The sequence below is a fragment of the Cyclopterus lumpus genome, chromosome 13 (assembly GCF_009769545.1).
Source record: "Cyclopterus lumpus isolate fCycLum1 chromosome 13, fCycLum1.pri, whole genome shotgun sequence".
Lineage (NCBI taxonomy): Eukaryota > Metazoa > Chordata > Actinopteri > Perciformes > Cyclopteridae > Cyclopterus > Cyclopterus lumpus.
In genome coordinates, this window is record NC_046978.1 from 5,080,408 (window position 1) to 5,304,293 (window position 223,886).

Consider the following 223,886-nt stretch of genomic DNA (forward strand, 5'->3'; position numbering starts at 1 on the left):
CTTAAAGTGAGGTTCAAATGGCCCCTCCCCCACATCCCACCCCTTACCTCCGACCACATCCATTTTTAAACTCTGCTTTAATTTGGATCTCGACTTTACACCTGGAAAGTTGTGTGACTGCATCTTGCATGGTTGTGACGCTATTGCATTGACTAAATCTGTCCACAGCAATACAAACACAAATTTCTGGCAAATGTAAAAAACGCTTCTGTCCCTGATGACACACTAAGACTCAAGATCTGAAAACAATACCAGCACCGAGCTGTCGTGGATGGTAAAAACTAGACCTTGATACGATTAACCCTGAAGTATGCTAATACTTCCTGGAGGAGGCCGCGGAGCAAAGTGATACAAGGCAAGAATAATGTGTGAAATCAGTGTGGAGTTTCCCAGCGGCAGTGAGCCATTTATGTTTGGGTCAAGTCAAAAGAGACAGAGACAGAAAAGTAGCTCAACATCACACACCCAACAACACATGAGGTTACCAGGTGCACACGTGGAATGTTAAATATTGAAACTACTCCTCTGCCACCATTGTTTGTTTACTGATCTGCAAAAATCAGGTTGTGACGATCACCAGTGCTAAAACAAATAGTCCACAGTAGTTTTTAATCAAGCACAAATTTCTAACATTTACTGGTTTCAACTTCCCAATTGTGAGGATTTGCTACTTTTTCTATTTAAAATTGTATTTGCTTTAGCATTGTTGGTCAGAAAAACTATTACTTTGAACTCCAGGAACAGTTGGTGATAACGAATAGCTGATGATCCTATCCAAATAAATATACCTAGAAGGAACTACCACAGCAGAGATTTGTAATAAATTGCCAGGTGTTTTTATGTCCGTCTGTCAATCTGTGCGCCGATTTTGTCACCACCTCACCAGAATGTTTCTATCTAATTTCTTGGGCAAACAAGTCATTCAACATTGTCTTGTGACATTGCTGACATTTAAAGCTAAAACGTGAGAGGCAAACACACATCTACTTGTTGTGGCCAATCTTCATTCTTTTTATAAGTGAGCAAGCAGGTTAGTGCTGTGTGCAGGCAGGCAGCTGAAGGTCACATTCAAAGTTGATTTGATCCTTTGTCACTCTGAAATCTTTTGTTTCTTTTGACAATTCATCAAGGCAGCAGTCAGCTTCAGCGCTAGTAACGACAACAGAAACATAACACAGTCTGACATTTTATTGTTTATTTTCTGAAATAGACACTACGATACTACAGAGACGGGCAGAGTTGGATTCGTGACGAGCTGCGAGTGGAAGTTTGAATGTTTAGCACAAGAGTGAAACTGCACAACAGCAGGAACTGACACAAGGAGGACTGGTTTCTATTGTGTTTAAGTAGATTAATTATTAAACAATCCAGCTGGTGTGGAGGTCACATCAACAGAGTGATACAAGGCAAGAATAATGTGAAGAGCAGATCTGAAACTACTGTACTTGAGACTTTGTGTTACAACTAAAATCTTATACTTCTTGGCGGAAGCACATAAAATAGACCGTAGACAATAATTATACGACAGATATTAAAGTTTACCTCACCAATTATTTACTACAATAGAAGGCAAATAATGGGCGGGTTTCTATTGTTTCACGTTAAATATAGACTCTTGAACTCCCTTTTTAAAATTCCACGCTGACTGAGAATTTGATGATTAGTGTTGGCAGCATTTACCAGCACACAAGCAGGAATGTTAACCTGCTCCTGCTGGTTGCTAAAGCCTTGACCAGCAAGGACTCCAAACAAAGATATGGATTTAGTGAGAGGGTAAACACATTTCACAGTGCAATCAGCCGAAGCAGTAGTCTTGGATTGAGGGACAACATAATCTTGTTTGGGACTAAATCCAGAGGTGTCAAGGGGGAAGTTACACATTTCAGGAAATGCTAAACATTCTTTCATACGAGGGTGGTACCTATCTTCTCGTCTAACCCTCTGCAAGAAAGCAAATAAGCATATTTTCCAAAGTGCCAAAGTGGACTTTTCAGTGGACGGAGAGAGCGTATAGGCATTTCACAAATCTGACTATTCAGTCCTCACAGCTCCTCTTCTGTCTTCACCTGAACCATGTTGGAGGGGCTGTCCCGGCCCTCTGACTGCGGAGTCTGGATCTCATTGACGAGCATGTTGAACTGCAAGTCGCTGTAATGGGAAAAGTCCTGCGTGTACGAGCCAAAGTTCTGGTTCAAGTTCATATCCTGGTTGACAAACGTGGAGCCGGCATCGGTCACCGGCTCAAAGCTAGAGGGCATGGATGAGGTAAAGCTGGAGTCGGAAATCATGTCCCATAGTACAGGCATTTCTAGCAACTGATTCAGGATTGCTGTTGCATCGGTGCCATTGTTTGAGTCCTCGGGCTCGTTGTAACCCATTTCCCCTAAAGCAGAGGCCCCCGGCTGGGAAGCACAAAGCCTCTCGTTAGGAGCCATCATGGTTTGAGGCTGCTGAGTGTGGAAGGGCTGCTCTGCTGCAGGTGCACTCTCGGCTGCAGAGAGAGGAAACGGATTATGTTACAGAGAAAATAACGACCTGTTAGATATGATGAAAGGTCTGTTATTAGGTAGAGACCTTTGTACTCGGATCAGGACATGAGATTTGTGCAGTTTGGACCTTGAAATTATTTCAATCTTGAAAGAATTTCTGATATTTCAAGACCTTCCTGCTTCATTAGAGACGGGTAGCCTATTTTGATGGTGGCGTAAGAACAAACGTGTGTGTACACAACAAAATCCACTTAAAGTTACTAAAAGGAACTTTCATTTTGTGTCAATTTTGGTGGCCCCTGTGGCCGAAAGTGGTAGCCAAGCTTTGCTAAGCTCTGCACCTTCCACTGTAGCTCCGACTGCAGGTCACAGGTGGCAGAAAAGCCGGCTCTGGCTCTGTCCGCGGTGGACTGGTCGCTGCCGGAGGCCTCGTGAGCTGAAGGACTTTCTTGTGAGCCTGCATACTTTTGTCTATTGGCGCAGAATTCAACCCGGTAGTACCGACAAATTGCCAATCTTCTCACTGATGGTCTTGTTTACTTATGTAGGTCATATGGACGCATCAGTATTCATCTGAGCCTATTAAAAAACTTATTGTAGTAACTTCAACGTGCAAGCTGTTAACACATTAATATGGAAACATACATTAACTTGCCAGTTTATTAGGTAAACTTGCTAAAACTCTTGCAACTTACTTACTCTGAACATTCTAACCTTCATCCAATTAGATTTATTGGAAGTGTTGGATGAAACCATTTAGAAAAGTCTTGATTCGACTGTATGGTCATATTGGAAGGTGTAGTTTGTGGTGCAGTTGACATGTATTGAGTTGTAATTCATTGCTTGTAATCTGAAACATTTTAACTGGTTCATTAATGCATGGCACCTTTATTTATACTTTTGAACAATTTAACATCAGTGCGCATGTATATTTTATTTTAATGTACATGTGAACAGCATGTGCATGTCCATATTCCACTATGTATATCAATCATCTTGGGCTCAAGTTTCCTTTTAACATTGTTTGAGTGGTGAATGGAAAAAACAGAACTGGGTTTCAGTGTTTACATTCAGTGCGAATATACAAGTTAAAAATGCACAATGTCTCTCCAGACTTCGTAGAACTGAGCCATTGTTAATGTTAATTCGGAAACGTGTTTTTTTTATGCCATTGGATGTCAAAATGTTTGCTGTAAAATATCAATACAGACAGTTTACCTCCTACCTACACACCAAAAATCATAGACATTAGAAAAGAAAACTTTGAAAAAAATTTGAGACTCACCAGTCACACAAGGTTTCTCACTGAAGTTGATGTCTGACTTTATCTTTCTCTTCCGCTTCACCTCATATGGATCTGAAATGAGTTCAATTAATCTGCTGCATTTGTTTTATCTCAAGTAAACTTCAGCCATTCAAGCTGACACTGCCATCAATATCTCCACAGGCCACACAGTGGACCATCTTGACTGACCTGGGTTGTGTGGCAGGTACGTGAAGGTAACAGACTCGCTCTCCATCTGGTCTGAGAGGCGACGCAGAAGCACTCTGACTTCAACCTCCGCTGTGATATCCTGGTCCTGGTAGGGCGGAGTCTTAAACACAATGGCAATTTGCCGGTGCACATCTGTCTGGGCAAACTCCCCGCTCGCCTTCCATGACCCTCGCCTGAAGATGATCTCTATATCATCTTTGAATCAGTGAAAAGACGCAGAGCCATGTTAATCAAGACAAAGTAGAAAAATACAGATTTTCTTTCTATCCCAATTTACTTTAAAAAAAAAAAAAATGTAAGTAGGGTTGGGCAAACAACCCAAAAACATTATGCCTCTGGCCGAAGCTAATTCTGGTGTGAAAAGATTCAGACAGCAGCTGCTGTAAATCAGTCAGAGGCATCTACTCAAGTTCAGTACTAGTTCTGCTGTGTAACAAAATATCTTATAAATCAGTTTTTAGGGTAATTTACAGAGGTGCAAACCCTGCAAAATACACACTGCTCCACTTATAAACCATCTGCTTCAGCAAGGGGAAAATGAAGGTCGGACAACGCTACGACAAAAGAAACCACCTCAATAATGACTCAAAGACAAAAACTAAACATAAGTAATAAGCTTTACAAAACTGGCCCTCGCCTCATAGGAAAAACTATAATCGCAGAAGTATGCTTTACTTCGTATGATACCCTGTTTTAAAAGTTGCTAACGAAAGTTTGGGAACATCATCATACTCCTGTCGAGAAATCTTGTCCCATGAACTTTATTGTGTGAGCATTGTTCGGTATATTTTTGTATATGGGTGACAGAAAAGGACCCAATAAAACTATCTTACCCTTCTGAACTTTGTCACACAACATGTAGATCTCCGTCTTGCCGGTGCAGGAACCTCTGTACTGGTTAAAACGGCCGATCTTCAGCTGTGATGTAGTCGTCGCCTCTGTCAAAAAACAAAACATCCAACAAAATGTAAGAATTAGCTAATTGATTTACATATTGTTGGTACAGTTGTTTAAAAGAGTCTGTTCCTTACTCTTGTCATAGATGGGGTTGGACACCACTGGGCTGAGACAGTCTTTTCTGCCATCTTCCCATTCAAACTCGCACTGAAAACACAGACGCACAGCGTTCATGTCCATGTCTTCAATGCCCTTTGAGTGACCAGCTGAGGGATGAAAAGACACAAAATCAAAGTCTGAGTGCAAGAGTCACAATTAATTTAAACAGCAAGAAAAGAAGAAAAAGTACCATCCTTTAAATTTAAATATATGGATGTGTAGAAAGATGACAATATTACCAACATTCTGATGAGCTGTGTGTGTTGAAATTCATCTTACTTTGAAAGGGGTCGATATTTTGGTTTCTTCTTTTCTGAAGTGAAACGTCCAGCTCTTTCCTCCTCACACACTGGATACCGAGGTTAGCAAAGCTGCAAGTCCAGTAGAAAAAACACATGTTGTCAAGACAGTCCGAAAATGCAAAAAAAATCATATCTGAAGGAAAAGGGGGACAAAATGTATTTAATAAAAAGTTGGGGGAAGAGATAAATGAAAGCTGGGACGAGCACCTGTGACGTCGGTTGCTGTGAGGATTGAGCGTGACCACGCAGATTCCTGAACCGTTTGGGCAGTCTTTACCCACAAGGCAGTGGGGGTGAGGCCGGTGTGGAGGGTCTTTGGTCACTAAGGAAACCGTGACTGTGACCCTCTTTAAGTGGTCAATGGGACCTTGAATCTGAAAGAGAGAACCAGACAGGAAGATGAAATGGAGAGGTAAGGAGAAAACAGAAGAACAAAAGGCAACAGTAAACATGTCAACATCTAGCTAACAAAAACAACACACGCATAAAAAAACCTGTTAATAGCAAAAAGTGGAACTGTCAAATTAAGAAAAAATTCAGTGTCTTTTAACTGACCCATTTTGGGATGAACATCTGATCACCACTGTCTGAGGTACCAATTTCACCAAGAACAAAAAATGCCATCAACAAACTATGAATCAAGGATTACTTATAAACTACATGTCATTTACACAAAATAAAGAAATATGGTGATTTTTAAATGGTATAATCTTCACACTCCTTGTCAAGTGTTTGTATAAGAAGTAAGGAGTGTTTGTTAGTATGGGGGTAGGGCATAGACCGCCCAATTTTGACCACACGAGCTGGGATTTGTGGGGACTTTCTAATTGACTCCATCAACCCACATCCTTTCAGCTCCACCCATCTGCACTGGGGGTTCAAGATTGCACACCAAACAAAATCAACTGTGGTTAAAAAAAAATCTCCCACTGTAACCGGAAGCTAGTAAACCCCCTTTAAGGAGCAACACATTAAAAACAATATATATATATATATATATATATATATATATATATATATATATATATATTATATATATTATATATATATATATATATATATATATTATAATAATAATAATAATAATAATAATAATAATAATAATAATAATAATAATAATAATAAACTTCAATGCGTCTACCTCTATCGCAGGTTGACTCTTGTTGGTTTCAGTGCTGGTCGCCCCCAGGATGCTGCCGGCCGAGCGTCCCTCACATTCATAGCGAAACCTCATGCCTCTCTCCTTGGGCTCCTCCAACACCACCAGTTTTGGCTTATTCAGAAGCCGCTCTAGCATCTCTGTTTCTCCGCCACGGTTCTGAGAGGAAACTCCACGGGAGGTCTTTGAGGCCAGCGAATACGAGGAGCCTCGACCACGCCGTGGAAACCCGTCTGGAGCAGAAACTTCCTGGGAAGAATGAGCCATCTCTCTGGAAATGCTGGGCGGCTCCTGGGGCTGACGGAAGGTGCAGGTTGGCTATGCAAAAACAATAACAAAACCTTATTAACTGCATTATTTCACCTTTTATGCAACTAGGTAACACCTGTTGAGGTTGGAGGAGCAAAACAACATTAAGATTGTCTTTTCCATCTCTGTCCTCACATCAGGGACAAATGGCAGATGTATGTCTTGTGAACCAAGATATTGATTGAAGGATCAACAAAATTCATAGAGACATGCTGGTAAATTAGCCAGAATGGCTTTAAATTACCAGCACTTCTCCTGGCTTCAAATGAGAAACGTTTTCAAAAATAAAAAAAACACTCAGTCTCGGTTTCTTAACAAGGTTTTCAACATGTTGCTTTAGAGAGAGATAAAGAGAGATGAAGCAAAAATACCTACATATTTGTAATCGGTAGCAACTTCTTTTACCTGATCCTGAGCAGAACATCTAAAGACAGTGGTGTAAAATACTCCGCGACGCTCCTGACTACGGTAGCCGTAAAGGGGCGTTCACACCAAACGTGTTGCGAATCTTTCGCGCGTCTGGATCCCATGTAAAGTCAACGCACAGACGCGTTTGGTTGAAATTCCCCAAGCTGTGTGAGCCTAGGGGTGATGTTATGAACCCAAACACCAGGGCGTTAGATGTTCCGACGTTTATGGGATGTCCTCAACAAGTATAAAGCAGAACTAGTGGTTATTTCGACCGTGGTGGATGGAGGAAATTATAACTGTTTTTACCGAGACAAGCCACAGAGATAAGCCACGCCCCCTTTCCGCAACTGGTTGCGAAAGACACAAATGAACACAACTTGACTGGCGAATAAACTGGCGCGAGTTATAAAGCCGTTTGGTGTGAACGCACCATAATGCATAATAAAACATGTTGACAGAGCGCCGTGTACCACACAAAATCGCTTCGAGGTCAGTAAGCACAACCAGAATTAATTCATAAAAAAGGCGCTCCGGATTATAAGGCGCACTGTCGTTTTTTGAGAAAATGAAAAGGCTTTTAAGTGCGCCTTATAGTGCGGAAAATACGGTACTTGTTATTTTTCAAAATTAAGATTTTAGATAAAAACACAAAAGACGTATCAAGTGGTTCCCAGATGTTTTGGATTGTGACCCCTTAAAAAAAAACAGTGTCTGGCTATCCCATTAATCATCTCATGGCCCAATAGGCTTCCCCTTAGAAAACAACATAGTCTTGCAATCTTAGAAAAATAAACAGATCACAGATGACACATTCTGCATGATGGCTGCAGTAAAACTAAGCAGCATGTGTGTTTTCTTCATACATGTGCTTTCTATCAGTGCATAGAGTTAACAAAGTGCTCATTTGATCATTGAGCTTTTCCGTTCCCAGTCAGGCTCTTGTTGTTGAAAATCTGTATATGCAGTGCTCCCTATATTCACTCATATATTAGGCCTGTGATTGACTGCAATGTAATGTAAAAGGAATACAAAGTATCACAAAGAAAAAACACTCATGTTATAAATCAATTTGAAGCATCAATGTAACGAAAGATTAACAATCAAACCTGCAGAGAACAAAGACGTAAAGAAGTTGACCTCTTTCACTTGAGTAGCAGTAAATTAGGCAGAGAGCCTATAAACCGTTGCTGCAGAGATCTGGGTGATGCCTTTGCATGAGATAATGTTTCACAATATCCTGTCGAGCCACAAGCGTCTACTTTAGAAGAGTGTATTAGCCGGAGCGGACCGGTTAGCTTTAAATCTAGAGCTAAACAAAAGCCTGGCAGACGGAACCAGCGAACAGGAAAAAGGAAGCCAGCTCAATGTAACGCGGATTGACCAATTGGAGAAGCGCAGGGCAAAGAATGTGACCTTTCACCCCTTGATGGGTTTGTCTGGTAAACAGAAAGGACAGCAAACTGAAAGTAGGCGTCATATTACAGTTATTCCAACCACTCCTCCTCCCCTATCGCAGGCCCCTTCCACAGAAAAGCATGCTGAGGAGGCGTGTCCGCCACATCACAGGCCGCAAGACTTTTTAAACAAACTGTATTTACACACAAAGCCCCCCTCATCTCACATGCAGTTAATTTGCTGATAAAGAGTTTCAGCTGTTTTCTTGTTTTCTTGACCTACATTATTATCTGTCTGTGCAGGCTACAACGTCAATGCAGTCTTATCAGGTTACAGCACTTCTGATCTGTAAACCACGTGCTTTATTGTAAGAGCCCAACCTACCTGACTCCCTAATACTACGCATACAACTACACTTAATCCTGAAAAAAAAACTATGAAATAAAAGCAGCAAATCCTCACATTTGAGAGACTAACAGTATTGGGATATAATGATATCATACACATAATGATAAACATTTAAATAGCAACAATTATTGAAGAACTATTTGTTTTAATGTAGCCTAATTTTGACAAAGACAAGCTGGGAAAACCCTCTCCTGAAGAAACCCACTCTCAACCCGTCTGAAGTCAATAACTACAGACCTGTCTGATGACACCCAACTGATCCTCTTGTTTCCCCAATCTGACACACAGGTAGCAGCACGAATCTCTGCCTGTCTGACCGACATCTCTCAGTGGATGTCCGCACACCACCTGAAAATTAACCCGGACAAGACTGAACTTCTCCTCCTTCCAGGAAAAGGCTCTCCCACCCACGACCTGACTATTAACTTCAACAACTCAGTGTTGGCTCCGACTCCGACTGCCAGGAACCTCGGTGTGACACTCGACAGTCAACTCTCCCTGACTGCCAACATCACCGCAATAACACGCTCCTGTAGGTACATGCTGTACAACATCAGGAGAATACAACCTTTTCTCACTCAGAAGGCGGCACAGGTTCTGGTCCAGGTTCTGGTCCAGGTTCTGGTCCAGGTTCTGGTCCAGGCTCTGGTCATCTCACGGCTAGACAATTGCAACTCCCTCCTGGCAGGTCTACCTGCTAATGCCATTCGACCTCTACAGCTCATCCAGAATGCAGCTGCTCGACTGGTCTTTAATCTCCCGAAATTTACCCACACTACTCCGCTCCTCCGCGACCGTCACTGGTTACCGGTGGCCGCCCGCATCCGCTTCAAAACATTGGTACTTGCGTACCGTGCTGCGAACAGATCGGACATCCAGGACATGGTAAAACCGTACACCCCAGCCCGTTCACTTCTCTCGGCTCCTGCCAATCGGCTTGTAGCTCCTTCACTTCGAGCTAAACACTCAACAAAGTCACAACTGTTTGCTGTGCTGGCTCCTCAATGGTGGAACGAGCTCCCCATTGACATCAGGACAGCCGAAAGTCTCCTCACCTTCCATTGCAAACTAAAAACATATTTTTCGACTATACCTTGAATAGGGAAGGTAGCGCCGTAGTAGCACTCTAGTAGCACTTAAATGGCACTTTGTAGTTTAACTTTATTGAAGAAATTGTACTGTCTCGATTCTTGTTGTTCTGAGTTTGTACTCATGGTTTAATGCACTTATTGTAAGTCGCTTTGGATAAAAGCGTCAGCTAAATGACATGTGATGGAATGGAAAAGTCTTGAACAATTACAATGACATCTGTATTCATGCTTGAGATTAAAGCTAAAATATGCAGGTTCTCTGCGTTTGTCAAGGTCTGCTGCTGCGTCGCCAACCGTCACTCTAGGAATGACTGTTGGCAACAGTCTAGGAAACATCTAACTGACAGAGAAACCAGATGACAACAGACATAAACACAAAAAACACAAATTTCTACACTAGTACAAAATCATCACACTGCAAGATCCCACCCAACAATATTTTTTTTTAACCCATGCACTCTCACCTGACATGCAGTGCCTCTGGCCAGCAGCACGGGCTGAGATGGCGGTGAGGAGCTCTGTTGTCGCATCCTGTGGTTCTGGCAGAGGAGGTCAGCAGGGGGGGCAGGGGGTCCAGGGAGGGAGGCACCCGACCACTCGGTGATGATCTCCTCAATGAGATCTGTAAACAATATATTGATAGTGTCTCAGATGGCTGATGCAACTGACATGATGTTGGTGTATTATTATCTACTGAGTGCATATGAGCCGTGAACATCAGATGTATCGGCGGCCATTCGACTAAACCAATTGCGCTTGCAGATTATTTGTGGCTACTAGTATCGCACTGCTGAACAAATCTGTGTGTGTGCTCGATGCTGCACCTTATGATATGCTGTGTAAAGAACTTACATGATATGTGGTGAACAGGTGTATAGTAATGTTCAAGTGTTCTGTTGTGGTGGTCAGTAATATTGTAGTTGTCCATTTATTTATCGTACGTTTGCTGAATGGCACATGAAGAAATATGAAAGTCCTAATATACCTATGCAATGTTACAGATGTGTATAACAATACTTTGCCTTTTTTGGATATAATGAACTTAAAAGTGTTGTTTACCCCACACTGTCCATTATGATCTATATCAGGACACCTACACATGCATTATTGTGTATTTACAATTGCCAAAACACATCAAATGTGTTGTGTAAAAGTAGTTGGTTTGATAGTTTCACCAGTGTTAGGTATTTAGCACTTGAAAAATGTATACATCTATGGTGGAGCTTTATGATGTCAGACACTTGCCAAATTAACACAATTAGTTTCTTGCAGCCATGGACTAGAAAACATTAACAAAGCAGAGAAAATAAATCTATTAGGAAAATACGAGAAAGTTCCTAAGCAAAAATGTTGATGATCAAGTCATAATCATTTTAGTAATTTAAAACATAAGTATAACGTGAAAACAAATCAAACTAATTGTTTTTAACTGCAATCACAATAAATGCAGGTAATCTGAATAGGCAAACTCGGGTTATGGGGATTGTAATTCCATGTTTCACTATTTGATAGACTTGTACGGTATATTGACAATTAAGTGAGAAAATAATTGGTAGATAATGAAATTAGGTTGCGGCCTTAAATTCAATAAATATATTAGAAAGAATACTTGAAATTCTCAATAATGCTGTTAATTTTTAAGAAATGTCATTTAGTCTTGTTTATGTTTAGTGTTGCAACTCGGGGTCACCTTCCAAAATCTGACATTGCACCAACAAATCGCAAACGCATTTGAGAGGGCAAATGAAACATGAGCTCGCAGATCATGGTTCCCAGGAAAACTAATCAGAGGCTTTGAAAGAAACATCACAAGATGAGGAAGCAAAAATACTGAATACGGTCTGGTCTAACTTCTCCTTTCTGCGTGAAGTCACCTGAGGTCACACTTCGCAATAGTGCCTCCCTCCCCAAATACACATGAATTAATGTCTCCTGAGCATATTCAAAAAGGTAAAACACAAAAACAATAATGAATACTCACCAAAGTCGGACGGTCCTTGATTCTCTGCAGGACAAACAGAAAGCATCAGCATAAAAACGTTGCTGTTAAGTGTTAAACCTGCACCAAGTGGAGCAGTAACAACGGGAATGAGAGCCGGTTAATAGTGCTCAGTTCCCGGGAATGGGTGTTGGCTGCTTTGCTGACAAATCACATGCCTGGTGATGATGTAAGCCCTCTCGCTCGCTCTCTCACACACACACACGCACACACATAAAAACCTACCAGAGGTCCCGTTGAAGACGTCCATGTCGGTCATCGCATGTTTAGGACCATGTACTCCACCGTCTTGTAGGTTACTTGAATTCTTTCCAAACCGGGTTGTATCCGTTATTCGTCTTTTCTGCTCAGTCAAAACGTGTCTCTTTTAAAAACAGCTCCGGTAAAGACTAGTCAGGCTAGAAACCAGCCCCGATGGTCAGTGCCGACGCCTACGAGCTGTTAGAAGGACTTGAACCCATGTGTTGGATGAATTCTGAAGTGTAGTTTGCTTCAGTTTTTTGTTTCGGCAGCAGCCGCGATCTGATTGGCTGGTTTAGGTATGGAAATCCCCTCTCGTGACGTCACCTTCCAGAGGAACCCCCTCCCCCCATGGGGTCAGCCGGTACCTATGCCAGGTAGGTAGCTGCAAGCAGACTTAATATGTTGAATATTCAAATTAGTAAAGCACTAGAGCCCAAAAGGAGATCGTGACCCCCCCCCCCCCAAAAAAAATAAAAAGTACTCGTTTTTCGGTTAACGAGCTTCACTTAAATTTTCAAAACAAATTGAAACTATAAATGAGCAAAAACATATATAAATAAATATAAATATATATATAAATAAATATATATATAAATAAATATAAATAATACAAGGTATACAACGCCAGCTTTTTCCCATAATGAGAAATGAATGAAGCTGGTGTATTCATCCTGGTTGCATCATGCCACCATGCTGCCGCAGCTCCTGTTTCAGACAGTGATGGACGAGTGGGAATTCCTATTTTTATCGTGAATAATTACGTTTGTCAACTGCACCAATGACATCGCTGCACGTTTAGTAACTGCCCTTAAGAGTGACGTGTTCAGTTCCTTTACAGCATAAACTTGTTAACTATCTGGTCAGTTGTGAAGCACAACAGTGACATCTGCTGGATACACAGAGGACAGGCAGTTTACAGGAAATGGAAAGTGAACGTTGAAGCGTTTAGCGGAAGCAGTGACTCAGCGGGGAACAGGTTTATAACGAATTTAAAAAATAAAAAAAAATGGAGGAAGGAAAATCATCTGAGCTGTGTGGCGTTGTAGATCAATTGTTCCCCAACCTGGAAGATGATTAACAAGATAGTAAAGAAATTAAGAAGAAAAAAACCCACAATCCGACAAGAGTTAGTCCTTTAGGGCTCTAAAAGCTATTAAAAAATGAACAGTCACATGACTCTTTGTTCAAACAACTCAGAGACCCACACAACTGTCAGGTCACAAGCTGGCTTGTCATCTGGTAAATTAATCCTTTGTACAGGCGAATGCCAACAGTGTCACACACGTCAATCTAGCCTTACACCACTCAGTAAGCAGCCTGAAAACCAGACTAAAATACCATTATTATGCCAATAACTATTTGAATCACTGAATGAGAAAATCATGTGGACATAAATTCAAAAGGTTCACCAACCCCAGTCTGAGGATTAAATTAACTGTTTCAACTAGTGCTAGTTGCAGTATTTTCCACTACACAAAACAATTAAATGAAAATATTGTTTACGTCTCACAAAAGAACAAACTACATAATATGCATGCTATTTAAGCAAACAAATGAGCTGCAACATCTATTGTAAAACAATTGAAGTTTCATGAAAAGATTATGTAAAAACTAGAATTTGTAAAACGAAAAACTTTGGATAGACATTTTATCACACTTAAGTTTTACTAGAAACATGAGTGAATCAATTTAATATGTACGAACATGGAAACCTATTTGTTTCAGGATTTACAGCACTCAAAATAAAAACAAGAGACACACTGGAATTCTTCCAGCACACACCCGACTCTCCACTGTCTGTCAAGGTGATCGGTTTTGGAGCGTGAATGTTAAACAATTTGAAAATCAGACATCTGGTTGAGAGAGTAAAATTAAAATTAGACTTGCAAATTAGCTAATGCTACACAGATTTGACAACAGTATTATTAACATGACAAGCTGAGATTCTGTGCAGTTTGAGGACATACAAAAAAATGCTTCATAGACTGAAAAACTAAATTAAGTCATTGACAATATTAACATATTTATATTAATACCAGCAAGGCTGTTATTTTTTTATGTTCAAGTTTGGAACATTAATTATCTTAAAATTGAGGGTAGTAGTCACTGTCTCGTGGGTAGCGTCCTGTAGGGTCGTCCATCAGTCACCACATCTCTTTTTTTAACCTCCTTTCCAGGACCTTTCCAGTTTCCTCCAGCACTACTCACCACGTTCCAGGCAATCCGAAACACGATGCTCATGGAATGAAAAGAAAAATTCACAAGGAATCTACACAAAGTAGGAAAAAAAAAGCTAAACATAGCCTCTTTTTTTACTCTGTATTAAAAAAAAAAGTAGTATAACTGCAACGACTTCCCCTGTCAGACATTGTTACCCTCTGAAAAAACATACAGATACAGTACATCACGTTTTGTTTTACTTCACTTGAACTGCAAAACGAGAGGGTCGGGAACAGAAATAAGAATTTACCAAGTCTACACTGAATATGATTTTCTGTGGATCCACACAAAAATCATAGGGAACAGTTGAACTGCATTTTTTTTTTGTAGCGGCGTCCATGACAGCATAACAACGACTCCCCTCCCTGCCTAATTTCGACAAGTCCTCTTCGCCCCAGAAGTGCCAGGGAGGCCGATACAGGCGTTGTCTAGCCTAATCATTCTTCTTCTCCCCCTCTGGTTTGTCTGTGATGGCGGCGATGGCCGCCGTGGCAGGAGCAGCGTCTGCCGCTTCCGTGCCGTCGGGGACACGTTCCACTCCACTGGTGCCAAACTCGTTGAACCGGTTGGGATCAACCCGATAGATCCAGCGTTGGTAAAGGTAGACGAAGAACACCACGTCTGCAGGAAAGGAGACAGAGGTTAGTTAGTCCAGTGAGAATCAAGTATAATTAAAAAGCATTATTATTATCTAGAAAGACCGACTGAACACTTAACATCTAGTGAAAGAAGACAGTTAAGGGGGTAACATGACAGCATGTGAGCCTGTGTGAGGTTCTCTGAATGAAAATGAGCTGGCATTCAACCAAATTACTCCACACGGCTGTATTTAGTGGCAACATCTCCAATAGCAATGGGAACCCTGAAAATCAGTGACTAAGTTGATACTCGATGGAGGATGAACAATAACAAATGCTGTGACAGGCATCAAAGGCTGATGATGATATTCACCGTTGCTCTTTGGTTACAGAGAATCAAACACAAAGCGATGACTGATAATGTGTGTCAGGAGTCAAAACCAAAGCGCCCGGAAAGCAGGACAGTCTTTGAACTAATCTGTCTGGATTAACTGCCACAATGATGCGCAATGATTCAAACATGAAACACTGAAGCAAAAACACTGTAGATCTGAGCGTCACCAAGCTCCAAACTCCAAACTGGCTTCTTTAAAAGAAGTTAAATGGCTTTAAATGATTATTTAACTTTCTCTGATCTCAGTAAATTCATAAAAAGTGCAACATCTCTATCAGGGAAGACATACCATCTCTGAGGCATCCTATCCTGTACATCATGGGCATCTTGATGACAAAGGCAAACAGGTCATCAATAAAGGTGTTGAGAGCCTTGTAGGTGAGCATCCTCCATGGGAGGTGGGCCACAGACTTCATTTTGTAGTTGATGAATAGCTGTGGCGTCATTGTAATGAAACCTAAAAACCAAACACAGATATAGGAAGGAAGTCACCAGTTAGGAAATATAAGCAATTTTACACCAGGGCAATAAATTAGACAACAATCAACGAGACGAAGTAAAGTCTATTAATACACAGCACATTAGCAGAGGCTATTAGGAATTGGATACGTAAACATGAAAAGTGTGAAAACATTAGCTGCATGTACATCTACTGAGACTTGATAATTAAGAGAGTTAAAATAATCAGCTGAATCTCTGGCCTTTGAAAATAAAATTTATATAAAACAGGAACAAATTCCATAATACATTAAGAAAATGGAGGAATAGAGAAGAATGAGTATAGAACAGATGTTGAATTTGAACCGTTACAGTATATTAGAGATAAGTTATAATCTTAACAAAGACATGGAAAACGTGTCTGTGTTGGCTCATCTAAAATGATTGTCCATGTCAACAAAAATATGTTAGGATACAATTTATTTGTATATAAAAAATGTTTTACTCCATTATTTTGTCATTTCATATGTTTTTAATACATTTGACTTACCATCAATAAAAAAAACACAGATAGCCGTCAGCAATAACTTCTTGTAAACTTCTGTTTTTGGAGTATTTACATGATTTTTTTTTCTGTTTGGAAGGCCGACAGATTTTAATTTATAGGCAGTAACAGTGGTTCTCAACCTTTTGTTTTTTTCTGTGCCATCAATGTCGGATTTAATATAGAATATATAACATTCATTTTTTTAAACTTACAATTATATTTATGATAAAAATCTCATGTTCCCCCTGGAGTGCCTTCACATACACACATGAGAACCACTGCAATAACATACTGTATACAACAGTGTTCTCTGCATCATTTCATGTACATTAGCTAATTCATGGGAAGTTACATTGCACACGGATAAATTGTAATGGGTTCATTTTCTCCTTTTTCAGTTGAGCTATAATGTATTTAGTTTTACCATTACATTAAGTCCCATTTATGTGTCAATAAACGATGCAAAAATGTTCACCTCCTGGCAATCAATATAAATATTCTTCTAAAAGGAAAAAAACACACAAGACAAAATTATACTTATTCGAATTACATATATAAATGCTTCAGACATACTTACCAAAAGTTAACAAGAAGCCATAGAGCATGCTGAGTACCCATGAGTACCAGCCTTTGTGCTCTACGTACAATAGACTGTAGACAGCATAGCAGCCAAACAAAGGGTAGAGCAGCCACGACAGGTACTTGAAGGCCATCTGTTCACAGGTCAAGAGAGAAAAAGGTTTGAGAAGAAATGTACTTTTATGAAAAGCAAATCACTAATATTGTATATGACATGCTTGTGTTACTGAATTCATCCCAACAGAGAAATATTCATTGAAGATTTCCCTTTTTACAGAGACACCCTTGTGGCACATAGCTTAACGAACGTGGCCGGTATTAAGAGTTCTGAGTATTGGTTTTACTTACATCGTCGTAGATTTTGGTTGAAGACTGCACATATGTTGACTTGTCGTTGAATACCAATCTTGGCAACACCCCTGCAATTTTGTTCTCTCTGTCCAACTAGAGAAATACAAACAGAGGTGGTTACTGTTATGTGGAAATAATAGCACAACATACAGTAGAAATACACAGGTACAATAGGTTAGCAAAAGGAAAGTTTAAAAAAGGTGTGAAACTAATCGTCAATTGCAATTGTTAGGCTTTCTAAAGTCAGTTTAGTAGAGATTCCAACTGGACTGACTTCAATCCAAACATAAATCATAAAACATTCACTGGTTAACTCCCAATTTTTTGGTTGAAGATGAACTCCATGAAATAGGCTGCATTAAGTTTGTCTGACATTTAGAATATTTGTTAAAGACAGAGGACAGGAGTCTACTGGCTTATTTTTTTATAATTCAAATGTTAAACAATAAAAAAACAAATGTTAAACAATTAAAAAATGTTATACAATATCTTGCATGAAAAAACAAGTGATGCTCCGACTTACCTTGACGTCCATGACCTTTGTGATTTTCCACAGGTCAATAAGAAGGCCGATGAAGACGCTGACCTGCACCACAAAGTTAGTTTCGTTGTCCAGGATGTACAACAGCACGACTAGAGACTGGAAGACTCCAAATATGATGGATCGCACAGAGAGGCCTTCGAGAGACTGTCTGCTGTTCCAGAACTGGATATCTGAGAGGGAGATGGTGGCGAGTTGAAGCTGAGGCGTTCACAAACACAGTGCAATCTATATTTTGTTGTTGTCATCTCCTCATTACAGACAGGCTGCTAGGACCTTACCATTCTTGAAGGCAAGAAACTCGAAAATGCTGTGCACAATGGAGACAACAATGGTGATTCCCAGCAGATACGGGTTGGTTTCCAAAAGAGCCACCTATAAAAAAAATGTAAAAAAAGAGTGTTTTTAATCTTAAATTACAGATGTAAGTAGTTGTAATATAGTAAACCTGTCCAGGCATTCTGGGTGATAATCAGAAATAACCAATTATACTAAACTAAACTATACTATTGTGATATGTCAATGCCAACTAATATTATTGTATATCAGTACAGGCTATTCTACAAGGTGCAATATTGATTGTAAGACAATCAAATGCCATAACAAAACATGTTGTGTAGTAGACCAATAATTTATTTTCACTGCCATATAAAAGTGCTTTCGGTGCCAGACACTTATGGATAGCTGAGCTGCAAGTAAAGATGTAGTGAACAGTAATTAATAAGTCAAACAAAGATAATCTGTAGAAAGCAGAATTGCTTGGGAGTTAACATGACAGTTGAAACAGTACAGCTGCCTCAAAGTAATTTAAATATCTTTTTAAAATCTAAATATCAACACAAATCTAAAAAAAATGATATAAAAAAATGGAAAAGCACTATAAATACAGCAAGTTTCTATGTAAAGCCCGCAATAAGGACACAGCATACTGCTATTCCCTTTTTTTCAGCTTTCCGTCCGTGCCCCTTGACGTCTTACCTTGACAGAGTCTTGGTCTTCATCAGACTGCTCGTAGGTGTCATCAGGTAGGAAGTTCCACGGTGAACGTGCATTTTGGGCAGCGTACAGCTGCCAACGCCACAAGGAAAGTGGGCAGTAGGCGAGGCGCAGTGGGAGTGTTGTCAGGGTATCGTTGATGGGAAAGTAGTCCTTCTGAAGGTTCCAGTAGTCATTGAAGTAGACAATGGGATAGTAGTCTCCACTTACCGCATCAAACTTAACATCTAGTGATAGAAGAGTTGAAATGTCAAAGATGGTTTGACAGAAACAGAACTTCTAAGAAAACAACTATTTAAACAGCTGCTGTAGTTGGGCCCTGGCAAAGAGGGGGGTGGGCGGAACTTACGTTGGTCAAGAGGAGGGGGAACAGAGCCCTTAACCCAGGCAGTGTGGTCATCCACCATGTTAATGGTGAGGTTGGGGTGCCAATGAGAGATGATCTCCACTGGACCATGGCTCTCTGCTCGCTGTAAGAAACAGATTTGATTTGACATGTCAGCGATGAACTGCAACGGCATTGTATTCTATTGATGATAGGACCAATAGAAAGTTAAATCCAACTAGTCAACCAATTGAGTTTTTAAAATGTATTTAATTTAGTTAAATGTATTTATATACTTTGCCCACATACACCGATATATCTGCAATAAGACAATATCAGTGCCTGGTCAATTTATCGGTCTACAATGTACAAAATAATTTAAAAATAAAGCAAAAATATCCACCTTGATCACTTCGGGATCTGCTTCTGTCTCGCCCGTTAGCAGATTCTTTGTCTTCATAAACTTTCTTCGCTTGAATTTATTTAGCACTGAAAGAGTATAAACAAGTTAGAGTTAACACTTAGAAATGATCAAATATATTTTTAGGTTATAACAATTTGTGCGTTTTCCATGTGTGCTTACTGCGTGTTGAATGAACTGTTGCCAGTCTGCGATATTGCCCCTTGCGTTTTGGGTCTGGGTGGAATCCACTTTTAGTGAAGTAGATGTGCATGTAAAGGGAACCATTCAGCTGCAATGTCTGCAAATACACACCAAACAAAAGTATTAGAGTTTCAGTCAAATACACATTACAAATCGGTCAAGTTTATAGTTGCCTCACCAACATCAACCTCATATCTTAAACAAATACCTGATCCCTCTCACAATCCATCTACTGTCTGTCACCTCTCTCTTCAGATGTATCACTTTCACATTACACCTCCCAGTCATCCTCACCTCTGGGATCTCCATATCCTTATGGTGCTCGTAACAGCCATCCCCGTTCTCGCCAATGGTCCAGTCTCCGTAGACTAAGTCCCTGTGGAACCAGAACAGGGCTTCCGTGTTGTTGAAGTCTGAGAACACCTCCTCTGGGGACAAATACACATACAGGTCCTGCAGGGACGGTAAGAAAAGTGTTATTGAAGTGTCATAGGAGAGCGCAAGTCAGTCAGAAAGGAAGATATAACATTGGTTTGCTTTCAAAATAGTTCAGGAGATTAGTGTGAGGAATGATTAAGAATAACCAGCTTCAATTCTATTAAAAACAACTGTCCGTGTATATAAAGGCAATAGACAGAGGGGACACGTGTAATACCATGAGGGTGTCCTTAGGGAACAGGTTCCTGCTGGGTACTCTGGGTGCCCCGGCTGGGGTGTTGGGGTCTGGAGTTGAAGGCCCTCGACGGAACCAGCTACTGATCGCCCAGATTATGAAGATTCTGGAGAAACAAGTGGAAACAGAGTCAGTAGAAAAGAAGATCTGGTTCATAAGGGACGAAAGACAAGTTCAGACAAAGAAACGCAAATAAAAGAAAGATGACAAAAACATAATAGGAGAGCAGTAGGTGATGAGTTGGATTAATACTCAAATGTGTATGTTAATGGCCAAATACTGGGTAGAAAACTCAAAGTAATTTGTTTTGATCTTTTTACTTGCGAGCTGAAGAGCTGCTACAGGAGGATGAAACCACAAGGAAGCTAATCTGATCAAACTGAATGCAGTCATACCGCATTACATTCAGACTAAGTGACAGGTCATGGTATGGGTTAAACAGACATTCAGTTGGACCATTCAATTGCCAATTGGACCATGAAAAAGGAAGTCTAGGCATGGATATTCACTGGCACACCAGAACCCCATAAATATAGCCCCTTGTCTGGAGAGGCTTGTCCGTGGTCCGACAGATAGACGTTGGGTTCCGAAGTTGGTATCTTGTTAATTATTATATCCATAGTGTCAAAGTAAGTTTTGATGTGTGGGCTGGCTCTCCATTTATAAAGAGAGGGCGAGCCAGCCAGATTAAAAGACAACAAGAAAAACTAACCTGAAGAGGACTCCTTTAATGACCTGCCATGCATTAGGTGGTGGTTGCGGCGGCGGCTGCTGAGGATCCAGTGCATTTTCAGCCGTCTGCACAACCTGGCCATCTGTTGTTGCAGTAGTCCCATTACTGCTCACCTACACCCAAACAAACATGGTCAGTGGAGCTGAAGAAGACACTTTACTGAAAGCCCAACATGGTAATATGATATAGTATATTCTACAGGGGACTGATTCACCCTCAATCTACAGTCAGACTGGGAGAATATAGTACATTTTTAAAGATTGATGATGTAGATAAACTGACAAAAGTATAATTAATCCACACATGGCAGATTTGACCATTAATTAGCTCGATAAAACAGTATCTCACTAAACATTCTCACTCTAGCTTCTCAAATATGAAGATTTGCTGTTGCTGTTTTAATAAAAAAACGTTAATCAAGTATATAGGTTTAGACTGTTCTGGTAAGAAAAAAACAGACTTAAACTATCTGATGTTTAACAAAATGTTGAAAAGACTGACTGATTAAAATAATTAAAAATTACAGCAGGATATATAAAGACGACGTATGATGGGCAACAAAGCTGAGATTTTATTTCTAAAAACCGTTAACTAGTATGATCTCTTGACCCAATAGAACCTTTGTATCGTGCGATACACATTAGCATTTTAAATATCAGTAAAATACGTAATTAGTTTGCTTCAGTGTGTCCCCACACCCACCCCTCCAGCAAGGCCACATTCTATTCAAGTGACACAATACACAAGTGTATGCCAAGTCATATGACTGATTCACTATCTAAACATCTAATCTCCCCAATTGTCCCCAGCACAACGGAGACCAGAAGTTGGTCTCCAGAAACAAACAACACTTGAGGGGAAAAAGACATTTCCGCTCAGCAGGTTATTAAGGTGCCAATAGGGCCAAGAAATGACTAAATGAACATCGGAAATGTTAAGGTTTGTGATAAGCCACCGGCCTAGCACAATCACAAACTGAATTTCAGGCCATTAGGTGGCTCAAAATAGATATTTTCATCCTCAATGCTATGTCCTTTTGTGTTGTAATAGAAGCAATTATGTTATCTGAAACATGGATATCTGTCTCTTGAAGGGATCAACGTAATAACCATTACACAGACGGATCATCAATATATGCTCTACAAGAGAAACAAGGTTAGCGGTTCGGGCTTAAGATAATCATTTACAATTTACACACACTGAACAAGGATTAACAATTAACCACCTATTCAGGGTGCAGAGTAAATGCGTTTTACTGGATAGTGTGTCTGAAAAGACACGGGCCAACAGTCCAGATAAATCAGTCTTTTACGGAAGTGGAGATTGCTCTGGTCAAATCTATCACACAAGCTGACAGTGGTGGTAAGAGAAGGATCTGGAAATGACAACCTTCGGGGCATTTCTGAGACTCTCAGAGATTTGTGGTTGCTTAATCTATGCTGCGCTGTGAGACTTTAATGTAATGATAATGACACAAGAGGGTTACTGGGGTTACAAAACAATAAAAAGGTACATAAAGAAAGTATAATCTAATTCTGAACAGATTCGACTGACAAAAAAAAAATGTCTGTCTTGGTCTCAAGAGTAGAGATACCAGACATTTCCAACAGCTGCTTGTTTTATCTATATGTTTTGTCACTAGACATGTCGTGTGCGTGTGTTTGGGTTAATACAGACGTAAATGAGGCAGAGAGGAGACCAGTGGTTGGCCTCTGGAGGGTGATGATTCATTTTGACCGGTGGTAACTTGTGACATCCGTCACTCAGGAAATAATTGCTAGTATTGTCCCAATTTCTTAAAATAAATACTATTTAAAAACCCTCTAGAGAGCATCGTCCAGGGTTAAACCTTTTTGACGTTGTCTACATGAGATAAATCATCTCATTTGACAATTTTACCAAGAACGGCTGCCAGATTTTCCGTGAGGCGGACAAAACGTGCCATGACTGTAACTAAAGAAAGACGGTGTGACAGTCGCGATGAGTCTGTGCGAGCGGCTCGAGACCGGCCTGCTTAGTCAAGCTCCGTTGTTCAGGTACGGGCCTTGTGATAGCGGACTGACACACCGCAGCAGTCCGCTGGCTCACACCGACACACATTGAGTTCACGAAAAATCACGTCACTTTTGAGTTATTTTACGTCTTTATATGGGTTTTAGCCGTTAACACCTCTGCCCTTTAGCCGACAGTCCCGTTTTCTCAGCACCCTGCTAACAGCAGGAGGGGGTCGTTTTAAAACCAACCGGCACTGAAATCGTCACTGAGGCTCGTGCAACGGTCGGTTACACGTTTAAATATTGACGGTCCCACACTCAACGGTCCAACAGATACAACGGGCCCCTTCCCCTGGAGGAGACGCGTACATGAGATAATAAGATTGTCATTCATTTTTACCTCGCCGTTGCTCGCGGTAGCTATAGTTGCTTCGCTCTCCTGCGTCGCCATCTTCCCTTGTCTCTATCGCGCACACGCCACACTGCTGCCTGGGAAACTGTGCTCCGTCTCGCGAGAGGACAGTTTGAAGCGTCATTGCAGTGACGTGCGTCTTCAGGGGAGCGACACATATTGTAAGGTGCTTTTTGTGACACGCAGCAGTTATGTGTCATGAAACGGCATGACACATAAGTTGTCCGATAGAAGTAACGATGTGGGCCGCCATACAGTCCTGGTGTTTGTTGCGCAACATGCCATTGATATCATGTGGTGTATGCGTTATGAAGCATAACTTTAGAGTTTAAAAAATATCACAAAAAGCACCAAAGGTATACAGCTTTGTATTGGGAATCTTTCAGCCAATACAGATTCAATATTGGTTTGAAAAAGATTAAGCAGTTTAGCGAATTGAAAGAAAGGGCCTGAGATTGCAGCCAAATGTATTGTTGCATTATCTACTAAGTTAATATTCTCTCAGTGAAGTGGGTCAAGCATTATGGCACCAAATATCGCCCTGGTTTATTAGTATGTGTGGAGGTATGCCAGTATTTTGTAAACTCAGGATTGTTATTGTGATAGAAAAGCTTTATTTCTAACCAGTGGATGTTCAAATGTTAATATCAACCATAAGATTCCTTCCTTTTTATAGTTCCATATTGCCATCTAATTCAGCCTTGAGCAGTGTTTTAAGTGTGAAGGCTTTGTTGCTGATTTTTTATATGGACCATAACAGATTGTTTCAGTGGCGTTTTTGGTCAAATTTTAAGATGTAGATATTTGCTTGTGTGCTTCAGGGGGTAATCTAGGTAGCAGAATGAGATGGAGCTGCATAACCAATAAATGTGGCTGTTTGTATGAAACTTAATTATAAAACCCAACTTTAATATTAGATAACGAAAATTAATCAAATATTAGTTATTTAATAATGTTCACCATTTAGCTAAATTAAAAGGTGTTGCTGGTCTGGCTGGGGTAATCCTACTACAATATATATCCACCCAAAGAAAGTTCCCATGTATTTTCCTCAGGGTGTTGTTTTTGATGTTTAGCAATATTTATAAGGGAGTTATCGTTATTCAATTTATATTCATCTTTTTTATCATCTGCCAAGATACTGATTAATTCCAACCAAGATATTTGAGCCCCGAGGACCGTCTTCTATTCCACCAAGTGCTAAAATTAAATAAATTCTAATAAGATTCACAGATGTTATATACTTTATCTCAATCTATCTAGTATGAAAAATGCTTGCAGTTGTTGGGAATGGTCTCTGTGGACGGTGCTTTTCTGTTGTTCTTTTAGCATCAGCAACATCATTTCACATGTACACTATACCACAGAGACACAGATTATATCTCCAACTGCAGGCATTTTTCACACATAAGCTTAAAAATGTGTATATTTTTTAAAAAATAATTTGAATACCTGATGAAATAAGCTGTGGCAAATAAAAAATTAAAACAAATAGTTACAGATATAATATAAGACATTTAACCACATTTAAATAGTATTTCAAATGAAAAATGACAACCCTATATTTTTCCCAGCAGCAGATTGTATTAATGCAGCAGATCTGTTAAAGCCTAAAAAACAACAACATGACAACTCATTCAGTGGACAATTTGATAGGATTTTGGTTTGAATTGCTAGGTAGATTCGAGATGATGTTGATGTTTGTTCTATGGCTTGAATTGTTCGCATGTAACCTCTAAAAATGCACTTTAAATACACAATTTTCAGTGTTTCCAGTAATTAAGATTTTACTCAAAGAACAATGTTTTTTCCATCTTTTAAACTGAAAGTGAGGTTTCATTGTTGCACAATGTAGCACAAATGGGAGTTACACTTGCATCTTAAAACCTAAAGATAATGAAGAATGTATTTTTATATTTTTAATACATTGTTATTAAGACACGGAAATAATGGTGTTCTTGTTTTTTCACCTGCAAACTCACCTGTCAGTGGTGAGCTTGTTCCACCACTGAGGAGCCAGGACAGCAAACATTTTGTCGAGTGATTAGCTCGCAGTGACAGAGGTACAAGCCGATTGGTAGATGCCGAGCAGAGTGAACAAGCTGGGGTGTAAGATTAGACCATGTCCTGGATGTAGACGCGACCCGATCTGTAAGCAGCACGGTACCAACAACCAATGTTTTGAAACGGATGCAGGAAGCCACTGGTAACCAGTGAAGGGAGCGGAGTAGTGTGAATTTAGGGAGGTTGAAGACCAGTCGAGCTGCTGCATTCTGTATGAGCTGCAGAGGTCGGCTGGCCTTAGCAGGTAGACCTGCCAGGACAAAAAACAGAAGCTACATTTTCTTTGCCAGTTGTTTGTAACCAAGTCACTTAATCACCTTTGTGTGTTTCCAATAGGAGAGCTTCCTCTGTCACTGGCTGCCTGCACCAACCAGTCCAACGTTGTTTCTTTCCTCATAGAAAACTCTGACAGAAGAGTTGATATTTTGACCCAATTTTAACTTAAAAATAACATGCACAATGTGAATAACCCAATCCTAACAAATAACCACAAAGATGTGGCCTGTAAACCAGTGTTTGCCCACAAGAGTGTTCCTTGAGAGGAGAAAATGCACCCAAAGTGCAAAATGCCCTCGGTCTTCCTGTGGTGACAGTGAAACACCTATTTTGGTCATGTCCAGCTAGGGGTGTCTGGTCACTAGTGTCACCATGGCTGCAGGCGTTGTACAGAAACCCTGTTAGCTATTTCAAATACATCAATCTGATGAGGTAATTAAATGGTGGGCTATCATTAACTGTGTAAAGGAGAGTCTATGGAAAGCAAGAAATGTATGGGTTATGAAATAATACTGCATCCCACATGGAATTGTTGTAAAATCTAGTTTGAACATCTTTACTGATTATATGTTAAAAGACAGGTCAACAACAGAAAAGAAAAGAAAAATGTCACAGTAGAGAGTCCCCCAAACCCCCTTATACTTAAATTTGTTTAAGAATGTGTAATATGTTAAAGTGGAAAAAGATATGGTAAGTAGTGTGCACAATGTGTAACAGGAACCTGAACAATTTATTTTCTTGAATGAGCCTTGGAAATGTCACATGTACTGGACTAAATAAACGTCTAAAAGTGAAATTGGTTCACCCAGGGCGAGGCTTGGCCATTGCATTGCGGCTGAGCTGACCTCTGCGAAGACTGCATCATTTGTGGTAGTGGGGGACTGCGTTCGCGCTCTCCCCTGATAAAGTGTGCAATATTAATTCAAGAATCATCTTCACCAAAGTAGCAACGGTTTGGCCTTCATCAATGATGATAGCAAAACTGTTTCTCTTAATAAATTGTCAAAAGATTGGATGTTGACAGCTGTGAAGCAGGTAGCAATTAGATTATGAAAGAGACTTTTATCTTAATTTTGAGAGACTGACGATGTGCAGAAAACATTACAATTCTTTGTCCTGTACCAATAAAACACATGTCACTCACAGGTCAGACTGCCATTGAGAGAAGGAGCTTCGACCATGTGAAACTGTCAGTTCAAAAAGGAGCAGATGTTCAAGCCAAAGCCAATGGGAGTTTCATTCAGCCTAATGCAGGACAGGGTTTTTATTTGTGTGGGTAATTTCATCCAAAAAAACAACAACCAGAAGCTACATTTTCTATGCCAGTTGTTTGTAACCAAGTCACTGAATAACCTTTGTGCATTTCCTATAGGATAGCTTCCTCTGTCACTGGCTCCCTGCCAAATAGAAAACTGACAGAAGAGCTGATATTTCGACCCAATTTTAACTTAAAAATAATCTGCTCACTTTTTCCGTGTGCTTTTTCAATAAAGAATTATATTTACTGATATGGGGTAGCGGTGAAGCCTTAAAACGGTGAGGGAATAGTCACTGGTTTGGTTTTATGCTAGAGTCAAAGTGCAGCATACAAGAGCAGCACATTGAGAACACAAGATGGAATTATACACAGTATTTATGGCATTGGACACAATAATTTGTGGTTCTTCAACCTGTTGTGCTCCCTCTGTAAATAGTGTTGTCTGGTCTGAATCGGGTATGCTGTTTACACATGGAGACTATTGTGATGTGGTTTTTCATGTATTGTACGAATACACAAATACATTCATGTATCATTTGTTTTCATAACCTTTTCTATACGAATAGATTAGTATATAGTATTCCTTAACAAGAAGGCAAACTTCTTTTTTGTTCAGAATATAATATCACAACATCCAGATGGCTATAAGCAGCTCCAGATGACGTCATTTTGCACACGGTCAAGCGCACGTGAGACATCGCTGCTGTTTGAGCAGGAATACCTCACCAATTAGCATTTATGAAGGCAACCTCCAGTAAGTTCACTTTGAATAAATTCCTCGACATATTATATAGAAACAATAGAGCGTGTTTATTAAGACAACAGTTGTTAGGAAGCAAGTAGTGTTCGGCTCTTTCGAGGTGTTTCACCGCAGCACCTGTGTTTTGATAGTGCTAGCTAACGGTTAGCTAAGTTAATACTAGCTGCGAGCTAGCGTGTCTCGATACAGTCTTGTTTTTTATGCTACATTTTTAACTATGCGCAGTAAAAACTGAGTCGTGTCAATACTCGTATTCGTCAGGCTGCCATGTTCGCTTCAGTTTAACGTCGGTGTCGACTTTCAGCCCCTATAACAGCTGGTTAACGGTACTTCACGACACGTCCATGTTTGTTCCTATCACAGTATTATAACACGAGGTAATTAATCCAGCGCATTACACTAACAAACCACTGCAGTTGTTACACTGGAAGATAATTAAGATCGTTGACCGACAATGTCAATTTGTTCAGATTCAATTTGGTGCAGTTTCGTGCGCTGGTGTGAAGAAGTTGGTCAACACTCGTACAGCGTAGTATTTACGTCTTATTCTGCTATTTCAGCGGGTTAAAACTTAGTTCAGGACTATAACTGATCTGTAGACCTCACTATGAAGCTAACGGTACACATTTGGACGCTGGCCTCTTCTTCATTATGGACTCCTGAATGTTTATATTCTGCTTTGGATGATCCGGGGACTCAAATAACCAGTGAACGACTGCATTGCTGGGTTTTCTTCTGTAATAGAGGCTGAAGACGGTGAAATGTGCGGTTAGCTCTGCTCTCCACTAGAGACGGAGCTCCAGTTGTTGTCGTTCAGGGAGTTTTGAAGCGGAGTTATATCACTTTTTCTCCACCACACAAGTTCACGACACGGTATTTAAGAAATGACATACTTTTATAAACATCATATGAATCTCAACGTGTGTGCAAGTCGGGAATTATATGTATCGTGTTTCTACTTCCTATTGGACGACAGCGTACCACGTGTTAGGAAATAAACAAGAAGCTGAATCTGCGAACACAAGTTTAAAGTAAATATCGCAAACGAAACAACGTCAGTAGTACATTATTACTATTGTACATTGTTCCTGCTTCATATGGTGACCCAAAAAGTTGTAGTTCAGTTCCCGACCCATCAGTGAGATTGACTGTGTGGAGAATGCGTTGCTCGTCTGCGGCTGTGTCACGTCATCGCTTCTCGGCCTTTTGGCTAAGATCAAGTGTAGTATCTGTTCTTATCAGTTTAATATCTGATACGTCCCCTATCCGGGGACCATATATTAAATTGATTTTTGGAATAGGGAGATGGAATAGGGGCTTGCTCCGTCCACTCCACGCATCGACCTGGTATTGCAGTACCTCCAGGAACGGTGCACCCCCTAAATGTGTTTAACATTATATTTATTAGCTCCCTCAGAGTTATATATTTGTCGTTTTACAGAGTGCCAATGTAATCTTTAAATGCTTTAACTCCATTTAGTATGTGATGGAAGTTGCTGTTATAGACGTTTAACTGCTCAGTGAGAAAAGGGGTTTCATTTAATACAGTGCTGAGTTCACAGTTCTCTCCCCATTTGAGGACAAATGGAAAACATTCATTTATTTACTCACATTGATTAAATCTGTTGTTAGACTTCATAATACTCATTTCCCAAGAGGAAACATTCGGACAGCTCGGTTTTCTCTTGTGTGGTCTCACACAAAAAGTTGAGTAATCTAAGACGTATCATCGTTATTATTTGGTTGTTAGCCATACACTGTATATCCAACCAGTTGCCAATTCATCAAGTTGGCCTCGCTAAACCTAAAGCAGTCTAATACAACAGACCTGCAATAAATCCTTCCTTCATGAAGGTAATCCCGTCTATTGTAGAACTGTATTCTTTATATTTGCTAAACAACCAGCGTTGTTCATACTCCAGACCAATAGGCTGCAGTATGTCAGTAGCGCACCAGCAGTAAACAAAGAAACAGGAAGTGGTTGTAATGTGAGAGAAACAGAAAACATGTGCTCTGATTCTTTCCTCTGAATTTAAAATGTAGGTCAAACTACTTTTGACAGCAGTTTTAATTTGCTTAGTCTTAATTGAACTCACTGTTAAACTGTTAATCTTTAGTTGGAGATAAATAGATACAGCTGGTGACTTTAGGTTGGCTTTTGATATAGAAATACAGCATTGCATGATGGGAAATGTACCCATTATTTTTCAAATACCATGCAACGCTAAATAATCTTTGTCAACCTAATAACACATAACTTTCCTCCATATTAAATTCCTGTAGGTTATCAGGCCTCTTATAGTCTGTATTCTTGGTAATATCTATATTTTCAGCACCATCAGTCAACACGGTATGTCTGTGGAAGAGTGCCCGGCCTCGGATGTGTACAACTCATACTTACCTGGCAGGGGAGATACCATGATCAAGAAGGTGGTTCACCCAGAGCGAGGCTCAGCCATTGCACTCCGGTTGTGTTGACCCCTGCGAATTCCCCAAATGTGGGAATCTCGACTGCATAATTTGTGGTAGTGGGGGACTGCGTTCGCGCTCTCCCCTGATAAAGTGTGCAATATTAATTCAAGAATCATCTTCACCAAAGTAGCAAAGGTTTGGCCTTCATCAATGATGATAGCAAAACTGTTTCTCTTAATAAATTGTCAAAAGATTGGATGTTGACAGCTGTGAAGCAGGTAGCAATTAGATTATGAAATAGGACAAAATATAATCCTTCAATGTTATTAATATACCCTCGCACATATATTAGTTTCAATTCATACCAATTGAGTGAACGATCCTCTAGAGCTTTGGTTCTCCAACCTTTTCTGTCATGCTCCATTTTGGAGGAAGAAAAATCTTCATGCCCCAACAAAAAGGGTTCGATGATCAATTTTTATTTTCCAGTCGTGCTTTTTCAAATAATAGAAGACAGAAAATTGCAATCACTTTCAATTAAACCAGTCACTTTGGTAGAACAATGCAAATCAAGTTATATATGTGCAAAAAAGCACTAATATTTGGCAACAAATAGCTTATTGGGGCTGCAATTAACCTGTTTTGCACTGGATATCTTTTCAAGATAATAACAATAAAGTGCAACCTGTGAAAAACAAAACAAGTTCAAATATTTGGCAATAAATAGTTTTACTGAGTTTTACACTGCATATTTTTTCAAAACAACAATAACGTGCAACCTGTGCAAAACCCAATTCGTGCAGATATGTGTGAGCCATCAAGTTTTATCAGTATTAGTGGCTGCAATGAGCTTGCTTTCCACTACAACTCTTTTTAAAACAGGGTTGCAGGCTTGATGTACGTTATGTCCGCCTACTTTGTACTTTTGTAATATGTGAAGTTCTCAATAATGGTCTTTCTGCATTTCCCCCTGCGCCCCACCTGTAATACCACTGCGCCCCACTAGAGGGGCGCGCCACACAGTTTGAGAACCACTGCTCTATATTGAAATGTACATGGATAGTCAAATTCTGTCTCAGTTTGAAGACCTCAAGCACAGCCTGGATTATTTGCTAGATGCAAGACACATTTCTAAGGAAATTAGATCATTTTTAAATGACGCAATAGTGAAATACGGGTTAAAGAAGCTTGTGACTGAAAAAGTGCCAATTCAATCCCTAGGTGGATGAATTGAAAGAGCAGTACCCACCTTGAGCAAGGCACTTAATCTGCAGTGGCCGGCAGATCAGACTGGTCGTACTCGTCAGCATTGCTCTAAGTGAAACTGGACAGTTAAATAAAGTCACGATTTATACTCTTAATAATAATTTAGTTGAAGTCATTGTATTTTCTAAGGGTACCATAGATTGGAAATATTCTACAATTTCTAGCCATTCTTTTTGTCATTATTGATGTTGAGGCATATTTAAACAACTGTAATCTTTTTACGCAGGCGACAAGTGCTGTCAAACCTAAAAGGGCTGCCGTCCTCTTGACATCCTACTTGAAGAAGGTGATGGGCATCTCACTTGGAAGTATATGGTAAGTCAGGGTAATTGCATTTGCCAGCCACATGTACTGTCTTGTATTACACAAAATGTTTTAAGATCCTAATGTCTCTAATAGTTACTACAAGTCATGGTGACAGCACAAAGAACTCAGTTCATACCTGTTGAATAGGTATAGAAAATGTCTATGATTTTGAGTATCAATACAAATGCTGATTTAACCTCATACTCGACTGAATGCCAATAAGTATGTTATATAAAAACATATCTTTATTTTTCTCATATTTTCTTTCAGTATACAGGACATCAAGGAGATGGCATCCTGAGAGACTTGAAGATATCCACCATGTGCATACACATCATCAACAACTGGGGTGGAGAAGCTGGATATTATGATGACATTGACATTAATGCTGGAGGAGTAATCATTCTGGACCACACTGGATCTGTTGCCTGAGCTCCTTGCGATGAGGCCTGGAGTCATATGCACTAAACATGTGAATTCATTCAGAAAGTACTCTTGCGTTCCTCCAAAGTACTTGGCTCAATGCTGGACTTGTGGATTTCTTCAACCGTTTATCTAGACTCCGCTCTATCTCAACCAATTATAACTTTAAAGGCTGCCTATGTGTTAATTCATCAGTACAATTCTACCTACAAGATAGTATCTCTCAGAAAATTGTCATTCTTCATGAGTGGTTTAACTTTTGATATTTCAAGTATATTCTGCTGATAATACTGCTGTACCATGAATATTATGAATACTGTATATGCACAATATACATGTCCCGTTGTCTTAAATGCAGCATCCAGGCTCATTGATTTTTCAGCTAAATAAAGTAACGTTGTTAAATAATGCCTTCTTTTTTTCCTCACAAAACCCAAATTTGCCTTGTTATGCCCTCTGAGGCAATTGTTAAGTATAGATTAAGGGTAATGAAGTTAGTCTCTGGCAAATGGTCTGTATCATATTACATGTACAAATCATAACATCTTAATCATACGCTCCTGAACTGGCAAATCATTTTTATTAATATGCATTACTCTTTAGCACATAGTAACACCAGCACCTTGGAAAATAAACAGTTTGTAAAGCTAAAGAAAAGTAATGGCATTGCATTGAAAAGAAACCACAAAGGATAATTATTCTATTTTTCTTCTGTAAACTTCAGATTATGAAAAACCATGTTGCAGTTGCAATAGTGTCACATGATTGGACAAGTAACATGAATAAAAACATAAATAAGGCATGTCATTCATTTTCAAAAGCAGTGTGTTGTGATTATAATGGAGAGGTCAGTTAACTGGAGTGAACCTTTCATGTTTGTTTTTTTGTGTTTTCAAATATGTCTTTGATAGCCAACCTGTTATATACATATAATGGAACAATATGAGAACATTTTAAACAGATGAGAAACATGTGTACTTTAGAATTCAACTTCCCGTTATATGAACATTACTTAAGCCACCCAACGGATCAACAAACTGCAATACTATATGATGAATAAAAAGTGACAACAAAGATTGCAATTAAACTGCATAAAATGTGTCATGCTAAAGTGGAACTGCAGACCTAGCTCCATTAGGTTTCACTAAAAATGTAATGTTATTTTAAATTAATAGCCACATTTAGTATTAGATTGAGGACTTTTTTAAAACACCATTTGGCATCAAATTCCTTTACAGGTCATTTTCAATCATCACTCCATAATTATTAAATATTTTCTTGGTGTTTGTCACCCATATAAAGGAGATCTCAATTAAAATGAAGCGCAAGTTAATACATTGCATTTGCTCAAACCCACTTAAATATCACAATTGTAAGATTAAGCCATACCATTTCAAATGTTATACTTCAATATAAGCAGGACACATTCAACTGCAAACAATTTAATTTTTAACGAGAGGAAATTAATCAGGGAAAGGGAATAGCACATTATTTCCATTTAGAAACATACAAATTGTGTTTTACATAGCACAAAATGAATGAAAATGACAAATATATTACAGACTTTGTGCACAACTGTAGCTTTAAACAGCGTTGTTGCTCTGCGGACTATCGAGTCTGCTGTTGGAGATTTATTGTTCTTTCCTCAACTGTAAATGTATTGTCTGCCAAAAATGAGCGAAATATGGTGGAATGAGTTTGACTATTAAGCACTGTTTTTATTCATTGATTGGAAAATGTTTCTCCAGTTTTACCCAATTGGAGGTATGCATGTGATGCCATGTTAGTCTGGAATATACGGTACAATGCCAGTTTGTAATCAATGTCGGGGCTTTTTCCTTTGACCACTAACAGTCTTCAAAAAAATCCAGTTATAAACAGTTATATACAATCATCTTTGTTCAAACTGATACCAACTAAATGGAGGAGAAATTAAGTTATCTAAACTGTTTCTATAGACTTTTTAAGATGAAATATAAAACTGCCATGTTGAAAATAAGTACTACGAGAGCAAGTAAACTGAATTGAACAGAAGTGCATGAAGTGAAATACCACATATGTTGATTATGCTGTTTACATGTAAACCTTGTTAGTGTAAATATCCTGAACTATTATCATCATATTCATCCCACAAAGATGTACTACCTGACATTCACATCTATCAGGTTGGGTTGGCGTTAGTGAGAGGGAACTTAAACCAAAAGACCTTTTGACTCCACTCTTTAGTACATAGCCTCTAGAGTTGCACAAAACACAAATTGAAATTACAACGTCAATCTCTGGTTGGTGAAAGAACCATCTTGAGGTTCTGCCACCTTTGTCACATTACAGTCCTACATCTCATCTAAATCGTAATTCTCCTCAGGAAAGTCTCCCACAGTCACACTCAGGGGCTTCACAAATCCACCATATTTGTTCTCGCATTCAAAGTATCTCTTTCCGGCAACGCTGTGGGAACACAATTCAATAAAAGATGTGGTCAAATGCAAAATCAAGACCAACGTGGTCAACATTGTGCATAGCTATATAGACTTTTTTATAAAACACTCTTACGTTCCATCGTGTTTTCCCAGGGGCTCATCGTACTTCACACCAACCCAGTGGCCTGGCTTAAAATCAGTTGTACCTGTAATGGATGTGGTAAAATGATTTGTTACCCAATGTGCTTAGTCAAGATCCTTAATTTACAGTTTTCATGAAACTGCCAATAATAAGTAAAAAAAGAGAGCAAAAGCAGTGCTGGTTAATCATATTCTCTTTCACTGAGCAAACTGAACTACCAGGAACAATTAATTACTTGGAATCAGTATTTATTTTTTGGACACAGACATTGTTCCGGCTTAGTGTTTCAAAATTAAAGCTTGAGGATGCTTTTATTCACGCCAGATGACAGATTTTCTCCTTAACAGCCTATCCAATAGTTAGTCTTCAATGTGTAAGAAGGGTTATCATTCCTCCCCCAAGGTGCTCCTGAAAGCTCGGCCTTTGGTGTATTTATTGGTAGCTAGCCCCTGCCATCGCTGTATGAAGGGGTGTGAATGACATGTAGTGTAAAAGCGCTTTAAGACGTCGTAAGACTAGAAAGGCTCTATAGAAGAACAAAATAATTTACCATTTAATAGTGCATCATAAATTACTGCTCGGTTTGTTTTTAAAAGATTTTCTGTCAATGTCCTAAAGAATGTAAACCAGCTATGAGTTATCCACACTTACCAACATACATGACTGTGGCCAGCTTCATGGGTTGCTCAGGGACCTGCACTTTGCATCTGCTGCCAACAGATAGAGCATCAGCAGCAGCCTCCTGCTCAGCCATCCGAGCAGCAACCTCAGCTTTCTTCTTGGCCATTTCTTCCTCATTGAACTGACCAACAGCATGTTTCTTCATGAATGACCTTGCTGAATCTGAAGGAAAGGTAAGTTGGATTATAAACACAAAGCATATTACAAATTGAATGCCGCAGAACGTCTATTAAATACGACGGGATGATTCCTTTACAACATGTGTAAATTGTAAGCATACTAAAAAATAGTTTTTATTTGGAGTTAATTATCAACTTATTAAATCAGCTAAAATGTATTTACTGTGTGGCTATAATGTTATTCTTTGCTGCTGCCATTGCCACATTTCGTACTAATACAAGGGCAAATATATTATTTATTTAATATCAAAAGTTTATGCTATGAAAAATACAAATTCAAGAGAAGCTTTAGTATGTCAAACCATACCCGTTCTTTTATCATAGGCGTCATCTGGTAGTTCAAACTTCTCCACTTTGGAAACATCAGTGAACTCGCTGATCTGACCACTTTTATCAATAACCTGTGATTCAGGATGAGATAGAAACACTTTCTTTAAAAAAAAAGAAGACCACACCAGAATGTGTAGCCAATAACTGCAAATCACACAAGCTTCAAATAAGCAGGTAATAATGATCTTTTTGTCACAATTTTACATCATTGTTTTACTGCAATCTTTATACAATGAGAAGTTTCCAGGCGCATGTCTTGGGGAAACAAAAATGAAATATGCTAAATATATGCTAAAAATGTCAAGGTATGTTCTCTGAAGCCAATCTGTTTTTTGGTTGCAGGAAGACAGAGTTGGATTTGGAACCAAAAACCGATTTAAAAACCTGCTGTTCCTTTTTATTACTACAATATGACAGCAGTCTGGGCCACTATATTAAAAGAGCTTCTGAACCGAGCAGCTACATACATGTATTCTGCAGTTATCATCCACAGGATAGGAACCCAGCAAAGCTTCACCGTCATCCATTTTCTGCAGGAACATGTCAGAGACACTGAACAACTCCAGGTCCATGCAGGAGGGAGATGCGCCCACAATCATCTCCAATTTCCCCTATTTACAACATGAGTACATTAGTAAAGCATCTTTTGAGAAGTATATTGTATAATAAATAGAGTCTCACCTTTAGTTCTGCTATACTAATCCCTCTGTTGAACCTGCGTGCCACCTCAAAGGAGGAGATGGTGTTTGTGAGGCGCACATTCACAGTGGGATTGGTAACTACCGTCATTCCGCCGTCCATGATGCTGGGTGTATGTCAAATACTGAAAACAATAGACAAAACAATGGGGCATATCAGCCAATGGCAGTTAAACTGATACTACATCCCACAGTTGCACACAAACACAGTGAATAGGTAATGTACTCGTGTCCTCCTGTTGCAGTGTTCAGAATATGAATAACGTTACCTGACAGTGAGTAACATTTGAGCCTTTCAACCTAATGAAAGGACTATGAAGCCCCACATAAAGAGAACTAACGTACGCCCAAGACGTAACTTAGGTTAACTAGTTAGCTGTTCCCCTGATAACTTACTTTCTCCAATATTAGTCTGTTACAAAGCACGTCCTCGTGAAATACTAATGGGTTTAGTTAACGTGGTAAATTACCATCTCCCATGTGTAACGTCACATGTTTAGTTTAGTTAGCTGCTAGCTGGTTTAGTTTAGCTAGCCACGGGCTGCGTCACAGATAGCGGTTTGTGTAGCTAACAACGGCTGAGTCACGTTAGTTACCGTAAACACTCTTGACGGACACACTTCCATCACCTTACCTGTAAACAACGTGTTCTGTCAGCTCGAAGCGGATCACCCGACACAGTACGCAGCTTTCAAAACAGAGGAGTGGCAGAAAGATGTTCAGACGCCTCGCGACGCCGCTCTAAAAACCACGTGACCTGCCCGGGGACCCACACATCAGACTCGCGCGTGGTTTTCTCATCGAAGGAGTCCTTCTCACGCGCGCAGTCTGGGGTTGTGCACCAGTATCGAACGAACGACTGGTGATCCATTACTATAATTGATATGGAAGCAATACATTACATTCTGAGTAGTATCACGTTAAATTACAATATGGGATCAATATGTTAATCACGTGAAGCAATACCGATGAGCTGTTTCTTTTCTTTTTTTGCCGTGTCATGAGCATTGAAATCGTGAGCCATTTTATTATGATTTGCTTCGGAAAGCTTCGAGCCTTCATCACTACCTGTCCTTTGTGTCACCATTCCCTTAACACCATTACGTTTAAAAGAAGATAGTGCAAGTCACTCTGGCATCAGCGTCATGCGGAGTACAGCAATATCTGCCAGGCACAGCGCTGGAACGTTCTGCCCCGCCCCCCAGACACGAAACGCACCAATCACATCGGGGAATAATGAAATCAACCAATAGGGTTACGATACAAAGGGGAACGACCTGCGTCACCGCCTACTCACCGGTGGATGGAGACGATCGAAAAAACATCATCGAACAAAAGTGAATGTGACAATTAAAACAACCACTTCGTGGCGCTATCTACCAGTTTAAACCATGATGAACAAAGACGGAACAAAGTTTATTTTTATGTGGACTATTGTAAACATGACAAATGAAAACAAGTCATTTGCCAATTGTATGGAAGTTAATGAGTCTGTAATAAGAAAAGTATAATGTGCTATGTGTTAGACCGACAAGGTGTGACCTAATAAGCAACTTGATCTCAGGCTCAATAATGACCAGCAAAAAAAAAGTTTAGATCCACTACAATCTTGGCTTTTGTACAATAGCTGATTTTGCACACACCCTTACTGCCCAGAATAAAGTATTTTGTGTGTAATGTATTGGAAATTATATTGCTGCAATTTGTGTGAGGTATAATCAGTTTAACCTGTCCTTTGTAAATGCTCAATTTATAAATTCCCAAACAAATGTCTTATTGCCAACAATCTCCTTGCCTGGAAAACTGTCCTTTACTTTAATCATGGACATATTTCAGTCGACCAAAGTATTCAATGTGCACAGACTAGAGCGTGTATGGGCAGACAAGAGGAGATAAATGAAAGCTGAGAGCTTTAACCAAACACCTGACTGGGAGGAGCAGCTGAGACAAGCCCACAGTCCCCCAGCAAATATTTACATTCCTATAGTTGTTGATGGAGACAAACCTGCCTCATGCATGACTTATACCTGCAGGTCATGCTCACATATTTGTGGTATTTCTATAAACATGCCGAATTCTGTGTCTTACACACAGTTGCGCATTAATGTCTGTGCTTCAGGTTAGGGCCTGTGCATATAAAGCTTTCAGTTTAACAAATAGCTCAAATTTAGGTAAGTCATTTATTTTCTGAATTTACCTACAATTATTTATCTGACAAATAGAGAGTATCACAGTGTTGGTTTCATTCAGTGCAGAGAGACGTTGCCACTAGCATTTGATGCACTGAAATGGGCTAAGTGGACGTTCCAGGATGCTTTCTCCTTTTAATAAGCATGATGCGCATCTGTTTCAAAATTCAATTACTAAGCACATCACAAATGTAAATCCTGCTATGTTAAGACTTACTTGTGTGTGTTTTACTGACATTATTTGCTTTAAGAAACCACACCAAACCCTGGGATCCGGTTGGAAAACTGGGATAACATGACCAAACTTACCTGAATAACCACAGAGACACTGCCTGATGATGAAATGGGACACATTCCTTACACTGTTTGATGTGAATCTCCTGAAAATACTTGCTCAAGGGGTGTTAGGTTAGTGCATGATATGAAATTTAAACTCAACTAAACAATAGATCAATTAATCACAGAAATAGTCAGCTGAATAATCAATGATAAAAAATAACATAGCACAAGTAGGTATACAACGTGACAACGTAAATTCACATTACATTGCAAGTACAATGGAAGTAATCTGTCAAAAAGCTAAGGAAAGGAGAGCAGACAGGGCAAGCATCCATTTCATCACCTCAACAAGCTACAGAATAAAAATACTGAATACACACACAGTAATGCATCAGTAATCAATACTATACCAATCTGACAGGGGTCATTCCACCTCATTGGTATACGTTTACTGCACTTAAAAAATGTCCTTATTAATTAATCAGCCAATTATTTTCTAAACTTGTCAAATAATCATTGTTACTATGGCATATGACACAGATAAGCAGCCAATCATCACATTTAAAAAAGGTTTTTAGCATGACATGTGACTGAAACAAGGTTATCAAAGTAGTTATGAACAGACTAATTGGCTGAGCTCTGTAGATGTTGACTTGTGTAGTTTCAAATAAGTAAAATCATATAATATGCAGGACTTCAGTACCATCATCCACATTAGTCAGATGTTTGTGAAATGTCATATTATTGTCATGAAACAAGTTTTACACAACAGCTCAATGACAAACACATTGGTAGTGCTGGAGCCAGAACATTATATTTAGTAAGGATATATAATATGATCTGGATAACCTTCTGTCATAAAGGTTGGGCTAAGTAACTTTTAAACAAAGACACTACATTATAGGGCAGAAAGGGGGCGTGGCCGCTTGAAGCTTGCAGGCACATTCATGGTTTGGTCGACTGGCGGAGAATGGGAGAGAGGGAGGGAGGGAGAGAGAGAGAGGAGGAACTGCGGGTGGAAAAAAAGTTAAAGTAAAAATGGCTTCCTTGTCTTTGGAGTCTACAGAACAATCTGAGAACAGCCCAGAGGAGCCAACGGCAACGGAGTCCAAAGAAGAGGAAGATCCGGTGCAAATTTCGGAACAATTACTCCAAAGTTTCCAAAAGTCGGCTTTGAGTTTTTCCACCGACCAAGTCTCATGTCTCTGCGAGGCCCTTCTGCAGGCGGGCAATGTGGATCGCCTGTGGAGATTTCTATCCACCATACCTCCTTCGTCCGAGCTGCTACGTGGCAACGAGACCATGCTGAAGGCCCAGGCACTGGTGGCTTTCCACCGGGAAGAATTCAAGGAGCTGTACGCCCTCCTGGAGAGCTACGACTTCCACCCGTCTAACCATGGGTTCCTGCAGGACCTGTACCTGAAAGCCCGCTACAAGGAGGCGGAGAGGTCCCGGGGCCGCAGCCTGGGCGCAGTGGACAAGTACCGGCTCAGGAAGAAGTTCCCCCTGCCCAAAACTATCTGGGACGGAGAGGAGACCGTGTACTGCTTCAAGGAGAGATCCCGAAATGCCCTGAAAGAGTGCTACAAGAGCAACCGGTACCCGACTCCGGACGAGAAGAAAAACCTGGCCAAAGTCACCGGGCTGTCCCTCACGCAGGTCAGCAACTGGTTCAAGAACCGCAGGCAGAGGGACAGGACCCCGTCCGGGACCCACAGCAAAAGGCAAGCCCAACAACACCGGGAACACACTAATCGCATGTCTCTAGTTTTTGTGGATCGAGTTAGGGGAAATCTAAAGTCCGATCCAGCGGACATCTGTCTTCAACGAGCCTTTGAATATTTGGGCGGCTCGTTAGTCTGTGTTGTGTTTGATGACGTATACAACCACTCAGTCAGAACAGTCACTGAAACTACCAGACCAAACCTTCATGGTAAACAGAGACCTGCAGGCCTACACAGTGCAGCACGGAGAGAGCGTGCACACATTAAACTCCTCAGTAAAAAAACAAACGACTAATACAATGCATCAAACGAGAAGATGGACTGGGGAGCTGTCCTTTGACAGCTAAAGCCACACATGGTTGAGAGAAGCGTGTTGCTTTGTTATGAAATGTGAGATCCAGGCGCCCACCATGGCTCAAGTTTCCTGAAACCCTGCACCGCTGTCTCGGGCCTGCAGGGTGACCGAGGTTAGAGTCAACGATTCAAACGAGAAGGTGGCTGGTTGAAAAAAAGAGGGAGGGGGAAATCCTCTTAAAGTTGCTTTCACACAGGCAGTTGTCACTATTTAACCAAGTGTGTGTGTGTGTGGGGGGAGAGATGAGAGAGAGAGAGAGATCAGAGGATTTGTGGTGACTAACAATCAGTATGGTTGACCAGGCTACTCCACATTGTAGCACACATTAACCAGGTAGACGCTCTAAGAGTTGGTAATCTGATCTATCTTTGTCTTCCTGTCGGTTTATACTGATCCACTGCTGAATGTGGTAGGTTTTGTAGATAAGATAGTACAGATGACCAGAAAACAACACCAGCTTCCGACAATTAACCACTGAACAATCTACTCTTTAATTTAATTAAACAAAAAAAAGACTTTGCAAAACATGGATCACCTAATGTTATAAACTGAACCCAGGGTTAAAAAAAAATCACAAAAAAGAATAAACATCTTGTGTGTTCATTTGTGTTCTCGTTGAGTACTGGTTAAGCCATGTGCCCAACCCTCTAAAGTCACACACATTTCTCTTTTATTTGATCCATTGTTTTTCCTTCTTCCAGTGAGTCTGATGGGAACCACAGCACCGAGGACGAGGCGAGCCTCATGGACGACACCCCTGATAAACCGGACGAGGCTGCTGGCTCCACAGCTTCCATCATCTCTCTCTCCGCCGTCCCCTGTAGCACGGGAGGCCAGCTTATCTTCAACGGCTCCGGTGGCTTCCTCACAGCGCCTCAGTCGTTACTCCTTAATGGAAATTCCCTGCTCTCCAGTACCGGTGCTGGTGTCATAATTAATGGGCTAAGCTTGGGCGATTGCCAGACTGTCACACTGAGTCCTGTTGCAACCAACTCTCCGTTGATACTGAACGGGGCTCAGGTAATAACCAAACCTAATATCAGTGTGCAGCAAGCCATTTCTATGGCGCAGCAGGAGCTTTCGGCCTTGGAGGCCAAGCAGAGAAGTCTTGCAGCAGATGTTCTCAGCACAAACACCACGTCAGTCTCAAACCCTCCATCCATCATCTCTCTTCCTCTGCAAACCAGAACTGACAGCGGCAATGCGATGGATTTCATCAGTGTCCCTGAATCAGAGGGCAGCTGCCAGACAGTATCTTCATCTTCATCTTTATCCCCTTCCTCACCAACTCTGTCCTCCCCAACCAGGCTCCCCTCGCTAGTCTTAACACAAAACCCCCAACGCCAGGAGTCTCTCCCCTTCCCTGCCTCCATGTCATCGACAGGCATGTTAATCTCCAGTTCTGCTATGCCTTTCTCCAGTCAACATGGGGAGTACGTTGTCTTTGCCACTTCTGGTTCTCACTTAAACCCTTCTAGCTCTGTCGTTTCCTCCAGCCACTCCTCCCCTCAGGTCTTCTCTCTGCCCCAGGTTGTGCCTTCCATCCAGGGTATACCAGTCTCCCAGCTGGTCCAGCACTCTTCAGGAGCTCAGGTGTCCCAATGCCCTCAGTTGGTCCCAGTGTCCTCCCTCACCTTGCCAGCTCCTCAGTTCCAAAACCAGACAGTGAACACAAGCACCAGACTGGTGCAACAGCAGCAGGATGCGTCAACAACTTTGCCTGAAGGTGCTACAACCATATTCTCTATCTCACAGCTCAACAACAACCAGCTCCCACAGCGAACCATACACCAGCTGGGGGGCCTAAGCACAAACTCCACACCCAGCAAAATCCAGGTCCCACAAGTTATTTCCTTCTCCTCCCCGACACAAGTAGTCCCAGTCCCACAGACCAAAGGCACCACACCAGCACAGTTAGTCCCCCTCTCCATGCCTCAGCTGGTCCCCGTCTCCCCCATCCAAACTTCTTCCACTATGTCTTTTCCCCAAGTGGTACCTGCCAGTTCTTCTCTCCCCATCCCCTCTACTGGAGTACCCTTACAGATCCTGACCTCGGCTCCTGCAGGGGTCGCACAGGGTCCTCTCAGAATAAACCAGTTGAGGCCCATTCAGAGTGTGGGTCCTCCAACCGCCCCTAGTGTGCAGCTCCTCAACTCTGGGATCATTCAGCTGCCTTCTGCTCCTCCAGGTACAATTTATCCATTAGATATTTGTGTATTAATGTTGCAAGCAGAGCTGAAACGATTAGTCCAATGACAGGAAACTACTCGGCAACTGTTTTGATAATTGATTAAGTAGTTTAATACATTTTCAAGCAACATTAGGGGAAGAAATTCACTGCTTCCAGTCATTCAAACATGAGGATTTTCTTAATCATATGTGATACTAAACTCATTATCTTTGGGATTTGGACAGATAAAACAAGCAAGTAGTCACACATTTGGGCTCTGGGAAATTAGTGGATTAGCTGATGCAGAGTCCCTTGATACAAGTACTAAATTATCAATAATTATAGAAATAGTCCACAGTGGGATGATCTACTCTAGGACTGGGACTAACAATAGTTTTTTTTGTTTATTATTCTGGTGATACTTTGCTCAATGTCAAATGTCTTAAAAGATCAAAAATGCCCTTCAAAGTTTGTATGGCCACGGTCTTCATGTTTTTGGTTTCAGTCAATACCTGCACATTACTACACATACTACATACATACACACACACTATTCAGTTTATTCTTAGATTTGACAAGAGGGGCAGAAACAACACATTTCCCCTTGGGGATTAATACAGTATATATCTATCTAGAAAACCCTCACAACTTTGCTCAAGAAATATAATAATAAAATGTATTATTGTCAAAATAGTTGCCAATTAATTTTCTGGCAATGGGTTACTCAACTTATTGTTTGAGATGTAAAATATGTTCATTAGTTTATTAGTACAGTAGCCTAATTTATGCATTACATTGTAACACTTAAGAAACAATGCCTCAAAAATGTATGTACAAAGAGCTCTGACACTAAACAATAGAGCATCTGTAACTAGAATGTTAAAGGAAAAATATATTGTAATACACATTCAGAAAACCCCCCACAAATAAATAAATACAGAGACAGAATATTAATAATGCTTGTTGTCTAAACATCTAAATCACATGTTATAATAATGGTCTGTAAATGAACTTGCTGCCTCCACGCTACCTCTCATAGTGGTGCGCCTCCTGTTTGAATGTTTTTACTCTGTCTTGATTGCTGGCTATTTTTCATTCATCACCACCGCAGGTAACCTTCTCCTCGGTGGAGGCCCCTACCTGAGCGTCCAGCAAGGCAAGCTGATTCTGACCATCCCAGCAGGCATTCAACTCACCAGTTTGCCCCTGAAACAGGTCCCTGAGGCGCCACCCTTCTCTGCGAATGGACTGAGTCACCTTCTCACCTCCTCCACCCCTCCCGTAGTCTCGACCGCCTCATGCCCGACCCCCTGTGGTCTCGCATCATCTCCCCTAAACTTCATCAACTCGTCTCTGCTGTACGGGGCTCCAGAGACGGGGACCCCTGTCGTCCCCTCCCCTCATGTGCTGGACCATTCAGTCACTCCTACAGCGCCAAACACACTCACTCCAGAAAGTCTGCTCGCCCTCAGTCCCATGTACAGTGGGGTGACACCCAACATCCACTTGTCCCAGCCAGCCTGGAGCCCTGTGCCCCTCTCCACTTCAGCGAGTCTAACTCTGTTTGATGTCCGTGGCAAGGGGGACCTAACTGTGGACCCGGCTTTGTTAGGCCTACCTGGAGGAGAGTCGCTGCTTCTGGGAAGCCCCTCACCGGAGCACGATGTGGACGCCAACTCTGCACTGGGGGATCCAGAGGAGATGGACGGGGACTCCAAGATTCTTACGCAGCTCCAGTCAGTCCCCGTGGACGATGATCTCGGCTTGTAGTCCGTTTACCTTGCTGGTTGGCAACCCAGTGTCTCTAAAAACAAAAACAATGAAGCATACAGTAGGTTGCAGACTCAGCTGTCTGACCGATTTTATTCTACGTTTTCAAACCTTGAAGAACCAAATGTTTTTTACAATATGTTCTGGTTCCAACATGTACAACAATGATGCTCACTCAGTAGGGCCTGGTACCATCACAGTCTCAGCTGGCACTTTTGAGATAAATCCTCTGCAGTTCTATTTCACATGGATAGATTATATCGGATGTTCTCGTGCGTTTCAGAGTTTTTTTTACTAAATTCTGTACGTGCCTTATGTGTTTTATCAGATGTTTGAACGTTTCCACCGGGAAAAGAAAAGACTATTCTATGCAAGGCTTTATGGCTTTGCCTACTCGCTCAGCTCTTCTTTGCAGTTTTGTGGACTACAAGTTCAGTTGTACTTGGGAAAGATGGCTGGCTTTATTTTCTGTCAGTAGAAGAAGTTCTTTGAGGATCGACCACAGTAACTATACACCGGACTGTCTGGCAAAGGCATGAATCTAGAAATAGTTGAGTATGGCCTGTCTGTCCAGAGCTCAGAGATTCAGGACTCCAGGAATATAGTGAAGATTATATTCTTCACAAACAGAACTTAGTTTAGTTGGTTGAGTTTTATGTGAAACCATTATTGCATCATAGCTTCGAGGACTATACAGCAGTATTTTATTACTACAGGTTACTGAAGTCTGGGCTGAAACATGCTGCCAAACTGATTTTATAAGTAAACTGTAAAATGACTTTCTGCAGTTTTTAAGTGGAAATGCTACACTCCAATAGTAAAAACATGAAATAAAAGGGTTTATACGCTATGCAATGCATGTTTAGTTCTTTATAGCACACTTTGTGGCACAATAGCTGAGTTGAGAAGCCAGTACTCTTGGGAGACAAGAAAAAGCTTTTAATTAACTTTTAAATGAAGCATGACACTAAAGCTTTTGCTGTGATCCCACTTCGTAATATTTTGTTGTCAAATGCATCCAGTTTGTTCATATTGATAAGTGCCTTATTTTAAAGCTTACAGGTTTTATGTTTTTACAAGTGCTATACACACACACAACCACATTTTGGGATTCACATCGTGGACTTCTTTTGAATACCCACATTTGTTTGTCTGTTTGATTGCTAGTGAAATATAATGTGACAGTTTTGGTTGCATAGTCATAGCCCGATCTCCTCTATTTGTATATTTTGCACCTTTCATTCACACAATGTTTACTGCGCTTCTGTGTTATGACAGTGGTTGTAATCATGAAAATATCTTTTATATAATTTTTTAATTGGACCTTAATGATCCTGATGCTGATTTCCTGATTAAATCTGTTGTAAATTGATGGAACAGCTCCTTCAATGAACACCTGAATATGCCCATCGTTTAAGACCTTTGGCTAATCATGGTACACAAAAATACAATTCAGTGTTGCATCTAGTTACAATAATGGCCTTTGTGTTTTTTTATTAGAATGTTTGTTGTTTGTCTTTTTTGTACATTTAATCTATTTAAAGCATGTATCAATCAGTAAGAAAGTGAGTCCTTGTGAAAAAATGCAGATAGGAAATTACATTCATTTTGACTTGGAAGGTCACATTGTTGTGCAAACTGAGGTTTTACAATCTTAGACTACATGTATAAAAGTCATTTTGATGGTAATTTACAAATACAGTAGGTCACCCCCTGTTAATAAATGTCAAGGCCATTTGTTCCCAGTGGCCTTTAGTAATTAATTGAATGGCTTGAACAAATCAGTTTTAGTCTGAATTTTACTGAAATTTAAATAAGTAGTTAGGGGTAAAGGGAAATGTGTCCTATATGTAAAATATTGTAGCCTGCATTTGTTTATATGAGCCATTTCTTACCAAAGCATGATGCCATTAAAGCCTCAATGGGCGTACGCACATTTGTACCCATTTGTTTGTAGCCTGGGACACGTTATTGCTCTCTAACCAACAGACACATATGACTCCACATTTTACCAAAGATAATGTATTTTGATCAACTTTTTGATATTTGTGAAAGGGAACATTTGTGTCTGTCGTACAAGGTTTTCTCATTTTTGTATTCAAATGCATTCTATTTTTTATATTTCATAATATTGCAATAAACTACATTTACAGAAAAGGTTTGCCTTTACTTATGACTTTTGGAAACGGTTAATTATTGTTTGCGCTAAAACTATTTGGCCAATGATTCTGCTTCTAATTTGGCAAGAAAATTTTATTCAAATGCGTTTTCTTTCTGCATTGCAAAACCATCATACCCTCTCTGTGAGTGGATGGCAGTACAAAAGCAAATCCACCATGTGTGTGAGTGTGTGCATGCATGTGTTTGAACAAGAGAAGGAGTCCTGTATGGTGTGTTGTTGTAACCCTGATGGTCTCAGGTTACCTGTGATTCAATTCTGCAGGGGCATGATGATAAACATGCATGCATGTTCACTAGTTCATCCACAGACAAGGCTTCAGCTCGCTCCTGTACAGACTTAAGGGCGGTTGTTAGAAGACATCTTGACACAGACTTTGGTTCAACTCCCATCTCAGGACTTTGAGGGCAGCCATCCTGTTTCCACGGCAATGATCTTCACACCAGAGCAGGTGGCTTGTATGTGCGAGGTCCTTCTGCAGAGCGGTTGCATGGATCGCCTTGCTGGCTTCCTCCGCACTCTTCCTCCTCCTTCCCTCTCCTCCTCCTCTCCTTGTCCTGGGGAGCAGGAGAGTGTGCTGAAGGCTAAAGCCGCAGTGGCCTTTCACCAAGGCCACTTCACTGACCTCTACACCCTGCTGGAGGGCTTCCCTTTCTCCCCACGCAGCCACCCGCTCCTGCAGCAGCTCTGGCTCAGAGCCCACTACATGGAGGCCGAGAGGCAGAGGGGCCGACCTCTGGGAGCTGTGGGGAAGTATCGTGTAAGGAGGAAGTTTCCTCTACCAGACACCATCTGGGACGGAGAGGAGACCAGCTACTGTTTCAAGGTATATATATATATATATATATATATATATATATATATATATATATATATATATATATATATATATGTATATACATTATACATTATATATATATATATATATTATAATAATCCATTTAATTTATATAGCGATTTTTAGGAAACTCAAAGACACTTTACATGTTACATTAATATATAATGTATATAATGTAAATATATATCACACTTTTACTTTTGATACTTGGATTATATTTTACTGGTGAATCTTCTCTTCAATAGCATTTTGAATGCAGGACTATTTTTTCTTTAGCACCACATCTGAATACTTTTTTTTCCAACATCAGGGATGGACTGGTGGAAGCTGACAAAAGTTAACTGGAAGGGCTTTGGCCCATGTTTAACCTCAAATTACAAATAACAATCCATTCAAATAGTTAGATTAGCTACTTAAAGGTTTTTTTTATATACACTTGTAGAGTAATTTACTTGACTTTGTGTTTATATCGTTCAGGACTGACTTTATTTATTCAATATACCAACAGGAAAAATCCCGGAGTGTACTCCGCAAATGGTACAGCCTTAATCCGTATCCCTCCACACGGGAGAAGCGGGAGCTAGCGGCGACCACCGGCCTGACGACCACGCAGGTCAGCAACTGGTTTAAGAACCGCAGGCAGAGGGATCGAACCACCGACGTTCACGGGTCAGTGAACAGCAAGTTAATAAAATAAATAAGCAATGAACATATATTTAACTTAATTATAATGAATGACTTCACACATGCATACTTATTTAAAGAGTAACAGGTTTTAAATGAAGGCTTGACGTTTACGTTAAATTGTTTAGAAGTCTGTTGAACACAGAGTGCTTTGACAAATGATCGAGACCTGGTCATCAGATGTTTGTCTTCTCAGACGATTTGGAGAAAGATAACTTCTCTTCATTTTCTGGTGATCCAACGGAAATATTCAAACAGCAATAACTGTTTTAATAAACTTTAAAGAATTATAACATTTCAAGCACTTATTGGTCTATTAATGATGTTGTTTTTCTTGTCATTGTCGTCTTCGGGTTTGAGACTGTGAAAGAAGAAATAATGTTTTTTTAAATTTTATTTTTTTAATGCAACATGAACATCTGCAAAGCATTTGCAACAGAACCAAACTAGAGCAATCTGAAATCACGTAAAACCCAAATTGAAGTCTTTGTCTAATTTGACATAGTACAACAGGACCCTCTTGTGGTTAAATTAAGACACGACGAACAAATTAACAGCAGTGGAAGTCATGATCAGATGCAGTTTTCTGATGCTCATCCTCTCTTCATTCTCAAGCTGTGGAGGAACCTCAGCCGAAGTCCATCCTCCCTCTGACAACGACGTTTCACCTCCAGGAAGCCCACATCCGCTGTACCACTGCCCTCCACCTCCCCCCCTCTCTCACCCACCATGTCGTCTTCTTCACATGTGGAGAGGCCTCAATTGAATATGCCCTTCAAATGTTTAGTTTGTGACTTTTATTACTTGGTTGTTTCTTTTTGATTAGTATAATATTTAAACAGTTTCACGTCTTCTGAAAAGTTTATTTTATGATGTCAGTAAAACAAATACTTTGCAAGTAATATTTGTGACCAAAACATTACATTTCAGACATCGTTCTTTAACTTGTCAAAGTGGAGGTGAGTTAGGGACTAAATGTTCCTCCGTGGACTTTTTCAGTGTTTTTGACGTCCCAAAATCACATCAGATTCTAAACAGAAATTCAATACAACTTTATTGCAGACTTTTCAGCACACCTTTTACATGGTGTAAATAAAAATATGTTGCATTTTAACTCCAATAACTTCATTGCACTGGCACAAAATGTGCAGTATAGCCATATAATATAGCTGGAATTAATAACGGCAGGTTGTAAGGCCAAGAGGATCCTCCGTCAAGTGAAGGTAAATCATTATTCACAGATATGACTGAGTGTTTATAGTAGAGAGACCTCAACTCGTTACAAAGTCTGTCTTCTCTGACATTAGTGCATCTCAATCATATCAATGGGGGACATACATTAGAATGTTTTTTGCTTAATATTTCACAGGAATGAAGCTAAATAAATAAAAAATAGTGTGACTTTAAATTCACAGACTCAACTTTCCAAACGGTTTCTCTGGTACACCGGTTACAGAACAGTTTACTTAATGTCACCAAGTTCTCCATTTGTGCCTTTAGGTTCAATTTACGCTGGTCATTATACCATTTTTTGTCATCATTGTGACAAAAAGCATTAGCACTCCAGTAAGGGGTAAAATGTGAGCAACTTCACCCCAATATTTGTCAGAGTTTTGTGTTCAGAAGCCCAGATATTCTGCCAGAAGCACAGCAAGGATCTTGGTGAGGTTCACCACAGTGGGACGGTGCATGTTCTCCTCTGTGTCGTCCAGTGTGTGCCAGAACTGTGGGAAGGGAGTGGCGATGACGTGTAGCACAGGGACACCTATGTGTGGAGGGAGCGACAGTGATGACTGGCAGCATGTATACTTACATCAAGCATTTCCTAAAATTGTCTGTGACTCACTCTCTCACTCACACACACACACACACACACACACACACACACACACACACACACACACACACACACACACACACACACACACACACACACACACACACACACACACACACACACACACACACACACACACACACACACACACACACACACACACACACACACACACACACACACACACACACACACACACACACACACACACACACACACACACACACACACCTCTGTGAAGGAAGGGGATGTGGTCGTCGAGCACAGGTCCGAGGTACACATCCTTCCTAAAATATGTCTGCTCTGAGGGGTGAGACGTCAAGAGACCCTGTCGATGGAGTTTCTTCTCTGAGAGCGAGGAGGGTGAAGGCAGAGTTAGGGCACACAAACGGAGATGGGATGTTATTCATGAAAACGTTACAGCCAGTGTTTACCTGCAGCGATCAGACGGTCAAACCAGCGCGCCGTGTTATCAAAGTGATTAACAATCAGTGGATCAGGACCGCCGAGCAGGTCTAGCAGCACAAAAAGGTCCTAAAGAGAAAGTGCAAAGTCATACATACAGCCGTGCATGTTGCCGAGAGGTAAAACGTGACATGACAGGAGAGGTGACGTTAGAGATACTAACTAATTAAATTCAGACAGACCCTCAATTCCTATATTTAGTAGGAGGGTCAGTCAATACAGAAAAGTCTATTGTTAAGTTTCAAATGGGATAGGTTTGAGAAGTCTGCTAAGTTCAGCCTGCTCATACATAATTTAGAGTGTATCTGCATCAGGATATGAGGATAACCATGAAGAACGCGTATTTTCCTCACCACAGCCTGAAGCATGGTGGTGTGTGTGGCGCCTGCAGGATGAGGCGTGTTGGTCATCCGCTCAGCCATGTGACGGGAGCCGTACAGCGAGTCTGTGTCGGTCCACTCTTCAAATGACTCCTCCCCATCAAAAAACACTAGCTGAAGAGACACTGGGAGTTTCTAAGGAGGAAATGGGAAGAAAGAAATTAAAATTAATTTCACAAAAAGCAGCATCAGAGGGCCGTTTCTCTTTCTGCAGTGATGTATTCTTAAAGTAACTACATAAACCACAGCCTCAGGAGGGATGCTGCTATTTACAGATGACTGCTGCAAAGAAAACAAGGAGCTAGAGTCAGCATTTCTTATCCTGTACTGCAGCCACAGAGCCAGCAGGACACAATGAGTCAGAAGAAGAGAGGCTACTCTTCTCAGCATCATCTTTTCTTTTTGTCGTAGGAAAGATCACAGGAAGTAAGAAACTACTCTCTCAACATGTGCAACTGCTGCCTCAATCTCTTCAGTGCAAACACTGCAAAACACCAGGACATCAACACACATGTTAGTAAACTCAACTGAGCACAGACCTGCTGTTTGTATGATAGAAGCTGGGCATCCAGAGAGGTGACCAACTCCAGAATCATAGCACATGGCACTGCCGAGTCACTGGCCCCCAGAAACACCTTCTCTGGGGCCCGGGGGTCTGGAGGCATGGCCTTGGAGTCGTAGTGGCATGCCAGGAGCAGCCTGCGTGGGGCCAAAGGATCCAGAGTGGCAACAATGTTGGTGAAGGTGACCTGGCCACGAGGGGTTGAAGACTGGAAGGAGTCCAAGTCTACAGCCCAGCCAGCAGACAGCGAAGACAGAGTGGAGGTGATGTGCTGAAGCAGGGCAGAGAGGGTGGATTAAAGACGAGTGAGGGGAATGTGTAAAGAGGAGGAAACTATACATAGGTACACACTTGCTGGACCGCCAGGCTGCCTTGTGTCCCTGGGAGCCTCTCAATCAAGATGGGCCTCAGGTGGGTCTCCCACAGGCGGGTACCATCCACCTGAGAGGCCAGACGGCGGATTTGAGCCGGTGAGCACTTGCTGGCTTTGTGGGACAACTGGATGGACGAGAGAGAAGATTAATGACTAAGAAGCTAAAGGGAAGATAAAAAGCAAACAAAAAGTTAAGCAGCAAAGTGTAACAACAGCAGAACAAATAGTAAGAATCTGAACTCTCTTCAGGTGGTTGTGGTACAGAGGAGGTTCTGTAGTCCAGGTCAGACAAATGTTTGACAGCACCTAATAGGTCTTCCACTTGTCATTTATTGTTTAGTGCAAAAAAGGATAGGATATAGTTGAAGTACATCATAATTTAGTGTTAAATGCAATGGTATCAGGCTGAAGGGCAGCCATCATTTGACACTAGAAGGTTGTAACTCACCACCCGAAATGGGGAAAGTGTATTTGTTCAGTTTAACACTTAGAGTTGGACGTCACTACTTATTTTGAAACTAATTGTGGTTCAATATGCAACCAACACAAGTGTGATGTGGAAACTTGAAACTGTCTTGTATCCGGCAGTAAAACCCTTTTTTTTTTTTTTTTAAATCAACAATATTATCATATTCATAGATCAATGAGGGAGAACAGGTTTTAATACTTTTTTGCCGTTATGTGTGGAGGGGATCTTTTGTTTAAAAAAAGACAAAGGAATAATTGATTACAGTTATGTCCATCGCCTAATAATGAATTAATCGACGACTAGTTTTACCAGTATCATATCGGGTTACTCTGTCACAGACATCCACAAAATGCAACACAATCTGGTTGTGACTGATATATTTCTGGGACAGTGAACACTGGTAACGTTGTACAGTCTGCGTGTGTGTGTGTGTGTGTGTGTGTGTGTGTGTGTGTGTGTGTGTGTGTGTGTGTGTGTGTCATGACTCTTACTCTGTCTTTGGTCAGATCTGCGGTCGGCACGCGACTCGCCTGTTCGTTGGTGGAGTCGTTTGACAGGAAGACACTCAGCACCGCGGCGAGCACCAGGACCCCGAGGAGGCAGAGCAGAAGCACCCGGGCCCGGGGCATCCGCACCCGGTCACATCCGACGAGACAGCCGCCGGTGTTCTGCTGCAGAGGCTTGTACCTCCGACTGGACCTGGACATGACGAGGAGGAGGACGTCCCAACAGCGACGTGTCCTAACCGACTAGTCCGCAGGAGGGAGAGTCACACAGGAAGTCGAAGCTGCAGAGCTGAAGCGGCTTGTCCGTCAGACCGGTGTTACATGGTCCGTTTCAGGAGAAGGATGCATCCTTTACGTGCCGTCAGTCGTGTGTGGTCCAATGTGACTCCAGCAGCCCAGCTCGTTGACGACATTGTTGATTTCATGGCTAGTTTTCGAGCATAACGTATAACAATTTACACACAAACAGATTCAATGTTGACTAACTAATTTTCATCCACTCGCAGCTGCTAATGAGGAACGCTACAATGTCGCGTGAGCAAAGTTGTTATAACTCTTCCGTTGCAGTAGTTTATGTAAATGTACACATGTAATGTGTCTTCTCATTACCGGACATCTTGGGAGTCTCTGGTCGCGTGACGTGCCTTCTTTTAGGTTTCTATTGTGGTTGACAAACCGCTTTGTGGTGCGATATCGCCACCTACTGGTCGTGCGAAGAAACGGCATGTGACGACATTTAAGTACTGTACTTCAAATACATTTGAGGTATTTGTATTTCTTTACTTGAGACATTTTATTTAATGCTTCATTATCCTTCAACTCCACTTCATTTCGGAGGCAAATACTGTACTTTCTTACCGCACTTTTACTTAACAAAATCAGATGTTGAACTACATAATTAAGTGTTTTATTTTAAGTACATGAATCCTAATATATTGAAAGAGGTCTCAGATCAGATCACTGCAATACACATAGTAAACTAAAAGAAGAGCTATAATTTCTATTTTACTTCCAGTGTCAAACTAATCTATCACATACCTATTGTTCACCTCATCTTCATCTGTGAAGAATTGATTAGTCACCCAATCACTTAATGTAACATCCTTACTACACTAGGAACTTCTACTCAACGTCTGGTGTGATGTACAGTCGTAACATGCGTTTCAAATACTCCTATTTCTGTTCCCTGGCTTATTCAGGAATATTTGATTGAATGCATCTCTTCCCTGAGTGAGTGAGGACATAGTGAGGACACATTCCTGTGTGCTCTATGACAAGTGAGCTTGAATCATGTCAGGACAAAACACAACCAAACGTGTTATGTGACCTATTTCTTTATCCCGCCAAATTTTCGTCCGGGAAAAAAAATGAACGAAAGAGGAAGCTGGCATTCAACATGCTGTGATTGGTCCTCAGATACGAACGCCCGCGTGCTCTAGCTGGTGATTGGTCGACCCTCCCGTCCATCTCTGCGTGCACCGGTGACGTCTCCCGTACAAATACGACGTTAGCGGGATTTGGAGCAGTTGTCCTCGCCTCCTCGCCCTCTGGACGGAGTCTCCCGTCGCTCCGCACGTCTCGACACCGAGCACAAGATAAAGTCGTCGCCGGTCAGCTGCTGTTTGTTCTCAGGACCCCAATAACGTCACACTTTGCCAGCATGCACGTGCTCAAGCGAGGTGAGTGGTTTTACGCTGTCATGGCCTCGGTTAGCTCCAGTGCTATAATTTCAATAATGTTATTTATTATTCAACTTATGTGACTGATTATTGGATGTGCCACTTAACACCATGCTTTAGTCGGCCAGCTAACGCTAACTAGTACTCCGTAAGTTAACTTTGTTAATAAGCTAGTTAACCAGTGGGAGCAGCAGGTATAGTTAGAGTTAACTAATTCTGCGTTAACGAGCACGTCGTCGTATAAAAGTCAGATTCATCACCAGCTCGCAAAACAAACTCTTTGACTTACTAGAAATGTCATTTCCGTTTGACGGTGTTGAGTCTTTGTCCTGGTTGGCGCCAAAATGTAAAGTTAACGTCGTTCAGGCCTGAATGTGGAGCTCAGTCTGGCTGCAGCGGTTAGTGACGTATAAGGACCGATGATGATGATGATGATGAAGACAAGTCATTATAATCCGTAATACCCTGTATTGGTGGTTTATGCGGAATATAACTCGGTGCATTTCCTCAAGTAACGTGACTAGACTAAAGTACAGCTTTGTGGTACTTGTACATTGAGTATTTACATTTCATGCTATTTACTACATTTGAGGTAAATACTGAGCCTCCACTTAATGTATTTGATGATTTTAGTGACTTTAGTTGAAACATCAATGCATCACTAATAGTTAATCATTATATGATTCTCGAACTGGCTTTCTGCTTCATGAGGAGTCTTTTTTTTTTTTTTTAAAGTATCAGTTAATGTACTTTAATTTCAGCTCTTTAATATAGTACAATTACCCAAAACAGATTATGTTACTATGATAAAATTTTTAATACTTAATCCTCATTTGATTAATAGTTAAATACCCTGTGGGATCACACTGTATTAAGTCGATGTACTATTTTATCAAATGTAATCTTCAATTTAAAAGAATCAATCTGCTCCACAAAATAATCTGTGTGGCTTGAAAGCTAATTTAAACTGAACAAATATGTTTTTTTTGTTAAATGAAGTTGACCAAAAGATCTTCACTGGCTGCTAATGTACCTTTTGCTGTTAATTGATTCTATAATTTTTCTGACTTTCAACTTCGGACCGCTGTGAATGGGATTAACTGAAGTGTTTTGTTTTGTTTTTTCAGATGGACGCCAAGAGCGCGTCATGTTCGATAAAATCACCTCTCGTATCCAGAAGCTGTGCTACGGCCTTAACTCTGACTTCGTGGATCCGGCCCAGATTACGATGAAGGTGATCCAGGGTTTGTACAGTGGCGTCACCACCGTGGAGCTCGACACGCTGGCTGCAGAGATCACCGCCACACTCACGACTAAACACCCCGACTACGCCATCCTCGCTGCGCGGATCGCTGTCTCCAACCTACACAAGGAGACAAAGAAGGTGTTCAGCGACGTGATGGAGGACCTGTACAACTACGTCAACCCCTTAAATAGACGCCACTCTCCCATGATCTCCAAGGAGACGCTCAACCTCGTTCTTGAGAACAAAGACCGCCTCAACTCTGCCATCATTTTCGACAGAGATTTCTCCTACAACTTCTTTGGCTTCAAGACTCTGGAGCGGTCCTACCTGTTGAAGATCAACGGCAAAGTGGCCGAGCGGCCGCAGCACATGCTCATGCGAGTGTCTGTTGGGATCCACGAAACGGATATCGACGCAGCCATCGAGACCTATAACCTGCTGTCGGAGAAGTGGTTCACCCACGCCTCTCCTACGCTCTTCAACGCAGGAACCAATAGGCCACAGCTGTCCAGCTGCTTCCTGCTCGCCATGAAAGACGACAGCATCGAAGGCATCTACGACACCTTGAAGCAATGCGCCCTCATCTCCAAGTCAGCTGGAGGAATCGGTGTGGCCGTCAGCTGTATCAGATCAACGGGGAGCTACATCGCTGGCACCAACGGCAACTCCAACGGGCTCGTCCCCATGCTGAGAGTTTACAACAACACGGCACGTTACGTGGACCAGGGCGGGAACAAGAGACCTGGGGCCTTCGCCATGTACCTGGAGCCCTGGCACTTTGATGTGTTTGACTTCCTGGAGCTGAAGAAGAACACAGGAACGGAGGAGCAGAGAGCCAGAGACCTTTTCTACGGCATGTGGATCCCTGACCTGTTCATGAAGCGAGTGGAGAGCAACCAAGACTGGTCTCTGATGTGTCCCAATGAGTGCCCCGGACTGGACGAATGCTGGGGGGAGGAGTTTGAAAAGCTCTACACCTCCTATGAGAAGGACGGGAGGTTCAAGCGTGTGGTGAAGGCTCAGCAGGTGTGGCATGCCATTATTGAGTCCCAGACAGAAACTGGTACACCATACATGCTGTACAAAGACGCCTGCAACCGCAAGAGCAACCACCAGAATCTGGGCACCATCAAGTCCAGCAACCTCTGCACAGAAATCGTTGAATACACCAGCCACGACGAGGTAGCCGTCTGCAATTTGGCCTCAATCGCACTCAACATGTACGTCACCCCTAAGCAGACGTTTGACTTTAATAAACTAGCATCCGTGACCAAAGTAATCGTCAAAAACTTAAACAAGATCATTGAAATTAACTTCTATCCAGTGCCTGAAGCCGAGAAGTCCAACAAGCGCCACAGGCCAATAGGAATTGGTGTACAAGGTTTGGCAGATGCCTTCATCCTCATGCGTTACCCATTTGAAAGCCCTGAAGCTCAGCTGCTGAACATTCAGATCTTTGAGACCATTTACTATGCCGCCCTGGAGGCGAGCTGCATGCTGGCCGTAGAGCTCGGCCCCTACGAGACGTACGAAGGCTCTCCCGTTAGCAAGGGCATCCTGCAGTACGACATGTGGGAGAAGATGCCCACCGATCTGTGGGACTGGAAACTGCTGAAGGAGAAGATCGCCATGCACGGGGTGAGGAACAGTCTGCTGCTGGCCCCGATGCCCACAGCCTCCACCGCCCAGATCCTGGGCAACAACGAGTCCATCGAACCCTACACCAGCAACATCTACACCCGCAGGGTCCTCTCTGGAGAGTTTCAGATCGTCAATCCTCATCTGCTCAAAGACTTGACGGAGAGAGGACTGTGGAGCGAGGAGATGAAGAACCAGCTGATCGGCCACAACGGGTCCATTCAGGTAATCCAGAGCCTATCCAGATCGCCTTTCGATAGGAAGTGTTGGTGTGCTTATGTTTTGCTTTAAGAATGTTGCAGATAATTAAATGGGTGCTGAGTCAAGTTAATGTTTCAGCTCTGTGTTGTAACTGACCAATAATTAAAAGATTTGTTCAACAGGAGATTAATGAGATTCCAGATGATCTGAAGCAGCTCTATAAAACAGTTTGGGAAATCTCCCAGAAGACCATACTCAAGATGGCCGCCGACCGCGGTGCCTTCATCGACCAGAGCCAGTCGCTCAACATCCACATCGCAGAGCCGAACTACGGCAAACTAACCAGCATGCACTTCTACGGCTGGAAACAAGTAAGTGAGACCTGGATATAAAATAACTTGCTACTATGAATGCAGCAAAGTGTGTTACTCACCTCTTCCTCTTACCTCAGGGTCTGAAGACGGGGATGTACTACCTGAGGACGAAGCCTGCCGCTAACCCCATCCAGTTCACCTTGAACAAGGAGAAGCTAAAGGAGGTGCAGGAGACGGTCCAGCCCACAGAGGAGATCAAAGAGCGTAACATTGCTGCCATGGTGTGTTCTTTGGAGAACCGGGACGACTGTCTCATGTGTGGATCGTAGACGTGTCCTCCTTCACTACCTGAATCACTCGTACCTACCAGGTCGCCGGGTTAAACGTGACTTGGTCATGAAGCCTGTTAATTAAGTGCATTTGTAACGATTCAGTTGAGCATTTGTCATTGACCGCACTGTCAGAATGTATAGAATTAATGTTATTAAAGTGTTCTGCTTACTTATGTCTAATATGGCATCAATGACTCAACAAAATGTACTTGGTCAGAAATAAAATGACTTTATAGAAAATAAAACTTTTTACATGCAACTTTTATTTGTGTGATTTTGGGGAGGGGGGCAGGAGAGACTAATTGGAGCTAAAGATGTTATCAATAAATTGGTAAATGGACAACACAGCAAGATGAGCTGCATGTCCCAGGTTTAATTCCTGGCCATTCTCTAACTTTCCACTGTTGATGGCAAATGCCCAGAAGGATCTTTAAAATAAATGTTAATAGTTGCATATTTAAAGTTCCAGTGACTTTCTAATGAAATTCGTTAACATTTATTGAACTACATGGTCTTAGTTTCACATTCAAAAAAACAATTTTGATGTCTCTTTGGTAAAGTGCCCTTTTCTGGATGTTTCATACAAAAAAAAATCTATTGATAAAAATATTTCTTCAGCCTTAGTTTTGTAACACTTTCTAAAAAAAACAAAGCGGACCATGATCATTGTTTAATATAATTTTTTTTATAAAATAATGAAAACATAATTTACACTTTTAAATGTACAAGTTATTACAACCCAAAGAAAACGATGTCCAACCAAAACGTTCTGTGTGCATCACGTACCGGTGCCCTGTGCAGAAAGCACCGACACAAACGGGAAAAGATGCCAGAAAATAGAAAACGAGGAATCATACAAATCAGTTTTGTACAGAGATCAGAAGTAAAATGGCATACAAATAAAAACACAGTACCCTCATCTCTCAACAGTGGGAATGTGTTAAAAAATAAATTATCAAAATATTTAACATCTAAAAAACAAACCTAGTTTTACAATATTACCATTAACCATGTTGCAAACTTGATTTGTTCAACAGAGACCGCTGTGCTATAAATAGCTTAAAATTATACATAACATCAACAAACTTTATAAAAAAGAAACCTTGCCCCCTTTAAGCAAGAGACTTGCAAATACTAAAATCACAGCTACACCTACAAAGCTGCATGAATGAAGGACTTCCTTACAAGGAGGAGAGCGTCACCTGAACTAAAAATGCCCAAAAAGGAAATTTTGGAATCTGACCCCATTATAGCCTGAACTTGTTTATGAGACACTGGTAAGAGGAGCATTTCTGAACCCAAACAACGGCCTGAAAAGGTATACACGTTACTGTATCAAAGCCACACAGCCCGGCTAACTGTATACCTGGCTGCAGTAATAAAGGAGGTGGAGACATGAAAGCAGGAGGAAATGGCAGTTTTCTGTGCGGCTCAGAGTCGGACTACAACACTTGTTTCCTCTTGTGTCACGGAAAGAAAAGTACTTTTGATAGGAGTGGGCATTTTATATGAAGATATCAATATAGTCGACTTTATGGAACATCAATTGAAAAACAACTTTCTAATCCTGCAAATTAAACACGTATAAATTCAGGTATTCAATCATTAAAAACAAAATCAACATTGCCATAAAAAAGGACAGATTTTCAACTTTGCCTAAAATGATTGAATACACCCATGGACATTAAAGGGATGACTACAACGGTATAAACCATACGCTGTAGACATTTAATTTACATCGCCCACTCCTAACTGATGGTTTAAAGTCATTTAACAGCATGTTGAGGAACCTGAGAGAGTTGGGACAGTTCCAGTCCGACCAGGGAAGAAGAAACCTCGTGATGAGAGAAGGATCTGTCTGGCAGAGCGGAGCCGGAGATCATTTAGTACAACTTCTTCAGCAATAAGTCAAACGGACACAGGATGATTAAGAGTCATCCTCTGCAGGGATGTAATTGTTCAGTACCAACGTCCAAAAAAACACTTATTATTTCTGTATGAAAAATAGATATAGTAAGACAATATCATTAAGCAAACTAGCAGTATAAATAGTGTCTTGTGTTCATTTGGGTTATCAAAGAACACAGGGACAAACCCTCTCACACATCTGAGGGAGTTTCATGTACAGAAAATGTTTTCTAGAAGCACACAATACAGCTTCATGTTGATTAGTATGCAAAGATGACGTAAATATAAGAGTGGTTTGACATTTGACATTTTTAGGGGCGCTATGTTTGGTAACAGCTATCAAATCAAGTATGTGATGAAGTGTGATACAACAACTAGGGGCTAGCTGAAATTGCCAATCAGATCACAGAATTTGGTGTAACACCAGGACCGAGCAACATCCTGCGAGTTACTGCTCTCCAGAAAATAGTCCCTAAAACAATGAATTTTTCCTAAATGAACAAATTAGAGAGAGCGTGTTATTTTAGTGCTACTTTTGGACAGCCAGGCTTGTTGTTTTCACCCGGTTCCAGTCTTCAAGTGAAGCTAATAACCGTTTTTACTTTGTAGTGTATATTTTACTGAAAGTCCGTCAAAGTACTGCTTTAATTAAAAAAGAAGTAAAGACGTACTGTGATAACGACTCAATGTTAAAACAATTATCCAGTACATTTAGATCTGAGATGATACGGCACTGCTGAAAACAGTGATAATGTAATGCAATGCACTACATTAGAGATATGATACTATTAATATCACAAGCTGCATGACATCGACCTTTTACACTCGCTCCAAACTTGTTTCACATCTACAGGGTCACAGGTTCATCCATGTAAACGGAGGAAAGAAGAATATGGTGACCCACAAGTGTTCATATTACAGTAAACTGGTTTGTTCATCACTCAAAACATCCTATAATAGACCATCACATTCAATCTCACAAACTCACACCAAAGGGTAATAAAATGCATTTTGCCTTGAGCACAAACACTGTTGTGCCAAAATGTTTCTGAGTACCATCAGCGGCACGCACACGCACACACACCTCTTTAGTACAACAATATTAGTACAATATAGGTAATATTGATACATGAGAATGTACCACACAGGCATCTATCTACAGTACCATGTCTGTAGAGCTTCCATTACTTCTAGTGCATTCTGGGAGATGCAGTCTGCAATGAGACTTTTTTTTTTTGGCTGTTTCGCTGCAGGAACAGTATTAGGCCTCTCCAGGTGATATAGTTTTCCTCTCCTACTCGCTCCTCTGGCATAGTAGCATATGTGTTTTTATATATATATATATATATATATATATATATATATATATATATATATATGACAAGTATATAAGACTTTTTGACTTCAGTCTATAAAAATAAAGAGTCTCACCCAGCCTGCTCTGTGCGCAGGCTGAGTGAGACTTTCAGGGAGTGTTGCATTTTTTATGTTTTGCTCTCTCTAAAGTTCAAGGCAGTCCAGTGGAAGCTGAATGAGGTGACATCATTGTGACATCTGCCGCCGCAACGCGTGCAAGGAATCATGGGTAATCTCTTCACTCACTCCTCGGGTCAGTTTCGTGAGTTAGGGAGTGAGCCTCGTGCTCACTCTCTGTCTTGTCATTCGTAAAAAGAGTGCTGAACTTGCGCAGCTGCTCGCTGGCTGTGTGGCTCTCCACCTGCAAGCGCTGGTTATTCTCTCTCAGGTTGGCCATCTCTGCCAGCAGAAAGACTTTATCCTTCTTCTCCTGGCAGTAGAGAAGAAAAGAAACCAGGATTGTTTAGTTACGTGTGATCGGACAATGAACGAAACTGTAACTTCCATTTTGGGAAATACTCTGCTGGAAGTCAGATAGATACCACGCTCATGTGTATCCACTAAATATGAAGCTACAGCCAGGAGACAGGTAGCATAGCTTAGCATTAAGCCTGGAAACAGGAGGTCACAGCTAGTCTGGCTTTGTGTGTGTGTCGACGAGCACCGCATAACCTCACAAAAACCTGTTGTCTTTATACTTCAAGCTTTGCACAAATTAAACAGACAACATTAATTGGACCGATTTAGAGGTGTTGTTAACTTTTTTGTCAAATGAATCCCCAGAACTTTCTACTTTGAACCGTTTAATAAAGGGAAATTGTGAAAAACAAAAAGGTTCTTACTCTCTCCAGATCATTGTTCAGCTGTTTCAACATCACTTCCAAGTGGAAGAGCCGACCGGAAAACTCGTTGGGCACCTCGTCGCTGTTAACACACACGGCATAAATGATTCATATACACAAAACGTATAACATACATAGCAATAGACAGACGCAGGAATATAGACGAAACAAGACAGAAAAAAGAAAGCATGACAAACAAAAACTAAATGCAAAAAAGAAAACAAACAAAAAAATAGATACAACAATATAATTGCTATTAAAAAACAATTATTGTTCCTACCGGTGGTTACGTAGGGCACACATGTGTATGTGTGTGTATATTTTAGATAGAGAGGAAAGCCTGAGCAAGAACTTCTTAATAATAATAATAATAATAATAATAATAATAATAGGAAAAAAAGAAAGAAACAAAAAGAAGTTGGCACCTCTTGGGTACTAGGACTCTGACCTGGGCCAGCTGGCCTGATAGCTACTTGTTTGTTCTGCTGCTCTGGGCCGGGCCCAGACCCCATGGTGGACACTGACCCATTGCAGATACCTGTGGTCCCTTTGCAGAGCCCGGACCCTCAGGAGTGGGGCGGCTCTGTCGGGGTCAGGGGGTATTTCTGACTAGCGAGGGTATTTGTGTTTTTTCCCTTGTCCCTTCATGTACCCAGTATAATAATAATAATCGTTTTCATCATTTGAGTACAAATCACTTTGCATAGAGCCAAAAACCACAAAATACACACAGCGATCTGCACAGCTTATGTGGGTGGACTGGAAGAACAGGCAGCAATTCAAACATCCAACTGTTTACTATTGTGAGAATATACAGAGGAGTAAACTAGCTTGGGATTCAGTTCAGTCAAGTGCATCACCACAAGATGGCAGTAGTGAGAAAGAATTGTATTCCTGGAGTTCTCAGTGAGGTTGACCTACCCGCTGAAGGTCGGTGTCGTCCGTGGTGTCTGAGGAGTCTGAAACTGGACTGGACTGACGACCGGTCTCATGTCTGGACCTCCAACCTGTGGCTCCGTCAGCGAGAAGAGGGAAACTGCTCTTTGTGCTGCAACAGAGACACATAATCACACTTTATAAAAGCTGCATAAATGAGTCTTTTTACCCCAAGTGTCTCTCGAGATACATAACACAATCACACCCCAGCACAGCAGGACCTGGCAGCAGGGTGGCTTATGGATCAAGTGTTGGCTTGAGTCTAGTGGGGTTGTCTGTGATCGTCTTTGTGGTTGCAGAGGACACAAGGGACAGGAGAGAGACCCAGAACAGAAACAGTGGCTGGGAAGCAGAGCAGGCGGTCGTGTAGGAAGCAGAGATGAACACAGAGAGCTCCTTCTTTCTCAGGAGTGTCGTGTGACAGAAGAGAGCCGAGACACGAGGAAACCATCAGCCCCCAACAGCCAAATAATATGTCTCACATCCACCTGGGATTTAAGATTGTACACTTATTAATGTGTACAATGTTTTCTTTTTTATATATCTTGCTTATTTGTACAACAGAGCAGGTTTTGGGAAATTTAGATTTGTTTAGCATTAAATTGAACAATAAATGTAGATGGATAATTTGTGAATGTACAGTTTCAGACATAACAGAACTAGAATTATCGCCTTATCCATGTCTGTTCAAAATGCCATCACTTCATCATTTCAACCTATTCAATATTTGTGAGAAATTGTCATAATTAGCATATTAATTCCTAATTATGGCCAATAAATAGCTTAATCTTTGACCACCAAAGTTGAAATCATTTCTTACTGGAGAGTAAGTGGATGTTTGCTTTATTTACATTTTGAGATATTCCCTCCAGGCTTTCCTGAGCTATGGCTTTGCGGACAGACAACCCAAAAACATCATACAAAACAATACACAAAATGCCACATACTACATTAAGAATCTCACACGAAGTTGAACACACCTAATCCTGAGGCGTCTCCATCCTCACCTTCGTAGGCTTTAGCAGCATTGACCAGGCTGGACCACTCCAGCCCACAGGCTGTGTCAGGAAGAGGCATCAGCCCGAGATCGAGCCTCCTCAGAGGGGGAACTTTGTCTCTAACTTCTGTGAGAGACAGCTCTGAGGCGGACAGAGGCCCTGAAGCACAGGAGAGCAGAACAGCAGCAGTGAGCAAACAAACCTCAACATGAAATAATGACATGTACATACCACAAGGTTGTAGAAGTTATGAATGCAACAACTGACTTGTGCATTACAATAATAATAATGATTGCTTTCATCACTGAGCTCTTTGGATCCCCACAGAATGAAACTTGGCAGCTATCGACACAGCAGTGCACGCTTGGTCCACCTTCCTCAAAGCAGAAGTTTAAACTCACCCTTCTTGCTCTGCATTTGGTTGGAGGACACGGCGTGTTTGCGCATGGGCAGCGTGCATGTGAATAGAACGTCAGTGGGCGTCGTCGGGTTCTCAGCAGAGTTGGCGAAGCTGGCCTCTCTGCGCCCGCTGCACAGCGACTCATCTGAGAAGGTGCGCTGCAAGGTTCGTCTGGGAGACTGCAGAGAGAGAAGTGACCAGAGATCAGAGAGCTGTGTGTGCAGGTTCATCAAAGTAAGACTGCCGACTGAGATGATGGTACGGTGTTAAGAGTGTTCCTCACTGGATCTCTTTGTGGCGTCTCTCCCGGGTTGTCCATGATGATCAGTTTCTTCAGGTCGTCTTCAATGGTGCTTTTGTAAGTCCGTCTCGGAGAACGCAGATCCCTCAATGAGGCTCGGAGCCGAGGTTGTCCAAACACGTTCTTTGAGTTTGTATCCACCTGCCTGGAGACACAAGACATGAGAGACATGAGAGACACGAGACATGAGATACGAGATACGAGACATGAGAGACATGAGAGACACGAGACATGAGATACGAGATACGAGACATGAGATACGAGACATGAGACACGAGATACGAGACACGAGACATGAGATACGAGACATGAGACACGAGACACGAGACATGAGACATGAGATACGAGACATGAGATACGAGACATGAGATACGAGACATGAGATACGAGACACGAGATAAGAGACACGAGACATGAGACATGAGATACGAGACATGAGATACGAGACATGAGATACGAGAAAAATGAGATACGAGACATGAGATACGAGACACGAGAGACATGAGATACGAGACACGAGATAAGAGACACGAGACATGAGACATGAGATACGAGACATGAGATACGAGACATGAGATACGAGAAAAATGAGATACGAGACATGAGATACGAGACACGAGAGACATGAGATACGAGACACGAGATAAGAGACACGAGACATGAGATACGAGACACGAGATAAGAGACACGAGACATGAGACATGAGACACGAGACACGAGACATGAGATACGAGACACGAGACATGAGATACGAGACATGAGATACGAGACACGAGAGACATGAGATACGAGACACGAGATAAGAGACACGAGATACGAGACACGAGAAAAATGAGATACGAGACACGAGATAAGAGACACGAGACATGATATGAGACACGAGAGACATGAGATACGAGACACGAGATAAGAGACACGGGACATGAGATACGAGACACGAGAAAAATGAGATACGAGACACGAGATAAGAGACACGAGACATGAGATACGAGACACGAGAGACATGAGATACGAGACACGAGATACGAGACATGAGATACGAGACACGAGAAAAATGAGATACGAGACACGAGATAAGAGACACGAGACATGAGATACAAGACACAAGACATGAGACACGAGACATGAGATACGAGACACGAGATACGAGACATGAGATACGAGACACGAGATACGAGACACGAGACACGAGACATGAGATACAAGACACGAGACATGAGATACGAGACACGAGATACGAGACACGAGACATGAGATACGAGACACGAGACATGAGATACGAGACATGAGACACGAGAGACATGAGATACCAGACACGAGAGACATGAGATACGAGACACGAGATAAGAGACACGGGACATGAGATACGAGACACGAGAAAAATGAGATACGAGACACGAGATAAGAGACACGAGACATGAGATACGAGACACGAGAGACATGAGATACGAGACACGAGATACGAGACATGAGATACGAGACACGAGAAAAATGAGATACGAGACACGAGATAAGAGACACGAGACATGAGATACGAGACACGAGATACGAGACACGAGATACGAGACACAAGATACGAGACATGAGATACGAGACATGAGACACGAGAGACATGAGATACGAGATACGAGACACATGAGACATGAGATACGAGACACAAGAGACATGAGATACGAGACACGAGATACGAGACACAAGATACGAGACACGAGACATGAGATACAAGACACGAGACACGAGACATGAGAGACATGAGATACGAGACACATGAGACATGAGATACGAGACACAAGAGACATGAGACACGAGAGACATGAGACACATGAGACACGAGATACGGGACACGAGACATGAGATACAAGACACGAGACACGAGACATGAGACACGAGAGACATGAGATACGAGACACATGAGACATGAGATACGAGACACAAGAGACATGAGACACGAGAGACATGAGACACATGAGACACGAGATACGGGACACGAGACATGAGACACGAGAGATGAGACGCGAGAGACATGAGACTCACAAGCACCAAAAGCACAAACGACAGAGTGTATTTTCTCCAACACACAGACTCAAACCATCGACACTTCCAGCCCATTTACAGGTCAGTGTTTTAGAAGCTGCTTTTAGGCCAAAGAGCACAGAATACACTTGTTTCTCTATTCATGTAACCATGTTCACAATTACTTGAAAAACTATAACCAAAATGACCAGTGGTTCCTAACCTCTGGCTCATGACTCCAACAAGAGGTCGCAAGGGGTTCATGAGTTGATTAACAGTAAAATGAAACAGAGCCGTGCTAATTATTTAATACCTTCCTCTCATCTTTTTTCTTTTGAATTAAACAATAATTTTACCATTCAGAGCTCAAAGCACTTTCATGCTCATTAAACTCATTCTTCCTCAGTCACTAACTTACTTCTTGATCTTGCTGCTGTCAGAGCTGGACGTCGTGGTTACGTTTGAAGGTGACGGACCGTTGTCCTCGTTCTGCCAGGCGGTTTGTCTGCTCTTCCCATAAAAGGCCTTGGGGGCGGAGCTGGACAGAGGGATGGAGCCCAAATGAGCTGACGTGGGGTTTGTGGACACGGCTCGGACATGCCGGGCTTTCTCAGCTGTTGGAGTCTTGTAACCCTGCGGTGTGAAGGCCCTGGGGGAACATGCAAGTGGTTAAGGAAAGATTTGACTGAAGGTAAAAAGTGTTTAAATACTGAATTTTACATTAAATGATTGAATTATTTGCCATTTTGCAGGATCATTAAAATATTTCATGTCACAAAAAGAGCTGTCTGCCAGGAATGAGTTTTAGCATTTTGACACTAACGTTAAAATCTCAAAGATCTCTGTGTCGTTCTCTTTGTCAATAAGACAAAGCGTTTTTGGACCTCACTTCCCACAGATACAAATATCGTGCATAGTTTGTGACTTTTTCTGGGAATGCGGGAATAGACATATTTATATCAATAAAAAACTTAAACATATTTAATTTTAAAATTAATAGTTCAACACGATTCTGGGGAACAAGCAATAATAAGCACCCCTTAACTGTGGCAGTACAGGTATGTGGCTTTTTGTTACATTTGGACAGCGCCAGGCTTCCTGTTTATATATGTATGTATATATATATATATATATATATATATATATATATATATATATATATATATACTCCAAAAATGCCAAACTATTCCTTGCGATTAAATGACAGCTGTGGGAGATCCTCTGACATGTAAGGCATGACAATACATTTTTAGAGCACAGATATTTGGGTTTTGCTCACAGAGGATACATTTAGATTATTGTTCAGCTCTTTATATGCGTTGTCTTTCCACATTAATATATTACCGCATATACATGCATAATTAATTCTTAGCGAATACATCTTACTCCCCTCCTCTCCATTGATCAGGCAATGAAGATAAGAGTATGTAATTAAAGTTCACACAGCCGATACTATGCTACCGACTGCTGATACAACACCATTAACAGCAAAGAGCTGAACAGCAGATGAGCTATGAACTACAAATACCATCATTTATCTCCAATAACATCTACTGGAATCCTCTGACAGATCCAGTTGTAAGGTCTACGCTTTGTTTTGGTCAAACTGTCCACAAACCGTAATGAATCATCCGTGTCCTAAATTTAATTTTACGTCTATATTGTGTCCCAGGCACAGTCGATGGCACTCGATGGGGTTTAAACACAGATTGTTTTAATCCAACACAGAGCGGCTGAAGCCTGTGTTGGATGTTTGTGTGTTTTATGATGTGGGGGAAGCAAGTGCATCAGCAGAAGAGATCACATAATGATATGTAGGGATTAGGCTGCTTTAATCTTAATGTACCCTTTAAAGATAGATTTTTATGTGTCAAAACTATTTATTTTAAAGAATCTGGTGGTGGTACATAATGGCTACTTGGAGCATCATTAATATTCCTCAACACTTGCAACATTGAACTGCAAGACTTATGAATGCAACACTCTCTCCAAGCCAGCACATATGTTTCCTGACATTCATTGAGATGAATGTTCATTTTTGTTAAAATAATATTAGCTTCATAAGAATGCCACAGAAGATGCATCTTCAGTTAGTTGGACACTTACCTAGGCTTGAAAGCATCCATTTTATCTGCGCTAGAGCCAGGAGGCGGGAATGTCTTGGTGCGGTACCCTTTGTTTTGACTAGCTGAGGGTGCTATAATGGGCGAAGACTCTCTTCTCCTCGCCTCTCCGCTGCTGCCGCTGCTCCTTCCCACGGACAGCTCCTGGACGCCGCTGTAGGTCGCAAAGCTGTGCATGGGCTTGTGGGTCTGGCTGTTGGACATGTTTCCCTGGCGATTGTTGTTGTAGTGGGTTGAGGCGTCGATTCCACTGTCGTTAGATCCCCCCTTGTTAAGGTCGGGGTCAGGGTCCACTGGGTCGCCGAGGCAACCCCCACTTCCTCGCTCTCCTCCAGCTCCGCCGTCGAACCAGCGCTCGTCGCTGTGGCTGCTGGAAGCGTTACTGGACATAGTGTTACTGCTGGAGTGGCTGGAGTACTGAGTCTCGCCCTGCAGAGGACAAGATAGTTAGACAAACTCAGAGGCAAAGAAGATAAATAAAATGAGACGATGTGAGGACAAGTCTGACCTTTGAGTGTCTGTTTGGAGAGTCTTTCCCCGGGACATCCTGTCTGGTTACTCTCCTCTGCCCCCCTCCACCACTAGGTCCCCGAGACGACGACACTGGGACATGCCAGAGGGGTTCTGGACAGAAAACACACGCGCGCACACACACACACACACACACACACACACACACACACACGATTAAAGAACATTACACTGAACCTCTATGGTTGGCAAAGAGGATTAAATACTTATAGCACATTTAAACACTGACCTCTACCAACAAACACAATCACAGTCCTTTATCTCTACTGTGCAACACTCAAACTTTAGGAAAACTAACCATGAATGTAGTTTAAGACGTAATTTACAACCTGCAATAAATGTTGCCACATATGATCAGTTGCCTGTTTGCATATGCAGCAGATACGGGGCAACATGATTATTGTTTTAGTTGTGTTTTTCTGATACATTTACATCCTGTCACTCTCTTTTAGCTCTGTTTTGGTCTCTACCAAAGTAATGAGAAAAAAGATCTGTTCCACTATGTCACCAGCAAGTCGATAACTGCCTGTCTGCTGTTTGGAGCTGAGCAGGTAGCGTACAGTGAGGTATTCACAACATATTGTACATTAGTTGCTTGCGTTTCTTGATGGTGGTGTACCTGTTTTGCAGCGCTCCATGGTGCTGTCCTGGCTGGTGAAGCCTGAGGAAGACTCTCCACTGGAGGTGACGTCCACACTGAAATGGGGCTCAAAGGGCAGCAGGGGGCGCTGTCCTGCTCCATATCTACATAGATGGATCATATGAGGAGGGGCGGAATAAGATTAATAACCACATTCATGCCACTGTCAGTTATATATGAAGCAACACAAATGTGAGGGTAAATTACTCAAAATAAACTCCAAAGAAAAGCCCTAAGCGTTTTGATGTTAATTTCTGTTTTGCATCCTGATGGCAGTTGAATAAAACCCATTTATCCGGTTGGGCGAGATGTTATCAACCTCCACACAGTCAGGAAGAGCCGCCCACACACCAGATCCCTCCTCAAGGAGACAGTGTGTTCATACACGTCTAACTGCAGACCTGACACATTAGTCAGCCTCAACTTATGCACAGATATAATCCACCTCTAGCAAACAAAACAGCATTTATGAGTTACACCAGACATGTTTAATCAAGATCAAAGGAGTAATGGAGGAGAGCTCAGAAAACACAAACACACCTGTCGGGGGAGGGTTTGTAGCGTACGAAGGGGCCTGGTGTGATTCCAGGGGGCCCCATTGTGGAGAGGCCGACTAGCCCTGAGGAGGGTGAGGAGAAGCTGGCTGAGGGGTTTCTGTAGGGCAGCACTCTGTCGCCTCCTGCAGGAGACAGAGTGTAGTGGTTCTCTGGGTAGCTCACTGGCCTGGAGGACAAAGAGGGTGACGGTCAACAAAAGACCACAGAGAGGTGAGGCATACGCGTAAGGCTGTGACAGCAACACAAAAAAACATTAATCTAAATTAAGGGAAAAACGTGCTGCAAAAAAATTCTCACCTTTTAGAGTTGAGGTGCTGCGGCTCCCTGTAGGGAACAGACATCAGGGTCTTGTGTGAGCGGGGCAGTGGAGGAGGTGGGGGACCCATGGGGCCCCAGCGCTGTTGGCTGGGGACACTGTGGAGCCCTGGAGGAATGGGTGGGCTGTCCCATCGCCACGTCGAGCGAGGGGAGGGTCGGTAGCCTGCAGCCAGAGGCTCAGGTTCTGGCTTCTGCTCCATGGTCTTCATCTCATACTCCTCTGTGCAGCCCCTAAAGACACACAGAAGAAGGGTGATCCAGCACAACAAGTCAATCAAGTGCTTGACACTTAAATGTCCAAGCTCCCAAAGACCAATTTTGTCTGCTCAACGCAGCCCTCATAGATGTTGATCCTCAGCTCTGGTTCAGTAAAAAGCACCAAAGAGAAGCTCTGGACTGCAGCTGAACAAGAACTGTCTCCTTCTGTACCGAGTTTAGTGTGTGAAAACTGTTCAATATATCTCCATTTATCAAAGCAGGCCACAAACACAACAGAAATGTTTTTCATGTTTTAATAGTAGCATCTAGCTAGCCCAAGATCCAGCACATCCGTTTTACACATCATCTGAATTTCATTCACAGCCTTTTACAGGAAGGCACGAGGCATCAAATAAGCATATTGAAGATGAGACAAATGCCGAGAGGAAGAGAGAGAAGCCATGACGGTGGAAGAATTGAGGGAAATTCTGTGAGGTGAAAGAGGGCTATAAAAAAATTATTAAAAAAGATTGTAAATGCAAAGATTGAAATAGGAGAAATGAGGAAGCATCGTGTGCCTGAAACAGTCGGTTCAGCCAAGTAATGATTATTTTCATTATAAATCAGTCTGCAGAAGGTTTTTTTGATTAATTGTTTGGTGTAAAAATGTCACAATTATTTAGAGTCCACTGTGTAATTTTTGTAAGTATTTATTTTTGTCATAGAAGACAAGCACATGTTTATATTTGAATAGGCTAAAAGTACTAAAGTTATTAGCATTTTTACTTAAACGTATCCTATACTTGTTTGGTCTAATTTCCTTTAGAAAAGGTTTCTATTCTTTTAAATCAACATTTTAATGATGAATGTATACGTAGAGCACTTTTAATTACTTTTGCGTCTCAAATGTGACATTTCAATAAACTTACCTTGAAATGGTTTCAGATACATTTTCTGTTTAGTGACTAATTGATTATTCAACATTTTCTTTCAGCTCTCACCCAAATTATATTTTAAAAAACAACACATTATTAATAATATTAATATTAAGGACTTTCTTCACCAGAACATACTGTAGTTCCAGTTAAAACTGTACACAGTGAACAGTTTGGATAATTCTGAATAACAGGGACATTATTTGAGCAAAGATAACAAAAATAAAACAAAGAGAAAATATAGTAGTATATAATAATATAGTGTGTCAATGCTGTGAGCAGAATAAATGAAATTCAATTAACCTCTATTATATTGTGGTGGAGGAAGACATCTCAGTATACATTACAATAAATACAACCAAATATATCTGCATGAGTACATACCGGCAGTTAAGTGAGAAAATATGTTTATATATTTAGGGTGAACTGATTCTTTCGTGTTTAACCTGGATTCATTGTAGAGCCTGATGACACTAAACCCTCTACTACATCTACTCTGCGGAAAAACGTTATTTTAAAAAAAGCTGTAGAGTTGTAAACACAACGCACACGCATCAATATGTCTGTAGAAAATATGAATACTATGTTCAAACAGTGCACACTCCCTAATTAATGAACACAAACACAACACGTGGTCAGGATACCTTAAACAATGCAGGGATACTACTGACTCAATCTATAACCATACAGTAACAAAGCAGTAGTACGAACCTTAGAGAGAGCGGAGTCTACATATGTTGACATGCAGTGTTTCTTCCATCACGCTGGCAGATGTGACACAGCTGTAGCTCCCAACACACACGTGTTCAAACACACTACAATATCACACCTTCTCTCCTCTGTATCCCTCCATCTTACAAGAGCACAGCAACCAGTCAGAGCAGAAAGGAAAAACACTTCCAACTCTTTCTTTCCATCTCTCCTCCACCCACCTCTCTCACTCTCGGTGGTGCTGAGACACATCTTCCTCACAAGGGCTTCTCTGCCTCTCCAACTCAATAAACCCTGCCTCTCTCTCTATTCCTGCCTCTCTCTCTATTCCTCGTCCTTTTCATTCGCACACGGCATGCATTTTTAATTAATCACTTCCACTCGTTTATTTATTTCATGCCGTCCTTTTTTTTCTTCTCCCTGCAGAATCCAAGCCTTAATCTCATGCAATCTGTTGGTCTGGCACACAATGGCAAATGAGTCAGAGAGAGAGAGAGAGAGAGAGAGAGAGAGAGAAAGAGCGAGAGAGAGCGAGAAAGAAAGAGAGAGCGAGAGATGAGTGGAATGCAACACTCTTAATTATCAGCTGCTACTTGAGAGAGAGAGAGCGTGAGTGTGTGTGTGTGTGTGAGAATCAAAGGGATTTAACTTGATGCAATTAAACTGCCTCCAACATTAAAGATATCTAACGATCACAAAACAAGCCACATTTACTGTATTTAAAAACCCTGGTTCTCAGTCAGAAATACACACCCACTGTGGTTATTCTTCACCTCCATAACCATTCTGTAACACCACATCAACGTCTCATAGGGCCTCGTTATTCTGTCTTTGTCAAGGCCATGTGGAGATGAAAGGTTGGAAAAGGATGACGAGAGGGAAAAGAAAAAGATTGTGGGAGGAGGGGAAAGAGGCGATAGTAAGCTGAGCGAGATGAGACTAGATACAAAGAGAGAAACAAAGAAAGGCAGATTTTGTTTAATTCCCATTAAACAAATACTTCGTTCTTTTTTGTCTCCATGCTTCATTCTGTCTATTTCCTCTCAAACCACACATCATTTTTTCTCTGTTCGCTTGCTTCCTCTTTTCCCGCACTCCCACACAAAATCCTCTCAGAACATTAGAGTCTTGCCATCACCTCACCAATGCTTTTGTGTGTATGAGTGAACAGCGTCCTGTACTCACTCTGGCTCGCTCTTGTCCTTCCACTGCTGCCTGCTAACACTCAGCAATGCTGTTGCCTAACCCTTCAACATCTGTATTTACCAAAGCTGTTTAAAAACAAGTCCCTCATTAGTTTAGCTTCACACACCTGCGAGGTCCCCCCTCTTCGTACGGAGGAATGATGATGACTTTGACCGTGACCGACGTCCTCAGCAGGTCGATCATCTGCTCGTGAGTCAGCGTCACCGCGGCCACCTTGCAGATCTCCACCAACCGACTGCCCTGTCTCAGTCCGGCCTGCCAGGCAAAGCCGTATTCCTCCACCTGCACAAAAGAAATTGCCAAGAAAAATCTTCAAACAAGCCAGTTATGTACAGCCAAGAATCTTCATAGATGACAATTTGGTCTGGTGTGACAGCTGGTCATCTGACGGTACCTCAGCCACAGTGCCGTCCAGGCGAACATGGAAGCCCAGTTGTCCCAGTCCGTTTCTTCTCAGAGTCATTTCCACCGTCTCACATCCCACTGTCAATGACTAGACAAGGAGAAGACATAATGTGAGTAAATACATATTAGATTTAGCGTATGATCATATTCTTATGTGTCTGGGTATCTTCTAAAACAAAGGAAACATCATTAAGGGGAATTAAATACTGAAATACATCTCTAATATTACCAATATTCACACAAAGTACAAGGTGAAATAATCGGAATCAATGCAGATATTTGCTCCTATTAGAAAAGATGAACTCTTTTTTTTAATAGATATTGCTTTTTCTGTTGGATTAACACAAAACTTGCAGAAGTCCAGGAAATCTCCTTTTCCCAGCATTTCATTTGTTAAACTTTACAGAATGATCACAGTATTATATTCCTCTCATCAACCAGCTGAAAGAGTGAGTTTTATGGTTGTGTAGACTACCTTGATGCTCTATGATATTTGAGTTCATATTTAGTTATGAATCCAATGGTAGATTAGAAGGTTACAGAGCATATATCCAACATTCAAACAATACCCAACAAATGCAACAAAGAAGAAAACCGCAAGCTAGTAGACAGTATGACGATATTAACTAGCGCCAGTACAGAGAAACAGGAAATGGGGGAGAGAGAGAGAGATGAAAATTATAAAATTAAATAATTAATAATAAAAAAATAGGCTTATCAAATATTTTGTGTACAGGAATTAATTTAAACATTTGTTAGACCTCAAGGATAAACGCATTAAACATTAAATGTAAATATATAACTTTGTTTGTTTGTACCCTTTAACATACTATGGTCGAATACGACACAAGCTATGCCCTTCAAAAGGTCACAGAGATTTACATTTCCTGGTCTGGTAGTCACTATCCCTCTACAAGCTCTAAACTCTCACCTTTAACCTCTGCACCACCTCCCTGATGTCCTGTGCAAAGCCTTCTGGTACCCGCACGGCGATGTGGTCTCCTCTGCCGTAGAAGATCTTCAGTGTCAACCGCTCTGGCGTCCAGCCGATCACGTCCGCACAGAAACAGTTAAACACCACTTCTTTGGTGGAACAGTCTGTGAGGAGGACGTATTCGGCCGACAAACCCAAAGCACAGGGGAGCTCCGTCCCACCTCCGCTGAAGTCCTGGGCCTGGACCCTCCAGGCGATGGCCCCCGCAGCTCCCAGCTCTGCTCCCTCTCTCGCCTTCGAGCGTTCACGTTTTTTAGATGCAAGGGAGATGAGGTTGTTAAGCTTGCCGGCTGAGTCGAGCGGCGTGCTGCTGACGTAATTCTCAGCCAGGTCACGCAGGTACTCCTGCCGCGTTCGTGTTGCCATGGTGTGGAACTTCTCGGACTTGTGCGCTGCAGTTTCTGCATTGATAACTTTGGCAAGAAGGAAGTTACGAAAGGTTTCTGGGTCACGGAAGGTGACGCCGCTGGGGATGGGTGGGCCGAAAGGAGGCACATCCTTCATTCTTGTCACGGCAACACTGAAAGAAAAGATGGAACAGATGTCAAGAGTGAGAAACAATACTGTTTTTAATCATAGTTGTGTATATATGAACATGTACTTATTCTGTTAAAAAACATTTACCTGTAACAGGTGCCTTCAGAGCAGGGGTTGTGCACGCGGACAATAACAAAGACATGCTGGAAGTGTGAGCGAATATTCTGCGGGGTGAAAGGCATTGCTCCCGGCTCTTGAAAGATTATAGTGACAATATCGTTCCCTATGTGCCTCTTTCTCAGGAGCTGAGGAAGAAGAGACGAGAGACAAAAATGACAAATTAATAAAATGAGTAACTGCTATTGACACAACTGACTCAGTCAACAATAAGAGAGAGTCTTACACAGGAAACGAGAGATTTAGACGCTCACTACGAGACACCAAACAACAGTTATGTCATTTATCTTTTGGATTCTGTGTGGGCTATTTGTGTCTGTGGGTGTGCTGGTTTGTCTGTCTATCTGTGTGTAGAAGACATGGCACAGAGTGCAGGCGGTGCTTGCCAAGCCTCTCTTCATCTGCAAAGGGAAGTGTGAAAGAACCAATTATGTAATCCTCTCCGGCCCACTGTTTGAACACAGATACACAAACATTCTCTAGCATGGTGCCACAGGAGCATCTTTCACTCGTGCTAAGTTTTGCCTGATGTAGTGGTTTAAAAAGTGAACCATTATTATGGTTCAAATTGATCATTTGGAGAAAAGAAGTTTGGGATCTTGTCTGTACATTTTGACTATTTTCTATTCAGCATCCATTCTAATATAACTAAATACTGCCGACATGTAAGATTCAACAGGTATTTACTACACATTTGATACAAGGTGAGTGTGCAGGCCAAACTATTGCTCTCCTATTCCTCTGTCCTGAAAAAAAAGAGCCTCCACAGTATCTATCTTTCTACTTCACTCTCACTCTGTGCCTTTCATCCACTTCAGGTTTTATTTAATGCCAGATGCTGCCACCTAGAGGTTTATGTGAGCAGGTACACCTCTTTGCTGCCGCACTCTCTGAACCTCTGGATGGAGTAATAGTCCCATTTATAAAATTACACTTTCTGATATGAGAACATTTTTGAACTGGTAACTTTTAATTGACTCAATTAAAAAAAAGGCACAAAACGTACATTTCTTGTTTATTCACCATTTACAATCTGTTTAACAATTATTTAAAGATGATGAAGCTTGTTTATAATAAACTATAGATTGCTGTGGGCATGTTATAAGAATATAATACTTCAATTCACAATATTCATTTATTATCTTTTTATTTTTGTGGTAGAACAAATGGTCTCTCCAGTTCCTACACCTCACATAGTAAACTAATCCTGAGCACCCACAAGGCTTGTTTGAGCATATGTGTGAGCCTCTCACGCAAACACTTAATGCAAACTATTCATAAGACCCACACACAAAATGTTATCTTACACACCATTCACTGACACATGCTGCAAACCCACAGCACCCAGGAGAACATGTAGGAAGGCAGCTTTATTTAAAGGAGTAACAAAAAAAAGAAAAAGGGAGAAAATAAAGAAACTACTCACTACTGAACCCCACCCAGCTCTTATCCAGTAAAAGAATGAGAGGCAGAGAGAGGGTGAAAGAAAAAGCCAGTGAGTAAGAAAGGACAAAAAAGACAAAACTGAAAAGCTTAATAAAAGAGGGAAAAGACTCAAAATAAAGAGGGTGTCACACGTTTCCACTTTAGGAGTTCTTGCTGTGGTTTATGAACCAGAACAAAAACAAGAGGCTTTAATGAACAACCAGACAGACTTTGGGTGACAAGAAAGGAAAGCTGCGGATGCATTCTTCAGCTGTGCACACCATGACAGGCCTGAGACTCAGCATACAATAGGGGTGCTGCTCATGAGCTCCTACCTGCTGTGGGTTGTTGGGCATGTACGGCAGCATGGTGGACACGTGGAACATGACCTCGTAGCCCTGGTAGGTGGTGTACAGGGAGTGGGTGCCCGTAGAGTCCGCTGGAGAAAGATATTTTGATTTCATGTGAGACATTGTTAACTACAGATGACACTATGATGTTGTATTAGAGTCCAACATTTGATCGTTCAAACAGATGTTTTTCCAGGGATCATGAGGATGCCAAGTCTGTCATTGTGCTGTTCCTGGGGTTATGACAATTGGCCTGGCTCTAACTTTTCAGACATAGAATACATGAAATTATTGGCAACATCTGGGTTTTAAAAGTAATGGATTTTGTACTATTGGTGTCTTTTACATAAATGTTCCATGTGGTTTATTATAGCATGTAAAGAAATGAGACAATGCTTGTTAGAGGAAAAGGTCTCACTTGTTATGATGTTTTATGTTCCCTGAAATCAGTAAAGGATTTAAACATTGATTTTGCTGTTGAGGAATTAAATGTGTGTGTTTCCTGAGTGTGAGGCTTACTCAGCCCTTTTCTCTTTAGTGCATCTCCTTATCTATTTCTTTCAATCAATTAAATTCGTTGATAGATACTTATGTTGCCTATTGTATAATGTCTGACAGTGCAGAAGCTAAAGATGATGAGACAATCAGTTGGAAATCTCATTTAAAGTAACTTGCTGTATTCAAAATGCTAACTGCATGGATGATACTTGAAAATAGGGACAAAATTCATTATGTTGTCATAGGAGAGATGATAATTACTTAACACGTTTCTTACACCGATATGGCAAACAAGAGGTGCACGTTTAACCTTGTGCAGCCGATGATCCGACGGCATTTAATTTAGATATGTGCCATGATAAAAATGCTGAGAAAATATTGTTCAGATTACAAAGAGTGTAAAGATTGGCATCTTGACTTTTATGTAAAGACGACTCCGGCGCTTATTCGGACGTAGAGCATTTCTGAGAGGAGCTCTTCTGAAGACTCACTCTTTGTGTCGAGCTGTGCAGCGTATTTGGTGAATCCTTTTAGAAGGACCTGCTCCCCCAGCAGCTCCAGGAAGGCAGAGAAGGCGGGTGACGCCTCCTCGTTGTTGTACATCTCCTCCTCTGTGCTCTGGCCCGCACGGCACAGCAGAACACCCACCTTGTGCTTCTGACTCAACTACACGGCAGCAGAGAGACCACATTAGCAGCGCACACACAAACAGCTGAAGCACTGCAGTCTGAACCTTGTGCTTTTAATGCACCTTGTGTCAAAGTAGATGTTACAACCCAGAGGCATATATAGATGCACTTACACATTGAGCACCACTTCATTGCTGTAAAAAAAATAAACACCTGCACAAACAAAAACACCTCCGCCTTGCACTTCACCCTACATTTAATAAAATGTGAGATAACATAGCTAAACATTAAAGCTTTTATGGTTACACACTCATGCTCAAACACACCACACCCTGCTCCACTCAGCTTTCACTGACCTCAGTCCGATTTTGTACTTTGCACCAACTTTAAATCAGTTATGTTTCAGACACTTTAAACACACCATCTAAGCAGCACCATGAGCCTCTGTGTCACTTATCAATTCATATTTTTTGCTTTACTGCCATGTCAGCAAGCCTGACTTACAGTCACTTTATGTATTTAGCCCAAAAACCATTTCAATGGAGGCTCAACTGTTTTACTGTTTTTTCCAGTTTGATCAAACAAGACCATAAATGAAACGCAAATACAGACACAGATGCAGAACTCACCCCCTGTTCGTCCAGTTTAAGGAGCTGCTCTGTGACTTTGGGGGTGCTGAGCGCCAGTCTCAAACAGGAGACGCTGAGCTCAGGGACGACCTGCTCCAGGACCTCCTTGAGCGGCAGACCCCGCACGGTGCCGTGCCTCCCTGTAGACGCCACCGCGTCCTCTAAAATGGAGCCTCGCAGGGTCACAAGCTGAAAGTGGGGACAGAAACATATATTTTAAGAATATAAATATCTAAAATCACAATGAAAATGACTATTGGTATCGCATTGTTGATTTAGGCCCCTTAACAGTTTTTCGTGAAAAAAAGAAAAATACATTTTCATATGGTCCCCTTTTATTGATCACTTTACTCAGACAAGGAGCCTTTAGTATTTATCTGTCTACTTATTAAGAAATGTTATTGACTTCCACTTTCTTCTGCTTCCCTCTCTCTTTAAATCAAAAATATGCACTCTGTTACATACTTGTTTAGTGTTAGTTTTAAATTATTTCCTTTTTTAAATTTTTCGGTTTGGGTTAAAACCTTACTTTTGCTGTGTATAATTGGATAGTATCACATACTGTATATGGGCTACGATAATTTTAAGTTTTGACTCAAAGAGCTGCGTTTCTTTTGTTCTACTTTAAAAAAAAGCAAAAAAAAATGTGTTTAAAAAATCAATTACTCCATTTTGCAAGAAAACAAACAGGTAGAGCTGACCGAGACAAACAGTAACGCGAGAAAGACACAGGACAGCATACATAGTAATGCTATGATATTAAGCTCAGAGGTCAGGCTCAGCTACAGTACCACGCCTCTGGATAATTAGTGGATGATTAGCAGCCTGGGAGCTTGAAGTGGGTCCATGAGGAATGGTCTCACTCCTCATAATAACACACGCACACACACACACTGGAAGTGCACTGCATGGAGGATTTTAGGTCGAGCAGTATTGTCAATTAATATTCTGCTCAGTATTGTGCTGCCACAGATTGCTGCTCCCCAATGAGAGGAAATTGACCTGCTTCAAAACAGTGCGGCTACAATAACCTCAGATACAGTTGGGAGGAATGGGCTGTTCTCTTTCTCTCTCTCTCTCTCTCTCTCACACGCACACACACACACACACACACACACACACACACACACACACACACACACACACACACACACACACACACACACACACACACACACACACACACACACGATGCTGGGCAGAAGCGTCAGAGGGCTATGTGCATAAGTGTGTGATGAGAAGAAAGAGGAAGTCTCTCCACCTCGCTGCGTCAGCACTGCTGCACAGAATTAAATGACAGACTTAAGGGGAATGGATATTTGAGAGCAGCTGCGGCTTGAGAGCAATCAATCTTTTATTCTGTGTGGGAACAGTAGGCCTGGGTGTGCTGGTGTATGTTAGCTGAGCTCTGTGTACTTAGATGGCGGAGCGGCTCCATTGTTATACCAGAGCTAAGGTGATGAGGCCAGGCAGCCATATAATCCAGCTAAAAACCACACAGTGCCAGAGGAAGACAGTCGGCCATCATGAACAGACGCAAACGTTGCTGTTTATTTGAGTAATTTTTACGACGCTACACAGATGTTTATAAAATATTAAACTATTCATACAGACCTTTTCACCTATGAAAAGACTAACAAGACTAACTAACTACTGTGATTGATCCAAGGGCTGCAACTAAAGATTATTTTTGTAAAAGATTAATCTGTCAATTATGTTCCTGATGAATCAATTAATTATTATTATTATTATAATTTTGGTATAAAATATGGCACACAGTTTCCCAAAGAACCCATCATCATTTAAAAAACAAAAAAATATCGGGAACATGTCAACATTCTGGCTTGAAAAGTAAGCAAATCTTGAAAAGTAAGCAAATCCAAATGTTTGTCGATAATAACTGTTATAGTTTGGTGCTCTGGAGGTAAAATTACTGAAAGTAAATTGACATAAAAGATGCGTTTGTAGTCTTTGAACAAATCTGAGGGAGAATCTTAACTAGTTCTTCATGTTCACCAGCCCATCACGTAATGCATTACGAGTATTTTAGCCATCAAAGTGGAAAAGTGGTTGGGTGTGCTTCCTATGAGAGCACACAGCCAGTGTTTGGCTTGGCTTTGCGGAGACTGGGCAGGTGGAATTTTCCACAGGCAAAGAGGGGAGAGAAAAGCGGGGTGAGTGGTGAAGAGGGAGGTCAAAGCCAGGGCATAGAGGGTGAGGAGAGTCACAGGTAGGAACAGGAAGGAAAAATAAAAGTTAATTTAAGCGTGCATACTCACACTGACTCATCATCACTGTCACTCACAAATCCTCAGAACAAACACACACAAACGGCGGATCGTTCATACCTCACTTGTTCTGACGATGAGGCGGTACTGGTACTGGTCTTTCAGGTCTTTGGTGTCTTCCAGTTTCTCCCTGCGGATGCTCACGGCCACAGCGCCCATCTTATCGTCTGCCCCAAAGTAGTTTGAGTGCTCTTTTGAAGGACAACAAGAGATGGAGATCATGTTAGGTTTTGTGTTGAGGAGAGAAATGTCTGAATAGGGGTTTGTTTCATCTGGGGAACATCGTACACAGGTGATCGGTTGTTGGATACACAGAAAGGCAAGAGTATGATATTTTTCAGAGCTGCATGTATTAGTCAAAGGAATCTGCAGGAAATCAATCTGGAAATCAACATTCCCGATAGGTGATAAATTATTTCAGCATCTTTTAAGCAAAAGAATCCCAAAATTCACACGTTTTATCTTCAAAAATGTGATATTTCCTGGCTTTCTTAATAATCTTATGATAGTAAACTGAACCATTTGGGGTTTGGGACTGTGTGTCGAATAAAACGTGACACTTAAAATCTTTACCAACATTTAATAGACTGTTATAAAATATTATTACGCTTCTATAACCCAAAAGAATGAAAATCAGAATTGTTTCTCAGTACTAAACTTTAAATAAATGTTTTAGGTTTTGGATTGCTGATGCAATTATTATTTATTTTATTTTTTTCCCAAACAATTAATCTTTTTTTAAAATGTATTTAACAAAAGAACAAAAAGTATCGTGGTTTGATAGAATAAAGAGAGAAAACGGTGCATTAAACTGGTTCTTCTTGGACTTGCAGAGGAGGGGCATTTAGTCAAGGACAGGATTAACAATGACATGCTATCTAGAAATCAATACTAAAGTAATTACAAAATCAATTTAGCTACCACAAGGGAATAAAATACCATGCAAGACTGTATTTAACAATTACATTACATTACAACAACAACAATAAGACTGTATACACAATATAAATACAAAGAACAAACAAAAATGAAGTTTCATAAATCGCCAATTAACATGCTGTGGCTTGTTACCACTGTGTGGGAACGCAACGTAATCATCCATTAAGAGGCTGACATTAAGAGGCTGACAAAAGCCATCAACGCACTTCACAAGCATCTTGCCAGTCCTCTTCTAAAGCTCCTAAACTAAGCTGTGGTAATGCCACAGGCAGTGTGGGAGTCCAGAGACACCAGACACTCGGGGAGGAATATAGCTTGACAAGTATTCCTCCTCGATCCCCCATCTGACTGGAGTGAACAGAGATTATTATAGATATTTGATGAGGCTTTCTCGTACAACACTACCACAGTTGCATTCTGGGGGACAGCTAAGCTAGAAACGAGTCAGCAGAACATATTTTTGGAATGATAACCTTTATCTGTGTGGCTGCAGGCCTGTCACACACAAACACACACACGCGCGCGCGCACACACACACACACACACACACACACACACACACACACACACACACACACACACACACACACACACACACACACAGTCCTAACAGCATCTGTCACTAATTAGGGAGCAGCCAGATGATGCTTGCCGAGAGGAAGTTTCATCCCCCGTGTCTGAATAGGTGATGTTAACAAGAAAGGCCAACAAACACGTGTACACGTGTACACACGCACACACACACACACACACACACACACACACTGAAGTTGGGTGTTACTTCGGACACTGAAAACCGCATGTAAAACAAAGCTGCAGTGGCTGACTATGTTAAGTGGTACTTGTGATTGTGCAGAAAGGCAGGTAGTGTATTATCAGCTCAGAGTTTGCCAACAGTCCAGTGGCAGGTACAAGTGTAATGAAAACTCTGGGAACGTTGCCAGCTTGGCCCGCTCTGCTCTGCTCAGGCCCAGCTGGATTTTAACAGCCGCAGGATGAGATTTGGGGAATAACACTGGAGAGCCGCTACGCTGAGGAGCCCAAGTTAGAGCTTATAAAATGTGAATATTCCCTGGTTTTCTCACTCTTTTATAATAGTAATCTGAAATGTGTTTTGGGGTTTGGACTGTTTGGTCGATATATTAAATAAACACATTATAAATATATCACTTATTTAAACTTATATAGACCAAAAAAGCATATTCAAGAAAAATCTGAATATGTTTAGGTTTTGGTTTGCTGATCGCCATCTCGGTGCTTGGGAAACTATGATGGGCTTTTTTTTCAGACATTTTATAGACCAAACAATTAATCATTCACATTGAGAGACATGTTATTTTGTAAAAAGAATGTCAGAAGAATAGATATCAAATTAAACAAGGTAAACGTTCATATAAGGACAGGGTTGAAGGACAGATGTCCAATAGTAACATAAGGGGCCTTTGGAACGGTATGAAATCTATTACTGGTTATGGGACCAATAATCCCAGTTTGCCTGGTGCAGGCTTATCAGTTCTTTGCAAGGTTCGATGATTTGGATTTCTCTGCATCTCACGAGAACATCCACACTTCTCTCGCACTGAGTAGTCCTGAGGACTGTAGCCCAGCAATTTTAATAAATGTTGAGGAGGTTCGACAGCAGCTAAAGCGCCTGAAGATTAACAAGGCAGCGGGCCCTGATGGTGTCCATCCATGCACGCTGAAGGTCTGTGCTGACCAGCTGTGCTCAGTCCTTCATTACATATTTTCCTTATCTCTGTCTTCATCACAAATTCCAGTATTGTGGAAAACATCTTGTCTTGTTCCTATCCCAAAGACAAACAGTGTGAGGAGCCATAGTCTTTCCAACCTGAGACCGATAGCCCTGACGTCTGACATAATGAAATGTTTTGAAAGGGTTGTCCTAGGTCACTTGAGTAGACAGGTCTCAGTCTTCCAGGATCTCTTGCAGTTTTACTTTACTTTTAAACTGCACAATACAACGATTGCCTGGGTCTTGGATTACCTATTGTCTAGACCGCAGTGTGTCAGGCTTGATAAAAAACTTTCTGACACTATTTTAACTAAAACTGGAGCACCACAGGGAACAGTTTTATCCCCCTTTTTATTCTCACTTTATACAGCTGACTACAGGCAGAGCCATGTGTCCTGTAACATCCAAAAGTTCTACTTACCCGAGGCAATGACCTGGCCTATAAACGGGAGGTTGAATCTTTTGTCAGCTGGTGTAATGACAACTTTTTAAAAATAAATGTTGGAAAAACCAAAGAGCTAGTGATTGATTTTAGAAGGAAGAAGGAGGAGGTCTCCCCAGTGATAATTGCGGGTCAGCAGATAGAAATTGTCCAGTCATATAAATATCTTGGGGTCCATCTGGACAGTAAATTGAATTGGAAAAAGAACACTGATGCTGTATTTAAAAAGGCTCAGTCAAGACTTTTTTTCTTGAGGAAACTTAGATCCTTTGATATCAGCAGAAAGCTTCTACATGTTTTTTTATCAGGGGATCTTAGCTAGTGTCCTCTTCTATGCTGTGCTCTGCTGGGGGAGCGGCATTACTGCGGATGATGAAAACAGGATCAATAAGATGATCAAAAAGGCTGGCTCAGTGATGGGCCTTCCCCCGGACTCACTAGAGGTCACTATACAAAAGAGGACACAGGGCCAAGTTAAAACACAATCATTTCTTTTGAAGGCCATCCACTACACTGTGTTTTAATGCACTCAGAAGTTCATTCAGTGAGCGACTCAGGATGCCTCAGTGTTCTACTGAACCACTCAGAAGGTCCTTTGTTCCGGCACCAGTTAGATTTTTTAATGAACACCTTTAGGTGTTTTTAGATTTAGACTTAGCATCTTTCTGATGGTCATGTTTGATGGGGCATCTTCTGGTTTTGTTTGTTTTGTAATGTGTTACTTGTCTGTTGTGCTCTGTGGTCTGTGTCTATTGTTGTCTGTATGAATATTTGGTGGCAAATGAGTTTAATTAAGGGGATTAATAAAGTTTTCTAATCTAATATAATCTAAAGTGTCTCTAGAGCCCAAGGTAACATCTTCCTGTTGAAATGAATCTTTATTTTTAAAAAGTCATTGCAATTGCCTGGTTTTTGAAAGGTGCGATGCCAAAAAACTGTCCTACTTGAACAATGCTCTAATTTTTTGAACCGTTTCAATTTACAGTTTACAGCATCTATAAAGTACAACAAAAGATGTATGTTGTAATACTGCAAATCATAACCATGTATATTCCTTTACTTTTAAATATGTCTGATTATTGTGAACCTTGCATCAACATCAATGAATAAGTGTGATATCTGAATTATAGTAAAAGTGTCTCAGTGTTACCTTTCCCATGGAAGTAGTCTCTGTAGTACCTGGCCCCCAGGTCCACATGCTCTATGCCGTATAGTTTCAGTCTGTCCAGTCTCGTGACCTGCTGTTCAATAGGCACCTCGAGCACTGAGACGCTGGCATTACTCCTCCTCAGCCAACCCCTCGTTCCGTCTCCTCCTCCGTCCCGCTCTGCTGACGAGCTGAGGAAGCTGATGTTGCGCTCACCATGGCCTCCAGTCTCATTGAGGAAGTGGGGGCAGCAGAGGAGCAGTGGGCTCGAGCTGTGGGCTCCAGGAGGCCCGTCCAGTGCGTCCATGCCCAGGGAAGGTGTCATGGAGCTGGGGTCATAGCTCAGGGTCAGATCCTCTATGCTGCGGAGTAAACTGGGTCGTTCACACTTGGAGCTGAGGATCTGGAGACAGACAGGGACACTGATGCAGCTGATGCCCCCGTGGCAGTGTTCCTCCTCTGGGCAGCGTAGCCCCGCTGAGCCGCCGCCTCGTGGAGGTCAAATAGGATACTCTGTGCATCGAAGTGGACAAAGCTCTTGGGGCACACCCACGGTTTGTAGGAGGCGTCTGCTAAACCCCGGCCGCCCCCATCCTCGCTATTCTCACCTTTCCCTCCATCCAGCTCGCCGCGACTAGAGCTCTTAAGTTTCCTGAACAAAGAGGAGGTGCCCAGTGACAACTCCGTCCCTCCACTCTTCTTCCTCACTCTCTCAGCTCCGTCCTTCCTTCCTGTCCCCCTGTCGTCCCCACCTGGAGGACCAGGCGAGGGAGCGGAGGGTAAAGGTGCGCTTGGTGGTGAGTCTGGAGCGCGCAGCAGCTCCCCGAGGCGTATGGGTGCTGAGCTGCGCTGGTCAGGCCTCTCCTGGTGGAACTGGCTGAGCATTGTCAAAGAAAACTCTGCTCAGGAATGCCCTGTATGTCAATGGAGGAGGTGCTGCCTATACTCTCGGAACAGGTTTCCCATTCCGCATCCTCCACGAACCTCCACCTGGAAGGCAGAAAGGAAAGAGAATGTTCAGTTTTATGAAGATATACCAGTGAACACAAATCACATTGATATTATCATTAATATTTTTGACCTACTAAGTTCAGTTAGTTTAGGCGAGTGTAAAAGATGCCTCTTTTTGTCCTTAATTCTGCCTGTTTGTCATAATTTATGACATAAGGTCGAGTTTCAGTCTCGAGTAATAGTGCTCATAATCTTGTTATGTTTTGGGGAGCTCTGTGATACCAGAAAAGATACACATTAAATGCAGGAAAGTGCATCATGACCAGTCAAAGTAGTTCTTTGCAACTTTAACTTCATGTGTTTGTACAAAGTCAGTGTCAACACAAAACGCTTCAGAACTAAAAAGGCCTTGAACCACACTGCAGGTGTGAACACGACAGGACATTAAAGACTCACCTCATTTTCGTCCTGTTCGCTCAGTGTCACCTCGCTGTTTGAGCGCTGTCTCAGTGGAGGAACACTCTCAGGCTAAAAGGGCAACTTCTTTCGAAGCCAAACCCTCCTCCTCTGAACTCTACATCCTTGGACCGTCGCCGTGGCAACCTGGTAACTCCTCCCGCACCAAACCAATGTCAGATAACAAGACTGAAGAAGACATTGAAGTGGAGCAGTCATCTCCGTGGTGAATGAGGCCCATTTGCCCATTTTCAAGCAGCGACTCCCTGGACTGCGCGCGGCGTGGGGGCCATTCTGCAATCCGCGCCCTAACACCCATTTTGGGCACGGAGACGCGTGGTTGGATGACCATGTCTGTGAGGCCAAGAGCTGGGTGGCCATTAGGGGTATGGCGAAACGGAGTGTGCTGGGGCAACCCTCCTCCTCCATCCAGGAGGTCTGAGGAGGTGCAAGTGACCCCTCTGTCTCTGTAGCTGTTCATGGCGCCCCAGGAGAGCTCAGGGCAGGGAGGAAGGAGGCTGGCATCCCATGTCAGGAGGGGTGCTGGGAAAGAGGAAGAGGAGGGGCCCCACACACACTCTGCTGACGGTGCTACGGCGTCCAGCTCCCAAAAACATTGCTTTTAACTGGCAAGGTGGAAAGGATTTCACTGGTCCATTGAGGACCAGTTTGAGTCAGGACCGATCGTCTTCTTCTCTGACTATTTTCAGTCTAATGCAGATCTGAGAACAGAAGAAAAAAATATATAATAATTCCAACAAACCAGCTTCAGAAAAACTGCATCTTTTAAATCACAGAGCTTCTGTGACCCAAATATTCTCCACAGGCACAAAGAACAACTGAGCGCAGAATTTAGAAAAGAGCGAGTCACTGAACTGTAAAACAATGCAAGACTATTAAGACACAGTGACACAGAGAGAGAGAGAGAGAGAGAGAGAGAGAGAGAGAGAGAGAGAGAGAGAGAGAACAAGGTGAGGGAATATCACAGCGGATTTCTTCTGGTAAGGCTAATCTTCAGGAGGCTGACAAGGGATATTATTATCACACACTTGAGTGCATGTGCGTTCACACACAAACACTCATATACCCAGAGGACATGAAGGCTGTGGCAGCTCTGCTGCAGATTAAAACAACTGAAACACTTTGGCTGGAAAGTAATACAGATCCAAACAGATCTAGTACACAGACCATTTAAACACCTCGTCACTGTTGCATATTCATAACTCGTGTATTGTATTGTTTTTGTGGAAATGATGTTGTTTATTTCTGGCCAAGACAGAAGCTAATGTTCCCTATTCTACTGATCCTACAGCATAAACAGAGCGAAGCTAAAAAACAAAACAACTGCAACTTTGAGATGAAGAGATGAATGTGGACTCCGAAAAGGGCGAAGGCACAGAGTGACCCAACAGCTGGAGGGGTGAGTTGGGGTGAATCCAGAAATAGAGTGATCGGACAGAGTAAAGAAAGAGCAAGGAGGAGAGCGGTACATTGCTCAGTGAACCACAAGGGCGTGCTTTAATATGACAGTCACAGTGCGTCAAGTCTTAAGAACCTACCAGCCTTGCAAAGACTCTTGTTTACTAAAAGAGCCTCATACAACTAACACAGTATCTGTATTGATGAAGTATACTGTTCGTTTTTTATTTCATAAGGCCTTTAAATACCACATTGAATACCAATTGATATCCGTTTCATAATCATACTGACCAAAGTATGAAAGTATGATGGAAAAACAAGTTGGGACAATATGGTCTATAATTAAGTATTATCATATCACATGTGTTAGTACTTGAAAGCATTGGATAAATATTTGATGATATAAAGAAATTTAAATATTGTGACTTGGACCTAGATAAGTGGCAGAAAGTTGATGAATGGATGCATTAACCAGACGTTTTCTACCTCTGTTGGTCTGATGATAATGAAACTCCACAGAAAGAATTACATTGTGCAAACAATCCAACATGGTCTTTATAAGTGCATGTCTGCCAAAAGCATGCAATCAGAGACAAAAACATTGTATAACCAACATAACTTTTTTTTTTTTTAAAGACACTAAATTCAAAGCGATAACTTGATAACACAATTCAACATGAGGTATGGAAAAAATGATACACACTTCGCATAAACGTCTAACATGTAATTGTGCTGAAGCCATTTCTGCCGTAGTCAAAATGCGACTCTTCCTTTCTCTTGAATTTACTTTTCCATTCTCGAGCTTCTTTCTGATCTCGTTCTCATTTAGCTTTCCATTCTTAGATCTAAGCTTATTTATCTACATATCATATATCTCAAACCGCCCAAAAAAAAATCTAAGGGGGAAAATGCACTTCATTTGCATATCTACCTTTTAAATAGAGCTCTTGTTCTGCTCAAGTCTTGCTAGTTTGACTTTTTCATTTTTCTTTGTCAGCTACAAAAGCTTCTTGTCATTCTTTTCTTGCACGTTTGTCTGCATCACAGCATTCGATTTAACCACACATTTCCCAATACACTGCTTACTTATTGAAGCAGTTTCTTGTCCAGCTTTTATTTAAATGGTCACTGACCCTTCAAATGTCACAAATGTAAAACTCGTTAGCGTGATTAACCAGAGGAGCAGTGACATTATTACTCTACAGACAAAAGCTTTCAGGAATTAAATTGTATGATTCAACCACATGCAGAAAAACACAAACCTATACAACTGTATAATCATTTGGACTCAGGTCTAACCACAATAAAATCTGAGCACTTAGAAAAAATAATAGCCTGTAGAAAGAGTACATTAGGAAATATTCTGTTGTGAGGACAAATATGTGCTCGTCTCTCTCCAGCTACCTCAGTTTCTGTGAACTCAACAAATATCGACGTCTGGGTGGACTATCTCGTTACGAAAGTCCAATTTATATAACATCAAGCTTTTCATTGTGTCCAGGGAGCTCACAGTGGTTTGTGTGTTTTATGAACGCCTTTTATGAGTCCTGTCTGAATTCCTTTTTGGCCTCAAGACTATTACTCATACATGCACACAAACCCCAATTCACAATCAACTAAATCCAACTATAGTCGTCGAGCCACGCAAATGTAACATGTCTTTGTTTTTGGAGAACCCCAGGCAAAGGCTCCCGTTCTGATCATGCTTTCTGACAGAGACTTTCCTCTTCCGGAGGGCTGCCCTGTGATCCGCTATGAGGCCCAATCCCAGATTATTATCCATCCCCAGCTGCAAGAGCTGCAGAATGGCTTCATTATGTGTCTGAGGTGCCTGATGAGAAGGAGTGTGGTCTGATCTTTACCAGTGACTTCTGTCAGCACACTGCTTATTAGAGAGAACGTTACCGGTTCCAACCTATTCTTCAGAAACCAAGTTTAGTAATACTGCAGGGAGGAAGAGGAAGCAACACAAATAATGAGAAAAATACTATGTTCCATTCTGAAATGTTTAAACAAGTTACACCTCTGGTATGATGGAAAGAATACCAGAAAGCATCGGGCTACATCTACTCTGCTCAGAAGTGGGGAAGAAGCCAATAAACTGCAGACCAACAAACCACATATTTGCTCCGTTGGTGAGATGGAGGGGAGAGTAAAGAGCTAGGAGTAATCAACAGAACTATACAATATGATTATCAACTAAAAGGATCCAAAGACAAACAAGTGAGAAGAAAGAATAAATCTCCATCAAATATAGTCAGAATTGAGCAGACACCAGCAGGTTTGGCCCAAACTTCACAAGATAAAGTGCAGCCATTTAATGCCTTTTAATTACTCACACATAGTAATTATTCAGCTTTGGGGAGTACCTCCCCATTTTCGACTCTCCTTGTCGGTCCCATTCATGCTCTGCATGATGCAGGCTTGGCCCATGCACCACAGACACACACTGAGGCTGGTAATTACACTGGTTAAATGCTAGTAATGACAGAGTTAGCAGAGCTTCCAGAGGAATGAGTGTAGTCTGTGTGGAGGAGTTGCCCGCTGATGATGCAGCTTGCTGGAATGTCATACCGGTACAGTCTGACAAGAGATCCGCGTGGAGAGCTTGTTGCAAATGTAAAAGCATGAGAGATGAGGAGAGATAGACCTGCCATCTTTTTCTGTCTCTGCCGTTGTCAAAACAGAAAGCAGCCTAATTATGTATGAGATTAAAGAAGGGATGTGTGGCAGCAAGCAAATATCAAATTAAGAGATGTACGGGCAAAGACCAAAGGCTTCTGAAAATCTACAATTAACTAAATGTCAACAAACAAACTGCTGACATTGTGTCAAGGCAGCTCAAAACAGGTTTTTATAAATCCTTGGAGAAATACATCAAATATCAGCAGCAGTTACTGTAATTGTTTAAATTAAGCAAATGATGCCAGAGATCAAGCTACATTATGGGCTGGTTTGAAGAACAGATGGCTGTACATATGACTGGCAGATGGCTGACGGGAGCAGGGTAGAGCATGACTCTGTAATACAACAGTGCCGGCAGGGACGGCACATCCAGCATTCATGCCACCTTGTGCAGGCAGACCAGGAGGTGCCATCAGGGATGAACGACCTCGACTCATTTAGACGTAAAAACGTACTGAAATTATAGCCAGCCGAAGTGACACATTTTAAAAAATCATAGAGATGACATTTAGTTGAAGAAATGCATACACATAATCTCAAGCTTTGTGAGACAGCTTGAATAATGTGTACTACTGTTGGCAACACAGATGCTTGTTTCAGTTGAATCCGCAACAAAAAAATAAAGATGCAGACCTAAAAACTTGAGTCTTGACCTGGCTGACCTCCTTGCATAGCCTTACTGGGCTACACACCTTGAAATAAACTAAATTGAATTGCTTAATTATTTTGCAGATACATTCAAAGGACTTAGCTAAGAAAACAAGATACTCTGTATCCCTCTTTACTTGAGTGTAGTCGCAACACAAAGGGGTCTTTTCACAGCCCAGGAAGAAGGATTGCAATCACCAGTAACTAAAATGTGGCAGATGAAATATTTATTTTGCTTACGAAGACTAGATGTTGGACCCAAAGAGACAATACTGTAAAAGACTGTACAAAAAACAGCTCTGCTGGAGTCTACAATTAAAAGACATCAGTGATTTGCTAAAAAGGTCAGGGCCTTTAAAAGATATAGTGGTGTGGGTGAAGTTGTCTGTAATCAGTATGTTTCATTGAGCGGTGGAAATGGAATAGATAGCAATCATAGAAGGCTGATGAAGAGGCAACCTGCGTTCCTTCCTACAATAACAGATTTGATAAACAAATGAAATGTTGTGCTGGCACACAAACCAAATGTAGCCACATGGCTCTGACCCCACATCACACCTGAACCCAGCTATAAGGAAAACTTCTTTCATCTGACCTAAAATACAGTTAGTGGTCGTGGCACAAATGCTCATGCGCCACATTATTTACGTGCAACACTGCAGGCGATCTTGGAAGTCTCAAACTTGTGCGTCAGCTATAAACTGAATCTCCTCCATCAACAACAAACCTCTACAGGAAACACTGAAAAACAACATTGACATGTCGGAACATTGTGCTAGAAGGAAATACAGAGTTGAAGCCCCCAACTCTGGTCTATATTGAGCTTGTATGTGTGTTTGGTTTATCTGGAGGCGACATCTTTCCCTCTCAGACTGTTTAAGCTACAGCTCTTTGCCTGTAGCCCTCCTTTCCTCGCCACTAATTTTCCTACCCCAGTCTTTTCCTCAAGTCTTTCCCGACCCCGCTATCATTGTCTCCACTGATTTCCATCTACATTGTTTTGCTCAATCTTCTGATGTTGCTAGTGTCACTTCCATCTGCCTGTCTGTCTGTCTGTCTGTCTGTCTGTCTGTCTGCAGTCCCATGACACTGAGACAGCACAAGTGGAGGAGGAGGAGGAGGAATACCAGGCACCCCATACACACACACACACACACACACACACACACACACACACACACACACACACACACACACACACACTCGCACTAAGTCTGACAATTTGCATCTAGTTGGAGGATCACAACACAACACCATTCATCACTGGTTTGGTTGCAGGATAAAGAACAGATGAGTGGTGGTAAGAAAACAAGACGAGATGGAGGTGGAGAAACAGTGGGGAGGTGGAGATGAGTATATTAATATTCAGATATCACAGCGCTAGAATAAGATGTTTCAATCTCTCTGGATGCTGATTAATTTACAGAAATAATCCTTCTCATCTCAACAGAGAATTGTATTTTCACAGTACAGTAGGTCAGAGTAGAAAAACTCCCCAGACATCAAACATCAGCAGCAGTTAGTGTAATTGTTTAAATTAAGCAAACAATGACAGAGATCAAGCTACATTATGGGCTGGTTTGAAGAACAGATGGCTGTACATATGAATTCAGTGGCCTGCTCAAGGACACTTCAACAAGGTTAAGACATGAACCTCGGAGGTCGGATTGAAGGACTTCTAACCCATAGTATCTAACCGTTTAACAAGCAACTGTACTGAATATTAAGAAGAGATCATCTTCCAAAGTCTTTGTTTCTGTGTAGTTTCATGGTAAAACAAATATATGCTTATATGTATTCTATAATAATAATAATAATAAGTTTTTTTGGTTGGGAAAACTATTAAATAAAGTCCCCATGGGCTCTAGGATATTGCTATAGGTTATGGAAATGTCATCACATGACCCAACCCGATTGCAATTTCCCTCAAATAGACACTCAAGTTAAGTACAAGTACCTCCAACAATGTCACTTATTACCCTAAACCAAATCTTTGTGAATTATTGTATTATGTAGTTTCTCTTCGCTGTGGTCATCAGTGCAGCTCACCTTCATGGAGGAAAGTATATAAAAGGTGACCTGCTTCTCATTATCAGTACAAAATGCAGATGAGGAAATGCTTTATCTACAAAAAGCAGACAGCTCACCCCGACACTGCAGAAAAATGTCCAGGTCATCAAGTTAATTAGCCTTTTATCAAGTGTCTCTTTTATTATAACCAAACATTCTGCAAGCAAAGCGACTTACGGTCAAAGTTAAATCAGAGCATAATAAAGAAGACACATCTAAGTATCAAGACATGGACGAAATAGGCATATAAACACACATACACACACACAGACACACACACAGACACACACACACACACGTTACCTTGTTCTGCCTTCAGCTGTGCCGTATGCAGGTAAAGTGGGTGAGGTTTGACGTCACAATGCAGGGAAGGCTCAGTGTTTTACTCTGTAGGAAAAAAGAGAGAAATTGAGAACTCAGTTCATGTGTGTGCATGTTTCTGCAGCTGTTATCAGTTCCACGCTCATCAGGTCATCCACACAGACATGTCTATTGTTTGTGAAGAGTCTGAACACAGATGCCTGCGGCGGTTTCGCTGTGTGGCATCTCGCACATGCACACACATGCACACACACACCATGTATATAACTGATGTGTTAGTATTAGCTGAAATACTATGAATGAGAAATCAAAACAGCTAGCGGATTCCTTCCTTCCTCGGTACACTGAAGCATACAGACACGAAACACATGTGATGTCTTCATCATCCAGCTCTTTCTTGAGTAAGATAAAGGAAGGAGATGAGGAAAAATGAAGGAGTTTGTGCACTTTGATTAGAGGTGGAGGGGCCTAAGAACAGACGGGGAGGGTTCTTCAATTAGAAGTAGGACATAAAGAGAGGGGTGAAGTGGGGCCATCCGTGGGGGTGGGTGGGAATAAGCAGACATAATGTCCTGAGGGTAAGGCCATTACTGTCTGACAAATACAGTTCTAATCAATACTGATGAATCAGAGTCCACTTACGCTGCCATGGCAAGCATACTAACACTGTCTTTAACTGAGGGGCAGCAGGGGCGGATAGGGGTCAATGGTAGTGAGAGTGTTATTTTCCTTTAGCAAAGTGTCAGCCCTAACAAAGTCAGCAGCATCAGCATGATTCAAGGCCCTGGTTTCACTCCACTGCCCTGGAAATGAAATGAAGACTTTGTACCACGGTGCACAGCCTCCGTGATACACTACAGCTAATGTGTGAACACACACACACCCAACGTCCAAAGCTATGAATACAATGTTGTCACGCTTTTCCCTTGAAGAAGGGACATTGTTGCCAAAGCGTCAGCTCATCGCTGCCAAAGCGTCAGCTCGTCGCTCCCAAAGCGTCAGCTCATCGCTCCAGTCTACTCGGCAAATCATTTGAACATAGTTGCTTTCCAATAAAAAAACTATCTGAGAAACTACGGTACAACACTTAATAAATAAGTTAATTAATCACCTTAATTCACATCAACTGATGCTCATAGAACACAATGGACTTGCGATTCAGACAGCGGTCGTAGTGTGGAACCATCTCAAAATGGGCTTTCATAGAGAACAATAAGCATGGGTGTTTTAACATGTATTGTTTTGGCATTAGAAGCTAGACAAACCCTGACTAACTAGTAGGCCATAAACTACTTTGGCAAAGTGGTCAAACGGTCAATAACAGCAGAAGTAAAAGGGACACATACAAACATTATACATTAGCTGGTCTCTCTCTCTCACACAATTACTCACTCACTCAAACACACACACACACACACACACACACACACACACACACACACACACACACACACACACACACAACTCAAACTGCCACAGGGTGGAATCATCACCTCGTGACACTTAAAATGTTTCACAGAGTTGGTTTCTGCGGCATTGCTGATATTCCTGAAGTACCTGAAACTAAATCTAGAGGAGTTCTTTCAACCGAAACATGAACTGCTTGTGAAGTCCACTGGGTCAAATGACACAATGGAACTGCAGAACAACTACAACAGAGTAACCATGAACACCAGGATGAAGACAAATGACCTCTGTCGCCTCCACAAACACCACACATCTAGACATCACCTTAACATGAAGCAATTGTCTGGTGGAAGTCGACTCTGGTAAAGTCTTGCATGTCTGCTGCATATTTAGTCAGGGAGTCTCTGAATCCTGCCAGACAGAACTGTCAAACAGCCAAAGCACGGTTGGCTTATTCCTTGTGAGTGTTTGTGTACATTACAGTAGGTTTTCAGTACAGTAAGACTATGAGTTCAGCATAAATATTTATAGACATAAATAAACTCATATGTTAGGGATGTTTCAAAGAAGACATGCAGCTCTCTTATCATTACAGCAGCAGTGGAGCCACCACTGATGTGGATAAAAATAGAGTTGTGCTCACCGTCACTGCTGTGATCAAGACGGGATTACTGTCACAATAGTGATGTCTGAATATTATATATTTAGTATTTGCTGTGTCAGTACTCCTCCAGAGTTCAGCCGACTGAAGTTCCAACTGCGTGTTTGAAAAGAGATTCAGACTGTTTGTCTTCAGCTCTGGGTATAAGATGAATGCATGTCACGGTATATATCCATCCATCATCTGTTACTGCTCATCCTTTACAAAACCGGAAGGGGCTGGAGTTGATCCTCACTGACATTAGAAGAGAGGCGGAGGACACCGTTATATGGCACAGTGAAGTCAACACTTTCTTATTAGATCTTAAACAAGTATGTGATTAATTGCTTATTTGACAGACAGAAAAGCTACTATTTTGATTATTTTTGTTGTCAGGCATTAATTATCCATTTTCCCGTATGATCCATTTTCTCTGTTTAATTCTATTATTAATTGTATTTTTGTTTTTGTTTTGCAGTGTCGGTCAAAAAAAGCAAGCTATTGAAAGATTGTGATGTCCCTTTTTTATAAAACGATAACGGAAATAATAGTCAGTTAAAGCCCCGTTTTAAAATTTCACTTCTAAAACACTGAGCACACCTGGCAAATACAACAACACTTTTTATTTTGGAGTATTATCCTGTTCAAGCTAGTGAATTTGGAAGAAGAATTCTGAAGACCAATTTCTCCTTTTTCAAAATGGTTTACCTTTTTTTCTATTCTCATTATGGCCATCTGACAGAGATTGATATAAAACAGTTTCACTTCAGTGTTCTCCGAATATTGAGTCTATTGCATAGTCTTTGCATAATATGCTGTAGTCTGGCATGTGTAATGAGAACACATGCTGTAGGAGAGGGAGGAAACCCCTTGCAGAGAGGGGTGGGCAGCCCCATTCACACTCCAACACTGGGAGGTGTGGACTGCCACGCTTCATCCCTTTCACATCTCCGATCCCCTCCAAGCCCCTTCGTCTTCCCCCGTGATTCTAGCCATTGCATCTTATTCAAATTGAAATAGAGCGACATTGGTGTGTTGAGAGACAAAGAGAGCTGGCTTTGCTTCCTGTCGCGTGGCTCTGTCCTGCTGAAACGCTTCCCGCTGTGGAGGTCTTCATTAGGATGAGATCAGTATGAGTGGGAGTGTCGCATGAGGGCACGCCAACGGAAAATCCATGTGTCTGCTATAAATACATCAAACTGAGAGTTATTCTGATCTATCAGTAGCTGATCAATAGGAGTGACGATTTCTTCTAAACGTGAGACTGATGATCCGCCAATTCCAATGTTTGCATTATCTGATACACATCAGGCAGTGCATTATTGTTTTCTTACAACTATCACCCATCAAAAGAGGCCGTAATTATCTACTCACAATACATTTTGGAAAAAATCCTAAACTGCAAGTATGTGGGTGTTTGTTTAATAATTATTACTTGCCAACAAATGATTGCATCACGTTAACAATACTCCAACCAGAGCTTCCTTGACACAAACAATAAACTATTTACAAGTGGCATTTCTAAATGTTTAAAGGACTGAGTGAAGTCCACTCGCTGTCTGCTTTAAATCTAGGCAACATTAGAGGAAAATGCAGTGATGAAGTCATATGCAATACACAGAGGTCCTTTTTTCACCAAAAAACACTTGGAAATGCTGCCAAAGCTGTTTGATCGCTATGCTGGTTGCTATAGGAACGAGAAGGTGCACCAGCGAAAAGACGTATGATGTAGGCGGCAGGCCGCAGGCAATCAGGACATACAACCTGAAGAGTGGAGCATTAAATAATAAGAGGCAGTAATCCACATAGCCAGCATCAGCTGGTCACTTTGCAGTGCAATGTGTGTCACTGCAGCAAAGCTCTCACTACACCTGCTTCACACTCTAAACTCCTGCTCATGCAAGGTGCTGCAGAGGAGCTTTCTTACTTTCTAATTCTACCTCTATTTCTGCACTGTGCACCCAACCGTCCGCAGATCCGCTCCTCGTCCCTTTGTGGTTTCCTCAGTCTGTCCGTTTCCCCTCGCTTCCTCCCGCGACCACGAGCCAAACAAGCATCAAAGCATGTCAGAATGGGCTCTTAACTCTTCAAAGACATGAAAAAGCTCAGGGCAGTAAACGTGCACTCATCAGCAGACTTCCAGCATCTGTTACTTGTTTTTGTTTCCATGGCATAATCCAGTCTAGTGAATTCCGTGCATTTTCTATAGAAGGTTGACTTAGACACTATCTCTGGTGAAATAACCAGACATATGCCTTGCTCCAGAGCCAAGGCTTTTCAATTACATCTGCAAAGCTTGAACCTGGTGACGGAGTAAGTAAGGAGGATTAGCAGGGGAGTTTAAAGGGTAAACTTTAGTTACTTTATGACTGGAATTCTATGGGTTAAACATCTACAAAACACCCTCTTCGTCTTTAGATTGCTCCTGTAAATGAGAAGGACTTCCCAGTGAGTCCAGGTCTGCATGTCAGACGCAAGACCAATCAAACTCCTTCTGTTGAAATGAACACCACACTAATTATTTGATCCAAACTCAAGCCACAGGCCACATTCCTGACAATAATTAGATGGCTGAAAAGATATGCAGGGAAATAATGTTGTAGCAGGGTCTTAAATGTTGAAACAGCTGATAATGTGTTCAGATTAATAAATAAATCTTTAGTATACAAGCATATCGCAACCGCATAGACTTTAAAAACAGTACAAAAATAATAACAACAATAATAATAAAATATAACAAAATAATACAATTATAATAATAATAATAATAATAATAATAATAATAATACTTGACTGACTGATTGCTCACAATGCAAAATCAAACGGGCCCCGGCCTCTCTCCCCATTGGTGTGAGGTGATAGTGTGTGTGTGTGTGTGTGTGTGTGTCCTCGGGGTGACTTACACCGTCACAGCTGTTGCAGCTCCCACAGAGACATCTCAGGGGAGAACAGCGGGCTACTGCTGCTCCACACTGATTAACCCGAGGGCTTGCACACGGGCGATCGAGGAAACACTCGCTCTCACGCACAGTCACACACACACACACAGAGGCATGGCTGCTTGTTTACTACAGCACTTACGATATTAAAGGTCCTATGCAAAATAAAAGTATATTGAACACTTGTGTTTCCAGACTAGCAAATCTAATACATGCTAACGACCTATATCGCACCTTATTTCATCAGGATGATCAACATTACATTACATGTCATTTAGCTGACGCTTTTATCCAAAGCGACTTACAATCATGTTACATTCATACACTGTAGACACAGCTACAGGGAAGATGATTACGTTATTCAATTACTATATTATCACTGGTGTATTATGAAGCAAGTTAATATCTCAGAAACAATAAAGGACATCACTGCTAAATGCATCATTAGACAGAAATTGATTGTGCTCTGTCAAGAGGCAGCTGGGCAAGTTCGACAGCCAGTGCACCGTATCAGCGACACACGCTTTTAGAATTAGGAATAATGTTGAATTCATGTTTGCTCACTTGTCAAGAAGCTGACAGCTCTGTAGGCAGATCGTGAGAGCATACAGTAAATACATCTGTCATATTCAATCTGTGTGGCACAGTAGTGATGAGCTGGCGTTTCCCCTTCGTCCTCAGCACAGCTTGGCAGAACAGGTGCAGTCAGATCGCTGTGTGGCGTGGCTGCAACAGATTAGCAATTTGAGCTCCTGTTTCTAGAGACTCTGCTACGTAACAGAACTGGACAGCAGAGACCAATCTTCTCATGTTAATCAGACATATCTACCATGTATGTCAAAGCTGTGTACTGTGATTTGATTCCACTTAGAGTTCAGCGACAATACTGCCCCCCAGATCCCCCCAAAAAAAGATCTGCCATCTGATTGTGGTTCAGGGGTTGCTAATCACCATTACATAATATCACACAAACTCTATAAATACACACATGAGAGGCAGCAGAGGATGTGATTGTAATGCATCACTTTAGTGCCTGCAGGTAACAATTCAAGGTCTCTTTTTGAAGCTGAGATGTATAGCTGACACAGTGGGATGGCAGACATGTTTTGCATCTGTCGTGTTTTGCACAATACTTTTGTCAATCTTTTCTCTTACTTGAGCTTTCCCACACGGTTGTTTTCCTGTGAGTCTAGATTCCCTTATGCATATTTAGAGTGTGGTTCTAAACATTAAAAAAAACGGATGGTATTAATTGTATAACCTTACTCTCAGCTGGACCGCAAATAAGCCAAACGATTCCTTTAAGTACCCATAGCAGATTTGTAGTCTTGTTGACTTATTCTTTGATTTAAATGAGAATTTCTAAAATTGTAGACACGTTTTTTTATAGCTGCATTGTGTGAAGACAAATCGAACACCGATTAATTTATGACGCTCAGCTTATTTTGATGAATATAAAAGGAGAAAAGGTTTCTAAAACTCAAAATAGGATACAAAAGGATTTGTGTATCTGTGCGGGTATATTCCCAGGTAGTTTTCTACAATACGCCTTAATAGAGGAAGCGGGGGCAGAAGTGTGTCGACATATAAGTGTGTGTGAGTCTGTACTGCGGGTTATTTTCAAGGTTCTTCCTGTAACGGAATCAGAGCAGTGAAAGACTGATGAGGATAAATGATGATGAGGCTTCAGGAATAGAAGGCCTCCAGCAGGGAAAAGAGACGATGTGTCAAACAGCTGGGAGGGAGTCGGGGCTTTCCTCCGGAAGCTTTACTTTTATAGAAACACGATACCTGGCAGAGAAGAACTGGTTTCATGGTCTACATGAGAGCCATGGTTACAGCTGTGCACAAGAAAATGTCTCAAATAATGGTTATCTTGATTCCCATAAGGAAACTCCCTCCTTCAAAGGGAGGTCAGAAGTCAGGGTTAACAGCTTGGGATGCTTAAAGCACACTCCTTCTTCTCGATATATAAATACTGTGCTGCTGCAGTCTACTGACGTAAACAGATGTAGTCTTTCATTCAACGGCCCCCTGATCAGACTGCCGGCCAAGCAACTGACTTAAGAGTCCATCTCACTACTTCCAGTGACCGGATCAGGGAGGGTGAAGCGCAGGGTAAGCCTCAATCAAAAAAATTCCTAAAGCGCATTCCTTCACGCACCTCGGTAAAAACAAATTATTTAATCAGTACAAGCACAGAAAAGGAGCCAAAAAGGGTATTTAAGGCTAATAACGGGATCTGGCAACATTTAAGAATTAGTGAAGAAAAAGAAACACTGTAGTCAATGGCGTCATACAACGATCCCTCTGTATTGATCTCTGAAGTTATCTGATTAATAGAAGACAAGGGGTGCTCCAGTGGTTTAGAAGTTAAGAAACCAAAATATCATTAGTGCAAGTGTGGTCAGAGTCCTTCATTAATTTAAATGTTATTGTCATTCACCATTTCCCTCTCTCCTCATTTTCTGCCACCTTTCCACCATCTAAAAGTATAAACATATACCCATAAAATAGACACTTTAACTTCATTTCAATTAATCCTGTCATTTTATAAGCAAACATGTTGTGAGAGACTTTTGATTAAAGATCACAACGTATGTGAAGGCGACACTTTGATGTCCATTTTAAAAATATTTTATCACATTTTATACGCTATACAAACAACTTCTTGAAAAAGTAATAGGCAGAATAATCAACAATGAAAATAAGTTGCAGCCCTAGATGACTTGTGGACATGAACCTTGCAGTCCCGACAACATTTCCCACCGTCTCGTGGTCATCATCATCGTCAATGAAAAAATGCTGAAATGTGAGCAAAACCTCAAGTAGCGCTAAAAGGTGGCACACCTACTTGTAAACATAAAGGAGGAGTAGAGTTACATTGAGTGACGTCTCCATCTGTTTTATTTTTTAACATGGCTGATTAATAAGAAGTGACAATGTTGTCCTATTTTCTGCAACCTATTCTGCATGACGCATCAACAATAGCAAAATAGGGTCAATGTGTGAGTGTGTGTGTGTGTGTGTGTGGTGGGGTTACAGTGCAGTTAAACAAAGAGGGCCTCTGACACAAACCCCGGCAGTCTCTCTCTCTCTCTCTTTCTTTTTTCACCAGGCCTCTCACGGTTTGATTTTCCTCCCTGAATGGTGCCATTGACAGAAGAGGCAATTAGCGCCTTATTATGTGGATACTTTGCGAGCTCCCAGATGAGACAAACATGACTGTTGCAGATCATCTTTCCTTCAGTTACCGTCTTATTTATGATGGAGCCATGCCTTTTGCCTGATTTTGGGCTTTTGATGCAACGACTTCAGCTGCCTCCACCCAGCATTTGTGTAGCTGGCCTAGATAAGCTCAGCTGGCGGAGAGAGAGTGTGTGGCAGGGCTGAGAGATAGCGGTCAGAGATAGAGATAATAGTGCCCGCTAGTTCCTCTGATGTCTGTTAAATGACGGACTCCTTTGGGATTTCCTCCGTACATTATTTGCTGTCACTGGATTTGTACTGTATTCGGTGGTTAGGCCAAGACAAAGTGTGGGAAAGGCTGGGCATATTGTGGTTGTAATACTGTAAAGTCAAAATAATCTAAGTAAAAGTAAAAGTGTTTAACTGATGCCGAATTTGGAGATTGTTCAGTACAATTTCTGCATCATAAAACGAGGTACAGTATAGAGAGGAAGTATGTTTACAGGCTCACTTTTAATTGGCCATATTAGTAAAAAAAAGGAATGTCATAGTAGTATGTGATAGGATATGTAGGGCAGTCACCATTATATGTTTCTCTCAGGACATTCTGCCCAAGATTAAAAAGAAAAAATGGATACTATTAACTCTACATGATGCTTTACTGCAGGACAACAATTCTTTGCACACAGATCCAAAACATACTATTCCATATTTTCATCTTGAATCTTTTCCATCATTATCTGATGCTGGAATTTCCAAATATACTATGAGAAATCTCTAAGAAAGAGCAGTGGCGAATAAAGGAGTGTTGGGCATTTAATCACTTCTACAACCCTGCAACCATTGCTCCTGGATACATTGATTATACTGTATGCAGGATTTGGTGATTAATGAATGAATGTGTAAAATAAAAGAAAGTTAAACCATTATTTATTGAACATCAGGATTTAAGATTATGTGGGAAATCATTTTTCATGACTTTGAAAAGGCCAAACGTATGCAGTCTCATATGCAATAGAAATATTGGAGTAACTGCTAATACAATAAAAATATTTTGTCCACAATTATGAAGAATTGAAGCTATCCTATTATTCTATATGAAACAGAATATATAGAGGTTTCCTCATGTAAATGTGAAACAAATATAATCGAGCAAACAGAAGTTGAACAGAGAGCAGAACAGCTTAAAGTCCATATGTTTGCCGAAAAGGAAGAAAACAACTTAATCTCAACAACCGAACTCTATCGCATGGTTTAAATGCCGACCACACAAGAACAGCTGACATCGGGTTATAGACTGGAGTAGGAACAGAAAGTTCCTGTACTGGGAGCTAAGACATTGTGGATATTTGTAAAACAACTCTTGAGAGATAATGTCTTTTAAATGTCACTCTCCTGTCCTCACCCAACCTCTCTCTTCGTCTACTTTCAGGCGGATGGCTCCCTCCCCACACCACTACCACCCTGTCCTGGGGTGATCCTGACCCAGACCCTTTCAATCCACCACAGGGACTCTAGACAAAGCAGGCTCAGAGCGGCTGGAGGGAATTAAAAACACAGCTACTACTCCCTTTCCCCCTCTCTCCTCTAGCGTGAGGCCAAATACAAGAACATCCTCGTAAAGTCTGCGTATTAAGTTCCACATTTTTTTTTGTATGTATTGCTGAGACGCCAGAGACTCACAGTATGAGAGATGGAGCTATGCCATTGCCATGTCATTGTCTGAACGATGAGCAATCAACTGTTTACATCCAAACTCTTGTATCTGTAAAGTAAATACAAGATCAAATTTAATTACAACTCATTCTCCAATAACTCACAATCACCTAAAACATACAATAGTCACTTCACTCAGTGTACTGCTCTGTGAGTTTCCTTTAATCCAAAGAAGTACCCTCAGAGATTTAAAAATGCTGAACAGGATCTACAGGCAGGAAACATGGAAAATATGAAGAGGAGGAATGCACGGGGGAACTCCAAATATATGATCCTGTATTTAACAGACACTCAAGCAAGTTTTAAAAGGCAGTCTGAAATTTGGCAAGCAGAAACTACTGAAACTACTAAAACTACTGAATCTCAACACAGAGGAGTTAAACATTATGTTATACTGTTTGTTGACAATCTGGAGAGTTGCACAGCTCAATCTCTAAATAGTGCAAAATAAACATTATAGCCTAATTGCTAGGAGCTGTTAACATTAGTTCATACTAATTGAAGAAATAAATAGATATACGTTCTTTTCTGTCGTTACTTTTCATGATTGTAGCTCGGTAGCTATGCACAGTCTCTTTGACATCCGCTTGATTCACCATCAACAAAATGATTTCCCGATTATTAATTTTTGACAAATGGGCGGGTTAGTATAAAGCCGCATGCAACCAGTAAGATGTTTTAGAAGACTACTAGATCCCAGTATAAGCACCGCGATGACCAAATTCTTACAACCAGCTTCAGTTGTCACTGCTGAATATTTACATTCAGACACATTTCAGCTGGGAGCTCTTTTGGCCAGCAAACTTTTGCCACGGTTGGTTGTTAAACCAGACATATTTCTGCATCAGGGTGTTGCAGAGGATCTCTAGATCCTCTGGAGCTGATGTACACCAACTCCAAAATATACACATCAAGGCTATTGCAGCTGTGGTGATACCACATGGAGACCGCACAAGTGTGATTGATTCCTTTTCCATTTTACTCTTCAGTGAAGCCATACTGAATATCTATAAAAGATATGTCTATGTGGTTTATTTCTGACATAGCTACCGATCCCAACACAGACCTCAAAACACTTTACAATGGTGATCTCACTGCTGTAAAGAAATAAATCAAGCTATTTTTCCATGTATAAATCTATGTGCCTTCATGCCTGTCGCTCTTGTGGAACACTTTTTTTATGTATACACGTTCAAACAGCCCAAACCAACAACCTCCAAACAAAGCCGCTGGTTGCAGGAACTCCTGGCAAAACAGGAAATACAACTTCATAACAGCAGCATACAAAGAACAACGAGGATGACTTTGAGTTTCAGCATGCCATGCCATGAGTCACTGCACACCTTCACGAACAAGGAGTAACAATTTGTTTGTTTGGCAGTCATGCCCACAGCGTGTTGACCGATACACACACAATAACCTCCTGACTTTATACAAACAGAAACTGGAGGAGAGTTTTGCTTTTTCAGCTGATCTCTTTTAGAACTGACAACAACTTTGATGTCTTTGAAATGGCATATTTGTAAGTTAAAAAAAACTAAATAAATACTAGGAACAAAACCAAAACCCGACCCCTGTTCCTACAGGACTGTAACTTCCTGTACACTGTAACTCTACTTGGTTGGGGAGGGAAATGTTAAGCCACTGGGAGGTCTCCTTAATGAGACAAGCCGGTCTCTTTACGTGCCACATGTGTTGCAGACACACACACACACACACACACACACGCACACGCACACGGCTGCTCTTCCCACCTGTGCACTACTGTTCATTTTCTCTCTTTCCCTGCCAGATGGACCGAGCAGAGGGAGATGAGAGAGAGCGAGTAGGTGACGAACAGCAGAGCGTCCAGTTCTCGCCGGGTGGCCTGTGTCCAAGCTGTTTGCTAACGACGTGTCCACGAAAAGCAGCTCACAATGCAAACGTTGAGCTAAAGACACACGTACACACAAATGCTGTACATTTGAGCGTCTAACGAAGCTTCTGCTGCAGCCGCCCACTAACCACTTAGTGCTGTGGTTTTGCTCTGATGCTTTTTATAAACACAGACCTGGAGAACAGGTGTCGCACATACTCAGTGGCAGCTGTAGGAGGGTTAACACTGGAGCTGAGGCCTCTGAGAGAAGCTCTGTATCTCTGTCTAAGAAATGTGGCAGACTATTTTAGTTTGTTCTCCTGCCTGTAGGCACTCAATGAGGCAAATATTGACTGAGGGCTGGCTTGGGCCCCAACTGTGTTCCACCGCATCACCTTGCACTCAACGCAGCAGAACATGTCCTTAACCTCACCACTCATACGTTACTCACAAAAAAAAATAAAAGGGAACTTTATTTATTTTTTGTTCCTGATGAGACTGTCAGTTCCACATTTCTTTGAAAAAAAGACGTATTGTCATCTCATATGAGGAAGGTTAAAGCAGACTGAAACAGTGATGAATTTTGAAGAGGCGTGTAATTTCTGATCAACTGCTACCGGCGTGTCTCTAAATTGACTCATACAGGATTAGAATCTGGGACCAATGACTTGGCAGATGAAAGCTTTACCAACCAAGTGACAATAAAACTGGTGCTGCTGGCAAACTCACGGTCTGTGTAGCTTTATCCTGCAAAAGGTACATGCTGTTATTTGTATATTCTTTGGGGACACGTGAATAATCTGATGTGTTTGGAAACAGCTATAGAGTAATTTTATTATGGACATACAACAGCACAGATCACTATTGGTCATCTCAGCAGAGATAATGTAGTCTTGAGGGGACAAAGATCTTTTATGAGAGGGTAATAAGTGTTCATGGCTGCCCAAGCTCATCAGAGCTTTTATGCAGCGTTGGACTACATACCATCGTAGTGGATGCCATGGCTAAGCGTCTTGGACTTGGCCAAAACTTGCATACAAAGACACAAACACAACCCCTTTTAGATCACATCACTCATTGTGTCTCATCAGTGTGTTTTTTCCCCATCTTGAACAACTATTTGATACTCAATTTGTTCAGCACCCTGCCCGGCGCTCCCCTCCACACAGACTCTTCAGACAGCTCTCCCTTTCAGTGCTAGAATCAGCCTTTGTTAATTATAAATCTCACCCTCTTCTCTTCCCCTAGCAGGCTCAGGGAGGAAAGTGCCCAGAGTAAATGCATGCGATGAGGAGGGATATTAAGAGAGGTATGAGAGGAAGAAAGAAGTGAGACCGAATGATTTGAAGGAAGATGTAAAATGATGGATATGATAAGGGACGCAGGGAGGAGAGAGTTTGTTTTTGGGAAAGAGGGACAAAATAAGGACCGGGTAGCAACTGAGCAAGCGTGGCTGACCCTGATTCTGCTATGACTCCACTCGGCTAGAAGGAGGGGGGAGTCTAGACGTAAACCTACAGTGACAGGGCTGCTGCTGCTCGAACCACGCACCCCCCACCACTGAATCAGCCTTCACTTGTTCCTGCACCCCCTCCTCCTTTTCTTCTTCGATCTCTGCTCTTCCACTTGGACAAAAGAAGGGAAACTTCTTAAAATGGTGTGTGAATATCCAATACGTTGCAGATGCACAACATGGGCAAGTAAACCGATCTAAATCGCAAAAACATTCAGCCCTACTAAAAGCTTTGTGCACAATTTGGCTTCAATGTTGTGGTCTGCATTCTTCTGTGAGTTTCTTCATCCATGCATGTGAAAAAGGCGAGAGAAGCCTGCACATAAAGAATGCAAGGAACGTGGCGTTATGAGCCTGTTTTATTAAGAGAGGAAGCCCAGCATAGTGGGTGGAAAGCAGGCATGTGATACTGGAAGTAAACTGGGAGAAAATGGACTAAAACTGGACTGTAGTCCAGAGGCCAGCACATCACAAACCAGTCTGGAAGGGGGGCGGGGGAATAAATAAGCCTGCCTGGCTGACTGTGACGCTAGAAGGGCCAACAGAGAGGCTTACTTCAAACCACAACAGGGTTACTTCACTGCTGTGTTTATGACCAGGGAACTGCCTGACAACTCACACACACACAACTCTCACAACTCTCACTTCAAGATGGACAGATCCACACTCATGTGAATCCACTTACAAGACAAATAAACACATCACAGTGGTACAAATAAGCTTAAACTGTGAAGGGAGGATAAAAGAAAACTCACACAGATACTATTTCTAGACAGTAAGACAAGAGAGAAGTCACAAGCAACAAACTATCAGCTCATTCTGGGAAGAGGATTAAAAGCTCTAAACTCACCGTTTTGGCAGGAGACCCTGAGATGGTGTGCTAAGTGGGTTAAAGCACACCCCAAGTCTCATAATCACTCATTCCTCCCCTCCTCCTTCAATCCAACTGCCACCACCAACTGAGGGGAGCCATTTCAATGTGAACATGCAACTTCATTTGGACACAACTGTGCATTAGATAAACTTAAAGAACAACGTCCATGCCTTTCTTACCCAGGAGGGACACATCTTTCTTTCTACAAGAGTCTGCTGCTCTTCCTCTCACACCTACTGTAATGTGTGATCTAGTGTTTCCCCCTCCCCCCTCAGTCTCTCCTTGTGAGGGCAAATCCTCACTGTGAGTAGAGCGAGCTAAAACTTTACATCTGCGAGACGTTTTTGTATTGATCTGTGTGCACTCTGTGTGCTCTGCCCAAAAAAATGCATCTCGAGTCCACACTGGATCCCGAGCCAACATGCACACACACACATTTACACATACACTACCATTTCTCACACAACACCACTATCCAGATACTGTGGTAACATGAGTCTCTGGTGAAACTGTAGAAGTGCAGCTCGGCTAGGCCTGGCTCCGCTGTAGCACAGTCCCAGACCCCAGAGAGACCAGACACTGTTTGCCTGCGGGACTTTGACTAGTGAGAGCAAACAGAACGGTACAGTTGGTCCATAGAGACTGAGCTGAAACACAGCGCTGCACAAAGTACTGTACAAACTGAGAAAGTGTGAGAAAAAGAATGAGGCCAGCAAGCCAGGGAACTAAAACCGAGCAAATTGCACTATAAGTAAATCTCAAATATTGTATATTTGTTAAAATGCCCATACAAAACACAGAAGATGGCACCACAGATGGCAGCCTTGGTACTGCACGTTCTGGTACGTTCTCTGTTTTTGTGTACACATACTTGACAAATAAATGTGATTCTGATATGTACGGGAGGCTCCTATGAGCTTGGCACAAACATTTAACCGAACCATTTATCTACACCTTGCCCTCCATCTGTGAGTAATGGACAGGCACTTTCAACACTAAAAAGGGTTGAGATCCCTTTTAATCCATCTCTACTCAGCACCAGTTGAAGGAGTTGCTGAAGAAACTCATCTTACACAATATTAATTAAATACAGCTGCTTGTGTTTCTCTGACTGACAGAATACTGATCCTTCTCAAGTAAAAGGAAGAACGCCTCATCGGATAAGGGATCAGATACTGAAGGTTAGAGTCACTCTAAAGGTGGTCTTGAACATTGATGTGCAGAAAACTGACCATAATTCATTAATAAAAGGTGTGTCGCAGTTTTTTAAAATATACTTATTTATTTATTGTTTTTCTTACATTGAATCCATTTAGTCTTTTTTTTTATGCTTTTGTGTATTTTGTGGAGATTTTCCCAGTCACACCATTTGTTCTTAACTGGCTGCTATAATTGACGTGCTGGGTTTCTTATTGCTTGATTAAAATGAAAATAAGTCAAACAAAATGTCTCAAATAAATCCATGCATGCATGTGTAAATGCTTCACACAAACAGACATAGATAGACTTCTACACAATGAGGCAGATGGTGAGCACAGGTGAACACAGCCTATTCAGCAGATATTATGAAGAGGGGGTTGTCTCGACTGAAAGAGGATTACTGGAGAAAGGTGTGGCTCCTTTTAACTCACAGTAGCATTGTGTGGTTGTGTGTGTGCGTGCGTGTGTGTATGTTCCAACTAGCCAATATGAACACGCCATTATGAACACAGGATGTGGCTGAAGCTCTTTCAGCACCTTCCCTTCAGAATCAAGGTCAACCTAGACTTACTTTAAAAGCCGTTTCCCTCTAAGCCAGCGTATGGCTCCAATGCTGAAGTAGCGGCAACAATCTATGCATGCTTGTTGGTTGCTGTATCAATCAACCAGTGGAGGTGAGGGGGAGTTGTACTTGTCAATAGAGATCTCAGCCCCTCAAAACTATCTGAGGTATCTCCCCCGAAAGCAGAATCTCAGATGTGGAATCTGGCCAGTAATAACAGCAGGGAGGTGCGTCTATTCCAACCAGCAAAACAACTCCAGCCGAGGGATTGGATCCCCATATGATCGTCACTTTGTTCCTTTAAAATGGGCTGCGGCTACAGGAGCAGAGATGGTGTGAAGGTCTGCGTGGCTGCCACTTTACTCATTCTTCACTGTGAGTTCAAAAGAGCGCAGTCACAACAAGCTAAATCCCTCCAGAAGTCGCCTCCCTTTCTCTCTGTGTTTGGTTTAAAGTGTGGCTCGAGTCCAGGGTGTGGTTCTACAGCCATGCGTGCACTCACGCATGCATGTGCACCCACACTGAGCAACACATGTGCTCACAAAAGCATACACTGGCCAAGTAGTTTTTTCAAGCGCAGACATTTATGAAATCATTTGAATAACGATAAAAAGTTTAGAGAAAAGGGTGGAAAGGTGGAGAGAGGGGAAGAGGAGGGTTAAGGTAGGATTTTATATTTGAGGGAAATACCTAAATTCACTTTTTGAGAGTTAGATGAGAAGTTCAATGCAATCTATGGATTAACTTTGGAGCTCCAGCAAATAACCCTCAGGTAAAACCACAACTTGCCATTTTGACATTTAGGTTTTAATACAGATTAAACAAACGAGATGCAGCATGTCAGAAATGTGCTTAATGGAAGCAGCCATGTGTGAGATAAGGTGTTTGGGCTGAGAGCAGTGACAAGAGTTCATGAGGTTGCCTAAGTGCATGTCTGAGGCGGAGGAGAGGGGAGACGCTGTGGGTGTTTGCGCGCCTTTGGGCAACAAAGTGGGTCAAGAGAGTTTCATCCGGCGGGAAGATAGCGGTGACCTTCAGTACACACACATGCAGCCACCTGGTAGCTGCAGCACAGAGACAAAATGTCCACCCTCCTTTTTCTCTCTTGGGGGGGAGGGGGGGTTGTATAATATTCACACACTTTTTTATCATCACTCAATTTCACTTTGCTATGTTCTCCATCTTTGTCTTTTTTGATTACCATTATTACTTCTTAGGTAGAGCCTCGCCTCTCAGACTGGACAAATTAAGGAGGTGAAAGAGGAGATGGAAGCACATGGGCTGGCTTTCTTATTTTCTTATACAAAGAGGCCTCCCTTTTAGCCTCTCCTTGTCTTTGTCCTCCTATCCCTACTCCCCTGCCAAGTCATGTCTCTCCCTTCGAGTTATCAGCTCATCCGTCTCCTCCTCTCCCACGATGATAACAGGCTCTACTGTTGTGTGCCGAAACACCCAAACTACTGTCACTTCCCTCTCCCCACTGCTCTCTGGCCTAATCCTATGGGACAGGCACACACTCTACACAAAGCACTGAGGTACAGTTATGCCGCATTTCTAACTACATTGTATGGCTTGACTCGACTCAACTCCCTTCTGGCATCATCAGGTCACATCTTTCTCTCTATTTAGTTTCCCACTGCCGATAGTACCCCCTTCAATTAGACGGGGTTCTCAGCTGATCGCCATAGTGTCGCCGTTTGAAATTTCCATGACATCATCCTCAACCCAACACTTGCTGAATCCTTTCATTGGCACCCAAACAACATCTGCACTTTGTCAACTGTAAGGCGTAGGTCACTATTGACGGTAGCTTGGCTATTAAGAAATGTCGGGTTTGTGCAGGAGGTCCTGTGTCGCGTGATTGACAATTCTCTGACCAATCAGTGTCGGCAGTGTTTCAAATCCACCTTGTAGTATTGGCTCTGCTTGCTAAGAACCTCAAAGGGGTGGTGACAAAAAAGTACCACGTACCAGGCACTATCCATGCAGAGGAAATGCGGCACTAGAAACACTGGCAGGCTAATAGTTAAGGTACGGCAAGTCTATGCACTTCAGCAACAAGGCAATTCAAAATTCTTTACATAAAACACCAAATGCGTCAAAACAAAGACAGCCAATACTTAATCCTGAAAACTGTTGCTTTTGAATGGAATAAACAAGTTTCACCCATTACTTACAGGAGTGCAGTTACTGCATGATCTGAAAGCATCTGGGCAGCAGCCAACTGTGCAGAGTGGAGTCACTAAAAACAGCCAAAGAGTTGCACATTACAATGCAAGTGTTTCAACGGGTGGCATCAGCAGGGCTAATTACAATTTAATCAAGCACTTAAATAAACAGCACTGGAAGGCATACCAGTGCCCACGTGTAGTACCACGGGAGCGGTTCTTGCTCAGTATCAGCATTAAATAAAATGGAGAATACTGTATATAAGTGTACGATACTGGAAGGAGCCACACTATAGTTTCCGTCTCAACACCGTTTAAAAGGACCTCAGTTAGATGTCTGCTCCTCTCAACTGCTTTTGTGTTCTCTGAAATCACCTTATGTCCCACTCATAGAGCTAATTTCACATATTGCCCAGCCTCATCAACAACACAAACACATTCGCTTACCATACCCTCTATATGCAGAGTAGATCAAATGAAGTTGAGGAGGAAAGAGATGCACATTTGGATACAGTACCATAAAAACTGGGCCAAGAGGCATTCATGGGATGACCAAGTTATACTCAATTAGCATTAAAACAATGGCTCCACAGTCAGCAGTCATAGCCTGAGATCAGAGGGACAGGGAGACCATGTATGTAAGCATGCCTCTCTGAAAGGCTGCATGCCTGTCTGCACACAGATGTTGATTCATAAAACATTTTGCAATGAGACAAAAGGAAAAAAAGTAACCGCACACACACACACACACACACATACTGATGGCGTTACGCCCATTCTCCAACCGTTTTTCCCCCCCAACAGCAATTGGAAGTGGGCCAATACTTAACTATCCCAACAATGAATGGGCAAAGAGACAAACTCCAGGATATAAACTGGATGCCAGAGACAAATTGTGTTAAAATTGTTCTGAGTTTGGAAGGAATGTTTTTGCTCATGTCCTGTGAACTGGTCATTTGTCTTTGTGACTGATCTCTGCAGTGTGCGGCCACTCACCCCCATGACTATTGTCTGATTCATAGCAACTCTCATCTCCACCGCACATTTGCATCCTCCTCAGTACGTAGTCACTTCCTGCAGCAGAGAGCCAGAAGGAGCAAAAAGGACAGCAAGCGCCTCCAAATAAAATACAGATGGAATTTCACATGAGGTGTCTGGGGGCTACAAATATGCTTTTATTTCTCTAAAGAAGGAAACTTGCTGCTTGTGATCACTGTTCAAATGTCCGTTAAGATTAGTCACATTTTGGTTCATCAAATTACACACACACAGACACACACACACACACACACACACACACACACACACACACACACACACACACACACACACACACACACACACACACACACACACACACACACACATCTCTGAGGATGAAGAATTGACTCATTGTTCAGATATATCGTGGCCTGGGTCATTACAATCTTTGGTTGATCCAGTGATTCAGGCCATTGAAATGAAGGGCTTTTAAACGTTCTCATTAACATTAACTGATCAACTTCTTTTATTCCAATATAAAAATCTATCAATGGAAAAACAACTTCTCTTTGATCAGCACATAGTAGGTGACATGACATGGCTCTCTGTTGGCTGCCTTTCTGACCTCATTGCGTGTCTGTATTCCTCTACAGGTCCTCTATGCATGTGTGTGTTCCCTGGTACGATTTAGAGCTGAGAACAATAAGTCACAAACATTTATGACATTAATAGAATAAATGAATAATCTGATTAATTGAACATCAAATATGACTTAGTTGCAACCCTAGTGTGATCATATGGTCCATGTAACACAGAACCTAGGCAAGCAACTAGTTGAGATCAATTAATCTGGTAATTGTTTTTCGATTTTCAATTACTTCTGTAAAAAGACAGAAAGTAATAAACTATAATTTCCCCGAGCGAAAGTCTTTATATGTCTTGTTTGATACGAGCAATGGTCAAAGATGAACTAAAGATATTCCGTTAACAATAATATATGCCAAAGAAATACAACTAATTCCCACACTTAGGCTTTTCCTTTAAAACAATCACTGAAATGACGATCAACTATGGCCTTTAGATTCTTGCTCAGAATAAAATAAATAGCAAGGTAGTGAGCTCATGCCTTGACAGTTGTGTGATAGTCAAGCTCATGTGTATTCACTCCTCCTCACTACATTAAAAGCAGATGGAGACAGAATCAGCTGTTTCTTCATCCCGTCATGCAGGATTTCCTCTTTCCAGAAAATCTCTGCTATGTTGGCGTATGACAGAGCTCTTTGTGCATGCATGCATGCACACACGTGCGCACGCACGCACAAACACACACACAGTCAACCATGTGTTTGAAGCCTCAGTTAGGGATAGATATGAAGCAGGTGTAACTACACGCTCTACCCCCTTTAAGAACTCAACTCCCAAGACACAAGAAGTCGAAGGAATAAAGACAATAAAGACATTACAGAGCGAAAGGTGTCTGCTGCCCCTCTTAGCTGCATGACAATTCATAGTAATAGTTGTGTCTCTGAATGCTTTGCAACTCTCTACAACAAAGCCGGTCCCCTGGAGATCATATGCATGATTTGTGCTTCTATCGCCCACTGTCTCACAGCACAGCACAGAAACTCCATTTAACATCATCAGTCCCCTTTGAAAGAGGAACATAGGCTAGAGAGAAACATTATAAAGGGGGGAGAGTAACAGATAAGAGCTCTTTATGTTACGGAGATGAGCACATTTAGTACTGCTCACAGACTAAGCCGGCCAGCCAGTTATCGCAGCGATTCCTACTCCTTATGGCCTTGGATTCTGTATTCTTTATATATTCTTTATTAACAGGATTCAGTGTGAGAATTGAGATAGAACCCAAACAGCCATGTCTGGTTTTCTGTGAAAATCTTTACATTCTCCTCCATTTCAATAAACAGAGATCAAAGTGTAAACTCATCACCTGACAGGACAGTACAGGCTCTTTGTTAAGTGAACACCTATTCGTAAATCTATGTGGCCTCCACTTGAAATTACTAAATGGACAGTCTGCATAAATCAATCTTTATGTACAGCACTTTGTCAGGCTGTCTAAATGATTTGTAGCGAACGTAGACATAGAGTAACCCCGACAAAAGCTCAGTGTTAAGTGCAATAACCCTGTTTCAGTTGTGGATGGATGGCGAGGCATTCCCTCTCACTCTCTCCCTCAGCTACAACGCTGACCAGGGGGAGGACATAGGCCGACCTGTGGCAAGAAAAGGCCTCCTCAACATCTGTGTTTATCCTCTCACTAAAACCAGCAGGCTATATTTACCCCAGTCAAACATACCCAGAGCAAAGAGGAGTAGAAAGATGTACCCTGCGACACCTTCTCATTCTCATGTCTACCCTTTGTAAAGGATAGAAACTGCCCACTGTCAGCACCATTAGGAAAATGCAAGCACATTTGAAGACATTTACTTTCTGATTCATCCTCTTCCCTGAGAAGAAGACACGGATTAGTAAACAACACCTAGAGGCAATCCGACCTCTGCAGGAGTGAGAAGAAGATGAAAAAAGAGGAGGGAGGCTTTATAGATCAACTGCCTACCAAGCAAATGTTTTATAGCTGCACAGAAGACCATAAAGCACAGAATCATTTCAGGAAACATTGGTGCGCTCCTCTTTCTGTAAATCTTTGATGTCTTCTTGACACAGTCATGCACGCTGACCTATGGATAAGACCCTCAACGGAGGCACATACATCAAAGAGAGTGTGGACAGAGGGGCTTAGCATTACTCTTGGTGGTCTGATGCCATTTCATCTAAAAACTGTAACACCTGTGCTCCGACTAAGAAATGTATGATGCAGGTCTACTGGACGCAGGTCTACTGGACGCACAATACACCTGTGTTTGACCCATAGACCGCTGTTAGTGTGCAATGTTTTACTCCTATTCAAGGGATTCAGTTACTGATGATATTTTCATTCAGAATGTTTAAACATGATAGAATCTTCTTTTTGAGAAAGCATTTTAACATTTGGGGCTTTGCTCCTTCATATTGTTGGAATCTACCCATTTAATTTAAGCATTTAGAGACACAAAAATGATTGTTACTATATAGACTGTTTACATTTTCTAACTCCATATACAGTATGATATTGTTGTCGATGGTCATAGGTAAATCGATGTTGGTATTGATGCCCTCTTATTGCACATGGGGAATGTAATGTGAGACTAGTTGCAGACTTGTAGCCATTCCCTATTTAAGATGGCTTCTCATTATCTCAAACCATTTGCCTGACGGTCTAGCACTGAAACTTTGCAAATAAGCTGTATGTATGTATGTATGTATGTATGTATGTATATCATGCTTGTTCTAAAACTGATGAAATGTCCAACAGTAAGCAAGAGAGTTTGGAAAAGAGTGCTTTCAATTGTATTCAAGTTGTTCTGCCCTCCGATGCACCTGTTGCACATTCAGGTTTGCAGAGATATTTTAAAGTTATTTGAGGCCATTCCTGTTCACAGATTCTAGTGTTCCACTGTAGTGCCATATTGGAAACATAATTACACTACATGGCATAATTATCATATCAAATGTAATTTTCTCTTCATATCCACGTTGGCTCTCGCCCACACAGTGCACTCACTGCTGTCTCTCAGTCTCTTATTTGTGGCTAAAATGTTGTTTATGTGAATATGATCAACTTTAATTTGAGTCCCAATACTTTGACTATTTGAATTAGTTACAATTTGTGTGTGTTTTTTAAATGTAATGATTTTATTAACTTAGGTAAGCACTTTGAATTTCCTCTGGGTTTGAAAAAAACCTGCTATACAAATAATCTTGCCTCTATTTTGTTTTTAGGCTGAGATCAATCTGTATGCATCCAAGAGGTAGCTGCGTGAATTTAATTGGATTACTAAATCAAAGTGACAACATTGACACAAGTATTTGGAGATCATGTCGCAGGTTTAAGGAGGGCTTGGTCACCTTCAAGATAGTTTGTATCTGTTTGTTATGAATATGATCAATTAAATACTAAATATCAGAAAACAAACATTAAAATAAATTGTCAATTTAAATAGAAACACCTTTTTCACCAATTACTGTCCCAACTGCATTCAACCCCGGTTGGGAAGAGGCTGTGATGCCAGGTGCTGGTGAGCCACTCAGATTAACCAATGACATGAGTTGAACTACGAATGCCCAACAGTGTTGGTTTAAAAAAGAAAGAAAAAGAGTATAAACCATCAGAGAGGAAGAACTGTTTGAAATATACTTCAATGGCTGAAATCTATACGTTCAAGTTTAAGACAATGCTACAGGTTCACCCTCACACACACACAGCCGTCACTGTTCCCTCTGAAACAGACCAGATGGGATATTTAGCCTTAGCGATCGTCTTCCCTCTGTGACCTATCAGGATTCCCCCAATGATTGTGATGGATGTTGTTTGTGTGCGTGTGTGTGTGTGTGTTCTTCTGCATACTGTGAAAACACACAATTGTTCATTTCTTTTAGACCTTATTTAACTATGATGCCACTGAGTATTAAATAAAAACCTGGCAAGAGGCTTTTCGTATTAACAATACAAACATCAGGAGGTCGGCCAATGTGTCGCGGTTAGGAAAGGAGAACTTTAACCAAAAAATGCCTTAAAAACATCACAGAAAAGACCCCTCTGGAAATGTATTGTTCACCCAACAAAGACATGTGTGTGAGTTCTTTAAACCCTTTATCAAGAAGCAGCAGCTGATGAGTCACATTCACCAAGATACGGCATGGTGATCCAACCTTTTACAGGCAAAATAACTCAGGTGGCCCACATTCAGCTCTGTTTGAAGACGGGATCTTTTGTTCCTGCAGCTGTTTGCAATGAAACACTGAAATAAGTAGCACAAATATGAGATGTTCCTCAAGATCACAGACTGTGAGCAATTGTTATCTGGTACCCAGGGGATCCAACTACAAGCCGACCACTGGAGGTGCCTTACAACTATGTGACATGGGCAAAAGGTTATGACGTGAGCGTGGATTACCACGGATAATGTAATATCGTAAATACCAAAACAAACATGCCGATACAGATATTATGGACAGGAGATTCCAAAAAGGTGGAGTTTTGGTAGCAGAACATACTCTGGACAAAATCTAAGGTATGAACCAAATAATACAAACGTTTGATTAGAAAGGGAATGTTTTACTTGACAGTTTCACAATTACACATTTTCCCGAACAAAACTTCCTGAAAATTGTGTATATTAAATAGCTTAGATTTTGTCCTTTAGTCTTCCGACCATTCACAAGCGCTTTCACACTAAATGCCATTTACTCATTCACACCCATTCATACACTGATGGCAGACTACCATGCAAGGTGCCACTATCCTCAAGGACAAACTAAGCTCACATGCACTAAAAGCACAGCAACCCCGCTAAGTAAACAAAGCCAGGAGAAGCTCTGACTTTATTCTTTGCTATTACTCCACTATATCTTCACACAGCTAACTATTGTTTATTGCTATACTAATGTTTAGATGTTAGATGCAGCTCCTTTAATGACAATGATCATTTGTACGTTGTCGTTTTAAGGGCTCCGACATTTTTGGCCCTTGCCTCAGCATACGATGCCGTGTAAAAAGGCTTCTTACAAAGAAACGACAGCAGCATCACATCCAACTGTAAAAAGTGAATTAAAGGAGTTTAACTATAACATTCAGGTAATTATTGCATTTGAAGATTCTAACTCCATTATATCTCCACCGCAGTCTGAACTTCCCCATACTTTCTGTTGGTTTGCTTCATCTCTCAGAAGTCACAAGCTCCTGTTTTCTATACATCCATCAAAAAACTGCTTGCAGGGACATGCTGCACTTACTGATGTAATAAATCATACTGAACTACGTGTACTGCAGTTTCTTCTTCAACTATCAACTTATGGAATATTTCCCTTTGTCACGCAGGGGGAAGGTTACGAAAGAAGACAGGAACGGAGGAGCATATAAAGTGTGTGAAGGTTACGAGCAGTAAGGCAGTTTCAAACTCTCGGGTCTCATGAGAGCAGTGGCTCAGATCCAAGTGTCATTACGGTGGTAACATTCTTTGAATTTTCAAAGCATAAGAACATACAACATTGGAGTACAAACTAATAAGTTCACAGGCCATGAAAGCAAGTGAGTCTACTTAATTTTGCGTTTGATATGGAATATTTTCAAGCAACCATCTAAAAAGGGTGGAAATGTCTTCCTGTAAAGTATAAACAGAGAGCATTTAAAAGACGTATGCAGTCTGGTGCATTGCCTTTGAGCAAAGGAAATTGAATTTATAATATGGAGAATTGTGTCATTATTATTCAACATAAACGTCACAGTTCAGAACTACATTCATATCTGATTTCCTCTCGGACGGAAATCGACATTCAGATTTCCCGACTGTGCACCAAACAGCTCAGCTGCTGTTATAGGAGGCTAAGCAATGGGATAACCAGGGTACGCATTGCGCACCAATCTCACATTTTTCCCTGTAATAATTATTCAATTAGTTCCAAAAGGGAGGCAACCAAAGTAAATGTTGCCCAGAATGTGTGCAGTGCTGCCGCGCTCTGCTGCTCTTCCACGACCGATCCATCATGCTGATACGCGACGTGTCATTTCCTGAGAGCTGGGAAATACAGCAGCAACAAGGGGGATCTCTATGAAAGGGAGACGACACGCCGAGGCATCATCACCTCTCCATTCTGCGTACACACTCGACTGCACGAACACGCACACACTCGACTGCACGGGCGCGCACACACACACACATTTTGACATCTGAACAAAGTCTGCACCACGATCAGTTATCCTTAATGATCACATTTAAAACATTAAACCAGTGGCATTTATAACTACACTCTTATTACATGTTTTACAAGTGCACTGTAAATAAGAAGGTGTAACCGCACAGCCAAGTATACCCCTTGCAGCTCATTTTGAAACAAATCTCCAGCCAAGACAACTTCCGATTGCAGCACAACTAACTACTATAAATTCAAAGCTCGTCCAGACTAACTAGCTGCCTAGCTCTGTTGCTCCCAAACAAAGATCCCATTGTCTGGAACTTGTAGTCTTACCGTTTTCTCTTGGCCCTCACAACTGCGATTAACTCAGGTACAGAAAAACTACAAATTAGAATTCTGCACGGTTCTCCGAGCATGCGCACTGGAACCTAAATGACCAGGAAGGTTGTAGAATATTTAGTAGTTCATGAATTGTTGCGGGGGCAGCGGCATGTTCGAGGCTACGTGTGTAGTGTTGACCAGCCGGAGGTGGAAGTGAAGCGTTGAGCCGGTGTGGACGGGTTCAGGTGGTGCTCGGACTACCGGCTGAGCCGTAGTAAGGAGCACGTCCTCTGCATGGACTGAAGTTGCTCGGCTCGGCTGCTCTGCTCGCTAACGTTTAGTTCACTCGTCACTTTTCAGCGCTTTGAATAGATCGCGCTGGTCGTCTGAAACTGTTCCGAGGAAACCAAAAAGAGTACACACCTTTCTGGGACGCGGTTCCGGTGCTTCCGCTCGGCTCCTATTCCGTTAAAATAAATCTCCAGGCATTGTGGAAACGCTCGCTGTGGCCGACGGTCGACTGCCTGTTCACCGAGCGAGACGTTGCATGAATGATCAACCGAAACCACCCGCACACTCACTGCGCATGCGCAGCTCCTGTTGTCGCAACCTACTGATAGTAACACAGGGGCAGTGCGTTACTACCATCGGGACTGTGGACCGGTATACAATCTGTGTAAGACATAGACTGTTGAATGAAAATATGGTACATTAACTGTGAATATTAGCAGGAATGTAAACACATGGAAATAGCACGAGAGAAGCATTCAGTATAGTTGTCATGCTGCATGGTCACAGTTTGATTATGCATCGCACACAAATTAGTCAACAGCACAACCTTGCGGTTGCTTCACAAAATCAGCTTTGTTGGCCATGTTTGAGTATTACACATGAATAGACATACAGTCAGGTCAACATAAACATTTCATAACATAATATACATAAAACTAGGTGAAACATTCTTAATTTATATAGTATACATATAAAGATACAATGAAAAACAACATACAATGTCTTGAGTTAAACTAGACATTTTATGTCGATCTAAAATTGTATAAATGTTAGTTTAGCTTACAGAGACAGCCAACTGCAGTTATATCTGATCTGCGGTCTGGGCAACAATGCAGTCACACACAATACCAGACCAAAGCCTGTCTATGCAGTCGTCTGCAGCTCTGGCAGTTGTCTCTGCTTCAGAGGATGGTGTTGATAATGTGATAGCAGTAATTACAGGGATTTCTCTAAAAAATAAAAGGTGGAACAACAATTTTCGGCTTAGATGAAAAAAACTAGAGAACTAAGTTTGACTCAAATTATACCCGTGTTTCTAGAAACGCAAAGACACTGAACCGCCACTAAATGCTTTGTGTTTCATCATTAGGCACCAGGGGTCAGTATAGCTTAACATATGATGGGTGGAAATATATTTATACTACTGGAATGTATTTTTCTGAGGAACACACAGTCTTATGCTGCGTTCACACCAAACGCATATTCGCGCCGCGTTTGGTGTGAACGCAGGATTATGCAAATCAATACACATTCTGAAATTATATTTATCCTGTCCTTGCATAAATAAAAACACCCTATAGTATTTATTACTGTTAATGTACACGTGAAACTCAGTTCCAGCCTATTTTATGAATCTTAGATCCACTGTTCTTCAGTTATTTGCCTCAAACTGCCCAATTGTCCTTGAGCAACACACTTAAGCCTTGCAAGCGGGGGCTGTGGCTTTTTAGCGGACCTTTGACCATGTACATATCCCATTGAGAATGAATCACTCTATCGTTGTATTGCATTATCACTATATATTGTAGGTATTGACAAATACATGATCATGCTCATAGGGAAATGCCCTGTAGTGTAGAATAAATCCACTATATATTTGACAACATCCCCTTCTGATTGTAACATCGCTAATCATTTGGCCAAATGCGCTGCCAGAAGGATGTAGGTCAGCAGTAGATCCCGCAGGAACTACATTACCCACAGTGCAACAGCACTCGCCCACCACCAGCACAGTCTAGTCTCGCTCCAACCATCAGGCCGTCCTCCTCTCCGCCCTGCACGGTGAGCTGCACCCTAATCTACGCACACGTGATGGGAGTAAATACGCACACAGCCTGCGCGCTTCGACCATCGCTATGTTTTGTAGATCGGTGACAGGAGGAGCACTTGTAACACGTATGTGGACTGCGCCCCGGCGTATTCGGATGCAAAGTCAGCGCACAGACTGACAGCTCGCTGCTCCCAATGTCACGTCTCTTTGGAGGAATAGTCTGTTTGAATACGACGGACCTGCGGACAGCTGGATGAGCAGCACCACCAACTGGGAGTCCCGGGGGCGATTTAGTTTCTCGCCAAATTGAGTTACTGACCTAGATGGTCCCTCTTTGGATGTAACCACACGCCCATGCGACGATATCGGTGGATCTTGCTGCCAGTGTCCAGGTTAGGTGACAGTAAACGCTAATTGTTTACGTATTAAAGTACGGCTGTTTGGAGCGGAAGAGGTCAACTGGGACTGGATGAAACATCCATGATAATAAATAATATTGTAATAATATTACTTTTATTATTATTGGTATTATTATGCTACATTATTAAGAAGATGGGATCGGTCTATCTATAAGGGAATCATGGAGCCGTCATCGCCTTATATCATCTCTTCCACTCGGATCAGAGATAGCCTACTGTAGGCTAATGATGCAATGCCACCATGCAAACCTTCGTTGACAATATTAATATTCTCCACCTTCCTGCCGCTGTGTGATGTTTAATTGTCTTTGCTAAAGAAGTCGTGGACATTTAAAACCTTCGCTACAAGACTATTGATTGATGATGTGAAACGGCCATGCGCGCTCTTGGGGCAACAGGATCTAAATGCTGGCATCCTTTTTCTGTCTCCAGTGAAGGAGAGTTTCTTTCCTCCCCGTGGACTCGTCCCCATCTCAAATGTAGCCCAGCAGAGGCGACTGAACCAGGCCGCTGCACAGAGACGAAGGCCGGTTTGTTGTGCTCAGACTTGGCTGGATGCTGAACATGGTGACACTTTACAGCTCCGTATTGAATACATGCCGCCGGCTTGTTTCTGAAATTCCCTAGCTGTCTTAAAATGGACGGGCTCTTTCATAGACGTTGAACCGGCTCATGCGTGTAGGATTCAGCCTGGACCGGCTTCTTGGGATGCGAGGCAAATTTCCGCTGATATTTCAAAACGCAATTTAGCAGACATAACAGCCCGTGTTCATGGAGATGACTGGCGGGGGAGGTGCATCGACACTGGGCTGCATGAGAAATAACGAGGACGCTGCTCAGAGGATTTCTCTCAGCTCAAACACAGACTGCTGTCTTTATTGGCAGCCTAAATAGTCCATATTCCATACTAAGATTATTCTATTCTTCTGAGTGTCTCTGTGGCCAAGAGAGTCAAGACACCAGTCCTCAATGGGCTGATATTAACTTCAGAAGAGGTTATGTGTGTATCAGGGCAAAAGATTCAAAGCTACAAATTATGAATCCAGATTTGTTTTTTGTTTAGTTTGGATGAACTCTGCTGAATTATAACATCAAAGTAGGACATTGTTAATTAATTAATGCAGCAATTGAGACACCAGAATTCATCCACTGATCATGAATCAGAGTGAAGGCATCTTTCTGAAGGATTTCATCAGACCTGCTGTTTCTTAGATAAACAAATCCTCACATCTCACCTGTGGCAGCTTTCCAAAAGACACAATAGTGGAAACAATCAATTAGGTTTGGGGAGGTTACACTCATTGTTTGATCTGATGTATGCTGTCCTTTAGTGAACCTGCCTTTGGGAATACATGTTACTTACACACTGGCTAGCAACAGTACAGTATCAACCAGTGACAGGATTTGGCACAGTTTCTGCAGCGAGATGTGGTGATGGAGGAGAGCAGTTGCAGCTCTCTGATCCTCTGATCCCCTCTCCCCCCCACTGCTGGTGGAGGACGTCTCGTCTCTGTCAATGGGCCATGTATGGATTTTGTGCTTGAGTTGACCGAGGGCAGGCCTACAGTGTCAAACAGCAGTCAGGTTGCCATGAACCCATACGGCAGAGCGAGCAGCACAGCAGCCCCCCTGTCCTGCACCAGCTGTGGGGGTTGCTGCTCACCGCCTCCCCCTTGCCTAATCCCGCCCGGGCCCCCCTCATCTACTACCTCTTCCTCCTCTTCCATTCCCCCAAATATGACCCCGCCACCGCCGATGTACCCTGCCCCTGTACTGCAGGTGGAGAATGGCAGCAGCTGGAAGTCTTCCACCATCTCCTCCTCTGGCTCCCCAGACTCTCACCCTGGTCACCGCTGTGGCGCCAACAACCCCAACCCCTACTGGACGGCAGTGTTCGACTATGAGGCCACAGCAGATGAGGAGTTAACCCTGCGGCGCGGGGATCTCCTTGAGGTTCTCTCTAAAGACTCCAAAGTGTCTGGGGACGAGGGTTGGTGGACAGGCAAGATCCAGGAGAAAGTGGGTATCTTTCCATGTAACTACGTCACTAGGGGGGACACCGCCAAGTACCAGCAGCTGACCGCAGGAGGGCTGGTGGCAGGCGGAGTGGGTGACTGCCCCTTGGAAATAGACTTCTCAGAACTGCTCCTGAATGAGGTGATTGGAGCTGGTGGGTTTGGGAAGGTGTACAAAGGAGTATGGGGGAGAGAGGAAGTAGCAGTAAAGGCCGCCAGGCAAGACCCCGATGAGGATATTAGTGCCACAGCAGAGTGCGTGCGGCAGGAGGCCAGGCTGTTCTGGATGCTCCGGCACCCCAACATCATTTCTCTGCGTGGGGTCTGCCTGCGGGAGCCCAACCTGTGCTTAGTGATGGAGTACGCCAGAGGGGGGGCTCTGAACCGAGCACTCGCTGGAAAGAAGGTTCCCCCGAAGGTTCTGGTGAACTGGGCGGTCCAGATCGCCACAGGGATGGACTATCTGCACAACCAGGCATTCGTACCTATTATTCACAGAGACCTCAAGTCCAGCAATAGTAAGTACTGCAAACAAGTGAGGCTTATCATCAGAGAGACTCTTCATTAGTATACAGAGTTTGCTCTGTTGTCATGGTGATGTTTCAGCAATTATCATGTGACCGAAAATGATATAACAGGTGTTATTTACAGGTTGGAGATCGTAGCCCTGCTATCATATTACCAAAATGTGTCCAGAAGCGCTAGAATATTTACACAAAGATATTCTTTGTCCCAGTATAATTTCCAGGGTCAATAATGAACCTAAAGCTCACCTCATCTAACTCACAGCTCTGAGACTCAGCACCAGGTACATATGTGAGGCAGCACATATGTAAAATAAATAGCAGCTCAACAAATACACAAAACACAGCTCCACTGTGAACACACCTACAAGTAAAGCAGTCTAATGCAACAGTCCAATCAATGCATATAGTACACTTTCATAAAGGTTAAAGAGTTGTTGATTCAACTTTAAGGTCATATGGAAGAATGTAGTTTGTCTTTTCCTTAAAGAACTGAGCATTATAACTTAATAAAGAGAGGATTTATTACAGTGTATTTCCCCCTGTTTATCTGTTCTTAACGAATCAGGGGAACAACAGTATTTTGTTGGTTTCACAGTGATAATGACAGAAGGAGGCAATTTTAGGCTAATATCATCACAACATGTTGCCTAACAATAGATCTGTTGGGAGGTAAGCTTGGCTTGTAGGTATGACTTCAGTGGTCTCTTGTAGTTCCCTCTCTCCGACCTTGTGTGGTACGTAATATATTGCAAGACTCAAGGAATAGTTTGACATTTTGAGAAATACGCTTATTCTCAAGAGCTAGATAAGAAGATCGATACCACTTTCACGTCTATACGGTAAATATGAAGCTATAGCCAGGAAGCAGTTAGTTTAGCACAAATACAATAGAAACAGAGGGAAACAGCTGGTGTGGCTCGGTCAATGACTTTACAGAAATGTGATTATCAAGTGTTATCATTGAATATTAAAATACAGATTTTTCCGGGAGCTGACACTGGATGAGAAAGTTAAATTGAACCCAGCAGGAAGACCTCAGTCCTGGAGAGCTGGTCTCCTTATGCCATCTTTTCCCTGTCATCTCTCTCTGCACCTCCTCCTGCTACTCATCCTCCTCCTCTTTCCTCCCCTCCTCAAGGAGAGCAGTTCTGCTCTGCAACTCACTGGGCTATTTTTGGTCCTTTGTGCTACTTGCTGTTTAAAGACACAGTTGCAGTTATCAAAGTGCATGTTATGTGTGTGTATACGTGCAGGTCAGAGTGTGTTTATCCCAAGTGATGCGGGAGAGAGTGTACAAATATGGGTGGAGTGTGCGGGGTGCAGACGAAAGGTCTTTTAAAGAGGGAGACAGGCAAAAAGTAAGTGTAGCTTGAACACACCCGCTGCTTCATCTTCCCAAATGTTTCCTAATCTTCAAACCTTCAGTCGGTCTTCTTGACACTGGGTCTTATTAAACATGCATACCCTGCTGCCATGTCTCCCTCCTCCCTGTGTGACTCAGTAACAGTAACGATGGAGGATCAGATGCGTATTGGACAGCAGAGCCTTGGCAACAACGCCATAACGCTGCCTTTCCATGGTGACATGGGCACTGCTTCTGTGTCACTGAGTCATACAGCTGCTAGCCGCTGTCAGCTGCTGCACAAAATGTCAGTCCCCCAATTTAGAGTGCAGGGATGTCTCTCGAAGGGCTCGGACCCTGTTTTCCACCCCGTATGATAACTGAAAATGTGTGGGTGCTAATCGGTAGGTATGTGGTTAGACTGTGACTCACACCCGTGTACTGAGGGACGTTAGGCTGGTGATGCCCAGGAGGATGAAGCATGGAAAGAAAGTGAGAGAGAGACAGAGTTGGAGAGTGAAGCGATTGGGAGAATAACAGGGTGGAATAGATCAGGTTGTGGCGGGAAGATAAGCTCGGGGACGAGAGAGAGCGGAGCTGTATGTTGCGAGAGAGGCGACCGATGGGAAAGAACAAGAGAAGGAGCGCACGGGGGATAAACAGCGGTTCATCTCAGTTTTGGGTTACACCTCAGCTCATTGTCCAGGTGCGCTGGTCTCAGGTGTCCTCTTGAAACCGCCGACCACTTGGCATCACTGCGGTTACAGAGCAGCTCAGGCCCCCAAGCCTCTCCTCTGCCTTCCATCAGCCGGCTTCTGCGCTCAGTAAAAACACAATCTTACAGTAAGATAATGGCTCTATCTTTATTCTCCCTCAGAAGAAGTCATCAAGGCAAAACGTGACACTGCTCATAGACTCTATGGGTGTTTGAAGCTTTGCTAACATTTTACAACCCAGGGATCTTTTTGTATTTTTGGCTCACTCACATGCTTTCATCTAATTTTATCACAGCCAAGACTTTATTGTAGTGTTGTAAGTCGGTTAAGACGCACAGTGAATCTGTGTAACGGGGATAATCTAATTACCGTGACCTCCTTAGAGTGATGTCACAGTATGTTTGTGGGTTGGCAGGTCATAGCCCCTGTGCTCATGCCTTACCTGTCACTCTGATCCTGGGTCAGCCTCTAGTCTTTCAAAGCATAGGGCACCAGTCCTCGATTGACACGTGGGGTTAAGTAGAAACAATGGAAAGATCCAGAGTGCTCTTGATCACTATGGACATAATAGTGTGAGACAAGGCTGCAACTTTCACTAACGGTTAGTCTGTTGTTTGTTTTCTTGTAAAATCAATTAAGTCTGATCAACTTTTCAAACCCAAAATATATTCAGCTTAATATCACAGTAAGAAAAAGAGAAACTAATCACATTTGAGAAACTGAAACCAGTACATTGTTGTTATTTTTGCTTCTAAAATGAGAAGTTAGTTGATTGACTAATCAATTGATAAACTAATTAATTCAGAACCATATGAGACAATATATTGATTTTGTCAATCATTATATCCTAATATAACTAATGTCATTTTTATTTATAATTGCAAGGCTACATAATAATTCATTAACATATTTTTATGAACCAAAAGTAAGTGAGTTAAGGTAAATTAATGTCACTAGCTTATATGCAATAATTATATACATACATATATATATACAGTATATACAGTATATATGTATGTATTGCATCTAATATGTATATATATATACATTATATATATATATATATATATATATATATATATATATATATATATATATATATATGTATATATATGTAACTCAAGAGAAGTCCTATGATCAGAAACATCTACACTTCCATGGCAACTGAACAAACTTAATCTGCTGATGAGTACTGTGTGATACAGTCAAAAGCTCATTACCACTGCCAGGGTATGAGTCATAGTTCCTTTTTACAGTCGAGCCTTCATGTACGTTACTGACACTTTATATAGAGCTCTCTAGAGGCTTTGAGTCAGCTGCAGGTAAGACAATACAGGTGAGCTGATCACCTGTCGCAGCAAGAGTCATATCTGTCCCTGCAGGCTGCTCTTACATACAGCAAATATCATATTGAACATGTCTCACTCATACATGAATACACATACAGCTAATATTTGTCTTTCCCTTCTAACTCCTGTTAGATAAAATGTCTCTTAACTTTTATTAATACAGATGTAAATATTAATTGTAATGATATGGTCTCAGATAAAGCTTGTGTGATGTCTAAAAGACACACTCAATAAAGACCCAGCACGGTTGACATCAGCTGCTGTTTTGACCACTGTAGCTTCAAATGGACGCCATGTTTACACAGTCAACAATCATCTGAATAATGGCAAACCTGTGTCTCCAAGCAGGCTAATCAAGTAGGAGCCTATGCTCTTTGATCATTGAGTTGGCCATTACGCACACTGTAATAGCTAGTTAACAGATTAGCGAGGCGAGATAATGGAAATACTTGCTGCCATAGAAAATCCTGCATCTGGCTGTGTGAGAATATCAGAGTGAGTCTGTTGAGGAAAGGATTAGAGTGGAGGCCAGTGCCGTCTGATAATCCCTCAGAGAGACAGAGCGGTGGAGGCCGAGACTGTGACTAACTAGAGTGTGAGCTAGCAACACGACAAAATAGAGAGGAAGAAGCTGGTATCACACACCTTTTAGCCAAGTGTAGAAGTGGCTCCTTTTGATTTAGGGTGTAGGTTAGTTTCAGATATGGTGGTTGGGGGAAATTGCTGCATTATACTGCACTAACCCTACTTAAAGGTTTCAGTGATAGCAACCATGAGCTATTTACACCAGCTGTTGACAAGTTATGTTAACATATGTGGAGATTTTGGCATCAAGAGATCATGGGTCATACAACACAAGCTCTAATGCAGAGATTATGCTTCACTCAATATCCACAACCAATATCAAACTGCCAGTTTGTTATGAAGCTAATTGAACCAACTAACAAACCAAACGTTAGCTTGCTAAAATGACCCGTTTCGTGATATAGCCAACACATCTGACCTGACACCTGAAAAAATGCTGTTTAAATCATATTTCCCCAAAATAACACAACACAGCCCAACTCAAGCTCAGACCTTTAAACCATCATGCCTGCTTAATAACAATGTACATTTTTTAATTTTTTTATTACAGTACACACAAATAATCATACTCATTCTGAACTGTATTAATACTACAAAATATCCACCTGTACCTAAATAAATCAAAGGCATACTTACAAATGATAGGCTACGATGATTTACAAAGTTGATCCGTTGACCCTGAAAGTTGTTAAATGGACCACATTCTAAGGGTTTTGAAACACGAGGGCAACATGTTCACTGGTGGAAATTAGGCTCTTGGACAGAATGATAACACGGCAGGCTATGTTTTCATTTTTCATTTCTGTGGGAATGTCTGCAAGCTTGGTGCGTGTGCAGAGCACGTGTGGAGGTCGGACATCGGGAGATGCTGGCGCTAGGGCTAGCTTCCTACTACCACACACATGTACGCATACACATACACTCATGTACACACCACAACAATGACCCCATTCTCACACAGCAGCCCAAGAAACAGCGAGGGAACAGGACTCACAATGACAGGAGTCACTGCAGGGGGGGGGATGGGAGATCGAGGCAGCGAGGGGCGACTGTAGGCCATGAATGACAGGGCGGAGAGATGGATGGAAGCGAGGCAGGATGGGTAGAAGAATTCAGTGGCTGTGGAGAAACCACTGGAGGCTGGGTTTGGAAAGGGAATAGATGGATGGGGGAGGGAAATATGAAGGCAGGAATAGGGAGAAGTATAAGGCCAGTTTGAGAGGAGGTCAAACCATTCTTATTTCTCTCAGTGAGCGGGCTACAGATTAAGGCTAATGTTCGTGATGGACTGTAGACTGCAGTTTGCCACTATCTGTGTCCGTCTGCACTTTAGGCCCTTATTATATCAATACACAAGTCAAAGGCACATTTTATATCGACAATCATATAAACACTAGCATGTGTCGGTAATAATCTGACTACTAAAACTAATTATTTGTATTGACAAGCATTTCTGTTCCAAATCATGTTCTGATCTCAAAGTAAATTTCTGGGCATTGCCGTTTGAATAAATATATTAACAGTACTTTTTCAACCAGACTAAAACTTCCCAACAACTATAAAATGGATTGCTTACAATTGGGTGGAGATATATCAATGATCCCTTGAGGATGAATCCTAATGACTGTGGTGATCCTCTTGATTTTTATCTCTACTGCAGCTCCAATGGCGTAGAGTTCTCAACAATCTCAGACATCAAATGTGGGTAAAAGTGTATGTCAGGGCATTTCATTTTAGACTAAAGACGCAGGCTGATGGCTGATGGCATCAAACAGTGAAGAGTGTCAGGATTGTTGGAAGGACTTTGGACTGTTTTCAGTTCTCTGGCAAAATGTGAATTCGGCCACACTGCTAACAGATGTTTGTATCTCCCAGCCTGTCAGATGCGAACAATGCTGAGTTTAATTTTGTCTCAGTGAGTGAGAGACACAGGGAGAGCGACAGTAACACAGCTAAACCGAACAGTGACACCCGGTCAATGGCTGCACGATGGCTGCAAATTAATAAACGTGCATGCCTCCACAAACACACATCGTTTTCTCCACTGCTCAATAAAAAGTGGATTCGGAGCCAGTGAAGACTCCCCGCTGCTCTCTTTCACTGCAGTGCAGCTCACACTCACTGTGGACCTGCCAAGCCTACCGACACATATTTACAGATCCTCCTGTTGTACGTTGTTGTACATTATGGACTGCATAATGCATGCAATAGATGTACTGTATTTTGATTTGCTGCTTGTGATCACTGTTCAAATGTCCGTTAAGATTAGTCACATTTTGGTTCATCAAATTACACACACACAGACACACACACACACACACACACACACACACACACACACACACACACACACACTGTACACACACACACACACACACACACACACACACACACACACTGTACACCGGTGGATTATATAACTGCAGTGTATTTGCATAAGCACATAGAAGGCTGGAGGATCTTAAAGCTTCTAGGGTTTTTAAATTGCTGTCTGCAACAGCCCCAAAGTGTATTTTATTTTACTGAGTCAGGAGACAGGCAAACAGTAGTGCGGTAAACTCCGACGCTGAACGGCACAGGCAGCGCCTTTCCTCATCATTGCCTCTAATTCACTTCAACTCTGTAGTCAGACGTCTGAGGAGCATCGGCACGAGAGGTCGTCTGAAATGAAAGTCATGATGACAAAGTGTAACCACTCAGCTCGCACAACAGAGAAAATACATTTGTGTCTCTCTTTTGATACTTAAGCAATCAATTGAATAACGCTCCTGAATATAAGCCCATTATGACTTTGTGTTTCTCACCACTACACAGCGGGGAAGCTGTACATTTCAGTAGACAAAGCGACAAACACAGTAATGTCTCACATTCACACTCACATTGGCACCTCCTGGGCTGTTGTATGTTCGGTGGCTGTTAACTCTGCTCTTAGAGGGTCATTGTTGTTCGCCAGCAGCCTGGCACGGAGAGTGGGGAGTCGGGCCAAGCAGAGAGGGCGCTGGGTGTCCCCCGAGCCCACTTTCATAGTGCAGTCAAGTAGAGGACACTTCAGTCAGACATGTATATTTGGAGTCTGTAGAGTCAATACTAAAGTAATGTTTTATGTATGTTCTCTATGGAGAGACGTCGTCATGTTGTACACTTGAACTAAGAGCTCAGGTTCTTAGATGTGGTTAAATTAATTAAAATAACATGTAATAGTAAATACTGCTCCTTTTTCCAATGCGTTATTGCTTTTATCAATTACACCTTGTGCAGCCAGTGACTTTTCAGTTTTCTGTTCAGAGAAGAGCCTTCCTTCAACAGGATTTTCTTTCATTTCAATCCCACTCAAGTGAAAAACTGTGCGTCCGGCAGACTGACTTCGGACTTGGACTCAGTTGTTCTTAAGTCAGAGAAAATAATTGCAATGAATGGATTTGCACTGTAACGTTAAATTAAGCAGTTTTTGTTTGTTTGTGGGTGCATGTTTTGCATCACAATTAATAAAAAGAATAGACCGCACTGTTGGTGAAAACATTGTTTCTGTCTATTAATTGTAACTAATTCAACAAAGGGATTAAGACATGAGTTTGTCCTGTATCATCTTTGGGGAAACAAAATGGTAGTTTTTGCACCCTGTTTTTCTCTTTTGCGCTCTGTGATGGTGGACTTTGAGTAGATTTATAATAATACGTTTCAGTTGTCTTTTTTTAAGAAAAAGAAAAAAAAGAAGCTTAAATCTCTATATATATTCCAACACTGTAAGTACCCCCTTTTTTCTTACCACACACTCTCTCACCACGCAAAAAGAGCCAAGAGAAAGCCGCCTCATTTAATACCTCAATCTCTTCAGAGAGAGAGGCTGTCTGGTCACACGAATCTGGCAGCTGTGTTTGTGAGGAGACAAAGTGAATGGCTGCAGGCTGAAACTGTGCCACTGCTCAGGATTAGAGCCCCGATGGCCTGTGGTGGTACAAGTGGAGCCAAACAGGGTATCAGTGACATGTGAGCATACTCACTATGGCCTCCATATCAAAGCATGGAGGATTGGGAAGAGACCCACGGATTCGCTGTCAGTTTTTAGTCTTAATTGAGTGTTGTTTAAGAGCTCTAAAATATGCTGTAAATGTTCTTAAAGTCGTCTCTGCGGTGTCTTAGTGAAGCATTTTTCATACTGTTATGTTTCCCAAATTTTAGATAACTAAACTGAATGGTTTTGATAGAGAAACAACATCTTGGTTTTCAAGCTGTAAATCTACTATGTGCCTATGCATTTTCATTTTTCACACTGTATTCAAACTAAATAGACTTTTATTTTAAGTTAAAGAAATGTCTTCCTCGGCTTAAAATCTTTTGAGAAACGAAATGTGTGAAAGCCAAAGGAAAATGGAGAGACCTATGAGATACAAAGACATCTGGTATGTGCTGCCAGGAAAATGACAAAAGCTCTCCCTCCAGTCATCTCTCTTTACGTCTATCGGCCCGCATCTTTTCATCCGCCCATTATAACCTTCTTTCTCGTAGCGCTTGTTCCTTTTCTCCTCCATCTCACTCTCTGTTTCTTGCCTTTTCGTACTCTTCTGCCCCGGCTATTCCTCCTTTTTCAGATGCTTCTTTGCCATATTTCATTGCCCTCATTTCTGCAGCTCTTCCCTCTTGTCATTTTGTCCTTTTCTTGCCTCGTTCCTCCTCTCATCTTCTGTATCCCTTCCCCCATTCTGCATCTTCAAACCGTCATGCTCTTTGCTCATCTTTCCCGCCGCACTCCCACCACCTCCCACATTGTGTACACACAATCTACCTCTGAGTTTTTGACTCCACTCTTTTGCTTTCCCTGCATCTCTTCTTCCATTTCTTCTCCCCGGTGTGTTGTGATGGTAGCCGGGCTGGCGACAGCTGCAACAGCAGACAGTCAGACAGTGGGCACCAGCAGAGGGAAGGAGGCAAAGAGAGGGTGACAATTGAGGAAAGGGGGGATGTCAGTAGTCAGTAGTAAGGGCTGATGGGGGAGGTTATTTTTTTCATTGGTAGGGTTTTGATCTTACGGAAACAGGGGCGTGGGGGGGGGGGGGGGAGCTGCTCAGCATCCCCCAGGCCCGTATCTTATCTGTGTTGATGCACCGTTGGCTCGTTGTCACGTCCGTCAAGTTGCTGTATTTGTGACCCTGACAGATGGCTGGGACCAGCACTGAGTTGGGGGTGTTGTGCCTAAACAACCAGCGGCTCTGGGCATGCTGGGGGAACGAGAAGCCATGACTGTACTGTGAGCCGTGGAGAGTTAGAGGGAGGTATCAGAGGCTCTGTCGGGAGTTTGTTAGGACCTGATTTGCTGACTTGGCGACACGGCAACAGCTGTTCCACCCTGCAGGCTACACCTGTTTATGCATACGAGAGGAAGGGGAAAGGGAAGAAGGATGGGTTAGAAAGAGAAAAAGGGAAATGTCTACAAACAACTTTACTAACTCCTCTCACACACTCAAAGAAATCATTTTCATGACGGATGTTCTATTTTTATCTTGTGTCTTGGTGAAGTTAATTCCTGATACACTGAGCACTAATGATGAGGCTACGTTTCATTAAACCTTAAATATTTTGTGTAAATAAATGCTCTCATCCCAACAGAGAATCAACTTCATTTAAAGGGGAACTCCATCTCTTCAGTATTGGCCTTTGCAGAAAATTTGAAACTTGAAACAGGAACATTTAAAAAAGAAAAAAGCTAAAAAATACAGCAATAGATCTGTGTCCAAACTCTAAAATCACTGGATTAATAATAATTCCCATAATGCATCATTAGACCCTCCCTACCTTTTTAAACTGCCAAATATTTCAGGCGTATGCCCACCAGTATGTAACACAGGTGTTTTTTTTTAAACAATGTGTCCTAGACCCAGTCTGAAATAACCCTGATGACATCATCAATGTTATTTTCCTGGACTGTAGAAAGCTCACAAAGTCACAGAAAACATTATACAGGTGTTTTCACAGGATGTAAAATTCCCCTTAAACACTAAAGAAGGGGAAGAAAAAGAAAACAAAGCGTCCTCATGAGGGCATGAGGGTTGTCTTCTCTTCTTTCCCAGCGTCATAGTCTCGGTCTGTGACCTCTGCCCTTGTTACCATAACAACAAGTTAATGACACAGCAGACTAAACTGAGCCAAAATAACACGAAACAACAACAGTTAACCAGTCGAGATTTATGTTTCCTTCACTGTTCATGGTGACTCTAAAGAATGAATTGATGAGTGACTTTAGCTCACACTCAGCAGATTTGCATTTGTGAAGTTCATATTTCATATTTCCTCATTGAGTCTCTGCACGAGTGGCTTGAATTTCACCAGATGAAGTGCAGGAATACAGAATGTCTTAATATGTGGCGGGAGGGGTATTTGATTTGTAATTTCCCCAAAAAGTAAAAGTGTAGTTTTATAGTTTGTACTCATTGTACTTACATGTTTCCGATTGATTCATTACGAATATATTTTTTATTAAACAGTGTGTCTCACCTGTAACTGCAGAAGACCAACAGCAAGATTTTCAGAGGGAAAGACTAAGATAGTAAGACTCCCGAAAAATCTTCTTCTCATACTGATATCTTTTATCTGATTTTTATTTGAGGTCTTTGTTTGCTGATTAATTGTGGTTTAGACAAGAACAGGCAAAAGATAGCAAAATAAATAAGGGACGGTCTGTTTCATCACTTTATTTAAAGGTTTCTCTGGTTTTGTTCTGTAGGGAGTTTCCAGATTAGAACCACATGCCAAACATGTTTTGTTTGTTCATGGTGATATAAACGTTGACTTAAGTGGCTCTGACAGAAATACCATCACTCTGAAGACCTATTACTGCATTCCTCTGTGGGGAAATACCTGAGAGAGCTAATGTGTCACCTGTGCTCGCTGCACTGACTACAGCCACTCTGGAGATCATTAGTCGGGTTGAAGCCTCCATCAGTGTTTGAACAGTGGCTCAAAGTTATTTCTCAACACTTAGCTGGGGTCAGGGTCCAGGTATGGAGGAGAGAGCGGTGGCAGTCTAAAGGTTAAATCAACAGTTAATCTTATGGGGAAGAAAACAGCTGCTCTCTCGGTGGGCTGAAATTTGAACATCAGCAGGTGTCACAATAATACTGTGACAGGAATGCAACATGCCATTAAGATTCACACGGTGTGCCCTCAACCCCCAAGTAGTAAAGTAAAGTCCTCCTCCAAGTCTGCACTCAATGACAAACTGGTGCAGTGTGCCCATCCTAATGCGATATCTTCACGAGGCAGCACACTGACCTTTTTATACATTATCTGATTATCTTCGCTGAGCCTGACCCCTTTTAATCTTGGATCATGAAAAAAAATTCATTTGATAAAGGTTGTTTAATTATTGTAATCTATCTATCTCCATCTATCCAGGTCCACCTGTTTGGTTTGGAGTGAAAAGTCTCAATAGCTGTGGGATGATTTGTGTTTATTTGGATGTTTCTTCTCACCCACCATTAGGTCACAATTTAAATTGATCCAGCGCTTTGGTTTATAAACAAATACCTGCAACACCAATGACATCCCCACCAGCTGTACTTTAGTTAGCACACTAAGATGCTTAATTAAAATGGTAAAACACAATACCTGTTAAATATGAGCATTACCACTATACTCTAGTTTTACCTAAACCTCACCACAGAGGCTTGCGATCAAAAACAAACTTTGGACCTCGTTGTTTATCCGCCCTACTGTTTGGTTTTCATCACAGCCTCACAGAGCTGCTAGCGCTCGTGTTAATCAACTGGACTCCATTTATGTAGCTGCTCTTTGATGGTCCCATAATGCGTGTTCCTATGGAGGACTTTGTAGTAACCGCGGAGCTTGTCAGCCATATTTCTTGCTTTCTTCTCATCCGTGTGCATTACTCTATTTTGAGATAACATTTCCAGCAGCATTGCATTGTGTAAAAGCCACACGATCCTTCGGGACTTTTTCTTCTGCCCTCACTGTGATGAGATGTGCTGCGTTGCGGGTGTTATTTGTGTATCGCTGCCCTTCAGGTTTCTGAGCTTCCAGACGAACATACAAACATGTTGATCTTTGGTGTTTGACGTATGGCTGGAACGCTGGCGACAGTGAACATCTGTGGTGGGATTAATGAATGAGCATGCGCGGGTGGTGTGATGAAGCAGCACGGAGGCGTTCTCGAGGTGTGAAAGTAACACGATGATTTTCTAATTATATCTGGAGGAGAGCAGGTTTCACTCGTTCAGTTTCTGTAGACAGTCCTCCGTTCAGTTTCAGCCTCTTGTTTTTCTGTCCTCTCTGCACCCCTCCCTCCTCCACCTACAAACCACGATGTCCTTTTGCCCGCATGGATGTGCTCCATATTTATACACCCAAAACAAACCAGGAAAGGCACACAGACATCGAAGCATGTAAACACATTATCTTTCTGAGTCTCACTGGACTCCATCTTTTGTTCTGCAGAGAGACCGAACGAGTTAGCCTCGAGGAGACAGCTGTCCCTCGCAGAGACGACAGTACCAGAAAAAGACCCATTTACTTTATACTTCTAGTTCACTACATTTTTAACGAAAATAGTTTTTTTTAATTATAAATAAATAAATTGTTTGTTTTACCAGATAATGCAATAATATGAAAAATAATGAAGCATGTTAAACACGATTACATAATATTCAGTATTCTTTAAGACAAAAGAAAACAATAACACTTCACATTTGAGAAGATTTTTTTAATAGCAATTAATCTGCTGATTATTTTCATGACGAAAAGTTTTGCCCATTGCCCTATATTTTTTTGAATCCCCATGGTGTCATATTTAAGCATTTTACTTCAGTAAAAGTACATCTGGAAGTTTTCCGGGCCATACTACACACAGTTTCTTCAATCAGTTACAATATACATGTAACAGACATAACCATCACACACGGAATGCTAGCTTAGGTCACTTGATACCTCCAACCCCAAGAACAAACCTCCCCAAATGTAGTTATTGTTCATGCAATTACTGCTTGGAATTGCCTACCTCATCATATAACTCATACAGGTATCTGTCATTTAAAAAACAATTAAAGGCAAACCTCAGGCCATTAACCACTTGACATTAACTACTCGACATTTTCCATCACTTTTGTAGTCATCTGTTCCATCTTTGTATAAATTACTGATGTACTGCACAATATGCACTAGGTATCTGACAATTTTTTTTTTTTATTATTCTGTTTCTATGTTTAACTGTTTGTTTCACGTCATGTTTTACACGTTTTGTATGTAGCCTATTACATTTTGTCCTTTCTGTGGACCTGAGGAAGATTAGCGGCCACTAAGGCGTCAGCTAGTGGGGATGCAGTTAATAAACCAAAATAAACTAAAAGTGGGTTAATGTTTAACAATGTGTTTTATTTTATGACATTATCATATCTATTGTTTTAATGCAAAAAGTTTACCTGAAAAGTGCCCACGGACAAAAGACACTCTATTTCCTTCTGAAATTAATTATAAAAGAAAATGGAAGTATACCTTTAAAATTGTACTTAATTACAGTACTCAAGTAAATGTACTTACGTACTTTCCACCTGTTTTATTCAACCAACAGTTTGAAACACAAACTTCAGTTAAATCTTGTCTAAGAAAGAAAAGCATAAAATCCTTTGAGAACCTGCAAAGGTTTTTTTGCTTTATAAATACCTGAAACGAGTAATTGATGACTGGACCGATTGTTTCAGGTGTAATAAAAAGTAGTTAAACCTTCACACAAAACTACATATAAATACTGATCACATGTTAGGAGTAGTGTAACACTCTGACGGGGAGCCTCTGCCAGTAAAATATTAAATGCAGAACTTTAACTTGTAATGAGTGTATTTTACAGTATAGTTCTGCTACTTTTTACTAAAGTAAAGGATTTGAAAACTTCTCTCTGACTGTGGAAATATTTACAGGCAGTTCTCTATCACTGATAGTCTCCTCACAAGCTTGTGGACAGAGCAGAGCACAGACAGACACACCTTTATCACGTGAAAGGTTGTGTGTGTGTGTGTGTGTGTGTGTGTGTGTGTGTGTGTGTGTGTGTGTGTGTGTGTAAACAAAGAAATCGCTGTGTGTGTGTAGCCTCTCGCCACCACCCTTTGCATACGCCTGTAGATAAATGAGAGAGAGAGAGAAGAGAACAACTCCCTCCTGCCTCCCAGTGCCTGTGATGTACAGTCCAAATATTTCCATAGCCAGTCCTCACACGGAAATGAAGAAGGAAGTCGTACATGGAAGAGATATCAAAGAGGCAGAGAGAGATGGGGTTGCCTGCTCTGTAAACACCACTGTGTTATTGAACTTGCACTGCTTTTACATCTTGTTTTTGAAGGATAAATACACTTGTTTTGTTTGACTTAAACAAAAGAAAAAAGATACTATCATAAAGAAGTAAGAAAACCAGCAAATATATACTTGAAACTAGTATATTTTTTCATTATTAAGTAAAGAAAAACCTGATAAATTCACCTCGCTTTGCCATCTGTTTAGTTTGATCTCTTGGACTGTGTGCACGACACTGTTGTCGTCTTTAAATATATATTATTATTATAAAACATGTACACAGAAACAGCTTACATATTGATCCATGTTCCATTTTCTTTCTTTTTTTGTCCCTTGAGTAATAAAACTAAACAGGAAGGACAACCTCCTGAGCCTCTTAAAGTGTGTTTTACTTTTCCTAACGCCGTCATCTTCTAACACAAATCTTTGTCTGCTCCTCTTCCTCAGTCCTCATCCTGGAGCCGGTGGAGCGGGAGGACTTGGGAGGGAGAACTCTGAAGATCACAGACTTCGGCCTGGCCAGAGAGTGGCACCAGACCACCAAGATGAGTGCAGCGGGGACTTACGCCTGGATGGCCCCCGAGGTCATCAAGCACTCCCTCTTCTCCAAGAGCAGCGACGTGTGGAGGTACCGCCCTCGTCTCCGTGTGTCACCTTCCTGTTTATACAGGGAACTAGCAGGATATGTTTTATATATGTATAGTAGTAAAAATCAGGCTTACATTAAGAATATTAGTCATTTTTTGTCAATTACTCGTCAGAAGAGTTTTGTGATGGAGATTTGTTTAACCTAATTTTCTGTCCAGTTTACTCAGTTAAGACCTAATTATTCAAAGTCAGAATTTAAAGATTGTGGTAATTTTATGTAATTTTCTCTATGCATCAATGGTTGAGGAAATATTCAGATCCTTTTAAGTAAAATTAAGAATACTGACATATAAAAATACTCCTTTACAGTTAACATTTCACTGAAGTAAAATGATGTGAGCATAATTAGCAAACTGTACTAAATATATCACAAGTTAAAAATACTCATTCCGAAAAAATGCTCCCACGTGACTGTTACATATACATCATATTTTAATATCATATATATTATATTATTGGATTAACACGACTGATGCATTAATGTGTGAGCAGCATTTTGCTGTTTTTGTAATGTGTTATATGACTTGTAACTCCAGATGTCAGAATAAGAAGTAAGAATTTCAATATGTCTCTTGAAACAGAAGTTTAAAGTAGCATGAAACTGAAATACATAAGAAAATACAACACATTTGTACTTTAATAACTAATTTTAATAAGGACATTTCTTTGTTATCGAAATTGACATCTGTCATACTACCACTATGTTGTACTGGGTCATTTTAATTATATTTGAAGCAAATTTGATATATAACGAAGAAAAAACAAATCCTGGTCAGTTCCTGAAAATGAAAAAAAGCTTTCTGTCTTCACTTATAAGAGATGGAATGATATTTGTTGGTGTTAGCTGTGACATTAAAACTTAGAAATGAATAAAAACATTTTCCTTGTGTCTCTCGTCACAGTTTCGGTGTGTTGCTGTGGGAGCTACTGACCGGCGAGGTTCCCTACCGGGAGATAGACGCACTTGCGGTCGCTTACGGTGTTGCCATGAACAAGCTAACACTCCCTGTCCCCTCAACGTGCCCTGAACCCTTCGCTCAGCTGCTGGGAGGTAAGCAGCCCGACCACCTGGACACTTTGAGTGATTTCAATACCCAGGAACATCAATACTACCGAAAGGGAAAAACAAGCTTGACAGTTGTTTATGTTTTGATTGGTACGACTTCCTCCTGCTTGTCTCACGTGTCCCGTTCATTCATGGTTGACAAGCAAACTTTCAGGAGCTTTATGTTTTGTGATTTTACTGTACACCATTCATCAAATATGACTGTAAACATGTCACTGATGATGCACTCACTTTGAAAAAGGCCTTTCGTGTGTTTACATCCACTGACTTTACGTGTGACCTTACTCAACCTTTTGAGGTTTCAGCTGTTTTTATTCTGCATGAGCTGAGATGGACACGAAGAGTTAAAATGGACGAGGACCAACGGTTTCATTAAGTTGCTTTTTATACATCCTCGAGCTATCCTGCTCTCCTGGGCCGGATTTCTCATTTTCACATTGCAAATAATCCAGGCAGCTGTTAACGGTGATAGAGTATGAACCAGCTCTTGTTTCACAGATCAGGTGATCTCTGTTTAAACACACCTTCCTTATATCCATCTGCCTTAATGTGTTTTTTAATTTTTTTTATGTAGATGGGAAAGCTGCCAGCCAGTTTTTTAAAATAGCTGTTTCAAATTGTCAACCAACTTCCCCTCCCACTCTGCTCCAAAAGCTCTTTTTTTTTTCCTCATTTCGTCTCTCGCTCCACTTCATCTTATCCATGTTCATCCGTTAATCTCTCCTTTGTCATCCCTCCCTGCTCCCTACACTCTGTTTACTCCTGTCATCATCTCACTTTCATCTCCTCTCCCTCCAACTTTTATCCCCATACTCTTTATGCTAATGTTGTTTACCTGTTACATAAATGTTACCCGCTGTAGACTATATTTTCAAGCCGTGAAAGAGCTATCAAATAACACTGTACTTGGCCTTTTGATGATGCTTTTCTCAATTTGTCTTCCAGTAGATGGTTATGCATGTGCTTTAGTGTTGGAGAGGCAGCCCTGACCACTGGTGGTGTGCACCATGTTTCTGCAACACCGTCAGTCAGAGTTTGGCTCATGATGGTTTCCATATGATGTCCCGTCTTGTCTTGTCGTTGCCAACTCTACTTCCAGAATAATATATATTGTATTAATTGTATATCAATCTCACAAAAGAGCAAAACCACCAATGAATCATCTGTGGAGCCAAAACCAGATAAATGTATTTCTTCATTGTTAAAAGCACATCAATGAGCTTGTTGCTCAATGTTGCTTCAGCACCGCGAACATGCACAATGTAGTTTGTGTTGATTTCACAAACAGCGTTCTGATGCTGTAAATACTTATTGAGCACCAAATGTGTGTTATTCCACAGCTGAAAATAGTCCCCAGCAAATTCACTTTTTACTCTTGCTTGAGTAATGTTTGATGAAGACTACCGTGCCCAGTTGGTCTTTTTTGGAAACTAAACTTTATATTTGAGACCATGTTTTTAAAGATTTTTGAACGAATGGGCTACAAACTAGGTATCAGAAAGATGGATTTGATGGTTTTGTTGTTTTCATGCCACATACAAACGTAGTAAAACACCAGCCTTATCCTTAAGCAAGCGGGTCAGCTGAAACTCCCTTTAGCTGTAAAACTTGCTGTTTGTTGAATTGAAAGGGCCATGCATCATTGTTCTGGGTATTAGGACAGGGTTCAAAGCCAGGATTCAAATACTGCCTTAGCTTCAGCTAAGTTGGTTGTTTCAGAAAAAAATGAAATATTGACAAAATCAAGCTTTTGCTGATATGAAGGTTAAATATTGTTATTGTTAACCACTTTAAAACAGCATCTGCCCAATTAATAAAATGTACAACATTATATAACCACTGCATACCATCGGAATAGAACGATAAAACACACAATACGTGAATTTAACATCGGTATTAACTTGAGCTCTGATCCCCTCAGAGTGCTGGAGCCCAAACCCCCGCAGCCGGCCTTCCTTCACCAGCATCCTGGGACGACTGCTGGCCATCGAGCAGTCGGCCATGTTTCAGATGCCTCTGGAGTCTTTTCACTCCTTACAAGAAGACTGGAGGCTTGAGATCCAGCAGATGTTTGACGAGCTCAGGGCCAAAGAGAAGGTGAGGTCAAGTCAGAGGTCAATTACAGTATTAGCTTAATACTGTAATTTGAGAGAAATGTAAGTTTTAAAATCAGTCTTTGACAGGTTCAAATACTGTATATCTGAGGATGTTTACATGTTTCATGTGTGGTGTATTCTCAGCTGCTTTAAAAGATCGATTTCCAACATACCGATTCACATGTACTTTTGGTCAGTGGCCCCTCAAAACAATGCCCTTTTGACCTGTTGGAGGGGGGGGTCTGTTCCTGTGCCCGGAGGTCATGTGTTAGAGGCCTTTGTGCAACCACATCTGTTATGTCCAAATCTTGTTATAGGATACTCCTTCCTGTGTCTGGAAAATAAGTGGTTAGATTGGGGGTCCTGAGTGACGTTATGGATCTCAGGAACTGAGCACGACAAAGTGGGTATATAACTGAGTCTCAGCAGATCTTCCATTTGGCTGAGAAGCTTCTCCGAGCGATCTAGACGCTCGTCCTGACCTGTGATTCCTCTCTGTAATAAACTCTATTATACCAGAAAGAACAGTGTCCGCGGAGATTCCTTCATCCTCATTTATCAACATCACTGCCGCTTGAAAGATACGACACATGAGAGTTTAGTTATTCAAACAGAAGTGGGATTTTAGCAGGAAGTCACATTTCATATTAAGGGTGGGAGGAATCTCACCACAACATGACCTGATAATTATATCTGTCTGAGGTGTTTCTGCAAATTACAATCACCTTAGCAACAAGCATTTTCCAAAAGAGGTGTTAGAGGAGGTGCGTCGGAGCTAACAACACTTTCCTTTTCCTCTTCCTCTCATTCTCATTCTCAAACTCTCCTCTTCTTATTTCCTTCTTCCCTTCCTTTTCTTATTATATTTTCCTCTCCTCCTCATCATCTTCCTCTTCTCTCCTCAGGAGCTGAGGTCCTGGGAGGAGGCGTTGGCTCGAGCAGCCGAGGAGCAGAGGGAGCAGGAGGAGCAGCTTAAGAGGAGAGAGCAGGAGCTGGCGGAGAGGGAGATCGACATCGTGGAGCGAGAGCTGAACATCATCATCCACCAGATGTACCAGGAGAAACCCAGCGTGAAGAAACGAAAAGGAAACTTCAAGAAGAGCAGATTAATGAAGCTGGGCCGAGACAGCAACTGTATCAGTCTGCCCTCTGGTGGGTGGAAGAGGACAGCTACAATTAAAAGATTGTAGCTTTGTGTACGCCCATTGTTTCTTCAAAATAGCACTTCACTTATTCTCTTTTAAACGGTAGATATTTTCACCATTTTATGAGAGTACATTTTAGAAAAACCATACTCTCTGTAAAGCTCTATCCTACAAATATTTCATAGCTTTACTTCACAAAAAAATGATAAATTCCTTCAGTTTGTCAGCCAATTGATTAATGTACTTGTAATTGTTTCAGCATCTGTTTGTGTTAGTTACTACGCTATATGTTACAATCCAGGCAGACAAGAAGAATTCAGCAATTTACTGAAAAAGTGAAGATTCATAAATCTTATTCAGGGTCCAGGTTCAGCCCTTCAGGTTTATGTTCAAGTGGCTAGAAAGGAAAGGCTTAACACTGACAACCCAACAGGGAACATGTGTGAAAGGGCTGGATTTATACTGCAGGGCCAATGAGAGAAAGTGGGAACAGGTGAGCTGGTGGACCCCAGAGTCAGGTGACTGGGACCGGTGAGAAAGTCAAAGGGCATTTGATGTAGAAAGGCAGGAGATGGAGGAGATGAAAGTGAGATGATAACAATGAAGTGAGAAGCCAGAGGTCATTAGGACACCACTCTGTGACTTATAGTGGAGCTCATACTAGTCTGCACCTCGCTGTTAGGACACATCTGCCCAATGAAAAAATATGAATGTTATAACTTCTCTCTTCTCGCTCACCTGTAGGCTTTGAGCATAAGATCACAGTTCAGGCGTCTCCCAGTGTGGACAAGAGGAAGACTCAGGGAAGCGAGAGCACCACCCCGCCGGCCAGCCCGGGGGTCATCCCCCGACTGAGAGCCATCAGACGTGAGTGGAAACAAGTCAGATGGCATCCAGTGGGAGAGAAAGTGAGCATACGGTGAGAATGTAATGTTGTCTGACTGTTCTTCAGTGACGCCGAGTGACGGCAGTAAGACGTGGGGTCGCAGTGCCGTGTGTAAGAAGGAGGACCTGTCGACCAGCAAGAAGAAAGGACGCACCTGGGGACCAAGCTCCACCCTCCAGAAGGAGAGGGTCGGCGGGGAGGAAAAGTATGTGCACAGTTTGTTTACATATCAGTTATCAATGAGTTTTACCTGATGAAGCCAGTAAGACTTTATGGGGTGCAAAACCTTTACCCCCTTGTATTAAAACAAGATTATTTTGGGAAACGTTTCACAAATTATTCCCCGACATGATAAACACGTACAGCTGTTTTACTGGAATAAGTTACACATTATTAAAACTAGTTTTTTAACCCATTATAGCTAATGGGGAAAGGATGAGTTTTCAAACCGGCCAAGTTTCTGGACAGATAATTTCTCGTAACACAGAGAAACAAAAGCTTTCGATCAATATCTCAATGCTGTGTGTGGAGCGGCCAGAAGAAGAGCAATTATCTCTGGAAATATGGTGGAGAAAATAATCTATGTTGGGCATGCTGGCTGTCCTCACCTGACATAAACATTTTTGGGGTCTATTTATTTCTATCTGAAAATATATATTGCTGGTTATTTTGTTAGTTACTTTGTCTTTAAAAAACAACGTATTTTTTAGGCCTCCACTCGAAATAACATACCCAAACTAAAAAGGGTGTATCTCTACAACCACAAGGGCTATTTGAATAATGTTGGTGTTATAATAAAGGCAAACCATGTGAGCTTTCATTCATATGTCTTAATACCAGTATATATGTTACTGGTTAAGAGTAAATAAAGATGAAACACAGCTAAAAACACAGCTGAAAGTTTCAGGTTTGCCTAGGGGAAAAAAGCACTTTCTCTTTGGAATGATGCAGCTGAAAGGTCTAAACCCCCAAAATCATAGCAACATATGTGAACAGTCTCTCTGCAAAGTTTGATTTTCATAAAGTGAAGCAGAACAAAGTTAGAGAGGGTTTAGTACAGAGTTCAGGCGAGGTCTCCAAAATGTACCAAACCATATATTTCACTTGTATATTACTTATGGTGTCCAATACATCCAAATACAGCAGTTTTGGGCTTTTATTTGAAAAACATTCAAAAAAACAAATATATATATATATACATATATATATATTTTCCGAATCAAAAGAAAACCACACAAATGAAATGAAAGTTGAAACAAAATAGCTCATATCTCGGTGGTCTTTTGTGCAGAGGGATTTTTGCAATCTGTGTGGAATCGTCTTGCTTTTTGCTATTTGGCTTTTTCTGTTAGCACCGAGCTACGGGTTGCTAGTAATGTGCAGAGTGGAGAAATTATGATTATGATATTTTAATAATTGTTTTATTTGGTGTTTGAGTTGTGTTGAAATGGCTTACTAATTATTGTAGCCCAGGTTCTGTTGTTTAATGTGATGTGTAACATCAATATATTTGCTAATGATTATTTTAATGTTTTACACAGTTTAACCATAATGTGTCATAAGTGTCAATACTATTAATGTTTTAGAAGTTGGTTCAGGTTGGTGGCGTGTTGATGTCACGGTTTCTGTTTGCAGATTGAAATCACTGGGTGAGGGATGCAAAGTTTGGTCGTCCAGTGCACCAAATCTGGGCAAGTCCCCCAAACATGCACCCATGACCGCCGGCTTCTCCAGCCTCAATGAAATGGGTGAGTCTTTACTTTTCATTGTTAGTTTGTGACACAAATCATTCATCCCATTAACCCCTCTTTTATTTCCTCTTTTCACCAGAGGAGTGCGGTGAGTTGGAGGAGTCACCAGGGTCCCTGCTGCCCTCAGAGACCAGCAGTAACGGGGCGGTAGAGGACTCGGGGTCCCCTTGCAGCAACCTGGGGCCAAACACGTTGCCCAATGTTGGGAATATGAACTCCTGTCAGGGGCCCGGCGGGCTGGCGACGGGGATGAACTACCAGGACTCGCTCCGTCGCTGCAGCCAGAGGAAGAAGAGCGACATGCTACTGTTGGGTTGTGCCTCTATGCTCGCATCTGTTGCCCTCGGACAAGACCTGCTGCATCTGGGAAAACTACAGGTGAGAAAACAACAGAAGAACAACCAGGTCTCTACTAGCACGTCAATGTTGCTTTTATAGGAGACCTTGAAGGAAAATTCCAGTAATTTTCAACCTCTGTGTTATTCTTGTGACTGATAGAAGTCACATAATCAGTAAATGAATAGGCGAGCAGAGCAAGCGTTGATTGTGCAGTCTCTTCATCTTAAACTAATAAAACACCTGTGGAATGACATTAAACACGATGCACAAGCTGCCAAATTATCTGTACCATCCTGTCGAGTCAGCATGAGTCCAAGTCTGCGTGGACGGTTTCCAGCACCTGATTGAGTTTGTGTTTTGAGGTTTTCCGTCTGTTGTCAAAGCAGACGGGAGACTTACAAAATAAATCACTGAATGTACAGCGCGAGGATGAATGAAATTGATGATTGGGATGTACTCTCTGCTGTAGTTGCTTTGATAAAGTGAGGAAGTGATTATCAAAGAAATAAAGTAACATGTTGATGATGTTTTTCAGCTAAGTGCATTTGAGTAAGACAGCAGCTCAATGGTCCGACAGCTTGTTGATGTGACCTGATGTCGTTGTCAGGTGCTCCAGGATGAGCAGGATCTCAGAGAGGAGCAGCGTAAGAAGAAGGAGGGTCTCTTTCAGCGGACGGGACGATTCCGTCGCAGCACCTCTCCACCCAGCCGAAACCTCTCCCTCTCCCTCTCCAGACATCACGACTCTACGCTCCCCTGCTTGGACCCATCTCCCTCCGTTACACTCCTGTCTTTGTCCTCTCTGTCTGACTGCAACTCCACCAAGTCCCTCCTTCCCTCCGACCCAGACGACTACCCCCTGACCCTGGTGACGGAGCTCAAAACACCGGCGGCGCCCCCGGCTCCCGCCCTTAACCCGCTCTTGGACCTGCGGGCGGAGAGCTTTAAGAAGGAGCCCAACCAGTCGCTCACGCCCACCCACGTGTCTGCATCGATGGCCCTGAACAGAGGACACAGACGGACCCCTTCGGAGGGAGCGATACGACCCAGAGCTCAAACTCTTGGACACCACAGGACGCCGTCAGATGGAAGCATGCCCATGCCTCCTCCACCGGGGGCACCACACATCACTGCTAAGAAAGGTAAGGGACACATAGTAGAATGTGTCTTTTACAATGCTACAGGAACACATGATCAAAGTTAAATGACTGTTCATTCAATGTTTGTTGAGACATCTTACTGTTGTTATGTTTTATTTAACCTGGAAGTCTCTTAAATATTATTTCTTTAACGGGAACAAACTAGACGCAATGGCAGCGTTTAATAGTTATTATGTAAGACACACAGTTTCTCATATGGTATTGTTATTGTTGCTGAGGACAGGGACTGCTTTGAAATCGTTAAAGGCAAAAAGCAAAAGCCTGCCAATATTTGAAAGAAACAGCAGCTCTCCTCTCTCTACCCTAAGCCCCTCCCACCAGACGACCACAGGCATAAGCATGCTCTTCATTCAGGACCCTGTAGGAGAACTAGTCATCCATCAGCGTCTAGTCATCCATCGTGATTGTGACATTTTCTCCACATCTCTGAAATGCTTTTCTGATATTAACCGGTGTTTTATTGCGTTTATTGCAAGACTTTCTTTTAGACTCTTCCAAAATCAAAAGATATTCAGGTTATTAATATAATGCTGAAATGCTGAAATATTTATTTTACATTCTTCTCAGGTACACAGGTCCCTCTGGACGTCCCCCGCCGAACTGAGCCCTCCACCATCTTCCCGGTCCCCCATCGGCGTAAAGCCCCCGCTCCACCGATCCCTGACACGGTTCCTCTCTGCCTCATCAGCCCTCTTGAGCGACCCAAGACGCTGGAGTTTGCACCACGGCCTCGGCCCACCCCGGCGAAGATGAGAGCTGACCCCTGGAAGCTGGGCTCCCTCTCCCGGACCCTCAGCTCTTCGCCTGGCAGCAGCTGCGACAGCCCCCTTGGCTCGGGGGACAGCGGCGCTAGCACCATGCAACCCAACCTGATGGACATGGACGTAGAGGGCCAGAGTTCGGACCAGACTGTCACTCTGTGTGGACAGCAGTTCTCATAGTGAAAAACAGCCAAGTCTACTTTTCTGCATTCAAACCTGTTCCAGGACTTCAGAGCGTGGGCTGAGTGCCGACTGATGTCTGAGCCAAGCAAAGGGAACTCACTGAAGTTTGCAAAAACATCCCAACACATGTCAATATCTAGGCACTTACTGGAAGCTATTCCTCTAATGTGTCCCTTTAGTGTCCTAATAAGGTGTGAAACTCTTCCAGCAAGGCTTTCCCCGATATTGCTCTCCAACCTGCACACTGAGGGTCCTAGAGGCCTTTTAAAAGCCTTGTAGTGTGCTCACCCACCTACCTTACGCAACACTTCTCTCCCTCCTTCTTAGTGCCCCACGACAAGGACACACTCACAACCTTCAAATGCCATTCAAGTATACTTGCTATCTTTTCATTCCTACTCGTCTGCCTGTGTAGCTGCCCACTTTATGCTTGCTTCTCTCACTCCAAAGGAAAGATGTTCATTCACATTTCACCTAAACGTTTCAGGAGTGTTTAATTCACAGAAAACAGAAGTTGGACTGTTTAAAATTCTTAATAGAGCGTGTCTTTGTTCTAATTTTGCACGCCAATTGTTCTGCCGTAGCACAAACATTTTCCTTAAACTCTGCCTTCTTCTTCACATGTGTCATCTCTCTGCATGGGGGTCATCGTCCTCTCCCCTCAAAGGCCGAGACAGGAAAAAGCCTTTTATCTCACAGCACTGGTGGACCGGTTATATCTTTGTCTTGTACAGAAGGAAAAACAAATAATTTATTTTCTCAGTGCTGGCACCATCTCAACCACAACCTGTTTGCATAATGTTTTTTCTATTGGTTTGGCAGACCACATGTTTCTCTCTGTGTGAATGTGTATATATTACTGTACATGTGTGGAAGAACAAAATGGGTTAATTTGTTTGCGTGGTATTGCTTCTTCAGTGTAGGTTGTTTTCCGTATGAATGGTTCGCTGAAAGACGTGCAGCACTTCTTCAAAATAAGATCTCATCCGTTTGTCTTGTACACGTTTTACATTCCTCCCTCACAGTCAGTACTCTGTGTGGATCCCGCTCATGCCACTGAAATGGACACACAAGTGCACACTGAGGGATAATGCTACCTGATTTCAAGATCAACCTCTTGTCGGACCATTTGGAAGCTTCATATTCTCCTCTGACCGGTTGTCTTCAACATCAGTGGCACTTTAAGAGCCTCTCTGTGGACCGGTTGACTCTACTCACGGCCGACAAATCAACTTTCATCTGCGCACGGCGGTCGAAAGGTTTGTCTTGGCTGCAGGTGGTATTTTACTTGACAGTGCACATTTCTCTAGGTGAGTGTGTGTGTGTGTGTGAGGGTAAATATGTGTGTTTGTGTTACTATTTGTATGGGATGCTGACAATCCCGTCAGAGTGAGCCCAAACTCATTCTCCTTGTGTGGTTAAGAACACTGAGTATTTATTACATTTATTGTTATTATTGGAAAAGATTAATTGTTATTACAATGCTCTTCCTGGGATATCTGTATATATTTGTTAATATAACAGGAAAAACCAAGGAAAAACTTGCTTACTGAAACGTCCATGTTGACTCCTGTCTCAACTTGTGACATTTCTGGTTTCAATGAGGAATAAGTGTGAAACGTGAAGAATGAGAGACAAATAAAAAAACTAAGAAACATGCTTCAGTGTCACCATCTATGTTTTTATTCTATATGATAGCATCTGAGCAGTGATGAAAGAAGTACTCAGATCCTTTTCTTAAATAAAATTAGCAATGCAAGAATGTTTATTTAATTTAATGTTTAACACTTTATTACAAGTAAAAGTACAGAAGGACATGTTCTCTAAGTATCAACAGAAAAGTACTTGTTAGATTGTTAATACTAATGCATCAGTGTTTCAGAAACAACCGTTTGTCTCCTGAGTTATTATGTTATTTAATGTAAAATCTTTATCTTAAAAAGACCCGGTGACATCAAAATTAATATTAAAAACATTAAAGAAATAGAGTGGAGTAAGAAGTACAATAATTCCCTCTAAAATATTGTGCGGTAGAACTATAAAGTAGCATAAAATAAAAATACTCAAGGTAAATAAAGGTAAATATGGTTTAGGTGCACCAGCAGAAACAAAGGCCACTGCAGTAACAGACACACTCCTATAGGTGTCACCACTGTGGCCTATGATGTCATTTCCCAGTCTGTTGTTATTCTCCATGTAATGAATTCCTATAGTTGCCCTCTGACTCTGCAGTTGCCATGAAAGGCAATTGAAGGTGCTCTCAGCACAGTTACCTATATTTTAAGGTTCAATTTGAGATGTTAAAGAAAGAGTGGAAAGAAATCTTCTAAATGACAACCAAAATGTGATATTTCACACTGACATGACAACATTGTTAAAGATGGATCCGCTGTACATGCAGTGTGTACAGATGAGGCAAACACACACTCACACACTCCACAGTTGTGTCTGTCAGTGTGACCGCCAATCAGACACCCTTTCAGATGCCAGCCAGTTACCTAGCAACCCCTCTTCACTTCCATGGCGACGCTATTAAAAGCCACAACAAAAAAACAAGCTGAAAAAAGGGACTATGGGCCTGAAAATTAATTGAGGAAGAGAAATAGAGAGAGAGAGAGAGAGACAACTGTTAAAGAGACAGCAAAAAAAAAGTCAGCAGGCTGAGCGTCGCCTGGCCGGTTCACAGCTCGCACACACACACACAGACACACACACACACACACACACACACACACACACACACACACACGGCTGGTAGGAAGAAGACAGTGTGTGCTTTATCTGTCTGTTTTAACAGCAGAGACTCTCACCTTCTCCATCTTCCCCTTCACATGGTTTTCTTAACAGTTTTCCACCCTATTTTCAGTTTTCTTTCCCTTTATTTCCGGGAGCAATCACATCATATTCTGACTATGAAAGGATTCAGGGGGACAGTGTTGGTGTCACTTCAGAGAGGAACAGAGAAGAGGGGAGACCGTTCTGTTACATTTTTAAGTGAACAACTAACCAGAATGGCCTGCCAGTGTTGTGTCCTCAGATCTGCAGACTCTCTTTGTCTAAATCTTTAAACCACGAGTGAAGCTTCATTCTAAAATGATCTGTATGTTGAAACTGAAGAAGAATAAAGTGTAGGATGATTAAAGGGGAACTCCCTGGAGTCAACTTACAGACTCTCAAACCAGAGTTGTGGAGTTTGAAAGATGTCAGTGTTTACCAGAAAAACAAAGAAGATGTTATTAGTTGGGAAATGTAGGATGTTCAATTGGGACCGTCTAGTATTTGTGACAATCAATTCACATGACTCAGGCCAACATGCACAAGAATATATATATATATATATATATATATATATATATATATACTATATATATATATATATATATAGATACTGAGGAGCAATACTCAGAGGTATGATAGGAGCTCTTCTTCCGAACTCCACACCTCCAGACTGTTTATTTAATTTCTTAACTTGTATTCTTCAGCTCCGACCGACGCTGACCTCAACAGGCAATTCATAAGACTTTAAATAACACATTTGGCAGTAGTACTCCCAGCTACCTGTAAACAAACATTGTTTTACAACAACAACAACAACAACAACAACATTATTCTCTTTGTTTTAAACTTTATTCATACTCTTCATTTAGCAGTCAATAGTGCATTCCCAGGCTAGCCGACCAGTAAAACCAGTGATGGAGGCCTCTGATGCTTGGATGTGGAATGGGAAAAAGGCCTCTCGGGAGCGAGGCGGGACAAAACAAAGTCTTAGCTTTGACGTCCCCAGCTTCATGTCCTTCTGTTTCCCCTCCATGTCCACAGAACCAAACAGGATGGAGATCTGTGGCTTTGAGGAGCAGCTCTGCGCTCTGATACAAGTTCACTCCTGCTATGCGTTACTGTTCGTTCCAACTGTGCAGAAACAGAGGAGTCATGTCAAAGGTCAATGCATGAACTCTGAGCCGGTTCTGGATCCCTTGACGAAAAGGGACATCAACAGAAATACCAACAAGTACAGACAGTCACAAAGCAGCTCTGTGGAGGAGCTTTAAATTCTCTTTTCCATCTCTTGCTGATAAAGTCACTTCAGTAAGTAAAGCTCTTCAAAACCATAAAACTTTCCATTTTTGTAATTTTTTTTGTACATTCGTATCATATATTCACAAAAACTAGTCTGACATTTGACAACATTTACCCTCAAATGACATTAAAGCAAAAGAGCAAAAATAATACACCCAGTTTGACTATTCTGTCTCTTTTTTGTGCTTTTTGTTGTTTGTTTTTAAAGCTACACTGATGCAGAGATGGTGTCTCTATCTCTATTTGCACAGATTACGCTCACAATAACAGCCTCGCTGGCAGCTCTGCCATTAATCAAGAACTTATCAGCCAGAAATGAACTTCTTTTATGTGAAGCGTGTTGTCCCTAGATGGTAGTAGTACACTTTGAGCTAGAATGATATAGCACAGCCAGACAATAACAAGATGGTGGACTGGTGCCATGGAGAGAGGACCGTGGGAGGAGACCGATCCCTGAGGGGCTCCTGAGTGAAAAGACGTAGCCCAGGCAGCCATGGAGACCAAGCCTGCAGGTGCCATTTCTTCGCTGTTGTTTGCTGATTGATTTCCTCTGGGATACCAAAGCCTCGACCCCAGAGCTGGGTGATCAAATGTTTTTGACTCAATGTTTTTGAGAATTACATTCTGGCATTCTTTATAATAATCTGTGCTTTACACCAGTGATTTGTTCTCTGAGAAATTAGTGACATCGAATTAATGTAATTCAGCATGAACAGTAAAGGAGTAGTTTAACACTTTGGGAATTAATCCACTTTTTGAACAGATTACAAGAAAAGATAGAACTTGTTAATGTTAATGGGTGGATATTGTCCCCTTTGGCCAGAGCTAGGCTAGCTGTATCCCCCCGTTTCCAGTCTTTGTGCTAAGCTAAGTTAACCTGCTGCTGCTGCAGCTTCATATTAACCTATTACCCAAAATGTCAAACTTTTCCTTTAAGAATATGTTGTTCCAGCAACCATAAAAAGAAACAATATATGTAATATATTAATTTATATTGATATATATCTCATATCATGTACACGATATGGCTAATAAAGCTAAGTGGACACCTCTGGCTGTACAATTTAATCTCCTTTTTGGGTGCTCAGTTCTAAGTAAGGGAAATCTTAATGCTGCAAGAAAAAACTGCGCTTTTCCTGCTTAGACAACTCGAAATGTCTGCTGTGAAAAAGTTGTGTCTGAAATCTCTATTTAGTGCACTGTATCCAGTTAATAAACTAAACTATATTTAGTGTCTGAAAAGTATGCACTTTATAGTGTCTCAGAACAGTATAGGTGGTCATGGTAGTAGACTAATACCTGAAGTTTGCGTATAAGATGTTCAGCAAATATATATGTATTTAAGGCTCAGATGTCCACATACTATTAGCCATATGATGCATGATGCCATAAATGTTTCCAGCTCCAAGTCACTTCTGCTGCTGGAGTGACTTGGAGCTGCAGCTGCTCTACTGGGGATGATGGTGGTGGTGGTGGTGGCCTACTTCTCCCCCACTGGAGCCCCTCTGTATCATGTCGGTCCCCACAACACATGGTGCCATCTTTCCAGAGTCCCATTGATACACTTAAGTCCCTATTTACCTCCAAGCAGGTCACTGAACATATTGGGAGAATAAATCTTTTACAGCATCTTCCTTTGATTTCCTCGTGCGGATCCTTTTGAATATCCTACGCTGTGGAATTACCTCTTATCTCTCACCTTGGCTGAGGCAGAAGGTGAGCCTGATTTATTAAATATCTCTATTTTTCAAGATTGATTTGATACCTACTCTACTGTTGTGATCACAGTCTGTTGCCACCTTCTGTGTTTATAAATGGCAGAATGGATAAAATAGAGGAATGAGAGAACAGTGTGGCATCATGCCATGACAGGAAGCAATCAAGCCGATATAATCCCTATCTCACACATCTGAAGTAACTCTCTGGAGCCGCACATTACATGCAGGAGGTGGACTTGCACACAGGAAAGAGGAAACTGGGTTTCATGTTGTCAGAGAGAAATCGTCAATCCAATCATCTGCAGGACAGCACAGGCAGATTTAAGCCTGTGATAAAGCTATCATATTTGCATTATCAATGATTCGGCTTCACAAGCCACAAGAGAAGCTATGTAAGGTTTGACAACTAGCCATGGATATCCACAAACCATATCATCAGTACTGTTGTCTGTGTTTGGAACCATTTTCAAACACAGGTAGGGGTTTTATCCATCAACAAACTAAGGGATGAAGAAATCTCAAATGGCACACTCTTGATTACGTGCACTAAAGCTGAGTGCTCTAAGATGAGAACGCCAGGACAAATGTGTGTGTGTGTGATTGTTTTCCCTGCACTAACGCTGCCCAGAGTCTCCTCGGTGTGTTATCGATGTCTGGGAAGCTTCAGCATTAGCGATAAAAGGTTGGACCTCTGTTTAGAAGTTTTAAAGTGTTTGTCGCTGTGAAACTTTAAAGTGGATCTTGCCAATGACAGTTGATGGAACTCCAATCCCATTGGCTATTTTCCGTTGTGTCATCATTAACGACAGAGGGAGGAGGGGTGGGGGGCTTCCACGTTCTCAATGGCGACACATAACAACAGATTCAAGATACACCGGTTTCTACAATAGTACACCTGATGATACAAATGCTTTCAACAACAGGTAACTACTGAGTATGATGAACACTGAAAGCAAATTAAAAACCCTAGTAACGGTTTACAAACACCTGAATTAGCCCTTGAATCTAAAAAACAAAAACAGTCCAGAAACTGAGTTACATGGCATCCAGGAGAGAAAGGTGAGACAGTAGAGTGATAGATTAAGCACAGAGGCAGGCGCTTTCTCTACTTGATGAAAGGTTTCCTGTGCTAGTCTGTCCCATAGTCCGCGGCCTGAGTAAGCCCTAGTGGGGTAGGATGTACAATCAAATTAGGCTATGGTCTTGATATGTGTCACACACAGCCCTCACTATCCCCCGCTTATGTTTGCACACACACACTCCCCTTGTGGTCGAGCATCCCGGCCCCGATATTCTCCTCAAGAGTTTGAAGAAAGACGGAGAGAAGGCAGAGCGAAAAAGAGAGAGCAAGAAAGCAGACACTAAATGCCTTTTTTGTCTTAAAAACATTTACTAAATCACGCAAATGTCCATTATTCATATGTATGTTTTGAAGCTCCTTTTTCATTCCACCACGATGACCGTTTCGTATGAGTATAATACAGTTTTTTTAATTTATTTTTTAAGTTTGTTCGACTGTCTGCGTCTAGGGAGAGGAACCGCAGCACCTGAGGGAGAGAAGAGGGAGAAGAAGAGTGAAGAGAAGGAAAAGGAGGTTGGGTTGCAGACAGAGCTTGATATGTCTCCCGTTTGTATCCATCACTGGCGGGTGATTGGGTCTTCTGTCTGTGGGCTGTGCTGCTGTCAGGAGTCGATAGAGGACGAAAGAGGGAGGGTTGATGAGGGGTCAAAGGTCGAGGGGTCAGGAGGGTGAAAAGGTCGAGGGTTAGCCCTGCGTCTCTTTGCCGCTCTCTCGTTCCCGCTGACCACTCTTGCTCATCTTCATCTCTGTCAGCTGGATGTACCGCAGCACGTTGGTATCTGTGACGGAGAGAGAACGTGCAGTAGATGTGAGGCAGGAAGGTTGAAAGCACATCTTTGCTTCAATCAATTTTATTAGCAGTTACTTTTTGGCTTCTTTAATGTCCTAAAAGCAAAAGCACAGCAACAACCTTGGTTATGACAGAGCTCAAATGTGGCACAGGTGGACAGAAGTAAAATCATCATTCATTTCCTCCACTGACATTTCAGGAAATATCTAATAAAGAGTTATAATTCTTGATTAGGGCCAACCACCAATGGCACAAGGCAAACAACTTCAACTACTAATCCCGGGAAGCTCTGCCGTCCACTTGCAATCGAAACATGCACACACATAAAACAGTGCTTGAACATAACGCAGCTTTATTTTGTTTATCAAAACAGCCAAGCTCGTTGATCCGGACTGAAACGAGACTCATCAGAAAATAGATCAATATGTCACTTTTGCACACAGTCCTGCCAATGATGCCATTTTCTTCCACTATTCAAGACGTGTAACAAACAACACAGAGAAGAAGGAGACTGCTCAAGCAAATATGGATGTAAACAATGTGGGTTTCAAGTTATTCCAATACTCAACTCTTTTTATAAAGATGTAAAATAAAACAAGATCAAATATGTCTTTTAGGTCTCAAGAATACACACAATGGGGTCACATCGTAAAATGGATGTATCATTCAGTTTGCCTCAAATTTAAACATAATGAGTTAAAAAAAAAAGGTAATAGAATCTAAATTATTATGTGACTTTTGTTATTGTAAAAAATCAAACCCTGTTAATTCACAAAACAATCAGTCAATAAAAATATCAAGGACGTGACCTCGTTGTCTTCAAAGGTAAGACAAAGGTTTCACAAAGTCTGCATTTTACAGTTAATAATGCATTACGGCTAATGCTCACATCCCCTGTAGGTACACTAATTAAACTTACATTAAAATACTATAACCTAAAACTAGAGTTCTGTTTCAACTTGCAGTAATACGACACTATCCACCTCTGGCACTTGTTATGTGAGTGTAACACACAGTTTATCCTCACCTGTGGGTTCGCGGTTCTTGGCGTCACGCAGGTAGCGTAGAGCACATTCGTAGTCCCCCAGGTGATAGAAGGCGATGCCGGCTCGGTACATGGCCTTGAAGTGGTCTCTGCGGTGGCTCAGCACCTTCAGACAGTAGTCCTTCACCCTCTCATAGTTCACCAGCTCTGACTGCAACAGACACGCTGCAGGAAGGAAGAGGGGGAACAAGTTAATGGCTTGTAAGTTAAAAAGACTTAATTTGAATAATTATTCATTTAAAGCAGTTGCCTCGAGTCTCAGTCAACGACAATTATGTATGTAAAACAAAGACGGGGATATTTTGCTGACATCTCACTCGGCGCCTTTCAAGCAGTTCATAGGAGTTACTATAGTGACTATAAATAGCTAAATACTAAATGTCTCATAGAGAAGACACAAAGTTGTGCAAGCAATTTGAGCCCTGGGGCATGAGAGTAATGTCTCTACATGCTGCTGTTGAGCTCGACATGCAAAAAACAAGAATAGGAGAGAAATTTTATCTCGAGAATGATGGATTGAATACTGAGAATACTGACTTAGCAGATATGTTGTACGCAGAGAGGGCAGAAGAGACGAGGAAAGGAAGTGCAGGATGCCGAGTTAAAGTAAGCGACGGATACAGCAGAAGTCCTGTGGGATGAGATGTGAGCGAACCTTGAACCGACTGGCATGCCGTGAACTGCAATGTGGAGTACTCAGGAATAGGCTTTGTATTTCAGTGGAGCTGAGATCCGCTTAGATCGTCATAACTTCATTAGTAAAGATGCGCGTGCACGAGCGCACGCACACACACACGCACACACACACACACACACACACACACAGACAGACCACTTTTAGTCCACCAAAGCTTTTAAATGCCTGCTGATGGCCAGATATCACTTTGCCCTCCGGTGAAGCACTTGAGGTTTTGTTTCCATTCTTCTTGTTCTTTTTTTTTCTGTGTCTTAATCTATCTGATGATACATCAAAAAATAAATTTCCTTTATCCTTCCTTGTACAACTATTGTCATGTCGGTAACCTTTTTAACCCTCCCTCTCTCCCTCCCTCCCTCCTCCTTCTTTCCCCTGAGTCTGCCCCCCAGCTTTGTGAATAACATGAGTCGGGCACTATTAGCTGGGAGGCCGGGTGAGTCAAGGGTGAGAAGACGGAGGCAGGGATGAGGGCTGCAGCAGGAGATGGAAGAGGAGGTTCATGCGTGGGAGGATAAAGGAGAAGAGGTGAGACCTGTGGGAGACTATAGGGGGAGGAGCAGGGGGGAGTGTGTGGCCCTCTATTTGAACCCATCTCTCTCTGTAAACTTATCCAGACGCAGCTGTTTTGATTTCTGCCAATTACGGATGACGCTAGAAAGAAGCCACCAAATCAATCGATTTTTTTGGCTCGTCAATGTCATAATTATGTTCATATCGGAACACAAAAAATATGAATATTGATCAATTGATCCATTTGGTCTTGCAAAATAGTGTCTTCTCTGAGAAACAAAGGAAAGATTAATACAACAAAGATAAAGAGAATATCCGTGGATGGAAGCAGTTGAACTTGCTCTTGATGATGAGTAACTTACAAAAGAGACACATACACACTTTGTCGTCACGGTAACCTTTAGAAAACCATTCACTCCCAAGTGCATTAGCTGACGTTATATTATGGACATTGTCAGAAATAACAAGTATTCGTTGTGAAAGGAACCCGACCATATCGGATAAGCAATTATTTCGGCTGTATATACAGACTTTAAAGCTTTGATTTCTGGGGGAATGCATTGAACGCAAACATTTGTGTCGGTCTTGGTGTGAAAAGTTTGAAAGCAAAAAATAGTCATCAAATAATCGGTGTTTTTGTTTGGTCTTTCCGATTCGTTCCTCGTGTGCCTTAAATACAGAATACAAAAGGAAACATATGATCCATTTTGTTTTTTACAGCAGCCATTTTGACTCTGTTGTCATCGTAAGAAAACCACAGGTGCTACCGGATGTTTGTAGATGCATCATTAACTCAAGTTACACAGTAGTTAGTCAGCAAAACACAACATATGATGGTAATCAATGATAATAATCATCTCAGATGGTGTTGTTGCTCTTATTTTTCCCGTAACTGCATTAACAGACATCATTGTGTTCATTATCAACTGTTGTCGGTACAGAAATGAGTGGCTCAGATTTAGAGGATGTAAAGACACCTGCAGGCACAACATCAGAAACCTGGATAATGTTATGCTCCATAACCATGTGCAAGTAAACACACTTGGCATAACAGTGAGTCAGCATACACAATACCAGGACCCTGGAATCAAAGCAGCTGAATGGAATTCGTTCATTCAGTTTAAAGATGTATACCTGCTTTATGTACACTGTTACCAAAGGATAGCATCATATTCTCCACAATCCCACAAACATTTCAGACTCTGACTATTTGTATTTCGTAAACTGATGCACTAAAATAACCCATCTCCATCTTCTATACATATTTCCTCCTTACATAGGAGATGTGTTCTAACATGTTTAACTATTTAGTTCGCTGGGTTTTTCACACTGACTAATAAATAGTATTGTTTCCTCCTATTAAGCCCTTTGGTTTTCTTGTCAGTAGTCAAAATGCAACAATACCATTATTACAAGATAGTCGTAAACACACACCATCATAGAAAAAAGAACAAAAGCAAATCCCACCATCCTGTTATTTTCAGTTGGGCTCGTGACTTAGAGCAGCAAGGTCGAAGCTGTTTCCCATCCTCAGTGATTATAAGTCAGCTCAGTACAGTGGTAGTCGCCTCAGATGCCATGTGGCTCTCCTGCACACCTTTGTACAGACTCCACTCCTCTTTTTGATTTCACAACTGTCCGGACACGACATGACTACTCTCATCCCTCCACACACCCATCCATCCATCATCGCTCTGCAGCGGTGGACGGCTTTCAGAGGATTCGGTTGCAGTCCATAATGCAGTTAGAGAGAGTTCACTGGCACTCACACACACACATGAGATATTTAATACATATACACTACGGTGTAAGCAGCAGATACACAATGACATGGGCAGGGTTACAAACACGCGCACACACACACATACACACACACACAAACACACACACACACACACACACACACACACACACACACACACACACACACACACACACACAGTAACACAGGTGACTGCAAACAATCAAGTGGGTCCTGGATCAAATATATGACGACACAACCACACACGCACACAGTGAAACACACAGGTGACTTTAAATGAACTGTTTAATGCAAACTACGGCTAAAAAGATGACTGTACAGATACACACACACACACACACACACACACACACATACACACAAACACAAAGGCAGTGTGCACAAGCAAGTGATGACTGGCCGGCCGCACCCTTGCCCATTAGGCAGATGGATGGCATGCCAGAGGAAATGTAGAGTGCGGTGAGATGCATTAAGGGTGTGATAATGACAGGACCATTGGAGAAGGAAGGGCAGAGGTCCCATAAAAAAACAAGAGAACAATATCAGCTACATTCTGAATTCATTTTCTATATTACTGTTCCTTCTGCACAATTTCAGAATTAGCACAGGAAGTTGTTTTCAGAAACATTGTTGAAAGTTGTTTGGAGTAAGACAGAAGGAGTATTATTTTCCATCAGGTAGAACAATTAAGACACTGATTTGGTGAAACTGTTTATATGATATCCGCGGCACCATTTTAGAAATAGTTCTAATGTATCTCACCTCGTAGATGCTCACTACTGTGTGCAGAGGTCTGCATGGTTATACTGCGGCCTCCTGATGTTTTCACTCGATTGAATTAAGGTAAACACAATTAACGGCCGCTCTGATGCAGCGCTTCTTGACTGCGGATTTATCAACATATCAGTCCTCCATTAAAGCCTGGGGGCATTGTTTGTGCCTGAAACCGGCCTTGAATAAAGCTATAATGCAAAAACTAAAAAAGAATAATGAAAGCTGCAGCTCCTATGAGACAACAACGAAATTAAACAAGCCTGTGTTATTTATATAATCTAATTGATAATTTATTGGATTAACTGAAACATTTTAACTGAAATTTATAATTAGGCAGACAAATAATTGTTAGTTGCAGACCTAGACACAAGCCAAAAAGGTTGGGAACCAAAAAGTCCTTCACAGTCATGCTGCTTAAGTATCACGAGAGATGAGAGAGGAGGAATAATGAGGTGTGACTGTATACAGAAAATCAGTGGCGCAGACAAGATAGATTTGTCTCAATGGGGGCCTGGTTGTGAGGACAGGCACAGAAGAGTGAGCCGAGGCTGCGACACTGGCTGTGTGAGAGCACATTTAGTGTCAGCGTCATGAGTGCAAGTATCTTTCTGTTCCTGAGGAACTTCTTTCTCACTGCCAGATTTAACGAGAAGCAAAAAATAGATGAAACTCAGGAAATTGGAAATAAATGGAACAGAAAAAAAAGCATTTGAACGTCTAAACCCAGCAAAAAGCCAACAGGTGTAGAGCAGCTGTCGACTCAAGTGCGAGTGTGTCAACGTGCGATTCTGTTGCTTGAATAAGAGGTGCGGTGAGTGGGAGTGGTTAACACATGCTCAGAAACCCCACTGGTTTGCCTCAACCATCATGTTTGAAAAACAGATCCTGCATTCGCTTTCATTTAGCTGACAGAGCGCCAATGCCTGGGAGGAATAAGAGAGAGAGAGAGAGAGAGAGAGAGAGAGAGAGAGAGAGGGGGAGGCAGGAAGCTGAAATAAGACGAGAGACAGGGGATGGGGAGGGAGGACAGAGATAGAGACAAAACAAAAATCCAGACACAGCCGAGGGAAAATAATGACACGGTTTCTGTGTAAGTGCAGAGGACAAGAGAAGGGAGACAGACACAGGGCAGGAAGTAGAAGACAAATACCAGATTTACCTCTCTTCTCTTTCTCTACATCACCTCATCTTCCCTCTGAACCCCCTGCCCCCTTCTTCCCCCCTCTCCATCCCACCAGGCGTGACACCACGATCCGGCTAATTTAAAGCAAGTCGTGGCCCTGGTGATTAGTGTGCCGTCCACCACCTTGTAATTAGGCAAATGGAGAGAATCGACATTCTCACACAGACACACAGCCCACCATGTCCTCACACTCGTCCTTCACTCGTCCTCCTCCTCACCTTTCACCACCTCTCCTTTACAAACGTCCGAGACCTGCAACAGATGTATTTACAGAGACAAATGAACCGTGTACAGTCATCATCAGAAAAATCGCCTCACACAAATAATCCCCAAGCAAAATGGGATCCAACACACTGACGTCACAGTTCCCGGACAGTGTAGCCGGTTTCTCCAGGCCCACTAAGAATAGCTCCAACAGGAACCTATTGCAAAGGCCTTCCTCTGTTATTGAGAGGGACAGGGCTACAGTTCTCAGCTGGCTTTATCACCAGGGCTCGTCTGCATTGACACGACACAGCATTCACCCCACCTTCACCAGCCATCCCCTGCATTGTCATCTCTGTTGGTGACAACATAGCAGATTTTGTTAATATTGAAAGAATAATTATTTCAAGACCTCCTATATTTTTGGTTACAATTCTGATTCTCAGATTTGTATTGACAGATTGGCCACTGATCCTCAGTGGGGGTGTGGCATAATTAACAAATCCAGGAGGGAGTCTTTAGTTGGGACCAAACATGTCGTCTTATTTCATCTCATTGTTAAAGAATGTATCAGAATCCTCTTCCATACATCTGCAAGTATCTATTTCACCGACTTTCACACAAACACATAGCTTGCATTTGCATCTTTATTGCATTGGCTGCTTTTCGTAGGATATCTGAGTGTACTTTGAAACAAACAAAATTAACGGTGCCTGTGGATCAACAACAAAGGTGCATTACAACAACTCTTCTATAGTTGGGCAGTGGCAAGCATTTTTAAATACAATAGTTACTATAATCTTTCTTTCTTCCCTTGCACCGTCTCCTCTCATCTACTTGTGTCTCAACTACTGAGAAGTGGCTGCTTTTCATCTTGAACCCTTATTTCATTTTTAAAACTTTTTTTTTTTTTTTTACCAAATGTTGTTTAAAGGAAGGAGTCACTCCCATAATGCAGCAGTTCAGTGTTTTTAGTATTGTCACAATGGGACATAATGAATATGAAATAATATCTTTTCCTCAGAGGGAATATGCATAAGAAATGCTGTGATTTGTGTCTTTAAATACCATTCCACTTAAAACAAGTGGTGCAAATGATCTCTTTAATTATGTGTTACTGTAGTGAAAGACATGGTGTCAAAAACATGTTCATAATGACTCTCTCTTATCGCTCTTGTTTGACTATGGGTCTCAGAGGCTTCACAGGCCCCTCTGGAGTAGCCAGAAATGTAGAGTTCTGGGATCAGCTTTACAAATGAGTCAGAGCCATGTTCAATGAGCATGATGACACAGTGCACACAGGTATAGATTGAGATGTGTGTATTTTGGGAGACAACTAAATGAAGGAAGGAACTCTCCATCATACCTCCATGAGAGTAGTTTGCAAATATGGGAAATGTGATTTTGTTGCTCTCTTGCCAAGAGTTAGATGAGAAGATGGACACCACTCTCATAATAATATGATATGATAATAATAATGATAATAATACTAATACTACAATTGATTTGTATAGCACTTTAAAAGGTACTCAAAGGCCCTTTGCATGGTAAAAACAGAAATAATAGAATAAGTGAGCGTTGGAGGTACTGGGAGCCATATGTGTGTCCAGTTACACTTCAGTGGTCTGTTGCCACACATCCTTATCATCATGCTTCACCATCTACTACCTTGCTCCATGAAACACCCTCCTAAAATAGTCGCTGACTCAGGATTAATGCTCATCTGCTTAAATATTTATACAAGTGAGGAAGCTATCTTCTCTATGACTTCACCAAAGATGAAACTATTTCATGCTCTCCATTGCGCATCGTTTCCAGAACTTAAGCCAAACAGTTTTCTTGTCTGTTCTGTAACCCCACGGTACTCAGAGGGGACCACTGGATTTCCTGGAAACTCATTGCAACATTAATTTTACATCCGCTAAGGGCCAAAGGAAGATCGAGGACTTTCCATATTACTTTTACTTTCGTGAGTAAAATCATGCATTAAAATAGTAGATAAGTGCAGTTTAATAAAGATTAGTAGAGACTTTTATTGAGGTTGTGTCTGTATTTGAACTCTCTGGCAGATACATACATTTGATGTGGCCCTTAGCTTGGCCATTATCAGATTGGTGATGTCATATGTGGACACTGGGCAGACTCTTGTCTTTAGCTCAGCAGATCTCAAGGCTGTGCTTGTTAATATTGATCTATTTCTTAAGTTTTTTCAGTTGGGTTAGGATAATACCCACAATAGCTGTAAAGAAACATGCCCTCTGCATTATACTGCTATAAGATAGATACGGGAGTCTTTGGAAAGGTCAACAGAGACAACTGACAAATGGTTTGGCTCAGAATCTCAGACAAAATCTGCGAGGCAGTAAAATACCTGGAGTAAATTAACGGCTGAAGCATGAGCTTTCATAATTTCCCAAAAAGATACAACCACGTGTTGGCAGCCTGCTTTCTTCTAATAAGAATCAGTGCTTACTCCCACACTGTATTTACACATCCAGCAGACACATAGCAACATTAAGATTAATTTGGAGTCACGTTTCTTTCACATGATGGATGAAAGTCCATTTTAACTCATAATAATTTTAATTTGACAGTAGTGGCGTGAAAGGGGCTTTACCCGTCAGGCTCACACAATCTTTACATGTCACTGTGATTACAAACAGTCTGTAACAAGGACGGGTTTTCAATGTCAGCCCTCAGCAGTGCATGTAACGGGAAGGTAGCGCCGTCGTAGCACTTTGGTAGCACTTAAATGTCTCTTACTGATAGCACTTTGTAGTTTAACTTTATTGAAGAAATTGTACTTGCTTGATTCTTGTTGTTCTGAGTTTGGACTCATGGTTTAATGCACTTATTGTAAGTCGCTTTGGATAAAAGCGTCAGCTAAATGACATGTAATGTAATGTAATGTAACGGAGTGGGGAAAGCTCAGATACTGACCAACATCAGCATGGAGCTCTTTGGATAAATATGAAGAGCCAGTTGGTTTATTCTGTCGGCTGGAGCTCAGGGTGTTAGATATGCACAAATAGCTTATTCTAATTACTGAAAGCTTACAGAGGATACATATTCTGTATTTCTATTTCTGTATTTCTCTCTCTCTCTCTGAGGTGTCAGGAAAAGGGCATCTGTTTCAGTTTCCTCTCAGCGGATGCCATGACTTTTAACTACGGACTAAAAAAAGGTTTGACAGACACTTTCAATTTATTCATTACTTACCACAACTGTCAGTCCATGCATGAAAATAACTGCAGTCCAAAAATCTAAATCCCGCACAGACATACTGTATAGGAAACACATGGGCACAACAAGCTTTTTGATGAATCCCTGAGGTGTCAGAACAATTAGAGAAACATAATTATTGTATGTAAATGTGATGTATTTCAATTCAAATATTCATTCCCTGTTCCAAGCTCGTTAATTAATGCAATGTTTTTTCAGTGTACACACTGTGGTGCAACCAGACCCCATGATCATTGTTGTCAGAGACACTAACCAGACTAAATGTGCCTTAAAGACTCTTCATTGCTGACAGCAAGAACATTTTCCTACAACATTGGAAGACATCTGATTCAGTACAGCTTGAAAGAATCAGGTTTGCTGTGACCTTTTTGTTTTTCAGGGAAATGTCTCAAATAGATTGTCGTGAAATTTGCTTAAATCTATTTATGGTGCACAGAGGATGAATCCCAATGAATTTGGTGACCCTTTGACTTTTCCTCTACTGCCAAAATATTTTTAGTGGAACCTCTCAACAACTGGAATTGCAGAGCATTTGGGTTACAAACATTCATGTTCCCCCACAGAACGAATTGTAATATCTCTCATCTACGATCCCTTAACTTTTCATGTGGCACCATCATCTCAAAATGTATTTTTTTTAATGATCAAATATAAGCATAATGACTGCTGATGGAGGCGCTTTATTTGGCGCTAATGATTAGGACATGGTTGACATTACTCCTGCTAGCATCAGCATGTTAGCATGTACTTCTCTATTACTTGTCTGTTTGTGTTGTTGTTCACTGTGTTAATCTCTGTTTTCTGATGTACTGACTTTATTTCATGGAAAATTGAAGCAATAAACAGTAGCAGCTTCGTGAGCACTTGCAGCGCTCCAATTAAAAACTGATGTGACAAGAAACCTAATAAAAATATGTGCTTGAGGCTCTCGTGTCCTCTTTTTCTGCCTCTCTCTCCTTGCCTGGTCATCTCTTTCCTTTTCCTCTTGACAGATGACTGAATCTTATTTACTCTTGTGACAGGAGTCATCTTGGCCTGCCAGGGCTCTGATATAAATCATATTGGTCTTAATTGAATTTCTCAGCCATCTCACAATAAAAAATAAAAACGAACGCAGCTATAACCCCCCCTCTCCTTAGAGGTCATAGAGATGAGCATTTTCCTCCTCTCCTTCCCTACTTGTCACTTTCCTTCTCAGTCTCCCTTATCTGTCAATAACAGTGGTTCTCAAATGGGGGTGCGCATACCCCTGGGGGTACGTGAAGGCACTCCAGGGGGTACGTGAGATAAAAAAAAAGAAAAGTGCATCCATTCAAAAATCCTCCTTCTCTGCAACGACTGATCAAAACAAAGCAAAGAAACAGACTGTGCCTGGAGAATAGTTTGATCACAGCAGTTGCCTCCCTGCCACCAAGCACATGTTTCTCACTAAAATGTTACCAAAAATGATTTGCGCTGGTTAGGGGGTACTTCACAGGGGGTACATCACTGAAAAAATGTAGAGAACCACTGGTCTATAATCCCATCATATGTAAGACTTCTCCTGCCCCCTTAGTTTAACTGCCTTCCCCATTTCAACCTCTGTATCTTTATGGCCTTCCCCCATCCTCCAAATCTCTCTTTTTCAGCTGTCATTCGTAGGGTTGGCACAGAGGGAACAGTACAGTGTGAGTGGGACAGTAGAGGCAGTGCCAGTCGGACCCGACAGCAATGCCACGCCATCTGCAGCCCTGGCGCATTATGGCTCTCGCTCGACTCTGGCCACCCCTCCAATGACAGGCGTCCACGCACAGAGGGAGAGAAAACTCCAACCAAACCTCCCCCATTTCCCCTTCTCAACCTCGTACAACATTTCTCTCCTCCTACAAGCACATTGCATCGTGCACTTCTTCTCTCCAAAGCACCAAGCATGTCCTTTGCATCTGCTAACTGCTTATTCAACCCTGCTTTATCCACATCTTAACCCCTCCATCTCACATTTCTTCTCTTCATCTAATTTTCCCTCACTTTCATCTTCTGCCTTTATCTCATGCACTCCACCACATCCCCTGGTGACGGATCTGGCAGGAGATGAAAGGGAGGAGTTTTCTATTCTGCTCTTCTTTTGTAGAGAAGCCTTGAATGCCCACTAGGAGTCGGTTTATAATGGACTTGGGAAAGCAACCCGTCTGTGGGGTTACACATCACTGACATTATAATTAATACAACCACCATCTGAATTAAGATTGGGCTTTGAGGCTGTGATGTGGGGAGCTTTCAAGGCGGTTGAGGAAGTGCATTACAGCTCTATGTCGATCTTGTGATTGATGACGAAGGCAGTGCGTTTCCAGCAAGGACACAGATGTGGATGCCACTAACAGACCCATTCAATCTGTAGTCTTAGGCCTGTAATTGTATGTCATGGTTCAGAAGTTCATTGATCGCCCTGAGAATCTGAATAGAGGACACATGATGGTAAACACATTAACAGCTGGTACTCACATGTGATTTGTAATAACATGACAGCTGATCCATGTGTCTTTGCATTTGCACTCGGTATTAAAATGTCTTCTCGTTATATCGATTGTGACGAGTGGGTGAAAATTGCTGGATCTGACAGTGTGCTGTTGAAAGTCCTTCTGCGTGATCAATATCAGGAAAAAAAGCAAACACACTGCAGTCACATCTCTTATATGTGACTCCCAGTGTGTTTGTGATGGGTGAGTGGACGGCTGAGGCGGGCTGAGAGGCCTCTCGCCAACATGTTGCACCACTGAACTGCGACAGACACAGTGGTGGTGTAACCCATTTAGATACAGCCCTAGATGGATGTCCTATTTGGCAAACAAAATAGGACATCCATCGTCCATCGTCTATCGTCTTTATGTTCGACCAAATTGGGTAACATACTGTCAGTGCTTATTTCTGTTGTTCTTCTCTTTAGACATTCACTCATAATGTTAAAAAAAATCACATTTTGTCTTTTGCCAGTATCTTTTCTATAATAATCATCTCGTTTATTCAAAAAGTATTTCCTGTTTTTGAAAACATATTTTGTCTCTCACTGCTTTTCTCTGATCCTTTTAATGTCTTTTTCATCTTGTGTTTTGCATCAGTGAAAAATGTAAGTGAGGCCGCATTCAGCAGCCAGTCAACATCACAGATCCCCTAAGCCAAAGGTGACTGCTTGTTTTGCCCGACCAACAGTCAAAAAATAATATTTAAATGAAATGGAATAGAGGTGTAAAGTTGCAAAAATTTGAAATACTCCAGTTAAGCAAAAGAAACTCAACATAGTACAACGTGAAAAGCTTTCACTTGTGACAACAAAGTCAAGAAGACAAGACACACATCAACTCACAAATGCACGTGCACACCAATACACTCCACTTTAGCTAAATCAGCAATGTTAGCAAAGAATGGCTGGTCCAGCAGCACTGAGAGCAACTCCCCTCCTCTCTCACACTCATCATGTTCTGACATCCCTGAAGGAATGCATATTTAAAATAAATAATTGTGCAAAGTTATTCGGGAGTTGGGTGGGAGAATATTATTTAAAAGTAAAAACATGATATATATTCTACTAAAGTATAAATCACAAAAGAACCATTTTCATCCCAGTGAGTCAAATGTTCAGTTTTAGTTTAAAAAAAAAAAAAAGATTTTCAAATTAAATGTGGGTACAAACAAGTAAGAATACGAATTTTAATTTTCAAGCTGTCACGGATTTCGGGTTATTAGTTATCATTAATGCGGGCATAAGAGCTGTGAGCCAATAATTATATAATGAGAGTTATGTAAAGATGACGATGTTATTGAATTCAGCCCAATGTGGAGTATTTCAATTTTATCTGCATTATTAAAAGGTACGGCTGTTTTATATTTATCTTATTGTCAACAAATGCCATTAAAAAGCTTACAATTGATTGAACTTATGAACAAATATTGATTGTCTAGCTAAAGATACATTAATTAATCAATCAATCAAGCAATCAATCAATCATTAAATGCACAATTTACTCTTGTTAAATTAAAACAAACACAGTGCCCAGTTGTCTTGGGCAATGACTTGGCTTATTTAAAAAAATGTAACTTAATGTTTGTGAGACGTTTTGTTTAAATGATTCCCTCCTCAGTAGAAACCAATGGGCTTGGGTGTAAGAGGTATGGGGGAGAGAAGTCAGAAATACTGAGAAAGGGACTGACTCATTGTTTTGTTTTGGCCTTGAGGTGCAATGTGTGGCATTTTTAATCAAGATAGCCACAAGGATAACTCCATAACATAAATATATATAGGCTTTATGTGGGTTTAATGTGGCATAATGAGGAGCAGACATCAGTCATTTAAATGCACATCAGCAGGAATATGAATACAAATATTCTATAAACCACTGATTTAAACATCAGATGGACAACAATCACAAACAAACAATCAGAGCAAAGCACATGCATTATTGAAGAAAACACAGTCGTCATTCAAAGCAAGGTTGAAATGAGGTTTCTTTGTGTTTATGTGAACACTCCTGTTTGAAGCAGCAGCGAGGGGAGGGTATGAGCAGTATTAATACAACAACAGGGAAAAGGCCCGGTGATGGTTGCCATGGTGAATATGGTCCCCAGTCGAGTCCCTTCCTACCCCTCCTCGCCCCTCTCTTTTGCACCTCTCTCTAGATCGCTCGTATACCACTCAAACTGACTTCCTTGTACTTTCCACTACATCTACTGCGTCTTCCTTCCTGTTTCTCCCCCTAATTATTCTTATGTATTCCTTATTTCTCTTTCCCTCCCTCATCCTTTCCTTCACCCCACAGTGGCCTCCGGCTCCACACTGGGCCCTGGACGCTGCACAGAACAAGGCGACCTTCATTGCATAATGGCAGGCTGACTGGGCAACACCTGGAGACAAGCAACGAGACGCACCGTCACTACTGCCCTCGCCAAGACCCCAAATCACAACACTGACACGGATAGTGTTGTGATGTAACACCATCATCAGCTCACTCCAGGATGACAACAGTCATCATGATCTACTCACTCTGCATCCAGAGCACATACTGTTGTCATAATTACATTTGTATAGCAAAGCTACTGGCAATTGTAATTTTCTCGTGTTAACCATTCATGAGTATTTCTTGATGTTCCTGATACGCTACTTTTGTTGTTACCTGTACAAAATTATTAAAAGGCATATTTCTTCCTGAATACTTTCTATTACAAAACAGTCTGGGCTGATGAACAGTAGCAGATGATTGATTGGTTGAAAAATAGATTCTGTTCAAACTCATTGAAAGCTAATATGAATACCATGTTAATGTTTAATCGATTGGGTGAATGCCATTTGATTCTGCCTGCAATTTTTTTACAAGTGCTGTATTTCACAAAAATGATATCAAGTTTACAATAGAGCTTGAACAAATGGTTGTTTAATAGATTGATCAGCAAAAAGTTGCTTGCAACTGTTTTGATCATCCATCATTTTTATTCACACTTCTAGCTTCACCATTGTGAGGATTTGCAGTTTTTACTGCATTTCATATAAGTTATCTGTTGTTCCATTAAAACAAGATATTAAAACATACGGATTATAAAGCCCCCTACGGCACATTTGTGATTTGGGATACTTAATACATTTTTAAAACTCAGATCTAACAAAAATCTATCAAAAACATAAAATGCTGCTACAACCATCCCAACTCAAGCATGCTTCACTCCATATGTTTTCCTGCAATACACATTTTAGTATAGGCCTTCAGCATTTAGTCAGAGCACAAGGAGCAAAACCAGGACTGCTGGTAAAATGAATGCAGCCTTAAGAAAAATGCAAAAACAACAGATTGTGTAAGAAGCCTGCTGCACCACATTTCCAAAGGTCATATACAATATTGGGATTTAAAAACTTGCGATGGACATGTTCAGTATTTTCTGACATTATACAGACATTGCATAAAAATGGAAAATAAAATAAATCATTATTTGCAACTAGTTTTACAAGTTTATAGGCCTGTTTTTGGAACACCCACATATAGCAACTGAATATAGTAACTAGTGTAAATACTACAGTGCAGACGCCTAATGAGTTAATCTTTTCGGTGCAGGAGCTCAGTTAACCCTGTAATGTCCCTGCAAAGTGGGGCCACATCCTTACATCACCCATCGGATGTTTGAGGGGGCGTCTCTCACCTCAGACCCCCTTGTGAAATGTTGATTCCAACACAACAGCGTGATGAACTCTTCTCATACAGAATGAAAACATGCATATTTCCTATGAGGCTTTGTGGGTGGCCGCGTGACTATTTATTCATTGAATTTTTTTAATTTTCTTATTCTCTCACTTCATCGTCAATTGAAATAACGGGCATGAATAATGCACTAATTTGTTCGGACATGTGATCTAGTCGCTATTCTAAGTGTTATTTCCTCTGGCACTACACACATCCAACACCTGCAGAAACAACCAGCCCATGCAGGCTTGTGTGGACCCGGTGAACCGGAACCAAAGATGGTGTCGGCAGCAGCAAAAGGTGACGGAGGTCTGGGTGTCTTCGCTCACCTGTCAGGCTGTCGTAGCACTCGATCTCGGTGCTCTCCACGGCTCTCCGCTGATCCTCGGTCAGCTTGGCCGCGGCTTGGTTCAGCAGGTTGACCTCTGAGCCCGTCGTCCCGTCGACAACATGCACCCCTTTGAGCTGCAGCAGCGCCCGGTGGTACTTGCCGATCGCTTCCCGAAATTTTTTCTCCTTGTAGCAGCGGTGACCCTCCACCTTGAAGTCGATGGCTTTCTGGATCTTCGCCTCCATCTCCATTTCAGCCGAGCCGACTCGATACCCGCCGCCGCCTCCTTCTCCGTCTCCTCCGGCTGCCGCTGCCAGGCTCCGGCCGCCTGTTTCCGGGTAGCTTTTGAGGCTCTTTATCGGGTGCTGTTTGGCTTCCATGTCTCTCAGTGAAAGCGCCGGGAGCGGGCCATGGTGCTCGGACACGGAGTTGGTGGAGGACTGCAGCAGCGATGCGAAACGGAGCGGCAGAGACGGCTGAGCAGGCTCAAAAAACAGCCAAAGAAACGAGTTCAGGAACGTCTCCGCTTTGTTAGCTTGTGCTTGAAGAACAGCCGTGATATGAAATAAGTTACATTATTTGTTGCAGGTCAAAAGAGATGAAGGCTAGAACAACTGGCACAAACATCCCGACATTTCCCAGCAGTTAGTTTTTCAACCGTCGAAAGAAATGATTCCTCGTTCTGGTCCTCTCGCGGAAGGATGCTGGAGTGGATTTCTATGGTAGCAATCTCCGAGGCACGCGCAGCTTCAGCACCACAAACAGCGCACACACGAAATCCCGTGCCGAACAGCATTGTGGGTAAACAAAAGTCGTGAGGCGTTGCTGCAGTCCATTATTTTAGATGGCAAAAACGGAGGAAACGTGCAGAAATGTCTAACTTGATCGATTAAAAACCACAAATGCATTTTGAACAGGTAAAAACAAGTATTAAAACAAAAAAATAATACATATACATGTATGCCCATAAATAATATCGTTCTTATTTTCATAGTTATTGGACCATTAAGGGTCTGCCCTATTGCCAACATTCAGTCACACACATCCTACATTTACTATAATGAAAGGATTCATTATCATTCTTTGTGGCATAATATTGCACATTACGTCACTCCCATTGTTTGAAAGAGACCAGCCTCATCACGCATACTGATACAGCTTAATTCAGCTTGTACTTTAATTTGTATCCCTTCTGTAGAAATCAGATGATGGCCAAACAGGAGCACCTGATGACTTCAGCTGATAAGGTTTTCAAGGAGACGGCCAGCAGGAGGCTGCAGGTACCAGAAGAGGAGGGAGAGAGCGACCTCAAGGGGACATAGTCTTAATTACATCACTTATTTCTGATATGGTGTGGGGCTAACTGTAGCCCACCAGACAATTATACGATCTCTGTATAAATGTATAAATTCTACATTATTTTCTGCTAAATCGCATAATCATAACAAGGTTACCACCTAATTTCCCAGATATACAAGCAACAGGGCCTCTGCGATGTGTGATTTAGCTGGTGCGCAAAGAGGAAATCCTCACATGGCATTTACCCAGTCCATGAGAAGGCTTTCCTCTCAGTGAGTCATGTCAACATCTTTCACATCTATATTGGTGTATCAGCTCCTCCTGGGTTCAACATGCATACAGATTAACATTTATAAATAATGTACTAGCCTTCAGCTAAACGTAAGCTTCATGCAGGTATCAAGGCACAATTAAACACTGGCATAAGCACTTCTGCCATTCTCTCAATGCTGTGGTGACTAGTGATGGGAGCCGTGTCCATATGCAGGTGAACACTGGCATTTATTTGCCTGGTGTAGCGATATTACTTTTGACACAGGTTTCTTTAGTTTTCCTGCATTAAACATTTTCTGATTCTGAAATGCTTCACTGTCCCTGTAGGGAAACATGTACATTAATATTCAGCACAAACAAATTACATTATCTTACAACAGTAAATAAGCCGACACAACGCGTACACACTAAACAATTCCATTCAAACAAGTACATAATCCACTCAACCTAAACAAACACAAGTACATGCGTTAACATATCACTGACAGTTCAGCCGAAATTATGCAGCAGCAACCTCATTGTGAGGAGTGTGCTGTAAAGGGGGTTTATTGATAAATGATCATCTAAATGTTCCGAGGAGCATCTACATATTTACTTTGCTGTCACCTTGATATGCAAAAGAACAATGTGACAATGGAATTGTCTCCTGTAGAGACACACATGAAGGCGGAAGCAGTTTGGACCATTTGTCTCTTTTAATAATTTTCCAAGCATACTTTTTTTCAGTTCCAGGCATGTTTGAATCTACCTTGTTCTTTAAAACAAACAATTCCATATTGTGATTTTTTTTTTTTCAAACATTTAAAATATTTACAGTGTAACAAAGTTCTGGTGTGGAGAAAGACCAACATGGTACACAGGTGATGATGACCCATACATGATACAAGAAAGTCCACATAGAAAAATATGCAGCATAACTGGTTATGTGCTGTGTGAAATCAAGTCTAACAAATCTATACATTGCATTTCAAAATAAACAATATTCTACTGACCGGGCCTTCAAGTAGGTGGTTATAGAAAACTACAGTACAATGGTAGAAAGGTTGACATGGGCCTCTGTAGTTCAGAGGTGAGACGTTCTACTCCACAAAGCACAGAAGAAGAGGTGCAGTGTTTTTTTGTCTTGATTCAAGCATTCAGAGAAGTCATCCTGTAGAATCATTTGAATTTACTTTCTCGCCAACAAGACCAGGGCTGAAGCCATGAAGCCTTTCATCAACACTTTCTCTTCAAGGAGATACTTTAAAAAGGTGTTGAAGGTAACTAGATCTAAAAAGATTTACCATCACCTCATGGCTAGTCTTCCATCGGACTACGTTCTTGTGTGTTAATTAAAAGAATAAACTTCCTTTGTCTGAGGTGTGTACCTTTTTTTCCCCCCATGAAAAACAATTAATATTCAGGCAAATAACAAAAAGGACCAACTAATTCACAGTGCGGGAATATTTTCAACTTCTCATTGTATTCATTTGGGTGGACTAAAAAAAAAAGGAAGTTTAGGAAGCAGCATCCTTATATGTGGAGTTAACGGATCAAATTACAACCACCATTATGGCAGCTCGGTGGATGTCATGCTCATGCCTTAAGTTCGCAAATAGTTAAATATATATATATATATATATATATATATATATATATTTTTTTTTAAACTATAATTGGCAGATATGATTGAGAACTTTGAGTCCTCAAATTAAAAACCTTAGACACTAAACAAAAGGTTTTCCTATGGCAGCGTGACGAAAATGTAAAAAATTAAAGTATCTTTATCTAAGAACCTAAAGCAGCATTAAAACTGACCATACACAAAAAAAAAGTCTGCAGTCCTGCATGTCGCCAGGATGAGTGCAGAAAAGGGAGTAATACAAATTCTATAAAAAGGACAAAGTAAGAGTCAAAACCATTTCGTAGGGTTCTCGTTAGGTTCTCTTGTTACCCAGCCTCTTAAAAACACTGATAGCCATAATGTCCATCTGGGCACCCAGAGACTCTGCTCCCCCTCCCCCTCCCCCTCCCTCTCCTCCCGCACCAGCCCCGGTGCTGCTGCTGACCTTGGAGCTTGCCAAGTAGAGTCCCTCCTGGGCTTTTGGCCTTGTGCTAGTCACCCTGTTGTCCTGCGTGTCAGCAGGTGTGGGTGACACAGCGGCACTCAGGTGTGTGGCAGGGAGCTTTCCCAGTCTCTGAAGCACGCTAACCTTAGGAGGGGGGAGGCCATTAGAGGATAAGGAGGAGGTGGGAGTGTCAGAGGGAGGTAGTTTGAATTTGCCTCCCAGGCGTCGCAGGGTGGTCGGGGCCAATTTTCTGGCTGGCTCTTTCTTCAAGAAGGGAGGGGATCTCTTGAGGACGCCAGCATACTGGAGGATGGAGCCTTCTCCATCACTGTCTCCCTCATCATCTATATCGATGCTACTCGACATTTTGCCTGGCTGCGGCTTGTCTTCCACTTCATCCCCTCTGCCAAGACGACTGAACACACCGGTGGGCTGCCAAACATGAGTATTATGAGCACAGAACTTATCTTCACACATGCATTCAATACAAAGTGAGCCATACACCGACAGGCCTCACCTTGTTATTGCTTGTGGTTGTGTCTGCCTTCGATTCAGCGCCAAGTCTTGAAAACACAGAGGTCCGTTTCAAATCTTTTTAAGGAGTAGAGCAAAAATGATTGTGATAGCGTGACTGACATGTTCATGTTTGACAACTCATTAATAGCGATGGAAAAAATAACCCACATTATCCTTTTGTGTGTGTGTGTGTGTATATATATATATATATATATATATATATATATATATATATATATATATATATATATATATATATGAAAATCTTGCAGAATTGTTGACAAAACTGCTACAGTGTGCTCGTCTCTTATAACCCTTTTTCACTAATTTAGGACATACATTTAGGTTGTTTAAATGCTGTAAAACCTGCTAGATAGGCAATAGACTCCTTTCCCATTGCCAGTTGATGAGTATGTCTTTGTTTTGTTTTATTTTGGTGAATCATGTTCCATTTTCACAAAACAAGGCAACAAACCGGATTACTAAACAGTACAAATCTGCATGATGGCCAGTGAAAATTATGTGGCGGTTACTTCCTTTTTTTTTTAAATATTGGTTACTTATTCAGCCCGGCTTTAAACTCAGTGACAACTATCTTGAAACGATGTTTGAGCGCTGCTCGGAAAAACATGGATGGAATTTGTGGCAAAGATGACAAAGCACCGGAGAAGGAGCAAAAAAATATTGTGTCCACCCGGGTGTCATGTTTCCATCACTGGAGATGAAGTGGATTAAAAAAAACATGACTACTGCAGAGTCACTACTCCTGGGAATGAATATCAATTGTTTGGTACCAAGGCTTTAATTTTACAGCTGTTGGAATCCAAAGCCGTGGTATACAAATATACTAGTCATTCCACACTAACTAGAAGAACGTGATGGCTATTAAGACGAATGAACATGTTCTTTGCTGTACAATCTCAGTTTTGATCATTACCTTGGGAGGTATCTAATGACACTATTGCATTTAAAAGAAGAAGCACACTTGACAAGGAGCATATGTTTTCTTTCATTAAATATGTATCTATTACATTGAGCAGTTGACAGCATTACTGCTCTTTTCTCAGACAGAAGCCACTTTAAATAGAATTTCATGGAAAAAAAGACCAGTCGAAGATTTTTGGTTGGGTAAAATGTAGGTGATGTGAGACAAAGGAGAAACAATTGTCGGTGCATGACAGAATGAAGGTCAAACAGGCAAACAATCAGCCATAGGTCACCCTACTCAGTTTTAGTATGAAAGAAGTCCATGAAAGTGTTTAGTATTGATTAGCTGTGGTGAGCAATAGCCTAATTGGGACAAGTTGTCAGCAAGGCCACTGGGTCAGGCCTACCTTTCTTGGCCTGCTGGGTCAGGATGCGGCGTGTACGAGGTGTGGAGCCTTTGGGCATGTTGATGATGTACTTGCCTTCCATCTCAGCTGTCACACGTCGGCGCTTCATTGCTGGTAAACTGTTCCCCTCGTCAGCTGGTTGACTTAAAACTGACAAACAAAATCACACAAGCATAACCAAAGGTAAAATAAGGTAGGTCTCATGGCTCCAGAGGGTGGGAAATAAGGGATGTATGGGGTGAAAGACACATTCCATGATATCTACCTGCTTTGCCGTTCTTGTTTGCTTGCATGTTGGACACTGTGACCGAGAGGCGGTTGTCAGGTCGACGGGCTGGAGTGGCCGGTGGGGAGTCCTTGCTCAAAGCGTTGGCAATCATACGAGTGGCAGCTGAGAAAAAGCAGAAACATTTTGAAGACTTGTGATATTGCTTGCTTTCTATTGGGGCTCTTCCTTTTTTGTCCCCAAGATGAGATCAGAAGACAGCTGGGCTTCCCAGTTGTCCCGTAGACATGCCAAAATTAAAAATGTGCATAAAAGTACATATTATATAGAACTGAAGTAGGTCATGTACAACTTGACACAGACCAACAAACTAAGTGAAGCAGTTTGTTCTTGTAATATTGAATACTCTGGTTTACTTGATCTTTTAACAGAAACAATTACATTATTTGACATAAAAATAATAACTACAGCCAGTAAAAAAAAGGAATTCTACAGTTAGCTAACCCACCGGGCAGAAACTCTTTACCTCCTCTCAGTTATCAACCTTAGTGATCGGAAGAGGCAACACTTCAACACTGAATATCTTCAGGTCAAATCTTTATACACAGTGACGTGTGACCTCTGATGACCCCGGCTGGGTATGAGTTCCAGTGGCACCCATGAGATAATTTATTTTTCATCTTTTCGCATATGTAGCACAACTATTAAGATAGCATTAGCTGAAGATAAATGATTTACGATTAAGATTACTCAGAGCCTTGTGACTACTGGTCGGTGTTGCGGCTTACTCTTCTGCTTAGACTTCATCATCTAGACTAGATGAAGTCGCGGCTCCTGACCCTCCATCCCAGTGCAGGTACAGAGAAGGCTGATGCATCCAATCCACCTGTGGCTGAGTTGGTTCCAGAGGAGGATATCTCAGTGGCAGCTTCAGAAAATCCCTTTACTGAGTACGGTAAAGAATACATGGGACCTGCATGGGACATACCCCTGGTGTTGGACCCCCTATGCTCATCTCCCTTTAAAACTCTTGGCACAGGCAGAGCTGAGGAGGCTGTCGGCCAAAACTGCTTTTATCCTTGCCATCAGCGATCAATGTCTTAAGTGGAACTGGCTTTGGTGGAACTTTTGGGTCAAATACAGTGTTCCTCCATAAGGTGTAGGCAAGCTCACATCTCAATCAGCCTATACAGCTTGCACCGTTTAACACAACCCATCAATTGAGTGTGGTTCTTCTGCTGAGTCCTTCCGATTCATCACCTCATTATGAGGCAGATACTCAAGATCTCTGGTGACTCTGTTATTATGTCATCCAGTGTTAAAGCACAGTCTATGGCAGTAACTAAGAATGAAGTAGAACAAGAGCTCAAGTTGGAATCTTATTAACCAACAAGAAGTTTATGTTGGAATAATTTCGAGGATAACACTGGAACTTATAGCTAGCTGAGGTCATCCGAGGTCACCCGTAACTGTGTTGACATAAAGACTTGACATTTGTGTGCCAGAGAGAGGCCATTCAGTGTTAAAGCACTGCCTTTGGCGGTCAAGGATTCATAGAACTGTAGTTACATCTGTAAAGCTAATTCTTCTTCATAAGACCACGGCCCCATTTGACATTAATAAAAATGAGTGTGTGGTGAGACAAAATACGCAACGTGTAAAATCTTTTTGGTGCACTATTGTATATTTTAGAAAAACATCAATAAATTGCACAAGTGTAATATCTAGCAAAAGAAAGCCTTCTGATATTAAAGTATTGTTTTTTTTTTACTCACCTAGGATTACTTTCCTATGACACTTTAGACATGTCAGTTTTTTTTATTTAATAACTGCAGGTATAGTATATTATCGTGCAACTGCAGATTCATAGTGTTTCTTGCTGGGCTGATATATAGATCATATGGAATGGTTTCTACTCATTTCAACCAATGTCGGTACTACAATTGCTTAATTGTAGTACCGACAAGGTTCAAATGAAAGACTAAACTGAACTCAAATTAGAATATAAATCCCTATCATTTATGGCCACACAAATATGTTTCAATGATAATCAATGCAGAAAATTCAAATTGAGATACTTACGAGTATTGGCAGTTCTTCTGAGCTCAGCTTTAACACTGGTCTGTCCTGAGGAGATGGCTTCTGTGGCCATTTTGCACATGTCCTGAAAGGGAGATACACATTACAGAGGTTATGTAAACTCAGTCTACTGCAGTGGCTTTGAAAAACATCCATACTCCATGACTGCATTCACAACAACACTGGCTATATTCCAGAAATATTTTGTTTTCACCAGCAAAGACAATCAAACCATCTTTTTCAACATTTCCATACTTCAGAACGTTAAAGAGTTAAGTCTGATCTCACCTGCCTGTAGACCTGCTTTGCATGTTTAAGAATGGAAATGATGTCGCCAATGACTGTAATGCCAAGGTCCATCACGATGTCTTTACTGAGGTCCATCAGCATGTTCTTGTGAATTCTGCAGTGACATGAATAATCAGATTATACTGTATGTACTTCTGTTGGCACTTGGTCTGGATCAAAGAAAAACAATATGCATTGTTTGCCAATGAAATGAAAGCTCCACATGAAGCAAATTAAAAATAAATAAAAATATCACATAATTATTCGAGTGTACCTACTGGATTATCACCAGAAAAAATAGAAAGAAAAAGAGACAAACTATTCAGTGTATTTGTGATGACATCACTCAGAAAACTCTTGAAATAAACTGTCAATGTTTTGCTTCTAAGCAGGACAATTTTGTTGCGTTTAAGTTTAGTTAGTCTGATGTGATGGTGCAAAATAAATTCACAAGATCAAGCACAACACAGTGTGGCTTAAGCTTACAATAAAAGCCTATGAAAAAGGAGCATTATGTTACCTGTTGTCCACAAAGGAGACTGCATAAGTGACTGCGAGGCCAGCTGGGATCCCAGCATCCTTAAAAAACTGAATCCACTCCGAGGTGGCTTAAGATAAATACAAAAAAGACAGCCCATGAGCAATCATACAACATAAAGGATTTAATGAACACTCAGCCACTGTTATTAACCTATTCATTGCGTAGTGTAGACAGAGTGAGGAAAATGTCCATCACAAACCAAAGGTTTCATCTTCAGTACTTCTTTAGTTTGACAAAAACAATTTCAGTGATCATATATAAAACAGTCAAAAGCTGAAATGTACATCTGTGAGAAGCTGAAACCAGTATAGGTCTACATTTGATATATTTGTCAACATATCATTATGTACATTTTTAAATACACTTTCTAATGACCGTTAACTTTTCTAATGACCGTTTAACAAGTTAATGGTTTCCGCAGTAATGTGCCCATTTAGACCTCTTCAAAGTAAATACAATCTAGTTATACTGTTGGTTCTCAGTTATACTGCAGACTACAGAGGGAGAAGGGCCTGGCACTAAACCTGACGTTATAAACCGCAGCAGAGAGCAGCATACTGAGGTCTGAGGCCGACCAGCTGGGGGCTATATATATATATAACTCCAATAATGAAGCGTCCTGCAGTCGGAGTTACAGATCCAGGGTGAAGAGTGTTCAACAGCTGCCAAGACAATGGCTCTGTCCAGCATGTACTGCTGAACTCAGTAACACAGAGACAAAACTCACACGGGGGCAACAACCTCATTTTGCACTCGGGAGCCAGAAACAAAAATCAACGCCAAACCTGTTTTTGTTAACACTCTCACGTGGCAAACGGGAACACAGGGACTCTGACCGTTAGAAAGAGAATCGTAAGATTCAGAGCCGTTTAGCTCACATTAGCATCAAAAGATGACCGGGACAACTTAACCCGCACAGAGAATACAAGGACACGGATTCAGCGCACGACTGGCCATTGGCGGCCGTTTACAATGAATGAAAGTTAAATCACGGGTGTGTGGAAATAATACAAATCCGCAAATAAGAACCATTTGTTAGCATCCCCGGTATTAGCTGTTAGCAGTAGCTAGCTGTGAATTAAACGGGCGATCCCGGACACAACCGGCTGTAAAAGCTCTGGACATTGTTCACAGGTCGTGCAACAGACGTGTCTACGAAACAGTGAAATACCGAAATATTTAAAATGTTGCCAAGCGATAACGTTGGCTTGCCGGGCCTTTCTGCTCTCACCTGTTGTCACGGACGCCATGTTTACGATAAATGTCTGGTGACGTCAGCTACATCCCGGCGGCTCGGGCTGCTCCTGTGACGCCACTTCCGCCTGAACCATCAGGTCTTGTGAAGTTCTATTTATGGGCGCTAGAGAGCAACATCGACCGCAACACCACGAGCAGGTACTCACGCCTCAAAATAAGCCATTTACCGTCGAATTGTTAGATATTAGCCATACTGTAGGCTACTGTGTCGAGATGGATGTCTACGGGTACACATAAAAGTAACCTAACCTAACTTAGTACACATGTATGTTACTTTATAGGCCTAGTTCTGCAGGGAAATATTATTATTATTATTCCACTGCATTTATTTGACACGAATGGAATACATATACGTATATGGATGTGCTTATATGATGATGTGCAGTACTAATCTACCCAGTATACTACACATTACCTTATATTAGCTCCACGTTTAGCAGTTACAACATTAAAATGCTCTTACGTGTATTCATTGGTGATACAAAGCAGAATAATATAATATGTTATAATAATGTAGCTTAACACTGTGAAAGGAGCTATTCTGCCTCATGAATACTTTTACTTTTTATATTTCTGTACATTTACCTAATTTAAATTTTGTATTCAGGAATTTTGAAGTATTTCTACTTTTACTTAAGTAATTCATTACTTCTTCCACTACTAGACATCCAACTTGGACGGGTAGCTCACAGTTTTTTTTTGTTGTTGCAGAAAACCCCTGGCTAAGGCCGAACATAACACTGTGGGAGCAAGTACTGTGCGGAAGGAAAAATCTAAATAAAGAGTTAAAATACACTTTAAACCAGAGGGGAGATATAAAGGCAGGTGACAAAAGTCTATGTCATAGACTTTTGTCACCTGCCTCATAGACTCTATGAGTTCATCAGAATGACCCTTTTCACACAAACAGTTATAAGAAGAGGATACATGTTGTTATGTTGTTTCCTGTCTTGATTGCGCTGTTTGACTCCCGATATTTGGTTTGCAGGGCTATACTGAGTAACTGTGCATCTGAGCTGTGAGTCCACTGACTTCTGGGACTCACAGACTATTGCTGAGTATATTCTTTAAAGAGGTTTCTCTGCTATATCACTACTGTATATGCTTTATTTAGGTATACTATAATGCTAGTCTGTACTGTCTTTCTAATAACGGGAATATATGTGAATTAACAGGAATAAACTGGACATTTTGGGGTAATTTAACTGTATTTACCTTGTCATAAGCAGACATGCATGCAAACATTTATAATACACCTTTTTTGACATTTTGTAGAGTAGAACTTTATTCTTTCATCGAACAACAAAAACATGAGCGTTGAATAAAAAAGGTGTATTCCCCATGATCACCACACCCCAACCTAATTTTTTTTGTTGTGTTTTTCCCTGAATACTTTCAGGTCTAAATGCTTTCTTCCTGGACCTCATCAACGTCCTTCTCACTGCTGTAAAAAGTTAGTCTACTGTATACAAATAAACTTGGTATTAAAATGAACATGGCTTCAGTTTACCAAGTAATCAATAATGACAAACACTGTTGGGAAAGTTCACTTTCTACATGAACTAGTTCAGTTCATAGTTCATAATTCAAAATGTTGAACTAAGTTCACAGTTCCAAAAAAATGAACCAGTTCAGTTATTTTTTTCAATATGTTGCGAGCTATAACTGAAATCTCTATCTGTCTGCAATACCGCTCTTGGCCTCTACGCAACTCGGCGCTCTCACACTTGCCAGGCATAGGGCTGAAACGTTCAGACAACACTGACGACAAAGACGTTCAGAAACGTTTATGTTTCTGGCAGAACAATGTTCCCAACCAGCTGCATTCAGGGTCCAGCTGCATTCAGGGTCCAGCTGCATTCAGGGTCCAGCTGAGCTAGGCGTGCATAGTCTTGTTCTCAACTACATTTAAGTTCCCTGTTATATGCTTTTGCAAAAAAACTTTTTTTTTAAAAAGTTCCCGAGACAACATTCCCGTGGAAACTTTCCGCCCCTTTGCAACACTACTAGGGACTAAACTATATTCTACTTTTTACCTTAAGGTAAACAGATCTTTGTCCTTAATCAGTTTGGCAAGAATTTCACATTCTAGCAAACTGAGACTTCACTGGTAGCAAGGAATCCCCTGCCTGAGTGCCGACTCTTACCAGTATCGATCGATAAGTGGGCAATTCCTTCAAGGACCTGTGGGTGGGCTCGACACAGCTGTAACTAATTATCGCCAACTCGGGTGTATAACCAGGTTGGGGCTTGTAGCGTCAGCTGAAGCGTCAGGGAAGACTCCTTGTATGAAGACTCGGAGGATAAAGACCTAGGAGTCTTTCGTGGGAGTCAAGACTCGGAGGATAAAGACCTAGGAGTCTTTCGTGGGAGTCAAGACTCGGAGGATAAAGACCTAGGAGTCTTTCGTGGGAGTCTTCGGTGGTGGCTGAGGGCGGCTGAGTATAAACATTTCCCTATGATAATGTGTTTTCTTTCCATACCTGTGTGCACATCTACTCCTAGATACTATAGACTGCGGACTCGGTCACACATGCATCAAAATCCCTCCTCTCTTATTTATCCCACCCGCTCCACACAGACCCAGCGTCTCGTCACAGGGGGCCTCTGGAACTGCCAGTCAGCTAACTTCATCTCTGGCTTCGCTATCAAGCAATCGCTGGACTTCCTGACATCTCTCAGTGGATGTCCGCACACCACCTGAAAATTAATCCGGACAAGACTGAACTTCTCCTCCTTGCAACTTCAACAACTTCAACAACTCAGTGCTGGCTCCGACTCCGACTGCCAGGAACCTTGGTGTGACACTCGACAGTCAACTCTCCCTGACTGCCAACATTACCGCAATAACACGCTCCTGTAGGTACATGCTGTACAACATCAGGAGAATACGACCTCTTCTCACTCAGAAGGCGGCACAGGTTCTGGTCCAGGTTCTGGTCCAGGTCCTGGTCCAGGCTCTGGTCATCTCACGGCTAGACTATTGCAACTCCCTCCTGGCAGGTCTACCTGTTAATGCCATTCGACCTCTACAGCTCATCCAGAATGCAGCTGCTCGGCTGGTCTTCAACCTCCCGGAATTTACCCACACTACTCCGCTCCTGTGGCCGCCCACATCCGCTTCAAAACATTGGTACTTGCGTACCGACTCATGGTTTAATGCACTTATTGTAAGTCGCTTTGGATAAAAGCGTCAGCTAAATGACTTGTAATGTAATGTAATGTAACTCATTGTCTAACATTCTGAGGAACCGTGGCCTTTTCCCAATTGTATGGGTTAACAACAATGAAAAATAATAATTAGCAGATTAAAAGATGAAAATAATACACACTTGCCAAAAATCATGTAAAAGTCAAAAGAGTGCAATGAAGGTCAACCATTTAAAATTGACAGACATTATTTTTAATGTAATTTTGACACACATTGGAAAAGAATGGCATTTGGTAAAATCATCATTAAAGGAGACAGCCCACCCATCTATTGCAGTCTTAAAAATTGAGGAAGAAAACACCTGTCGTAATGTCAACTTTTATAAGACCGCAAAAAGGGTCAGAAGCTGAAATATGGACATAGAAGATCAGTGACTTGGGGAATTTGTCATACACTTTGGTCCTTTTCAAGTTATAAAACTAGACGTTATTAGAGTTAGTTATGTTAAATGATATGCACTGAAAATATAGACAATTTAGCACTGTCCTAAAGTTATGTAAAGATCTATATGACCTAAATCATGTCTTTTAAGTTTAAAAAAAGAAGAAGTTTCTTTGGGCTTTTAACTACTGTTACCTCAACATGTAAATCACATATCTTAATTTTCCAAATGTGCCAAAATTGCTACTTTTTCTTCCAGACAAAGAATACAGAATAAATAAAGACAAATAAGAATAAACGTTGATCAAAGGAATGGATCATAAAACAAGCATTGTCTTTTTAAAATGCACAAACCTTGTCACTAAGAAAAAAAAAATTAGGATACAGTCATAATAATGAGATAGTATCTCATTATTTCGATTTAGTGTCCGACTGAGGGCGGTGCGTAACAGAGCAGAGAAGGGAAGCAATGGTGAAGAATCAGTGAACCAGGTGAAGTAAAGATATGGTTTGAGTTACTCTTGTCACTGTAACTGCAATATAACCTCCGCAGGTAAAAGCCAATGAGAGGAGGCTAACGGCCGCTCAACTCCATGCAGAATAGCGATATTTTATGCTATTTTCACCGCAGTGTCTCGGTATGTTTTACTCGACCACAGAGCGCTGGTTAAACTAGCGGCACATGGTTGTAAAATAAGCTAAAGCTGTCTGTATGTGACCACCTGATGAGCTTAGAGTTTGTAACAGGCTCTCTTGTAAACTCTTCTCCCGGTGGAGACGGCAGCCCCTTCGCTCTCCCTGCGGTACCTGCACGCAAAAAAACGCGAAACACAACTCTGTGTTTTGATGTCAGCGATTTGTTATTGTATTGACATTTTAAATTAGTGTCCGGTTATATATTACTCGGTTTATATATATAGACTTACTGATGTAAACATTGACACATCTACACTTACACATAGTACGTCAGTCACACTGTTTAATTACATGTTCAAATGTTGGCATGCACCAAGGTTAAGATATTAAAACTATTTTGTGACTCGCCTTTTTATATACATTTTATAAACAACCTGTATCATTCAATGCCTTTCAAATTCATATCAATATTGGAGAACACAGCAGTGGTATCAGAAAAAAAACGGTACAAATGCAAAGTTGCAATGCCACTTCACTTGCAAAACAGCTCATCTGTAGCCCAAGACTCTTGTTGTGTATGATGATATCCTCCAATAACTTTCCTTGTAATACATGATCAAAGGATAGATAATCTCAGAGACTTCTTGAGACATGAGAAATGTTCCTGAAGAAACAATAAAGACCCTGGAGCACCATCTCAGAAAAGAAATCCTCTGAAAGTAATGAGAACAATATAAATGGATGCATTATGATAATGAAAAAGACTAGGTCCAAGTACACAAAGGTTTGAACGTCGGTGGTGCACTTTGAGAAGTGCATGCGCCCAGTGTTGGATGGACCGTTTCGACCAGCTGAAAGCAGATGGCTATTTTGTCGACAGCTTCATTGACAAATCACTGATCCTGTTTTGCTTCCAAAATACCATACAGGTACAGTCTTCTAAAATAAATCATATTAATTACAGTATTAACACAGATGTAGAGGAGACCGGGGACGATTGTAACACTTTTTGTCCAAGCTCTATAACTTGCTGAATTCTTCTATTAGAGCTCTCACATTTGTACACAAAGTACGCTTGTTTGTACAAATAGCAAAGTTTCTGACTTCCCCAAATGTCACAAATGCATTAATCAATGTCAAATACAAGGTGTTCCACTCTTACGACCTGCCACACACCCGGAGGTGTGTTGTAACAAATGGGGTTGAATAACAAATAGACCACAAATTATATTTGGTTGCGCTCAACATCTTCCTGTGGTTTGCCAAGAACAAAAACTAATCGCCACTGACTTTTAAGTCACATTAAGAATGATCCTAACGGTGGTGTTAAATTAAACTAAATAAATTAAATCAAAGTACACCAGCAATTATTTTCCAAATGCACTTCAGGTGTTTAGTGCGCAGGCCGCTGTCCATGGTGCTGAATGATTTACGCCGCAGGCTCTTCCGAAGTTGTATTACCTGACCTGTCCTCTGTCCATTGTGTTGCCGATTATGTAGACAGTCACGGTGCGTTAGGTAGGATTGACAATCGATCAGGGCAAAAGATAAGCATTGGTTAGTGAGTGGAAGTGTGCCTGATAAGCTGATATAGACATTGTATTATTTATAGGCCTATAGTTAATCTTTTTTTGCTGGTTAGTCGCCATCCTTGTGGGTGGTCAGATGGTCAAATCTACATGTTAGTGTTAGTAGCACCCTTATGGAGCAAAATCCATGCCAATAGTTTTGTTCGTTTTAAAAAAAGATTTGAACCTGAAAATTCAAGTTTTGGTCTTGAACATTGAAAAATTAAACAATGTATTCGAAATAAAAATAAGTGTATGAAAAGTTTTGTTGGTTTAAATATAATTTAGATTCAGTTATTTATTTTTTCGAATAAAATATATTTTTTCATTTTTCAGTAGCAGATGTTATGTTTTCAACTTTATATCTTTTTTTTTTTTACAGTTTCGAATCTTTTTTCAGGTTCAGATATTTTTTCACTTTCAGATCGTTTTGTTTCAGGTTCAGACTAGATTTATTGAATGCTAGCTAGCACTATACTTAATTTCCGCTTTGGCTAAAAACATATTTCAATAAATCTAGTTAATGCTTTGTAACGTGTCCCTATTTTACAGTCGTCATTTTAATGTTTTTAGTATCTATACAAAAAACGTTAAAATGTCTTACCTGCCCGCTGGAGCCAGCAGGCGGACCGGGTGGAGCAGACGCCATTGCAGAATCACGCTGTGTTTAAGGTGGTGTGTGGAAGTGCGAAACGTCAGATATTACAGCGGGATTTTTGAACGCCACAACCTGGCAAAGTGTATTGCTCTTTTGCTGCGATTAAAGCCAAGTATGGTCTAGAACAGCTTGCTAAACATAACTGTGTCACCGGAGTCAACTGTGTCTAATGACAATCACGTGAATGTGCTGTATATAAAGGAGTGAGTCATCATTTTCGCAGTACCCACGTTTCTTGAAGGCAAGTTGAGGCAGGTCGTCAGCCTTCTTTGTTAAGCTGTCACTCATGATACCACGCCCCTGTAGTTGAAACCACGCCCCCCACGCCACATCCCGGCCAAAAGTCTAAACCTGAAAAAAAACGATCTGAACCTGAAAAAAAGATTCGAAACTGTAAAAAAAAAAGATTGAAAGTTGAAAACATAAAATCTGCTACTGAAAAATGAAAAAATATATTTTACAAACTTTTCATACACTTATTTATTTTTATTTTGAATACATTGTTGAATTTTTCAATGTTTTTTTCAATGTTCAAGACCAAAACTTGAATTTTCAGGTTCAAATCTTTTTTTCAAACGAACAAAACTATTGGCCTGGATTTAGCTCCATACACCCTGGTCTTTAATAGGTTGTACTGTCGTTGTACTGAAATGTGCATTTAGCTGGTGTTTTTTTGCGCGGAGCGACGGATTGCCTTCCGCGCCCTGCAAATGTACACAGCTAATGAATTTCATCAAATCATGTTGGGTTCGTATCTCGTGAAATTTGGTTTTTTTATGTATGTGTTCAGCGTAGCTACCTGTGTGCTCGTGCACGCGTGTTCTAATTATTTCAAACTGACAGACGGGGAGCCAAGCAGACACACACACCAGCAGCTGATGATTTTGTGACTTTTTACCAGATTACAATTAAACACCTGAGATCCAGTGCTGCTTCCTGCTTCTTAATTGAAAATGCCAAGAACACAAAGAAGAGCATCATAGGTGTAACCCAGCCTACATATATATCTGTAAAAGTGTGCATCATATGCTAACAATACAGTTTTCAAAACATTGCCAATAAAAGAAAATGACAACATGGTACTGGATACATATAGATTAATCTTTACCATGGTAACCGTAAATACATTTTTCAAAACATTGTCAATAAAAGAACATGACTGGCTACATAAAGGTGGAACCATATAATATATGCTTAACAAATGAGCTATACTAAACAGGACAGTTTGTCTTTGGAGCTACTTGTGAACTATTTCAAGCTTATGCATGGTTTAACATGAGGATGCTTGGTCACTGACATTATACAAGGAAACAAACAAACATGCAAACAAGACTTTTCATTGAAATGTGCGTGAATACCATAAACACACACACATACTCCCTGGACTTAGGGTTAGATTATGTCCATTACCCACGCATTAGACTCCAACAACTTGTTCATCTCAGAGCTGAAGTCAGAGTAGCTGTCATAATGGACTGACAGCTTCTGCACACAGCCACACGAAGGGCCACAGGTCTTCTCTGAAAGCCTTGAATCTGAGTAAAGTCAATAATAATGTCTTTCCCCAGGAATACATCTGACCCTGTGCAGAACCTGAGGAACAAACACAGATGCTGCATGTCAGCATTCCTCAAATATGTGGTGAGGTACTTCTGAGTGTCCTTTTGGTGGACATTCATTGTCTCTGAGAAGGAGAGACTTCACAACCTTTCTCACAATTGATTGCAGGGTTTCATATACAGTTGTGAGGTCCTGAAGGCTGCACCCGAAGGTGCTGAGTGTTTGTGCCCATTGTTCAATGATGTAGGAAGGCTCTTGAACAGCCTTTTGTGGGATTAGAAAGGGCACTTGAAGGACATTTCCCATTGCACATTGGTTGTAGAATTCACTGCAGAATTCGAGAGACAATCTCTCACAACTCCTTCATCATCATACCCCTTCTCAAGTGTTTCATCTAGCAGACCAAGCTGGACTTTGATGTCAACATCTTGAAGTCCATTATTGCAGTACCAATATTCTCTTCACCCTCTCACTGGATGACATGGTTTGTGGTGAAAGAGGCAACATTATGTTTATCCAAGAGGATAATAAGTATTGCATTTCATACCAGGGAAATTATGGAATCTGAGTGTAAATGGGACTTGTGGAAAAATAGAAATACATACTGTAGCAACATTCAGACCGTTTCTATGTTTTAAAACAGCTAAATATTCCTCTTTTTTTCTTTTATGTCATCTTTTTTCAGTTTATCAGCAACCCATTTGTGATTGTAACCTTACAAGAAAAAAATATTTAAAGCAAATTCAATGAAACCTAAAGCAAGGCAATCAGATGAAAGACTGAGTCTAATATATGTTGTGTGGTGGTTTGGGGCATAAGTGTGGAGTGCAAGTACAGTACAAGGGCCCTCTGAGATCTGTTCATCACACTTAAAGATGTAGCAGGCAATTGATATTAAACCATAATGAAATCACACAGTGATTACTGGGCTCTCAGAACTTCAGCTGCTGGGAATTCATTGTGTTATTAGCCACCATTCTGAATTAAATGTCCTGATGAGACAAGCGGTGCGTTCATTTTTATGGAACCTCACCAACAGCAATGTGTAACCTTCTACCATATGTGTAACTGCCTTGCCATCATACTATAATTAGCACCACAACACCTATTGAATATGTGTTATGCTTATTCTGACAACAGAACATATTCTTATCACATTTGCATTGGGAGAGAAATCAAAAGCCTCTCCGGCATCTGTACAAACACAGTCCTTATTCAACATTTAAAAAAGGAGATCTTCCCATTGTCTGACCACCAAGAGCCACGTTTAGACCCATAAGCTAGCCATTGTTTTTTGATAAACATGTTTATTTATTGAAAATAAAGCTTCTTATCCAGCAAATACAATCACAAGAAATGTTAATCTCAATTAGACAACTTATTTGTTTGAGTACAAGAATGGATTAACATTAGAATGTTCATATGAAGGCTAAAACTGCGGTTATCCTTTAAACACATGTTTCAGTTAGGAAATAACAATGTTATTGAGTGATATCATTATACTGGACAGAAATGCATACTTAAATGAAACAGTTAAGTCATTATGTTGTAGTCTGAACACTTCTAATTTGCGTATTGACATTCAATCACACTAGTTTCTTTTCCTCATTTTGCATCTGCTAAGGATCAAGTGGCATTAAGGTGTCAGTAGCTTTGGGACAGATCTCACAGAGAAAAAACAAACAAAACAAAGGCGTAAACACAACCTTCTAACATTGTAATTATAAACATACATGTAACTTGGATAGTGCTTTATATTGTTTATAACACATAAATATACATTGATAGAGGCAGTGACATTGTGCTTCATGGGACAGGGCAGGACTGTAAATTCATTATATTTTTTTTTCGTTCCTTTAGAAAAATATGTATTTTAAAACTAAACCTCAGTAACATTTTATCTTGTTCTTCATTGACAAACATATTCCATTTAGATCTGCAGACATTCATACTTTACAATCATGGTACATACATTTATATATACATGTTACCTGTATATATATGTATGTGCATATAGATTTATAATTAGATTGTTTTGTAGTACACAACATGCCTCCAAAGTTGCCAAATGAAATTACAACAAAATAATGAAACAAATAGTTACCATACAATAATAATAGTAACAGTAATGAGAAAATCACCAGATAAAAAAAAAAAGAAAAGGCAACAGTACAAGTGAAAGCAGAGGTCAATGCAAGACAATCAAACACACAAACATAAACATTAAAATATATAACAATTCTCACTCATAGAGAAAACAAATTGTACAAATTCACAGGCAAAGAAAGGACGCTCACTCCACGACATCAGCCCACATGTTCTCCCCTTTTGTTTCCAGGTCTTGCTTTGCGCTCAACCACCACATCAACCTCAATAAAGAAAGAAATAAATGGGCCAGGGGCCTCAGAGTGGACGCACTCACAATAAACGCACCCCCACCTTGTCTCCACTGAGAGAACAGGGGAGGTACAGAGACCACTGAGCCCAAATGTTTAGAGGTTGTCTTAATCACTACAAAAGGTCTCTCTTCTGAATAAAGGCATCGGTTCACATCCCATTGATTCTGAGCAAAACACAGAGCTGGTGTGCTGCAACAAAACTTCTATCTTCAGTTCAGAGACTTGAAATCGAAGGTACGTATGTATGCCCAGGGTGACGAGGCACCCAGTTGGAAAGAGCAGGGTTTCTTTTCTCTTTTCTTCTTTGTCTTTAACATTTGGCTCTTTCTGCATTTTCAACATTTGGTTCCGAAAATGGATGGTTAGGATGGGATTCATCTATCATCTTTCCATTTGAGTCTGTCCAGCTTGGTTTGCTTTCCTTCCTTCTAAACATCTTCCAGCCTCACTTTTAACCGGCCCCACAACACAAGATGTGTCTAATTTATATTGTGTGAACATCAAAAAATGGCTCAGCAGAAGACAGTGGCATATGTCTAGCATTTTGTATTCATCAATTATGCATATGTGCGTAAGTCAAGCTATTTAGCTGCTGTTCACTAAGAATCGATTTTGAGCAATGCGCTCCAAGAAAAGGGTCTTCCTCATGGGGATTGTGTGTCCATGTCCTTGTATGAGAGGGTGTAAAAGGGCGTGTTAGTTGGGCCGTCATTCATTCAAGGTCCCAAGGGCTGGAGGGGGTCTTCGGGCTCTCAGCGGTCGAAGACTTCAGAGAGGGAGAAACACAGAGACAGAAAAGGAGGTAACAGATGGACAGAGATGGGTCGCATGGCACGTAGTCAGACGACAGAAGAATAAGAAACAAAAGAGAGAGAGGAAAGCAGAAGATTTAGGGGAGACTGCGACACTCAGATCCCCAACTTGCCAAGTCCCAGCAGCAAAATGAAGAAGCAAAGGGAAGTCGAGCAGATAAAAGGTTAGTGGCGAGTGAGAAATCAGCAGTCTGTCTCCCACAAGAAAAGACCCAAACAATGTGTCCTTCGATTTCTGATTTGCACAAACATTCAGCGAGAGGAAGAAGCGAGTAAAGGATGGAAAAGGATGAGAACAAGAGCACTGGGAAATTCAACCGACAGAGGGAACAAGGTCGGGGCACTGGTGCTTGTTGGAGTATAAAGTTGACTTGTGGTATCTTACTCAATATACTGTTAGGTTGAAGATTGAGAATATTGTCACTAAGTTTGTATTCACTTATCTTGTCCAGCTGCAGGTATTCTGATAATACAAAACAAGAACTGAGTTCTGTATCGTTGTCAACGGTTAGATCAAATGTAACTATTGGTATGGCTTTTGATTGGAATGCATGAATGTGTAAACTTTAACCCAATCAGAAACAAACGATTGGTTCTTTTCTCCCAATCTGTGAGACTGATCGGTACTCTGCATGTACTTGCCTCAGCCTCTACTACCAACCAGCGTAATGTATGTGCTTGTTGATATGTGTGTGCATGTGTCTGTCTGTCAGTCAGAGTGCCAGCAGCGAAGGCGAGTTCAGGGAATCAGAAGACTGCTCGCTACTGCTGTTCCGCTGGTTGGCACTGACCCCGCAGGCTCCCTCTGGGTAGGTGAACACAAATGAAGATGTGTATGAGGTGTTGTAGCTGCCAATGGCCCCATCGTCATGGTTAACACCACCACCGTCGCTGGCCATGTGGCACGGCCCGCCTGGTGCCGGCTCACTTGAGCCATAGAAAGAACTAGAAAACTCTACCTCCTGCATTATCTCTTGCTGAGGCTGCTGCTGGACTTGCTGCTGAACTGGAGGCTGGGACTGTGTGGAGGCCGGATAGGCTGTGTAAGCAGGAGGCAGATAGAAAGAGTCTTCCTTCACAGCCAAGCCCACAATGGAGACAGTAGGTTGTAAGGTCTGGGGCGGGAGCTGCGCTGAGCTGTGCTGAGACTGGTCCTGGTATGGGATCTTACAGCTTGGCTGGTGGGCCACCAGGACAAACTCCAGACGCTCCTTCTCCTTCTGCAACTCAGAGATCTCAGCCTCAAGCTCTGCCTTCTCCTCCTCCAGTATGTCCGTTTCCTTTTGGCAGGTACAGAATGAAAGAAACAGAGACAGAGGGGCAGTGGAACAAGAGACAGGTGAGTGAAATGGGTAGAGGAAGGAAGAAGATGTGCAGCAGAAAGAGAGAGAAAGGGAGTGTTAACTACACCAAACCAGTACTTGACATATTGTGCAAGTGGATGTATCCATTCCTCACCTGCAGTTGGATAAGTAAGGTGGTTTATGTAAGAGCCCATTAATTAGGCCATAAATATCGTAGGTGCAGTAGTTTGTCTTGAGGACTATAATTGTCTTTACACACAGCTAAACACCCTTACCATAAACCATAATCTCTCTTATACAAGTATGTACACATATATTAACACACTCTGCATTGCTATGGGAAGTAACGTCAAGTATGTAATTATGATTATTACTCATTCTGCTATAACAAGGCCAGGCTCACCGATTGCAGTCTGTCTGTGAGTTCTCGTCGTCGGTTTCTACATTTGGCGGCAGCCAACTTGTTTCTTTCTCTCCGAACACGCCTCTTATCCTCCTCTTCTGGTGTTAGCTAGGGCAAAGAGGAACGAGATGAAACAGATTAGGATAATAGTGTAGTCTGTATTCTTGAAATATAGACATATTGTCCAAGCTGCAGTGAAGGGGGCGAACTAGATGTGCAGTCAGGGTGACAACACCAGTGATGGCTGTGTTGAGAGCCAATGTGCCCCTTTCTTAAGAAAAATTGAAGAACTTTCCTCACACGTTGGCAGTATAGTTTATCCTTGTCCCAACAGTGAGCCCTTTTTGTGTTTAGTACCCATGCCGCTAAAAGTATTTGTGCACACCACTGCTTAAAAAGCACAGTCCACAGTAGTTGGATCTTATACTTTTTGTGCCCATGTAAACAATATACCTTCACTGCATGTGTAACAAGTCAACAAACAAACCGTTCAAGCACACACACTTACGAATACACCAACATCTCCATCGTCACTCACAGACTCGTCTCGTGTACGCCGGCTGCGGGTTCTGGACAGGCGGACCGGGCCCGGAGACGGGCCCGGAGCCGAGCCCGGATTGTCCAAACTTGCTGAGGTGAATGCAGACCCTGAGGAATAACTGGGGCCTGGCATGTCATATGGGTCAACCAATGACATTGACTGGGTCATGGTTGTGGTCCCAGTGGACCCACTCTGCCCAGAGGCCTGGGAGGAGACGAGGGTCGGCTGTACCATCCACTGCAGATCCTGACTGGTGGTGATGGCGGTGACGGTGGGCACGAATGAACCGGGCATCTCTGCTCCGACACTGGCCCCTGGCCCACTGCCCACAATTCTCAAGCCAGCTCCCGCTGACACACACTCCTGCAGGAGACATGAACAATAACACAAAATGTAAAGCCATTGGTCAGTAAACAGACAAACTGATATACAGACTGGAACAGGCTTGGATCCGCTACTTTTTTGTTGTTGTCATATTCACTATAATCTATTGCAGCCATCATGCCAACCTCAGTCTAAACTTGACCTATACAACAAAGTGCTGCCATTAAGGTAACTTTTTTTTTTTTAAATTGACTGCATTGTTATTCTAATTGAGGTCGCATTTTGAATTGTAACAACTACAATTCTTCAAAAGATTTCTTTGCTAATAGCAATATCCTTGAACTTTTAATTTAATGTACATCATAATTATTCATGTGCACAAGTAACATACAATATAATTTAAAAAGTGTGGGAAAAAACACATTTCCAATCATCACAATTAGAGGTGTAAGAGAGAGGGTAAAAAAACAAACAGCAGTCGGCTAAATTAAGTGGAGCCTGAATCTTGAATTCTGTGAATGTGCTGTTGCTGTGTCACAACCTTTCTCCAGGTTTCAAGATATAAACACACAAAGAAAGCTCACAACTGTCGCTTGTCTTTCTGGTTTTATTTTAGAGTCGAGGAGGACAGTATTGAGCACCATCAATATTCATATGTGTGAAAAGACTCTGTGACAGGCGGCACTGAAAGAGTCCGCCTCGACCAATCGTTTCTCTCAATGAGTCTCCTCCTTCTTCCTCCTCCCCGTCACACCCCCGGTGTTCCCCTTAGCAACGCGACGTAGCACTCCAAAATAGAACCAGTATTTACGTCACGGCGAGGCCAGTGAAGGGAGAGCGGAGCGCGTGGAAGGACAAGAGCGAGGAGGGGCGGGGCTTTGGCGCTTAGGAAGGAGAGTTCCAGCGCCGTCATCCGTTCTGCGGCGCGCTGTAAACTGAGCACGCTGTCTGAGAGGGTTGCTACTGGTGTTACTACAAGTAACAGGTAGCGGTACATTTATATTATATTATATTGTTGATGTACTTAGCGGGAATATTTATATCTGATCACAGAAGTATTATTACATGCGCTGCTCCACCAGCCTCAGATAAAAATAAAAAATATAAAGTGCTATTAAAAGTCATATTTCCATGCTTTTTGTATTGGCCTATATATGCTATTTTCTTTTATATACTTTCATATAGCCTACATCAGAATATATGTTGTATATCATAATAGCACATTTTATGCTATGTTGTTTTGCCGTTTTTGACAGCCTACATATAACATTGTTAAAAAACATATAGTGTTGCTAAACGACCATGCACAAGCAATTGGATCGTGTGAGACATGTAAGCACATGCCCTATTGATCCTATACCTATTAAAATTCGAGCAGGTCCATCTGTGCGTGTAGGACCATAAGCCAGCCCTTTTGCCTTTATGAATGAATAAACAAAAACAGCTGTGATAGTTATTCTTATGTTTTTGTTTTAACGTACATTTCCATGTATTCTCATCATTATTTTAAATAGTCTCAAACTTACCTGCGGAGCACTGGTGGTCGGCGGGCTTCCGAAGGAGTCCACGGAGGAAAGGTACTGAGACTCTATAGATGGAGAGGAGCTTCCACGGGAACCGCTGTCTGGATCGCCGGGGAACCCTTGGTACATCTCCCCGGAGGGACCGAGAGAGAACGCGACACCTGCAGTAACCAGAGAGAGCGCGATGTCACCTGCAACGGCAGGGCAGTGGCACGCACAAGATTAGGCTATATTGATTGGTTTTAAGTATATTCTCTGATTTAAAAAAGTGGGATAATCCCACCACCAGCGGGCCTAATTGCTGTGTCTGTATGAATTCATTAGTCATTGAACATTACTGGTACAATAACAGACCAGTAGAGTTAATGCCTACACGTGTTGAGCTCTTTTACCAAAGCGATGTCAAAAGGGAAATGTGTCTTAAAGCAGCTCATATTAAGCAGTCTGACAGATGTTTCGGACCTACTTTTAAACGGTGATTTTCTAAGAAAGCATTCATTTCAAACAGCGTACTGTAGCTTATATCGTCCACATAAAATCAATATTGACCTACCGTTGCTGATGTTTTTACTATTCCCCGGTGAGGTGCTCTTGGTCTCTTTCCAAAAAAGTTGCATGAAGAAGCTTAATCAAGTTCCTCGCGTCAAGGAGGAAAGCGTCCCAGTTCAATCTGTGAAGAAGTCCTCTCGTGTTGCGTTAAATCCTCTGAGCGCTCTCCTTTATTCGGCTATAGATCCATAAAGTGCGCTCACGGAATGCCAGAGGACGTTAGTATTACGCTGCACGGTAGCAGATCTTGTCGTATGAATGGATCCATCCTCCCGGAGTATAGCCAGGACATTTCTAGCTTTTAAGTCCCGCCTCGGAGTTCCGCTGACGTACATGCCCATATTTGTGCTTTGGTGTTATGTTTGGTATCCTTGGTGACGTTGAGGGAATCCCTCTCCCACTGAAATGGACCAGAAGCTTACCTTGCCGACGGATAATAATAGATGTTTTTTGTTGTGTATATATATATATATAATATCACAGGCACGAGCTATTTCTCACCGTCTGACAATTTATGAGAGGAAATTTTAAGAAACTTCAGAGAGATTATATTGGGACCTTTTTGGCTGGAGGGTCAAGAGAGACATTCATATAATGGCGGTATGTAAGCATTTCTAATGAATGTGGTTTCATTCATATTGAAATGATGCCGTTAGGCTCAGGCTGTACCGAGGACATGATATTGGTCTCAGCATGTAGTCTAGGACCCGATTATAACCTTCGAGTGTAACACCGGAAGATATAATCAAAGGCTTATTGCACACTGAGCAATCTAAGTCACTCCGGTACGGAATCCCACCAACAAGGGAAACCCTGCTGTAAAGTTTCTCAGGACACGCCCTCGGGATTCCTCTGAGTGTGAGAGCTCACGGCTCCTTTTCCTCTGAGTCTGAACCGTCTGAACACTCCCTAAACCTCAAGTGAGGCCCGGTGCCAAGTAGAAGTAACTGTCGCTTAATGTGTTACAAATGCACCCAATCTCCCCCTATAGCTACATCATTATATATGTTAATACTCTGTGTCACATAGCAGCAACACCAGCCCCATTCAATTTGTTTTAAGTAAAATGGTAAACAGCTGTGTAATTCTGTCATTGACAGTGGGCAGCAGTGACGGAAATCGACGCCTTTCACAGCAAACATCACCCTGCTTAACAGAAAATGATTCATTATTATATAGCCTACACGAGGACATCATGTGGGAATGTGGCAAGGGGGCAAATTATGAATGAAAAGCTTAGACGCAGCCTACATTTTGGCTGTGATGACAAATAATATTTCACGGGGCGGGCACGCTGCAGGGTATATGCAGCAACAGTCGATGTGTGAAAAGGCGTGAGCAGAAAGGGACGAGTTGGGGATAACACGTTGTTACTCAGAGCTTCAACAACGTCAGAGACCAGGAGACACGGAGGACGTGGTGTCCCGTCCGCGCTGGCGTTACCGGCGCTCTGCTGTTTGAACCGGGGTGACTAACTGCGTCGATGTAAGTTGTTCATGATGGGGAATTATTGAGGTGAATGGCTGATAACGCAGGCGAACAGCCCACATTCACGGGGAAACGCACGATAATAAGCAGGACGTGATGGGGGAGGGCAGGAAGGAATCACGCAGAATTATTGACCAATAGCGCTATTTGATACCTGCTGATGGTTCAATGGACTTCACAGTGACACGCTTCACCTACTCTGTTCAAACACACCAGTCACTCGGCTACACCCCGTAAAGAGGAGCTATTGACAATAAACCCAATAACCTAATAACCAGGACCACGTGCTGTCAACGGGTCGAATGCATATGTGTCGGATTCTGTCGCCATGGAGATGCCGTCGCCTCTGACGCAATAACGTATAAACTTGGTCTTTTTTGTTGTGCCGCCCAACAACAAGTTTCCGTGGTAACCGACTCTGAGTGACAGACGGCAACAGAACACAATGTGGCTTCCGGGTTCCTTCTTCGCAGCGAACAGCAGCATATCTGAGGACACTGAGACTATTGTTGATGTTTTAACGCAGTTTAACTGTGAGCGGCTGTTGTCGTGTAACGTCGGGCACCTTCATGGAAAGTTATGTAGAAGTTGTTCGCGTTTACCAAACTCGTAAGTCTCGTGTCCTCGTCGTAACCTGTACAATGCAAATTGTGCGCTGGCGTTGCAACGCATAACATCCACTCAAAGGCATCTGGTTGGGACTCTAGTATCCGTGAACTGAGCACAACAGGCAGACTTCTTTCATTTCATGTCGCTAACAAACAGATTAAAAGTCAAAACAAGGCGAGTAAGAAAATACACTTGTTTTGGTGGACGAGTAGCTACTTGTAGCTGAAATGTCGTGGAAAGATGTCAGTAATTAAGTTATGTTCTAGCTAAATACCGTTTTGCAGATTTTGGTAAGCCATTTTATGTTGTATTGAATTAAATTCAATAAAGATAGTCCACTTGATTTCAGAGAATCCTCAGAACAGATTAAAACAAAGAAGAAGTCACTCAAAATGTAAAGCCCTTACAAATTGTCAAGTAAGATTACTACCGCCCAAGCTGCAGTTTATGTGAAAGCTTGCAAAGTTTGACGTTGTGGGTAAAATACAGATTACAGTGTGACAGCTTGTTGTATTTTTTATGTCTCATCACAGGCTATGTGTAGGCTGCCTACATCCCTGCACTAGTCATGAATACATTCAGTTATAGAGTTGAACTGATACTTTAATCCTCCCCTAAACTCTTCTGTTCCTTGAGAGTTTGTTTGTGCACATGTTGTGGTGGTCTAGACTCCGGTCAAGTCAGGTCAAAAATAGACGCGGTGTAGTCTAATGCCTTGATGTTTTGCTTGCCCCTGTTTCTTAGCGTATTTTCGGGAAGCCACTAACTTGCAGTGTGCTCATGAGGCCAGCCCCTGTTTCCTTTTGGAAGGCGGGCCGGTTCTTCCTGCTCAAAATATTTGTTACCAGGCAACGGTTAGGCCTGTCCCACTTCAGCACAATGTTGTTTACACCCCTTTTGGCTCCGTATCCCAACAACATTGCATAAGTCTCACAGGCTTTCCCCAGCTCACTGAGAGAAATTGGACCGTTTTTCCCTCTCCAGCCAATCCAAAGGTCTCATACCCTCATACCATAGTTTTTCCCTCAGCCACTCAACAGTTTGCTTCGGCCTTTGTCTGCTGTATTCACTCTGAGCTGTTCTAAGCCAGTCAGAGCAACACATCCAAGACCAAGAGTGTTTATAAAGAAGATGCTTAACTTGACTTTCAGAATCCTAAAGCTCTTTATTGCATGGTCTGTCAGGTGGGGGTTGAGGTCGGCCCCATAACCGTTTAATAACCCATCTATTCTCTTCTAAATCCAGTAATTCTTTCTTGGCAAAGTTGAAGGCTTATGCTGCACGCCTATGTAAACATGGCTTGTACTGCATTAACTGAAATGCTCAAGTTGAAATTAAAAAGTGGAGCTGATTTTATTATTTCAGTTCAGATTGAACTGTAAACTTTTGAACTTGGGACATACTCTTTTTTAAATTTCAAATAAGCTGCATGTTGAAAAAGAAAGTTAATAGCTTTTTCTTTATTATTGTGACCCCAATGATCAAAGTCATGGACTTGAATTACAAGACAAACACAGACATGTGATTCCTAAATATATACATCACTTATAATTAGTTCCCTGGAATGTGAGAATATTATGTTTTGTTCGAACTTGGTCAATTACAGATGGCAGTTTGATGTCACAGGTTGTAGTGTCACATTGGATTTTGTTATATTGTAAGGCGCCATGTTATTTTGTATCACCCGGTGTATGGGGCTCATACACTAGCCTGTGTAGTATTTAAATGATAAAGTGAAAAGAAAAATACATGCTTCACTGGACTCAGTGTCTTTTATCGTATGAGCATTTTTGGAATAAGTGCAAACCATTGGATCTTTCATTAAGAGCAGAATTAAGTCATTAAAATAATTATTTCATGAGAAATAGTAGTTGCAGAGTTGAGAAGTTGTTTCATCCATTCATTTTCTGGTGCCCTTCTGGGCTCATTTAACCACTGGGCAGTACACTCAGCACTCAGGTGTGTGTGAAGCATCCTGACCAGCACAAAATTACGTTTCCATGCAACTGCACTCTCAATTTAGTTTGGAAAAGTATTTCCTATACTTGGTTAACATTATAATTGAAACCAAACAAAGTACGCTACAATATTACTTTGTTAGATTTAGTAAAAAAACATCATGGTTAAAAATGACTACAAGATTGAACTAAAACAAAAATGCAACAAATGTTCTTGGTTCACGGGACATGCACTACTGGGTGAAATCTGTGTTTTGTTGATGCACCTACCACCCAGACCTCCTCACTCTCCATGATTTGTGATATGTCAAAAGCAAACGTAGGATACGTTTCCATCTGAACTTAATTCACAATGCATTGATGTATAGGAACATCGTTTTTAGGAGACAGGGCGGAGACCTGATGCCCTCATCATTTCAGTTTTCTTTTGGATATATAAACTTCTCACTCTGTACCAAAGGATGACTCATTTTATTTATTTAACTTTATTTAATCCGGGACTCTTACAGAGATTAACATTTCTTTTTCAAGAGAGACTTGACTTCAACATAAGACCAGACAACTGACCATCAAGGGACCGGTAGAGTTAATAAAACAATTACAGTCTTAAACCTTTTAAAAACCAACCTATTTTTTAGGTTTCTGCTCGAGATAACATACCCAAACTAAAAATGGTGTATCTCTGCAATCACAAAGGCTATTTGAATAATGTGATGTAGGCAACACATGTGAGCTTTTGTTCAGATGTGTAAAAATAGTATATTTGTTACTGGTTAAGAGTAAATAAAGATGAAACACAGCAAAAATAGAAGTTTCAGGTTCACCTAGGGGAAAAAAAGCAATTTCAGGATGATTATCTCTTGGAAGGATGCAGTGCAAAGGCCTAAACCCAAATCATAGCACAATATGTGAACAGTCTCGCTGCAAAGTTTGACTTTGTGAAGCAGAACAAAGTTAGAGAGGTTTTAGTACAGAGAATTTAGGCCAAATGGGCATTTGGGCACCATCTGTGCAATTTGAATTTTCTCATGTACCAAACCATATATTTAACTTGTATATTACTTATGGTGTTCATTACATCCAAATACAGCAGTTTTTGGCTTTAAAAAAAAAAAATCGTTTTTCTTCTTCTAATTAACAACGGTAAGCAGCATTTGTGACTGTAAGGGCTAAAGCAATTCATGTTGCCGTGTTCTTTGGCTCATATCTCGGTGATGCTTTGGTGCAGAATGATTTTGTAAAGATGTTTAGAATCTGTGTTAAATCCTCTTGCTTTTTGCTGTCTGGCTTTTTTTAATAGCACCCAGCTATGGGTTGCTAGTCCCGAAAACGTGCTGAGTGGGCTGACTCCTGACAAAATTATGATTATGATATTTTAATAATTCTTTTAGTTGGTGTTTGAGTTCTTGTAGCCCAAGTTCTGTTGTTTAATTTGATGTATATAACATCAATATATTTGCTCATGTTAACAATAATCTGTACATTTCACCCCAATTGGGGGGCAAGGTTTTTAAAGAGACCAATGCTTCGGGGCAGTTTGCAGTTCATGCCATATAAAAAGGTACATAATACCTGACATTCGTTCTGCTAAGGTCAGTATGCATATATTTAAGGAATTGTTATTATTAGATCGTCTACTCAAATAAAATAAAGAAAAATATAAGATGTCCTGGAGCAGCATCCCCGTCACCCCTTAAGCCTCCGGGACCTCTCAATCGACCGTTAAGACCACAACACTCATGGTGAGTGAAAAGGGAAATTCACGTGGCCCTTTCAGTGTCTATGTGAAGAGCCGGTTACGTTGTTTACACATGTGACTTTCCAGTTTTTCTTGTTCCCTGCTTCAGCACACAGCTCCCTAGCAGTTCCCTATTGTCCTGTTTACGTTAATGTACTTGTGTTTATTCTGCGCAGTCCTTGTGACTCTCTAGTTAAATAACGAGCTTGTGTGTTTACATGAACCCACACACGCACAGCAATCATTTAGAGTGATCTGCGGAGAAGAGTGCATGCGTCACAGCTTTGGTTGTGGGCTCTTTTGAGACCATAAATGTTGACACGTCATCTATTTTCACCCAGCAGAGCGATATCAGCCCTCTTCAATAGGTGAGTGAGGCTGTGGTTGACTGTGGCACAGCTGACCTACTGTAAATAAGCCCTTAACAGCACTTGATGAAACACAAATGAAGAAAAGCTGTGTGTGAGAGAAAGGTTATTACAATACAACTTTATTGTCAATTTACACTGAAATTAATGCTGCATTCTTCGGCAGTTCCGTTTAAGAAATTGTATCAGGGTGGAAAATTAAGATGATGTACTTCCGTTTGTTTGCTGTCATCCCAAACCCACAAGTGTGCGACCACAAGTAGGATAATCTAATTTTAGTGTCTGATATATTGCCAATGCCTGTAAATAATCATCTTTGAAATTGTTGACAGCGTCAGAACAATTGGCATCCTTTCTTTTTGTAGTAAGTGCAGCCAGAAACGTCAGCATTGAGGTGCAGAAAGCAGAGTGAATGGCTCTATTGTATCATCCACTGCATGGGAGTCAAATGCCTAAAGTTAAATACAATCAGTGGGTTTCAGTATTCCACAGCTCTCTGTGAGTCAGGCTCAAGAAGCGCGTCAATCCTAGCCTACTTTCAACGGGCTCGCTGCCAGTCAGAGGCAAATTGCCAGAGATAGGAAGGGAGAATGAGGGTGAGATCAGAGGTGCAGAGTAACTCAGTATATTTAGTCAATGCCGTCATTAAATACAGTGTTAAACATCAAATTACACTAATTTCATACATTTAAAACATATTAGTCCACTTTCTTGTCATAGTCGTAAAAGCACAGGTGTCAAGTGTCCCAGGAAGTCATAACAGTGAGGCAGTATACGGACAATACCAGGACCCTGAAACTGAAGCAACTTAATGGAATTTAAAAGTCATTGATTTTATGAAATATACATGTGCCAGTAGCAGATTGGTTTATTTTGTGCTTTTTACTCAAACAAAGCAAATAGCAGTGAGTTTAGAGTGCTGACTCAGCTTTATTCTAATGAACCACGCAGACATTATGGTCCTTTTACACATAAATTCCAACAGTAAAAACACTTTCAATTACTACACAGTTCAGCTAGTGACAAAAGTATGTTTTATTTGAGTGGCTGAATAAAAGTCCCGCAATAAATATCATTGAATAAAATGTACATAATTTATAATGCAGCCCAGTGATGTAGACGTAAAGTAGAATGAAATGAAATACTCAAGTAAAGAACGTCAAAGTACCTCAAAATTGTTCTTCATTATTTCCCCCACTCAGTCTCTCTCTGCTTGTTTCTATCCAGAAGACCTTTTTCCTTCGCCCTCCACACTTCTTCTCTCGCCCTTACATAAGGGCTGCCCTATTTTTTCAGGGACCAATAAGAAGTAGGAACAAAGGGAGTGAGTGGGTGAGGAAGAGGGATTGAGACAGAGAGAGATATGGGGGTAGAAGAGAGGACTGTGTGTACTGCACACGTCCCCACCATCTCCTCTCACCGGCCTTCTCTGCTCGCGCAGTGCTCCTCATCTACGCATCCTCTCCTTTTGTTCTGTGCTCCTCATTCTCATTCATATCTTTCCTCTCTTCTCTATGTCTATCTATTTTTATGTAAATAGTTATGAGGTGCTTGAAACCACAACTTGAGCATGACGCACAGTGACGAAATTCGAGTAATGAGCATAATTTCAATTGCTGTGTGACATTTGAGTAACACACGAACGACTGACGGCAGCAATTTGATGTTCAGGTGTGCACGCGTAGACTGGTTTTCAGCATGTTTATGTCTCCTTGTTGTGCATTATTATTTATATTGTTCGCTGTTTTCACATATTTAAAGCAGAATCCCTTTTGATTGGTACATACAAAGAATTATAATCATCTCCACAAAAAATGCAAGGGGGCAAGGAAAATGCAAGGGGACAAGGAAAATAAAGCTAGAAAACTAAAGATATAGTGTAGACAGGTATGTTACACAGACGTGAAAAAGTGTATATAAATACATATATATATATATATATAATTTAACATTATAAACATTTATTTAAAATGCACCAATGACCGACATTAAAAAGAAAATATAACATCTCTGTACAAGTCAAGTTCTATTAGGATTTATATTGACAGTGACAGATGATATGCACATGTGCATTGAAACTAGTGCTGGGCAAAGATTAACAAATTTAATCGATTAATCGCATGATTTTTCTGTGATTAACAGCGATTAATCGCATTATGCACAACATTCAATAATGAATTAAAAACTTTTTACTTTAAAGTAATGTTATCAGAACAATATAACAGGCACTATCAGAGCAACAGCAAGTTAACATCCATCCATCCATTTTCAATACCGCTTATCCTCATTAGGGTCACGGGGGCGCTGGAGCCTATCCCAGCTGACATAGGGCGAAGGCAGGGGACACCCTGGACAGGCCGCCAGTCCATCGAGGGCACATGTAGGGACATACAACCATTCACTCTCACATTCACACCTATGGGACATTTAGAGATCAATTAACCTGCAGCATGTCTTTGGACCGTGGGAGGAAGCCGGAGAGCCCGGAGAGAACCCACGCTGCAAGTTAACATACAGAATATAAATCTGTTTTCTTTTTTTTCTGAACAGGTACCAGAAGAAACATTTGTCTTTGTGATGTTAAATGGTCTAGCACTAAAGAAAGTACACAGCTGGAATTTACTGAGCAGGGACCTTTTAGTCTTTACAGCCTGTTGATTTCCTTTAGAGAATCTCAGTCAAAGAAAGATAAATATAGGTTGAACAGGTACCAACAGTGAGTTTAAGTGGCCCAAAACTTTTCTGCATTTGTTCAGGACTTTGTCAAACGCACTGCAATCATATTTCTGTCACCGCTAAGTGTTCTGACTTTATTATAAAGGACCACTGCTGTGCAACATGAATACAATGTTCCGCCCACGTTTCTGAAGCATGTCTGTCTTCTGTTGCCATGACAGCCAAAGCATGTGAATGCAGCTCCCAGTTCATCAATATAATGAACTGTGACTCTGAGATAACTGTGGTACCCAGAGATGTCCAGTCGCCTTCAGTGAGAGCAACAGCTGGTGCACGTTGTAACACCGCCATCTTTGTAGTCTGCTTCGTTTCATAGAAGTTGTGTATTCTCCTGATGACGGTGCATCTTGATACGTCTCATACACTCCTCAGACCTGTATTCCTATAGACCTCAATAGTAATGACTTCATGAACTTCTTCAATGAAAAGATGTTAACTATTAGAGGCAAGATTGATGATCTCTTGCCCTCAACTACTGCCGATCTGTCATCAAGAGGAGTGGCCTTGGAAACGGCTGTATGCCCTGGTGTATATTTGGATAGCTTTTCTCCCATTAACCTAGACCAATTGTCTTCAACGGTTTCTACTTCTAAACCGTCTACCTGTCTCTTAGACCCCATCCCAACGAGGCTGCTTAAAGACGTGTTGCCTTTAATTGGCACCTCTCTGCTGGATATTGTTAATGTGTCTTTGCTAATAGGGCATGTACCACATTCCTTCAAAGTAGCTGTAATTAAACCTCTCCTGAAAAAGCCCACTCTTAATCCAGAGGTGTTGGCTAACTACAGACCAATCTCTAACCTTCCCTTCCTCTCTAAGATCCTTGAGAAAGTAATCGAAAATCAGTTGTGTGACTTCCTACATCAGAATAGTTTATTTGAGGAGTTTCAGTCAGGATTTAGAAAACACCACAGCACAGAGACAGCACTGGTGAAAATTACAAATGACCTCCTAATTTCATCAGATAAAGGACTCATCTCCGTACTGGTATTATTAGACCTTAGTGCTGCGTTCGACACCATTGATCATGACATCCTATTACAGAGACTGGATCAGTCGATTGGCATTTCAGGTACCGCACTAAGTTGGTTTGAATCCTATTTATCAGATCGATCTCAATTTGTATTTGTAAACGATGAAGCCTCAATGACCACCAACGTTAATCACGGAGTTCCACAAGGTTCTGTGCTTGGACTAATTTTATTTACCTTATATATGCTTCCTTTGGGCAATATTATCAGGAAACACTGCATAAACTTTCATTGCTATGCAGACGATACTCAATTATATCTATCGATCAAACCAGAGGAGACCAACCAGCTCGCTAAAATTCAAGAATGTCTTAAAGACATAAAAACATGGATAACCTGTAACTTCCTGATGTTAAACTCAGACAAAACTGAAGTTATTTTACTGGGCCCTGAACACCTCAGAGATCAATTATCTGGTGATGTGGTTTCTGTAGATGGCATTTCCCTGGCATCCAACACCACTGTATAGAATCTAGGCGTTATCTTTGACCGAGACTTTTCCTTTAACTCCCACGTTAAGCAAATCTCAAGGATTGCATTTTTTCATCTACGTAACATTTCAAAAATCAGGCACATCTTGTCTCAAAAAGATGCAGAAAAGCTGGTTCACGCGTTTGTTACTTCCAGACTAGATTACTGCAACTCCTTATTATCAGGCTGCTCTAATAAGTCTCTTAAATCCCTCCAGTTGATCCAGAATGCTGCAGCTCGTGTACTCACGAAAACTAAGAAAAGAGATCACATGACTCCTGTATTAGCTGCTCTGCACTGGCTCCCTGTAAAGTCAAGAATCACATTTAAAATTCTTCTCCTCACCTACAAAGCCTTGATTGGTGATGCACCATCATATCTTAAGGAGCTTGTAGTACCATATTGCCCCACTAGAGAGCTGCGCTCACTAAATGCGGGGCTACTTGTGGTTCCCAGAGTCCTAAAAAGTAGGATGGGAGCAAGAGCCTTCAGTTATCAAGCTCCTCTTTTATGGAACCAGCTTCCACTTTCAGTCCGGGAGGCAGACACAGTCACCTCATTCAAGAATAGACTTTCCTGTTTGATAGTGCTTATAGTTAGGGCTGAATCAGGTTTGCCCTGGTCGAGCCCCTTGATATGCTGCTATAGGCTTATAGGCTGCTGGGGGATGTTTTAGGATACACTGAGCACCTATCTCCTCTTCTCTCTCTCCTTATGGATGAATTTACATCTCTCCATTGCACCTTATTAACTCTGCTTCCTCCCCGGAGTCGTTGTGACTTCACGTCTCATAGGGTCCATTGGACCTGGCGGTGTCTGATGCCTGGTGAGCCGGCCTCCCGCGTTGGCCCTGCTGATGCGCCCCGCCCCCCCTCCTCTCTACCTCCTTCTGTTTCATGGATTGGAGTTCCATTCATACATTGTCATATTCATGTAATGTGTTTATGTAACTTTGTAAATGCTGTTTATTCTGTACACATGACATCTATTGCTTCTGTCTATCCGGGGAGAGGGATCCTCCTCTGTTGCTCTCCTGAAGGTTTCTTCCCTTTGTTCCCTGTCAAAGGTTATTTTTGGGGAGTTTTTCCTGATTCGATGTGAGGTCCTGGGACAGGGATGTCGTATGTGTACAGATTGTAAAGCCCTCTGAGGCCAATTTGTAATTTGTGATATTGGGCTCACCAGATAATTGATCTCTGAGGTGTTCAGGGCCCAGTAAAATAACTTCAGTTTTGTCTGAGTTTAACATCAGGAAGTTGCAGGTCATCCATGTTTTTATGTCTTTAAGACATTCTTTAATTTTAGCGAGCTGGTTGGTCTCCTCTGGTTTGATCGATAGATATAATTGAGTATCATCTGCATAGCAATGAAAGTTTATAGAGTGTTTCCTGATAATGTTGCCCAAAGGAAGCATATATAAGGTAAATAAAATTAGTCCAAGCACAGAACCTTGTGGAACTCCGTGATTAACGTTGGTGGTCATTGAGGCTTCATCGTTTACAAATACAAATTGAGATCGATCTGATAAATAGGATTCAAACCAACTTAGTGCGGTACCTGAAATGCCAATCGACTGATCCAGTCTCTGTAATAGGATGTCATGATCAATGGTGTCGAACGCAGCACTAAGGTCTAATAATACCAGTACGGAGATGAGTCCTTTATCTGATGAAATTAGGAGGTCATTTGTAATTTTCACCAGTGCTGTCTCTGTGCTGTGGTGTTTTCTAAATCCTGACTGAAACTCCTCAAATAAACTATTCTGATGTAGAAAGTCACACAAATGATTTGCGACTACTTTCTCAAGGATCTTAGAGAGGAAGGGAAGGCTAGAGATTGGTCTTTAGTTAGTCAACACCTCTGGATTAAGAGTCCAAATAAATAACGCCTTAACGTGTCCAGCCCTTTTAAACACCTTGGTGTAAGGTGGAGCGCCTAACATAAGGAACATGTTTCAACAGGTTGTGTCACAAGTGTGAAGCTTTGTTTCCTGACTCTGAAAGTGTGTAAGTCCTGAACGGAGTGAGGGCTGTCTGTTTCTGTCCTGTTTGGTGGTGGATCTAAAGCACATGGTGGTTTGTTGTGGTGTGGACTTGAATCAGCGCAGCTCCTTAGGCAGGTTAAAACTCCTCAGCTTAAACAGGAAGTACATCTTCTGCTAGGACTTTTTCATGATGGCGTTTATGTTGGAGGTCCACTTGAGTTCTTCAGTGAAAATTTGTCCGCACCCAGTGTTGAGTCTTTTAAAGCTGAAATGACGAATATCGAAGAACCAGAACTTGTCTATGAAATCATTTATTCTTGTAAGAAGAGTCACCGTTACACAGAGTCCCTCAGGAGTCTGCCAAGGGTGCACTGAAGAGTCAATCCACAGACACATATGTATTTAAGAGAAACAAGAAGGGGGATTCAGGAGGAGACATTTGTCTTCAGATCCTTTGATGAGCAACCAAATAATCAGGTCAGATGATGAGTATTCAAAGATCTTGGGAATTATAACACTGAACAGTCTCTGTCCTGTCCTTTGTTATAATCTGTCTCCACAAGTGATTGTTTCTTTGACAAAAGGTACGGGGGATTGTATGCAATATGCTTCCTCATCTCTGCAGGGCAGAATATGATTTACATACTAAGAATATATAAAATACCCATTACTATGGGGCCAGTGTTGGGGTACTCCTGAAGTTCACTGTCAATCTCCCGTCACTGCCCCCGATGAGGTCGATTACCGGTGTGTCTAGGGGTTGGGGGAAATAATAATAATAATAATAATAATACATTTATTTATATAGCACCTTTAAAAACAGAGTTTACAAAGTGCTCTACATATAAGCAAGGTAAAAACATAACATAAATACAAGTAAACATTTCAGAAAATACATGAGGCAATGAACACAATAGAGGAATAGAAAATTACAAATACAAAATAAAGCAGAACAGACAAACTAAAATAGGGGAAACAAGGGGAAAAGCAGTTCTATAAAAATGGGTTTTAAGAAGTGAATTAAAAGAAGCTACTTATTCTGCTAGTCTTATCCCCTCAGGTAGGTTGTTCCAAAGTCGAGGGGCTCTGATGGCAAAAGCACGGTCACCCTTTGATTTAAGCCTTGACTTTGGAACGGCCAGAAGGGCCTTGAAGGGCCCCACCAGAGGATCTAAGGCTGCGAGCTGGCTCATATGGGGCTAACATTTCAATGATGTAGCTTGGGGCCAGACCCAGGCGTGCTTTAAAAGTGAGCAGCAAAATCTTAAAATCAATTCTAAAACGAACAGGGAGCCAGTGGAGAGGCCAGGACTGGAGTCATGTGATGCCGTCTGTTAGAGGCCAGGACTGGAGTCATGTGAAAAGTGGACCTAAAATTGAACCTCGTGGTACACCACAGGTAATGTGAGTCGTGGTAGACGAGTGATTACCTATGGTGACCGAGTACGATTTTTCTAAAAGGTAAGAATAAAACCAGCCAAGTGCAGTGTCCTTGATGCCAACCCAGGTTTTGAGGCGATCGATTAAAATAGCGTGATCTACAGTATCAAAAGCTGCACTAAGGTCTAAAAAAACGGCGCTCTCCCCCCTGTCTGCTGCCAAAAGGAGGTCATTATTTACCTTGAGGAGGGCAGTTTCTGTGCTATGAAGTGCTCTAAAACCTGACTGAAATTTCTCAAATATATTATTATGATTCATAAAAGGTAGGAGTTGTGTTGAAACCACTTTTTCTAAAACCTTTGATGAAAATGGAAGTTTTGAAATTGGCCTAAAATTGGAAACAACAGAAGGATCAAGCTTAGGTTTTTTTAAAAGAGGTTGTACGATTGCATGTTTAAAAATCGATGGGAAAGTACCTCTTGCTAAGGAGCTAATTATAATTAATAAAATACTGGGCCCTACAGTGCCAATAACCTCTTTGAGAAATTTAGTAGGAATAAAATCAAAGCTGCATGTGGCTGATTTCATGTGTGATATAAGTTGGGATAAAAAGGGCTATGATACAGGCTGAAAATGACTGAAATAGTTTTGAATGTCCCTACTGGTATGTAAAACTTTGGTTGGGGGGGGGGTAATTTGTTGTCTTATTTCATTGACCTTATTATTAAAATAATGTAAAAACTTCTCACACATCTCTTGTGAGGCATCAATAAAATGACAGGGGGAGGGGTTTATGACCTTGTCTATGACCTTGAATAAGACTCTGGGGTTTGAATGATTGTTTAGAATTAAATTGGAGAAGAAATAGTTTTTTGATTCTTTAACTGCCTTTTGATAGTTATTCATTGCCTCTTTCCAAATATTATAAAATATGTGGAGGGCAGTTTTTTTCCATTTTCGTTCCTTTCTCCTACAGTCTCTCTTAAGTTCTTTGGTGGATTCATTTAGCCAGGGCTGTGGTGTTCTGTTTAACTTGTTGACCTTGTAGGGGGCAACAGAGTCCAGGACAGTCTGACAGGTATGATTAAAAAGAGAGACCAGCTCCTCAGTACCAGAATGTGGATTAAAAGCAGTTAAAGAAGCAGCAGTAAAACGCTCTGAAAATTTGCTAGCAGACATGGAATTAAAAACCCGGCAACGGGCAGGTGTACTGTGAGTTGTGGGAAGTTGGGATAAAACCACACTGAATAAAATTGCTTTGTGATCAGACCCACAGATATCCTTAATTTTAAAGTTTTCGGTGCTGAGACCATTATACAGGACGAGGTCGAGGATGTGACCCTTTGAATGTGTCGGCTGTTGTATTGCCTGAGTGAGGTTAAAAGATTCCAAAGTGTCCATAAAATCTTTGACAAGAGTCTGAGACGGGCAGCAGACATGTATGTTAAAATCCCCTAAAATAAGAATTTTGTCATATTGTGACATAAAATAGGCTAAAAGTTCGGCAAACTCTTGGATAAAAATACTGTTAGACTTTGGCGGTCTGTAGATTATAACAATTATGACAGGGTCTTTAGAGTTAACCATAACACCAAGATGTTCAAAAGATGTATAGTTACCATGTGAGATGGGAGAGCATTTGAAACCTTTTCTATGAATAATAGCAACCCCCCCTCCTCTGCCTGAAAGCCGGGGTTGATGAAGGTGGGTAAAATCAGGGGGGGTTGCCTCTATAAGAGGACTACAATCTCCCTCAGATAACCAAGTTTCTGTGATGACAAAAAAGTCCAGTTTGTTATCAGTAATAAAATTGTGGCATAAAAAAGACTTATTATTTAGTGATCTGATATTTAAAAGACCAACATTTGCAAGATTCCTATTAATTGGAGGTAGTGAGGGATGTTACAGGGGAACTCTAATCAAATTATTATGGTTAGCAGCAGCGGGATATGCCACTGAGCGTGCTGCAGTGGGTATGCGGTAGGGACTAATGGAGGTAATAAAAGGTGTACCAGTCCGGTTTTGGGGAGTGGAGTCAGCAGGAAGAGTAGAGGGTGGTGGGGCAGCTGTAACAGTTCCTACTTTCGTTGCCACCATCTCGCTCTTGGGGACTGTTGTTGTTATGACGAGCTGCAGCGATGCGCTGAGCATTTACATATACATATACACATATACTATGTGTATCCATTTCATGGATACACATAGTATATGTGTATATGTATATATATATATATCACTATATTTTGTGTGGCAATATTGTATCGATTACATGAACGCCATGTATTGATCTTGTATTATATAAACTATTAATATTGCAGTTAGTGATTTTAGAATATAAGAAGTAAAGAAGCTATGATGGTGTAGTGATTTCTGCATTGAGACCTGGGCTCAATATCACTCTCCACCCTCACGGACTCACAGACTTTGAGGTGCGCTCCTGCAAAGTCCTTGTGGGTTTAGGGCTGTTCCACTGTTGAATCGTCAAGTGTTTTGTGTCTTTGTGTCTTGCCACTCACTTGAATCATAATTCTAAAGGGAAACAATAAATCCAGCTTTATAACTTTTTTTATTACTTTTAAAAAAGTGTACTTAATCGGCAGTGTGGGAGCCATTTTTAAATATAAATTGACCAGTGAGCCATGTGCACCACCGATTACACTGTTTGAACCAGGGCTGTTTGGTAGGAGGTTCCCTTTAGTTCAGAGGTCTCAAACTTACGTGGGGGCCGCTGGAGGTAGAGTCTAGGTGAGGCTGGGCCGCATCAAGTATTCCACAAAAAAGTACAACTGATCCAATCTTCTCAATTTTTATTAAGAACAATTCAGAACATGAACGGTTCTTCAGAACATGAATGGTTGAACGGGTTCTTCAGAACATGAACGGTTCTTCTAAACATGAACGGTTGAACGGGTTCTTCAGAATGTTATTCAGAACATGAACAGGTTCTTCAGAATGTGAACGGTTGAACGGGTTCTTCAGAATGTTATTCAGAACATGAACGGGTTCTTCAGAACATGAACGGTTCTTCTAAACATGAACGGTTGAACGGGTTCTTCAGAATGTTATTCAGAACATGAACAGGTTCTTCAGAATGTGAACGGTTGAACGGGTTCTTCAGAATATCCTTCAGAACATGAACGGGTTCTTCAGAATGTTCTTCAGAACATGAACGGTTCTTCAGAACATGGGCTTCTCTTGTCTACTCTTTGCTGCCAGAGTACTCAAACGCGTACCAGTAAACCACTTTAGCCAAAGGAAGTGTTCGACATTTGGATACGGTACTTCCGCGTTGAGCGGGCGTTCTCCGGTGACATTTCACATATGTCAATCCGATGAAAGTGTCCAAAAATGGAACGCTGCACTTATGCCGTGCACTTACATTATGGGGGCTGGATGTCCTGTACTTCGGCTGGAGAAAGTACTCAAACCACTCTAGCCAAAGAAAGTGTTCCGACATTTGGATGCGGTACTTCCGCGTTGACCGGCCGTTCTCCGGAGGGGGGTTTCGCGGACTTCAATCAAATGAAAGTATCAGAAAATCATACATGTGAGAAAAACGCGCAAGCGTCTGTAGTCATTTAATCTTGTGATGGAGGGGTTCTATGGGACCGGGATGATAGTGGAGCCTTTGAAGTAGGAAGCGACGTCAGCTGCAGTGATCTAGTAAAGATCTGTGAAGATGGGGGCCAGCTGGTCAGCAAAGACTTTCAGACAGGAGTGTGACATCCAGCACTTCTGTCTCAGAGGTTTAGAAGACAGTTTACTGTAAAGTGACTGCTGAGATCAGTTTTAGAGGGCTGGCTGGGATCTTCAGTCTGTAGACTGGCAGAGACTCTGAAAAGAAACACCCTGCTGAGACAGACATTCAGTTTGTAGGATATCCAAAAAGACATTAAAATGGTTTTAATAATGTATCATCACGTGATAGGCTTCTAAAAATGGAGATTATGAGTTACCAGCGGGAGCAGAAGTTAGTTGATGATCCTTTTAATCCAAATTATTAGTTTTAGTTTTAGGAGCAATGAGTTACATGCAAAGAGTCTGTTATTTCCACAGTTTAAGTGTCCCATTGATTTGGTTGATTAAACTGTATTAAGTTTTCTTAAATATGTGCAGTGTAGTTTATAGCACGAACCAATCTGATACCCTATTGGTGCAGATACTGACCTTGTTGAAAGATGATCAGGTGACGTGACCAATCGGCATTAAATCCAATTTCCTTGATAATGTCATCAAGGAAGTGTCTTTTCATCCATGGCCTCATGTAAATTCACATTAAAATTATCCTGTGAATTTAACACTTTGAGGTATACAGATTCGTAATTTGGGGAAAAGGGAGCACAGGTATCAGATTGGTCAGTATCAAGGTATCGTTATCAGTAAAGAAAAAGTTATATTGGTGCATCGGTACTTACTATATAATGTTGAGGTATTTATTTAGAGCTAAGAGGCTGTTGCACAGGTTTAGATGTTTATTCTGTATAAAAAAAGACTCCAATCAGACAGAATTTTATACATGCAAACAGACAAAACCGAGTACACAGGTGGGAAATAGAAAAGGCTAAAAATCTAATTAACCTCAAAGATCTTTTGTTGCTGTCTAATTACCTCAAGTGTATTCATGTCATGAAGTTGGACAAAGTGAAAAGGAGCTTCAGTGAGATGTTACATCACTGTAATATTTATGTGGCTCAGATGAAACATCTGGTCACCACTGACCATAACACATTTAAAGATCTGCTTTCTAAACATAAATATAGAAAGAGCAGGATGCTGCTGTAAGGCAAATGTTGCTCTTTGCATTACAAATCATTAGCCATCTTCACAGCTTGTAAATAAACACGCACAATAAATACACCCCACGTACCATGCCAACACACGCTCACATCTTTAAATACCCTGGCTCTGACGACTGAGATAGTACTGCTCATCAAATGTATACGTGAGTGAGCGACTTACGCAATGCTCCCTGGTCTCCCTCCTGTGTCTACACAATGGCTTAAAATCTCACAGCTCTCAAACCATCCCAGCCTTTCCCAGATCCCACTCCCACACTACACACTACAACTCCGGCACTATTCCTGGAGCAGCCCCCGCCGCTGTGGCACGGAAATACCAGCACCTCCAAGAACAGACGCCAAGCCTGTCAGAGCATCATCACATCCCACAGGACAGCTGGGGGAGGAGGAGGGAAGGAGAAGAAGAGCAGGTGGAAGGATGGGCACTTGCGCTGTCGGAAAAAAGAATCAACACAGAGAGAAAAGAGAAAATCAACAGAGGAACCAGTTATATCCTGGTAGATCAGCCACAAACTGTTTCTCTTCTTTTGATCGTTGGAGCTGGTGCTCTTCTCCGGAGGTGTGTGTTGTTATATTACAACATTTATGAGGACGACAGGAGCATAATTACTGTTTTCTTATATATATATATTGTATACACATAATACTAAATTAATAGATTTGATGTAACATTTTCTATTGCAATGCCCCATTAAGTATTTATTTTTGGCAAAATTGACAGGGTTACAGAACACTATAATGTAATTGTAAGGAGATATATCCTCAATGCTGGTGTATAAATAGATAATGAGTGACAATATTTTAAAACATGTAATAATACATGTTGTTATAAGTTGTTATGAAGTTATATTCATTGACACGTGTTCATTAATAAACACTTACACATGACCTTATTTGTGTATAGTACATTAGAGTGTGTAATGAACTATTTACTTTGAGAGAAATGAAGTGTAGTTTTTGGATTCATTAAAATGATATATGGCTCTGTTGTTTTGTTCCATACTGAAATATCTTAACAATTATTGGATGGATTGCCATGAAATGTTGTCCAAACATTGGTGGTTTCAAGAGGATGGATCCTAAAGACTCTTGGTGATCCCCTGACTTCACCTCTAGCGCCACCATGAGGTTGACATTTGTAGTTTTGAGACTTTTGGATCGATCGCTGGGAAATTTTCTGTCCCACTCAGGATGACTTGTGAACTGGTGATCCGCTGACTTTTCATCTAGCACCATCATCAGGTTAAATATGTCCCATACTTATAGGTTCAGCAATGTAAGCACACTAAGCAAAAGAGTCCTGTCAGGCCTAAAGAGAGCTGGTTTCACAGCCATGTGGAGGCCACAGTCGTCACAGTGGCTGATCTCCTGCAGTGCTGACACAAACAAGAGCAAGCAAAGGGTTATGAAACATACAATAAAACAGTAAAGCAGCAGCGTTCATGAGAGGTCGAACACTGAGATGAATCTACTGGTCCTTCCTGTCTCGCTCTTCCTCCTTCTCTCTATCGCAATGTAGATGGACAGTTGCTGAGGACAACCTGTGTGTGCTCACCTAACGATGAACAGGGAGTGGTGTGTGAGCAAAGGGGCTATTAATAGCAGCATGTGTAGAATGGACATTTGCTTGATGATGTGTGTGAGTGTGCAGTGAGCACCTGTGTGTGTGTGTGCGTGTGTGACAATTGTGGTATATTGGATCGAGCACTCGGTGCTCGATGGTGTTGGTCTGTGACGATGGACATGTAGCGTGACTAGCCCGGTAAAAGAGTGACTTGTACCGCATCCTCGTCTCCGTGCATTTGTGACTAACGGTGAGTTAGTTAACCCACGATTAGTACAGCTATAACAGTGTACTATACTAGTAGCATAAAGATACAACATGGTGTCAGAAAACGGAGTTACGGAATAATTCGAGGACGGTATTTTAGAAGTTAGCTTGAAAAAAAAAAAAAAAGTGCTACCACGTGCGAACATGGAGCAGTTCAAGCCGCCACCACCGCTGATACTTACCGGGAATATAGCTGAAAACTGGAGAAGATGGGAACAACGTTTCCATCTGTATATGACCGCTTCCGGTGCGTTGGATAAGGAAGAGACGGTTAAAATAGCCATTCTGCGCCACACTGTCGGCGAGGAGGCGCCGGAAGTGTACAACACACTTACCATCATCCCAGATGGAGACGACGACGTAACGATGGAGGAAGTTCTCCAAGCCTTCACGGACTACTGCAGCCCTCGAAAGAACGTGGTTTTCGAACGCCATCAATTCTGGTCGCACGCGATGTCAGCAGGAATATCGGTGGACAGGTTCATCACAGAGCTACGCCAGAAGAGCAAAGACTGTGAGTTTGGCAGAAATGAAGATGACATGATTAGGGATAAATTAGTGTTTAGCATAAACGATATTCGTCTGAAGGAGAGACTGTTGCGTGATAATGAGCTCACTTTGCGCAGAGACATGGACACATGCAGATCAGCAGAGCTCGCTAAGTCACAAATACAAGCGATGCAGACGTCACAGGTTGTCCAAGACACCTCAGTAGATGCTTTAAGGAAAGCAACAGGGCAAACACGCACGGGCAACTGGAACGTGAGCAAAACAAGCAGCAAGAGGCATGTAACAACAACTGTCTGCAATAAATATGGAAACAAGCATGAGCCTCGTCAATGCCCAGCTTATGGTGCAGTGTGCCATAAATGTGGTAAGAACAACCATTTTTCTAAGGTTTGTAAAGCTGGCACTGAGAAAAGCAGCAACTACAAGACAAAGACAATACATAATTTGGAGAGTGAAGTTGACTCCTTATACATAGGCATGATTGGAAAATACAAAAAGAAAGGAGCTCACCAAGCATGAAACAGCCACAGTCAGAGGCGTAGCAATTGATTTCAAGCTGGACACAGGCGCCGATGCAAATGTACTTCCCATGCACATGTACCGGCAGTTACCTGGTCCCATTCAGCTACGGCCCACAGAGACTGTCCTAATTGCATTTGGTGGAGCCCGCCTACCCCCAGATGGTGTTGCATCTCTAGAATGCAGGACGACCAAACATAAAGCTATGCTGGACTTTCACGTGTCAAGCCGGGCCAACAAGCCGATTCTGGGTCGAGATGCATGTGAGGAGCTGCAGCTGGTGAGAAGAGTTGAGGCACTCACAGCAAGATCCCCGCAACCAGGAAAAGCTCCAGCTACCAAAGAAGAGATGCTACAGAGGTATGCAGAAGTCTTCACTGGATTGGGAGAGTTCCCCGGTGTTCATCACATACACATTGACCCCAGCGTCACGCCTGTGATTCATGCATGCCGAAATGTGCCCCTCTCCATCATGGACCCACTGAGAGAGACACTCAAAGACTTACAGAACAGAAAAGTGATAACCCCTGTCAATGAACCGACAGAATGGGTGAACAGTCTTGTTGCTACAAAGAAAAAGAACAGCGCGCTAAGGGTATGTTTGGATCCTTGCAACCTGAACGAGGCAGTTAAGCGTCAGCACTATTCCATTCCTACACCGGAAGACATACGCAGCAGATTAGCAGGAAAATCCATCTTCTCCATCCTAGATGAGAAGGATGGATACTGGCAGATCAAGCTAGACGAGCCATTGTCTAAGCTATGCACCTTCAATACGCCGTGGGGCCGGTTCCGCTTCCTCAGACTCCCATTCGGGATCAGGTCTGCCAGCGAAGTGTTCCAACAGAAGAACTCTGAGACCTTCGGCGACATCTCGTGTGTGTTTGTCATAGCAGACGACATGATCATCGCAGCGTCAGCGGAGAGGGAACATGATGACATCCTGCAGAAAGTGTTAGAGAGAGCAAAGACTGCACATGTGAAGTTTAACAAAGACAAGTTCCAGTTCAAAATTGATACAGTAAAGTATATGGGACACATCATCACGGCAGCAGGACAAAGGGCTGACGACACAAAGATCAAAGCAATTGTCGATATGCCAACCCCAGAAGACAAACAAAGTCTCCAACGTCTGCTGGGAATGACAAAATTCCTGGCGCAGTACATACCAAATGAAGCCTCACTCACAGCACCCCTCAGACAGCTGCTTAAGAAGGATATAGTGTGGCAGTGGTGCCCACACCACAGCTCAGCACTACAGACACTGAAGACCACCCTCACACAAGCTCCAGTGCTGAGGTACTATGATCACAAGCAGCCGCTGACTCTACAAGCTGATTCCTCGAAAGACGGACTGGGAGCCTGTCTGCTGCAGGACGGCTGCCCAGTGTGCTATGCCTCACGGGCGCTCACCGACACAGAAAAGAGGTACGCGGAGATAGAGAAAGAGTTGCTGGCCATAGTGTTTGCTGCTAAGAGATTCCACTAGTATGTCTACGGCAGACCAGTAACCGTGCAGTCCGATCATAAGCCTCTGGAGGTCATCGTGCGCAAGCCGCTGAGCAAAGCACCTGCGCGGCTGCAAGGAATGCTTCTACAACTGCAGAGGTATGATCTACACGTAACATACACACCAGGCAAGCACATGTACATTGCCGACGCACTCTCACGCGCCACGGCAAGCAGAGAAGGTGAAAACATTAACGAGAACCCCTGTGATGAAAGAGTTGTGTATGCCTTGGAGGCCACTGATTCCTTGAGCGAGGAAACACTCAGCCAACTAAAAAAGGCAACAGCAGCAGATAGTGTGTTACAAGCTGTGTGTGAGAAAC

General features: G+C 41.6%; 12 protein-coding genes, 2 long non-coding RNA genes, 2 other non-coding genes and 1 pseudogene across 24 annotated transcripts; 9 read left to right on the forward strand and 8 right to left on the reverse strand.

Moving 5' to 3' along the window:
* Positions 1-1,173: 1,173 nt before the first annotated feature.
* Positions 1,174-12,763, reverse strand: relb (v-rel avian reticuloendotheliosis viral oncogene homolog B). Of its 3 annotated transcripts, XM_034547816.1 has the most exons (11): positions 12,340-12,763; positions 12,097-12,120; positions 10,580-10,737; positions 6,484-6,819; positions 5,550-5,716; positions 5,320-5,411; positions 5,016-5,147; positions 4,818-4,922; positions 3,964-4,179; positions 3,775-3,846; positions 1,174-2,491 (listed from the first exon to the last, which is right to left on the reverse strand). In XM_034547816.1, the coding sequence occupies exons 1-11, from the start codon at positions 12,371-12,373 to the stop codon at positions 2,043-2,045; spliced, it is 1,785 nt and encodes a 594-aa protein (XP_034403707.1). In that variant the 5' UTR covers positions 12,374-12,763; the 3' UTR covers positions 1,174-2,042. The 3 variants fall into 3 exon arrangements, with proteins under 3 accessions (XP_034403707.1, XP_034403709.1, XP_034403708.1); XM_034547818.1 differs by lacking the exons at positions 10,580-10,737; positions 12,097-12,120; positions 12,340-12,763 and adding an exon at positions 8,359-9,253; XM_034547817.1 differs by lacking the exons at positions 10,580-10,737; positions 12,097-12,120; positions 12,340-12,763 and adding an exon at positions 8,328-9,253.
* A 1,251-nt stretch (positions 12,764-14,014) lies between these two features.
* Positions 14,015-23,862, reverse strand: clptm1 (CLPTM1 regulator of GABA type A receptor forward trafficking). Its single transcript, XM_034547813.1, has 14 exons — positions 23,731-23,862; positions 21,316-21,449; positions 20,586-20,709; positions 20,225-20,383; positions 19,910-20,027; positions 19,730-19,815; positions 19,351-19,471; positions 18,984-19,228; positions 18,287-18,380; positions 17,988-18,178; positions 17,462-17,557; positions 17,112-17,247; positions 15,839-16,006; positions 14,015-15,198 (listed from the first exon to the last, which is right to left on the reverse strand). Exons 1-14 carry the CDS (start codon positions 23,779-23,781, stop codon positions 15,011-15,013), a joined length of 1,911 nt encoding a protein of 636 aa, XP_034403704.1. The 5' UTR covers positions 23,782-23,862; the 3' UTR covers positions 14,015-15,010.
* A 2,973-nt stretch (positions 23,863-26,835) lies between these two features.
* LOC117742211 lies at positions 26,836-26,984 on the forward strand (annotated as a pseudogene).
* A 1,019-nt stretch (positions 26,985-28,003) lies between these two features.
* LOC117741603 lies at positions 28,004-32,915 on the forward strand. The gene is made up of 3 exons (XR_004610750.1): positions 28,004-28,094; positions 32,005-32,093; positions 32,355-32,915. It is a non-coding gene; the product is annotated as an uncharacterized LOC117741603 (long non-coding RNA).
* Positions 29,291-29,481, forward strand: LOC117742212. The gene has a single exon (XR_004610973.1). It is a non-coding gene; the product is annotated as a U2 spliceosomal RNA (small nuclear RNA).
* Positions 30,494-30,657, forward strand: LOC117742210. The gene has a single exon (XR_004610972.1). It is a non-coding gene; the product is annotated as a U1 spliceosomal RNA (small nuclear RNA).
* A 155-nt stretch (positions 32,916-33,070) lies between the features above and the next one.
* tbcb (tubulin folding cofactor B) lies at positions 33,071-38,074 on the reverse strand. The gene is made up of 8 exons (XM_034548742.1): positions 37,924-38,074; positions 37,592-37,830; positions 36,941-37,082; positions 36,727-36,870; positions 36,237-36,330; positions 35,721-35,912; positions 35,061-35,133; positions 33,071-34,955 (listed from the first exon to the last, which is right to left on the reverse strand). The coding sequence occupies exons 3-8, from the start codon at positions 37,058-37,060 to the stop codon at positions 34,841-34,843; spliced, it is 738 nt and encodes a 245-aa protein (XP_034404633.1). The 5' UTR covers positions 37,061-37,082; positions 37,592-37,830; positions 37,924-38,074; the 3' UTR covers positions 33,071-34,840.
* A 2,322-nt stretch (positions 38,075-40,396) lies between these two features.
* six5 (SIX homeobox 5) lies at positions 40,397-47,513 on the forward strand. Its single transcript, XM_034549068.1, has 3 exons — positions 40,397-41,149; positions 42,206-43,692; positions 44,786-47,513. Exons 1-3 carry the CDS (start codon positions 40,464-40,466, stop codon positions 45,442-45,444), a joined length of 2,832 nt encoding a protein of 943 aa, XP_034404959.1. The 5' UTR covers positions 40,397-40,463; the 3' UTR covers positions 45,445-47,513.
* A 540-nt stretch (positions 47,514-48,053) lies between these two features.
* six9 (SIX homeobox 9) lies at positions 48,054-49,911 on the forward strand. Its single transcript, XM_034548962.1, has 3 exons — positions 48,054-48,449; positions 48,970-49,145; positions 49,761-49,911. Exons 1-3 carry the CDS (start codon positions 48,054-48,056, stop codon positions 49,909-49,911), a joined length of 723 nt encoding a protein of 240 aa, XP_034404853.1.
* Positions 49,912-49,987: 76 nt separating this feature from the next.
* Positions 49,988-55,830, reverse strand: qpctla (glutaminyl-peptide cyclotransferase-like a). Of its 3 annotated transcripts, none has more exons than XM_034547911.1 (8): positions 55,706-55,830; positions 53,723-54,164; positions 52,741-52,887; positions 52,367-52,660; positions 51,801-51,962; positions 51,417-51,516; positions 51,214-51,330; positions 49,988-50,910 (listed from the first exon to the last, which is right to left on the reverse strand). In XM_034547911.1, the coding sequence occupies exons 2-8, from the start codon at positions 53,936-53,938 to the stop codon at positions 50,765-50,767; spliced, it is 1,182 nt and encodes a 393-aa protein (XP_034403802.1). In that variant the 5' UTR covers positions 53,939-54,164; positions 55,706-55,830; the 3' UTR covers positions 49,988-50,764. The 3 variants fall into 3 exon arrangements, with proteins under 3 accessions (XP_034403802.1, XP_034403799.1, XP_034403800.1); XM_034547908.1 differs by having other exon boundaries at positions 53,723-54,440; positions 55,706-55,763; XM_034547909.1 differs by lacking the exon at positions 55,706-55,830 and adding an exon at positions 54,347-54,423.
* Positions 55,190-59,406, forward strand: LOC117741123 (ribonucleoside-diphosphate reductase large subunit). Its single transcript, XM_034547907.1, has 4 exons — positions 55,190-55,416; positions 56,544-58,525; positions 58,684-58,872; positions 58,953-59,406. The coding sequence occupies exons 1-4, from the start codon at positions 55,398-55,400 to the stop codon at positions 59,142-59,144; spliced, it is 2,382 nt and encodes a 793-aa protein (XP_034403798.1). The 5' UTR covers positions 55,190-55,397; the 3' UTR covers positions 59,145-59,406.
* A 404-nt stretch (positions 59,407-59,810) lies between these two features.
* sipa1l3 (signal-induced proliferation-associated 1 like 3) lies at positions 59,811-122,502 on the reverse strand. Its single transcript, XM_034547812.1, is given in 29 exon segments — positions 59,811-62,841; positions 63,254-63,335; positions 64,175-64,301; positions 65,170-65,346; positions 65,589-65,766; positions 65,871-66,033; positions 68,320-68,550; positions 70,008-70,453; positions 70,533-70,648; positions 71,175-71,299; positions 71,736-71,918; positions 72,050-72,301; positions 75,227-75,402; positions 75,515-75,613; positions 76,457-77,039; positions 77,144-77,301; positions 78,934-79,037; positions 79,938-80,112; positions 80,705-80,893; positions 83,053-83,183; positions 87,277-87,637; positions 87,640-88,164; positions 88,167-88,214; positions 88,216-88,263; positions 88,681-88,742; positions 88,745-88,843; positions 88,846-89,402; positions 95,806-95,889; positions 122,368-122,502. Coding segments are annotated over 27 exon segments (5,346 nt in total). The 5' UTR covers positions 89,162-89,402; positions 95,806-95,889; positions 122,368-122,502; the 3' UTR covers positions 59,811-62,649.
* Positions 122,503-124,984: 2,482 nt separating this feature from the next.
* Positions 124,985-152,913, forward strand: map3k10 (mitogen-activated protein kinase kinase kinase 10). The gene is made up of 11 exons (XM_034549306.1): positions 124,985-126,958; positions 141,700-141,880; positions 142,803-142,951; positions 144,888-145,063; positions 145,968-146,214; positions 146,952-147,074; positions 147,160-147,298; positions 148,729-148,841; positions 148,924-149,222; positions 149,791-150,325; positions 150,911-152,913. The coding sequence occupies exons 1-11, from the start codon at positions 125,953-125,955 to the stop codon at positions 151,282-151,284; spliced, it is 3,342 nt and encodes a 1,113-aa protein (XP_034405197.1). The 5' UTR covers positions 124,985-125,952; the 3' UTR covers positions 151,285-152,913.
* A 5,934-nt stretch (positions 152,914-158,847) lies between these two features.
* On the reverse strand, positions 158,848-175,537 carry ttc9b (tetratricopeptide repeat domain 9B). The gene is made up of 4 exons (XM_034548963.1): positions 175,528-175,537; positions 174,901-175,443; positions 159,981-160,163; positions 158,848-158,942 (listed from the first exon to the last, which is right to left on the reverse strand). Exons 1-4 carry the CDS (start codon positions 175,535-175,537, stop codon positions 158,848-158,850), a joined length of 831 nt encoding a protein of 276 aa, XP_034404854.1.
* Positions 175,538-176,875: 1,338 nt separating this feature from the next.
* Positions 176,876-184,802, reverse strand: c13h19orf47 (chromosome 13 C19orf47 homolog). Of its 2 annotated transcripts, none has more exons than XM_034548865.1 (8): positions 184,738-184,802; positions 183,486-183,573; positions 182,966-183,080; positions 182,681-182,762; positions 180,638-180,763; positions 180,448-180,522; positions 179,040-179,113; positions 176,876-178,954 (listed from the first exon to the last, which is right to left on the reverse strand). In XM_034548865.1, exons 1-8 carry the CDS (start codon positions 184,754-184,756, stop codon positions 178,391-178,393), a joined length of 1,143 nt encoding a protein of 380 aa, XP_034404756.1. In that variant the 5' UTR covers positions 184,757-184,802; the 3' UTR covers positions 176,876-178,390. The 2 variants fall into 2 exon arrangements, with proteins under 2 accessions (XP_034404756.1, XP_034404755.1); XM_034548864.1 differs by having other exon boundaries at positions 180,373-180,522.
* Positions 184,803-192,093: 7,291 nt separating this feature from the next.
* fosb (FBJ murine osteosarcoma viral oncogene homolog B) lies at positions 192,094-200,927 on the reverse strand. Of its 4 annotated transcripts, XM_034548196.1 has the most exons (6): positions 200,637-200,925; positions 200,087-200,274; positions 198,204-198,599; positions 197,696-197,803; positions 196,948-197,268; positions 192,094-196,793 (listed from the first exon to the last, which is right to left on the reverse strand). In XM_034548196.1, exons 1-6 carry the CDS (start codon positions 200,698-200,700, stop codon positions 196,728-196,730), a joined length of 1,143 nt encoding a protein of 380 aa, XP_034404087.1. In that variant the 5' UTR covers positions 200,701-200,925; the 3' UTR covers positions 192,094-196,727. The 4 variants fall into 4 exon arrangements, with proteins under 4 accessions (XP_034404087.1, XP_034404086.1, XP_034404085.1 ...); XM_034548195.1 differs by having other exon boundaries at positions 192,094-197,268; positions 200,087-200,244; positions 200,637-200,927; XM_034548194.1 differs by having other exon boundaries at positions 192,094-197,268; positions 198,234-198,599; positions 200,637-200,926.
* Positions 200,928-201,919: 992 nt separating this feature from the next.
* LOC117741843 lies at positions 201,920-220,082 on the forward strand. Its single transcript, XR_004610764.1, has 2 exons — positions 201,920-202,117; positions 219,426-220,082. It is a non-coding gene; the product is annotated as an uncharacterized LOC117741843 (long non-coding RNA).
* Positions 220,083-223,886: the final 3,804 nt, after the last annotated feature.

Coding starts and splice junctions, on each gene's coding strand:
- map3k10 (XM_034549306.1), top strand. CDS start 125,953: ATGGATTTTGTGCTTGAGTTGACCGAGGGCAGGCCTACAGTGTCAAAC. Junction 141,881..142,802: donor AAGAGCAGCGACGTGTGGAG/GTACCGCCCTCG, acceptor CTCTCGTCACAG/TTTCGGTGTGTTGCTGTGGG. Junction 145,064..145,967: donor AGCTCAGGGCCAAAGAGAAG/GTGAGGTCAAGT, acceptor TTCTCTCCTCAG/GAGCTGAGGTCCTGGGAGGA.
- ttc9b (XM_034548963.1), bottom strand. Junction 160,164..174,900: donor GTGCTACGACAGCCTGACAG/GTGAGCGAAGAC, acceptor TCCTTCCTGCAG/CGTGTCTGTTGCAGTCAGAG. Junction 158,943..159,980: donor CAAGAACCGCGAACCCACAG/GTGAGGATAAAC, acceptor TCTCCGTCACAG/ATACCAACGTGCTGCGGTAC.
- clptm1 (XM_034547813.1), bottom strand. CDS start 23,781: ATGGCGACGCAGGAGAGCGAAGCAACTATAGCTACCGCGAGCAACGGC. Junction 21,450..23,730: donor CTACCGCGAGCAACGGCGAG/GTAAAAATGAAT, acceptor GTTTGGGTGTAG/GTGAGCAGTAATGGGACTAC. Junction 19,816..19,909: donor AACAGTTCATTCAACACGCA/GTAAGCACACAT, acceptor ATACTCTTTCAG/TGCTAAATAAATTCAAGCGA.
- fosb (XM_034548193.1), bottom strand. CDS start 200,700: ATGCAACTTTTTTGGAAAGAGACCAAGAGCACCTCACCGGGGAATAGT. Junction 200,275..200,636: donor TAGTAAAAACATCAGCAACG/GTAGGTCAATAT, acceptor CTGCCGTTGCAG/GTGACATCGCGCTCTCTCTG. Junction 197,269..197,695: donor TCACAGACAGACTGCAATCG/GTGAGCCTGGCC, acceptor ACCTGCCAAAAG/GAAACGGACATACTGGAGGA.
- six5 (XM_034549068.1), top strand. CDS start 40,464: ATGGCTTCCTTGTCTTTGGAGTCTACAGAACAATCTGAGAACAGCCCA. Junction 41,150..42,205: donor TCCGGGACCCACAGCAAAAG/GCAAGCCCAACA, acceptor TCCTTCTTCCAG/TGAGTCTGATGGGAACCACA. Junction 43,693..44,785: donor GCTGCCTTCTGCTCCTCCAG/GTACAATTTATC, acceptor TCACCACCGCAG/GTAACCTTCTCCTCGGTGGA.
- tbcb (XM_034548742.1), bottom strand. CDS start 37,060: ATGGACGGCGGAATGACGGTAGTTACCAATCCCACTGTGAATGTGCGC. Junction 35,913..36,236: donor CGCCTATGATAAAAGAACGG/GTATGGTTTGAC, acceptor CCTTTCCTTCAG/ATTCAGCAAGGTCATTCATG. Junction 34,956..35,060: donor CTGGGAAAACACGATGGAAC/GTAAGAGTGTTT, acceptor GTGTTCCCACAG/CGTTGCCGGAAAGAGATACT.
- qpctla (XM_034547911.1), bottom strand. CDS start 53,938: ATGTCCAGGTCCAGTCGGAGGTACAAGCCTCTGCAGCAGAACACCGGC. Junction 52,888..53,722: donor CAGATCTGACCAAAGACAGA/GTAAGAGTCATG, acceptor TCGTCCATCCAG/TTGTCCCACAAAGCCAGCAA. Junction 50,911..51,213: donor CATCCCCTTCCTTCACAGAG/GTGTGTGTGTGT, acceptor CTCCACACATAG/GTGTCCCTGTGCTACACGTC.
- c13h19orf47 (XM_034548864.1), bottom strand. Junction 180,764..182,680: donor CAGAAGAACTGCCAATACTC/GTAAGTATCTCA, acceptor GCTTTTTCTCAG/CTGCCACTCGTATGATTGCC. Junction 180,523..180,637: donor AAACAAGAACGGCAAAGCAG/GTAGATATCATG, acceptor TTTGTTTGTCAG/TTTTAAGTCAACCAGCTGAC.
- six9 (XM_034548962.1), top strand. CDS start 48,054: ATGATCTTCACACCAGAGCAGGTGGCTTGTATGTGCGAGGTCCTTCTG. Junction 48,450..48,969: donor AGACCAGCTACTGTTTCAAG/GTATATATATAT, acceptor ATATACCAACAG/GAAAAATCCCGGAGTGTACT. Junction 49,146..49,760: donor CACGGGTCAGTGAACAGCAA/GTTAATAAAATA, acceptor TTCATTCTCAAG/CTGTGGAGGAACCTCAGCCG.
- LOC117741123 (XM_034547907.1), top strand. Junction 58,526..58,683: donor GCCACAACGGGTCCATTCAG/GTAATCCAGAGC, acceptor TTTGTTCAACAG/GAGATTAATGAGATTCCAGA. Junction 58,873..58,952: donor ACTTCTACGGCTGGAAACAA/GTAAGTGAGACC, acceptor CTCTTACCTCAG/GGTCTGAAGACGGGGATGTA.
- relb (XM_034547816.1), bottom strand. CDS start 12,373: ATGACCGACATGGACGTCTTCAACGGGACCTCTG. Junction 12,121..12,339: donor CGTCTTCAACGGGACCTCTG/GTAGGTTTTTAT, acceptor TTTGTCCTGCAG/AGAATCAAGGACCGTCCGAC. Junction 3,847..3,963: donor GTACCTGCCACACAACCCAG/GTCAGTCAAGAT, acceptor AACTCATTTCAG/ATCCATATGAGGTGAAGCGG.